We start from the raw sequence: 288358 nt of genomic DNA, 5'->3' as shown, positions 1-288358 counted from the left end.
AGCCGTGAGAGGTTCCACAGCTTAAGCCCTGCCCGGGGGGGCTGAAATTCAGGCTGTGGGACTGGCCGTGACAGCCCAGGGGAGGGGCTGCTTTCTTATTCATGCAAGTTTAGACAGCGCTTGCAGTGGCCGGGGGGCGGGACGGGGCGGGGCGGGAGTTCCAGTAATACAGCCCCGTGTTCCATATTGCTAACACCTGCAGAGGAACCCAGCTCCTGGAGAAAATATGGGATCGTTTGGCACAAGGATTCTCTCTGTTGGCCACTGAAGGTTCGAGATGGCTGCAGATAGTCCTGCCCCACGAAGGAGCTCACCGTCAGGTAGGAAATAGACACTGGACAAATTGCAATTTGTTATGGCACTGCTCTAATGGTCCATTTGGAATCAAATAGGATGATGTGAGGGAAGGTGCTCTGAAACACCTAAAGCCCTCATCCGCGTGGGATAATTCGCCATCGGCCCAGAAAAGCTTCAAAGCAGCAGCAGCGGCAGCAATAGCAGAATCTCTCTCCCTCCTTCCTTCCCTCCCTCGTCCCTCTCCCACCCCCTCACCGTCCCTAAGTTCAGAGCCCACCCTGCTGCTCAGCCCCCCTAGCAGTCTCCAGGCTGCTCCACTCCCAGCGTCTGAAGCTGCCCCAGGCTCCCAGCACTGCAGCTCAGGCCTGACTCTTTGAATAGTAAGTGAATTGGCAGAGAAACAATAGCCTCCAGCCCCAGTTCCTAGCATACTGTAGGTGGGATGAACTTTGTAGAGCCGGAAGAAGGAAGCAGGGAGGAAGAATAGACTCTGGCTGATCAGAGTTCCCTTCCCTTAACTTTCTGTGCTGGGGCAGGAGACAAGGTGTGGCTAAGTGGGTTTCCTGACTGTGGATGAGCATCTCCCGCCACACGGGGTGACGTCACACCCTCCGTGGAGCATGGGGTCTGTTTCCTCCCCTGGAATCTGGGGAGCCTGTGACTGCTTCGGAAGTGATGTTCTCTGATGACAGACTTCCCATTTGTTTTTTGGGGTTTTAAAAAAATTTTTATTATTTATTGATTGGTTGAGTTGGGTCTCTGTTGCTGCGCGAGCGGGGGCTACTCTTCGTTGCGGTGTGCGGGCTTCTCATTGCGGTGGCTTCTCTTGCTGTGGACCACGGGTTCTAGGTGCGCGGGCTTCAGTAGTTGTGGCACGTGGGCTTCAGTAGTTGTGGCTCGCGGGCTCTAGTGCATAGGCTCAGTAGTTGTGGCGCGCGGGCTTAGTTGCTCCGTGGCATGTGGGATCTTCCCAGAGCAGGGCTTGAACCCATGTCCTCTGCATTGGTAGGCAGATTCTTAACTACTGCACCACCAGGGAAGACCAACAGGCTTCCCGTTTGTATTCTCTCTTTTGGGACATGCCCCCTGGGATCCCTGATCGGCAGGTAAAAGGCCATCTACCCTGAAGCCACCAGGCTCTGGAGGGACCACGTGTTGCCAGAGATGCCAAGGGCCTCACTATTCCAGTCTCAGCACAGGAACCAGACCTTTTTACTTTTTTGTTTTTTCTTCTCCTTCTATGGCTGCGCCGTGCAGCATGTGGGATCTTAGTTCCCCGACCAGGGATCGAACCTATGCCCCCTTGCAGTGGAAGCACGGAGTCTTAACCACTGGACTGCCGGGGAAGTCCCAGGAGCCAGACCTTCTGATGACGCAACAAACCCCAGACGCTGAGCGGCCCAGCTAACACAGAGTGGAGCAGAGATGGGCTGGCCCTGCCCAAGTTGCAGATTCATTAACAAAATAATATTGTTTTGGGTCACTCTATTCTGGGGGCGGTGTTGTTTCACAGCAACAGAAAATGAAACAAAGGACCTAAAGCTGGGGTGACCAACCATCCCGGTTTGCCGGAAACTGAAAGGTTTCTGGGACTCAAGACATTCAGTGCTGACACTGCAGAGTCCAAGGCACACGGATAAAGCAGTGGTTCTAACCTTCATGTGCATCAGAAACACCTAGGGATTTATTAAAACACAGATGGCTGGGCCCTACCCCTAGAATTGAGTGGGTCTAGAGTTGGGTCCAATAATTTGCATTTCTTACAAGTTCCCTGTTGCTGGTTGGAGCCCAAACTTCCAGAAGGACTGGCCTGAATGAAAGGCTGAGTTCGGGACCTGCAAATCCCAGTTTACTGCATGTCCCACTACTTCATCCTCTGTGCGACCCAGCACTGTGGCAGGAAATGGAGGAGGCCAAGGTCCTCTGGGTGTCAAGCAGGAGAAACCCACATCTTCCTGGCAGGGTGGCTGGGTGCTATGGAAACAAGGCTAAGCCCGGAAGTGCCCAGGCTCCTTGGCATCTGCTTCCCAGAGGAAGCCTCAGCCCCTGGGGAGGAGCGAAGTGAACAAACAAACAGCAGAGATCAGCCTTTGGCCAGGGAGGGTCCCTGCAGGTCCCCACCCCTCAGGAAGCAACCCTGAGGACAAACCTCTGCAAAGGAAACCACCCATCTCCCAGGACCTTGAGTTTTGTAGCTAGAGGGGACCTTTGCCATCATTGGGCCAACCTCCTCTTTTAACTGGGCGGGGTGGGGGGAGCAGGGAAGCAGGCTGTGTGTTGACATGACTTGTCAAGACCACCCGTCGAGAATGAGAAGCTTCTCCCCTCCCAGCCGCCTTCCTGGGTAGTGGTCCCTCCTACCTCAGGCTCTGGCCCCAGCTCAGCCTGGATGCCCACAGCTCCTCGCCCCACTTGGTCCTAACGCTGTGAACCCACATCCCCCTCATGGGCCCTCCACATCTTGAGCGTCTCAGTCCATGTCAGCACCAGCCACCAGGAGCTGCAGGCCCGGGCAGAGGAAAGCTAGAAAGCGGCTGCTGCCTTACTGCAGGGCCCCAAGCTTCAGTGTGAAGACTGCAGATTCCTGCACCCACCCCCGAGAGTCTGTGACAGGGCCCAGGCACCGACATTTTCGACAAGAGCCCTACGTGATTTGGATGCAGGTAGCGTTGGCCAGACTCCGAGAAGCAACCCCCTAGCATAATCTTCCACAGAAGGCCACCGACAAAGAGGTGACGAAGTGACAGAAGCCTGCCTCAAATACACTTGGGAGGAAGCCGGAATTTATTATTGGTTCGAAAACCCAGACAACGGACAAAGCAGAGCAAGATGTCATTTGACCTCGTGGACAGTGGGAGCTGAGGCCTGGGATGAGTTCCCTTGATTCTCATGGCTAATTTTTCCATCCAGCTGGACATAATAACCCACAGGTCACATCTTCCACCAGGGGATCGACTCACTCTCCCAAATGAAGAAACTCTGGGGGAGGGCTGATTGGGTCAGGTGCCTCTTCCTGGACCGGCGAGTAGGAGCCTACGCAGGCCCCAGCAGCCCAGCCTGGTCGGTACTGCGCAGGGTCTGAGAGAGGGAGATGTGGTAAAGAAGGGAGGACTTGATTCCAGTCTGTGGAGGCCTCTCCCAGCCACTGAGACTCTGGGCAGGAGACCTGGAATGGCAGCCAGCCTCCAAGACAGCGCCACGATTCTTGTCTCCTGGCATCCGTGTACCTGTGTACTCCCTCCTGTACTGCGCAGGGCTGACCTGGGTGATGAATACGATACTGCAGGAGTGATGAGGTGCCTTCCAAGGTTATGCTTTAAGAAGTACTGCAGCTTCTTCCTTGCTCACTCTTGGGTCACTGGCTCCGGGGGAGCCAGCTGCCATACTGTGAGGCACTCCATCAGCCCTTTGGGCCAGGGCTGGGATGAGGGTGAGTGAGGCATTGGCTCAGGCTCAGAATTTAAGGGGTTGCCAATAAAGCCAGTTATCAAGATAGATGTTTTAAAGTAATATTTTAAAAATGAAAATTCATGCAAAAAAAATCCATCATGGACAAAATATCAAATTTTTAAATAAAGACAGGCTCAGTACGGTCTGAAGTGTACTGGAGCCTGAAGCAAAAGGGAAAATCAGTTAACACTGGTCCTGATAGCAATACTAGAGCCCACCAGGAGCGTGGGAGGTCTCGGTCCCGGGGCTGAGGATCTAGTGACATCCACTCAGTCTCCCAACAAGTGACTGGATAAGAAGAACACACGTGTGTCATCTTCCGGCTCCATGAAGAAGGCAAATCTAGCAGGGCGTTTCCCTCTGTGTCTGGACTAGGGTGACTAAGCTAAGCTCCCCTTAGCCAAGCAGAGCAGTAGCTGGCCGCTTCCAGGGCTGCAGCCTGTTGATGACGATGAATCATAACCGCGTTTGTGGATTCCTTATCACGCGCCAGGTCCTTTGCCAAGCACTTTTCAGGTATCAACTTCACTCCTCAGTGGGGACCTGAGGTAGGTTCTAATCACCATTTTACAAATGAGGGAACAGAAGTACAGAGACTTCAGTAACTTGCCCAAGTTTCCACAGAGCGAGGGGTCAGAGTTGGGGTTTGACCTCAGGCAGCGTCTGACTCTGGAAACCACAGGCTGAATTTGCATCTCAGCTCTGCCAAGTATTTGCTGTCTCTACTGGGAAAATTACTTCACCTCTTTAGGCTCAGTGCTCACCCCTGTAAAATGGGGATAGTAGATGAGCGCATGCTTAAAGCACTTAGCACCATGGTTGCTACGAAGCAAATGGACACTCAGCATTAGCCATTATTCTTCTTCTGTCAGGTGCACTTGAACTTCAGATGGTAGCTTCCACTCAGGGACGGTCTCCCCCTAATCTTTCCCTCCACTTCTTTTTTTTTGCGGTACGCGGGCCTCTCACTGTTGTGGCCTCTCCCGTTGCGGAGCACAGGCTCCGGACGTGCAGGCTCAACGGCCAGGGCTCACGGGCCCAGCCGCTCCGTGGCATGTGGGATCTTCCCGGACCAGGGCGTAGAACCCGTGTCCCCTGCATCGGCAGGCGGACTCTCAACCACTGCGCCACCAGGGAAGACCCTCCACTTCCCTTTTTACTGGCTTCTATAACCATCCTCCCTCACTCCGCAGGGCCCCCTTGCCTCTCATGAGATTGTACCTACTCCCCACCCAACCCTCATGCAGTGAAGCTCAGAAAATCCAGAAAGAGCTATGGGATGCTGGGGAGAGCCTGGGGTGGGTGTGGGGAGAGGAACAGGAGGTGAGCCGGGCAGGGAGAGCGTGGCCCTGGGGCAGGAAGTGCCGGGCTAGGGGAGGCCTCAGGGCCCCAATCGAGCAAGCTTACCGAGCTCGATCCTGTTTGCTTCCCTGGGTGCAGCCCCGACTCACAAGGAGACCTACCAGAGTGGACACACCGACTAACCCGCGGGTCTTCTCCCCTCCCCACCGCCAGGGCCACCAGGGCGATCCCAGAGGCCTCATCGGTGGGAATGGGGATCCAGGAGCACAGGGCAGGCTGGGCTGCCGCGTGGAAACCTGGCTTGAGGGGGTGGAGGGACCACCTCTGCCCTTCGTCCGCCAAACCGTCCCCTGCCCAAATTCAAGCTCATAAAGAAGCTTGTGGGCACAGGCTGGGGACCAGTGACTGCATGTGCACTGGAGTGCTGGTGGCAGTGAGCTCTGCCAGGTGGCTCCTGCTGGGCGCTACTCCCCTTCAGCCATGCCACCCAGTGTCACCCAACAAACCCATCACGACGTCCCAAGTCTGTCAAGTCTTCTGAAAAGACTTGCTCTCTCCTCTTATTGCCATCCTGCCTCTGCCCTCCTGGGAAGGGATGACCTTCATCCCGTGATGGATCCCCGATGCTGTGCTGGAACCGTGAGATGAAAGGAGCTCTAGGATTCTCGGTTCCAGTTTGCAGAGGAGGGGTGGTAAGAGCCGATTTGGTCCCAGTGCCTGGGCTATGGTAGGCTATGCAAGGACAGGGGCAGCAGAGGGGGTTCCAGAGTCCTGAAGGTCACCAGGAGTTGGCCAGGGGAAGGAGAAGTATCCCCAGAGGAAAGGCCCTGCAGGGTAACTGGGATGAATTCTGGGGGTGTGTCCTGGAGGCAAATGGGGAGAAGTGGGGAGGTGGAGCCGATGACGCTGAGCTTTGTAACTAGCCGGCTTTCATAGTTTGCCTTTTATCTAGAATCCTCTGGGGATCCAAAGGGTTTTAAGCTGAGGGACACGATTAGATCTGCCTTTTGGAAAGCTCTCTGGCTGCGCTGCAGAGAATGGATGGGTGGATGGAGAGGCCGGGAGAAGGGCGGAGGGAGGACAGGTGCCGGCCCTGGGAGGAGAGCGTTGGCGTGGGAACCAACAGGACTTGGGGGCTGATGAGGGGAGACTCTAAAGAGGACACAGTTTGCTGACATGGGGGATTGAGGAGGAGGGCAGATTTGGGGAAGATTTCCGACACATCCACAGTAGAATCCAGAAGGTACATGGATAGCATCGTGTAACTGTGGCGTCTCCCTTTACCACCTTGAACAGGAGTAGCAGGCCCATTGTTTCTAAGTGTCACTCAACCCTTCTCCCCACTCCTTCTCCCATGTGACTAAGACCCCAAACCTACTCAGTTTAAGTGGGGCTTCCCTGGTGGCGCAGGGGTTAAGAATCCGCCTGCCAATGCAGGGGACACAGGTTTGAGCCCTGGTCCGGGAAGATCCCACATGCCGCGAAGCAACTAGGCCCGTGTGCCACAACTACTGAGCCTGAGCTCTAGAGCCCGTGAGCCACAACTACTCAGCCCACGTGCCACAACTACTGAGCCTGTGCTCTAGAGCCCGCGAGCCACAACTACTGAAGCCCACGAGCCACAACTACTGAAGCCCGTGCGCCTAGAGCCCGTGCTCCGCAACAAGAGAAGCCACCGCAGTGAGAAGCCCGCACACCGCAAGGAAGAGTGGCTCCCGCTTGCGGCAGCTAGAGAAAGCCCGCGTGCAGCAACACAGCCATAAATTAATTAATTAATTTTAAATTAATTAGTTTTCAAAAGGGGTGGGTACTGTGGTCTGCAGCTGTGAATCCCATAGGACTTGCTAACACTGCTCAGGGCCCCAGCACATCCAGTGGGGTGGCCCTCACTATGAATCATGGCCCCGCAGTCCTCTGCAAACCACCACTCAGAACAGGTCCTGTCACCTGCCAGCTCTGACTCCAAAACCTATCCTGAACTCAACCCTCCCGTCTCCACTACACCACCGCAGTTCAAGCCACCAGGGCCTCACCTGGACCACTGCCTCCTAACTGGTCGGCCAGCCTCTGCTCTGGCTTCCCCACTCTCAATATGGCAACCAGAGAAATCTGTTCAAAATATAAACCAGATCATGTCACACCTTGGTTTAACACCCCTCTACCTGCATGGGCTAACTTACCACTCAGGCCTCAGACAAAATATTCCCTCAGAGAAGCCTTCTTGACACCCCCCCCCCCCGCCAAGCTAAGACTAGTGGCCCCAGCCTCAGTATCCCATCACCTTCTTCTACTTTCTTTGTCGCTCTTTCATTATCTGACATTATCTTGTTTCCTTGCTTCCTTGGTCTGTCTCTGCCCGACAGGATGTCAGCTGTCTGACAGCAGGGCCCTTGCTGGGCTCGATGGCCCCGTATCACCGGCGTCTGGCGCCGGGAGAATAGGTGCTCGAGAAGCATCTGTTCAATGAACTGTTAATGCTATAGGCCCCTGGTGCAAACTGCCTCTGAGCCCTGGCACTTGGGCAGCCTGGTGACCTCCCTTGACCTGAAGACAGCACCTAGTGACAAGGGTCAGGTAGAGGAGGAGTGAGACTCTGAGAGACTGCTCTCCGTGCCAGTCTCCTCCGCAAGGCCCTCCCCACCAGGCCCCCAGCACCTCTCTCCTCTCCCAGTGCCCAAGTCTGCTCCACGGCCTGCTCTGTGGAGAGGACACTCCTTTTGGGGAACCCCTACTCCTACACCACTTTGGCAGTGAAGCCAGGAGCTGGTGGGAGCTAGAGGAGGGGGTAGGCCGTCCAGAGTAGAGGGGCAGCGCTAGCTTTGGTCATTTGAGAACACGGTGAGAGCCGAGAGCACAGCCGCGAGTCCACATCTCGCATACAGGTTTCCAGTGTCCCTGTGCCACCACGGCCTCTCCGCGGGGTCCAAAGACAGAATCAGGAGCCTCCCTCCGATTCTCTAAACTGCTAACATTGTTTACTACACACAGGCCCTCATTAACCTAAGAAAGCCCTGCAGGAGGGGCTCCTGTTTTGTTGGGTGCCTCCCCTGGTGTGTGGGGAAGGAGGGCTGCGGCCAGAATCCTGGGAACACTGGCCTTCAGGAGACATACGGGAGGAAGCGGAAGCTAAGGCGAGGATGAAAGTGCCCAGAGGCTCAGAAGGAAGTCCAGAGAGGATGCTGGAGGCCAGTGGAGCAAAGGATTTCAAGAAGGAAGTAGTAAACAGGGTCAATGTTGCCAAGCAGTCCGGGTTGCAGAGGTGTCAGTGGCTAACCACTGAGATCGTTGGTGACTCTGGTGGGGGCAGAAGCTAGCCAGGCGTTGTAGAGACGAGGAGCCTGGGACTTCTTCCTGAGTAGCTTGTGCCTGTGATGGAAGGGAGACTGGGCAAAAGCTCATAGGGCTCAGGGGACATGAGCCTTTTTCCTTTTGAGATGGAATGTGAGCATGCCTACAGGGGAAGAGAAAGGCGGCCAGGCCAGAAGAGAACCTAAACGATGCAGGGAGGCCCCGGGGGACAGGGGGTGGAATGGGATCGGTGGGAAGCAAGGCAGCAACGTGAGGTGACGCAGAGCGGAGATGAAGGGGCTTCTCACTTGTTGGCGGGAAGAGAGCTCACTTGCTGGAGTTGGGGGTCGAGGGGCAGCGGCAGGGCCGTAATCGTTGCTGTAGGGGAGCAAGGGCGGGTCGTGCAAAGAAGTGGAGGGGCCCTGAGGCCACGTGACCCGGACCAACACCCTCGAGAGGGAGGAGACTTTCTCTCCAGAAGCACTTGTCAGCCCAAGTGTAGGAACAGATTTGAGGGTTTTGCTTTCCTCCTCCTCCAAACCCTCATTTTATGGAGGCAAGTCTTGTCATTACTTTGGTTAGCAGTATGGCTCCACGAGAGCTGGCTTTAACAATAAAACCCGCTGGATAGAAGAAAATTCTTCCATAAAAGCCACCCAAAAAACTATCCAGGGCTTCCCTGGTGGCACAGTGGTTGAGAGTCCGCCTGCCGATGCAGGGTACCTGGGTTTGTGCCCTGGTCCAGGAGGATCCCACATGCCACGGAGGGGCTGGGCCCGTGAGCCATGGCCGCTAAGCCTGCACGTCTGGAGCCTGTGCTCCGCAGCGGGAGAGGCTGCAACAGTGAGAGGCCTGAGTACCGCAAAAACAAACAAACAAACAAACAAACAAGAACAACTATCCGAAAAGAAAAGATGGGGGGGGAGTGTCATTTACAGGTGAAATAAAGTAGTACAGTCCCACTGAAGCATACATACCAAGGCCTCTCGCAAAATGACTGGGGAAACCAAGAATATTAAAAAAGTTTCCAAGTAAGATGACTGGGTAGCTCCAAATCGAGTTTTGGTTCTGCTGCAAATGATTATACGCTTTTATGTAGGTGCGCCGTTTCCTTTTTTTTAACTTATTGTTAAAAGGGAGTGGAACTAGAGAGCCGCAGACTCCCTGGATTCTGAGGCTTTGAGCCTGAGAAATTTCCATGAGTCAGCAACCCTCGGGACAGCCACAGGGACGCAGTCTGGTGGCTCTGACCCCAATCATGCTGCCCTGACCTGGCAGCAGGCCTCCACCAGCAGTGGCCACTCCCTCTCTGGGGACTGTTGTTAAGTCTGGAGCTTGGCTTTAGCCACTCATTCTTCCTTTAAATTTGTCTCCAGAATTTGGGGCTCTGTCTAGCCAGGACGGAGATCTTCGTAGTAGGGATACCAGGAGGAAATGTGTCTGCTCTCAGCATGAAAGAATTGCCCAGGAGGGAAGAAATTCTGTCACAAAACATTTCAGAGATCAGTTCATCTGGTCCAAACCTCCCATTTCACAGATAAGAAATACAAGTCAGCCCGGAAAAGCTGCATCTGTTAACCTCACAGTTGGTGGCAGCACGTGTGTGCCCTACACACTGGGGGCAGGGTAGGTGGGTAGGGCTGTCTTGGAAAGACTGGGAAACTGAGAAACGAGGGAGGCAGCCTGTTCAGATACTGGCAGCTAGTACGTGAAGCCAGAAAGCATTACAGAGATTCTGTGGTACACCTATTTTAGTCCAGAAGAAACAAAAATCTTCACTTTAATTTTCTGTGATCCCCATGGATTGCCTGTCTGTATGTGTACTCAGTGCTTTGTTGTGTAATATAAAGACTTCCCCAAGATGCTACACAGGTATAAAATCCCTTAGGCAGAAATAGTATTCACAGGATATTAATAAATGGAACATAAAGACAGTGTTGGCCACAAAAGTTTTAATTCTTTAAGGGATTTAATTATATTAAAGAGCTAAATGTTCCAGAAAAGATTCTGTTCCCCTTTCACAGCCAGTTCATGGCAAAAGGTTTCTGGGGACAGGCAGCTGTCCCCAGAGACAATTAATTGAGGCTCCAGGCTGTTGCTGGTTGCCTTATTTGGAAACGGCTGAAGTCGAAGGAGCTCCTGACGATCACTGTGGGGGGACGATACAGGCAGAAACCTCTCAAAACCTCTCAGTCTCCTCACAAATCGCTGAGAAAAGGGCCTTTAAAACAAACAAAAAAAAGGCAGACAGAAGACTCCAGAAGAGTAGCCAAATAAAGGTCTTTGAGACCACAGAGGAGAGGCTGACTGCAAGCACAGCTCAAAGTATAATCACCAGCTGGCTGTGACAAATCTGTCCTCATTAGACCTTGGACTCTGAAGCTAGTTCTCAATATAATCCTGAAGCCCAGTGGATGGATGTGGAGAGTGTTATCTGTTCTCTATCCCCACTGCACTTACTGTTTAAAAGGTTCGGGCTTTCCTGGCGGCGCAGTGGTTGAGAGTCCGCCTGCCGATGCAAGGGACACGGGTTTGTGCCCCGGTCTGAGAAGATCCCACACGCCGCAGGGCGGCTGGGCCCGTGAGCCATGGCCGCTGAGCCTGCGCGTCTGGAGCCTGTGCTCTGCAACGGGAGAGGCTACAACAGTGAGAGGCCCGCGTACCGCAAAAAAAAAAAAGGTTCAGCAATCTTGCTTATGCCACAGGCAAGAAAGCAAAAGCCTTCACAAAATCCATATGTCCAACCCAAAGAATTGGAGAAAATATTTGCAAACCATTTATCTGTTAAAGGATTGATACCCAGAATATATAAAGAACGTCTACAACTCAACAACAAAAAAACCAAACCACCCAGTTTAAAAAATGGGCAAAGGACTTGAATAGACATTTCTCCAAAGAAGACATACAAGTAGCTAACAGGCATGTGAAAAGATGCTCAAAAAAAAAAAAAAAAAAAAAGGTGCTCAACATCACTAATCATTAGGGAAATACAAATCAAAACCACAGTGAGATACCACTTCACACCAGTTGGGATGGCTGTTTCATAAATATATAAAACAGGCATTGGAGAGAAAGTGGAACTCTTGTACGTTGCATTCTGGTGGGAGAGTAAAATGGTGGCACTGTAGAAAACAGTACAGATGTTCCTCAAAAAATGAAAAATAGATCTAGCTATTCCACTTCTGGGTATATACCCCAAAGAGTTGCAAAGTAGGGTCTTGAAGAGATATTTGCACACCCATGTTCATAGCATTGTTCACAACAGCCAAGATGTGGAAACAACCCAAATGTCCATCAACGGATGAATGGATAAACAAAATGTGGTATACACAGATATACAATGGAATAAGATTCAGCTTTAAAAAGGAATGGAATTCTGACATATGCTAAACATGGGTAAACCTTGAAGACATTATGCTAACTGAAATAAACCAGAAACAAAGAGAACAAATATTGCATGATTCCAATTATACGAAGTATACCGAGGAGTCAAATTCATAGAGATAGAAAGGTAGAATAGTGATTACCAGGGGCTGGGGCAGAGGGTAAGGAAGAGTTACTGTTTAATGGGGACAGAGTTTCAATTTGGGATAATGAAAAATTTCTAGAGATACTGGTGATTTTGCACAACACATGAATATACTTAATGCCACTGAAATGTATACTTAAAAATGGTTAAAATGATGTTATATATACTTTACTAAAATAAAAATAAATTAAATAAAAAACCAATCTGTCACCAGATTGGTACAACTGTCATGTCTCAATACCAGTATCAAATAATCTTGTTCTAAGGCTGGAGAGAAAAAATGTGATATCTTTTCAAGGCAGAATAACTTATTCTAAAAGACTCCTGGGGACTTCCCCGGTGGCACAGTGGTTAAGACTCTGTGCTTCCAATGCACGGGGCCCAGGTTTGATTCCTGGTCAGGGAACTAGATCCCACATGCGTGCCGCAACTAAGAGTTCGCATGCCACAACTAAGGAGCCCATCGGCTGCAACAAAGACCCAGTGCAACCAAATAAATACATAAATACTAAAAAAAAAAAGACTCCTGGATACAAGATCAATATGCAAAACAATCAGCAACAAATCACGAAAAAAGGTATTTTAAAAATATATCTTCTAGGTTCACCATTCTTAAGATGTAGAAATACATTAACAATGGAAGAAAAACCGAATAATATTCAAAAATCATAACTTTCCTTGGGCCCATCTCAGAGCTATTACAAAGTAACCAAATAAACTGAATTCTAAAGGGTAATAAAACCCATCCAAGCAGAGAAAGGGATGCACTGAGCATGTCATATTATGCTGATCATGGAAGAAAAAGGTGGGTGCCATTGGAGATAAGGAAGAAGAAATGAACTAAAATTTTAAGAAGTTTTTCAAGGCCAAGTGTGGGCTAGTGTGTCAATTTTGACAGCAGAGAGGACCAGAAAAGGAGAACTCACACTCACTTGCAAGCTCTTTTCTGGGTTGGGCCACCAGTGGTACAGACCAGGAGGATGGAGAGAGCCACCCTTGGCGGCACATGCATGCAGGAGTGATAAGCTGCTCTGGGGGAACAGATGTGAAAACCCACCTCCTTCCCAGGAATCCTTCTCTCCTCCACAGCCCAGGCCAAAATCTATTCTAAAGCCACTAGGGAGGACATGAAGTATGCTGCTGTAATGTTTTTATACTGTACATGAAGTGGTATAATATATTTGAAGGTAGACTGTGACACATTAAAGACATGTATTATGAACTCTAGCACAAACACTAAGTAAACCAAAACAAAGTAAAAACAAAAGAATAAGTCAGTAGGAGAATTCCAAAAGAAGGCAGTGAAAGAGGGGGAAAGTCATCCAAACAACAGATGCAACAAAGAGAAAACAGCAAGAGTATAATAGATTTAAATGAATATCTACCAACAATTACATTAAATGTAAATTGTCTAAACACTCCCATTAAGAGCAAATGATTTTTTTTAAAAAATCTGACTATATACTATCAAGAAGAAACCCACTTTAGGTATAAAGACATGGACAGCTTAAAAGTAAAAACATGGAATAAGATATACCCTGTAAATTTTAATCAAAAGAAAGCTTAAATGGCAATATTAATACAAGATGAAACAGACTTTAGGACAAGGAAGTGTCCTTAGGAGTGAAGAGATACATTACATAATAAAAAAGAGGTCAATCCATCAAGACATAACAATCATAAATGTAGACACCCAGTAATAGAGCTTCAAAAGACATAATTCAAAAATCGACCAAAAAAAAAGGATTCAAAATAGACAAACTCAGAATTTAGTCGAAGACTTTAACACTCCTTTGTTGGTAATTGATGGGGCATATGTAAAATCAGTGAGGATATAGAATACTTTAATACTACTATCAACCAACTTGACATGCTTGACATTTACAAAACATTCTCCCCACCAAGAGCAGATAACACATTCTATTTCAGTGAACATGGAACATCTACTAAGAGAGACTATTCTGGGATCTAAAACAAGTCTCAATAAATTAAAAAGGATTGAAATCATATAAAATATGTTCTTTGGCCACATGGAATTAAATTAGAAATCAACAACAGAAAACATCTGGGAAATTTCCAAATATTTGGAAATGAAACAATGCACTTCTAAATAACTTATATATCAAAGAAGAAATCACAAAGAAAATTAGAAAATATTTTAAATAAATGCAAAAATACCAAATTTACCAATATACCAAATTTATGGGATGTAGATAAAGCAGCATTTAGAGGGAAACTCATAGCTTCAAATGATTAGACAAAGAAAGATCTCCAATTAATAACCTAGTAAGCTACCTTAAGAAACTGGGGGTGGAGAGGTGGGAGCAAATTAAACCCAAAACAAGCAAAAGGAAAGAAGTAATAGTAAGAGGTAAAATCAATTATGTTAAAAAAAAAATCAATGAAACCAACAGCTGATTCTCTAAAAAGATAAATAAATCACTAGCCAATCAGATCAAGAGAGAGAAGATACAGACCAACTGGAATGAAAGAGGAGACAACTCTATACAGAGCCTCAGACATTAAGTGAACAATAGGAAATATTATGAATAAATTTATACCAGTAAATGATAGTTTGGTAAAATGGACACACTCCTTGAAAGTGACAAACTACCAAAAGCTCACTCAAGAAGAAATAGATAACCTGAATAGCTCTACGTATGTATCAAAAAAGTAAGTTCACAGCTAAAAAGAAAGAAAATTCCAGGCTGAGATAGCTTCTCTGGAGAATTCCACCATTGTTTAAGGAAGAAATAATAACAAGCCTACACATGCTCTTCCAGAAAACAGATGAGAGTATACTTCCCAACTCATTTTATGAGGCCTCCATTACTCTGAAACCAAACCCAGACAACAATATTACCAGAAAACAAAACTACATATCAACATCCCTCATGAACACAGACACAATATTAAACATTGAATCCAGTGATAAAAATGATCATTACCAAGTAGGGTTTATCCCAGAAATGCAAAGTTGGCTCAACATTCGAAAAGCAATCAATATAATTCAATATATCAATAGGCCAATAAAGGAAAGTCATGTATATCTCATCTCCATAGACAAAGAAAAAGCATTTGGCAATATTCAACATATAATAAAAACTCTCGGACTTCCCTGGTGGTGCAGTGGTTATGAACCCGCCTGCCAATACAGGGGACATGGGTTCGAGCCGTGGCCCTGGAAGATCCCACATGCCGTGGAGCAACTAAGCCCATGTGTCACAACTACTAAGCCTGCGCTCTAGAGCCCGTGAGCCGCAACTACTGAGCCCGTGTGCCACAACTACAGATGCCTGGGCGCCTAGAGCCCGGACTCCACAAGAGAAGCCACCGCAATGAGAAGCCTGTGCACTGCAATGAAGAGTAGCCCCTGCTCACAGCAACTAGAGAAAGCCCAGCGCAGCAACGAAGACCCAATGCAGCCAAAAATAAATCTAAAAAAAAAAAAACAAAAAAAAAACCTCTCAGCAAACCAACAGAAGGGGACTTTCTCAACTTTATAAAGAAAAACCGATAGCTATCATCATCCTTAATGTTTAAGACTAAATGTCTTCTCTTTAAGATGGACTAAAGCAAGGGTGTCTACTCTTATTACTCTTTTTTTTTTTTTTGTGGTACGCGGGCCTCTCACTGTTGTGGCCTCTCCCGTTGCGGAGCACAGGCTCCGGACGCGCAGGCTCAGCAGCCATGGCTCACGGGCCTCGCCGCTCTGCGGCATGTGGGATCTTCCCGGAACGGGGCGCGAACCCGTGTCCCCTGCATCGGCAGGCAGGCTCTCAACCACTGCGCCACCAGGGAAGCCCATTACTCCTTTTAAAAGGAGTGTTTTGCAGGGAGCTGAGCCATTATAGAGGCAGTGTGCACCTCGAGCAGTGAAAGTGGCACTGCCAAGCTCCTTCCTTGGAAACTACACTCAGCATCAAACCACCAGAGCTGTGAACTGTGTCTGTGAACATCTGCACTTTACCTCGATTTATTTTGTACATGTTAGCAAGATATGTCCTAACATAACTGCTTTTTCACTTTATGCCACTTCGGCTTATGAAAGGTTTCACAGGAATGCTCTACTTTCAGTGGGAGAAGCCTGTATATGGTCAACTAATTTTTGACAAAGGTGCCAAGGCAATTCAAAAGAGGAAAGAGTCTTTTTAATAAATGGTGGTAGAATAAGTGGACATTTATGTATAAAGACAAAAAAACTGTTACCTCACATTATAGACAAAAATCAACTTGAAATGGATCATAAAACTAAAATGTAAAACTAAGCTATAAAACTTCTGGAAGAAAATATAGCAGAAAACCTTGAGTTAGGCCAAGATTTCTTAGGACACAGAAACCACAAATCATACAAGAAAAAAGCTGATAACTAAACTTCATTACATTAACATGTCTGCTCATCAAAAGGTACTGTTAAGAAAATGAAAAGACAAGCCAAAATATGAGAGAAAATATTTGCAAAACACATTCCTGTAAAGGGTTTGTATCCTGAAATATAGGGAACTCTTACAAGTAAACAGTAAGAAAATAGCCCAGTCAAAAAAGAGCAAAAGATCTGAACTGATAATTCATCAAATGATAGATATGGATGGCAAATAAGCACACGAACAGATGCTCAACGTCCAGTCCTTAGTGAACTACAAATGAAAATCACAATGAGATACTACCTATTAAACGGCTAAAAATTTTAAAATGACATACAAAGTGCTGGTGAGGATATGAAGCAACTAGACAGAACTGTGTTGGTGGGAATGCAAAATGGCAGAGCTACTCTGAAAAGCAGTTTGGCAGTTTGTTAAAAAAAAAAAAAAAATATACTTACTAAACAACTTAGCAAACCCACGCCTAGATATTAACCCATGAATAATGAGAACGTATATCCACACAGATACCTATACATGAATGTTTACAGCAGCTTTATTCCTAATGACCAAAAATTAGAAAAACCCAAATGTCACTAACAGATGAATGGATAAAGAATAGAATACTTCTCAGCAATGAAATAGACTACTTGTATGTCTACAAGGATGAGTCTCAAATGCATTATGTTTAATAAAAACATCCAGACACAAAAAGCTCCACTTGTTTACACTTAGATGACATTCTGGCAAAGGCAAATCTACAGGGTCAGAAATCAGACCAGTGGTTGCCAGGAGGCAGTGAAAGGGGACTGACTCCAATGGGACAAGGTAAAAAAAATTTGGCATCATGACACCTAACAGTGCAACTCAAAAGGGTGCATTTTACTGCCTTTAATTTATACCTCAATAAGCCTCAATATAAACTTGATATTTAAAAAATGACAAAGATAAAAAAAGATAATCTACAATAGCACCAAAAAAGTATCAGAGATTTAAAGACTTACTTAAGAAACAAATTAAATTACCCTGAGATACATATGCAAAATGATACAGGTACATGATCATTTACTGCAAAATTCTAATGGCAAAGATTGGAAACCTAAATCTCCTTTATTACTGAAGTTGTACAATCCATTTATTGAGAAGCCAAAAACAAACTGAAACATCTATGGTTTCAACAAGGATTCCAAATGAGTTTCAAGGAGGATTCCAAGACCATTCAATGAAGAACAGTCTCTTCAACAAATGGTGCTGGGACAACTGGATAACCACGTGCCAAAGGATGAAGCTGGAACCCCACCTCACTTCATATACAAAAATTAACTCAAAATGGATCAATAACCCAAATGTAAGACCTAAAACTATCAAACTATCAGAAGCAAACATAGAGGTAAATCTTCATGACCTCAGATTTGGTAGTAGATTCTTAGATTTGACACCAAAAGCACAAGCAACACAAGAAAACATAAGATAAACTGGACTTCATAAAAATGAAAGACTTTTGTGTATCCAAGGGACATTATCAACAATGTGAAAAGACAACTTAGAGAATGGGAAAAAATATTTACAAATCTAATAAGAGTTTAATATTCAGAATACATAACAAACTCTTACAACTCAACAACAAAAAGACAAATGACCCAATTTAAAAATGGGCGATGGACTTGAATAGACATCTCTCCAAAGAAGATACAGAAATGGCCAACAAGCACATGAAGAGATAACCAACATCATTGGTTGTTAAGGGAATGCAAATCTAAACCACAATGAGATACCACTTCACATCCACTATGAGGCCATAAAGAAAAATCCCCAAACAGAAAACAAGTGTTGGAGAGGGTGTGGAGAAATAGGAACTCTCATTTGTGGTCAATGGGAATGTAAAATGGTGCAGCCGCTGCAGAGAACAATTTGGCAGTTCCTCGAGAAGTTAAACATAGAATTATCATAGGACACAGCCATTCTACTCCTAGATATACACCCAAAAGAACCAAAAACTAGTATGCAAACAAATACTTGTTCACAAATGTTCATAACAACACTATTCACGACAGCCAAAATGTAGAAACCCAAATGTCCATCAACAGCAAATGAACATATAAACAAACTGTGCGTCTAGCCAAAGAATGGATTATCATTCAGCCATAAAAAGCAATGAAGTACTGATACATGCGACAACTTGGATGAACCTTGAAAACATTATGCTAAGCGAAAGAAGAAAAACACAAACCATCATGTATTATATGATTCCTTATATATGAAATATCCAGAATAAGCAAATCCACAGAGACAGAAGACAGATTAGCGGTTACCAAGGGATGGGAGGAGCAGGAAATGGTGTGATTTTTAATGGGTATGGGTGTTCTGCTGGGCAGATGAAAAAATTTTAGAGGCAGTGGTTGCACACTGTGAATGCATTAAATGTCACTGAATTGTACACTTTATAATGATTAATTGTATGTTATGTGATTTTCATCTAATAAAAAAGAGAAAAAGATGTACTGGTCTATCCAATGACATATATATTTATAAAAAAGAATGGGGGCTTCCCTGGTGGCGCAGTGGTTAAGAATCCATCTGCCAATGCAGGGGACACAGGTTCGATCCCTGGTCCGGGAAGATCCCACATACCGCAGAGCAACTAAGCCCGTGCACCACAACTGCTGAGCCTGCGCTCTAGAGCCCGCAAGCCACAACTGCTGAGCACATGTGCCACAACTACTGAAGCCCACGCACCTACAGCCCGTGCTCTGCAACAAGAGAAGCCACTGCAATGAGAAGCCCGCACACCGCAACGAAGAGTAGTCCCTGCCTGCTGCAACTAGAGAAAGTCCGTGCACAGCAACGAAGACCCAACGCAGCCAAAAATAAATAAATAAAATTTAAAAAGATAATAGACAAAAGATAAATATTCTGAGTCTTTAAAAAAAATGAAGCTATTATGTATTGATATAAGATTACAAAAGTAAGTCTTTAAGTTGGAAAAAGTTGTAGAGTATATACAGTAGGGGAGAATTTATAAATATGTACTTATTTACTTGGATATGCATAATACACATGAAACTGGTAATACTGGTTGCCTTCAGGGAGCAAAGTTTGAATCCTTGGGTGGCTGCGGACAGGGTGAGAAGCTATTTTTTATATAATCTCTTGTACATATATAGTATGAATATATATATATTTTCTGTATATATCAGACTCATATAAATAATAAATATAAAAATACACACAGGATAACTAGTTTATGAATGATAGTGGAATAATTTTAGTTATCCCTATAGAAAAATCAATTAATAACTCCTACTTCACATCAAAAATAAATTTAACGTGTACTTGAGACCTAAACGCAAAACACATTTTAAAGTACAGAGGAGAATCTTTATATCCTCAGGGCTGAGGAAAACTTCTTAAAGTAGATACGGAAAACACAAACCATGAAAGTTTAATAAATTTAAAGTAAAAACTTCTAAATAGTAAAAGACATTATAAATAAAGTAAAAAGAAAACCTGAAGTGTGACACCAGTTACTTGTGATGCACATGACCAAAAATAAATTGTAGGATCCAGAATATTTAAAGTGCTCTCACAAATCAAGAAAAAACACGAGAGAATGGATGAAGGATATAAATATGGACTTCACAAAAGGCCAGTAACAGGAAGAAATGCTTATCCTCACTGGTTATTAAGGACGTGCAATTAAACCACACGAGATTTGTTTCATATCCATCCAATTGGTAAGTACAAAATCTGACAACTGTCAGTAAAGATGTGGAACACAGGCACCCCTGCATATTGCTTTTGGGAGTTTAAATTGGCACAATCATTTGAAGAGTAATTCTGTGTTATCTAGAATAGTTGAAGATCCACGTAGCTTATGACTTAGTTCTATTTCCTGATATATACACTAGAGAAACTCTTGCACGTGAGCATAAGTAGACATGTACAAGAATATTTATAATAGTGGAAACCTGAAAAAACCCTAAACATCCGACAGCAGGAGAATGACTACATGTCGTTATATAGTATCCACATGATGGATTACTCTAAGCGTAGAGCTATATGAAGGTAATCACTAAAAACAATGCAGATTAGAAAAAACAAACTATCAAATGATATCAAAATTTATATAAAATTCAAAAGCATTCTGTAAAACCGTACTATTCTGGCAATCAAACTTTTCTGGCAACATACATTATTATAAAAGGCATACAGGGGATTTCCCTCATGGTACAGTGGCCTGCCAATGCAGGGGACACAGGTTCAAGCCCTGGTCTGGGAAGATCTCACATGCCACAGAGCAACTAAGCCCGTGTGCCACAACTACTGAGCCTGCGCTCTACAGCCTGCAAGCCACAACTACTGAGCTCGCGTGCCACAACTACTGAAACCCGCATGCCTAGAGACCCTGCTCCACAACAAGAGAAGCCACCACAATGAGAAGCCTGTGCACCACGATGAAGAGCAGCCCCTGCTCGCCAACTAGAGAAAGCCCACGCGCAGCAACGAAGACCCAATGCAGCCAAAAATAAATAAATAAATTTATTTATTAAAAAAAAGAAAGGCATATGGAATGACAAACATAAAAATCAGAATAATGATTATCTTTGGGAGGAAGAGAGAGGATTGGTAATCAAGGAAAGGTACACAAGGCTCAAACTCTTTAATTAATGTTTTATTTAATTAGACAAGATCTGAAGCAAATAAGGCAAAATGGCAAATATGACCAAAGCGGGTGCTGGGTACATGAGTAGTCATGTTATGCTCTATACTTTAATGTACACTAGAATTATATCATAATTGAAAATTAGAAAAAAAGATCAGAAGGAAAATTTCCAAATGATAACTATTATCTCCTAGTGGTAGGTTTATAATTTTATTCTTTTCACCTATGTATGCTGCCTAAATCTTCTATAGTAAATGGGTATGGCTTTTATAATGGAAAAAAAAGTCAATGATTTGTTTTTAAATCAATATTTTAAAACTCACTTGGGGACCCCCCTGGTGGCACACTGGTTAAGAATCCACCTGCCAACGCAGGGGACACGGGTTCAATCCCTGCTCCAGGAAGATCCCACATGATGCAGAGCAACTAAGCCCGTGCGCCACAACTACTGAGCCCGCACAACACAACTACTGAAGCCCTTGCACCTAGAGCCCGTGCTCCGCAACGAGAGAAGCCACTGCAGTGAGAAGCCCGCGCACTGCAATAAAGAGTAGCCCCTGCTCGCGCAACTAGAGAAAGCCCGCATGCAGCAACAAAGACCCAATGTAGCCAAAAATAAAATTAATTAATTAAAAAAAATAAAATAAAATACTGTTAAAAAAAACTCACTTGATAAATCCAAGTCTGCTCACTGTCCACTAGAATCCATTCCTTTTCATAATAAACACACTCACCCCTCTCCAAGTTCCAAGTTTTGGCTGTGCACAAGACCGCCCAGCTAGAGATGGCCGTGTAACTTAAGTACTTGCTAATGGAAAATGAAAAGAAATAGGGGTTTTCTCTTTAAAACTAGTCATGAACCCCTCCCCCCACCATAGCTGAATCGGGAATGTAATCCCAGCAAGCCTGAGTCTAACCATGCACACAGAAACAATGTCCCCCAGGATGGTGGAGCAGTTAACATTTTAGGAATCTGGGGCTCACAATCACTTCATCAAATACTGCAGCCCACCTGCCCTGCAACACTTGCCTCCTTTGGCCTGTATGAGGCAGCAACTATCTTATCTGAACTACTTTATTTTTGAGTCTCTGTTGTCCCAGATTAGCCAGTATTCTAATTAATTATGGCAGGAAAGACCACTTAAGGGTTGTATTTTCCATTTCTTCTACTGAAATTACCATTTAAGAACAAAGAACTATCCACCTTTCTTTAGAAAGGCAATCTAAACTACACTAAAAATCAGTGGCTGAAGCTCTACCAATTAATCTAGAAATTCAACACAGTACTGTAATGTAAATCCCAACAAGATTTTTCATGAAATATCAATGTGACACCCTAATGACTAAATTCATATGGAAGAAAGGTACAAAAATAGCCAAGAAAAAGTATCAAAAGAACAGAGGAGATTCACCTTGTATCAAAATATATTTCAAACCTACAGGTATTCAAAGTGTAGTATTAGCACATACATGGTCAAACAGATGAACAGAACAAAGTTCACAGACAAACTCATATATATATGGAAATAAGCAAAAGCCATAAAGGAAAAAACTGAATAAAATTGACAACACACTTTATAACTTCTATGACCAAACAGACATATACACACACCAAAAACACCATAAACAAAATTAACAGACTAGCAATAAACTGGGAGAAAATACTTACATATAATGTATGATGAGTATACGAACTATTTTTTAAAATGCTAATAAATCAATATAAAATTACCCAACTGAAAATAGGTAAAGGACATAAACAGGCAATTTACAGGAGAAGAAATACATATTAACAATAAAAATGGATGCTTAATCTTACTGGTTATCGGGGAAACACACAAAATGAAATTCCATTTTTCACCCATCAGATTAACCAAAACTTAAGTCTGATAGTATCAAGTGTTAAAAGAGAAAAAAACAGTATTCTCAGATGCTACCCACCATAGTGTATTAGGGGGAAAATTAGCTCAGCCACTTTGGAGGACAATTAAAATTAAAAATGCACAGAACTGGACTCCCCTGGCAGTCCAGTGGTTAAGACTCCGTGCTTCCAATACAGGGGGTGCAGGTTCAATCGGGGAACTGAGATCCCACATGCCATGTGATGTGGCCAAAAAAAAAAAAGCACAGAACTTATCCAGCAATTCCACTATTCCACTACTTGGTATCACTCTTGAAAAAGTCATGCACATATGCAGAGACATATAAAAGAGTATTCACTGGAACACCATTTATAAGAAAAAAACCAGGAGTAACCAAAAATGTTCACTAACAAAAAACGGCCAAAGAGCCACTCCACAGAAGAACATAGAGCAGATTGAAAGAACACAGTAGACCCAAACCTACTAACAGGAAATGTTCTCCAAAACGCAACCTGAAATTTTAAGTGCAAAATGCAGACCTTTTGAAAAACATGTTTATATTTCTGCATTTTGCCATGCCCCCCCCAAGGTTATGTTATCTTCATAATGGATATATTTAAAATAATGATCTTAGAAAAGGGTAAAAATTGTTATAATTGTACAGATATGCCATAAAGAAAGGTTAAAAAAAATCAGCATTTGTAATCCAATTTGTACTTGCTCTTTTCAGAAACAGACTTGCAAATCACCAGTTCACCATAGGGTTGAACTAAGCAACCACACACAAGCTTTCAACACAGATGAGTTAACTGCTCAGTTTACACGTTTACCCCATGTCTGGACTGCCTGAGTCCAAATGCCAATGTCAGTTCTGAAAAAGTCAGCCACTTAGTTTTCTGTACTAAATTAAGTACCCTAATCAATTTGCAACTTACAAGTGACCTGTCAACTAATAAAAATAGAGCTAGTGCTTACATCTCTAATTACAAAACAAATCAAGCAATATAATAAGCAACTGAAAACATGCAATAAGCTCAAAATAAGGGTGTTGAAAGGACAATAATCAACTTGGCCTTAAAAAACTTTCAATAAGAAAGTTGAGGAACCCTAGGCAAATGTATGGAGATTAAAGTCCAATATTTATTCACACACATTTTGAAAAGTTAGTGAATGGAAATGAAATTAGGACTTGTGCTACCCCAATAATACATGCATACATTTTTAGGTTGCTGACAGAAGTGCTGAACTGAGAAGCAGCTGGGGACACAAACAAAGATGGCTTTGGCTATAGACTACTGCACTCTAAGTCCCAAGGAATTATTAGCAATCATTTGCTATTTTGAACTAATTGTTTCTTCTCTTCCATAAAGCAGATGGTCAAGACTCGGTAGCATGGTTTCTAAGATGTGCTCACACATCAACAACTCTCCTTAACTGTTCTATGATCTGCCTTCATGGTAGCAACAAACTACACAGAAAGGAAAAAAAAAAAAATTGATGTCCAAGTGACCATGCATTTCAGCGGGGTCATTTTTAGAATAGTTTGTGGCACTCCACATCACACTGACTGGGGCATGCCTCTCATTGCTGCTTCCCAGGCGCCACACCTCAGGAGATATTTTAAAGGAGCATATTCCGTCTTCAAGGAACACGGTACACAAGTGGTTTGGAAGGGGAAATACTTTTATAATGTCACTGTCAATAAGAAAAGTCAGCGCTTTCCCTTCCATCAAGAAGTCTGAAAAACTGTTAACCTATTTTAACAAACGAGGGTAATTCACAGCAGAAACGAAATCATTAGCCAGAAAGTTGGTTGTTGTTTAACTTTCTAAAACAGAAAAGATCATTTAAAACATTTCTTGTCCTACCCAAATGATGAAATACAGAACTAATGCTTCCAAGAGTAACTATATTAATGAAACATCAACAAGATACAGATAAACATTTTAATTGATTAAATATATTATTTTCAAGATCTTTTTGAAATCGCACTTGTAATATACTAATCAACAGCCAAAGGCAATAAAAAAGTTTAAAACCAAAAATGTTCTGACATGAACATGTGACAGGAATTGCCGCTATGTCAAGTAACATACACTGCTCCCAAGAACAATATTTTTGGAGGATAATTGATCTTAACATGTGCAAGGAAAAATCTGTAATCAAAGGCTGGAAGAAATATATATTAGTGCCTGCTTTTTAAAAGTTTATTTTACATTTTAAATACAGTGTTTTCTCATTAAAAAAAAAAAGCCAGGAAGTGCCTAACCCCAAGGTTTCTATACCATGTACACATGAGAGCTGATGGACAGCTTGACAAACCTTCTGGTGTAACAGTACGGACATCCATAAGTTGGGACTACTGAAATCAAAATTAAAAAACACACATTAAGCATCGCTTAGGAGAAAATAATCCAGTTTCTGAACAACCAAAAGAGAACAGTTAGATATGTACAAAACCAGGTACTGAAAAACAGAAAGAAATGCAGCACACAAGAAACAAACAGCCCCACATGTAGTGAATTGTATACACTGCAGCTAATCAATGGAAACCCTCCTACAAGAAGTGATTTGTGATTTGAAATTTTAAAAATCTAAGTATTTCAGTAATAACATATAATAACAGCATCATGTGTATATTGCCATCTTTGTGATTTTTCTATCTATACCACCCTCCCTTCTGAAAACAAGAATCTCCAGACGAGTCAATCACTTATACAAATTTGAGGCAATTAATCCATATTTGTTTTCAGTAAGGAAAACAAAGAGGTACCTCTTTCCATCAATGAAGACATAATACAGATTAAAGCTATAAAAAAATTTAAGTACAGGCATACGCATTTCCAACTCTTTCTCGTAATTCCCAACTGGAATCATGTAGCGTGTATGCCTAAGTAGTATCAAATCAAAAGAAAACGGACTGTCTCTGGCAGTGATTTCCATATTAGTGCAATGTTATTCCCCATACACTGAGTTATATTTAAATGATTTTATATATTTCAATTCAGTAGGTGTCATTTTAAGTTTACAAAATCCCTAACTAGATGCTTGTGTAGAAAACAGTTTCAATTTGAGGTGCTCTATAAAGCCAAATCAAGGCAAAAATGAATTGATTTCGCATTGCTCCTGATAGTTATGAATACCAGATGAAGAGAAAAGGGCCAAGAGTTTGTGGAGGCTTGCTAAGATGGATGTTTGAAGTGTTCTATGTATCTTGATACTTCAATTATCAATCAGGTTTGAACAATCTATATTAAGATTATTCAGAAAATAATTATCTGTAACATAACTCCAAACTAAATAGCTGCACCCAACGCAAAAACAATCTGGGTCATTCAGAACAAGATCAAGTTGAGGCAATTTCTTTTTCTATTATAATCCGTGAGGTCTTAAGTTTTTAAGTTTTAAAAATGGTGACCTTCGATCAAAGTCAGATGTACCTCATGTAGACTATTAACAAAGGATTTCAACTCAGAGGGCACTGTAAAGGAACTAAGTGCTCTCATAAAACACAGAGCAGGCAGCAATGCACTAACCATCAGCCAGGTGGGGTCAATGTTGAGCTATTTTATTTCGGAGACTTTAAAAATTTAACATGTAGCTCATGTAACGTCAGCATCCACTTGTGACTCTGCTGGTCAGCACCAAAGGGCTGGATGAGTCTGAGGAGTCCCTTTAACCCCAAAGTACTAATGCTCAAGAGTTTCAAGGAAATCCTGATTCCCAAGAAGAGTCACAAACCATCAGACCAAAATCAATAGGGTAAACACAGACTGCAATGCTCCACAAGTCAAAAGATATTTCCAAATTAAATGCCATCTTCTGCCCAACCCTAGACTCCAGACTCTGTAACATCTTTATCTAGTATAATAGACTCTGTAGTAGACCGATTTTGACCTCCACAAAGAGTAGGAGTTGTCAAACTTGAGGAGGTAGACTCCTCTCCCTGGATATTGGTGGCTGCCAGCATACACCTCTTCATGACAGTCCCGTCGGTACACAGGCACAATCTCGTCCAGTAGAGGCTTGTTGGCATTCTTTTTGGCTTTCTCTTCAGAACTGATGTTTTCTGTGAGAAAGAATGGAGACATGTCACTGTGAACAGATCCAGGAAAACCACATTTGCCTCAAGCATCTTAAACTCCATCCTTTCTTTGAGAAATTGCTCATTAGGAATTCTCTCAATCCATTCTACAACTTTCTGCAAGCAAACATGTGTTGATTCCTTCTATACCTGAGCAGCTGCTATGTGTACCAAGCACTGTCTGGGCCCTGGAAGCCCAGTGGCAAACATCTGGTGGTGGCAGCAGTCAGCATCCTCTCTCCCTCTCTGTACTCAGACCATTGCTCCTATTTCTGAGCCCCACTTTTTCCCTTCCACATCCACTCAATTCCTAATTCCTCCCAACAGGTGGAATCTCACTGATCTGAGTGAGACCAGGGAAAATGTTACTCCGATCCTCCTCTTCTCAACAATATGAAAGTCCTCTCGTTTTAGGAAGGTGGGAAGGGAGCTTATGAGGACTATTATTTTCTATTTATCTGAAATATAAAGAGTAAAATGAGAAAGCCACACTAGAGAGGTAGACATTCACAGACACTCTGAAAATTCAATTATTTTTACTAGGCCTGTGAAACCCAGGGATGATCTCAGTGGCAAAAAATAAACTCTGATTCTAGGTTTGCCCCAGTTAATAGTTTTCTGAACTGTAATGATATGAGGTTAGGGAAAAAAAAATACCTGTAGAAAGCTATAGGAATGAGAACTATGAACCAGTTTAAAAGTCTCAGTTTAACATATTAAATATAAACAGCCTCAAGGAAAATAGATCAAGGGAATACTCAGCATAGATTTTAAAAGACTTTCAGGTTTACAACATGACAGAATGAATTACAGAGACATGAGTCAATTATGTGACGCCTGTCAGTGGGCCACTATTAGGAATTTAAACCAGGAAGGTCTAAGAAACTCTCACAGCCTAGAAAAGCTTAAGGAGACGTGGTGACTGTAATGTGGCATCCTGGATGGGATCCTGGAACATTAGGAAAAATTAAGGAAATGTGAATAAATATGGACTTTAGTTAATAATGTATCAATATTGGTCCATGAGCTATGATGAACATACCACAGTACAATGCAAGGTGTTAATAATAGGGGAAACCGGGTTGTCGGGTATATAGGAACTCTTTGTATTATCTTTCCAATACTTCTGTAAATCTGAATCTATTCTAAAATGAAAAGTTTATTTTAAAAATGTAGATGAGGGCTTCCCTGGTGGTGCAGTGGTTGAGAGTCTGCCTGCCGATGCAGGGGACACGGGTTCGTGCCCTGGTCCGGGAAGATCCCACATGCCGTGGAGCGGCTGGGCCTGTGAGCCATGGCCGCTGAGCCTGCGCATCCAGAGCTCCGCAACGGGAGAGGCCACAACAGTGAGAGGCCCGTGTACCGCAAAAAAAAAAAACAGTAGATGACCCTTATAAACGGGCCCAAGTCAGATTTGCCTTATCACAGCAATACTACATGAAAATTAAATGTCCTCCATTTGCAAATGCGAAATACAAGCCATTCAAATTATACACTATTGCCCATAAGAATATCCATGAAACAGATTATCAGGCCCCATTAATTCAAGATCCAAATTTTGTTCAAAATCTATAAAACTGAAAGTTACTGGGATAGACGAACAATGCGTCTTTCATCAATCTAAGCAAAGACTTGAGACCTGGAAACAATCAAGTGGAGAACTACAGCAGGATGATGGATTACCATTATGTTTTCTTCAGAGAAAACAAACTCCTCCATCTTTCTATCTTTCAAGACCTAATGGAGAAAAACTAAAGCAACAAACAAAAAAACTGGACTCCTCTTCCATCTTAAACCAAGCTAAAAGGACCCCCCATAAAATAAAGTACACAATGTGGATAAGACATGGTGACACAGTAGCCTCCATAAGGAGGCATATGGCTAAAAGCCATTTGTGAGATAAATCTTCAAAAAGGAGACAGGCTCACTCTTAGGAAACAATTCTGGGGAGCAATAAATCCTCAGTGTTGTGCTTTTTTTTTGTTTTTTTTGGCCACACTACACAGCTTGCAGGATCTCAGTTCTCTGACCAGGAACTGAAAACCCAGGCCATGGTAGTAAAAGCCCGGAATCCTAACCACTAGGCCACCAGGGAACTCCTCTCACTGTCGTTACTGTTAATGTAGAGGTTTTAATGGGTTACTTTTAGTTGCAAATCATTTTACGATTAGGAACAGCACAAGGATAGGTAATGCCATTTTCCATTTGAGGGCTATCATACATTAGAGCAAAGGTCAAGGATGTCTTACCACTAGTCAGGCACTGGACCCCAGCCATTTTTACCAGTGCTCTTCCCAATAGCAATAACCCCAAAATGATAATCAGCTGAGGGCTCAGACTAGGAAGTAATCTCCTTTAAAAGCTACCTGGCTTACAAGCCAAGAGAAATATATTACCTCAACCCATTTCTTAACAGAGAATTCTTCTTACTATTCACAAAGTACAGTAATTTGCACATGCAACAAACACTTCCCTTCCCTTGACAGGTATACACTAATATGTATAAAATAGATAATAAGAGCCTGTTGTATAAAAAATAAATAAAATTAAATTTAAAAAGAAAAAAAAACCAAACTCCTCTTCTCAAACATTTGCAAACTATCTGATTTTAATGAGTCCCCATGTGCATCAGAAGGGCTAGTAAATGGCTTAGTTACTGGTCCTGATGTTGCTGAGGGGCACTTAAGACAACGGTAGTGGCACCTGCCCTGCAATCTCAGGTCTCTCTCTCACCTTTTCTTTTTTTTTTTCTCATTCTTACATTTTTTTTCTTTCTGGTTCCATTAGTAGTATTTATGGGCAACGCTTTACCTTGCTGGTGGTACTTAGAAATAAAGATTTTCTGAAAACAAAATGCCATGTAAGACAAAGTAGCTCCTAAATGACACTGGCCCATGTGTGTGTGTTGCCATACACGACCCTAAAGGGCCTAGACTGTCTTGGTGATGTAACTGAACTTGTATATCAAAAGCTGATTGAACTTTTAGCCCCACTCCATGCACCTTCCAACAACTACCTCTTTAAACGTATCCCAATGGAGTCTCTGTGATTACCAACACTCTTCAAGAATAAGCAGTTTGTTTACAAGTCACCTGAAAGGTTAGTTAGGGCCAGAATTGAAGGTGCTTTTCCATTCTCCCAGTCAGGGCACTCTTTCCATATTACTCTCACTCAAGTCAACAAATACTTAAGTGCTTACTAGGTGTGTACAAAAGCCCTGCGTTCTAACTTTTCTCGATAACAAAACTGAAGAGACCATCTTCTCAATTAGTAAGCGATACATTTCACAACCTACTTCTTAGACCAAGATAGTTTAGACGGTCATTGGAAACACTCTATTTTGTCTAGTTAGAGAAAATAAATCTTAGAAAAACAACCTAAAAAGCTGATATCAGAAATATAAATTTAAATAAATTCCAGAGTTGGCAGAGTTTCTTGCTTGCTCTTCTAAAAATTTTCAAAATGGCCTTGCACATTTGGCTTTTCAACACACAAGGCTGGAAGTAAAACAGCATTCAGAAAGCGGTAAAATAAACTGTCAAACAGACCTTCCCGGTGTTAAAAAAAAATTCATGTTCAGGCCCCAGTCCCTTAAGAGGCTAGCTTCTCTCACAATCTTTTCAGCCCAAGGTCCCACTAACGAAGCGACTGATTCCCGTCCAGGAAGTGTTAGTTAGGAAGCCTATGGCTGGCTGACATCTGAACTGCTAGCATTTTTGCCAACACACAACCCGGCTACTAAATATGGACCAATAGCTCTACCTTCTTCTTCCTCGTCGTCATCGCTGGACTCACTGACATGCACGCTGACAGCAGTGTTTGGAGAGTCTGTCCATTCAAAATACACCCCAAACCCAATGTCATAATTGTCTGTAGCAAATTCCCAAAAGAGATATGATCCTTCTTCATGGGTGGGTACTCGAACAGTGACTACTTCTCCTCGGCCCACTGTAATCACAGAATCCGCATCCTGTCGAATCTTCTCTTTAAAGTCTTTGATCTGGGGTCGTGTCCACATGGATGGAGCTGCTATTACTGGAAGAGATTCTAAAGGCAACAGGAATTACAAAGGCTAAAGAGGATGAGCCTTCACCAGTAGGCAGCAACATTTGCGTAGGATGACCTGCTCAGACACATGAAGGCACCAAGTGCAATCTGGTCTACCTTAGATTGAGGACTTTAAAAGCCTCCCCATGGAAGTCTCCCCGCAAATTACTAAATTTAACAATGCCACAGGTATTTAGAGGTCATCATACCACTTTAAGTAATAAATGCAATCCATAGTCTTAAGGAGGATTTTTTCCAACACTCTAATTGCATATGGGCATTGAAGAATGACCTTGGAAACTTCCTAGCTGGAGATAGGGAAACATTCTGACAAAGAAGAGAGATCTGGACTTGAAATAAGTTCATTTTTGGATGTGAACAAAGAAAGGTGGACTTTGACTTCAGTCTCTCTGTCAGAAAAAAGTCTTGACCTCAGAGTAAACCAAAGTTCTAGGGGAGGGGCTATTCTAAAAGAACTCAAAGAAAGAGAAAAACTTGGATAGGAATGGAACCGCTAGCGACTGAGTAAAAATGGGTGAAGTCTTGTTACTGAGCAGTATCTACATGTACTCAACAGGTTTTCCAGAGTTATTCACTGAGCCTTTGACAAAAGATTCATTTGAAAATACTGGTGAACTCTTAATAGGAAATAAAAGGGGGGGGCTGTGTGAACCAAGGTATTTCAAGGTCTTTTCTGAAACTATTTTCTGTTACTTGTTCTAAAAAGAACAAGGAAGAACTCTGAAGTCAACTTTCTTATGAACCACACTACCATCTCTGATCACCGTCACTGAAATGTTCTCTTCTTCCTTTTTACTTAGTGAACTCTTACTCTTGCTTCAGATCTCTCAGCTCAAGTGTCCCTTCCCCCAGGAAAACCTCTGGTGACCTCTCTAACTAGGTCATATTCCCCATATTATGTGCTCTCACATCATAATAGACCTTTCTCTCCAGCACAGTACCTACCATAGCCACAATGCTCATTTTATGTGTGTAATTTTGCTTCATCACTGTAAGCCCAACACTCAAAAAATCTTCAACCAATTGCTGAATAAATGAATGAGCTGCCCATGAAAAGGTAAGCAGACCTTTGAAAACCTAAATTCTTATTGGTAACATGGTACTTTTGTCTCAAAAATATATTGTAAATATATGGTAGCCAATCTGCAAGATGGCCCCCAGTGATCCTCTGCTGTGCGTATTCATGTACTTGTAAGGTTACCACCCAAAATGCATGAGGACCAACAGAATATGGCAGAAGTGCGGATGTATTACTTCCAAAGCTAGGGCATAAAAGACACTGACGCTTTTGCCTTGTTTTCCTTTGCATCATGTGCTCTGGGGGAAGCCAGCCACTGTGTTGAGATCACTCAAGCAGCCATTTGGAGAGGCTTCATGGGGCAAGGAATTGAGGCCCTCCTGCCAACGGCCAGCACGAACCTGCCAGTCATGGGAGGGAACCACTTTGGAAGCAGAGCCTCTAGTCCCAGTCAAGCCTTCACGTGACTGCAGTCCCAGCCGACATCTTGACTACAACCTCATGAGAGACCAGAGCCACCACCACTCAGCTAAGCAGCTCTCAATTCCTGACCCACAGAAACTGTGAGAGATAATAAATGCTTATTATTTTAAGCTGCTAAATTCAGGTACAGTGCGTCACACAGCGACAGATAACCAATATATACAACAAGACAACCCAAAGTGTCCAAAGGACATCTGATTTGCTCTTCTGAACTACTCAAAGAGTCACCAGAAGCACCAGATTCAGACTAAAGAGTGAAAAAGCATTCAATTCTCACAAATATGTAATTGCTCTCAAAAGCTAATTAACCTGACTTCCTGACTTCTGCTTTTCATGAAGTCTGAATTACAGCATGCGGATGGAAGAGCACATATGCCAAACCATACCTTTTGGTCCATTCTCCAGGGCTTCTTCTGCGGCTTCTGGTTCAAGCTCTTTTTCAGAGCTGTCAGTGTGGGTTTTGGCCTGTCCATTCACTGACATCATATCACTTGGCGTAGTTGTATTCACTTTTGATGATGTAGGCAAAGAAGCCCCAGCTACTGGTACTTCCTGTTGTTTCTGTAATGCTGCCTATAAGTCAAGAAAAGGTGAAGATACACTGACCAGGAAGGCTTAATAAACCGGACATTTGCCCTGAAATGCATTCTGACCCTATGTTTTTGCCCCATCAAGTAGCTCCAAGAAATTACTAATAAACTTTATCAGTTTTTATCCTATCTATAATGAATATTAGTATCACAATATCAAACTGATAGCTAAAAATGTCAAAATATTAACGTGGACAAAAAAACTGTAACTGAGGATCACATTTTTGTGACCTGAGGATCACTAGAAAAACTAACCAGGAAAAATTAAAGTAGGTAGAAATAATCAACCCAAAATAAAATTATTATAGGTAAAAACTGAACACAGTAACATCTGTTCTTAAAATTGATAAAAAAAAATCTTGATAAAATTCAGATACATAAAATTTGAATCAGAAAAATTAAACTTGGTAGAAATAAATGGTCACAGAAGAAAATTCATAAAGGCAGAAGCTGTAACTGGTGAAACCTGATAAGGGCCCCCAAAGTAACCAACAAATCAAATATGGACAAAAGTAATCAATAAATTAAATCTTCACTGTAAACTATATACAGAAAAATTCTTATCACGATTAAACTACAAACTGTTAATCATGTAAAAAATATTGACCTAAAAATTAAATAGGCTTATAAAATGGAGTGTGAGGTCAAAAGACTTTCTTAATGAAAATTCATCACTGTTTACATAATTATGATTAAAATATGTATATTCATAAACATGAAGTCAAAATGTCCTCTGAGTCAAAATGGAGAATAAAAACATCTTAAATCTAAAGGACAACTACTTTAGGACATTCCTCTCCTAACAAGATGAATAAATATTAATACTACTAGAAATGCCTAAGTATTACTTGAGTAACTTTTGGGGGAACTGTGAATTATAATGTACATATAGAAAAGTATACAAATCATAGATGTACAGCTTGATCAATTTTCATTAGCCAAACATACACATGTAACCAATGCCCAGATCAAGACATTACCTGTGGGTCTTCCCTGGTGGCGCAGTGGTTAAGAATCCTCCTGCCAATGCAGGGAACATGGGTTCGATCCCTGGTCCAGGAAGATCCCACATGCCGCGGAGCAACTAAGCCCGCGAACCACAACTACTGAGCCTGCCTGCTGCAACTACTGAAGCCTGCGCACCTAGAGCCCATGCTCTGCAACAAGAGAAGCCACTGCAATGAGAAGCCCGCGCACCACAAAGAAGAGTAGCCCCCGCTCGCCGCAACTAGAGAAAGCCCGCGCGCAGCAACAAAGACCAAACTCAGCCAAAAAATAAATAAAAATTTTAAAAAAAGATATTATCTGCATGTCAGAACCCTTCCTGGTACCCCTTTCCAGAAAGTCCCCCAAGGGTAACAACTATTCTAACTTGTAATATTACAGATTTGGCTTTGCCTGTTTTTGAACTTTACATACATGAAATTGTATAATATATGCTCTTTTTTGTGTCTGGTTTCTTTTACTCAACATTTGTTTGTGAGGTTCATCACAAGTAATTATAACTATTTTGTTTGTTTGCATTGCGACAGGATATGCCACTGTGAAAATACAAAATTTATTTATCCAATCTACTGTTGAGTGTTGGGGCATTTCAGTAACTTTTTAAACTAAAACACTAAGTTATAATAAGTAAGCATACATTTACAACAGTTAAAAAAAAAAGAAAACACAGGGGAAAAAAAGCCTTTATAATATAGTTTCATGGTTTAGGGATAATGATATATTTTGGCATATCTGTATATACATTTCATTTAACATATCATTTACAAACCAGCTATTCAAACAGCAACGCCTCTCTCTGCTGCTAGTGCAGGTTGGCAAAACACTTAAAGAGTTTAAAATACCTTCTTCCAAGGCCTAGATTCTCAGTAATTTCCACATCAGTTTTCTAAAAGAGTACCTACCAGCTTCAAGAAAAAGGGCATATAACCAAAACAAGTCAGCACACTCAGAACATTCACTGCATGACAGGAAAGCAAAAAAAGCATTTCTGTTGATGATCAATTGGTCAGCTCAAATGGTCCCTCTCCATTTCAAGCCTTTCTTGAAACTCTCTAGCAGAATGAACAACTCCCTACCCCGGGATCCCACTGCCTATGAATATACATCTATTACATAAAATAGACTGTAATCATGTATTTACATAATCTCTCTTCTATACTCCAGGAAGTTTTTAAAAGAACAGAAAGGCACAGGAACAATTACAAACACCCATGTAACCACACCCCCAAATTAACAAGTGTTCCCATTTTGTTATTTTGCTCAGTATTTATATAAAAATTAATATTTTATGGGACTGAAGTTTCCCTTGCTCCTTCCCCAGTCCCTCTCCTTCTCTCTTTCCAGAGACAACCAATCAATTTGATAAACTTGAGTTTGTTCACTGCAATCTAAACTATGGCTTTCCAATTCTGTTTCAAAGATTTTTGGTTTTCCCCTATATGACTGACTTTGTTATGACTAAGTGATAGCAGCCTATAAGCAGGACAGTGTGTAATGAGCTAGCCTATTAAAAAATTATCTCAATGTCCATCAAAGAAGCAGGAAACGGGGAGTGACATGCTAAAGTAGAAACAGGCTTTAGAGGACAGAAAAGAAATCCCTCCAAAATACCACTTATCTTGTAACTCTAGTTTGACATCCTTTTCCTCTTCTCACGGATTATACAAAACCTGCAGTGCCTTTTAGCTGCTCACTAAATGTTAAAGACTCAGGGGAAAACGTATTTTAGGTGAGGATATCAATTTTCAAGGAATTTAAAGAGCTTAGCAAAACAACGAAGATTACTTCACCTAACAAGAAATATGGAGCAACTATAATGCAACACTTCTCTTCTTTTTTTTTTTTTATAAAACATTTTATTAAATTTACAGAGAAACATAGTTTGTGTTTTTTGGTTTTTTTTGGCCATGCCGTGTGGCTTGCGGGATCTTTGTTCCCCAAACAGAGATTGAACCTGGGCCCCTGGCAGTGAAAGTGCCGAGTCCTAACCACTGGACCGCCCGGCAATTCCCTGCAACACTTTACTTCATTCAGGTATTTGGACAGGTAGTAACTGCTTTATAAGTGAAAATTAATTAAAGAAGTAAACTTAGCTACGTTAACTTTAAGGAGGCATTTTATGCCTCTGCAAGATGTAAAAAAATGAATGTAAAATCAGTTATCTTCCCTATGTACCAAATACTTTCACAGAGTAACTATTTTCTCATTTTATTCCTCTGATAGTCCTGTGAGGTTAACAAGACAAGTACCAGGATTTTATAGCCCATTCTTACTGATGGGGAGAAAAGGTGGAAAAATCAGAGCAATAGGTAACTTGTCTGAGATCACACAAGATAATGGCGAAGCCAGGACAGAATCCAAGTGGTGTGTGACCTCCAGTCGCATGTCCTTCCCCTAAACCACATATTCCTATGTGGAAGCAAAGCCTGTGGGGGCACTAATCACCCAAGTCCTCATGGTTCCAGGACCACTATTAGAATCTACGTCAAACTCACTGGAATAACACTAGGTCCATACAAATCCCAAATACATTTATGACAATATAATAGTGGCCACTTATTGCTTCAATATCATATGCTTCTTTTCATAATTGCCAGTGCAATGTTAAAATCTCCCTTAATAAAGGTCATCTAAAAGTTACGTTATACCTGAGAGGCTAACTAATGCAAAATTCATCAGCAACTGTTAAAAAAGAACGTGCGTTCCAACGAAACTAAAAACCCTGTCTATGGCTGAATTCGGGGGTTATCTAGCGTACCTGTTGCTGTGCAAGCTGGACTTGATACAACTGCTGCATATACTGCTGATAGTGTTGCTCCTGCAACTGGCGGATGAGAATTTGCTGCTGTTCGTAGTTCCCTGGATACTGTTGGGCTGCATACTGCTGGAACTGCACGGCAGTCTGCGAGTTTAAAGCTGCCATTATCTGCTGCCTAAAAACATTAAAAAATATACACTAGTCTGACTACAGGAGACTGATTGTTCATGACAAAATAAAATGTCCTTGTTATTGATTTTTATAATGCATAACTCTTAAAAATGACTAAGGTAGTAATGTATACCAATCAACATGTGTCCTAGGTCCAGACAAAGAATAAGAAAATAAACTTGGCCCCTAATCTTTCACATAGGTTTTTCAAGGAAAATCTGGGATGAAGAGGGAGAATAATAAGCATATCATCATCACCACCATCATCATCACCATCATAACTGCTAACATTTATTGTGCTCTTACTATGTGCCATGTAGTGTTCAGAGCACTTCCATGTACTAACCCACTTAGTTCTCACAACCACCCTCTGAGGTAGGGTTTCACAAAGCAGGAAATGGAGGAGTTCAGTAACTTGCCCAAGATTACACTGCTAGTAGATGCCAGAGCCAGGATTCAAGTCTAGGAAGTCTGGCTCCAGCCTATACTCTTTAAACATGGTGTTGTAAAAGGATGGGTTGTCATCTATGGCAGCGATGAGATATTTAACTGTTGGCCATGGTTTCTCTACCTAAATACATGAAAAGGCAGAACAGCTAAAAGATGTTACAGATGGCTCTGGTAAGTATAAAGAAAGCCAGTGAAAATCTGAGTGCCCTTGGCATTTAATGTAAAGCTTGCCTTAAAGAGGAATACTGAAGATAATAACTGGGCACACTTGGTTTAGAGATACTGATTTCTATAAACTATTACTCTTCTTTTTTTTTTTTTTTCCAGAGGAACCACATGCTTAACTCAGTCATGTGACCAAACATAAACACCTCAAAGCCATCTCTTAACAGATAATAACAAAGCAGAATCTCACAAACTCCTGAATAGAACATGACACTGGGTCCATCTAGGGCACCCCTCTCCCCTCAAAAAGAGTAGCAGTCATAGTCTCTCTCCAAGGCAGACTGAGGCCCTGGGTCAGTTTGAAGCTTTTCTGAGGAACTACTCAGAAATAATGGGGAGAAAACAATGGATCCGCATGTCCTCTTGTTTAATCTATATTCCATGCCACCTCTAGAACCCTAGGCCTTCTTCCCACAGTGTTTTATGGGCGTTAATCCCTTTCTCCTTATTCCCATAGCTCCCTCTGGAAGAACCAATCCCTTCTGAGACAGCTGCTCTCACAGCCCTTACTGAATAAGAAATGGCTTCAGCTCCCAAGTTCTGTACTAGGAGACTAGGAACAGACACCCGACACAGGCTGAACCAACTAGATCCTTTGGCCTGGGAATTTGTAACTGGGTCTCTCATATGCCAGCCAGTCTCTGTCAGATGCACGAAAACAAAGACCACATAAATCTTGGCTAGGACAGCCTTGCATATGCCAAAGCAGAGTGACAATTTGCAGAGAACAGGAAGAATGAAACAGAGACATAGCTGAGAGAAGCAAAGACAAGAGACTGTGTGGACCCAAAGACAGAGAGCAAGCAAGCAACCTCAGCTCCTATTCTAGTGCCTGGGTTCTGGGAGCAAATTCCAAATCCTTCTAATACATTCTTCAGTCGCAACCAAATGATGCTTAAGATGAGGCCTTCCTTGGTAATACATCATTGGTACAAATGGCAAGCAGCTAATGCTCGTCGACTTCCCAGTCAAACAAATCAGAGAATTATTCCAAGGCACACAATGGTAAACCGTCAAGCACAACAGTGTGGCAATCCATTGCTCGTTGTGAAACACAAGCCACACAACACGCGTACTTTTGCTGCTCCAGCCGAAGCCTCTCTTCTTCTATCCGCCTCCTCTCTTCTTCCTCCCGTCTAAGCCTTTCTTCCTCTTCTTGCCTACGTTTCTCTTCCTCCTTTTGCAGACGTTCTCTTTCTTCCTCTTCACGCCGCCTTCGCTCTTCCTCCTCCTTCCTACAAGGTAAAGGACAGAGGGAATGAACCCTAAACAAAGAGTCCCGTTTAAAAATAATTTAAGACTCTTTCCCAGTGAAGACTGACACAAGCTTTTTAGAGAATCATGTGATAATTTTATCACAATCTGAAATACATATACTTCATGAGGAGAAATTTATCATATGGAGTCAATCTCAAAATATACAGATCACAGCAAAAACAATGACTGCTTCACAGCAACAGAAAAAGGAGTCCATCAGTAAGGTACCACTTAAAACATTACGATACCCTGAAACCTCCCTTCTAAGATGCTCACAGCACCACAAGTTTTTCCTTCGTACTACCTGCTGTGGTTGAAATTAAATTCGTGTGATAAAGTTAGCAATACATCTGCCTTACTCATTAAGTACATGCTCCATAAGGGCAGAGACTGCCCATCTCACACTGCTGTATCCTCAGGGCTTACCACAGTGTGGGAAAGAATAAGCGCACAATAAATGTGTAGAGAAATGAATAATCCACCCTGAAATGCCATGTAGCCATAAAATAAGAATAGGACTACATGGCCCAATATGTAAAGACATTTAATATATATGTTTAATGGAAAAAGCAGGTAAATAAATAGAAGAAGGCCTGGAAAGACATACCTTATATCTGTCCGCTATTATCTACGGAGAGGAGAGTGAGACTAAAAGTAAGGTGGGAAGGAAGGTTTTCAGTTTGTGCTTCATATACTGTCATAAATGGAAAATCATTTATATTGCTTATATTCATGTATAATTTCTGAAATTTAAAAAAAAATTAAAGCTTTTAATTAAAAACAAGAAAAGAACAGTTGGGGATCTAGGTGCAGCCCTTACCCAGCTCTTGCTCACCACCACAGCCCCTCTCCCGAGGGAGAGCAGACTCTGTTGCACTAGGTATGGAGGCCATATAGGCTGAGAGTTGTGAGCAGTGCAGGGAGGTTGAAGATGGGATGAAAGAGAAGACTTCTGAGGGGTCTCAGAGGAGACACCATGTCATGGCCCTCCATGAGAAGTGTGTGCGTTACCCCTTTTCTCCCCAAACTTCTATAAGTGATTAACACACCAGAGCCACAACCAAGTCTCAAACTACAGCAATAACATGACCTACTTTTTGTATGTCACAGATAGTACACAGGGCAAGATGTTCCATAAACCAGAGCTTAAGCTTCAGGATAGAGGAAGTCTAGTCTTAAATGCTTTAAAAGAATTCTACATGGACCTCATCTCATGACAAAGGTATATTTTTAAAAGGAAAAATACAGTTTTACATGTTGAGTAGTAACTTAAGTATTCAATTTATCATTAAAAAAGAACTTAAGGGACTTCACTGGCGGTGCAGTGGTTAAGACTCTGTGCTGCCAGTGCAGGGGGCCCGGGTTCAATTCCTGGTCAGGGAACTAGATCCTGCATGCTGCAACTAAAAGAGCCCACATGCTGCAACTAAGACCCAGCGCAGCCAAATAAATAAATAAATATTTTTTTTAAAAAAGACCTTAAAAAGCAATATATACTACTTCCAAAGACACAGCTACACCTCAATGATCCAATATCACGACACAATGGACTGCAGCACATAAATCAATTCCAGTAAAGGAACCTCATTCCATTCTCATAGGAATCAAACTATTTCTCTGGCTAAAAACTATCTTCCTTTGGATAAGTATCTTCTGGAAATGTATTAAGGTATTTTCTATTTGCTTAAAGAGAAATAAATTATACCCAATACTCTGTCTCTTGGTAACTCAGGAGTTATAACTGCAAGCATAAAAGCTGTACACGCCATAATACAGTGAGAGAGTTTACTTTCACATTAGCCCTGACTGCCACAGTTTTATCATTCTTGCATCTATTTTTCATGGTTTCTGTCTCCTCCCTCACTGTTAGGCTATTTTTTCTTCTAATGTTATTTCCAATCCAGGTTAAGGTGAGAAACCAGAGAACCAACTGTTTCTAAAGCAAGTATAATATAATCTGAGGGAAAACTGGTGTTACAGCATTATTTTCATTACCTAGAAATTTTGGACTGTCAAAGTTCTTGAAAATATAACCTCTAGATAAATAAAGTGCTGGGGGACTTCCCTGGTGACACAGTGGCTAAGACTCCATGCTCCCAATGCAGGGGGCCCGCGTTTGATCCCTGGTCAGGGAACTAGATTCCACATGTATGCTGCAACCAAGAGTTTGCATGCCACACCTAAGGAGCCTGCCTGCTCCAACTAAGACCTGGTGCAACCAAATAAACAAATAAATACATATTAAAATAAATAAAGGGCTAACTATAATTCTGTTGAGTTCACAATCATGACAGAGAATCCCATAAACATACAAACAGCACATTCAACAGCTCCCCACGCAACCTCTGGAAATAATAAGCCATCTGGAAGCCATAGCCAATATGAAATGCCTATATAAGGTCTACCATGTAGCACAGCTGATAACCATGATATGGAGTATGAATATTCTAGAAACCCAAGGGAGGCAACAGCAAAGCGTGTCAGACCAGAGGGTAAGGAGGAAGGGAGTGGCTGAGCTTACTGTGCTTGCTCAGAAACCTAGTGTAGCAACACAAAAGGAATGCTGCCATGATGGATGGGTGGTTACTTTTAAAGGTATAGCCAGACGGAAGCAGCCAACCTTCTCCCCTCAAAACTCATAATAAAAACACCTGCTCACATCGGAAAGTTTGAGCAACTGCCATAAGAAGTGGGGATCCAATGGAACTAAGACACCTGATTTAAAACAGACATTCCATAAAGCAAAAGCATCAGTATACCATGCAGTAGGCTGCTCAAGGATAAAGTATTCTGTGCCTTCAAACTTCACCTTTTTTTTTCTTGCTCTTCCTTCTCTATTTTGTGGGATGCAACATACGTTGAAAAGAGATGGCAACACCTATTCAGGAGCTTGACAAACTCTACCATGGCATCCTCTTTAGACATGTTTCCCAGGGCTGCCCATTCTCTCCTGTGAAGAATAACAAGAAAAGTTACTTCCTCTTCTTAATACAATGAGAATTTGATTTAATTTAAACCTAAATATGAACAAGTCTCAATTATAACTAAAATGAAGAATAATTCTACTATAAACAAAAGGTTCAAAACTTCAACAAGCATGTAGTGATTTACTAAATTAGATATGCCACATACAAACCAAACTTACTGTTGTAAACCACAATTTAACTGCACTGCTAATTTCCATACCAGTAAAAGTTAACAAAGTTTTACTTTTCTTATATCATAGTTTAGCCTTAACTGAATAAAATGCTTAATATATTCTTTCTTGTCACAACTCTGTATGTCCCAATAAGGGAATCAATTACTACATTGTAAATGGCTTTTTAAATATCATTTAGGAAGAATCAAATGAAGCTGTACTTGTCGTATGTTCATAAACAGATGAGTAAACTTCTTCCACAATATTTAGCCATAAACATCTCCGAGCCAAAAACAGATAAACATCTGAAGACTCCAAAAGCTGCAAGCAAAAATGTTTGTTTAGTTCTTATTCTAAAGCTAACGAGCCAGCTATATACATCTTAATCAATTTACTTTGTACCCTTTTCAACATTACTCTCATTAACTTCATTATACAATAAAACACCGTTACCTCCTGTCATTGCCCAACACATCAAAGAATCCAACCTCAGGACAAGTGTCTGGATTATATGGACCCATAAGAACCTGCTTAGGCAGTGCCACAAGCTTCAGTTTTTCTTCATAAGTTGGATGAAATGCTTTGCCATCTTTTTCTTTAAGAAAAATAAATACAAAGAAAACAATTAGCACTGGCAAAATACATAATTTTCAGGATTATATGTTGAAATTTTGCTGTAAGGTATATCACAAATTGCCTGTGATATATATAAACCCCACTATAGGGAGATTTTAATTTCAAGTACTAAATTTTAATAGTCAAAGCCAAGATAGAAACACTTTATGCTGAATTAATTTTTTAAAAATAAAGCTTAAGTACTGATATTTATGTTAAAACTACTACAAAGAGTAAATCAACTACATTTAAATTAAAAAAAAAAAGCCGCTACTAAAGAGAAACCAATCTGTCAAGCTACAGTAGGGACACACATACTAGTGTACCACTTGACATATTTTACAAATGTTAAAAATGTTCAGCAATCATTTCTTAAAGTAGTTAAAAAACTAATTTTATATCAAGCACTTTTAACATAAGAGACAATTACATATACTTTGAAAGGCTATATTCAAAAAGCATCCATCCCACTGAGGCACTATGATGTGGTAGAAGGGTCTTTGGAATCAGACAGCTTAGGTTTAGATCTCATCTCAGACACTTCCTAGCTGTAGGACCATTTAACCTCTTTGTTTACCAATAAAGTGAAAAGTCCCCTGATACTTCAGAGGTAACAGGATAGTATTAATGGTAATAACTGCTAGATACTTTTACTTCCTTCGTATTATGGCTGGCTCTGGCAGATTTCCAATGGGCTATTATGAGAGAAGCCAATTTGACCTGTAGAGACTTAACTACCACTAACAACATTCCAAAGTAGTATGAAACTGGGTAAATGGGAAGTCCTTATAGAATAGTTCTACTTCTTTGATAAATGGTAGGATTAATTACTGGTTGATTCTAATGATAATAAGAGATTACCAAATTTCAAAACAAACAAAACAGGAGGTAGAAAGTAGTATATTCTGCCTACAAATTTTATCCATGTACACAGAGGTCACCAAAAGAAAATCACTGATGATGAGAGAAGTATATGGTTTAAAAGGATATGAACAGGAAACTCAGAGAAGAAAAAAACAGAAGTTGCCAATAAGCATGCCAAGATACTCAATTTCACTAGTCAAGGAAATGGAAAGTGAAACCATTAGATACTAAGATGCTTTCTGCCATCAGATAGGTTAAAAAAATGCCATCAGATAGGTTTAAAAAAGTTAAGTAACATCAAGAGTTGGTAAGAACAGGACAAACAGGTACCCATTCTCATACACTAATGTTGAAAGTATAAACTGTTACAGTTATCTTGGAAGGAAATTTGGCAATATATTTCAAAATTATAAGTAGATGCCCTATGGTCCAATAATTCCAATTCTCGTCATCTACCCTTGATAAGCACTCCCAAATACACAAAAGGAGGTGGATATAGGGATATTCTTGCAGCACTCTTTTCTTGTTACTGTAACCAAATTAAAAGTTCATCAGTAAGGGAACAGCTAAATAATGTGTCATATTCAGCCTGTGGTATAAATGAAACACATAAAGGGAACACTGTTAAATGAGAAAAGCAAGCTGCAGAAAACTACATACAATCATAGCACAAAATGTATATCCTCAATTCTAAGTACTTCTGCTACCCACACTTTAACATCTCTAAAATCAGACTAGCTTTTACAATCTACTGTATTTTACAGTTATCATTGGCAGTTTTTCTTTCTTAAATTACTTAAATAAGTTTTTCTTTCTTAAATAATAGTAAGTCTTAGAATTGATGAAATACATCATGTCAACATACCACATATATATTCTATAGGTACATTTATATGAATGTAAATGCAAAGAAAAAGATCTAGAAGGAGTCACACTAAAAAGATAAGAATGAGAAAGTGGGAGGGGGCTAAGAACAGGAGTGGTGATCAGAAAATTGAAAACTGGAAACATTTTATAGTTCTTTTTTTTTTGCTTTAGGCCACACCGTGGGGCATATGGGATCTCAGCTCCCAGACCAGGGATCGAACCCGTGTCCCCTGCCCTGTGAGTGTGGAGTCTTAACCCTCGGACTGCCAGGGAAGTCCCAAAACTAGAAACATTTTTTTTTTTTTTTTAACTAGAAACATTTTAATCTTTCAAAGGAAAATATGTAGAAGAACAAACTAAACTGTTAAGAGGTACTGCCTCTGGGGAAGTGATTGGCAAAACTGTGGGTGGGAACTGAAGAGAATTATACATACGTACTTCTATCTGCATTTTTTTCAACAAGAACAAATTCACGTAATATTTGGAAAAAAGCCAAAACTGTGGCACTGACCTTACTTATGTAATAAAAATCAAAACAACTCAGAAACCTGCGGACCTGCCATCTGTCTTTGCTACTGAGCAAACAGTATCACTAAACAATTAGCACGAAGAGTAGGAATTTCCTCTAAAGCTTTTAGAACAGGATTATCCATAGGTCTATATTTACCAACTAAAACGCAATCTTCATTTTAAAATCTAACTCTTAGAAGTCTATTTCAATCAATGATGGAAATTATAAGCCCTTTTTTACATTCATTCATTCAACTTAATAAATATTTATTGAGCCCTTGTACGCAAATCATTGTGCTAGACACAAGGATTCATAGCCCTCCTGGAGTTTACAAACTACTGAGCTCAATTAAAAACGTACAGCTTGGCAATACAGTATATAATTGTGTTTAGGTGCATATTTCAGGTATATATATACTGCAAACAAATTATTAAAAATTATATTGAGATAAAGGAATTATTTTAGAGTTAAGGAAAAAATAAAATTATGTCAGAGGTAATAAGATGACTTGTTCCAACTCTTTAGGTTGGGCCAGTAGTTACGTTTAATTCGAACATAGTATATAATCAAAATAAAGCAAAACAGATGAGAGCTTACAAAACCGAAATACATCTTTACATTATCTTTCATGTAAAACACAACAAGCCTAGGGACTTCCCTAGTGGCGCAGTGGTTAAGAAGCCACCTGCCAATGCAGGGGACACGGATTCGAGCCCTGGTCCGGGAAGATCCCACATGCTGCAGAGCAACTAAGCCCGTGTGCCACAACTACTGAGCCTGTGCTCTAGAGCTCGTGAGCCACAACTACTGAGCCCGTGTGCCACAACTACTGAAGCTCATGTGCCTAGAGCCCGTGCTCCACAACGAGAAGCCACAGCAATGAGAAGCCCTCGCACTGCAACAGAGTAGCCCCTGCTAGACACAACTAGAGAAAGCCTGTGTGCGGCAACGAAGACCCAACGCAGCCAAAAATAAATAAATTAGTTAATTTAAAAAAAATAAATAAAAAATAAAACCCAACAAGCCTAAAAGAGGTGCTCCTTATTTCATTCACTTCCCAATGAATCTTTTCTAAATACAGCCTTGAACAATTATCTTAGCAAGAAACACGGTGTTATACCTGTTCACTGCTGCATTATTTAAAATTAAAAACCTAATTATTCAACAATAACGCAATGCTTATAGTAATCCACTGAATAGATTATACAGCTATTAAAATAACAATATATGGGCTATATAGCATTTCAGAGAATATATTTATGATGTATTAATTTAAATAAGTAGAATAAAAATTAGATACTAGGTTTATAACTATGTAAAAATGGGTGATTACACATATAGATCTTTCTTTTTAAAAATTACAGTTAAGATTTTTCTTACAAAATTAGCTTATCAGAACTCTGTATTCTAAGATGTTAGGGTGCTAAAAAATGTGAAACAATAGTGGCAACTTTTTACCAAAAAGCCTTTCTCCAATTTTAAAGATGCCCATAAGCTTCCTTTACCATCTACCTTAATTTTGTACATATTAATCACCAAAAGTTTTCTTATGCTAATTATGTCTCAGAGAAACATAGCACAGACAACTTTCTTACTTCCCCCAAAAGTGATGATCTGAAAAACAGTTCCAACCTTGATCTTAGCCTATTAATTGAAAGATTATTATTTAGAAAGTTTTTGTTTTTTAAAACCAAAAAGGCACCAACCTAACTATTCATTTTATCTTGAGCCTTATAAAAGAAAAATATGCTGCTGGTCATTCAAGAAAAAAATAGGTGTAGTGAGCCTGGGAAACAGTGGAGGTAGAGTGCATAGCAGAATATAACTTCCTTGTTTTGTTCAATCAGGATCCCTGAGATTTTGTTTTGTTTTTTCCTTTAAAAAAAAAAAAGTTCTCAGTAGTCATGTAATACAGCAATTTTCAAACATACACAAGAATTCTTATTTGCTTTAGGGAGATGATCTGAAGCTAACAGATAGGACTAGTGGGTATGAAAAAAATATTTTTAAAATATGACTACTATAAAGTTATTCTAATGGAGGGAGGGTCCATTTCTTATGAGGTGATAAATTTGCTCCTTTATTTCAAACTAGAATCAGGGACCATGGGAGAGGGTGAGTCAACAAGGAAACTGTACCCATTATTCAGCAAGGTGTTAGGCTAACCTTGACCCTAAAAGGTGACTCATCAACAGAGGGAGGGGGGGTTTCAGGATTTTTGGATGTCATTTTAACATCTGCCCTTTTTATGCCTGACGGAATTAATTTTTCAAAAGGGGAATATGTTTTTAAGTGTAAGTTTCTGTCAAGCACTCACATAAATTTGTTCACCACCATGAACGCCAGCACTAAGCACACGCTTTGTTAACAGGCACTCACCACACCAAAACCACACCCAACAAATCTCTCTAAAGAAGAAACTGACTGTACAGGTCAAGTTCTGTGAAAATGAGCAAAACAGTACATCCAATCTTGCGAATTTTACTGGCCTTTCCATAGAATCGTTTATGCATTTGCTAGTTTTAAGACTTGCTCTATAATCCTTCCTTTAATACGTATTACTGAATCTTCAATTTATTCATCATTATTCTAGCTGGGAACTAAATCTGTCTTACACACACACACACACACACACACACACACACACACACACACACATACAAACCAAAGAAATGGAAACACACCAAAATGTTAATACTAATAATTATTTCTGAAAGATTGGATTACAGATTTTTTCTTTATTCATTTTTTATTTCCTCAGATTTCCAATGTGCATATGTACTTTTATATCAAATACACATATGCTTTTTTTCTTTCTTAACAAACCTTTTTAAAAAGTCAAGGCAACTTATTTTTCAGCCTTTGGGACGAGATTAACAGATCAATTATTCTCTCCTGAGGAATATGCAAAACCCAGAAGGATATACTAAGAATCCCAACCACCTTTAGTACAGGACAGCCCACATCATGTTGACATTCTAAACTTCAACGAAAACAGAAAATGAAAACCCTTCACAATCAATATCATTAGGCAGACTATTATAGTATCACAAAAAAGTTACTTCTCTCCTACTCTTCAGATGGCTCTAGTTCACACACCACGAAGGTTTGTTTTATTTAGTTTTTCTGCGTTAGATGAGAATAACTTTCTCCTAAATTATTTCTTTTTTAAAAAATATATTTTATTTATTATTATTATTGTTTTTTAACTTGGCCTTGTTTCACGACTTGTGGGATCTTAGTTCCCTGACCTGGGATCGAACCCAGGCCCTGGCAGTGAAAGCACCAAGTCCCAACCACTGAACAGCCAGGGAATTCCCTCTCCTAAAATTATTTCTGGTTCCAAGGGCAGTAAACGTAGTTAGCAGGAAAGAAGTTATAACTACCATAACTGCAATAGACAGAAAAGCCTTGCTGAAACTCAAAGATCTTTAGCCAAGACCATATTCCCAAAGGAAAGCTCTTTCAGTCCTGCTGGTAAGGAAGAGAGGCATCATCCTGGGTCCCTGCACTTACAGAGTTAATTAGTACAAAGTCATTAAATTCAATCAATTTGGAAAAGCGCTTTCTATGGCAACAAAAAAAGACAAATATAAATTATGCTGGAAAGAAGCGGCAGAGCTATTTTTCAGATGTAAGTGTGTGAAAACACATCAATGAAAGGCAGGAAATGACCATCGCTACTACCTGGAGAAGCGTGCGTACAGAGCTAGCCACTTTCAATCAAATGGACAAAAGGGATCACTTCTTGGCCTCTGTCCAGCAACAATTATATTAAAAAGTTTATTTTCTATAAAATTGAAGACCAAAAGGTTAAAAATCTATTTTACCTAAAGGAGACAGACTAAAGCAGGGATTGGCAAACTAGACCAACTCTGCCCACAGTTGTTTTTTAAGGCCTGTGAGCTAAGAATGTTTTTTATCTTTTTTAAGAATTGTTTAACAACAAGCAGAAATAGGCAAACAAAAAACAAAGAATATGAACACAGACCATACACGGTCCTTAATGCCTAAAATATTTACTATCTGCCCCTTTACTGAAAATGTTTACTGACCCTGGACTAAAGGAAGAAATAAATGCAAAAGTCAAATGATGTTTAAATATTTTAAAAATTCGAATATAATTAAAAGGATTGAAAACATAAAATTCAACTTCCAGTTAAACATGGTGAATTGAACACACACAATTACATCTGATCCTCAATGAAACCCCACTAAAAGGAAAAAGGAAGCCAATTCAGAGAACCCTGGAAAGGCTCGGGAATTGAAGGTACCAGGTTCTTTAAAAACTGAAGTCTAGATAAAAATAGGGGTTTTGGTTTAAAAATTATCTAGGGACCTCCCTGGCAGTCCAGTGGTTAAGACTCCACGCTTCTAATACAGGGGGCTCGGATTCGTTCTCAGTTGGGGAACTAAGACCCCACACGCCTCGGGGCGTGGCCAAGAAGTAAAACAAACAAACAAATAAACACACACACACATATATACGTATATAAATAAAAACTATCTAAAAAGCAGGTACCCCTACCTCCCATTTTGTTTGGCAATCCCAAGCAGGCAGATGGCTGGCTACCTTGCCCCTACTTAGCAGAGGTCTGGATGTGTACACTAGAGAACACGAATCACAGATACTCCAGGTAGGAGAACACCAGCCTGAGAGTGAACTGCAGGACTAAAAAGAGAAATGAAATGAAAGTTACGCTGGTAAATGGTAAACAGCTTCCACCCACCCTCCCTTCTCCTGTCTAGTGCCTAAATGCTGGCCAACTAGATTCATACACTCCAGGCAGGAGACAGGAATATTTCCATGAAAAACTGGCACAAAATAAAAGACTTACACATTCTAGTTTGAAAGACACTGATGTCGAGGGTTCCCCGATGAAACTTTTGCCTCATTACCTACAATAAAAGCTTGTACTCAAGGTTACAATTGGCTCTCCAGTGCCTCACCCTTTAACAAGAATGAATACCCAAGGATCACCGGACATTTGAGAAAGCTCCCAACATGGGGGAAAAAAAAAAGGCTGAAAGAGATTTCCAACAGGAAAAGAGAAAGTCTAAAAGAAAATAAGGAATTCCAGGAGAAGGAATTCCAACACCACAGAGAGTTGAAGGTAATTTTCAGGATGACAGTGGGCAGAGACTCACAAGGTAGAAAGCTAAGACTGAATCAAAAATTTAAGGATATCTAGGAGAGATGTCTCTTAAAAAAAAAGAGTTTACCTGAGGACAGAGAAAAAAAAGATAATTACCTCTAACTACACAAACGACAAAGAGTTTGCATAAGAACCAAAATATAATCAAAGTGCATGATCTGTCTCAGGTATGAATAACACAAATAGAAACAACTGACACTGATTTAATCACAAATGTGATATTATAAAATTAAGAATTTGGGAAGAAGGAAGAGAGAGGCATACATGTATAAGCTACTTTTTTCTTTTTCTTTCTTTTTTTTTTTTTAATTAAAGAAGCAGGGACTTCCCTAGTGGTCCAGACTCCACATTCCCAGTGCAGGGAGCCTGGGTTTGATCCCTGGTCAGGGAACTAGATCCCTCGTGCCACAAGTAAGACCTGATGCTGCCAAATAAATAAATATTTAAATAATAATAATTAATAAATTAAAAGAAGCAGCAGGAAAATGGAGACAAATACCAGAAGAAACAGTTAAAATAATGGAAAGTGGTTGCCTTGGGGGAGAAGGTCTTGGAGATGGGAAAAAAGAGAGACGGGGTTGGCTATTTTTCCTTATAAATTTTATAGCACAACTTGACCTTTTAAATTGCCTTGGTTTTCACTTTGATAAAAAGGTAAAAGGAGTAAACTCATATGCTCAATTTCAGTAATCAGCTCAGAAGACATTATAACATGTGGTAGGCATAGTAATACCACCCCCCGCAAAGATATCCACATCTAATCCTCAGAATCTATATATCCCAGTGAATATGTTAGGTTACAGGAAAAAGGGGAATTAAGATTGCAGCTGACCTTATTCTGGACTACCCACGTGGGCCCAAAGTAATCACAAGAATCCTTATAAATGGAGGGAGAGCAAGAAGAGTCAGACGGAGATTTGAAGATGTTATGCTGCTAGCTTTGAAGATGGAGGAAGGGGCCACAAGCCAAAGCATGCAGCTGGCCTCCCGAAGCTGGAAAAGGCAACAGATTCTCCCCTAGAGCCTCCAGAAGGAACAGAGCTCTGCTGACACCTGGATTCTAACCCCGTGAGACCCATTTTGAGCTTCTAACCTCCAGAACTATAAAACAGTATGTGTTGCTTTAAGCCACTAAATTTGTGGTAACACATTTTCCCAATAAAGAGAGAAATGGCTTCTAGATTACATTTCTATTAAATTCATAAGTATCTAACTTTACAGTTCTAGTAAGACAGCATAAATAATTTGATAATAGCGTTATAATCACAGTTACCAAGCCCAAAACTCTGAAAGATTACCCTTTCCATCTGAGATTAATTAAACAAAAGGTTATTAGTCTCACATGTCAACTGTCAGAGTAAGTTTACTGAGAAATATTTTTCTCTTCTCTCTGGAGGTGAAGATAGAGGAAAGCAACAAATTATTTCAATGTTCCTTCTAGCCTTTATTTGATGAAATGAAAGCCAATAACATCTATGGGTTGGAAAGGATATTAAAGATGGACGACTGAACTGCACAACCAAAGTTCAAATCCTCTCTACATAACCACTTGCTCTACAATAATTTGTTACTGGACACACTATATAAAAAGGTGTATATTGTAACATCAATAGTCTAAAATGTGAGGGAGGGAGAAGTGAAAGAATAGAGTTACTGTATGCTATGGAAGTTATCAGTTTAACCTATATTTTTATACTACAGTATAGTATTTTATAGTATAACTATATTATATAAGCCGCACGGTAACAACAAAGAAAAAACCTGAAGTAGATACATAAAAGATTAAGATAAAGGAATCAAAGCATACCCACCTAGTTATTGCTAACGTATGCTTGAACAATTCCTGGTGATGGGAATTCATTGTCTCAAACAGCCTATTCCATGTTTGGATAGCTGTGATTTTTATTTTAGGTCTTTATTCTGAGTAGATCTGTCTCAATTTTATCCACAGGGTCTATTTCTAGTCCTTGGCATTAAATAAAACACATCTAACAGATCAGATCTCAAAAAAAGCCACAAAATACTGTACATCATATTTGCCCTGAGTTCTCTATTCTTTAGGCTAAATATTCCCAGCTTATTCACTCATACATACCTCCTAAAGACCCAGCTCTGCTATTATACTAAGTATATAACACAGACACAGATAACCTTTCTTAGCCTCAGTTTTGCTATCAATAAAATGGAGATAGTAACTTCTCACATTTCTTGTGAGGGTTAGAAATAATGTGTTCCAAAGTCTTGATACAGTGCCTGAGTAGAGCAGACACTCACTAAACAGCAGCTATTATGATCATGATGGCACGGATTCCAATTCCCACACTATACAAGTTGCTCTCTTCTGAATGAGCTCCATTTTGTCTTTAACCCTAAAGAATGATGCCTCAAACTGAAAGCAGTATCCAGGGACTGTCTGAACTGTGTGGAAGATAGCAGGACCACCTCCCCCTTCTCTCATTGCAAATACAGAATTTCCCCCAAAGCAGCCTAAGCTCAAATCTGTTTTCTTTCATGGCCCTATCACTGTTGCCTGGCAGAGAATACACTTTGAATAAAATCCATCTTCTAGAAATATTAAAATTAAAACCACATCTCATCCATGTTCAATTGAGAAATAAACTGATACATTCTTATACTACTTATAAGAAAGTATAATAAATGCAGTATTTCTGAGTTAATGAGTATGAAACTCTGGAAACTGTCTAGCATGTACAAAGTGCTTAATAAAAGTTGATCTCCCCCTCATTAATTCAACACACTCTCTAATAAATTCTTGGTAATCTCTCCTCTTCAACAACATAAGCAGTCACAGAACACCAATTGCTAGGTACTCTGCTAAGAGTTTATATATATATATATATATATATATATATATATATATATACACACACACAATTCTTATAATTCTTACAACAATTTGAGTAAAGGAAGGCAGATTTTAAACAACTGAGTGGCAAAACTAGGAAAAAGTACCCCAGGTAGTGTTCACTCCAGAACTCAACTTCCTAAATACTGAGCCAGAGTAGCTCTCGTTTTAGCTAACTGATAAAAAAGTAAACATTACCTCCTTCTGGTTGTTGGTTACCAAAGTGTACTCACTTTGTAAAAATTCATCAAGCACCATTTATGATTTATATACTTTTCTGCACGTGCAGTAAATAAAGGGGAGGCCTCAGGCAAATGTTAAATCAGTTACACTAAAATATACACATATACAAAAATATATACAAAAAATACACATATATAAACATATCCTTGAATCCAGTATTCAAAGGAAAATTTTAGTTCAGCTCAAATCTAATATGAAATAGCAAATTAAAAAAGCAGATGTTTAAAAGGCATTACTATTCTTGGCGGCTATAATTTTCTTTCTTATAAGTGTCTCTTAGGTCTATTACATCCTCCTACGCTATACATGTATACCTAAAGATAAAGACAATAAAGAAAGAAGGGAAAAATAAACTCAAAATTTAATAGATATTCAATAGTAACAATTAAACCTGGAATTACCTGAAGCTAGTCCACTTAAGTCCAGGAGGCGCACGCTAATTATTATGTCACCAAAGAATAAATTACAATTGTGCAGTATTTTAAAACATTAATGGAGCCATTTATAAAAGTTCTTGGAGATGCATATGTTTCAAGAGGACAAAAGGAAATGGAACTATTCAGTATGTACATATGATTGCTTCTCTGCTATCAGCAACATAACACAGTGTAATCTACAGCAATGCTAGTGGAAATTCATTAACAATTCCACAGAGAAACTGAGTCCTAGACTTAAGTTCCTCCAAATTCAACTACAGCTTCCTTTCACATATCACACCCTCAAAAACTTATCACTCCCCTCACACACACACACCCTAGATCTGTCTACTGAAATAAAGACCAATCCAGTAGCAATGAGAGTCCACTGCTAACACCTAGATTACAGCTCTTCAAATGCCACTTCCCACTAAAGGAACCATGTCTCTTTGGAGAAATGGCTGATTCCTATGGAGGCAGGAAATGTATACGATGAATCTGGAACATCTCATCATACCAGATACCAAGGAAGCTACAGAAGACTACTAGTCATGTCAAAGGAACTTAGAAGCCAATCTTAAGAGGCCACCACTTGCTAAAGATCATACAATTTGAGCATCAATAATAAGAGCCTAAGTAAAAAAAAAAAAAAAAAAAGGTTTACATGCATGAGTATATAACATTTTGAAAACTGTCACCTTTTGAGGCTGCTAAGGGAGACAACTCATTATTTTGAAACCTAATAATGGGAAAGAAGCATTTATCTTTTCTTTCTTATTTAAGCTGTACCCCAAACCAAATAGCACGTGAGGAAAAGTATTACAGTGAAGGAAAGACAATTAGAATATTACCATTTTTCAATTGCTAATGAATCACACATCCATTTTCAATTTACCAAGAGTAAAACACAATCATTATGTTGGCTAAATGCAGGCCTCTCAAAAGGTCTAATAATGTATTAGTAGCAATGAGATTTAGCATTTACCAATATTTTTGATGGGCACATTTACTTCAGTCCTTTGGAGGGGATTTTTTCATAACAACCAAAATTGGAAACTGGGTAACAACGTTATGTAGGAATTTAGAGCAGATGATTCTCCCACACTTTACCTTTCCAGATCTCTGAAGAGATTCTCGATAAAGTGACCATGAGCAGAAAAACAGTATCTTTCCATTAGCTCTTAATATTTTCAAGCAAATATATTAAAGAAGTTCTAAAACGTGATAAGGTAACAAGGTAGGTAGTTTTGAATATTTTCCTAGGGACACCATCAAAAAGCAAGGTTCCTATTTGCTTTTCATCTCCTATGGTGAGAAGAACTGCCTTTGGAATCAGACAGACCCAGGAGCCACTCTGCCTCTTACTACTGGTTAACTAACGGGCCTATAGGGCAAGTTTCTCAACTAAGAAACCAGGATAACATCCCCACTGAAGGGCTTGTAGAGGATTACACAAAACAGTATATATACAGCTCTCAAAATAGTACCTGATATTTAGTGAACATCTGTTCAATAACTGGTGGCAATTATCACTCTGGAATTTTAAATTAATGCAACCATCTACCAGCTTAATGGAGCGAGGCAACAAAGTATTAGAGAAGGAAAAACTCACCCCCAAGAACTCTAAAAACTGAAACACAACTCCCCAGGTTAACTCTATCCAAGAAGTATAAAGGCTACAATAAAGCCAGCTGATTCATTCCTTAACCTAAAGAGATAAGGAAACCAGCTTAATCTTCCTAAAGTAGAACTGGGCAACTTTGCTCCTCCTTTTAAAAACCTTCAATGGTTCCTCACTGTCTGCTGTCAAAAAGGCTATTTACAATAGCATTCCAGTCCTTCCACGTATCTGACACCAACTTACCTTCCCAGCTCTCTCCATTAAACTACAGTACCTACTTCCTATTTGCCATTTCCCCGACACATGTCTTGCCCTTTCATGGCTCTTGGCCTTCCCCCTTCTCTGGAATGGCGTTTGCTCTCTGGATCCTCCACACTGTATTGCAGTTGCCACTAGGTCTTTAACTCCTCTTTTGGACTCTAAGTTCCATAATAGCAAAAGGGAATATACTATTCATTTACAGTGGTAACCTTATATAAAACTTGATCCATAATAAGGATTCAACAATGTCTGGAGCTTAGATGGTAAACTGCTAACTTACATTTTCCAGTATTTTCATCTATTATTTTACTTTTATCTTCAAAAACGAAGAGGGTTAGCTAATTGACACAATGGGTTCAGTCACTGGCCTATGATCACTGTGACAGGGACAGAATGAGAAGCAGGGTTCCTAATTCCCAATCCAAGTTATTTTCAATGGAAAAAGATACCCATGCTTTCAAGATTTATTCCACAGTAAAAGATAAAGTGTAATGTTATTTCTAATTCATGTGAGATACAAAACCACAAAATAGTGATTTATTAAAGTCCTTGCAAGACTGATAAAAATGCCAACTATTATGCTGGAAAAATTCACACATTAAAACAAAGGCAGCCAACACTCGACTCACCCTACTTTCCATAATTCTTCTGTTTTTAGATCCTTCCCCCCAAGCCCAACTCAGGAACCTCATATACTAATAGCTTCTTCATTGCTAACATGTAATGATCCATGCAGAAAGGGAGCTTTTGATTGCTAGACTGTTATTTCTCCTTTTAAGTACTTGGATATTGCTTTGAGAGCTTAACTTAGGAACTTAGTAAATCATAACTATCAATGTAGCTTTTTTCTTTAAGGTGACTGATAACTAGGTCCCAAATTACAGGTTCCCCTAGGAGTCCTACTACTCAACAAACATGTTAAGATAATGTTAGGTTTAGAGCACTAAACCTTAAATCTGAGATGTCAATTTTCATTTAATCCAGCCATATTATAGCTCTACATATAAACACCCTGAGTCTGGAAGACAAAAGTTAATTGTCTAGGAGTACATGGTAAACAGAATCCAGAGGGATTCCCTGGAGGTCCAGCGGTTAGGACTTGGCGCTTTCACTGCAGTGACCCGGGTTCAATCCCTGGTCGGGGAACTGGGATCATGCAGGCTGCGCGGCACAGCCCAAAAAAAGGAATCCAGAGCTTCCTGACTCCCAAGCAATGCTAAATTTACTGCACATTAAGAGTGTTTTAGGGACTTCCCTGGTGGCGCAGTGGTTAAGAATCTGCCTGCCAACGCAGGGGACATGGGTTCGAGCCCTGGTCTGGGAAGATTCCACATGCCGCGGAGCAACTAAGCCCGTGCACCACAACTACTGAGCCTGCGCTCTAGGGTCTGCGAGCCACAACTGCTGAAGCCCGTGTACCTAGAGCCTGTGCTCTGCAACAAAGAGAAGCCACCTCAATGAAAAGCCCGCACACCACAAGGAAGAGTAGCCCCATCTCGCCGTAACTAGAGAAAGCCCGCCTGCAGCAACGAAGACTCAACACAGCCAAAAAAAAAGAAACAAATAATGGGGGGGGGAAGAGTGTTTTAATCTTTCAAAGAAGACATTACTACCATTTTCAAATAAGACAGGCTCAGAAGATAAAATTATCCATTTATTTTTTGTTAGTTATATGGTGAAAGTTAGTATTAGAAGTTCATTCTTTTCTATTCTTACATGTTATTCTGCTACAATATACTTTAATCTTATTGTACACCGGAAAAGTAAGTTCCAAGAATAAAAATTTTAAGTAAAATGTAGTTATATGAATTGTACAGAAACCACCAGATTTTTACATAGGTGGTATCATCACCTCAGGAAACTCTAAATTCAAGCCAGTGACCTAAGGGTCAAGTGATCCAAAACCCATTAGCCATTACCAATTCCCCAAGCTGGCACGGAGAGCTGAACTCATCATGCAATGACGATGAATATTTCAAGGGTAAACTTTTTAATAAAAAATGCAATGAAGGGGAATGACCAAATATTCTGGAAAATTTATAAAAGACTTTCATTAGTTTGCACAATTAGAGTCATTTTCAGAGAAAACAAGTAACTTTCGAATGTATCACTACTTTCAACGACTCAACTTCAGCTAGTAAAATATGTACTCCAAAAGGTACTCCCTCTGGGAAAAGTGTCATAAATATGTTGTTCTGGAATGTAAACGGAACCTAGCAACCACGTCTAAAGTTTCATTTGCCGATGTTTCTCCTTGCTCATCTACCCCACAAGATCTAAGTATCTCTTCTCATCAGTTTTTCCCACTGACAAGGTCATGTGACTGGTACCACCACCATCTGACCACGTGAATCACCCAATTAAAAAAAACAAAAAAAAACCAAAAAACGCACACACCACAATCTAGCTCTAAGACAAGATTTATTACAATTAATTCTGTGAGAAGTACAGAGGGTACTTTTAGGCCTTAATATGAGAATTCACTCTTGGACATTGCTTATAAGGTAAAATTTTAACGATCTAGAAGTTACTAGTTACATAGTGAGCATCCCTTCTGTTCAGAGTTTGACAAGCCAAGGGGGATTAATACTTTACTTCTTTCTCTCTGCCACATCAGTACTGCCAGGTGATCAAGTCCTAAGCTCTCCAGAATGAATGGAAGGTATATATATGAAACCCATGGAAAGATTTCCACTGTGGAAAAAGGGCAAAAATCGGTGGCTCTGACGTGCCAAGCCATAACAAACAGGAAAAGGAATGCGACAGTTAAAAAATCCCAGAACGGGAACCTCTGGGAAAGAGAGAGCTCTGGCTCATTCTTCCACCCAGGCTCCTGGAAAACCGAGAAGCTAAGTCAGGTAAGATGCCCCGGTAACCTCGGGGAGGCGGGACCCGGACTAATAAACCAAGGTTCCAGGCCCCTGCGGGTGGGACCTAGTGGCCAAGCGGGTAGTGACAAACTTCGGGTAACCCCAAGGACAGAGCCCAGCTCCGGTCACCGCGGTCCCGCACGGGTGGGTGAGGACGAGACGGGTCCAGTCTCCCCGGGGCGGGGCAGAGGCGGCGGGGGTGGGGCCTGCTCGGCTCACCTTTGAAGAAGCGCAGCGCCAGGCCATACAGCTCCTCCAGGCCGAAGCCCCAGCGCTGCTCCAGCCGCCGCGCCTCCTCCGCCGCGCCCCCAGCCGCCGCCTCCCCGGGCTCCGGCTGCTCCCCTGCGGCGCCCGGGCCCTGGCGGGACCCGGGAGGCGAGGGCGGCGGCAGCGGCGGCGGCAGCAGCGGGGCGCCCTCCGCGCCGGGCCGCTCCTCCGGGTCCGGGCTTAGTGTGAGCCCGTCGACGGACACCTCGAGTCGCTCTGCGTTCAGCGCCGCCGCCATCTCCGCCTGCTGCGCCTCCTCGGCAGGGACAGGCGGTGGCCACGTATCGACTTCCTGCTGACCTCTGACCTCCGCCTACCGACACCGGAACTTCCGCCGCTGAGTAGAATCTAGGGCTCCCGGGCATGGTGCCCCGCCCCCCCGATCCGTCGGTCGGTTACGATCCGTCTGTCGGCCCCGCTCTGCTACCACTCGCTCCGACCCCCTAGTCCCGCGGGTCCCGAGCGCCCCGTGCCCACCTTCACCCGGTCCCCCTCCTGCCTTCTTTACTCCCGGAGGGAGGGTACTACGGCCCAGCGGCCCCCGCCCCGCCGTTCTTTCCGGCGGCTCGCGGTGTCCGGCAGGGGAGGGGCCGAGCGGGGTCAGGAGGACCCCGAGTAAGGTCTGTGACGGGAGGGTGGCTGCTGGTGAGCTCCCTACCCCTCCGGTCAGACCTTCCGCATTGGTAGAGAGTTGTGTGGTTGGCGGAACTCTGGCAATTCTAAGGAAATGCCGAGCAAATGACTTTTTTTTTTTTTTTAAGAAACTGAGGCTGCAGAGAAATTCCGTGGCTTCTGAGACTGTCGTGGAAGGGCACATCCTGGTTTTTTCGGGAACTGAAGCTCCTACAATTTGTGGGGCCCTCATTAAGTAGAAAACACAAAAATTACGAGCAGAAACGTAGGAAAGTGAATATATATTTAGAATGAGAAAGAACTCAGAAGTGACATTTTGAAAAGTTAACAAAATCACAAACATCACACAAACAACCATAAAATTTTTATTAACTGCCTGACACACTTCTACAGGGCGTCCAAAAATCCAGAACATAATTATTTTATTTATTTTTTAAAGATTGAAAAAGTTCTTGACAACATTATGTATATTTATCTGTGTTCCTAGACTTTATGGGCAACAGTTACGATAATTTTCCCCACACTTTTTGGCTGTATACTTTTGATCAGCTTTTCCTAGGATAATTATGTTGTAATGTTTTCTGTAAGGAAACAGAAAAATCAGTCTTTAGCATGGTGATCCTTTTTTTATTAATTGCTTATAAATTTTAGCTTCACAACTTATTACTGAATTACTGTGTATTTTTTTAGGGTTATTGTCAAATTTGGGAAAACGTGTCAAGTTTGTCTCACATATGATATTTCAGGACTGTCTGGCTGCTCCAATGGCAATTTTTTGCCTGGTTTTTACTGGATCTCCAGCGATTTTCAGGACAAGATCTATCTGCTATGTTAAGACAGAATCTCCTCCATTAAGATGAATAAAACATGTGACTTCACATAGAGACTCACTACAGTACAACTGCAAGTTTGTGTCCCACAAATACAAGAATTCTAATATATTCCATTCCATTCCATACAAACAAAAATAAGTATGGTGCACTTATAATTGTATATATGACATTACTTAGATTCCTGATGAGTGAGAACCTCTATTTTAGGTTAGGCATTGGGAGATTTGATCCCCTACTAGAGTCGGAAGGATTTTTTACTTCTGACAGTCGGAAGGATTTTCTATGGGCTAGTTTCTCGTTTTCTTTCAAATCTTGTTTCTCCTCTGCTGCCCATGGCATCACATTCCTGTACCAGACATCACAGAGTTCTTTTGCCCTCTAGTCCTGCACCTCTGTGACATGGTGCTGGCTGAGTTGGCATAATGGGCAGTAGGTGTATTCCAGAAAGCCATTCCTACACCCACGGTGAGTAATAATTTAACAGTAGCCAGAAATGACTGCAAACCATAAATGCACGCTAGTAAACCCAAATGAAATGTATCCCTAATTCAATCATTGTTCCGTTAGTCAGGTCTCAGAAAAGCCAGTGGCCATTCCTGCACCACTTAATGCAGAAGAGAAGTGATGGAAGTCTGAATACAGTGTGACAGTGGTCTTAAATATCTTACTTTAAAAAAAAAATATATCTTACTTTAGAAACTTTTACAGAAACATTTGATCTGGTAAATATATTGCCAGGGCCTCTCCAAGGGCCTTGGAAGTGGCCTGTGCAAGTGAGGGGCCCTGAAGCTTAAGCTTCATTGATCTACGGTAAACCCACATCTTGAAACAAACTCTCGTACTCTAAGCCCAGTGATTTTTTTTCACTTAGCTTGGATCTTTAGATTTAACTTTTTTTTTTTTTTTTTTTTTTTTTGCGGTACGCAGGCCCCTCACTGTTGTGGCCTTTCCAGTTGCGGAGCACAGGCTCCGGACGTGCAGGCTCAGCGGCCATGGCTCACAGGCCCAGCCGCTCCGCAGCATGTGGGATCTTCCCGGACCAGGGCACAAACCCGTGTGCCCTGCATCGGCAGGCGGACTCTCAACCACTGCGCCACCAGGGAAGCCCTAGATTTAACTTTATTATTTTTTAATGTTTTGTTTTGTATTTTTGGCTGTGTTGCGTCTTCATTGCTGCACGCAGGCTTTCTCTAGCTGCAGCGAGCGGGGGCTACTCTTTGCTGCGGTGCACGGGCTTCTCATTGTGGTGGCTTCTCTTGTTGTAGAGCACGGTCTCTAGAGCGCAGGCTCAGTAGTTGTGGTGCACAGGCTTAGCTGCCCCGCGGCATGTGGGATCTTCCCGGACCAGGGCTTGAACCCGTGTCCCCTGCATTGGCAGGCGGATTCTTAACCACTGCGCCACCAGGGAAGCGCTAATTACTTTAAAGATATGCATATCACAAGGCCTAACCTCCAAGAAGTCATAAGTACACTACATTTTTGTATTCTATCTTTAGTACTCAATAACTTTTGAGGGTGATAAAGAGATGGGTAAATATAACTCTACTTCCTGGAATTATAGATTCTGTTTTCCAAGTTTTCTACAATAAGCATTTCTTTTGTAATCAGAAAAAAAAATTTTTTTTAATTTAGTGTGAATATTAAAACCTACAGAACACACCTAGGAAGATGGACAGGTAAAATATGATACAGTGGTAATTATTGACATTTTATTGTTTTAGAGTTTAACGTATTGAACATTCTTGAAAAATCTGCACATCCTCTAGATCAAACACATAAACCTCTTCCTAATATAACCATCAAAGAATGCCCTGTAGGTAGTTGCTCTTAGTGACCTAAAACAGATTAGGAAATATAATTTTCCTTTAACAACTCATGGTAGGAAATGAGTTCCAGACATTCACTACAAGAGGTCAAATTTAACGTGTATGAGAACCACACAAGGGTATCGTTAAACTGCAGAATCTGACTCAGGAGGGAGGCCTGAGAGTCCGCATTTCTAATAAGATTTCTGGGCTGATACTGCTGTCCACAGACCACATTTTGAACAGCAAGAGTCTAGGAAACTTTTTCCACGGCTTTATGGAGGTATGACTGACGTCAAATAAACTGCAAGTACTCGAAGTTTACAATTTGATGAGTTTTAACATACACGTATACCTGTCAGACCATCACCACAATCAAGATGACATGTCCTTCACCCTTTCTGTAATGCCTCCCTCCCTCAAGCCATCTCAGTAGGTGTTTGTTAGAATGTGTTTGTCACAGTAGAATTTGATTTCTATAAACAGTTCAGAGAAGCTACCTCTATTTCCCCACTCCTGTCTTTTATATGTGAGGAGACACAGAACCAGCAAAAACGTATATTTTCTGAAACCTTTCAAATATCTTCCCCAAGTCTGTTCCTATACAAGAGAGCGCTTTTCAATCAACCAACTTTGTTGTGTGAATTTCAGTTAAGCTCCATCCCTTTCAGTCATTTGCCAGATGAAGTATTACCACTGCTGAAATGCTTTTGAAGTTTCTTCCCTAAAATCAACCTTTCCCTTTGTTCCCTCCACATATTTTCATCTTCTCTGAAATACGGTTAGATCACCAGACAAAGACTGGGTTGAATTATACGTTCCCTGCTTTATCTCGTGAATTCATAATCGGTCCTTGGTAAAATTTTGCAGTTAGTCTAATTTAGTAATGATAATTACTGCACTTTAGTAATGATAATTATTTTGTGCTCCTTGACTGGAAGCACCTGGAGACCAAAGGCTGTGTTCCTGGACTCCCATAGTCCCTAACACAGGACAGGAAACATGGTAGGCACTCCAAATATCTTACTGAGTAAATGAATAAAGGTATAATTATATCTGTTACACGCAATATCAGTTCAGCTCAACGTACATTTAGGGAGTGCCCCCTGTACTAGACATTGTAGGAAGTATACAGATGAGAGGCTGTGGACCACAAAGGAATCATGGTCCAGTAGGTGAGATCACGAGAGAACCATTTATATTACAGGCGGGCTGCCAGTACTGGAACGCGCTCACCAACTCAGCGACCTTGAGCAGGTTACTTAACTTCTGCTTCCTCCTTTGTAAAATGGGGATAATAATAGTAACCACCTCTCAGGCTGTTGAGAAGACTGGATCCATGAATGCACGTAAAGCACTTAGAAAAGGACCTGCCAGGCACATAGTGAGTGTTTAGTGCATTTTGGCCACCGTTATGTACAATGTTCCATTAAAATGTAGACGAGAGGGAATTCCCTGGCGGTCCCGTGGTTACAGCTCCACGCTTTCACTAGCAAGGGCTCAGGTTCAAACCCTGGTCGAGGAAGTAAGGTCCCGCAAGCCACGCAGCCAAAAAGTTGTAGAAGAAAGATTGCACACTGGAGGCCCACTGGATGAACCCTGCCCACTAATGTCTTTTACTTGGCTTGCAAGAGTTGGCCCCTGTAGTGCTTTAAATCTGAATGGGTTGGGCTTCCCTGGTGGCGCAGTGTTTGAGGGTCCGCCTGCCAATGCAGGGGACGCGGGTTCGTGCCCCGGTCTGGGAAGATCCCACATGCCGCGGAGCGGCTGGGCCCATGAACCATGGCCGCTGAGCCTGCGCATCCGGAGCCTGTGCTCTGCAATGGGAGAGGCCACAACAGTGAGAGGCCCGCATACTGCAAAAAAAGAAGAAAAAAAAAATCTGAATGGGTTGCTAGCATTTCAAAATCTGGAATTTTTTTTTAACAGAATCATTACTTTATTTTATTTGTTTATTTTTTGGCCTTGCTGCGCGGCTTGTGGGATCTTAGTTCCCTGACCAGGGATGGAACCCAGGCCCATGGCAGTGAAAGCGCCGAGTCCTAACCGCTGGACCGCCACGGAGTTCCCCCCAAATCTGGAATTTTAACGTAAAAGTCCAGATTTCTGAGTTACCTTTAAAAATTAAGAAATTTGGTGACACCGAGCCTGGCATTGATGCTAGACATCCATGAGCTGGAATTATGTAGAGGCTGCCTTCTTAAGAAGGGACACATGCTCTCGAGTTTGCGAGAATCCCCCCAGCCCATGGTGATAGACCCTGTCCTTGATGTTTATCATGGGCCTGTAGCCGGTGCTAGTGATCATTTTACACCAACTCTATTTATATTGTTACCTGCCTGGCCACTGTAGGCATTTGTGTTTGGAACTCCCTAATGCAGAAGAAAGAGAATGGCATATTGCCAGGAGGTTTTAGAGGTGGCTTCAGAGAGGAGATAAGTATGATCATTGTGCATGTTTACATTTGAAGAAAGTAGAATTCCAGGCAGAGGGAATACCATTTGCTAACTTCCTGAGGGTTAAGAGAGACCAGCATGTTTGGTTAGCCTTGGAGGAGTGACAGGAGATAAGCCTGAAGAGGTAGGAGGGGTCAGATGTGCAGAGCCTAGAAGGGTAGGCCAGAGATGGTCCTGAAGGTGATGGGGAGCCATTGAAGGATTTTATACAAGGGAGTTTCACAAATAACTTGGGCGGTGGTGGAAGGAGAATCTGGAGGGGAGGCTGGCAGTAGGGAGCTCAGAAAGAAGCTGTTGTTAGCCCAGGAGAAGACCATGTGATCCTGAAGAGGAGCTGCATAGGGAGATGACAAGGAAGAGATGGATTCTAAAGAGATGTGCAACAGAGCCAGCCAGAGTAGGTAAGGCAAGAGACTGAACCTGTCACTTTTTTTTTTTTTTTTTTTTGCGGTACGCGGGCCTCTCACTGTTGTGGCCTCTCCCGTTGAGGAGCACAGGCTCCGGACGCGCAGGCCCAGTGGCCATGGCTCACGGGCCCAGCCGCTCCAAGGCACGTGGGATCCTCCCGGAGTGGGGCACGAACCTGTGTCCCCTGCATTGGCAGGTGGACTCTCAACCACTGCGCCACCAGGGAAACCTGAACCTGTCACTTTTTAGGTGTTGTGACCTTAAGACCATTTTCTGGACCTCTATCTCTTTATCTATAAAAGGTAGAAATATTTTCTGCCTTGGTTCCATCACAAGATGTTGAAAGGCCTAAATTAACTTATATCTGTGAAAGTGCTTTAGAAACTGTAAAATTCCTGAACAGATAAGATATGATTAGTATAGCTGCTGTTATCATTCCTCTCAGGCCTTCACACCCAAAACACTCTTAAGGGCCACTTTCCATTATGAAATGATATATATTTCTTCAGGTTCAAAAGTAAAAGTGAGTCTAATAAAAGAAGTCAGACAGGGATGACCAGTGTACAGTGTACATCTATCAACTGTGGCAGTGCGTATACATTTATGCGCCAGACACCTAACATTCATGCAACAGCTGAAAAGGTATTAATGGACATCAGATTAATAAAAGAGCATTTTTCCTTTATTATAGTCAAAAAAAAAAAAGAAGAAGATGTCAAAGACATAAACATTTGTATCTAAAAAAACAACGCTTCCGTAATCCCATTACTGAGATCTAATCAACATTACAATGAAAGACAATTTTCATTTGTATTGCAAATAATAATATTCATATAATAATAATGATGATGATGATTATAAAGTAATATTCTCCACTTACAGTAAGAAGAAGTTAAATGTTTAGGAATGGAGGCCCCTGATTCCAAGGATCTATTCAAAAGATGCTCCGAGACTAAGGCTTCTGCTTCAGGGGCTTTTCAGCCCCACCTGCTGGCTGGAGGCGGTAGCGCTGCCCCAGCCGGGCTCACCCTCCACGCGGGGTGCTCCTGGGACTGCCAGGCTCGCCGCTGCACCCGCGGCCCTGTAGCCATCTCCTGGGTCGGGGGAGAGGGATGCGGGCAGCAAGACGAGCAGCTGCTGGGGCCCCGCCTGGGAGCTGGAGAGCCAGGATGAAGCCTGGGGCTTTGGGCAGGTTTGCCCAGATGAGGAAACTTTTCAAAATTAATATAAAAACCAAATTTTGATCAGCCATGCTAGAGGAAAGACTGAATTATCTTTCCACTCTCTCAGTAGAAAACTAAGTTATGAAATTGGTATCATATGGCGACCAAGAAGTATGCAGCCAAAAAAATGCAGGAAGAAAAATAAGCATAGTTGTATCGGGGAATCAAATAACAGTAATAGCTGTTGTTACGACTGTGTCATTTCAGTTTTGTCACACTAATCAGCTCTTTCAGCATTTGTGCTTCATTGTGGTTTCATTTCTTATTATAATTAAGCATTCGTTTTTGTACCTAATTTTTTTTTTTTTTTTTTTTGCGGTAGGCGGGCCTCTCACTGTTGTGGCCTCTCCCGTTGCGGAGCACAGGCTCCGGACGCGCAGGCTCAGCGGCCATGGCTCACGGGCCCAGCCGCTCCGCGGCATGTGGGATCTTCTCGGACCGGGGCACGAACCCACGTCCCCTGCATTGGCAGGCGGATTCTCAACCACTGCGCCACCAGGGAAGCCCTGTACCTAATTTTTTTTATCCTTTTTCTTTAAGAGCTCCCCTTCCCCCCATAACTGAACAAGCTTCAGGCCTGGCTGTGCCCGTGCTTGGGTGTACTGGAGGACTGCTCTCCAAAGAGCATAGAACTAAAGCCGGGAGACCAGACTTCAGGGTTGGCTTGATCACTTGTGGTCCTGTATCTCGGATCCAGCCTGAGCCTCCTTCCAGCTCCAGCACACACTCGTGCCGCGCAACCTTCCTTTACCTGCACGTGCACTTCACCTCCCTGGTGGCCAAGCCAAAGACTGACTGAGGTTTCCTGAGGGACGCTGGCCGTGGCTCGGGACTGCTGCCTTCCATTTCCTTGCACAGTACCTGGAAGCCTTGGGTTGCTCTCCAAAAAAGTGGGAACACACCAAAAAACTGGCAAGTGCAAACAAATAGGAAGAATGGAAACTGGGTCCCCAAGGGCTGACAAGATAACTGGGGCAGGGGGACACAGCTGCTTAGTGCGGTTTGGGAAGACTTCCTGGGGAAGGGATAATTTTGAGCCTTGATTAAAATCAACAAGCAACAAGAGCAAGAAGTACAGCTAAATGGATGTGGGAGAGGGAGGCTGAGCCTGGGAAAAAAGTATGTCAAGGAAGCAGTGATTGTTCTCCTTACATATCCCAATGACTCTCATGTGGACGAGGGGTACTTCTTCCACATACAGGGACTGGTCTTTATTCTCAGTTGTGCTCACAGGCCTGGCCCAGCCCCTGGCACGAGGGAAACAACCAATTCATGTTTGTTGAATGAACGAAAGAGCATGCAAAAATAAAGAACATTATAAAGAAATTAAAAAAAAAAGAGCATGCAGATTTCATAGCAATGCAAGGAAGTTACAGGAACAAATTTTAGCTCAATAAGAGGATAAACTTTCTAAAAATTAGAACTTATGATTGAAGGACACCAATAATAGCTACTGAACATGTTGTATGTGTCACGGATTAGGATAAACTCTTTATGTACATTTCTCATTTAAGCCTTACAGTAGCTGCTTGAAGTAAGCATCATCGTCCACATTTAAAAATGAGGAAACTGAGTTACAGAGGTTAAGCTACGTGCACAAAGTCACAAACCCTCCTTCAGAGCCAGTGGAGGAGCCTTGACTTGCAGACAGGTCTGTCTGACTCCAAAGCCACAGCTGACCATACCCTGAAGGTTTGCCAGTGCTTCAAGCATCTTGCTGACCCGTGAGGCCCTTGCATTTCATATGCAGAATATGCACAGCCTTTCCCCTGAGGAGGCCCTGCCTGGTAAGATCTGCCAACAGGTACAGGAAAAGGTGCTCAACATCGCTAATTATCAGGGTTTTGCAAATCAAAACCACAAGGAGATACCGCCTCACACCTGTCAGAGTGGCTTTTACCAAAAAGGCAAGAAATAACAAATGTTGGGAGTTCCCTGGCGGTCTAGTGGTTAGGATTCGATGCTTTCACTGCAATGACCCGGGTTCAATCCCTGGTGGGGGAACTGGGATCACAAAGGCCGTGCAGCACAGCCCAAAAAAAAAAAAAAAAGAAGAAGAAGAAGAAATAACATGTTGGCGAGGATGTGGGAGAAAAGAACACTTTTGCACTATTGATGGAAATGTAAATTGGTGCAGCCACTACAGAAAACAGTATGGAGGTTCCTCGAAAAACTAAAAATAGAACTATCGTATGATCCAGCAATTCCACTCCTGGGTGTATATCCGAAGAAAGTGAAAACATTAATTCGGAAAAATACATGCACCCCAATGTTCATAACAGTATTATTTACAATAGCCAAGATATGGATGCAACCTAAATGTCCATCAACAGATGAATGGATAAAGAAGATACACACACACACACTCACACACTAGAATACTACTCAGCCAAAGAAAAGAATGAAATTTTGCCATTTTGCAACAAAATGGATGGATCTAGAGGATATAATGCTTAGCGAAATAAGTCAGAGAAAAATGCTGTATGTTATCACTTATATATGGAATCTAAAAAAAAAAAACAAACGAATGAATATAACAAATCAGAAACAGACTCTCAGATGTAGAGAACAAACTAGTGGCTACCCGTGGGGAGAGGAAAGGGGGAAGGGGCAAGATAAGTGTAGGGGATTAAGGGATACAAACTACTATGTATAAAAGAAATAAGCTGCAAGGATATATTGTACAGCACAGGGAATACAGCTGTATTTTACAATGACTTTAAATGGAGTATAATCTACAAAAATTTTGAATCACTGTGTTGTACACTTGAAACTGAAATAATATTGTAAATCACCTATACCTCTATAAAAATAAATTTAAAAATTTGAAAAAGAAGCAGCAAAGATACTGCTACCTCCCTCCAGAACGTGTCATAAAACTATTTAAGATAAAGTCGAGGTTGCTTTTTTTTTTAACTTTAGAAGTACATGTTTGTTATAGAAAATTCTGTCAACATATAATAATATAAAGAAATAATCAGGCAGAATTCTGCCACCCAGAGAACCACTATTACAAAAATTCTATTAACTGTATTAGCATTATCTCCTAATGGCAGGCTCTCCTGACCCAGCCCAGCAGAGGCTGCTATTTGAGAGACAAAATCTCCCTTGCAGTCCCCTTGTTTTGCCTGGGGCAGGGCAGGTGAGAAAAGATTTGAATGTGGCCTCCCATCCAGGTACTAATGAGGTCCGCTTACCTTCCAGTATCAGAAGAGATGAGGTATGCTCAGGGTAGTATGGCTGTAGGCTGAGCCTGGCCTCTTGATAAGAGACACAGAGCCCCTCAAAAGGGTACTAAGACATAGGCACAGGAATGTTTATTACAACAGCATTTATAATAGAAAAAAAATTAGTAGCAACCAAAGTGCCCAGCAGTAAGAGGCAAGCAACATACATAATGGTGCATCCATTGGATGGAGTTCTAGTAGCTATTTTTTTTAAATGCCCCAAAATGGAAAGATCTCAAAAATATGTTACTATGTTACAGAGCCACATTTATAGTATGGTTCTTTTAGGTTAACATTTTTATATAGCTAAAGAAATCAATATATATGGGATATATGAGGGAGGTTTTAACCTTTCATTTTCTACCTTTCTGTACTGTTTGAATGTTCTAATCTTATATGGGCATTATTTTAAAATATCACAGTGAATTCCCTGGCAGTCCAGTGGTTAGGACTCCACGCTTCCACTGCAGGGGGCATGGGTTCTATTCCTGGTCTGGGTACTAAGATCCCACAAGCCCCACAGCCAAAAAAAAAAAAGTCACTGAGGATTATCTGGGAAGGAAGGGTTACGGATAATTTTTAAAATCTTTTCATTGTGTATTTAAAAAAACACATGAATCTTCTACTCCTGTATTCCAAATACTCTTTTTTTTTGCCCACGCTTTCCGGCTTGTGGGATCTTATTTCCCCAACCAGGGATCGAACCTGGGCCCCCAGCAGCGGCGTCCTAACCACTGGACCGCCAGGGAATTCCCTATTTTTGTATTTTTAAAATTAACCTTTTATATATATATATATATATATATATATATATGTATCACTGAATCACTTTGCTGTACAGCAGAAATTAACACAACATTGTAAGTCAACTATGCTCCAATAAAATAAAATTTTAAAACATTAACCTTTTTTCAAAGCCTAATTTAGGAATTTTTGAGGTGGCACCCGTTATGGCTACCAGGACTGCCAACCATCCTCATGCCTGGCACATACTAGATACTGAATAAATTATTCAGTGGATGAATAAATTTGGTGAATCTGTTGGAGGCAATTCACCGTACTCACAGAGCTCAGCCCTTGAAGTCCTCCCACAATCTCTGAAGATCAGGTTATCTTAAATGTAACCCTTGCAGCCTTCCTCTTCTACCCAAAAGCTCAAACATTTTCACACATTCAATCGGGAAGTATTTATTGCTCACTTACTATATGCACAAGGCAGAGCAAGGGGCTGGTGTTAACTTCCCCAAATTATTTTCATAGCTAACTAGTCATTAAGTCAACAAATATTTATTGATCACCTATCATGTATTCCAGGTGGAGGGGCAAACAGATGTGATCCCTGCTCTAAGGGACCTAGAGGTCCAAGGGCCATGGATCTCAACCCTATCAGACCCCGAACCTCTTCATAAAACAGATCCCTTTTAGTATCCCTCTTCCTATCTAAAAGAAATCCATAGATAAAACATCATATGTACACAGTCATTTTTTATGTCCTAAATATAATATAAAGGAGAAATGCAGGAAAAGCAATTAATAATAAAACTGTGGCTGTTTGAGCATGACTTCTAGGGCAATAATGAAGTGGTCAGATGCTTGCATGCATACATGGAACCACCTTGAAAACATCTGCTATAAATGCAGATGGATAATGCTGTTGCTGTTGGTAATGTGCTTTTTGAAATTGTGAACAACGCTTGAGAAAGAAAATTAGCTCATACATAGATACTTCCCTGGAAATTTTAGTGCAAAAACTCACTATGTTTCTTTGTAAAATTCAGGTTCTGTGCTTGGATCATTACAGACCGGCTTTTTGTCTCCATGACCATCCAGCGGGACGTGGGAGTTGGGTAACCTGACCCACGAGTGGCAAGACATCGAGTGTCCCCGCCCTGCCCACGGATCGCCAGGTTCATCGCCCCCATGGGTGAGAAAAGCAGAAATGCTGGAGGGGAGATACTAAGAATACCAGGTCCAGAGGCTGCCACGGGAGGCTTCAGAGGCAGAAACTGAAGAGTCAGAAGCAGCCCAATCACACTGCATATCTTCAAACAACAGGAAGTCCTGACACCCAGGAAAAATGTGGTGTGCAAGCCCCAGAGCAGGGACTAGGGTGTCGGCTTTCCAGGTGCCAGACAGCAGGATTCCGGCTGAGGCAGATATAAAGGTGATAATCAAATAAAACCCCCATTATAAAGGGCCTTAAAGTAAGTACCAAGAGTGTGCCAGCTATACCCTCCCCCATGGCACAGGGCTGTGTGCAAGGCTGTATCTATTTATTTTTTAAAAAGCAAACTTTTGGGGGATTCCCTGGAGGTCCAGTGGTTAGGACTCCGTGTGTTCACTGCCATGCCCAGGTTCAATCCCTGGTCGGGATGCTGGGATCCAGCAGGCCACATGGCATGGCCAAAGTTAAAAAGAAAGGAAAGAAAAAAGCAAACTTTTAAAAAGCTGCCTGGAAAGCAGGGCTATGGCAGCTCTTGTGTCAGGGTGTGTAACAGGGCGAGAGGCCCAGAGAATATTTCAATAGTCAAAAGGTAGTGGGACCAGGCAATATTTTCTTCTTCTTATTTTTACTCCTTCTGAATTTTATGTACTAATCCTTACTAACATTAATTATAATTAATAAACTTCAATATATGGTGTATGTTTTAAATATAAAAGATAAATATATCATACTGTTATAATATAATCATTAATATAATTATATAAATACCAATAATAATTCATTCTTAATAAAGGAATATTCTTTATTCCTACTGACTTCTTTCTAATATATTTACTTTTAAATTAATCACAAAAAAACACAGATTTGTGGTGAAAAATATTCACACAGCACTGCAGGGTATGAAGTGAAAAGTTAAATTCCCCTGCCCCACTCCTAAACTCCGCAGTCCCACCTCCTAGATGTCAGAGTTTCTCAACTATCCTTCCCTGAAATTTTTCCTATGCATATGCAAATATATACATGTAAATACAGTACAGAGCTTCTTTCAAAACATACACATGTGCTTATAGTAACAACTTGTTTGGCAATTTGCTTTTTTCATTTCACAATATCTTGGGGACCTCTTTCCAGATAGTACATTTAGAGCTACAAATTCTTTCTGCTTGGGTCTAGATCTCCTTTGAACCAACATACCCCAGTTTATTTAAGCAGGGTAGAGGGCACAGGAAACCAGACAAGAGGCACTCACCCATGCAGTCTCTCAGGTTCACCTGGGGAAGGGCAGAGGGGTGGCATTCCAGAAGGTGGCTGTGCTGTGTCATTATCCCTTCTCCCACTGCAGGAGACCGTGTATCGCTATGCTGGGAGATTATAAATGTGCCAGAGTTGAGAGAAGGGAGGGATGGAGGCTTGTCATGGTGAGGAGGTTAGACTGTGGTGTCTGGCAGACCTGGGCTAGGGTCCAGGCTGGGCCACTAAGCAGCTTGTGTAAGGAGGTCTTGAGTAAGTTATTTGGTCCTGTGCCCAAAGCCACAGTTTCCTTTTTTAAAATTAATTAATTAATTTATTTTTGGCTGCGTTGGGTCTTCGTTGCTGTGCACAGGCTTTCTCCAGTTGTGGCGAGCAGGGGCTACTCTTTGCTGCGGTGCACTGGCTTCTCTTGCGGTGGCTTCTCTTGTGCAAAGCAGGGTCTCTAAGTGCACGGGCTCAGTTGTTGTGGCTCACAGGCTCTAGAACACAGGCTCAGTAGTTGTGGTGCACAGGCTTAGTTGTTCCACGTCATGTGGGATCTTCCTGGACCAGGGCTTGAACCCGTGTCCCCTCAATTGGCAGGTGGATTCTTAACCACTGGGCCACCAGGAAAGTCCAAGCCACAGTTTCTTTATCTATAAAATAACTGGTGACCACCATACACTGGGATATTTTCCAGCCGTGAGAAAGGAATGAAGTGCTGATACATGCCACAGCATTAGATGAACTTTAAAATGTTACACTTAAGTGAAAGAAGCCAGACGTGAAAGATCACACACGGGATGATTCTGTTTTTATAAAATATCCAGAATAAGGAAATGCAGAGAGAAAGGAAGTAGCTTGGTTGTTACCAGAGGCTGGGAGAGGCGAGAAGGAGTAGGAACTCCTTAGTGGACACGGCGTCTTCCCTGAGGGTGATGAAATCCTTTGGAACTAGAAGCGATAGTTGCACAACACTGTATACGTACTAAATGCCACTGTATTGTACACTCGGAAATGGTTAATTTTGTGTTCTGTGAATTTCACTCCTTAAATAAAATAAATGGTCACAGTGATTGTACTTACCACATAGGGCGGCTATGAGAGTGAAGTGAGATAAACTGTGGAAAGCATTAAGACTTTCCTGGCAGTCCAGTGGTTAAGACTCTGCATGCTGGGGACTTCCCTGGTGGTGCAGTGGTTAAGAGTCCGCCTGCCAATTCAGGGGACGCGGGTTCGAGCCCTGGTCCGGGAAGATCCCACATGACGTGGAACAACTAAGCCCACGCGCCACAACTACTGAAGCCTGCGCACCTAGAGCCCGTGCTCCGCAACAAGAGAAGCCACCGCAATGAGAAGCCCGCGCACCACAATAAAGAGTAGCCCCTGCTCGTCTCAACTAGAGAAAGCCACGCACAGCAACAAAGACCAAACGCAGCCAAAATAAATAAATAAATAAAATTTATTTAAAAAAAAAAAAAAGAAAGAAAAAAGAAAGAAAGCATTGAATGCAGAACTCAGCACAGAAAAGAACTCACTATCAGCTATGGTTACAAAATCCTTCCTCTGAGCAAAGCCTTCCAGGGCTTGGGCCCCCAAGAAAAGCCAAAGTCATTACTCTGTGTCTACTAACTAACCTGGGCCCATCACCTCCCTGGCCTCTTTTCCTACTGCTTCCCCTGCTTCACACACTGAACTTGGGGTTCCTGCAACCCACCAGGCGCACTGCCACCCTAGGACCTTTGCATTAGCTTTTCCCTCCACAGCCGTCACCTTCAGCGTTTGTTCCAGGCCTCTCTGACCGTCCTATTTAAGAGTGTCACCTCCACCCTATCCTCCTTCCCTACTCTTTTTTTTTTTTTTGGCGGTACACGGGCCTCTCACTGTTGTGGCCTCTCCCGCTGCGGAGCACAGGCTCCGGACGCGCAGGCTCAGCAGCCATGGCTCACGGGCCCAGCCGCTCCGCGGCATGTGGGATCTTCCCGGACGAAGGCACGAACCCGTGTCCCCTGCATCAGCAGGCGGACTCTCAACCACTGCGCCGCCAGGGAAGCCCCCTTCCCTAATCTTTATAACACTTCTACCAAACCATGTAGTTAACATCATACCAAATTCCTGTAAAATGAATCACTTATTTTGCTTATCGTCTGTCGCCTCTCAATCAGAGCCCCATGGGGGCCAGGAGTTTTGCTGTTTGGTTCACCTCTGTGTTCCCAGTGCCCGGAACAGTGCTGAATTGATGGTAGGTACCCCCGGAACACCTCTGGATGAGTCAGGTCGGGAGGCCAGAATGTCTCCCATGAGATTTGTGTTGGGAGTGAGGACAGGACCAGAGCGTGTCTGGGGCTCACGAGGAGCCTCGTGGGTTCAGAAATCCTAAACTTCTGAGGCGAGTGTGCCGAGAAAGGGCAGGAGGGAGGGCACACTGACCAGATGGCAGGCTCCAGAAGAGCCAGGAAACATCTGTCTTGTCCCCAGATTGGTTGTCTGAGGACCGGGTTGTCATCTCAAGACTCGGTCCCCTTGGGGTTTGTGCGAGGGAACACCTTGATTCCTAGATGCTCCCAGGTGGATGAAAGAGGGCAGGGAAGCTGAGGAAGAGGCTCTGGCTTTCCCATCGTCTAGAGGGGAGTGCTGGGTGCCGCAGAGTGGTGGTGGGAACTGCATGGGGTTTGGAGGTGTGGGCAGACCCCCCCCCACCACCACATACAAGCTGTGGGTCCTTGGGCTGGTCATCTACATTCTCAGAGCCTCAGTTTCCCCACCTGTAAAATGGGAGAAAAGGCACATGAAGAGTGGATTATTGGGGAAACGATTAAGGTTATATGCACAGAGCAGTTAGAAAAGTGCCTGGCCCAGCATGGATACTCCTTCCTCCCCCTGGAACGTACTGAGTCTCTGTTAGTTTCTAAGTAGATGTGTAAGAGAGCTAAGTCTCATAAGAGGGCTCAACATGGGTCTACGTGAAGTGCACTATTGGTCAGAGGCCATGAAAAGATTTTGTAGTAAAAGCCCAGTATGTTGCGTCCCAAGGGCTTTTATTAGCAGTCTGATAAAACCATGGCTGTATCTCCCAACAGTGGGGTGGGGGTGAGGGTTGCTGCCTCCTGTCTGCCAAGCCTTGTTGTAGGGCATGATGCACAGCCAAGGCGGGACTCAGGGCCTGCTACAAAGATTCAGACAGGGGGGTGGAAGAGTGTCTGGATCAGCAAGGGGGGCACACGGTGATCCTAGCACCATGAGGGGCCAGGTGCCAAAGAACTTGGTACAAGTGGGCATCTGGCCACCTCTGTCTCTCCCCTCTGTCCCTGCAACTCCAAACACAGCACTAGCTCTTTGTCCATTTCCCTTAAGTGTCTGGGGTGATGGCCTGAGTCTGGAGGCCCCTGCACAGTGCACAGCTGTGGGCAGATCCCCGAGGTCCTCTCCTCTCTGAACGGCCTCTATGTTAAAGAAAAACATTATTCATGGCACTTGTTAAAGATGGTAATGCCGACTTTATTCAAGACCATCTTGATAGAAATGGGGACCGCTATGATCGAACTTTGCAGGGGAGGGAGAGAGATTGGTCTCAACTCCACATACGGCATGGGCAGGGGGGAAATTAGAGCCAAGGAGCAGGGTAGGAATCAGTGGATGGAAAATTACTAAGAGGTAATTACTAATATTACATCAGGGGAAAGGGGGATTCTGGCTAAACTAAGCTAACAAGATTCTTGCTAAGACAGGCCAGGGTGACCGGACACCACCTGCGGATGGTGAAGGATGAAGAACCTGATCAGACATGTGAGGGGGGGATTCCTGCTAAACTGACTTAGCAGGGTTCTTGCTAAAACTGGATTCTACGAGGAGGTGCACAGACGAGCCTAGAAGCGTCAGGAGCCTGACTAAAGTTTGGTCAGACAAAGAATTCTTGTCACCCTCAGGCACTACAGTTTCCCTCTCCACACACAGGGTCCTGGGCCAGGTCCAGAGCCCCCTCATTGGACTTGGTGAGAACCTGAAACCCCCCAAGTCTCTGCTGGGCAGGGATGATGCCTATGGACTGGGAGTTCCCGGGGCAGAGAGAGGGAGGGGAGCTGGCATCAGGCTGGAACCCTTCCTGCTTCCTGATGATTTGAGAGTCTGTGGGTCATCCTTGCTCTCCCTCTCCTGGCTGCAGGCTTTCGGACCCTATCTCACTGTTCACCAAGGTTTCCACCTAAGAGGGTCAGGAGAAATGGCAGGAGATTGAAAACTCAAATAGTCTAATGCGATTATCTACTTACAACTCTGGTTTTAAAATTAAATTAATTAATTATTAAAAAAATTTTTTAATTGAAGCACAGTTGCTGTACAATATTGTATGTTACAGGATTACAATATAGCGATTCACAACTTTTAAAGGTTATGCCCCATTTATAGTTATCATAAAATATTGGCTATATTCTCCATATTGTACAATATATCCCTGTAGCTTATTTTATACCTAATAGTCTGTACCTCTTACTCTCCTACCCCTATATTGCCTCTCTCCACTTGCAACTGTTTTTAAAAAAAGAATTTTTTAATTTTTATTTTATACTGAAGTATAGCTGATTTACAATGCTGTGTTAGTTTCAGGTGTACAGCAAAGTGATTCAGTTATACATATACATATGTTTATTCTTTTTCAGATTGTTTTCCCATATAGGTCATTACAGAGTATTGAGTAGAGTTCCCTGTGCTACACAGTAGGTCCTTGTTGATTATCTATTTTATATATAGTAGTGTGGGTATGTTAATCCCAACCTCCTAATTTATCCCTCCTCCCCCACCTTTGGTAACCATAAGTTACGCAGGCCCTCTCACTGTTGTGGCCTCTCCCGTTGGAGCACAGGCTCCGGACGCACAGGCTCAGCGGCCATGGCTCACGGGCCCAGCCGCTCCGCGGCATGTGGGATCTTCTCAGACCGGGGCACGAACCCGCGTCCCCTGCATCGGCAGGCGGACTCTCAACCACTGCGCCACCAGGGAAGCCCCGTAAGTTTGTTTTCTAAGTTTGTGTCTTAGAAAAGAATTTTGAGGAAGAGAATAAAACCTGACCAAAAAGAGTACTAGAGAAATCTTATATTTGAGAAGTGGTTGGAAGTGGGTTCTGCACACTGAGGGGGCTCCAAAAGACTCAGATATATGGTTGAATTTCTCAGTCCCTCATAGACTCCTCACTTGGTGGGAAGGCGGGTTATGATTAGCTAACCATAGAATTCTAGAAATCCTTTATTCTAGTGCTCAAACTTGGCTGCACACTGGAATCACCTGGGAGCTTTAACAACTCTGATGCCAGTGTCCCACCACAGAGCCTCAGATTTATTCCATCTGAGGTGCAGTCTGGAGTCAGGATTTTAAAGATTTCCCCAGGAGACGACAGTGTGCAGCCAGTTTGGGGGGGGGGGTCACATCTCTCCTCAGTTCCCTCCTTTTACACATCAGGAAACTGAGGCCCAGAGAGGGGAGAGCTTGCTCAAGGCTTTGCCTTTCTGGGCTTTGCCCTTGGGCCCAGTCTCCTCAGCATGTAACCCAAAGCCCCCCTCCTCAGGGAAATGACAGATTTTGCCCCTGATAAGGGCCCTGCTCCCTGCTGCCCTCACGCCCTAGGTGTGGCTGATTGGCATGCTAATTCTCCCCCCACCCCACACACCCAGCATCACCCTCTGGGTGGCTTCACAAGTCCCTGTCAGCTGACCACTTCCTCCAGCCCCTCCTCCGAGGCTTCAAAAACTGTGGAGAAACTTAATATGGCCCCAAGGTCCTTTCATCCCATCAGTGCCTTTCATCTGAGCGTTTTAAAAGTGAAAAGTTTCAACTATCAAAGAACCCCCGGGAAGAAGGTAGGAGGCAGGTACCACTTTCCCCATTTCACTGCTGGCAAAACTGAGGCTCTGGGAGAAGCTGTCAGTTGCCCCCCTGAGCCCTCCAGTTCCTCTTGAGATAAATCAGTTGACAGAAACCTGCAGGGGCTGAAAGAAACCCCACTGAGTCTTCCAGAAAGAGACGGCCGACCAGACAGTTGCTTCAGCATGGCGGCCTCCCCTGTCCTCTTGTGTCTCAGCACCTGGGGTGGGTGCTATACTCCTTACCTTTGTGCCCTCAGGAGCTCAAGGACCCGGACTCATACAACCCCAGACACGTCTGAGCGTGGCCCCAGAGGTCGGCAGACACCGGGGGCCCTACACACCGGGAGCTCGCAGGCCAGATGGGAGCCGAGATGAGCACACCTGAAAAAACACTGACTTTGCAAAGCAGTAGTGAGACGTGATAGACCCGGCAGTGAGGGGCCACGGAGGGCGGGAGGGTGTATGCACAGAGCCAAAGTGAGTGCACGGTGTCCCTCTAGCTCACTTAACCCGCAGCCCTGCCAGAAATGTAGTAAGGATCAGCTCCACGGGCAGTATTTTGCAGTGTTCTCTCATCAGCCGAGACTTGCACCTGGCCTGGGCTAGCCAGCATAAAAAGCCCTTTTGGGCGTAAGCACCTCTGCTCTCCACAGGCACATTTTGCAGAGGAGAAAACCAAAGCCTGGAGACGTTAAAGCCCTCGCCCAAGGTCCAACAACTAATCGAGGACTCGAGTGAAGACAAATTCAAGAATCTGCACCCTTCTGGGGCTGGAGACTTGACCCAGAGTGGGCGGGAACCCCGAACTTGTGCAGTGTGCCAGCCACAGAGAACCCCTGACCCCCGTGCGCTTATCATAATGAAATGTTCACCGAGCCCCTCTTGTGTGCCGGAAACGAGGCTGGTGTTGGGTGAGTGGAGAACAAGTCAGATCCAGCTTCCGCCAGTCTCCCAGGGAAGGCGGACAATTACCCAGGCGCCCCAGGCAGCGTGTAGACAGGAGGGCTGGGAGCAAGTGCCCTGGTCTTGGGCTCAGGGCTCCTTTTGGGTGTTCGTACCACACTTCTACGTGGGCCAGAACCCCAGGCCACCTAGCGCAGGTCAGGAACTGTAGTGACTGCGTGGGAAGAGAGGGGGTGGGGTCACCCGGACGGGGCAGTGCCGGGGGATTGTTGCCTGTGTCTGGCCTCAGGCTGTGAAATACACTCAGGCTCAGCGCAGTAATATACCTGAACAGACGCTTGCTTCGAGGAAAAGCTGGGGCTAAAACAGGGAGAGGCCTTTTAGAGTCTGAGATGGGTGCTCCCCAAACAGCCCAGCCAGCCCCTCATCATGCAGGCCCCTGCAGATTCCACTCCTTCAGCCCTCAGCCCTCAAGGTGCCTCGCGGACCCCCAAGTAAGAGATACACACTCAGCCACGCTCTCCACTCAACCGCATCCCTCTCTGGACACGCTGGGAGGCATAGGCTGCTCAAGTTGCTGGACCTCTCCTAACCCAAAGGCTTGTAAAAACATCTTTGCTTCAAGATAAAAGCTGTGGCCGAGGCCCCGGCTCAGACCAGATCTCACTCAGGCCCTTCCCGGAGTGAGCTAAATCACCTTCTTCTTCCGCAGTCAGCGTCAGATGCTTCCAAAGTAGCGCTGCCTCCAGGAAAGCGGGGTCTTCCCAGAGCTGGAGCAATCCAGGGATTTCCCCCGGGGCATCCTCGACATACCCTGAGTCTTTCCAAATGCAGCACACACAGAAGATTACGAGAGTTTGAGAATGATCGCTGTGCAACGAATACAGATACTGTTAAAGCCTGTAAGGAAAAGTGTGAAAGTCTCTCTCCCCCATGCAACGCCACTTCCCACACAGATGGGCACACACACAGATTTTAGATTGTGATTTCGCTCCGGCGTCTGACAGATTTTATAGTGTGCTAGGCACACGGGGGCATAGTGATATCAAACAAAGAAATTATAGTCTGGCCAGGGAAACAAGATTCGACTGCAGAAAAACTATACATGAAATTATATAAATATATGTATAGACACACACACCCATACACGTGTACCTACACAGAAAAGGTTCTACCCGAAAGGGTTGACAAATGGCCGACCTCAGATAGATTTATTTCTGGGTCTTTTCTTTTTTCTGTGGTTTACATTTGACTTCTGCAGAAACTAGGACTCACATGAATTGACTGGAGAGCCCCACATACATAAGCAAGGAACGGTGGCAGCTGGGGCAGACCCGGGGGAAGGACAACTTGAACCCGGACTGGCAGGGGGTGGGGTGGGACTTGGAATAAATATTAGAAGGTGAAACCAAGTTACCCCCGAGAAGGACAGGGGTTTGAGAGACGAGGAGGGATGGCCTGAGGGGGAGCAGACAGCACAGGCCCTGGCCTGGGTCAGCCTGGCTCTGATTCCAGCCATCTCAGGCCTCCCGGGCCTGTCCCCTCCCTGAGTCACCCTTCACCCCAGGGAGACTCGGGCAGGAAAGGCTCTGTGAGATCACATCTGCGCAGTCTCCACACGGGGAGCTCCAGGCCGGGCCGGGCCTGGTAAGCCCACCATTAGGCCCCCGGGGGGCAACGTGCAGAACCGGCAACAGGCTGAGGCGGGTCTTCCTGACTCTGGAAAGTTCCCAGGGTGGGCTCCTGAGCTCAGCCTCTCCGGGACAGGTCCCTTGTCGCCCCTGCCTCTGCTCTTCACCTTGGGCCAGGACCAAGCGCTCAGGAAGGGGGAGCTCCCCCAGCAGCGCACACCCCCAAGGCACTCTCGGCCCCAGTGGCGGAGGTCGGAGAGGGTCCGACCTGTAGGGGGCTGTTTTCTTAAACCCCACTCAGGGACATTTTTAGGGCTGTGGTTGCAAATAGGGAGTCTCCTCCCAGACTTACAACGGAACGGTCCTGAGCTGACCTCCGACTGGCTCTCTGCCACCAGGGTGGGCACGACTTCCAGCAACTCGTCCTCTGGGGAAGACTTTAACAACAGATGAGTCAAAATTCCCGGCGATGCCTCAGAACTCAACCCAGAGTCCCCAGAAACTTGCCCAGGACCATGCGGGAGAAAAAAGGTGAAGAGCTGTTTGCAGAAGAAGAAAAAGTGCCTCGAGAGCAGTGGAATGAGAGGCCTGATTTTCCCTCTTCTGGCGTATTAGCTCTTCCCCTGGAGTCCCTGGCCATGGGGGATCCCTGTCCCCAGGCTGATACCTGGTGCTGGGGATCCAGGCTCCCTGACAGGCCTTGCTTATTTTTGCATTTGTACCTGTGTTCATGCCCTCTTCTCCCAAAGTCCTTCTCACGGCCTCCCTAGAGCCTGTCTGCCCGCCTGCAAGGCTCAGCCCGGCCACCCTTCATCCGGGACGTGTTCCTGCACCTGCCAACCCCACCCTTGCCTCTGCCCCGCGCCCTCTCCCTCTCCCCGCAGCACCTCCTTCATTTGATAAAGCATTATGACCAAGCCTTCTGTGGTTGCGCGATAAACACACTGACTCGGTGGCTGTGCTTTGTGCAGCCTGGCTTGTGGCAGATTCCCCAAGAGGGAAGACCCAGCTATGGACCACACCCAGCTCCGGCACCGCCCCCTTCCTCTGCTTCCGGCTCCAAACCCGGGGTGCCTGCGGCTGGTCTTCTCTCCCCTGAGGTTCATAAAGCGAGTGCCACCTCAGGCCAGCAGACCCTGCCTCTCCAAAGTGGTATTTCTGTCCTCAGCCTCAGTACCTATCTTCTGTTTCTTTCAAAAATACTGCCTATTGCTTTTTAAAACTTTTTATTCCGGAAAGATCTCAAGCATTCACAAAAGCAGAGAGAATAGCATTGGGAAAGATCATGACGTAACTTCAACTGTTATCAATTCATACCCAATCTTGTTTCTTCTATATTTCCCCTCTCTTCCCCCGACCCCCAAAATAGATTATTTTGAGAGCAAAGCCCAAACATCTTATTATTTCATCTGCCGATATTTCCATGTATCTCTAAAAGACAATGAGTCTTTTAAAAATATAACACAAAATCACCATAACTGAAGACATATTAACAGCAATTCCCTAATATCGTATCCTATCTAATGTTTAAATGTCCCACCTTGTTTTAGAAATGAATTTTTACAGATGGCTTGTTGGCATCATTCCCCAGATGTTGCATTGGGTTGATATGTCTCTTTGGTTTCTTTTGGTCTTCAGGTTTTCTCTCTCTCTGCACTTTATCTGAGGAAGCAGCTGCTGGTCTGTCCTGCAGAGGTTTCCACACTCTGGGTTTTGTAGAGTGTATCCCTGTGGGTGATGAGGGACCCGCTCCTGTACTTCTTTTGAACTGGTAGGGAGCTCTAACGGCTGAATGAAATTCTGGTTCTAAATTCTGGCAAGAATGATTCATAGGTGGCGATGTGCATTTCTACAAGGACGTAGAGTTAGCAGCCATGACAATCACCACTTAGGTCCACTATTTCATTAGAAGCTGCAAACGGGGTTATTCTAACTCTATCATTCCTTCTTCACGTATCAGCAAAACACCTCTATAAGGAGAAATTTTTCTTTGTCAAGAGTGTGTTTCCCTTGAGTTTCAGTAAAAGGAAGGATAAATACTTCTTTCTTTTTCTTTGTTTACCAGTCTTCAGAATAAAGGGTTTTTCCAAAGGTGACCAATTTTTGGTTTTTGTGATCATTATGAAATAAAGTATTTTTTTTTAACATACTTGGTATGTTTCAACCTATTGCTTTTAGTGTTCTTTTTTGACTTTTTGTTTTGTTTTTGCTTTGAGGATTTTTTTGTTTATTTATTTTTGGCTGCGTTGGGTCTTTGTTGCTGCGCTGGCGATTTTTCTAGTTGCGGCGAGCAGGGGCTACTCTTCGTTGTGGTGGGCAGGCTCCTCATTGCAGTGGCTTCTCTCTTGTGGAGCACGGGCTCTAGGTGTGCAGGCTTCAGTAGCTGTGGCACGTGGGCTCAGTAGTTGTGGCGCACGGGCTTAGTTGCTCCACGGCATGTGGGATCTTCCCAGACCAGGACTTGAACCCATGTCCCCTGCATTGGCAGGCGGATTCTTAACCACTGCGCCACCAGGGAAGTCCACTTTCAGGATTCTTATTGATGCTCAAACTGTCCCAATGTTTGGTCAGTAGGCGCCTATTCAGATGGTTTCTTGGGAGGGCTCCCTCAGTAGTGCTTAATAGTTTTGTCATTTTCAGATATGACTAAATATTTTAGACTCATACATTTGCTGTCTCAGGCCTAGAATGAGCCATTTCCCAATGAAGCACTTTTTCCCTTTTAATAGGAAATGGTATGTAGAGACCAAAGTCTCAGTGCTAATGAGTTTAAATAATCTCAGAATAAGCAACCCAAATTAAAAGCAGGGCCCCCTCTGGCACTATGTACAAGTGATAAACCCAAGGCAAAAGCATATTTGGGGCAATAAAAGGGAGTGGGCTGAGTCTGGGTCAATGTCTGGGGTCTCGGAGTGGTGGGTCGGCTGCGTGGGGCGGGCTTCATTCATGCAGAATGGCCACTAGCCCAAGAAGCCAGGCTGCAAAGCAGAAGGCCCAGCGGTAAGGAGATTGTCCTCATGCTACTGCAGCTCGGTGCCTGGAGGACATGAGCACTGTCTGAAAGAAGAGGAAGTCAAGGTTACTTACCGTTCCGTCCAAAGGAGTCCGAGGGCCGGGACTGTGAAAAGGTAAATGCCCAATTGCTGGAGACAGTGGATCTGTTTATTTAAAACAACCCTTCCTGGTGCACACTAAAATGGACGAGAATCCATTTGAAGGCGCCTTGTTATATCCTATATCCAGCAAGAATCTGTGCTTGATTGGACTAATTTTAGGTGGTATTTTACTTGCACAGATTTTCTCATCTATTATAGGCTTATAATATATCCAGTAAATGACAATATATTGGAAATACAGACCCAGTACATGCTGGGTGGGACACAGAGTCCGGAATTGATCTTAGGTTACTTTGGGTATCTGCTAACATGTAATAAATTATTTGGGGGCAGAAAAGACAGGTATTGGCAGATTCTGCGTTCTCCTGATACCTCTCTCTTTACTTTTTCCTGGTTCAGTTTAACTTTGTGCAAGACACATGATACGCGCTAACTCAATACCATGCCGCACCCCACAGAGAGTCAGGGAATTCTGAAGCTAAGTTTCATTACCCGCTTAGAAGAGAACAGAATGATCAAAATGACATGGAGTCTAGTCAACTGACAATGTTGAAGAAACTCATGGTATCATAAGCAGTGTTCTCATATCATCACTCTGGAGAAACACCATTCACGAATGCTACAGGAGCACCTCACACACCGCTCGGCCAAATCTACAGGAGACTGTCCAGTAGGAAAATGAGGTGATCATTTTGATGATCCAGAGTTCTGTTTAAACAATAAAAATGAGATTCTAGAATTCAACTCTAGTGTATGATTTTGTATCAACTGAATATCTCTTTGTATCTACATATAAAAAATTATCATGGAGGAGTTCCTTGGTGGCCTAGTGGTTAGGATTCCGGGCTCTCACTGCCGTGGCCCAGGTGCAATCCCTGGTCGGGGAACTGAGATCCCGCAAGTTGTGCAGTGTGGCCAAAAAAAAAAAAAAAAATTATCATGGATCTAGAGATTATCATACTAAGTGAAGTAAGTCAGACAGAGAAAGACAAATAGCATATGATGTTGCTTCTATGTAGAATCTAAAAAAATGATATAAATGAACTTATTTACAAAACAGAAATAGACCCACAGACACAGAAAACAAACTCATGGTTACCAAAGGGGAAAGAGGGAGGAGGGATAAATTAGGAGTTTGAGATGAACATATATGCACTAATATATATAACATAGTTAACCAACAAGGTACTTGTAACTGTACTCAATATTTTGTGATAACCTATCAGGGAAAAGAATCTGAAAAAGAATATATATATTGATATATACAAAACTGAATCACTTTGCTGTACACCTGAAACTAACATAATGTAAATCAACTATACTTCAATAAAAAATATCAAATCAACTATCTATTCAATTACAAATAAAATCAAAACAAAGAGGAGAATAGACAAACAGACTGTGGACAATGAAAATACGAGAGATTTCAAAACTTAAGCTACAAAATCTAGCACTTACCAGATAAAACATTTTCAGATGAAAAAAGAAATTATCAAAGAAGAGTGATTTGCTGGATGATGATATAGAGCTTAGCTGTTCAATATGATAGCTACTAGCCATGTGTGGCTACTTAAATTTAAATCAATTAAACTGAAATAAAATTTAAAATTCAGTTCCTTGGGGGCACCAGCCCCATTTAAAGTGCTCAGTAGGTACATTGCAGGAAGAAATGTCAGACAAACGCCAGGTGTGAGGACCAAATACTCTGCTAGTGGTTTCAGTTTTTCTTTTCAAGTGTGTAGACATAAACTTGGAACATTGATGGTTTCCTTTCTCTGAGGTTGAAATGTTCTTTTAACTTTGTTGCATAGCTATGTGAATCGGGGTCGTGAAAGACATACAGAAGAGTCTTTCCTGCTCAGAGGCTTTTGGGTAAAAATCACTGAAAGAAGAAAAGGAATCATCCTTTTAAAAAACTCAACACGCTGGGTTCAAAATCTGTTTCGTGTTTGTTATTTGAATTTATACGACGCTGACTAAACAACAAAAAGAGCTTCTTAACATTTTATCACTTTCCTAGCACATTAATACCTTTTGGGGGTGTTGTCTCTCAATCTCTTGTAACCACTGGTTCTGAAATAAACTTCAGAAACTGAAGAGGCCTGGGCAGAAGAGGAGATGAAATCAAAGCGAGGCCAGGATCAAAGGGGCAAACAGCTCTTGGATCTCAAGGTGAAAGCAGAGCCATCGACTCCCCTCGGTTGCCTTTTCCTGGCTCTCCCTTTAATAAACACCCAGGGCTCCAGAGCCAGGCCTTAGGGCAGCCCAGAGGGGAAGAGAGTACTTAGCACTTGGAGAGGAAAGGCAGGCCTCTGTGATGTTTGGGGGAGTCAGTGACAGGAACCGTGGTGGGAAATGTGGAGGAAGCAGAACAGGATGGTGACCCCACATGGCTCCATCCTCCCCAGCCTGGGCTGTTACAGAGCCAGTCTTGGCTCCAGAGAATAACGTTTTCTTTATGTGTCGTTTTTCTCCTGCGTTTTTACTTGTATTTACCAGCTCTCCCCCCATTATACAGGAAGCATCTCTGAAAACTGTCTTCTATTTCACCTTGCCCTTCCTTTGTGTCTATTTCAATAGGCGTTACTGACAGACAGAATATAAGTAATGGCCAAAAGCGCTCAGCAAATCAAGTGGCGAGGAGCAGAGCCCACGTGTTATGAGGGGGAATCAGACCCCTGACCTCAGGGATCCTTGTCTTCCGCTAACCCTGAACTTTGCTTTGCTATTCTGTAGCTGGTAAACCGACGTGCTTTGGTAGAAGAAAGTACTTTACAGAGCTTATGTAAAAGGTACTTAAATTTCACAGATTATCTATTTGGGGAAAGGACTTGCAATAATTATTTTTAAGATATTGCCAAGGATCGGGCTCTTTCCATTTTGCATTTGGAGAAACAGGTATAGAAGAATGAACAAATGTTCGGTGTGCATTCGCAGCAGGGTCAATGAGTCAGGAACCTAGAACTTGGATTTAGTGAAAACCACTTATGATTTTTTAGGTGTTTGTCAAGCAAAAGAGAAGCAGAAAATAACTTTAGAGTGAACGTGCTCCCTAGAGACCCTGTAGAGGCTTACAGATTTCATTAGTCAATGAAAAGCCCAAGAGGACTGGGAGCACTGTTCCTTCTGTGCAGTAACACCTCTTTTCAGATACGTCGCATTGCATTCTTTGCTTCCGTTTTTAAAAATTAGTTTTTTTTAAATTCAGATTTTACCAGTTTTTGCACGAATGTTCTTTCTCCTTTTCCAAGGATCCAATTCAGAATACCACATTGCATTCAGTCATCAAGAAAGTAGGTTTTAAAAATGAACTTACAACAATAATACAGGCACATAATTAAAAAATAATAAAGCACACCAAAGGGTATAAAACAAAGTCTCCAGCTATAACACTTCACTCCAAATTCCAACCCTGGGTTTCTACTGTCTCCTCAGTGAGGTTATTTTTTTAGGTATATGCAAGCACACACCATTAAAACTTCAATTTAGAGTGAAAGGAGGAGAGAAGGGGAAAGGATGAAATCTTATTTCAACATAGAGGATTATAATTCCACACAGACTCTCAGGAAAAGTCATAAGGAGATAACGCTCATTTAGTCAGTTTGGAGGACTATCAAGTTGCAAATTGAACACTGCAATTTCTTATCACCAGTTTAAAAGACAGAGAAAAGACTGTCTTACGTGTTTAGATTCCTTCATCAAATTGTCACCAGGCACTCCATTCGTGTCTGCAGGTCCATTTTCCTGGCAAAACTGCAAAACAGGCCGGTTCCGGGGGCCCCTCACAAGTGAGCAGATAGCAGCAGAGGAAAGAGGCTTGGACAAAGGACTTGGCGGGGGGGGGGGGGGGGGGGGGGTGCGTATATCCACACAGGCCGGAGAATGCTGATGACTCTTGACCCCTGGGCAGAGTTTCTGGGTTGCTGGGCCATCTGGCTCTTAAACCTCAGCTGGCAGCCAGCAGCCGGCAAACCTCTGCTTTCCTTGCGTGGTTGGCCTCCTGATCTCAGAGCGACAGCAGTGGACCTCGGGGTCTGCGTGGAGCTGGCTCCATCACCTCTACCTATGACTGGGAACCCAATGGGCCCAATGTGCCTGGAAGAGAACAACCCCGGGACTGGAGAGGGCCAGAGGGCTTCACCCTCCTCTGAGGCTGGCAGGGGAGCTCAGCAGGGCCCCCGGGGGTCATGTCTGGAGACCAGCTCGGCACAGTGCCTTTGGAGTCATTTGGGCCTCGTCTAGATTGTGGAGTGTTTCTTGATCTGTAAAACTGGGATAGGAATACCTACTTCATAGGCACGTAAGTAAAGCACAGCCTAGTACAGTGACACTACAAAAATGGTTTTTGAATTAATGAATGAAGGAGCATAGTAAAATAAGAGGGTCTGACCTCCCATCCCATACATCCTCTGCCTAAAAACCCCAATGACCTGGCTAAGGAATAAGGGAGGAAGGGAGGAGAAGGGAGAAAGAGAAAGACGGGGTAAGGGGTGGGTGCAGTTGTGAGAATGGTCAGACTGCCTACAAGAGCCTCGGGGGCTGCGCAAGGGCTCTTGGGACACGGTCCCCGACCCTATCCCCTATCCCCACAGGGAGAGAATCAAGCACAGGGCTCCTCGTTGCAGCTGCCCCAAGAATCCTTTTTGCTTTGACACCTGGAAAGTCCATCCAGGATGAAAATATCCAAGGTCTTCCTGAGGCTGTCTTGTAGCATTCTAGAATGGATAGAGACAGGTGGGGACTGTAGTCTAAGAGACCCTCCCAACTCAGAGCCCTCTCTGAGTCAGTGACAGTAAATGGTCCTGGTGAAATCAGGGCTCAGGTTCCGGGAGCAAGAAGACCCAGGCCTTTGGGTTCCTCTCCTGAGGACGTGCACTCTGGTGGAGCAGTTCCCATACTGGACCATGAGTTTCTATAAAGTGAATTCAGTGGCATCCAATTCAACAGATGTTAATTGGTGCCTTATGCATAGCTCCGTATGCATAGTAGATGTACAAAGCAGACACTCAGACTTGAAAGAGAGAAGTGGTTCCTGTTAAGTCTTTACGATCTAGGAGGGGAAGCAGATACATAAACCGTAACCACAGTACCAATCTGGGTAAAACGGGAACTTAAATGAGGACCAAAGGGCAGAGGCAAGAGAGAGTGGAAACTTGGTGGTGCCCCTTTCATCTCCTCCCTTCCAGCTCAGACGCGTCTTGAGCATTGTTGGCTATCTGCAGAAAGGCCAGATCAGGAGTCAATAAATGAGTCTAGAAAGGCACATTCTCAACCTTGCTGTGCCTAGGGTACCCTTATTCCTAGGCCTACAGGGACATTCCAGACAAAAGGTCTCCTCCCCTCCAAGGTGAGTTTACTGCCTCTCTTTAAGGTCTCTTTATCTGCACCCCCCTCTTCTGATTCAGGATTTGTCAGGGAGGCTTGCGGAGGACAGGGGCTGGGCTGTTTGACCAACCTGGTACAGGGTCTAGCACATAGCAGGGGGGGGGTAAATAAATACCTTTGCTGACGACAGACGGGGCAGCGGGCAAAGGCTCACTGACCTGGCCATGCGAGAGAGAGGCGGCCCCCGGCCCTCGCCGCCCTGAGCGGGTGACCTGACCCCAGAGGAGGGAGGTTCCGCCCGCACTCCGCCCACGCACTCGAGGGGCCCCCGGCCGCCGCGCTCCCGGGGCAGACCTGCTCTGGGGGATGTGGATTGCGGTGGCGGTGGCGGGGCTGGCGGGGCGGATGAACGGGGGAGGGGTCGGAGGGGGCCCCGGCCCAAGTTCACGCCTTCCTCCCTCCATCCCACGGGCAGCGGAAGCGATTATTCCCCACCGGCGTCTGGCGGGGCGGGGGGTGGGCTCGCACCCCGAAGAGACACGGGCCTCCCCGCGTCCACCCCTTTGATCGCGCCGCCACACCGGGCCCCCTCCCTCAGCCCCGGGGCCGGTATAACTAGAGGCCGTGCCCCTCCCGGCGGCGCACTGGGGTCCGGCAGCGATGGCCGCAGCTGAGCCCAGCCAGCTCCAGTTCGGGGAGATCGCCGCGCCCCCCGCCTACCGGCCCGCCCACCCCGGCGGGGCGTTCCTGCCGACCCCGAACCCCGCGGCTGCTCTGCTCCCCGCGCGTCCCTCGGGCCCCGGTCCGGAGCGCGGCGCCCCGGTGGCCTTCGCCGGCTTTCTCGGTAGGGGTCCCGGGCCCGCGGCGCCGCCCTCCGCCGCCCTGGGCCCGCCTGCGCCCCCTAAAGGCGCGGCCGTCCCGTCGGCGTCGCAGCGCCGAAAGCGCACGTCGTTCAGACCCGAGCAGCTGCAGCTGCTGGAGCTCGTCTTCCGCCGGACCATGTACCCCGACATCCACCTGCGTGAGCGCCTGGCCGCGCTCACTTTGCTCCCGGAGTCCAGGATCCAGGTGAGCGGCCGCGGCGGGCCGGCACGTTCGCCGGTGCCACTTGCTTGACGTTGGGCAAGTTCCTTCCCTTGAGCCTCGGTGTCCTAGGCTGTAAAACCAGTACTTGCCTACGGTGATTGTGAGGCTTAAATGAAATAATTCAGCTGCACGCTCAATGACTTCTGCCTCTCATTGCTGAGGATAATAAGGGCCCCTCCGAGGAGGCTAGCTGGTCTCTTTGAAATGGTCAGAAAGTAAATCCTCAGCAGGAAGGTAATAGGAAGTATTTTCACACTTTTTCCTTATCCAGGAAGAAGGGACAGATGAGGCACAGTTGGTGTTTCCTCCTGCTGGCTCACCAAGTTGCCCCCTGGGCCCCTAGGCCACTTTCTTGGCAGGTATTGGGTCTGCAATGTGGGTTGTAAAGGATGTAACGTCTTGGGGTAAAGCCTGAAGCATGTGGAGCTTCTCGTCAGAGTTTGAAAAATCTAGCGCAAGGTGCGTTTGTTGCCTAAAGTAATAAGGACAGGTTCCTCGGTATTTGTGGGGAAATAGTGAGCTGAAAAATTTATTCATATAAGTGAATGAAGTCCACTGAGCAAAATGCCTCCTTAAATAATTTGACAAGGGAGTACACTTTCAAAACCTAATTTTCCAGGGCTTCCCTGGTGGCGCAGTGGTTGAGAGTCCGCCTGCCGATGCAGGGGACACGGGTTCGGGCCCCGGTCCGGGAAGATCCCACATGCCGTGGAGTGGCTGGGCCCGTGAGCCATGGCCGCTGAGCCTGTGCGTCCAGAGCCTGTGCTCCGCAACGGGAGAGGCCACAACAGTGGGAGGCCCGCGTACCAAAAAAGAAAAAAAACCCCTAATTTTCCAAATTCTTTTAAGGGCTATCATCTTTAAGCATAGTAGCATTTTTCCCTAAAATTCTTAAGTGCTGCTATTTCTGTGGCCTCATTTTTCATTGCAGATGTCCCTATATAAAGTATAGCTAGAACTAGGTATTATTCCAATTTTGCATCTGGGAATGGTGAGGCCGAGAAAGCTAGGTGCTCTGATTTGTGAAGTGTTCTGTGAAAACCATAAGGTTCGGGAGCAGGGAGCCAGGGCATGTTAAACTGGAATTTATAATGAACTATGAAGGTGTAATAGTAGCATGAGGACTCCAACCAAAAGCAGTTTCTCTCTCCCCCCTTCCAGGTGTGGTTCCAGAACAGGCGCGCCAAGTCGCGTCGTCAGAGCGGGAAATCCTTTCAGCCTTCAGCCAGGCCAGAGCTTTTCCTCCATCACTCTGCTTGTGAAACTGAAGCAGAATATTTGAAGCCCCAGCTGCCTCTGGAGGTAGATGTGAACTGCCTGCCAGATCCCAACAAGGTTGGAGGAGACATCTCCAACCCTAGCTCCCAAGCTCAGAATTTTGAAACCTATTCTCCTCTCTCTGAAGACATTGGTTCAAAGCTGGACTCATGGGAGGAACACATCTTTTCTGCCTTTGGTAACTCTTGAGGAGTCTGGGAGAATTCAGGATAAGTTCAGAGGAACCATGACTGACAGCCAGGGAGACACACATCAGAATACCATCCTTTCTGGCTTCCATGTTAAGGACTCATCCATGTTAACCTTAGTAATGGTTTTGGGTCATCTCTCACCTGTGAAGCTTCTTCCCCTTTTGCCCATGAACTTTTGCCCATGGCCTGTTCTTTCTTTTTTTTTTTTTTTTTTTTTTTTTTTTTTTTCTGTTCTTTCTTTATAGTACACACCCCCTAGGAGTTCCGGCATTTTTTTTTTACCAGTGCATCTCCAAATCTGCACTTTCATTTTGGTCTGCATACCTGCTCTTTCCTACCAGTCCTGTTGGTATTTTTTTGAACTAGTTTTTCAGAACTATCTTCACAAGAACGCCTTGGTTCGACTCAGTTTCCCCTTGTGCTTAACAGCTGCTGTCTTCATATGGCTCCTCCAAGGCTTATACCCTTAGACTCATGTTAACCCAGCTCCTTCAATCCTCATCCTATCATCAAGATTTACTACTTTTTCAATTTGGCCTGACATCTTTATGCTCATTTGTAGCTCCGGTGATTCTGCATCCAGATTATTTAAGAGCCCCCTGCCTCACGTTTCTCAGATTTAAAAAAACTACTCTAGAAATCTGTAGTAGCCTCCAGCTGCTACCAAATTATAAAAACGTTTTGGTTACCCTTCCAGATAACGGACATTGATAGCCTACAGGACCATTATGCGCATCTTCTTAGGGTCACCCATCCGCAATACATATATGCCTCTGTCTCAAAGCCACTCCTTTCAGTTTTAGAACCAAATGAATAACCTGTCTCTTTCAAAACACTCTAGACCTCCCTCCTGAAGGCTGTAACTTTTTCTAATCCTCATTTTGTACCTGTTACTTCAATCACTGCAGCATTACCCTTAGCACTTGTTATTGTACTTCTGTGCAACTCCAGTTTATTATTATTAAATGTTTTCCACAAACGTCTCATTGTAATTCTATTTAAATGAGTTCTGTCCTTTAGATAGCACTTAGTACAGCGCTTCACTCCATAACTGCTCAGTACATATTTTGTGGTCATGAGAAACATTTCTAAAAGAAAAGTTTCTGCAAATGTAATTTATAAAGCCAGTAATCATGGTATCAGCAGGCCACTGTGCTGAGGAATTTAACTTGGTTAAAAGTTTATCCAGCTTGTTCAAAGTTTAATAACATGAGTCTTCTGGTTTCACATTTCTCTTTCCCAATTTATATGATAAGAATGTATGTAAATTACTAAGTTAGCCCAAGATAAATTATTGCTTCGAGGTTTTGAGGGTTTTCAAACTCCTAAGGACAAAAGGAAACTGTTTGTATATGAGGTAATCATAGGTGAGGTTTCTCTGTAAACTGTGCTTTGGAGGCAATTCATGAGAAGCCATGGCTCGGGCCAAGACTCAGGTTTGTCTTTTTTTTTTTTTTTTTTGTAATGGAATTTTTTTTTCTTTTGGCTATGCCACGCAACTTGCAGGATCTTAGTTTCCCGACCAGGGATTGAACCCGGGCCCTTGGCAGCGAAAGTGTGGAGTCCTAACCACCGGACCGCCAGGGAATTCCCCACGACTCAGGCCTTGATGATTCCTAGAAGAGTCAGAGCTATGCTGAATGTCTCAGAGATCATACATGCCAGTTACCCTGATTTTCATAGAGGTGTTAAATGGCTTGCACTTTTCAGAGTAGCAAATCCACTATTAAAAGCAACCAGGACATGGGCTTCCCTGGTGGCGCAGTGGTTGAGAGTCCACCTGCCGATGCGGGGGACACGAGTTCGTGCCCCGGTCCGGGAAGATCCCACATGCCGTGGAGCGGCTGGGCCTGTGAGCCATGGCCGCTGAGCCTGTGCTCTGCAACGGGAGAGGCCACAACAGAGGCCCACGTACTGCAAAAAAAAAAAACAAAAAAAAGCAACCAGGACATAGTTCAGGCTTTAGTAGCAGACTTGCCTTCTGAACCCTCAGAAGCTGTCTGAAACCAAAAATGAAACGATAAACATTAGCTCTTACCATTTTCAGTGCTTGTTATGTGCCAAACATCGTGCTCAGGGCCTGCCCCCAGGGTGGCCAGGAAGTCTCACAATCACAGAGCCCTTCCTTTGCATTTAGCCTTGTGACAAGGCCAAATGAGACGACATAAATACATTCACAACTGAGAGACATACAATAATTAACTTACAGTCCCTTGATGGGGAGAGACGCCCGCTGGGGGAAGCGCAGGGCAGGGGCCCCGTCCTCCCCAAGGTTTGGGTCTGCAGCCAAGTGGGTGCGCGTCGCCTCCTGTTCATGTCTGTTTCCCCACTTGTACCAGAAAATACTACAGTACTGCACCATCTCTGGACAGTTGAATCTGAAGATGTGGAACCACAGACAAGGAAGAACTACATATAGGAGGGATGACTGTGAAGTTACACAGGGATTTCCCATGGCAGGGAGGGTTGGCCCCTAAACACCCTCCCCACACCATGTTCAAGGGTCAACTGTGTATCAGACTTTTCCTTTATTGTTAGCACGTTGTGCATCCAGTTGAAGACATCTTTCCTGCTCCTGGATTATAAAGGTATTTTCCTGGGTTGTCGTCCTACAGTGGCCTTTCCCGTTTAGGCTTTCAGTCCACCTGGACTTGACTTCTGAATATGGTGTGAGGTGGGGGGCAAGTCTCATTTGTCTGTCTGTCAAACTGTCCCAGCACCAGATTAACTTTTCAGTTACATCAGCAACTAATTGCTTTATTTTAAACAGTAATAGAAAAAAAAAGTAATAGAAACACTCCTACTAAAGTTAGTGAAGTACAAACCACTTCTTTCTTATCTATAGGCAATGTGAAGATTTTTGTTGTTTTTTTTTTGTTGTTAGGGAAAGAAACCATTATAAAAAAAACATTTACACTACTTTATTTCACTTAAACATTCGTGTATCAGGATATTTTTATTTCATCATAAATGATTACTTAAATCACTGGCATAAACATTCCTGAATTTTGAATCACTTTAATTATAAATACTAAATATAAATTTTTAAAAGCTAGAAAGACAATTTCAACACATTTTACATGAAAAACTTAAAACATTCGGTCTTTATTTTCTTTCCATTCTTACTTTTCCTGGATGTTCTCAAATAAAGATAAGCAAATGACTTAAAAAAAAAAAAAACTTGCAGTCCACTAAGGATCACATTTAAAGGAAACATGGTAATTAGCTTACTAACTTTATCATTGCATTTACATTGTGTTATGTTCTGCTTTCCCCAGTGAAGAGTTTAGAAAATCTACAAATATTTAATTATTGCCACAAGTTTTAATGTGGGATCCTCTAAGAACAGTGATTTGTACCCCTCTCAAGCTCTTAGGAGACCCTAACTGCTAAATGTATCTATTATAGGCACTATATATTTATTCCTCACAACTGCCATATAAGGTAGGGACTATTATTGTTTTAAAGACTACGAATTTTAAGTAGTGGTTGACAAATCACACAGCTAATAAATGACGGCCTGGACACAAATCTAGGACTAACTCAGTCCACCATTTTATTCACCACCATAATGCCTGCTATATTGACCTGGCCTTTTTAGTTAGGACTAATGATAACGTGACAGGTTTAAAGGCAACTCCTTAAGCAGAATTTGTACACCCAAGTGAGTACTGTCTCATCTTTCAAAACAATCATCATGGAGGACGATACTTTTACTCCAGTGACACTAATGTTGCTTAGAGCTCTTTTGAGACTCTTATTTGTTCATTTGTTCCACAAATATTTGGTGCCTATAAAAGGTACTTTATCAGGGCCTGGAAATAAAATGGTAAGCAAAACCAGCAACGGTCCCTCCCCTCATGGACCAAAGAGGCTAGTATGGAGACAAAAGAAGAAATATAAAATTGCAAATGTGACAAAGTGCTGGAAGGAGGGGTACACGAAGACCTGTAGATGATGTGTTGTGGTCAGATAAAACTTCCCTAAGAAAGTGATGCTGAAGGTAAGATCTGTAGGATGATCAGGAGTTACCAAGGTAAAAGAAGAGGGAACACAGAGGTCACTGAGTGTGCAAAGGCCCTGTGGAGTAAGGAGCAGGATGGAGAAATTGTAGGGGAGGCTAGATCATGCCTGGCTGTGTAGGTCTTGTAAGAGAGTTCTGAAATTGTCCCGAGAGCCGTAAGACTTCAGATGGGGATAACGTGACCAGTCCTGTGTTCTAAGAGTATCGCTCTGGCTGCATCTGAGGAGAGCTGAGTGGCTACTGGGAGGTAAGTTAGGAAATGACTGCTGTGTTCCAGGCTAGTGATGATGGCAGCTGGGCTAAGAGTACTGGCGATAGTGTAGATGGAGAGAAGTGCATGAATTCAAGGGAAAAAAAATTTTAATTGGCAAAGTTGTTTTGTCGATTCTCAACAGTAGCAAATGAATCTATTTTTGGAACTAGCAGTAATTCAGAACCAAATCTGCGTTAACACCTGATATGCTTGCTTGCTCACTCAATCTGGCTTTGATAGTTTTCTTTGGAGCTCCAAAAATGTGTTAGGCAGTGGCAGCATCATTTAAATGAATGTACAGCTGACCCCAAATGACTACTTTGAATTACATAGATTTCTTCTTCCTTACACAAAAATAAAATTCAAATATATTCTTAGGCACAGTTCTTGCCATCAACACATGATGGCACTGAAAGATACGGACAATGCTTAATTAAATATGTGCAAAACCATGTCTAATTTATTTTATTATTTTTTTAACATCTCTATTGGAGTATAATTGCTTTACAATGACGAGGTATAATTTAAGTGTGACAAGTTAGCCTTAAGAAATGTAAAAGAAAAAATGTAAAAAATGCTTACCTAAGTCTAGGCAGAATATATTAAAAAGTAAATCCTTGGGCTTCCCTGGTGGCACAGTGGTTAAGAGTCCGCCTGCCGATGCAGGGGACATGGGTTCGTGCCCCGGTCCGGAAACATCCCACGTGCCGCGGAGCGGCTGGGCCCGTGAGCCATGGCCGCTGAGCCTGTGCGTCCGGAGTCTGTGCTCCGCAACGGGAGAGGCCACAACAGTGAGAGGCCCGTGTACCGCAAAAAAATAAAAATAAAAATAAACCCTTCTCTAGGTCTATATAGTAAGCCAAGTAACTTACTTGCTTAGTGTTTTCCACAGTGATTACTCAGTGATGGGAAAAAAAAAACCCTAATGATATTTTAATTCAAAATGACTTGGTAATTAATCTGTACCGTTTTTCCTAAAAATATAATTTAGTGGAAATGATAATTTTTAAAAACTTTTTAAATAGAAGGAATACTTATCAACTTGTATTAATTAAATGAAAATGAAGATCATATTAATTTTCATAGATCAATTTATTTAGAATTACAAATATTAAGAATAAAAGATTTATGCATTTCTTAATTAACATAACAGTTTAGCTAAATATAAACTCTGCACTAAAGCTCTGCAGTGGCACAATACCAACAAAGAATATGGAAGCATTTTTAAACTATACAAAAATTTCAAATGGAAAATAATCTTGTTTCAGTTTTATTATACATTAACATATAAAAAGTCTCATTTTATGAGACATCTAAAAGAATCAAAGCCACTTCTACAGCTATATCTTTAACTCCAAATCTGAAAACAATTCATTTTATTTTGACTTTATAATATTCTATATTAAAACAGAGAAAATTCCAAATACACACTTTTTACAAGATTAACATCTTAGGCAGGGTTTTCCTTAAAAAACCAAAAACCAAAAAAGCCCACAACCAAATACAAACCTTTTTCTCCTTTTCCTAGCACTGGCTATTATATTTGTTTTCCTTATAAAATCTTTTTACTTTAAAAATTGTGTAACTGTTGGATTTTAACCAGTAATCTGGTTCAAGAGTTGTGCAAATAAACAAAAAATATGAAAATAGTGTGTTATCAGTCTTTTTTTTTTAAAAAATAAATCCCATAACAATAGCACATCTTCCCCTGAATTGATGGGAAGAGACATGCCAAATCCATTTGCTGAAATTAAGCATCTTGCAGTAATGTTTCTTTCCTGCTCCTTCATTTTCTTTCAACAGACAAACAACAAAGGTTTCTTTTATAAATTATGATAAATTAAAATATTTATTATTATAAAATGATCTATAGAACCATGTCACATTGCAAGTATATATCATATATACTTGTAAAGTCCATATTTCCCACCTATATTCCAGTGGCTTCCTAAAAATGAGGACTTCCCATATCTCATGATGTTATCTTTTGAAGACTGAGGTGGTGATCAACTAAATGAACTGGAGTTGTAATTTCCTAGATGGAATTTCCACATTGCCATGCATAATGCACAAAAAGACCATGTTTCTTCACGTTCTCCATTGCAGTAGTTGTCTGCATGGGTTGGGTTGAATTCATGCAAGTTAAAAAGATGGTCAACATATCCTTCCATGAAATTATATTATGTTCAGACATTTTCAGTTTAAAAGTACTTGCTAATAAACATATGTAACATAAGCAATGCTACTGCAGTTGAGTAATAAAAGAAAAATAAATATAATGCTGGTCAGCAATGCTGGTTTAAGAAGCAGTACAGTATATTAAAATGCCTTATTTGGAGATTTAAGTTTCCCTTGTTTTCCAGCAGTTAGGTTATTTGGTGTTGGAAGCCTATATAAAGGAAGAGAACTTCTCAAAAACAATGTCCTATGCAGTTGGAATAATGAAATCTTCTATTCAGTCTCTGTTGGTGTTATTTGCTGCAAAGGCATGTAAGTTTCCCATCTGGCTCAGGCCACTCTGAATATGTGCAACATGAATTTCTACATTATTCTGAAAGCAACTAAAGAAAGAAGAAACATGGTTAACTACATTATCTCACAAAATGAAGAAAAACAATTTTTTAAAAAGGTAGAGCTGAATTGTTGTTAGGAAATAGCTAAGATAATGACCCCAGGTAAGTAAGAAATCTTCCCTTTACATTAGCCATAATTCTCCTTCAGTAATAACTGAAAAAGTATATTTGAAAGAAGCAAAGAAGCCACAGGAGTACTGGAAAAGGAGGACGAATCTCTCTTTGGGAATCTCTCTAAGTTGAAATCCATGCTAATTCCAAACCTAAATATTATGTCTTCTGATTCCTTTGTATAAAAAAATCCATCTGAAAATTCTACTTTGTCAATAGACTGGATATAACCGAAAAGCTCGTTTACAATTTATTTCAAGGATAAAAATCATATGAATACTTCATAAATATGTAAAAGTCTTAAAGCTTATACTGGAAATCACTATGAATTTAATATAAAAATAATTAGAATACATCTAATGAATTACCTGATATTAGAAGCATCTATTGTACTCTTGATATCATTTAATGAATCTGTAAGTGATTTAAATTCAAAGGAATTCAGGTCTCCTCCTTCTGCCAGACACTAAAGGAAAAAAATTTCAAAATTTAATTGAATTGTAGTTCAGATACAGACAAACACCCTGCTCTAGTATACAGTTTAATTTTTTAGCAACAAATTAGCATAGTTTGTTTAGGTGTCAAAATTAAGAAAATAGTCTTAATATTTTCTCCGAAAAGTTCTCCGAAATTTACCTTAATTTGTAATAAAATAGCTGTAAGCCTGGAGATTAAGTCTGTCAGATTTTCATTTTCAACACAGGGCTGTCCTGTTGAGGAATTTGCATGCCGAACAATTTCCTGTGCTTCTTCCTCACACCTTCGTCTCATATCTGTCGGCTGATCTGCCGGCTGGAGCCCTTGGTCTGGAGCAAGCTGAATACAGATGATTAAAACATAAAATGTACATTCATAAGGCCATGATAACTTCTGTGTGTTTGTGCCCTGTTTTCAGGTTAAGATTTTTATAAATCTAGCATTTATAACAAAAATGATGCTCACTCTTACCTTAGAGGTTTTTTCTCCTCTAACTGTATTTTCTTTCTGATTTGTTTTATATTTTTGGTAACTTTTAATTTTGAGATACTTTAAAACTTCTAAAAAAGAATAGAACAAAAAACTCTTGATAACCTTTTACCCAGATTCACGAACTGCTTATGGTTTACTGTTTGACTTAACATTTGATCTTTCTCTGTCTGTATATAATTTTTTTTCTCTTAACTATTTGAGAATAAGTTGCAAACACTGTGCCTCTTTACCCCTAAATACTCCAGTTTGTATTTCCTAAGTCCAAGGATATTTTCTTACATAATCACAGTGCAGTGATCACAATCAGGAATTTAGCACTATGTATAATGCTATTTTCTAACAGTCTATATTCAGATTTCATCAACTGTCCCAACACATAGCTAGTTTTCCCCCTGAAAACATTTGGTTGTCCTGTTTCTCTAGACTTCTTTACTCTGGAACAGCTCCTCGGTCTTTCATGACCTTGATATTTTTGAACAGCACCAGCCCGTTATTTTGCATAATATCCCTCAGTGTGGGTCTGTTTCCTTTTGATTAGACTAAGGTTATACACCTTTGGCAGGAACACCACAAAGTGATGCGGAGTTCTTGTCAGTGCATGGTGATCAGGAGGCGCGTGATGTTTAGCTGTCCCACTACTGCTGCTGTTATCTCCGGTCGCCTTGGTTAAGGTAGCCATGTGCCTCCTAATCATCCCAGAGAGCTTCCTCGATCATTCTTAGAGCAGCACACTGCTCCACCATGGGATGTGCCATAAGTTTAGCCAACTCCCTATGTATGGGCATTTAGGTGTTTTCTAATATTTCGCGATTATCAGTAACACTGCAGTGAAGAACCTTGTCTTCTAACACTTCAAAGTTTTTTTTAAATTGAAGTATACATAAACATATAAAAGGATACAAATCCTAAAGAGTATGGGTTAATGAATTTTCACAGATCAAACATGAGAAATCAGCATCGAGATTAAAATGGAACATCACCAGCCCCTCAGAGACCAACTGTCATCTTCCAGTAGAATACTCCAAGGGTAACCACCATCCTGACTTCTAGTATTGTATGTTGGCTTTTGCTGGCTTTTGACTTTTACATAAATGGAATCATGCATTCTATATTCTTCTGTGTCTGACTTTATCTGTTCAATATTTACATATGAACAAATATGTTCACATATGTGTGAGCTCATCCATAGTGTTGTGAGTAGTTGAGTTCATTCATTCATTTTTTTTTCTAAGATTTTTTTTTGATGTGGACTATTTTTTTAAAGAAGTCTTTATTGAGTCTGTTACAGTATTGCTTTTGTTTTATGTTTTGGTTTTTTGGCTGCAAGGCACGTGGGATCTTAGCTCACTGACCAGGGGTCGAACCTGCACCCCCTGCACTGGAAGGCAAAGTCTTAACCACTGGACCGCCAGGGAAGTCCCAGAGCTCATTCATTCTTATTGCTGAGAATTCCATTGTATATTATATGTCAGTTTACTGATTCATTCTAGTATTGATGGGTATTTGGGTAATTACTAATTTCTGGCTATAATGAACAGTGATGCTATGTATATTCTAGTGTATATCTTTTGGTAAATACATGTTCACATATATTTGGTATATATTTAGAAGTAGACTTGCTTGTTCTTATTTTAAAATCAATATTGTACTTCCATAAGAACTTTGTGAAAATTAAATCATTTTACTCCATTAGGAAATGAGCCTATCACATATGGCCTTGTGTACATAATGAGATACAAAAAGACTGGTGAGCAATCCACTTCTGCATGTTTTGTTATATGTTATCTTGGACTGCTTGGTTTGCACCTCTTGTGGATGGTTGCTAGTTCATGGGGAGAACTCTGTTTGCTAGGACACACATGTTGCTATGTAGGTAAATGACAATTACCCGGAAAATAAAAATAAATGATAATGGATGGCTAAAGGAATGAGCAAAATATACTCAGAGTTTAGATACAGGTAATCACAGTTCATTTCCCTCAGTTCTATTCAAGTGGATTGATAACATCACCAATGGCAGATCTTTGGGACTTATCTATGAGGCTAGTGTCATAAAAAACTATTTAAGAATCTGATAGCACAAATAGAGATGGCTTTAAATAAACCCATGCACTTATGGTCAATTAATTTACAACAAAGAGGCAAGAATATACAATCGAGAAAAGGCAGTCTCTTCAATAAATGGTGCTGGGAAAAATGGACAGCTACATGTAAAATAACGAAATTAGAACATTCTCTAACACCATATACAAAAATAAACTCAAAATGAATTAAAGACCTAAATGTAAGACCAGATACTATAAAACTCCTAGAGGAAAACATAGGCAGAACACTCTTTGACATAAATTGCAGCAATATTTTTTTGGATCCTCCTACAGTAATGGAAACAAAAGCAAAATAAACAAATGGGACCTAATTAAACTTAAGAGCTTTTGCACAGCAAAAGAAACTAAATAAAACAAAAAGACAACCTACTGAATGGGAGAAAATATTTGCAAACAATGCAACCAACAAAGGATTAATTTCCGAAATATACAAACAGCTTATACAGCTCAATATCAAAAAGCAAACAACCCAAGAAAAACATGGGCAGAAGATCTAAAGAGACATTTCTCCAAAGACGACATTCAGATGGCCAACAGGAACATGAAAAGATGCTCCATATTTCTAATTATTAGAGAAATGCAAATCAAAACTACAATGAGGTATCACCTCACACTGGTCAGAATGGCCATCATCAGAAATTCTATAAATAATAAGTGCTGGAGCGGGTGTGGAGAAAGGGGTACCCTCAGACACTGTTGGTGAGAATATAAATTGGTACAGCTAGTATGGAGAATGGTATGGAGGTTCCTTAAAAAACTAAAAATAGAGTTACCATTTTGATCCAGCAATCCCACTCCTGGGATGAAAAAGATGAAAACTCTAATTCAAAAAGATACATGCACCCCAATGTTCACAGCAGCACTATTTACAACAGCCAAGACATGGAAACAACCTAAATGTCCATAAGCAGATGAATGGATAAAGAAGATGTGGTATAATATAAGAAAAAAACAAAACAGAACAAAACAAGAAGATGTGGTACATACATACAATGGAATATAACTCAGCCATAAAAAAGAATGCAATAATGCCATTTGCAGCAACATGGATGGACCTAGAGATAATCATAAGTGAAGTAAGTCAGACAGATAAAGACAAAGATCATATGATATCACTTAAACATGGAATCTAAAAAAATGATACCAAAAAAAGATTAAAAAATGATATAAATAAACTTATTTACAAAACAGAAATAGACTCACAGACACAGAAAAGGGGACATATAAAGGTTTACCAAAGGGTTTCCCAAGGGGTGGGGGAAGGATAAATTAGGAATTTGGGATTAATGGATATACACTACCATATATAAAACAGATAAACAGTAAGGACCTACTGTATAGCACAGGGAACTATATTCAGTATCTTGTAATAACCTATAATGGAAAAGAATCTGAAAAAGAATATATATAATTATATATATATATATAAAATTCAGATACATATATATATATATATCTGAATTACTTTGCTGTACACCTGAAACATTGTAAATCAACTATACTTGAAAAAAAAAATAAGAGTGGCTTTACTGGAAATATACAGCCTCTAAGAAAGCAAATGCCAGAGCACACTAAACTCATCACAATCATCTAATTCTTACCTTTCAGTAAGAAACTCAAATTTTAGGTGAACCTGTTGAACCACCTTCATATATATAATTATATGTGCATGATAATGATAACAATAATGATAATTCACAAATAACCCTATAATCTATGTGACTGAAGTTCAAGAATCTATAGTTCTAATGTAAAGTTTATTTTTTTAATTTTTATTTATTTTTTAAATTGTTTTGGCCATGCCGCATGGCTTGCGGGATCTTAGTTCCCTGACCAGGGATTGAACCTGGGCCCTCGGCAGTGAAAACACGGAGTTTGAACCAAGGAATTCCCAAATATAAAGTTTAAAAAGGAACAAACAAAATTATATATACAGCATGATCATAACTTTGAGAGAAAAAGCATGTATGGTAAAAAAAAAAAAAAATTAGGAGGAAGTAAACCAAAATACAGTCTTTGGGGTAGTGGAATTAAAAGAAATTATTTTTCTGGATGTTTCTAAATTTCAGGAGAGCTATAATATAATCATTTGTAATTCAAACAAACAGAAAACCAACAGAATTGATAGCTCACTGTGTATAAAGCACTCTTCAATACGGATGCTGTAAGGAATAGAAATATATATAAAATATGGTTCTGCTACAGGATCTTGGCTTAATTTGGATTTTCTAAAATGTGATGGTAACAGTATTAAGCTTCAGATAAGAGTGGAAAAAAAAAAAAGACTGGAGGTCACAAGGGAAATTCATACAAATTACCTACCTCATAGCAGTACTGTTGAACTTTATGCAAAACTTTGTTTAGGTCCTTGTTCAGTTGTTCAAGCTCTAGAACAATTGTTGCATATCTCCGCTGAAATTCAATGCTAATGGGCATGGAATATGATTTCTGAGAAGAAAAAAAAAAAGTCAGATTTTGATAAATTTTTTTTTAACAATGTGATTTCAATTTATAACAGGACATTGGACTTACTCAAAATAGACTAAAAGTTATTAAAACAGTCTGTACTCAATGTTATACTTCTTAAATGTGATAATGGTATTATTGCTATTTAGGAGATGGTTCTTAGGAGTGTCATGATGCCTGTCATTTACTCTTTTTTTAAAAAAATATATTTATTTTTGGCTGCGTTGGGTCCTTGTTGCTGTGCGCGGGCTTTCTCTAATTGCGGCGAGCGGGGGCTACTCTTTGTAGTGGTGCGCGGGCTTCTCACTGCAGTGGCTTCTCTTGTTGCGGAGCATGGGCTCTAGGTGTGCAGGCTTCAGTAGTTGTGGCACGCAGGCTCAGTAGTTGTGGCACATGGGCTTAGTTGCCCCGCGGCATGTGGGACCTTCCCAGACCAGGGATCAAATCCGTGTCCCCTGCATTGGCAGGCGGATTCTTAACCACTGCGCCACCAGGGAAGTCCCTGTCATTTACTTTTTAAAAAACAGAGATCGTGTGTGTGTGTGTGTGTCTATATATATATATATATATATAGAGAGAGAGAGAGAGAGAGAGAGAGAGAGAGAGAGAGAGAGCACGAGAGAGATTAAATGAAGCAAAATTGTTGAATCTATATATATGTTTGGTATATAAATCTTTCAACTTTTTTAAACTTTATCATTTTTAAAAATAAAAAGTTGGTAAAAAATTATATATATTCATTTGAAGTGTTCTAGTTACTAAATCTCAATTGATTCTCCACCTGGAATCAATACAATATAGCACAATGGATAAAAGCATTGGTGCTAGAATCAGATTATATGTTCAAATTCCAACTCCATTATGTACTAGCTGTGTGACCTTAAGCAAGTTCCTTAATTTCTCTGTGCCCCTGTTTCCTCATCTTCAAAATGGGGATACAAGAACATCTACCTAATGAGATTATGGTAAAGATTAAATGAAATAATATATGCCAGTATATTGCCTTCCACACAGAAAATGTTCAGTAAATATTAACTCTTATCATCACTGCTATCATTTCATATTTGCTTCCTACCAGTAAGTGTAAATGGACTTGGATTCCATTTCCTTTCCTCTCTTCATAACACCTCCAATAAACTACACTATCCATTCTGCTCCAGCTACAAATGCTGCAATGAGACGTCTTCAGTAAAGCCAAGTTTAACCACACTTCTTTTTTCAGAGGATTTCTGAGAAAGCAGATCATCACGTACCAGGGAAACAAGTACAGTTAAGAAGGGAAAAGTATACCTAGACTGATAGGGATAAGTTACTTACAGTAGCACTAAATCACAGTATTATAATTGTTTAAGCTAACAGAAACCTTAGAGATCATCTTGTTCAGCCTTGTCATTTTACAGATGAGAAAACTGAAGTCCAGGAAAGTTAAATGCTTTGCTTAACAGCACACACTATTAATAATGTACCAGGCACTGTTCTAGTGTTTAACAGAATCTCACTGAATCCTTACAACCATCCCATGAGAAGGGTACTATAATTATTCCCATTTTACATACGGAGGAATCTGAGGTCCATGTACCACAGCCAATAAGTGGTAAGCACACTGGATATGAAGCTAGATTGCATCAGTCAGAATTCCTCCGGCACTTCTCTAAGAGGTGGGTCAAAAAGGATCTTGCTGTGATTTACGTCAGTGTTCTGCCTATGTTTTCCTCTAATAGTTTGATAGTTTCTGGCCTTACATTTAGGACTTTGATCCATTTTCAGCTTATTTTTGTGTATGGTGCTAGGGAGTGTTCTAATCTCATACTTTTACATGTAGCTGTCCAGTTTTCCCAGCACCACTTATTGAAGAGGCTGTCTTTTCTCCACTGCATATTCTTGCCTCCTTTATCAAAGATAAGGTGACCATATGTGTGTGGGTTTATCTCTGGGCTTTCTATCCTGTTCCATTGATCTATATTTCTGTTTTTGTGCCAGCACCACTGTCTTGATTACTGTAGCTTTGCAGTATAGAAGTGGAAATAAAAACAAAGATAAACAAATGGGACCTAATGAAACTTAAAAGCTTTTGCACAGCAAAGGAAACCATAAACAAGACCAAAAGACAACCCTCAGAATGGGAGAAAATATTTGAAAATGAAGCAACTGACAAAGGATTAATCTCCAAAATTTACAAGCAGCTCATGCAGCTCAATAACAAAAAAACAAACAACCCAATCCAAAAATGGGCAGAAGACCTAAATAGACATTTCTCCAAAGAAGATATACAGATTGCCAACAAACACATGAAAGAATGCTCAACATCATTAATCATTAGAGAAATGCAAATCAAAACTACAATGAGAGGGCTTCCCTGGGGGCGCAGTGGTTGAGAGTCTGCCTGCCGATGCAGGGGAAACGTGTTTGTGCCCTATTCCGGGAAGATCCCACATGCCGTGGAGCGGCTGGGCCCGTGAGCCATGGCTGCTGAACCTGTGCGTCCGGAGCCTGTGCTCTGCAACAGGAGAGGCCACAACAGTGAGAGGCCCGCGTACCGCAAAAATAAATAAATAAATAAAAAACCTACAATGAGATATCATCTCACACCAGTCAGAATGGCCATCATCAAAAAATCTAGAAACAATAAATGCTGGAGAGGATGTGGAGAAAAGGGAACACTCTTGCACTGCTGGTGGGGATGTGAATTGGTACAGCCACTATGGAGAACAGTATGGAGGTTCCTAAAAAACTACAAATAGAACTACCATACGACCCAGCAACCCCACTACTGGGCATATACCCTGAGAAAACCATAATTCAAAAAGACTAATGTACCACAAAGTTCACTGCAGCTCTATTTACAATAGCCAGGAGATGGAAGCAACCTAAGTGTCTGTCCATCATTGGATGAATGCATAAAGAAGATGTGGCACATATATACAATGGAATATTACTCAGCCATAAAAAGAAATGAAATTGAGTTATTTGTAGTGAGGTGGATGGATGTAGAGACTTTCATACAGAGTGAACTAAGTCAGAAAGAGAAAGACAAATACCGTATGCTAACACATATATATGGAATCTAAGAAAAAAAAATGTCATGAAGAACCTAGGGGTAAGACAGGAATAAAGACACAGACCTACTAGAGAATGGACTTGAGGATATGGTTAGGGGCAAGGGTAAGCTGTGACAAAGTGAGAGAGTGGCATGGACATATATACACTACCAAACATAAAACAGATAGCTAGTGGGAAGCAGCCGCATAGCACAGGGAGATCAGCTCAGTGCTTTGTGACCACCTAGAGGAGTGGGATAGGGAGGGTGGGAGGGAGGGAGACACAAGAGGGAAGTTATACATATACATATGTATATGTATAACTGATTCACTTTGTTATAAAGCAGAAACTAACACACCATTGTAAAGCAATTATACTCCAATAAAGATGTTCAAAAAAAAACCCAAAAAACAATTCCTCCGCCACTGGGTCTGATGCAGTGAAAGAGAAGGAAGGGAAAGAATGTCAGAAGGAGATTAGGGAAGGGATAAGTCATTTAAAAAATTAATTATTTTGGGGGCTTCCCTGGTGGTGCAGTGGTTGGGAGTCCGCCTGCCGATGCAGGGGACACGGTCTCATGCCCCGGTCCAGGAAAATCCCATATGCCGCGGAGCGGCTGGGCCCGTAAGCCATGGCTGCTGAGCCTGCGCATCTGGAGCCTGTGCTCCGCGACAGGAGAGGCCACAACAGTGAGAGGCCCGCGTACCGCAAAAAAAAAAAAAAATTATTTTTTATTTTGTAATTATTTTTTAAGCTGAGGTACAATTGACATACAACATTCTATTAGTTTCATGTGTACAACATAACAATTCTATATTTGTATATATTGCAAAATGATCACTACAATAAGTCAGTTAGCATCCATCACCAGTTACAGATTATTTTTCTTGTGATGAGAACTTTTAAGATTTACTCTCTTAGCAACTTTCTAATGTGCAGTACAGTATTATTAATAGTTTGGTCTGCAGCTTTCCAATCACTTTCTCAAGGCATTTTATACACATATATGTATAGCTTTTTTTGTTTTTTTTTTTCTGTTTTTGTTTTTGTTTTGCGGTACGCGGCCTCTCACTGTTGTGGCCTCTCCCGTTGTGGAGCACAGGCTCTGGACGCGCAGGCTCAGCGGCCATGGCTCACGGGCCCAGCCGCTCCGTGGCATGTGGGATCTTCCCAGACCGGGGCAAGAACCCGTGTCCCCTGCATCGGCAGGCAGACTCTCAACCACTGCACCACCAGGGAAGCCCTGTATAGCTTTTTATAAAAATGAGATCCTAATATAAATATTATTCCACAATTTGTCCAATTACTTAATGTGTCTTAGAGAGCTTTCCATGTTGATATAGACAGATCTAGCTTGTTGCTTTTAAGAACTACATAGTGTGGGACTTCCCTGGTGGTGCAGTGGTTAAGAATCCGTCTGCCAATGCATGGGACATGGGTTCGAGCCCTGGTCCAAGAAGATCCCACATGCCATGGAGCAACTAAGCCCGTGTGCCACAACTACTGAGCCTGTGCTCTAGAGCCCACGAACCACAACTACTGAACCCGCATGCCCCAACTACTGCAGCCTGCATGCCTAGAACCTGTGCTCACAACAAAGAGAAGCCACCGCAATGGGAAGCCCGCACACTGCAACAAAGAGTAGCCTCTGTTCGCTGCAATTAGAGAAAGCCCGTGCATAGCAACGAAGACCCAACACAGCCAAAAAATAAATAAATAAATTTACTAAAAAAAAAAAAAGAACTACATAGTGCTCCAGAAGAATGGCTGTCCCATGATTTATTTAACCACTCCTGTTTAGGTGGACATATTGTTTCCACCTTTTTTTTTGCTATTACAAGCAATGCTGCAATAAACATTCTTGTATGCACACCTTTGTGCATATGCACATGAATGTTCATTTGCAATAGCTAAAAACATTAAACAATCCAAATGTCCATTGACAGATGAATGGATAAACAAATTGTGCTACAGCCATACAATGAGATACTACTTAGCAATAAAAAGGAACAATATTGTGCTAACTTTGAAACGTGCAACCAAGAGGGTGAATCAAAACTCATTATACTGATTGAAAAGAGCCAGGCAAAAAAAGAGTACATACTGTATGATTCCATTTATATAAAATTCTAGAAAATACAAATGAATTTATAATGATAGAAATTAGATCAGTAGTTGCTGGAGCCTGAAGTAGAGGGAGGGATGGATTACAAAGGGCTTGGGAAATTTGGTGGGGGGAAGGGAGAAGATAAAAATATTTGCTATCTAGCTTGTGGTGATGGTTTCATGGACGCATATGTCTATGTATACATACACAAATATATCCCACCAACTGTACATTTTAAACAGGTATAGTTTATTGTACATCAGTGATACCTCAACAAAATGATAATGGGAAAAAGCTACCCAGATCAAACAACAGAACATTGCTAGCACCCCAGAAGCCCTCCATGTGTCACCTTACAATCAATTCTCTTTCATCTCTCTCCAAAGTAACCATTATCCTGACATCAAACATTATAGTTGAGTTTTTGAACTTTATATAAAATACAATCATACAATATATGCAGTCTTTTGTTACTGGCTTCTTTCGGTTAACATTAAGTTTGTGACATTCATCTACACTGTTGTGTATATCTGTAGTTAGTTCATTCATTGCTGTATATTATACCTTTGTAGAAATATGATATATTCACCCATTCTACTGTTCTATTTGTTGTTGGGCATTTGGCCTGCTTCTAGGTTTTGGCCAATGTGAATAGTACAGCTATGACATTTTGTACTTTGTTCAATTTTAGTAGATAGATCTAAATAGTTTCCCAAACCGATGGAATAAGAAAGTTCTGGCTGCTTCATATCTTCACCAATCTTTAATACTGTAGTCTTTGAATATTAGCCACTTCAGAGGGTGTGAGTGGTATCTCACTGTGGTATTAATTTGCATTTCTCTAATTACTACCGAGGTTACTACTTTTCAAAAAAAGTTTTGCTAATTTGAATATCCTCTTTTTAAAAATATCTGTTCAATTTTCTTTCCTGTCTTCTATTGGGCTGCATATATTTTTCTTATTGACTTAGAGTTCTTTATATATTCTGGATACAAGCTTTTTATCAATTATATGTGCTGTAAATATTTTCTTCCATTTTGTGGCTTGCCTTTTCTTGTAGTTGTATCTTTTGATGAACAAAGGTTTTTAATTTTAAGGTAGTTCAATTTATCAATCTTTTCTTTTATGGTTATTGCTTTCTATATTCTATTTATTTCATTAAAAAAATCTTATCCCAAGGTCTTAAAAATATTCTCCTATATTATCTCTAGAAGCTTTATAGTTTTGCCTTTCACATTTAGATCTAAAATGCCAGTTGTCTATGTTATGAGATTTACCCCCTCCCCATACTGATAACCAACTGATCCAGCACCATTATTTCAAAGGCCTTTCTTTCTTCAGTGTTCTGCAGAACCACCTTTGTCATAGATCAAGTGTCTGTACACGTGCAAGTCTATTACTGGGCTCTGTATTCTGTTCCATGGTCTTTTTGCCTATGTTGTGCCAGTAGCACACAGTCTTCAATAACTCTAGTTTTGTAATAAGTCTTGATATCCAAGAGTAAGTCATCCTACCTTATTGCAGTTCCACATAAATTTTAGAATCAGCTTGTCAATTTGAACGCACTTATACACACACACACACACGTGGGATTTTGATTGAGATTACATTCAATCTATGGATAAATTTGGTGGAAATTGACCCCTTTACAAAAGATAGTGTCTGAAATCATGAATATGAATACCTCGCTTTTTATTTAGGTCTTCTTTAATTTCTCTCAACATTTAGTAGTTTTCTATATAGGTTTAATATATCTTATGCTATATTTATATCAAGGTATGTAGTTTTAAATGGTATTTTTGAAATTTCATTTTATAACTGCTTATTGCTGATATATAGAAACACAACTGCTTAAATAAAAAAACTGACCTTAAATGTAGCAACTATGCTAAACTCACTTATTAATTCTAATAATTTATCTGCAGATTCTTTTACATTTTCTAGGTACACAACCACACTATCTGTGGATAAAACGGTTTTATTTCTTCCTTTCCAATCTTTATAGCTCTTACTTCATTTTCTTGCTTTGTTACACTGGCTAGGCCCTCCTGTGTACTACTGAATAAAAACTGCGATAGTAGGCCTCCTTATCTCATTCCCAATCTTAAAGAGAAAGGTTTTAACACTCACTAATAAGTATGATATTGGGAATTCCCTGGTGGTGCAGTGGTTAAGAATCTGCCTGCTAATGCAGGGGACACGGGTTCGAGCCCTGGTCCGGGAAGATCCCACGCGCTGCAGAGCAACTAAGCCCGTGCACCACAACTTCTGAGCCTGTGCTCTAGAGCTTGCGGTCATAACTACTGAAGCTCGCGTGCCTAGAGCCCGTGCTCCGCAACAAGAGAAGCCACCGCAAAGAGAAGCCTGCACACCACAACGAAGAGTAGCCCCTGCTCGCCACAACTAGAGAAAGCCCGCGAGCAGCAACAAAGACCCAATAGCCAAACAAACAAACAAACAAAAACCCTGTACCTGAATGTTCATAGTCACCTTATTCATAATAGCCAGTGTGGAAGCAATCCAAATGTCCCTCGATGAATAAATAAATAAAATGTGATATATGCATACAATGTAACATTATTTGGTAATAAAAAGAAGTACTGGGAATTCCCTGGTCATCCAGTGGTTAGGACTTCACGCTTCCACTGTCAGGAGCTGGGTTCGATCCCTGGTTAGAGAACTAAGATCCCACCCACAAGCTGCACAGCCAATAAAAAAAAAAAAAGTACTAATACATGTTACAACATGGATGAGCCTTCAAAACATTATGCTATGTAAAAGAATACAGTCACAAATGATCACATTTACATTAAATGTCCAGAATAGGGGGACAGAAATTAGATGAGTGATTGCCTAGGTCTGGGGTGGGGGGTGGTTAAAGGTGAAGTGAGGAAAAATACAGGGTTTCTTTTTTGGGATAATGAAAATGTTTCTAAATTGATGATGATGATGCCTGCGCAACCTGTGAACTGAGCTGTAAACTAACCACCACAGAACTGTCCACTTTTAAATAAGTTACTATAATTAAGCGTGGTTTCCTATCAATCCCTCCTACATAATCAGCTAATGTGCTTTAGGTCAGGGGTCCCCAACCCCCAGGCCATGGACTGGTATTGGTCCGTGGCCTGTTAGGAACCAGGCTGCACAGCAGTGGTGAGTGGCAGGCAAGCGAGCCAAGCTTCATCTGTATTTACAGCCGCTCCCTATTGCTCACATGACCGCCTGAGCTCTGCCTCCTGTCAGATCAGTGGCAGTGTTAGATTCTCATAGGAGTGCGAACCCTACTGTGAACTGTGTGCGCAAGGGATCTAGGTTGCACGCTGCTTATGAGAATCTTATGCCTGATGATCTGAGGTGGAGCTGAGGCGGTGATGCCAGCGCTGGGGAGCGGCTGCAAATACAGATCATCATTAGCAGAGAGGTTTGACTGCACAGAGACCATAATAAATCAATTGCTTGCAGACATCAAAACCCTATCAGTGAGTGGCAAGTGAAATCAAGCTCAGGGCTCCCACTGATTCTGCATTATGGTGAGCTGTATAATTATTTAATTATCTATTACAATGTAATAATAATAGAAAAAGTGCACAATAAATGTAACGTGCTTGAATCATCCTGAGACCATCCCCCGCCCCCCACCCCTGGTCCAGGGAAAAACTGTCTTCCACAAAACCAGTCCCTGGTGCCAAAAAGGTTGGGGACTGCTGCTTTAGGTTGTCACATACAGGTTGAATGTGGCACACAAAATGGACTTTTTTTTTTTTTCTTGGATGTATTCTACTTTCAGGACTAGTTAACTAGTAAGGAGATTTCTGCAGAGATGCATAATCTCAAAAATAAAAGAGGACTAACAAACATGATATGACAATTCTGACAACATATTCAGGGCAAGAAAAGACCAACTTTCACAGTGGTGGATGGAGAGAGGGAAGGAGTACAGAGAACATAGTATTCAGAGTTTTCCAAAGCCACTAATACATGGTTTTAAAAATGGTTAAGACAGAACTCTCAGGGATATCCCCTTTTCCACTCTTGAATTATTACTAATGCCCATGTATGACAAGTCAAATTTCCAAAGTGGAAAAGCAACTATTAGAGACTGAGACTGCTAGTTCAATATCTAATAGTGTTGAGGCAATTCAAATCTATTTTAATAAATTCCACATGCACTATTAATTTCTATGTGGATGCTTTGTATATGTATTTTAAAAATATTTTAATAATCCAAAATAGAAAAGGCATATTGAAGTCAATAAGCTTAGACAAACTTTCACTGACTTTAACATACTACGTAATCCGGACAAGAAAGGGTAGTTCAAAGCTTTAACTCTGAATGAACTTGATAAAAACTTCTCAGGTGTATGGCTGAGAAATTTGTCCTTGTTGTATCATAAAAGTGACTAAAGTATTTTAAAATCATTTTCCTCCCTTTGATTTACAAATTGAAAGTCTGAACATCTAATTTCATATTTTGACAACTGTGGCTGTAGTTTGCTTTTGCTGAGTAAAGTATTAGATAAACAATTAAGTTTTCCAAAATTAAAGGAGACTTTATCAGACCAATGTTCCATTTTTTAAATAAATTCCATCAGAAAATATACTGGACAAAGTAGTATGTCTAGTTCTTTGAGATGAAAAATAGTGAACTACTCAGGTCATTTTGGTAAAAACAGAATAGAAATTAGCTATCAGCTTCAAAATTAAGTTAAATTAATTAAATAAAATTAAATATTTGTTAGGGCAGAGGCTGGGTAGGGATAGGGTAGATAAAATTACTCCTAGTCAGTGCTAAAATCACTTGGGATTAACGCAAGTGTTAAATTAGTTCAATGTCACCAACCTGATGTGTCACAGAAAATTAGGAAAAAATGTATACCAAGAAAATCTGTAATCCATAAATCTGAAAGAACTGCTATACTTCTGAAGGTTTTTTAAAATAATAGTTCTGGATATATTAAAAACAAAATCTCCTTACAATACCTGGGAGTCCTCCTTCTGCAAAGAAGGAATGAAACTAATTGAATAATCTGTATTTGTCCCTGAAATACTCTGCAAAATTCCAACTCACAAATAATATACAAAACAGAATAAATAATAGGTATGTTAAGATTAAAGGATATAACTTGATTTTTACTACCTCTACAAGGCTGTACATATATTACATCAACATAATAGAAATGGCATAGTCTCTGAAGATACTTTCCACGCTTTATTTACTTTTTAAAACTAATCTCAAATCACATACCATATACACCTATTTCCTTTTTGATGATTCCACTTAAACTTAAGGGTATGGTTTGTTAAACAAAGCTTATGAACAAAACAATTATCATGTTTATTGCGTGTTACACAAAGGAGCTACTCTGAATAGAAATCCATCCTTCTCCACCATTTGTTTTGTTTTGTTTTGTTTGCGTTACGCGGGCCTCTTACTGTTGTGGCCTCTCCCGTTGCGGAGCACAGGCTCCGGACGCGCAGGCTCAGCGGCCATGGCTCACGGGCCCAGCTGCTCCGTGGCATGTGGGATCTTCCCGGACCGGGGCACGAACCCGTGTCCCCTGCATCGGCAGGCGGACTCTCAACCACTGCGCCACCAGGGAAGCCCTGATGTACCTTTTTAAACATACTAACAAATTCCCATTTGTTAATATTTTATGATTCTGTCACATACATTCATGAATGAGATTGGCTAGTAGTTATTCTCTTTTGTCGTATCTTTGTTAAATTCTGATATCAAATTATTCAAGCATTACAAAATGAATTGGAAAATGCTCCTTGTTATTTTCCTATTCTCTAGAAAAAGTTTTTGAAAGTTGATGGTAATGGTAAACACCTGGTTGAATTCACTGGTATGGAAGAATTCATCTGGGGTTGTAGGATCTTTGTGGTCAAGTTTTAAATTACAGATTCATTTATAAGGTAGTGATAGGCTTATTCAGACTTTCTAGTTCTTATTATATCAATGTTAGCAAGTTGTATTTTTCTAGGAATTTGTCTCCATCTCAATTTTCAAACATATTTACAGGTAGCTGTTTGTAATATGTATTAGTCTGCTCAGGCTGCTATAACAGAACCCCATGGACTGGTGGCTGAAGTAACAGAAATAAATTTTTTTGTAGTTCTGAAGGCTGTAAGTTCAAGATCAAGGTGCTGGCAGGGATGGTTTCTGATGAGAACTTTCTTCCTGGCTTGTAGATGGCTGTTTTCTCATTGTGCCCTCAGATGGCCTTCCTTCTGTGCACACATGAGAAATCTCTGGTGTCTCTTCCCCTCTTCTTATAGGACACCAGTCCTATTAATCTGAGCCCCAACCTATGGCCTCATTTAACCCAAATGACCTCCTTAAAGGCCCTATCTCTAAATACAGTCATATTGGGCTTAAGGCACCAACTTCTGAATTTGGAGGGGACAAAATTCAATCACACAAAATTCAATAACACAGTATCCTCTCAAGATCTTATTCATGTCTGTAGGTGATATTGTGATGTCCCCTCTTTCTTTCTTCCGTTTTTTTAAAAAAATTAATTTATTTATTTTTGGCTGCGCTGGGTCTTCGTTGCTGTGTGCGTGCTTTTCTCTAGTTGTGGCGAGCGGGGGCTACTCTTCGTTGCGGTGTGCGGGCTTCTCATTGTGGCGGCTTCTCTTGCTGCAGAGCATGGGCTCTAGGTGCATGGGCTTCAATAGTTGTGGCTCGCGGGATCTAGAGCGCAGGCTCAGTAGTTGTGGTGCACGGGCTTAGCTGCTCTGCTGCATGTGGGATCTTCCTGGACCAGGGCTCGAACCCATGTCCCCTGCATTGGCAGGTGGATTCTTAACCACTGCACCACCAGGGAAGTCCAGTCCTCTCTATTTTAGATTTGTTTTCCTTTTTCTTAAAAAAAATATATTATTTATTTATTTTTGGCTGTGTTGGGTCTTTGTTGCTGCATGCGGGCTTTCTCTAGTTGCAGCGAGCGGGCTTTCTCTAGTTGCAGTGAGCGGGGGCTACTCTTCGTTGCGGTGAGCAGGCTACTCATTGCGGTGGCTTCTCTTGTTGTGGAGCATGGGCTCTAGGCACGTGGGCTTCAGTAGTTGTGGCATGCGGGCTCAGTACTTGTGACTCGCAGGCTCTAGAGCACAGGCTCAGTAGTTGTGGCACACGGGCTTAGCTGCTCTGTGGCATGTGGGATCTTCCCAGACCAGGGATCGAACCCGTGTCCCCTGCATTGGCAGGAGAAATAACCACTGTACCACCAGGAAAGTCCCTAGGTTTGTTTTCTATTTCATTATTTTTCTCTTTGGATTTAATTTGTTGTTCTTATTCTAATGTCTTGAGATAGATGCTTAACTTACTGATTTTCAGTCTTTCTTCAATTTAAACATGTTTTTTATTCTAAAATAGACATGGCTGCATACCAAGATTTTGATATATAATTTTCAATACCACTAAATTAAAAACATTTTCTATTTCCTGATAATTCATCCTTTGATCTATGGTTTATTTAGCACTGCATTCTGTAATTTTCAAGCCTGAGTTTTTTCTTGGTATCCTTTTGTTATTAACTTCTAAGCTTATTTGCACTGTGATCAGAGAACTTATTCTGGAGAATTCTAAACATTTTGCAATTTGTTGAAATTTGATTTAGGACCAGCATACAATTAATTTTTTTTTTTTTTTTTTTTTGGCTGTACGCTGGCCTCTCACTGTTGTGGCCTCTCCCATTGTGGAGCACAGGCTCCAGACGTGCAGGCTCAGTGGCCATGGCTCATGGGCCCAGCCGCTCCACGGCATGTGGGATCTTCCTGGACTGGGGCACGAACCCACGTCCCCTGCATTGGCAGGCGGACTCTCAACCACTGCGCCACCAGGGAAGCCCTAAAATTAATTTTTGTAAATATTCCATGTGGGCTTGAAAATAATAGGTATCCTGAAGTTGGCAGGTATAATTGTCTACATATGCTAATGAGATCAAGTTTGTTAACTGTGTTTTTCAAGTCTATGTTCTTTTTTTTAAAAAATTATTTATTTATTTTATTTTTGGCTATGTTGGGTCTTCGTTGCTGTGTGCGGGCTTTCTCTAGTTGTGGTGAATGGGGGTTACTCTTTGTCGTGGTGCGCAGGCTTCTCACTGCGGTGGCTTCTGTTGTTGCAGAGCACAGGCTCTAGGCACACGGGCCTCAGTAGTTGTGGCACGCAGGCTCAGTCGCTGCGGCACATGGGCTTAGTTGCTCCGCAGCACGTGGCATGTAATATTCCAAGTAATATTCCATTGTGTGTGTGTGCGTGTCAAGTAATATTACGTTGTGCGTGTGTGTGCGCACGCGCACGTATATGTGTACACACATACATAGAGACTACATCTTCTTTATCCATTCATCTGTTGATGGACACTTAGGTTGCTTCTGTATCTTGGCTATTGCAAATAATGCTGCTATGAACATTGGAATGCATGTATCTTTTTGAATTATTGTTTTTGTTTTCTTCGAATATATAACCAGGAGTGGAATTGCTGGATCATATGGTAGGAGTTGGGTTTTATTTTTCCTCCAGTCTGGCAATCTTTGCCTTTTATTCAGGAAATTTAGTCTACTTATACTCAATACTATTTATCAATATATTTAGACTTAAATCTACCATCTTACTATTTTCCTTCTATATGTCCCACCTGTTAGGTGTCATTTTTTTCTTTCTTTCCTTGCCTTCTCTTAGACTGAATGAACATTTTATTGTTCCATTCCCTCACCCACCTTCCCCTGATTAGTTTGGTAGTTATTCAACTTTTACTATTATTTTAATAGGTACCTTAGAGATTAAAATGTACATCCTTGATTTATCAAAGTCTATGTGTATACACACCCCTTACTCTGACCAAAAGACAACTGTTGTACTTTTAAACCTTTATATTTTAAATGCCACAAGATACTATTTTATCATTTTATATGGTGTCACTTAGACTAATCTACATATTTATCCTTTTTGTTGTTTTTCATTCCTTTTTGAAACTTCAAGTATCTTAAAAAAATAAGTTTTTCTTTCCTGCTTGAAGAAAACCTTTATTATTTTCTTAAGTATAGGTATTCTGGTAACAAATTCTATAATTTGTCTGCAAATGTCCTTATATTAACTTTAACCTTAAAGGAATTTTCACTGGATATAGAACTAGGTTGGCAGTAATTTTGTTTCTGCCCTATAAAGATGTCATTCCATTCTCTTCCATCCTCTGTGGTTTCTATGGAGAAGTCACCTGTCAAACAAATTGTTACTCTTTTGAAGGTACTTCCTCTCTTCCATTCTACTCTGGGTACTTTAAATACTTTTCACTTTGTGTTTAGTTTTCAGCAGTTTTACTATGATGTGTCTAGGAGTCATTACCTTTTTATTTATCCCATTAGGATTCATGGGGGTTCTTGAATTTGTGGCCTGTTGTCTTTCAACAGTTTTGGAATGTTCTCAGCTCTTAAAATATTCCTTCTGTCCCATTCTCTTTCTCTTCTCCTTCTGTTACTCTAGTAGACATATTAGACTCCCCACTATATCCCTTATTTATCTTATGCTCTCTTCTGAATTTTCTATCCATCTTTCTCTCCTTGCTTAAGTCTGGATATTTTCTTATCTGTTTTCAATTACTGGCTCTCTCTTCAGCTGTTCCTAATCTGCTGTGGTTATATCTACCAACTGAGTTTTTTTTTTTTTTTTTTTAAGATGTTGGGGGTAGGAGTTTAGTACTTTATTTTTGCTGTGTTGGGTCTTCATTTCTGTGAGAGGGCTTTCTCTAGTTGTGGCAAGCGGGGGCCACTATTCATCACGGTGAGTGGGCCTCTATCGCCGCCTCTCATTGCGGAGCACAGGCTCCAGATGCGCACGCTCAGTAGTTGTGGCTCACGGGCCTAGTTACTCCACGGTATGTGGGATCCTCCCAGACCAGGGCTTGAACCCGTGTCCCCTGCATTAGCAGGCAGATTCTCAACCACTGTGCCACCAGGGAAGCCCCAACTGAGTTCTTAATTTTGATTATTGTAGTTTATATCTAGAGTTTCATTTGGTCCTTTTTGTTGTTGTTTCCAGTTCTCTTCTGAAATTCTCCATTTTGTCTCATCTCTTTAAACAGAACAAGCATTTAAAATCTATGTTTAAGAATACCAATCTCTGTAATTTGCCCACTGTTCATATTTTCTTTTGATTTTTGTTAGGGTTATCTTGTCTCCTATTGTGTCTGGGATTTAAAATTGAGTATTAGATACTGTATGTTAAAAACTGTAGAAATAATTTCAGGTCTAGTATGATATTATATTCCTCTAAGAGGATTTATATTTACTTCTAGTGGGCTGCTTGGGGTCCTAGTGTTCCATAATCATCTTAATTCAATTTCAAAGGTAAGATTATTTGAAGCTGGGCCAGTGTAAACTTTTGGGGTTCCAACCCAGAACATGGAAGGTTCACCAGCTTCCCTCAACCCTTGCTAGTTCTCTGGACTCTTAATTTTTGTCCTCCCCACCCTTGTAAGACTTTTGAGAACACCACTCAGTTTCTCAGCCACCTTTTCTGCAACTTGCAGAAGCCCCTAAGGAAAAAGGAATCCTAAATGACAGGTTCCCCCTTCTGAGTTTACTTCTTTTCCTAGATTCTATCCCTATAATTCTTTAATACCTTATTAATGCTCCAGTTTCTTCAAACAGCTTATTTTCATATTTTATTACAGAGGAAATAGCTGTTCTCAACTATCTGGATTAGGAAGACTAATCCAAATTATCTAGTCTACCATTATCAAAAGCAGAAGCAGCATTAACTTTTCCCATGCACTATGCTGAAATTCTTTAGAGAAGTATCTGTTACTTTCTCTCCCTTTAACTTGGGTAAATACCACATTTACATTCTGTCATTGGGATGAAGAGGGGAATGTGGAAACAGAAATGGAATGAATTCAATTTAAAGTACTGCATCTCACTTTTGAATTCCTCTATCATATTTGCAACTATTGGCCTGGTGTCCCTTCAGGGTTCCAACATGCAGACTCTTTTAGCCAAGGTTTTTATTTCATCCAACAACATATAAGAAAAATTTTAAAAATCTTTCAGACATTGTTAAGCAGTCTGTTTCCATGTATTCTATCTACTTTTTTTTGTACTTCTTATTTTGCATGGAATTGTAAGGGATAGGAAGAAAACACATGTTCAGCCTACCATCCTAAATCAGAAGTATAATTAAATCTTTAAAATGCTCATACATTTTGACCCTGCCATTGTACTTTCTAAGAATTTATCTATTTTTTTAATTTTTAAATTTAATTTTTTTTTATACAGCAGGTTCTTATCAGTCATCAATTTTATACACATCAGTGTATATATGTCAATCCCAATCACCCAATTTATCACATCACCAGCACCACCACCCCGCTGCTTTCCCCCCTTGGTGTCCATACATTTGTTTTCTACATCTGTGTCTCAATTTCTGCCTTGCAAACCATTTCATCTGTACCATTTTTCTAGGTTCCACATATTTGCATTAATATACGGTATTTGTTTTCCTCTTTCTGACTTACTTCACTCTGTATGACAGTCTCTACATCCACCCACGTCTGAACAATGACCCAATTTCATTCCTTTTTATGGCTGAGTAATATTCCATTGTAAATACATACCACACCTTCTTTATCCATTCATCTGTCAATGGGCATTTAGGTTGCTTCCATGACCTGGCTATAGTAAATAGTGCTGCAATGAACATTGAGGTGCATGTGTCTTTTTGAATTATGGTTTTCTCTGGGTATATGTCCAGTAGTGGGATTGCTGGATCATATGATAATTCTATTTTTAGTTAAGGAACCTCCATACTGTTCTCCATAGTGGCTGTATCAATTTACATTCCCACCAACAGTGCAAGAGGGTTCCCTTTTCTCCACACCCTCTCCAGCATTTGTTGTTTGTAGATTTTCTGATGATGCCCATTCTAACTGGTGTGAGGTGATACCTCATTGTAGTTTTGATTTGCATTTCTCTAATAATTAGTGATGTTGAGCAGCTTTTCATGGGCTTCGTGGCCATCTGTATGTCTTCTTTGGAGAAATGTCTATTTAGGTCTTCTGCCCATTTTTGGATTGGGTTGTTTTTTTAATATTGAGATGCATGAGCTGTTTGTATATTTTTGAGATTAATCCTTTGTCCGTTGATTCGTTTGCAAATATTTTCTCCCATTCTGAGGGTTGTCTTTTCGTCTTGTTTATGGTTTCCTTTGCTGTGACAAAACCTTTTAAGTTTCATTAGGTCCCATTTGTTTATTTTTGTTTTTATTTCCATTACTCTAGGAGGTGGATCAAAAAAGATTTTGCTGTGATTTATGTCAAAGAGTGCTCTTCCTATGTTTTCCTCTAACAGTTTTATAGTGTCTGGTCTTACATTTAGGTCTCTAATCCATTTTGAGTTCATTTTTGTGTATGGTGTTAGGGAGCATTCTAATTTCATTCTTTTATATGTAGCCATCCACTTTTCCCAGTACCACTTATTGAAGAGACTGTCTCTTCTCCACTGTAGTTCCTTGACTCCTTTATCATAGATTAGTTGACCATAGGGATGTGGGTTTATCTCTGGGCTTTCTATCTTGTTCCATTGATCTATATTTCTGTTTTTGTGCCAGTACCATATTGTCTCGATTACTGTAGCTTTGTAGTATAGTCTGAAGCCAGGGAGTCTGATTCTTCCAGCTCCGTTTTTTCCCCTGAAGACTGCTTTGGCTATTTGGGGTATTCTGTGTCTCCATACAAATTTTAAGATTTTTTGTTGTAGTTCCGTAAAAAATGCCATTGGTAGTTTGATAGGGATAGCATCGAATCCGTAGATTGCTTTGGGTAGTAGAGTCATTTTCACAATATTGATTCTTCCAATCCAAGAACATGGTATATCTCTCCATCTGTTGGTATCATTTTTAATTTCTTTCATCAGTGTCTTATAGCTTTCTGCATATAGGTCTTTTGTCTCCCTAGGTAGGTTTTTTCCTAGGTATTTTATACTTTTTGTTGCAGTGGTAAATGGGAGTGTTGCCTTAATTTCTCTTTCAGATTTTTCATCATTAGTGTATAGGAATGCAAAAGATTTCTGTGCATTAATTTTGTATCCTGCAGCTTTACCAAATTCATTGATTAGCTCTAGTAGCTTTCTGGTGGCATTTTTAGGATTCTCTATGTATAGTATCATGTCATCTGCAAACAGTGATAGTTTTACTTCTTCTTTTCCAATTTGTATTCCTTTTATTTCTTTTTCTTCTCTGATTGCCGTGGCTGGGACTTCCAAAACTATGTTGAATAACAGTGGTGAGAGTGGACATCCTTGCCTTGTTCCTGATCTTAGAGGAAACGCTTTCAGTTTTTCACTACTAAGAATGATGTTTGCTGTGGGTTTGTCGTATATGGCCTTTATTATGTTGAGGTAGGTGCCCTCTATGCCCACTTTCTGGAGAGTTTTTAGCATAAATGGGTGTTGAATTTTGTCAAAAGCCTTTTCTGCATCTATTGAGATGATCATATGGTTTTTCTTCTTCAATTTGTTAATATGGTGCACATTGATTGATTTGCATATATTGAAGAATCCTTGCATCCCTGGGATAAATCCCACTTGATCGTGGTGTATCAACCTTTTAATGTGTTGTTTGATTCTGTTTGCTAGTATTTTGTTGAGGATTTTTGCATCTATATTTATCAGTGATATTGGTCTGTAATTTTCTTTTTTTGTAGTATCTTGGTCTGGTTTTGGTATCAGGGTGATGGTGGCCTCACAGAATGAGTTTGGGAGTGTTCCTTCCTCTGCAATTTTTTGGAAGAGTTTGAGAAGGATGGGTGTTAGCTCTTCTCTAAATGTTTGATAGAATTCACCTATGAAGCCATCTGGTCCTGGACTTTTGTTTGTTGGAAGATTTTTAATCACAGTTTCAATTTCATTACTTGTAATTGGTCTGTTCATATTTTCTGTTTCTTCCTGGTTCAGTCTTGGAAGGTTATACCTTTCTAAAAATTTGTCCATTTCTTCCAGGTTGCCATTTTATTGGCATAGAGTTCCTTGCAGTAGTATCTTAGGATGCTTTGTATTTCTGCAGTGTCTGTTGTAACTTCTCCTTTTTCATTTCTAATTTTATTGATTTGAGTCCTCTCCCTCTTTTTCTTGATGAGTCTGGCTAATGGTTTACCAATTTTGTTCATCTTCTTAAAGAACCAGCTTTTAGTTTTACTGATCTTTACTATTGTTTTCTTTGTTTCTGTTTCATTTATTTCTGCTCTGATCTTTATCATTTCTTTCCTTCTGCTAACTTTGGGTTTTGTTTGGTCTTCTTTCTCTAGTTCTTTTAGGTGTAAGGTTAGATTGTTTATTTGAGATTTTTCTTGTTTCTTGAGGTAGGCTTGCATAGCTATAAACTTCCCTCTTAGAACTGCTTTTGCTGCATCCCATAGGCTTTGGATCATCGTGTTTTCATTGTCATTTGTCTCTAGGTATTCTTTGATTTCCTCTTTGATTTCTTCAGTGATCTCTTGGTTATTTAGTAACATATTGTTTATCCTCCATGTGTTTGTGTTTTTTACGTTTTTTCCCCTGTAATTGATTTCTAATCTCATAGCGTTGTGGTCGGAAAAGATGCTTGATATGATTTCAATTTTCTTAAATTTACTGAGGTTTGATTTGTGACCCAAGATGTGATCTATCCTGGAGAACGCTCCATGCGCACTTGAGAAGAAAGTGTAATTTGCTGTCTTTGGATGGAATGTCCTATAAATATCAATTAAATCTATTTGGTCTATTGTGTCATTTAAAGCTTCTGTTTCCTTATTTATTTTCATTTTGGATGATCTGTCCATTGGTGTTAAGTGAGGTGTTAAAGTCTCCCACTATTACTGTGTTACTGTCGATTTCCTCTTTTATAGCTGTTAGCAGTTGCCTTATGTATTGAGGTGCTCCTATGTTGTGTGCATATATATTTATAATTGTTATATCTTCTTGGATTGATCCCTTGATCATTATGTAGTGTCCTTCCTTGTCTCTTGTAAAATTCTTTATTTTAAAGTCTATTTTATCTGATATGAGTATAGCTACTCCAGCTTTCTTTTGATTTCCATTTGCATGGAATATCTTTTTCCATCCCCTCACTTTCAGTTTGTATGTGTGCCTCGGTCTGAAGTGGGTCTCTTGTACACAGCATATATATGGGTCTTGTTTTTGTATCCATTCAGCAAGCCTGTATCTTTTGGTTGAAGCATTTAATCCATTCATGTTTAAGGTAATTATACATATGTATGTTCCTATGACCATTTTCTTAATTGTTTTGGGTTTGTTTTTGTAGGTCCTTTTCTTCTCTTGTGTTTCCCACTTAGAGAAGTTCCTTTAGCATTTGTTGTAGACCTGGTTTGGTGCTGAATCCTCTTAGCTTTTGCTTGTCTGTAAAGCTTTAGATTTCTCCATCGAATCTGAATGAGATCCTTGCATGGTAGAGTAATCTTGCTTGTAGGTTCTTCCTTTTCATTACTTTAAGTATAACATGCCACTCCCTTCTGGCTTGTAGAGTTTCTGCTGAGAAAGCAGCTGTTAACCTTATGGGTGTTCCCTTGTATGTTATTTGTCATTTTTCCCTTGCTGCTTTCCATAATTTTTCTTTGTCTTTAACTTTTGCCAATTTGATTACTATGTGTCTCGGTGTGTTTCTCCTTGGGTTTATCCTGTATGGGACTCTCTGTGCTTCCTGGACTTCAGGGGCTATTTCCTTTCCCTTGTTAGGGAAGTTTTCGACTATAATCTCTTCAAGTATTTTCTCTGGTCCTTTCTCTCTCTCTTCTCCTTCTGGGACCCCTATAATGCAAATGTTGGTGCATTTAATGTTGTCCCAGAGGTCTCTTAGGCTGTCTTCATTTCTTTTCATTCTTTTTTCTTTATTCTGTTCTGCAGCAGTGAATTCCACCATTCTGTCTTCCAGGTCACTTATCCGTTCTTCTGCCTCAGTTATTCTGCTGTTGATTCCTTCTAGTGTAGTTTTCATTTCAGTTATTGTATTGTTCATCTCTGTTTGTTTCTTCTTTAATTCTTCCAGGTCTTCGTTAAACATTTCTTGCATCTTCTCTATCTTTGCCTCCATTCTTTTTCCGAGGTCCTGGATCCTCTTCACTGTCATTATTCTGAATTCTTTTTCTGGAAGGTTGCCTATCTCTACTTCATTGAGTTGTTTTTCTGGGGTTTTATCTTGTTCCTTCATCTGGTACATAGCTCCCTGCCTTTTCATCTTGTCTATCTTTCTGTGAATGTGGTTTTTGTTCCACAGGCTGCAGGACTGTAGTTCTTGCTTCTGCTCTCTGCCCTCTGGTGGATGAGGCTATCTAAGAGGCTTGTGCAAGCTTCCTGATGGGAGGGACTGGTGGTGGGTAGATCTGACTCCATGAATTTATCTTACAAATAGACACAAACAAATGCACAAAACTATACAGACAAGAACATTTACTGTAGCAGTATTTTAGTATAATCATGGAAATAACTTAAATATCAATTAATAGATTATTTAAATTATGGTATAATACAGAAATTTTAAGAGACTGAAATAAGTTAATATATAATGATATAATTTCATTTTTGTTAGAAAATAATTTTCAAAGCAACTCGGAAACAGACTCTGACCTGTCAGGGTGGCAATGGCCACTGAGCAGGGAGGAAGTTCTGCCTTGCACTCTGCGCAGGCTTTAGCTCCTCCAACAGCAGTCACACTTCCTATCAAGGTGACAGTGGCCAGTACACCCTCAGGAAAGATGTGGCTGTCATCCACATAAAATTCAGCCTTCAAACCAAAGACACTGGGCACATGCAGTCTACAAAGGGACACTCCCACATAAAAACACCCCTTCAAGACCACAGTAGATAACTGTTTCACCCAAATTCACAGAGATAGAGAAAGTAAAATGAAAAGGCAAAGGAATTACTCTCAATTGAAAAAGTAAGAGAAAACCCCTGAAAGAAAAATAATGAAACAGAGAAAATCAGTGTATCAGACAATGAGCTAAACAATTTGGTAATATGGGAATTCCCTGGCGGTCCAGTGGTTAGGACTTGGCGTTCTCACTGCCAGGGGCCCAGGTTTGATCCCTGGTAAGGGAACTAAGATCCTGCAAGAATGGGATCTTAGTTTGCGTGGTGTGGCCAAAAAATAAAAAATTTGGTAATAAAAATGCTAACTGAATTAAGAGAAATGATCTATAAGCACAGATCATTTTAACAAGGAACTAGAAACTATAAATAAGACCCAATCAAAAATAGGTCATTCAATTCCTGAGATAAAAGCACTCTAGAAGCAATGAATAGCAGACTAAATGACAGAAAAACACATAAGTGATCTGGAAGACAGAATAATGGAAATCACCCAATCAGAACAGCAGACACAAAGACAAATGAAAATAAACCAACCAAAAAACAAACAAACAAACAACAAAAAAAACAAAAGCAACATGTGAGATCTTTGGGATAATATAAAACGTGCCAACATTCACATTATGGGGTTTTCAGAAGGAGAAGATAGAGAGAAACTGTATTTAAAGAAATTACGGCTGGAAATTTCCCAAATCTAAAGAAGTAAACAGATATCCAGGTACAGGAAGCACATAGGGTCCCAAACAAGGTGAACCCAAACAGACCCACACCAAAACATATCATAATTAAAATGGCAAAAGTTAAAGATAAATAGAAAATTCTAAAGGCAGCAAGAGAAAAACAGAGTCATATATAAGGGAATGTCTAAAAGCCTATCAACTGATTTCTCTGCAGAAATTCTGCAGGCAAGAAGGGAGTGGCATGATATATTCAAAGTCCTAACAGGGAAAAACCTGCAACCTAGGATACTCTACCCAGGAAGATTATAATTTAGAATAGAAGGAGAGATAAAGAACTTCTCAGACAAGCAAAAACTAAAAGAATTCACCAATACTAAACCTAGCCTAAAAGAAATGTTGGAGGGTCTTCTCTAAATGGAAAAGAAGTTAACAGTCTATAGGAAAGGGGAAATCCCAATAGAAAAGGCAAATAGTAAGGATTGAAGATCACTTAAATAAGACAGTACCTAGATTAAAAAAAAGAAATTATAAAAGCAACTATAACTACAATAAACAGTAAAGGGATAAGCATGAATGTAAAATATGACATCAAAAAACAACATATGAAGGGGAATTCCCTGGTGGTCCAGTGGTTAGGACTCGGTGCTCTCACTGCCAGGGCCCCAGGTTTGATCCCTGGTCAGGGTACTAAGATCCCACAACCCGTGCAGTGTGTGTGTGGGGGAAAAAAAAAAAAAAATATGTATTTATATATTATATATATGATATATATTATATATATATATATGAAGGAGGGGAGTGAAAACTGTAGAACTTTTCAGAATGTGTTTGAACTTAAATGTTTATCAGTTTAAAGCAAGTAGACATAATTATAGGTCAACATATATGAACCCCATTGTAACTACAAATCAAAAACCTACAGTAGATACACAAAAACCAAAAAGAAAGGAATTCAAGCATACTAAAAAAGAAAATCATCAAACCAGTACAGGAGAAATAAAAAGAAGAAATGAATGAAGAAGAACTACAAAAACAATTGGAAAACAAGGATTAAAATGGCAATGAGTACATACTTATCAATAATTATTTTAAATGCCAATGGACTAAACTTTCCAAAAGACAGTGTGGCTAACTGGATTAAAAAAACAAAACCCTTCAATAAACTGCCTAATAAACTCACTTCAGGGTAAAAGACACATACAGACTGAAAGTGAGTGTATAAAAAAATATTTCATGCAAACAAAAATGACAAGAAAGCAGGGGTAGCAATACTCATATCAGACAAATACACTTTCAAAGGTTATAACAAAAGGTAGCAAAGGGCATTATATAATGATAAAGGGATCAAAACAAGACAGGATATAACATTTGTGAACATACATGCACCTAATATAGGCGCACCTAAATATATAACGCAAATATTAACAGACATAAAGGGAGAAATTGACAAAAATATAATAACAGTAGGGGACTTTAACACCCCATTTACATCGATGGACAGATAATCCAGACAGAAAATCAACAGGGAAACAGTAGTCTTAATTGACACATTAGACCAGTTGGACTTAATTGATAGCTACAGGAAATAACATCCAAAAATAGCAGAATACATATACATTCTTTTCAAGGGCACATGGAACGTTCTCCAGGATAGATCACATACTAGGTCACAAAACAATTCTCAAGAAATGTAAGAGGATAGAAATTATATCAAGCATTTGTCCCAAGCACAACTGTATGAAACTATAAATGAACTACAGAAAGAAAACCAGGAAAGAACAAACACACTGAGACTAAACAATATGCTACTAAAAAAAAAAAAAAAAAAAAGGGTCAATGATGAAATCAAAAAGGAAATTAGAAAATACCTCAGGACAAATGAAGATGAAAACACAGTTTTCCAAAATCTATGGGATGCAGCAAAAATAGTTCTAAGAGAGAAGTTCATAGTGATATAGGCCTTCCTCAAGAATAAGAAAAATCTCAAATAAACAACCTAACATACCACCTAAAAGAATTAGAAAAAGAAAAACAAAGTCCAAAGTCAGCAGAAGGAAGGAAATAAAAAAGATCAGAGAGAATAAATAAAATAGAGACCAAAAAATCAACAGAGCAGATCAATGAAACCAAGACCTGGTTATTTATAAAGACAAATAAAATTGATAAACTTTAGCCAAGCTCTCATCAATAAGAAAAGAGAGAGGACCCAAATAAACACAGTACTACAGAGAAACAAACAAACAAAATGACAGAGAATACTATGAATAGTTATATGCCAACAAACTGGATAACCTAGATGACACAGACAAATTTCTAGAAAGATACAGCTTGCCAAGACTGAGTCAAGAAGAAACAGATAATTTGAAGACTGATCACTAGGAGTGAAATTGAATCTACAATTAAAATACTCCCAGCAAACAAAAGTCCAGGACCAGACAACCAAACATGTAAAGAAGAACTTATACCTATCCTTCTCAAACGATTCCAAAAATCTGAAGAGGGGGGAACGCTCCCAAATTCATTTTATGAGGCTCCACCATTACCCTGATACCAAAATCACACAAAGACTCTACAAAAAAGGAAAATTACAGGCCAGTAACTTTGTTTAATAGAGATGCAAAAATCCTCAACAAAACATAAGCAAACCTAATCCAATGATGCATAAAATGGATCATACATCATGATCAAGTTGGATTTATCCCAGGGTCACAAGGATGGTTCAACATACGCAAATTAGCCAGTGACATACCACTTAAACAAACAAAAGATGAAAATCACATGATTATCTCAACAGACGCAGAAAATGCATTTGAGAAATTCAACATCCATTCATGATAAAAATGTTCATCAAAGTGGGTATAGAGGGAACAAATCTCAACATACATGACAAACCCACAGCCAACATAATACTCAAAAGTGAAATGCTGAAAGCCTTCCCACTAAATTCAGGAAATAGTACTGGAAGTCCTAGACACAGCAATCAAAAACAAAAAGAAATAAAACGTACACAAATTGCAAGTGAAGAGCTAAAACTGTCATTATCTGCAGATGACATGATACTCTATAGAGAACCCTAAAGTCTAGGCCCAAAAACTATTAGAACTAATAGATGAATTCAGAAAGGCTGCAGGATACAAGACTAATATATAGAAATATGCTGCAGTTCTATATACTAATAATGAAATATCAGAAAGAGAAAGTAAAAAACGATCCTGTTTAAAATTGCACCAAAAACAAACAAACAAACTCTAGGAATAAACTTCACCAAGGAGGTGAAAGACCTATACTCTGAAAACTATAAAACATTGAGGAAGATGATTCGAAGAAATGGAAAAATATTCCGTGCTACTGGGTTGGAAGAATTAACATTATTAAAATGTACATATTAGCCAAATCAATCTACAGATTTAATGCAATCCCTATCAAAATACCCAGGACATTTTTCACAGAACTAGAACAAATTATCCTAAAATTTATATGAAGTCACAAAAGACCCTTAATTGCAAGAGCAATCCTGAGAAAAAGGAACAAAGCTGGATGTATAACCCTCCCAGATGTCACACTATACTAAACTATAGTAAGCAGAACTGCATGGTATTGGCACAAAAATAGACACATAGATCAACGGAACAGAATACAGTCCAGAAATAAACCCAAGCACCTGTGATAAATTAATCTACGACAAAAGAGGTAAGCCTATACAATGGAGAAAAGATAGTGTCTTCAACAAGTGGTGCTAGGAAAATGGACAGCCACATGTAAAACAGTAAGAGTAGAACATTCCCTTTCACACCATATACACAAAAACAAAACAAAACAAAACAAACCCTCAAAACAGTTTAAATGTAAGCCCCCAAACCATAACACTCCTAGAAGAGAACAGAGGCAGAGCACTCTTTGACAGAAATTGTAGCAATATTTTCTTAGATCAGCCTACTAAGGTGAAAGAAACAAGAGCAAAAATCAACAAATGGGGCCTAATTAAACTTAAAGATTTGCATAGCAAAAGAAACCACTGACAAAAGAAAAAGATGAACTATGGAATGGAAGACAATATTGGCAAATGATGCGGCTGACAAGGGGTTCATATCCAAAATATATGAACAGCTCATACAACTCAGAATCAAAAAAAACAAGCAAACAATTCAATCCATAAGTGGGCATAGGATCTGAATAGACATTTTCCCAAAGAAGACATGCAGATGGCTAAGAGGCACATGAAAAGATGCTCAACATCGCTAATTATTAGAGAAATGCAAATCAAAACCACAATGAGGTATCACATCACACCTGTCAGAATGGTTATCATCAAAAAGTCTACAAAAGACAAATGTTAGAGAGGATGTGGAGAAAAGGGAACCCTCATACACTGTTGGTGGGCATGTAAATTGGTGGGCATGTAAATACTCCACAAATGGAGTTGGTCATAAAAAACAATGAAAAAAAGCCATTTGCAGAAACATGGATGGACCTAGAGAATGTTATGCTTAGTGAAATAAGTCAGACAGAGGAAGACAAATACTGTATAATATCACTTATATGTGGAATCTAAAATGCAATACAAATGAATGTGTATGCAAAACAGAAACAGACTCACAGATATAGAAAACAAACTAGTGGTTACCAAAGGGGAGAGGAAAGCAGGAAGGGATAAATTAGGGACATGGGATTAACAGATACAAATTATCATATAAAAAGTAGATAAGCAACAAGAATACACTGTATAGCACTGGGAATTATGCCCAGTATCTTGTAATAACCTATAACGGAATACAATCTGACAAAAATACTAAATTAATATGCTGTATACCTGAAACTAAGACAAAACTGTAAATCAACTGTACTTCAAAAAACAAAACATATGAAAGTATATGCATAGAAGAAGAAATCCATATGCTAAGCATAAAAACATATTTATACCATATACTAAACTAAATAGTTTTACAGCATTTCAATTTTTATAATGGTAATTATTTCTAATCATAAATAAATTATACAGCCTATCAAGCCCGTTAGATTTCTACAGAAATCCCACATACCAAGAAGTCAAACCAACATCAGAACAGGCCTTTTTAAAAAAGTACGTAACGCTAACTAGGCTAAGGCAAGTCCAGTACTTTAAGGTGTGAAACCTAGATACAGGGAAAAGTCCTAGCTAGTGATATGAAAGTTAAATAATTTGATTATGCATCAAGGTGGAAGAGATGATAAAATGATCAGAGGAAATGTAGTGGGGGAGCATTGAAAAGGCATAGAATAAAGGGTAGAAGTAGAACTGATGGAAACCAAGATAAGAATGAGAGTCCAGTAGGAAAGAAGCAAACACATAATATTTTTACATTTAGGATATATAATGGCAATATGTTACGGCTATTTTTTTTCAATCTTTGATAGCCTGTGTATCTGACAATACTAATTTTATATCATGCCTAAATGAGTTAAACTGGAACTAAGAAGCCTGTTCTGGTACCTGTACTACTAAATAGCAGCATAATCTTAGTCCAAAATCCCTTGATATCTTTGGTCTTCAGTTTTCAATTCCATAAAAATGATGGGTTCAAATTAGATAATTCAAAGTCATGTTCAGATTAAAAAAATTCCATAATCCTAAAAGGATTGTTCCTCATTCAGTTAGGTAACTACTTGTCCAGCTATTTACCCACACCTACCCCTCACACCATTCCATACAAGAGATGACTAATGTTACGACAACTCCCTATTCCTGCATTCATGACAGACATTGGTAATTAGCTACAGCCCTTGGCACCCAAGCCCAATCACTGAGCTCTCTCTTACTTTCATATATCCTTGCAACCATTTTCAATCAATTGGAGATGGTACTTGAGATAAAATCTGTTCACCATCCTATAAATCCACAAGCAAGTTATGACTTTCAATACAATTAAAAAACTTCCTTAGTATTTTCTACATTTTAAGAAACTCTGATAATTCTCTCCTATGAATAAAATTGACTCATATTTTTGTACTCATTAGATTAATAAAATAGGATATAAGCTCCATCAAGATAACCTGAAGATACCAGCCTATGTATTTCCTGATTTATTTATTCTCAATCACTTTTAATAACCTCTGCTAATATGACTTCCTTAGTCAGAGGCACCAATGCTAAGAATTCTACACTCACGCAAACTGTCAAAGAACCTTATATCCATTAATCCTATTCAATGGCATAAGGAGGCCTGGGGTAATGAACTGTATTGCATTGCTAATTTACTTAGCGTATGTTCAGTATAACAAGAGATAGAGAGAGCAAATCAGGATTTAAAATTAACTTTTATCTCAAGGTTTTCTTCCACAAAATATTTTAAAATCTTTAGATATAGAAGCTGCCCACCATTTTAAAATGAGACAAAGAAAAAAAATATCCTTACCAGTTTTTCTGCTTCTGTGTTCATTTCCCTTAATTTCTTGATATGCTCCTTTTTAATCATGAGAATTTTTGATAATCTGGTCTATAGACAATGAAGAAGAGATGTTTTGGCATAAACACAGGCACTTAAGTATATCATGTAGATGTCAAATTTCTAAGTTTTCACCAAGATATTTTAGCAGATTTTAGTGTTTCAATATAAATATAGCACAGACACTATTTTATAAGTCAGACTGGCTGAGAAGAAGATATTTTAAAATCCACTGTAACCAGGATATATCAAAACGATTAAGGAGTCAACCTGAATAAGCTTTCACTGGTCCAATATGGAACAATGTGTGGACCAATCATAATACTAACTACAGTTAACTGAAGCACAAATACATTAAAATCCATGAGTTCAGACTGATACTTAAACAAAATTAACCATTGTTGGAGAATACTAGTGACCATACTCATAAACTGGAAAACAAAGACAAAGAGTCAAGCATTTATCCTGCCTATACTATACAAACTATATGCCATTAGGTAACCAAATAATAGATTAGGGGAAGTTTTTCCTTATAGAACTATTTCAGCTACTAAACAAAGAACAAGAATAGCACCATTTTGCAATCCTAATGAATGAATTGACCTACGCAGTGATAATTAGTACCAGCCAACATTATATAAAAAAAGAGATAAAATAATATGGGTATCCTATTAGAACACAAAACCACACATGTAAGTAGTCACATAAAAACAAGTACACCAATCAAATAAAAAACCCAAATCAAATCAAACCTTTATATTCAATGAGCAATTTACATGAAATATAAAAGACAAAAGAATATGTTGGATGTTATCACAAGGATTCAGTCAGCAAAATCCAGACTGTGGGAGACTCTATGGACAAATAATCTAGTTTCTTCAACAAATAAGTTAATGGGGAAAAAGTACAGTCAACATTTAAGAGACAACTGGAGAACTGGAATGCTGACTGGATATGTGATGATATTAAGACTTTTTTGTTAACTTTTTAGATGTAATAATGATAATATAGTTATGTCTCTTAAAAAAAAAAAGGGCCCTTACCACTTAAAGATATATAATGAAATATTTACAGATAAATGATATGACGTCTGATTTCTCAAAACAGAGAATATGGGTGGGAGTATAGCTGAAACGGAACTGGCCAGGAGTTGTTGATAACTGTTATAGCTAGATAATGGGTACCTAGAGGTGCATTATACAACTGTCTGCTTTTTTCTTTTTTAATTAATTAATTAATTTTATTTATTTCTGTGTTGGGTCTTTGCTGTTACACACAGGCTTTCTCTAGCTGTGGCGAGTGGGGGCTGCTCTTCGTTGCGGTGCACAGGCTTCTCATTGAGGTGGCTTCTCTAGTTGTGGAGCACGGGCTCTAGGTGCACGGGCTTCAGTAGTTGTGGCACGTGGACTCGGTAGATGTGGCTCACGGGCTCTAGAGCACAGGGTCAGTAGTTGTGGTGCACGGGCTTAGCTGCTCTGTGGCATGTGGGATCTTCCCGGACCAGGGCTCGAGCCCGTGAACCCTGCATTGACAGGTGGATTCTTAACCACTGTGCCACCAGGGAAGTCCCCTGTCTGATTTTATATGCATTAAATTTTTGATAATTAAAAAAAATCTAAAAACTTGACCTAAGTTGATACAGGCAGAGGGAGAACCTGGTGAGATATGTTACATACTTATTCACACAGACCCTCATTAGTATCTCCAGAGCTCTGGACTGGTGCCCTGTCCCTAGTTGTTGGGGTTTTATGGAAATTTGTGTGATTCTTCAGAGTTAGAAGCAGTAAAAGATGGGATGAAGGCAACAGTCTCTCTCCCATTTTCAGTTCTGTGTTTCTTCTTTTTTAAAAAATTAATTAATTAATTAATTTTTGGTTGCCTTGGGTCTTCGTTGCTGTGCACTGGCGTTCTCTAGTTGTGGTGAGCGGGGCTACTCATTGTTGCGGTGCGTGGGCTTCCCATTGTGGTAGCTTCTCTTTGTTGTGGAGCACAGGCTCTAGGTGCTCAGGCTTCAGTAGTTGTAGCTCACGGGCTCAGTAGTTGTGGCTCACGGGCTCTAGAGCACAGGCTCAGTAGTAGTGGTGCACGGGCTTAGCTGCTCCGCGGCATGTGGGATCTTCCCGGATCATGGCTCGAACCCGTGTCCCCTGCATTGACAGGCGGACTCTTAACCACTGCGCCACCAGGGAAGACCCTTCTTGCTTGTTTTTGATAGAAAATCACGCTGTTTCCTTTTCATTCTTTTCAAAACTGAGTCCTCTCTAAGAAGTGGATCAGTCTTTTAGATTCCTCAAAATCCCTAACCCCAGGAAAGAAAAAGTTTCCTCACTAAGAAAATTCATTGTAAACTATGAATTATAAAACTTGCAAAAAAATTATGATGTTTATTTTGTTATAAGAAAGAAAACAGTAATAGAAAAAGACAAAAACATATCTCACAGCTTAACAAGAGGAAATCTGAGTTTCATAAAACTTTACATATTACAAAAGACAAGTACATAAAAGGACTTTTATTTTTATCTGCTAGATAGCTTAAAATATGAAAGCAGTGTTTTAACTAGGCTTTTACACGTAGATTTTGAAGTTAAAATTAAGCACTGCAATCAAACATCTAAGCATCAATAAAAACATCAATACTTTAGAAGTAGCGTACTAGTATTTAGCCTCTGACTCCCTCTGCTGGTGTATCGATGGATATCTCTCTCTCTCTCTCTCCCCGCCCCGCAGCCCCTCTCTCCCACTCCCTGACCCCCTGTTCTTCCCCCCATCTCCCCCTACACACACCTGCCCATATATGACATATTAGCTCTGTTTTTACTTCCACTATTTAAAAGAAAGAATTTCTTTAAAACAGAAGTGTCCTATGTGTGAAAATGATAAGCCTTGGCTCTTTTCATATTTTTAACTTTTCATATAAAAGTATCTTATCTACCTTTGGAAGTTAAAAGGTGTAATTCTGTATTCCAAGGATAATTAACAACATACAACTAAGGAATAAAAAATGCTATACACATACACACAAATGACGAGACTTTTCCTCAAAATAACATTAATTGTAAAAGGTAACACTGAATATTTTAATGGATTACGTTATAAACGTTTTTATTTATAAAGACTCTATCCCAAGCCAAGTAGTTTTTCTTTTCAAACAAAAAGAAAAGAAACAAATCAAACATTATTAGACTATGATTCAAACTAAATAAAAGAAAATAAAAAGAAAATAAAACATTAAATTACTGATAAAAAAACAAACTAAATAATTTATTTAATCTTATTTTCAAAACAAACAGCGCATTACATTCTTAAGAGTCAGGCTATTCAAGAAAATTGTTCTATATAATAATTCTATACTTGTTTCGATTTAGCCTTAGATTTCTTTGTGCCTAATCAATAAGTACTTAGCAAATGAATAGCTATTCCTAGTCTCAGAAAAGAAATAAAGTTCCTCCTAACCAGAGAGCTGGCCAACACATCACAATTGCTGAGGTCACTGATAATGGCAGAATGCACTGAGGTTACTAAATAAAAACCTTTATACTTATACAATTTATGAACAGTTAACCATTCAGTTTCACAGAGCATATACTAGGTTAGAGTCCTTAACACAGAAAAATAATAAGAACCAAACCCAAGAAAAGCCCAACAAAAAGTAGATCTGTAAGTCTTTTTTTGCTGTTATAACTTATTTTCAAGCTTGTTGGAAAATAACAGAGTTCTTAAAACTAACACAATGATTTTTAAAAGTATAAAAATATTTGGTCCTAGAAAAATTTTCAACTTTAATAACACAAAAGTCATTGAGTTTTTTAAACAAATAACCGAAATATTCAGAGCAATTCTTACCACTTGGATAAGGAACTCTACTGGAAAACCACCTAACGTTTCTGTGTCAGAGCCAGAAATTTTACTTCTCCAAGGTGATTGTCCTAATAAGGGGTCATTATCCTGTGGGAATAAAAGGGAATTATTTAACCATTGACTTTCCAAAAGGATGTATCTATTTTTTTAACTAATTAATTAATTAATTTATTTTTGGCTGTGTTGGGTCTTCGTTGCTGCGTGCAGGCTCTCTCTAGTTGCGGCGAGCGGGGGTTGCTCTTCGTTGTGGTGTGCAGGCTTCTCATTGTGGTGGCTTCTCTTGCTGCGGAGCACAGGACCTAGGTGCGCGGGCTTCAGTAGTTGTGGCACGCGCGCTCAGTAGCTGTGGCTCACCAGCTCTAGAGCGCAGGCTCAGTAGTTGTGGTGCACGGGCTTAGGTGCTCCGTGGCGTGTGGGATCTTCCCAGACCAGGGAATGAACCTGCGTCCCCTGCATTGGCAGGTGGATTCTTAACCACTGTGCCACCAGGGAGGTCCCAGAAGTATCTTATTTTTTTAAAAATTTATTTTATTGAAGTATAGTTGATTTACAATGTTGTGCTAATTTGTGCTGTACAGCAAAGTGATTCAGTTATGCATATATATACTTTTTTTTTCATATTCTTTTCCATTACGGTTTATCACAGGATATTGAATATAGTTCTCCGTGCTATACAGTAGGAAGGAAGTATCTTATTCTTAAATAAAGAACAAATTCTATTATAATTACTACTCTATTAAAAATCCTACAAAAAGGAAAATATTTCGAGTTGAAGCAACTATTTTATTTACTTTATTAACTTTTTATTTAATATCTGATAACTCAAAATAATGTGGGCACCTCCTGAAGTTATTGTAATAGATGTGTATTTCATAAGAACATAGTTTACATTCATAATTATCATTTAAACTACTGGTGACATCTAAAAAATATTACTTACTGTAATTGGTGACTGGAGAGGAGGAGTATAATGTAACCGTGGTGGAGTCATAAAAAATCGAGAAGGTCGCTGTTTTTGTCCAAAGGCAGCAATAGGCATCGTCTCATGAGGCTCATTACTCTTTGGGAAAAGAAAATAGTCCCCAAAACTTGAAGAACTTTACCAATCATTTTAGCTTTATAACAGTTCGATTTTATCATAAAATATATTAACCTACAAAGATCAAAGGGCTAGAACTTAAGTCAGAGTATGGATACTACTCTGTTACTATGAGGTTGAATTCATAAAACAGAAGAAAGTGATCTACTGAAAGAAAGGAAAGCGATCTATGGCCACCCTTGGTTGTCTCTGTGTTAAAGACTATCTGAATATTACCCACTGTAATTAAAGGCAATTCTTATCTGGCCAGGGAAAAATGTTTGGCTGATCTCATCAAGGAAATTACATTAATGAAACAGAAAAGTAATTTTTCTTTTTTGAAATGGGAGGTTTAAAGATTTCCTCCTTTAATGAAAAAAACTAAGATTGGTATACCTTGCTCTATATTTAGTCCAAATTTCCTTTCTCTCCTACTCCTCTCTAAAAGCACATTTGATAAGGAAACCCTTACAATAAGCAGAGTCACAGTTTTTTAAAAAGTATAGATCAGAAAAAAAAGATTCTTCTATTTTTGCACTAAGGAGATAAAGTAATTTTGATTTTTAATTGTAAGTTCACAACCCTTAAAAATCAAGTTTATAACAAAGAAATGGAAAAGGGGGAGGTTAAATGTGAACAATTTAATTTCCATAATGCTTAGAGGCAAACAGTTTTGTTATAAAAAGTTCATTACTCATTAAAAAGAAACTATTAGAGTTATATTTATCCTTTATATTTTAACTTATTAGAAAGGTATATAATTTCCATGACATTGCTAAATCAAGCATGATCATGAAATAATGGTCCAGTAGTTTAATGGACTATATCAGAAGTTCAAAAGATGTGGATTCCAGTCTCAATAGGGCAAGAATCCAGCTTGAAAGCCTTGAATAAATTACCTAACGTACTTATGTCTCAATTTCATCATGCAAAAAGTGGGGGTAATTAACAACCACCCTGCATACTCTGAGGATAAAATAGGAACATATAAAAATATATATTTTAGGGGCTTCCCTGGTGGCGCAGTGGTTGAGAGTCCGCCTGCCGATGCAGGGGACATGGGTTCGTGCCCCGGTCCGGGAGGATCCCACATGCCGCGGAGCGGCTAGGCCCGTAAGCCATGGCCGCTGAGCCTGCGCGTCTGGAGTCTGTGCTCCGCGGCGGGAGAGGTCACAACAGTGAGAGGCCCGTGTACCGCAAAAAAAAAAAAAAAAAAAAAAAAAGAAATATATATATATATATATATATATATATATTTTGAAGTGCAAGATGTTAACATACTTTTAAAGTCATTTTGCAAGAGGACTATACCAACAGCTGAAATGAAAGTGTTGTGTAGCTTATTCCCTAAGATTAGTTAGTCAAGAGTGATCAGTTGTGTCACACTAAATTAGGCAGACAGATGCTAGCTTCTGGAAAATGTGGAAGACTTTAGTTCTGCTCCAGGAGTCTAGTAAGCAGGGCTGGAAACCCCTAAAGATCTCTTCCTCTGTGACGTGAAATTTTGATTCTATCATAAATACAACCCCTAAGAAAACTCTACAACACATATTTAATAGGCATAAAACATGTGTATTATGAAACAATACTTACAAGAACTTCATAGTCAGGGATAGTATGAGTTCCAAGCCCTGCTCTATCAAAAGTTACTCTATAAGTAGCATTAAGAGTATCCACAGCATCTATCTGTCCAGTGAACAGACCATCATGAACACCACGTAATCGTGCTGAAAAAAGAAACAAAAAGGCATTATGATATTTAGGAGATACAAAACACTGTTACATACAAAACTGCTCCAAGCATGTAATTCAAAGTGGAGAAAGTATAGTACTGTTGTCTATTAAAGTTTCAAAAAAAGCATGTACTTTATTTTAGGCTTAAAGGAACAACAAAAAAAATTTTTGAAACAGAAAACAAAACTATAAATGGTGATCCCTAATTTGATATATGAATGAAATCATATATCTACCAAACTAAGGGGAAAATACTTTAACATCATATCATTGCTTTAAACCTCGAATTGCAAAAAAAAAAAAAAAAAAAAAAAAAAAAAGTCAACAAATTTGGTCATTATACTCATGAATGAAACACTAGTAGTTCAACTGAAAAAAAAAAAAAAAGAAAAAAGAAAAAAAAGACAAGGGTGCTATGCAGAAAAGATTTACTAGGTTTCAGACTGCTAACCTTAGAAAGGGTTGCCTATAATGTTGACTTCTGGGTACTTGAATTTTGGGAGTGTTCCCATTGTTCCCATACTAAGAAAGAGTGGTTTACTGTGCCTAGACTGTGCAAACAATGTGGTTACCTGCTTTCCAATTCTTGTATGTGCTGGGCAGAAGGTGCCTACGTAACCGGCCCCCTGTAAAAACCTTGGGCATTGAGTTTCTAATGAGTTTCCCTGGTAGACAACATTTCACAAGTGCTGCCACAACTTGCTGCTGAAGGAATTATGCAAGTCTTGTGTGACACTACAGGGAGGGGACTCTTGGAAGCTTGCACCTGTTTTCCTCTGGACTTTGGCTCCATGTACTTTTCCCTTTGCTTATTTTGCTTTATATCCTTTTCTGAGATAAGCCATGGCCATGAGTACAACTATTTGCCAAGTACTCTGAGTCTTTCTAGTGAATCACCAAACCAAACCTGGGGGTGGTCTTGGGGATCCCTCAGACAGATGAATTCTTGTGTCACTATTTAAATCCAGTCTGAAGTAACATAAGGAAAATCCAAGCAAACATCCAGCATGAGTGAAAAATAGAAGAGCAGTAGCATTTAAGGCATTAAACTAGGCAAAGTGACATATTTTATACACACAAAAACATATAAAGATAGTATTTATTTTTTAATTGTTTTTGGCCATAGTGTGTGCCATGTGGGATCTTAGTTCCCCAACCAGGGACTGAACCTGTGCCCCTGCATTGGAAATGTGGAGTCTTAACCACTGGACCACCGGGAAAGTCCCAATGATATCATTTAAATAAAATACAAATATTCAATGCAAAACTGTTTAAAAGGATCAACTGATAAAAACTCAATTGTAGAAGACTAAAATATCATTCTCTTATGGTTACCAGGGGGGAAGGGTGGAGGGAAGGGATAGTTAGGGAGTTTGGGATTGACATGTACACATGGCTATATTTAAAATGGATAAACAACAAGGACCCACTGTATAGCACAGGGAACTCTGCTCAATGTTATGTGGCAGCCTGGATGGGAGGGGAGTCTGAGGGAGAATGGATACATGTATATGTATGGCTGAGTCACTTTGCTGTGCACCTGAAACTGTCACAACATCGTTAATCAGCTATACTCCAATAAAAAATTAAAAGTTAAAAAAAATATCATTCTCAGTCTTTGACAGACCAATTAAAGGAAAAGTAAACAGGTATACAGAAGATACGAGTAATAAAGTTGAATAAACAAACGTAAATATAGAAAAGGACCTCCAGTTATGGCAGCGTGAAGAGGTTGGTGATTCTTCTCTGCAAAAGACTTGTATAAACCTGTACAAGACTGTCAAAGACAACCATTTCAGGGTACTAGAAATGGGCCAAATGCAGAAAACAATTAAGAAATGATTACTGTTGAAAAACTGCTAGAGCTTCAGTTAAGGACAAGTGAACTCAGTGGCCTTTCTGCAAGAGGCTATTCACACTCTACCTCCACCAACAGCTTGGCTGGTAAAAAGAGTGTTTCTAGTGTATGGTTGGCCATGGAAACAGTGTTGTTTGTTGTCAGAGGGGCAGACAGGATGTGGACCAGTGGGTAAAAACCTGTGACTGTGCTAGTTAAGAGTGGCAAACTCGATCGGGAAAGAAGAAAACCCCACAACTCTGCAAGCCTAAGAGGTAGTCCTGTCTGAGGTGACTGGCAGAATCACTAGGAATTTAACAGGGAGATCCTGGAAACTAGAGAGCCATAAAAAGACTGAAATAAACTCTCCATAAATTCTTGCCTAAGTGGAAAACTATGTGATTGGGTGGGAAAGACCTAAGAAAGTCTGGTAAAAAGTAAAAGCTAAGGATGACCTGAAAACGGACAGCAACTTTGTATGTGTTTTCCAAGTCCACACAGAGATCAGTCTGAGGCCTTTCTGGATTAAAATGTTTGAGTACAATCTCTGCCTAAGTCACTGGTTGGCCACTAAGTTATGCAGACACAGGAACATTCCCTAGGAAGCAAGCTTAAAAATAAATAAAAGAGTAAAAAAAAACTGAGCAGAGACATCAGTGGTTGCATAGGAAGTTACTAAAGTAAAAACAATTCTCAAAAAAATTACAGAGTTGCTACAATATATTATCTAAAATATCTAGTTTTCAACCAAAAATTACTAGATATGTAATGAAATAAAAAAGCATGATTCTTACTCAGGATAAAAGTACAGTAAGTAGAAACTGACACAGATGATACATTAGCAAAGTCTTCAAAAGTAGATTTTATAAATATGTTCAGAGAATTAAAGACAATGACTCAACAGGGAATTTCAAGAAACTATACAAAAGAACCAAATAGAAATTCTAGAGTTAAAGAGAAGATTTGAAGAAAAGAATCAGGGAATATTTTAGATAATATATTGTAGCAAGTCTGGATTCTGATCTATTAAAGAGAGATCAGGGCTTCCCTGGTGGCGCAGTGGTTGAGAGTCCGCCTGCCAATGCAGGGGACACAGGTTCGTGCCCCGGTCCAGGAAGATCCCACATGCCGCGGAGCGGCTGGGTGGGCCTGTGAGCCACGGCCGCTGAGCCTGTGCTCCGCAATGGGAGAGGCCACAACAGTGAGAGACCCGCGTAACGCAAAAAAAAAAAAAAAAAAAAAAAAGAGAGAGAGATCAACAGAAATTATCCAATCCAAAGAACACAGAGAACAAAAGATTGAAGAAAAATGAAGGGAGCCTCAGAGAGCTGTAGGAAGATGTCAAGTGCACCAACATATTTGTAATGAGAGACCCAAAGGAAGGAGAGAGAGAAGGTGAAAAGGAAATTGGAAGAAATTATGGCTAAAAATCTCTCATATTTGATTTAAAAAATTAAGCTACTAACCCATGAAACTCAATAAACCCCAAGTAGGATAAATATAAAGAGTATCAAACCTAGACATATCATAGTGAAATTTCCAAAATCCAAGGATAAAGAGAGAATATTCAAGAGAAAGGCTTCCAGAGAAAAATGACTCATCACATGTAGAAGAGCAACACAATTAACAGGTACATCTCATCAGAAACAATGAAGGTCAGAAGGCAACAGAGTGACATATTCAGTGTGCTAACAAGAAAAAAACATCAAGCAAGAATTCTATATCCTGTGAAACTATTTTTCACAAATGCAGGAGAAATGGAAACATTCTCAGATAAAAACAGAGAGAATCTGTTGCTACTAGACACGTTAGGAAGAAATACTAAAACACATTCTTTATGATAAAAGGAAATAATACCAGACAGTAACTAAAATCCACAGCAAGAAAAGAAAAACACCAGAAATGGTAAATATGTGAGTGCATATAAAAAACGGTGTGTACAAAATACACACACACACATTTTTTCTATTCTCTTCATTTCATTTTTAAAAAGTAAGATTATTTAAAGCAATAATTATAATACTATATTCTCAGGTTTATCATAGATATTAATGTAACACGTTTGATGACAGTAAAAACGAAGTAGGAGAAAATGGAGCTATATTGGAGTAATTCTGCTATATTTTATCAGAATTAATTCAGTATTAATCTTAATTAGATTGTGATATGTTAAAGCTGCATATTGTACTTCCCAGAGCAACTAACACACACATACACACAAAACCCTCAAAAAATACGTAAAAATAACAGAGAAATTAAAATTGTATACTACATTTGTATACTAATATACAAATACTAACTATATAACTATAATAAGTAAAATTTGTATACTAATTGTATCCTAAACAGTATTTGTTTAACACAAAAGAATGCAGGAAAGGAGGTAAAGGAAAATAACGGATATGAGACATATTGTAAACAAACAGCACAACGATAGGCATAAATGCAAGCATATCAATTATTACATAAAATGTGAATAGACTAACCACTGATCAAAAAGCAGAGGGTGAAAGGGGTCAAAAGGTACAAACTTCCAGTTATAAAATACATAACCAATAAGGACCTACTGTACAGCACAGAGAACTACACTCAATATCTTGTAATAACCTATAATGGAGAAGTGTGTATATATATATATACACACACACACACACACACGCACGCACACACACATATACACATATAACTGAATCACTCTGCTGTACACCTGAAACTAACACACTGTAAATCAACTATATTTCAATAAAAAAATTTTTTTTAATTGTAAATGTACAATAAACAAACAAAAAAAGTCATGGGGAGGTAATGTACAACATGGTGACTATAGTTAATAATACTGAATCCTGTATCTGAAAGTTGCTAAAAAAGTACATCTTAAAAGTTGTAACATCTTTGGTAACTATGTGTGGTAATGGATATTAACTAGACTTACTGTGGTGATCATTTTACAATATATACAAATATTGAATCATTATGTTGTACAGCTGAAACTAATACGATATTAGATGTCAATTATACCTCAATAAAAAAATACAAGTAGATAAAATTTTCTTAAATTTTTAAAAAGGCAGAGGTTTGCAGACTGACTTCAATAGAACAAGACATCTATAAGCTGTTTATATATTTCTACATGTGTCTGAGACACACTTTAGATTCATAGATTCAAATAGGTTGAAAGTACAGGATGGAAAAAGATTCACCATAGTAACAACAGAGTACTGGAATGGCTATATTAATGAAAATTTAAAATAAGGGATACTACTGGAAACAAAGAGGGACATTTCATAATGATAACAGGGTCAATGTATCAGGAAAATATGACAAATATAAATATATATGCACCTTAACAGAGCACCAAAATACCTGAAGCAAAATCTGATGAAATGGTAAAGAGTTCAACAATTATAGTTAGAGATTTTAACATTAATCTTTCAGTAATTGATACAATAAAACAGAAAATCAATAAGAATATGGAAGACATGTACAACACTATCAACCAATTTGACCTAACTAACATATACACAATGCTCAACCCAACAGCAATATACAGTCTTTTGAAACATACATGGGGCATTCTCTAAGACAGACCAAATGCTAGGTCATAAAACAAGTCTCAACAACTTTAAAAGAAGTAAAATCATACAAAGTGCTTTCTCCAACCGCAACAAAATGAAATCAGAAATCAGTGAGTCTTCACCAAGCAGGCTTGGTTATGCAAAATAAACTGAGAGAATACTTATAATACGAAAAGTATAAGAACTCAAATATAATTTGGAGGGAGGAACATCTTATGTTCTGGCATATACTGTATACTTACATACATCAAACTTTAGAGGGAGATTTATAAAACTTTAGGGGAAACTCACTTTCTACACTTCTGTGTTTTTTTCTTCTTCTTTTTTTTTTTTTTTGAGAATGCATTGCCTTTATAAATCAAGAAAAGAAGATATTTCCATATTTTTATATGGATGTCATTTATGTCCCTCTACCACAGATCAATATTTGAAGTCAGGCTCCCCTATTATTACAGGAGTATCTATCTGTTCAAGTGATGGCTAAATTCTATCCAGTTTTACTTAACTGGCTCAAAGACTTTTAAAAATACTTAAACTTTTGTCTCTAAGGCAGCCCTCTCCTTAACAGCCATTTCCAGATTACTGGTGCTGACAATGCAAAGCTAAAAAAACAAAAGCAGCAACCTAAGTTAGTATACATGGTCACTAAGGGATGAAAAGCAGATTCTTGGTCAGAATGCCAAGTTCAGGAAAGTAAGAAAAAAATGCTGTTGTGGTTATCAACATTATCCTAAGGCTCTGAGAATATTTTATAATAAGAAAAAAATTCAAAAACATCCTTTAGGTAGGGTAAATCCTATTAATCCATAAATCCTATTAGCTGATTATCTCAGGACAATGTCCATTTACACCTGCTATCCTACTTCAGTTATTAACAGCACCTCCTATTCTACTTTCAGAAGATGCTTACTTGAGTGATAAAATTATATGGTCACTCTACTTCTCTGACCGTTTATAAGGTCAAATACGCAATGCAAAAAAAAAGAGACAATTTTTCAAGCACAACAGAAGGTTTGCTGGGAATCTGGTGAACATACCTAATGGCATCCAAAAATCCAAGTTTAGAAAGTAATTTCATTATAAACAAACATCAAGGGACAACTTTAAATATTATTGGTCAGAGCCTCAGCTTTGGGCCAGGATTCAGAATTTGGGTTAACCAGCAGCTGTCAAATCTTAACTCTACATTTACTTCTATAAATCACATCTTCCATATCTTCCAAATCACATCTTCCATATTGTCCTTGATGACTTCCTTTCCCATAACCCTTTGACTTAGATAAACTACTTAGATAAAATACATTACTTTTAGGACAGTTCTGAATTTTACAATTTCTTAACAAACCAATGATTTTAAAATCTCTTTTTATACCCCGACTTCTCTGACTACACAGAGTTCTAGAACTATTCAGAGCAACGGACACCTGATGAACAACTTCCTGTACAATGTGGTTAAAGTATCATGTCCAGACGTTTCCCCAAGGCTTTTCCACTATTCAAATTTTCCATCATTTTGGTGTTTGTCAAAACACTTGCGTTCTTAACTCTGTAACTAAGAATCACTTGTCGTTACTTTTTACCTGTCTTCTTTGCGCCTACTGCAAAATCTTAAATATAGTTACTTAAAAAATTCCTTTGTTGTTGTTATTGAGGAAAAGTCTACTAATCCTTCTTTACTAAGAAATTTCTTCCCAGAAAGGAATGTGGAATTTTGTTTGTTTATATACTTTTCTAGGTAAAATTTACATACAGTAAAATGAAAATGTAAGTGTATAATCCTATAAGTTTTGACAAATGAAATCATCCATCTTTAAAGTCACAGAATATTCTTATTATCCCAGAAAGTTCCCTTTTCCTAGGCAATCCTTTCTTCAGGCGCAACCTCTTTTCTGATGATATTTTTCTACCATAAATTAATTTTGCCTATTCTACAACTTCATATAAACAGAACCATACAATATGCATTCATTAGTTTTCAGCTTCTTTTGCTCATCATACTATCTGAAGTTAATCTATATGTCAGTAGTTAGCTCCTTTTTATTGTCAATTTATATCCAATGTAAGAAAATATCATGTTATGTTTATCCATTCGCCTGTTGTTGGGTTGATTCCAGGTTCTGACTATAAAATTAAAACAAAGATGCCATAAACATTCTTGTATATATCCTTCTGTGAACAGCAATTTCATTTCTCTTACTTAAATATCTTGGAGCAGAACTGCTGGATCACAGGACAGACATAAATTTAATTTTATTAAAAACCGTCATGCTTTACTCCAAAGTGGTATACCATCCTATCAACAATGTATATGAATTATGGTAGCTCCACATCCTTGTCAACATTTGATGTTATCAGTAGTTTCAATTTTAGCCATTCTGGTGTGTGTAGTGGTATTTCATTATGATTTTAATTTGCACTTCCTTGATGACTACTGATGTTGAGTGCTTTTTCATGTGCTTATTGATCATTCATACATCTTCCTCTGGGAAGTCTCTACTCAAGTGTTTTGTCTAGTTTTTGAATTGGATTACTTATGTTTTTATCACTAAATAATAGAGTTCTTTATGTTTTCTAGATATAGTCCCTTTTCAGATATATGATTTGGAAATATTTTTTTCCCAGTATATGGCTTGCCTATTTATTTTCTTAATGTTCGCTATTAGTGGGCAGAAGTTTTAAATTTAAGTTAAACCTAAAAATCACCTTTATTTTTCTTTTTTGATAATTAATTTTTTGTCAGATCCAAGAAATCTCTGCCTACTTACAGATCACAAGATATTTTCCTCTGTTTACTTATAGAAGCTTTATAGTTTTGGCTTTTATGTTTAGCCCTTTGGTCCATCTTAGATTAAGTTTTTTGTATAGCATGAGGAAAGGTCAAGGTTCATTTTATTTCCATATATATACCTAGTTGATCAATCATTATTTATTGAAATGCCCTTCCTTTCCATTGAAATGCTTTGGTACCTTCAGAAAGTCAACTGGACATATGTGTGGATCTATTTCTGGATTAAACTATCCTTCCCATTTTCACAGACATTAGAATAAGCACGACAATTTCGAAAAAAAAAAAAGGAAAAGAAAAGAAAAAGAGAAAGAAAAAGAAAAGGGCTGCTGTGATTTAGACTGTTTATCTCTAAGATCAGTCTTGGCAGAGCTGACATTTTTAACAATACTGAGTTTTCCAATCCATGACATGTTTTATCTAATTATTTAGGTTTTTTATGCTATTGTCAATAGTGTCATTTTTTAAAATGTCATTTTCCAGTTGTTGCCTTATTATACAGAAATACAACTAATTTTCATATTGATTTTATATCCAAAGACCTTGCAAAAAAATTCATCTCATTAATTCTAGTCCTTGATTTGTGGATTCCTTAGGATTTTCATATGGGTTATCATGTCATCTGTGAAAAGAGACAGTTTTACTTCTTCCAAACGTTATGATTTCTATTTTTTTTCTTGTATTATTTCACTGTATCTAGCAGAATACTGTATACAGATCCTAAGTGTATCCTTGCATTGTTCCCCGTCTTAGTGGCAAAGCATTCAAAATTTCACCATTAAGTATGTAGCTGCACATAGATTTTTTCATATATTAACTTTGTCAGGTTGAGGAAGTTCCCTTTTATTTCTAGTTTTTGAGAGTTTTATCATGAGTGGGCATTAATACTGTCAAATGACTTTTTGTTATCTATTGATAGGACCATGTGGTTTTTCCACTTTATGCTACTAAATATGGGGAATTACATTAGTTGATTTTTAAAAACAGACTTTCTTTTTAGGAGCAGTTTTAAACACAAAGCAAAATTTAGAGGAAAGTACAGAGTTCCCATACATGCCCTACCTTTACTCTCCCTAAGAGCTTCCCCTACTATCAACCCATATAGCTCCTGCCTGACACACCCAACAGGCTCTCCCACTATCAACATCCCACACCAGAGTGGTACATTTTGTTAGCTGATGAACCTACACTGAAACATTATTATCACCCAAAGTTTATAGTTTACATTAGGGTTCACTCTTGGCATTGCACATTCTATAAGTTTTGACAAACGTATAAGGGCATGTACCTGCCCATCATTACAGTATCACTCAGAGCAGTCTCACTGCCCTAAAAAACCTCTGTGCTCCACTTATTAATCCCTCTTCCCACTAGCCCCTGGTAATAACTCATCTTTCAACTGTCTCCATAGTTTTTACCTTTTCTAAAATATCATACAGTTGGAATCATTCAGTATGTAACCTTTTCAGATTGGCTTCATTCGCCTAGTAATAGGCACTTCAGGTTCCTCCATCTCTTTTCATGGTATTTTGTTATTATTATTAGGCCATGCCACACAGCTTGTGGGATCTTAGTTACCCAACCAGGGATTGAACCCAGGCCCCCAGCAGTGGAAGCGCAGAGTACTAACTACTTGACCACCAGGGAATTCCCTCTCATTTCATTTTAGCTTCAAATAATATTCCATGTCTGGATGTATCAGTTTATTCATCTAATGAAGGACATAGTGGTTCCTTCCAACTTTTGGCAATTATGAATAAAGCTGCTATAAACATCCATGTGCAGGTTTTTGTGAAGAGGTAAGTTTTGAACTCATTTGGGTAAACACCAAGGAGTGTGACTGATGGACTGTGTGGTAAGAATATGTTTAATTTTGTAAAAAATTGCCAAACTGTTTTCCAAAGTGGCCATACCATCTTGCATTCCCACCAGTAATATACAAGTTCCTGTGCTCCACATTCTCGTTTGGTGTTGTCAAGTTCTTGATTTTGGCTATTCTAATAGGTGTATAATGGTATTTCATTGTTTTCATTTGCATTTCACTAATGACATATGATGTGGCATATCTTTTCATGTGCCTATTTGCCATTTGTATATCTTTTCTTTTTTTAAAAATTGAGGTGACATTAATTTATAAGATCATATAAGTTTCAGGTGTACATTATATTTTGACTTCTATATATATTACAGCATGCTCATCACCAAAAGTTTAGTTTCCATCCGTCACCACACAACAGACGCCCTTCACTCATTTTGCCCTTCTCCCAGCTCCTTCCACTCTGGTAACCATACTACTCTGTTCTCTGTATTTATGTTTGTTTTCATTTTGTTTATTAATATTCTACATATGAGTGAAATCATATGATATTTGTCTTTGACTTATTTCACTTTGCATAATACCCTCAAGATCCATCCATGTTCTCACAAATGGCAAGATTTCGTTTTTTCATGGCTGAGTAGTATTCCACTATATATTTTATATACACACACACACACCACATCTTTATCCAACAATGGGCACTTAGGTTGTTTCCATATCTTGGCTATTATAAATAATGCTGTGATGAACATAGGGGTGTACGTAACTTTTTGATTTGGTGTTTTTGTATTCTTTGAATAAATACTCAAAAGTTAAATAGCTGGATCATATGATAGTTCTTTTTTGTGTGTGTGTTATAGTTCTATTCTTAATTTTTTCAGGAATCTCTGTACTTTTCGCCATAGTGGCTGCACCAATTTATATTCCCACCAACAGTATGAGAGTATATCTTCTTTGGTGAGGTACCTGGTCAGATCTTTTCTCCATTTTTTAATCAGGTTGTTAGCTTTCCTATTTATTAAGTTTTAAGAGTCCTTTGCATATTCTGGATAACAATCCTTTATCAGATATGTCCTTTGCATATATTTTGCCCCCGTCTGTGGCTTCTCTTCTCATTCTCTTGACATTGATTATTTTTTCAATTATTTTGTTGTAGTAAAATACACTAAAAAGTTATCATCTTAATCATTCTTAAGTGTAGAGTTCAGTGGTATCAAATATTAATAACATTGTTCAATCATCACTCATATCTATAACCCTTTTCATCTTGTAAAACTGAAACTCTACACCCATTACAGTAACTCCCCATTCATCCCTCCCCCCCAGCCCCTGGCAACCACCATTCTACTTTCTGTCTCTACGACTGTTTCTATTGTAAGCAGCTCATATAAGTGGAATCACAGGGTACTTTTTTCTGACATTTCACTTATCAATGCCCTCAAGATTCATCCATGTTGTTGCAAATGGTAGGATTTTCTCCTTTTTTATGGCCAAATAATATTCCATTGTATATACAGTTGACCCTTAAACAGTACAAGTTTGAACTTCAGGGGTCCACTTACACACAGATTTTTTTCAGTTGTAAATACTACTGTACTGCATGATCCATGGTTGGTTGAACCTGCAGATATGTAACTGCAGATATGGAGGGCTGAGTGTTTGTGAATTTTAGACTGCACGGGAGATCAGCACCCCTACTCCCCGCATTGTTCAAGGGTCAACTGTATACACCATATTTTCTTTCTCCATTCATCTGTCAGTGGACACTTAGGCTGTTTCCATGCCTTAGTTGTTGTAAATAATGCTGCAACGAACATGGGGGTGCATGTACCTTATGGAGATAGTGAGTTTGTTTCCTTTGGATAAACACCCAGAAGCAGAATTGCTGGATCACGTGGTATTTCTATTTTTAATTTTTTGAGGAACTTCCTTACTGTTTTACACAGTGGCTGCACTGATTTACATTTCCACTACCAATCCACAGGGTTCTCTTTTCTCCACATGCTTTCCAACACTTGTTATTTCTTGCCTTTTTGATAATAGCCATTCTAACAGGTGTGAGGTGCCATCTCACTGTGGCATTTCCCTGATGATTAGTGATGTTGAGCATCTTTTCGTGTACCTGTTCACCATCTATGTGTCATGTTTGGAAAAATGTCTATTCAGCTTCTCTGCCCATTTTCTAATCAGGTCGTCTTTTTGTTGTTGAGTTGTATGAGTTCCTTACATATTTTGAATATTAACTTCTTATCAGATATATGATTTGCAAATCTTTTCTCTCATTCTGTAGGTTGCCTTTTTATTTTGTTGATTGTTTCTTTGGCTGTGTAGAAGCTTTTTATAGTTTGATGTAGTCCTACTTGCGGATTGTTGCTTCTATTCCTTTGATTTTGGTGTCATCTCCAAAAAAAAAAAAAAAAGCATTGCTAAGACCAATGTCAAGGAGCTTTTCCTTTGTGTCTTCTTCTAGTAATTTAATAGTTTCAGGTCTTACATTTAAGACTTTATTCCACTTTGAGTTAATTTTTGTGAGAGGTGTAAGATAGGAGGCCAGTTTTATTCTTCTGCATGTGAATATCTAGTTTTCCTGAGACCATTTATCAAAGAGTCTGTCTTTTCCCCATTGAGTATTCTTGGTTGCCTTGTCAAATATCAGTTGACCATATATTCATGGGGTTTTCTGTGGGGGGTTCAATTCTGTTCCATTTGTTTATGTGTCTATTTTATGCCAGTCTCATACTATTTTGATTACTATAGTTTTGTAATATAGCTTGAAATCAAGACATTTGAGTGTTCCAACTTTGTTCCTCTTTCTCAAGATTGCCTTGGTTATTAGTCAGGTCTTTTGTGGTACCACATAAATTTTAGGACTGATTGTTCTATATCTGTAAACAATGCCACTGGAATTTTCATAGGGATTGCACTGAATCTATAATTGGCTTTAGGAAGTATGAACTGTTTAAAACAATATTAAGTTTTCCAATCCATGAACATGGGATATCTTTCCTTTTATTTTTGCCTTCTTCAATTTCTTTCATCAATGTCTTGTAATTTTCAGTGTACAGATGTTTTACATCCTTGGTTAAAATTATTCCTAAGTATTCCATTGCTTTTGGAGCCATCTTGAATGAGACTGTTTCCTTATTTTCTTTTTCAGATATTTTGTCTTTAGTGTATAGAAACACAGCCGATTATTGTATGTTGGTTTCATATCCTGGCTTTACTGAATTCATTTACCAGTTCTTATAGTTTTTTGTAGAGTCTTTAGGGTCTTCTCTATATGAGATCATGTCATCTGCAAACAGAGATAATTTTACTTCTTCCTTTTGGATTTGACACCTTCTTTTTCCTTGCCTGACTGCTCTGGTTTGGACTTCCAGCACTATATTGTCACACTTGTCTTGTTCTTGATCTTTAGAGAAAAAGCTTTCACTCTTTCCCTGTTGAGTATGATGTTAGCTGTGGGCTTGTTCTTTAGCTTCTTAAGGTAAAAGTAGAAATTTATACCTTTTTAAAACGTATATAAGCATTTTCTTCTGATGTAAGTATTTAAAAATGTAAAAGTTTCCTCTATATACTTCTTTAGCTGCACCCCACAAATATCTATATTTGGTATATTTATTATCTTTCAATTTAAAATACTTGTGCTTTTCCCTTGAGATTTTCTCCTTTTACTTATGAATTATTTAAAGTATGATGTTTCATTCCCAAATACTTGGATGTTTTCAGAGATCTTACTGTTTCAATTTCTGATTAAATTCTGTTGTGCTCAGAGAAATTCTGTACACTGTATATGATTTCAATCTTTCAAAATTTACTGACATGTGTTAATAGGCCAACATATGATTTATGTTGACAAAGCCTAAGCACGTGCAAAGATTATATATTCTGCAGTTGTGGGGTACACTGTTCTAAAAATATCAATTAGATATCATGATTGGTAGTGCTATTCTTTTTTTTTAAATTAATTTATTTTATTTTTGGCTGCATTGGGTCTTCATTGCTGCGTGCAGGCTTTCTCTAGTTGCAGTGAGCAGGGGCTACTCTTCATTGCGGTGCGCGGGCTTCTCATTGCGGTGGCTTCTCTTGTTGCAGAGCATGGGGTCTAGGCATGTGGGCTTCAGTAGTTGTGGCCTGCGGGTTCTAGAGCACAGCTCAGTAGTTGTGGCACACGGGCTTAGTTGCTCTGCGCCACGTAGGATCTTCGCAGACCAGGGCTCGATCCCGTGTCCCCTGCATTGGCAGGCAGATCCATAACCACTGCGCTACCAGGGAAGACAAGTAGTGCTATTCTAATTCTCTATAGTTGTACTGATTTTTTTTTTCCTGTTCTCAATTACTGGTAGAGAGTTGTTAAAATCCACAACTATAATTGTCGACCTGTATATTTCTTCCTTTAGTTGTCTTACTTTTTGCTTTAAGTATTTTGAACTTCTGTTATTAGGGGCCTACTAATAAATATATATTAGGATTTGTTGTGTTCTTCTAATGAAGTGCTCTTTCAATCATTATCAAGTATCTCCTCTCTCTGGTAATACTCTTTGTCTTGAATTCTATTTTGTCTGATGTTAACATAGCCACTTCAACTTCCTATTGTTAATATCTGATTGGCATATCTTTTTCATTCTTTTGCTTTTAACCTGTCTGTGATTTTTAAATTTCAAGTACAACTCTTGAAGACAGCACATACAGTTGACCCTTTAACAACATGGGGATTAGGAGTGGTGATATCACCTGAACAGTTGAAAATCTGTGTACAACTTTTAACTCAAGGGTATAACCCAAAACTTAACTACTAATAGCCTACTGTTGACTGCAAGCCTTACAGATAACATAAACGGCAAGTAACATGTATTTTGTATGTTATATGTACTATACACTGTATTCTTACAAAAAAGTAAGCTAGGGATAAAAAAAGTTATTAAGAAAATCATAAAGAAGAGAAATACATTTATAGTACTGTATATTTTTATCAATACCATAAGTTTACATCATCTGTTTACAAGATGAATCATGTCTCAGTACGTACATCAATATTGTCTTATATGATATTACAAAATGCTTTACATGTTGCGCTTATTATTAAAACTAGACATCAAAAAAAAGATAATGTGAAAAAGAAATTCATCTTCATTTACAGGTATAATGATTCATGCATTGATAATGAAGAAAAAGCAATACAAATTGCTTTATAGTAGTCTAGTGTAATCAATATGATGGCTTCATGGTAGCCTGGCATATACATTAATGAATGAATCATAAAAATTTTATGGCATACAGTTTTACTGTCATATTCATAATACAGTATTAAAACACTTTCATTTTTAAAAAATTGAGGTATAGTTGAATTACAATATTATATTAGTTTCAGGTATATAACACAGTGATTCAAAATTTTATAGTTTATACTTCATTTAAATTTATTACAAAATATTGGCTATATTCACTGTGCTTACCATACATCCATGTAGCTTATTTTATACTTAGTAGTTTGTACCTCTTAATCACTTACCCCTATCTTTCCCCTCCCCTACCCTGCTCCTCACTGGTAACCACTAGTTTGTTCTCTACATCTGTGAGTCTGTTTCTGTTTTATTAGCAACATAGGTTACTTCCATATCTTGGCTATTATAAATAATGCTGCTGTGAACATTGGGTTGCATGTATCTTTTCAAATTAGAGTTTTCATCTTTCCTGGATGTACACCCAGGAATGGAATTGATGGGTCATACGGTAGTTCTGTTTTTACTTTTTTGAGGCACCTCCATACTGCTTTCCACAGTGGATACACCAACTTACATTCCTGCCAGCAATGTACAAGCACTCCCTTTTCTCCACATCCTTACCAACATTTGTTAATGGTGGTCTTTCTGATGACAGTCATTCTGACAGGTGTGAGGTGATATCTCATTGTGGTTTTGATTTGCATTTCTCTGATGATTAGTGATGTTGGGTATCTTTTCATGTGCCTGTTGGCCATCTGTATATCTTCTTTGGAAAAATATCTATTCAGGTCTTCTGCCCATTTTTAAAAATCAGGTAGTTTTTTCAATATTGAGTTGTATGAACTATTTATATATTTTGGATATTAACCCCTTATCAGTCATATCATCTGAAAATATTTTCTCCCATTCAGTAGGTTGTCTTTTCATTTTGCCAATGGTTTCTTTTGTTGTGCAAAAGTTTTTAAGTTTAATGAGGTCCCATTTGTTTATTTTTGCTTGTTTCCCTTGCCTTAGGAGACAGATCCAAAGAAATATGGCTACGATTTATAACAAACTGTGTCCTGGCTCTGTTTTCTATTTTCTTTTTTTTTGCAATATAAAATAAACAGTTTTATTTTTGATGTGTCTCCAGCCATCGATCAATGGCCATTTTCAGAGTCCTATTTGGTATAAGTACCAAAGAAGGAAGAACAAGATTTGTCATGGGACTCGTACGTTTCTTTTTGCTGATACAATTTTCCATTGCTTCCTTTTCGTATGAATAGCCATCTGATGCAATGACAGGATCTTTCATAAGCTCCCTAGTTATTGGACATATAAATTCATCAGGAATTCCAGAAGAAAGGGTTTTCATCTTTGTCCTGAGCTCTTCAATTTTCTGCAGAACTTTACTACGCAGCCCTAGAGATTCAATTTTCAAATCATCAGCTAGACTTTCTTTTGTAAGATTCAACAGTTCTCGCCCATCAATGTTATTCATTTTGAAAATACCAACAAGGTCTTTTAAATCTTGTGCACAAAACCAGTTTGAGACATCGTCCTCTGACCAATCTTCAGTAAATTGCTTTGGTTGATCTTCTGCGATCCTTGCTTGGCAAGGTGCTTCCAGGTCAAACTGCCAGATACTCACTGTTTTGTCCATTGAACCAGTAGCAAGTAAAAGGATATTGGGTGCAAAGGCACAAGTTGTGACATACCTGGTGTGCTGAGTCAAGGTGTGAAGTATATTCTCAGTATTAGTATCATACACTATGACAGACTTATCCACTGATCTAAGGTATGGGTAAAGGAAATAACCCAAATTTTGATCTGGCAATCCTGACCACATGATGCCAGTCGAAAGAACTGAAGACCTTGTTCTCCACCAGAGACTGGCTGTGAAGAAAAATCGCAGCAGGTAAATCCAAGATTATGTGCTTTTTCACTATGCAGACACCTCATTTTATCATCCCACACTGTTAAATCTCCACATGAGGAGCCAGTGACAAAGAGGTTTCCATTAGGAGAAAATGCACAGGCCACCAAGGAGCCATCCTTAACACTAGCACATCTATATAACTTGTATGACTGTGCATTCCACAAAACAACAGTTCCATCAGCTGCCCCTGATATCAAACAAGTGGAGTCTGGGGAAAACTGGCAAACCCTCACGGGGCTACCACTGGGCTGTTCCATCACTGCCAAAGTCTGTCCGTTTTGAGTATCCCATAAGACAGTGGTACCATCTGTTGAAAATGAAGCCAAAATATGCCCTGAAGCAGAGAAACACAGCAGTGGACAGCAGAGGTGTGAAACTTCAATGGAGAGTGTGGCAGTTCACTGAAGTCACTCAGGGAGTACAGGCGAATTGGTTTGTCCAAGGAGCAAGTGGCCAAGAGGGAAGAGGAGAAGGCACAGCAGTTGACATCATCATCATGATCCGCTAACGTGTGAATTAGTTTCACCATGTTCTTTATTTGAAGTAAAATATCCTGGTGTGGGCGTCCACTTAAACCTCAGCCGTCAAGCCAAACAATTTCCGGTCATACCCCGGATCAACTCGCCATTGTGAACACATGCATACCCATCTAATGCAAGGCAAACCCAAAATGTGCCAAGAATCCTCCAACATAAAGCTCGAGACCTACTCCCACCATGCCCACGCGGGGACCAAGGATTTGCCCAACTCTTGAGAGCCAACCAGGCCTCAGCGAACCGAGAGACCCATGGCAGGAGCATGGCCGGCGGGGAGCAGGGCCTTCCGGAGTGTGAGGACCGGCGTTCGGGTTGTGGGGGAGGGGTGGAAGCCAGCTGGGGCTTTCACGCCCCGCCGTGAGGCACTGCCTGGCTCCCACACCAAGGCCGCAAAACCATGCATCGCTCTGGTCAAGGTCTCAGCAGGTCCCTGTCGCGCGCTTAGAACCTGACGCCGAGAAATGGAGGGTTTAGACACCTTGAGCGGGGAAGCTCGGCGGGCTGACCCCAGTCAAGGTCCTCCACCTGCCTCCGCCGCTGTTAAACTGGCCCATGGGCACTGCCCCTTTCACCTCAAAGACCCACGACGCCTGGGATCAGCGCTCAGATGCTGGCGAGTGGCGCAGGGCACGTGACACGCAGGTGAGGGGGGCCTGTTTTCTTTTTTTTTTAAAGTAGTTTAATTTAATGTATTTAAAACTTCATTTTTAAAAATATTTATTTATTTTTGGATAGTTACAGAAGTCGAGGGATCTCGATTTTTTTTTGGCTGCGCAGCATGTGGGATCCTAGTTCTGTGACCTGGGATCAAACCCACACCGCCTGCACTGGAAGCATGGAGTCCTAACCACTAGACCACCAGGGAAGTCCCTGCCTATGTTTTCTTCTAGCAGTTTTTTGGTTTCTGGTCTTACATTTAAGTCTTTAAACCATTTTGAGTTTATTTCTGTATGTGGTGTGAGAAAATGTTCTAATTTCATTCTTTTATATGTAGCTGTCCAGTTTTCCCAGCACCACTTATTGAAGAAACTCACTTATTGAAGAAACTATCTTTTCTCCACTGTATATTCTTGCCTCCTTTGTTGTAGATTAATCGACCATAAGTGTGTCAGTTTACTTTTGGGCTCTCTAGTCTGTTCCATTAATCTATGTGTCTGTTTTTTTGCCAGTACCATACTGCTGTGATTACTGTAGCTTTGTAGTATACTCTGAAATCAGGGAGTGTGATACCTCTGTTCTGTTCTTTCTCAAGATTGTTTTGGCTATTCAGGGTCTTTTGTGTTTCCATACAAATTTTAAAATGATGTTCTAGTTCTGAAAAATGCCATTCGTATTTTGATAGGGATGGATTGAATCTCTAGATTATCTTGGGTATTATCGTCATTTTAACAATATTAATTCTTCCAATCCAAGAACATGGTATATCTTTCCATCTGTTTGTCTCATCTTCGATTTCTTTCATCAGCATCTTATAGTTTTTGGAGTACATGTCTTTACCTCCTAGGTTAGATTTATTCCTAGGTATTTTATCCTTTTTGATACAATTGTAAATGGGATTGTTTCATTAATTTCTCTTTCTAATAGTTCAGTGTCAATGTATAGAAATGCAAGAGATTTCTGTATGCTAATTTGGTATCCTGTAACTTTACTGAATTCATTGATGAGCTCTAGTAGTTTTTTGGTGGTGTCTTCAGGATTTTCTATATTGTATCATGTCATCTGTAGACAGTGACACAGCGACAGTTTTACTTCTTCCTTTCCAATTTGGGTTATATTATTTCTTTTTCTTGTCTGATTGCTGTGGCCAGGACTTCCAATATTATGTTGAATAGAAGTGGCAAGAGTGGGCACCTTTGTCTTGTCCCCGATCTTAGAGAAAATGCTTTTGGCTTTCTATTGTTGAATGTGATGTTAGTTGTGGGCTTATCATATATGGCATTTATTATGAAGTATGTTCCCTCTATACCCACTTTGTGAAGAGTTTTTATCATAAATGAATGAATTTTGTCAAAAGCTTTTTCTGCATCTATGTAGATGACTGTATGATTTTTTATTCTTTAATTTATTAATGTGGTGTATCACATTGATTAATTTGTGGTTATTGAACCATCCTTGCATCAACTGGGATAAATCCCACTTGATTATGATGTATTATCCTTTTAATGTATTATTAGATTTGATTGTTAATATTTTGTTGAGGATTTTTACATCTATGTTCATTAGTGATATTGGCCTGTAATTTTCTATTTCTGTGGTATCTTTGTCTGGTTTTGGTATCTGGGTGATGGTGGCTTTGTAGAATGAGTCCTGAAGTCTTCTTTTCTCTGCAATTTTTTGGAATAGTTTGAGAAGGATAGGTGTTAACTCTTCTCTAAATGTTTGGCAGAATTCACATATAAAGTCATCTAGTCCTGAACTTTTGTCTGTTGGGAGTTTTGGGGTGTTTTTTTGTTTTGTTTTGCTTTAAATTACTGACTCAATTTCATCACTGGTAACTGGTCTGTTCATATTTCCTATTTCTTCCTGGTTTGGTCTTGGGAGATTGTACAGTTCTAGGAATTTGTCCATTTTTTTCTAGGTTGTCCATTTTGGGGGCATATAGTTGTTTGTAGTATTCTTTTATGATCCTCCAGTGTCAGTTCTGACTTCTCCTTCTTTCTGGCCCTCTTTTTTTCTGGGCGAGTTTGACTAAAGGTTTATCAATTTTGTTTATCTTTTCAAAGAACCAGCTCTTAGTTTCATTAATATTTTCTTTTTTAAGTCTCTATTCCATTTATTTCTGCTCTGGCCTTTATGATTTCTTTCCTTCTAATAACTTTGGATTTTGTTTGTTCTTTTTAAGTTCCTTTAGGTGTAAGGTTAGGTTGTTTATTTGAGATTTTTCTTGTTTCCTGAGGTTGGTTAGCATCGCTATAAACTTCTCTCTTAGAACTGCTTTTGCTACGACCCATAGATTTTGGATTGTTATATTTTTGTTTTCACTTGTCTCCAGGTATCTTTTGATTTCTTCTTTGGTTTCTTCAGTGATCCACTGGCTGTCCTTGCTCCATGGGGTGAACCCCTACAATCGTAATTATTCTCATTTGTGGGTTGCCCACCCTGGGGGTATGTATAATGATTATAAAGCAACTCCACCCCTCTTACCCATCTCACTGTGATTCTTTCTGGTAGTTTCCAGTCTTTCTCATCAACAGTTGCTCTGTAAATAGTTGTAATTCTGGTGTGCCCATGAGAGGAGGTGAGCTCAGGGTCTTCCTTCAATACAAGTTTTTTTTTTTTTTAATTGACATATAGTTGATTTACAATGTTGTGTTAGTTTCTACTGTACAGGAAAGTGATCCAGTTATACATATATATATACATTCACTTTTATATTCTTTGCCATTATGGTTTATAACAGATATTGAATATAGCTCCTAGTGCTATACAGTAGGACCTTGTTGTTTATCCACTCTATATGTAATAGTTTGCATCTGCTAATCCCAAACTCCCAATCCATCCTTCCCCCAACCCCATCCCCTTGGCAACCACAAGTCTGATCTCTATGTCTGTGAATCTGTTACTGTTTTGTAGATAGGTTCATTTGTGTCATACTTTAGATTCCACATATAAGTGATATCATATGGTATTTGTCTTTCTCTTTCTGACTTCCCTCACTCAGTATGGTAATCTCTAAGTCCATCCATGTTGCTGCAAATGGCATTATTTCATTCTTTTTTATTGCTGTGTAGTAGTCCATTGTATATATGTACCACATCTTCTTTATCCATTCATCTGTTGACGGACATTTAGGTTGTTTCCTTGGCTATTGTGAATAGTGCTGCTATGAACATAGGGGTGAATGTATCTTTTTGAATTATAGTTTTGTCCAGATATATGCCCTGGAGTGGGATTGTTGGATCATATGGCAACTCTACTTTTAGTTTTCTGAGGAACCTCCATATTGTTTTCCATAGTGGCTGCACCAACTTACACTCCCACCAACAGTGTAGGAAGGTTCCCCTTTCTCCACACCCTCTACAGCATTTGTTATTTGTAGATTTTTTAATGATGGCCATTCTGACTGGGATGAGGTGGTACCTCATTGTACTTTTGATTTGCATTTCTCTAATAATTAGCAATGTTGAGCATCTTTTGATGTGCCTGTTGGTCATCTGGATGTCTTCTTTGGAGAAATGTCTATTTAGGCCTTCTGCCCATTTTTCTATTGGGTTGTTTGTTTTTTTGTTGTTGAGTTGTATGGGCTGTTTGAATATTTTGGAAATTAAGCCCTTGTAGGTCACATCATTTGCAAATATTTTCTCCCATTCTGTAGGTTGTCTTTTTGTTTTGTTTATGGTTTCCTTTGCTGTATAAAAGCTTGTAAGTTTGATGAGGTCCCATTTGCTTATTTTTGCTTTTGTTTCTATTGCCTTGGCAGACTGATTCAATACAAGTCCTGCACACAATATTCCACATGATGAATAATACTTAGGTCATGATGATGGTGACACAAATACATCTCATACAGTTCTTGCCGTGCAGTGATCAGATTTTCAGAGGAAGACACTCGCACACCTACACAATAGATAAGTTTATTAACTGTATGGAATGATGATTATTTACTATTCACTAAGTGGAAATGAATCATCATAAAGGTCTTCATCCTCACCATTTTCATGTTGAGTAGGCTGAGGAGAAGAAGGAAGAGAAGTTGCTCTTGCTGTCGCAGGGGTGGCAGAGGTGGAAGAGGTGGAGGAGGTGGAAAGGGAGGGAAGACAGTCAGGCACACTTACTGTGAATTTATGGAAATACATCATAATTTCTACTTGACTTTTTGCTTTTTCATTTCTCTAAAAATGTTTCTACATGGTACCAATCCTTCTTCCACTATCTGCTTTAGTTTAAGTGACCCTATCATAGGAGGGTCTATGCTATAAAAAAAAGCAAAAGCAGTCTTGAAAATTGAAAGTCTTCTCCCCAACTGTCTAATGTCAATTTGTTTTCTGACACTGCATCTTCTGTGTCTTCTTCTTTATTGGCTGGCACTGATTCAGAAGCACTCATCTCCATCAAGTTGTGTTGGTAATTCCTCTGGTGTGGTGTCTATTAGCTCTTGAAAATATCTGTGTCTTGAAGCCCTTTACCTCCAACCTCTTTTTTTTTCCTCCACCTCTACAATCTCTTTCCTTTACTGGCTCTTTCAGGCTTTTTCTATAACAACAGTGACATCTTCAGTGATATAATCCTTCCAGATTTTCATGATGTTTTCTCTATTAGAGTTCTCTTCCATAGCATTGACAATCCTTTCCATAGAGTACCATGTGTAATGAGCCTTAAAGGTACTTAAGGCTACAGGCTGAATTATAGATGTTGTGTCTGGGGGTAAGTAGACCACTTCAATGCCTTTGGAGTCAAACTCATGGGGTTCTGGGTAGCCAGGGGCATTGTCCAATATCAAAAGAACTTTAAAAGGCAGTTCCTTACTGCCAAGGTACTTCCGGACTTCAGGGACAAACCATCAATGGAACCGATCCAGAAAAAGAATTTTTGTTGCCCAGGTCTTCTTGCTGTAGAACCAAAAGACGGGCAGCTGGTGTTTATTTTTTCCCTTCAAGGGTCCAAGGTTAGCAGCTTTTTTTAATTTAGTTAAATTTTTTATTGAAGTACAGTTGATTTACAATGTTGTGCCAATCTCTGCTGTACAGCAAAGTGACATAGACATTCTTTTTTTTAAAATATATATTCTTTTCCATTATGGTTTATCACAGGATATTGAATATAGTTCCCTGTGCTATACAGTAGGACCTTGTTGTTTATGGCTGGCAGCTTTATACATAAGGGCAGTCTTGATCATAAACCCGACTGCATTTGCAAAACAGTAGTTAGCCTATCTCTTTCTGCTTTATTTTTTAAATTTTTGGCTGCATTGGGTCTTTGTTGCTGCACGAGGGCTTTCTCTAGTTGCAGCAAGTGGGGGCTAGTCTTCATTGCGGTGCGTGGGCTTCTTACTGCGGTGGCTTCTCTCGTTGTGGAGCATGGGCTCTAGGTGCACGGGCTTCACGAGTTGCAGCATGCAGGCTCCGTGGTTGTGGCTCGTGGGCTCTAGAGTGCAGGCTCAGTAGTTGTAGCACACGGGCTTAGCTGCTCTGTGGCATGTGGGATCTTCCTGGACCAGGGATCAAACCTGTGTGCCCTGCATTGGCAGGCAAGTTCTTAACCACTGCTCCACCAGGGAAGTCCACCCTTTCTGCTTTAAATCCTAGTGCTTGCTTTACTTCCTTACTAACAAGGCTTTTTTGTTTTGTTTTGTTTTACCAGAATAGGGCACTTATGTCTGCATTAAAAACCTGTTCAGGTAGATATCCTTTCTCCTCCATGACTTTCTTAATGGCATCTGGGAAGCTGTTTGCTGCCTCTCGGTTGGCAGAAGCTGCTTCTCCTGTGATCCTGACATTTTTTAAGCCAAACCTCTTTTTAAAATTATCAAACCATCCTTTGCTGGCATTAAATTCTCCAGCTTTAGATCTTTCACTCCCTTTTGCTCTGTTGTCATATAAATGACTTTGCTTTTTCTCAAATCATATTGGAGTCCATAGGTATGCCTTTCTTATATCAATCCTGCACCCACATAAAAGCTGTACTTTCATTATGAGGTAAAAAGATATTTCAAAAAAATGCTAGGTATTCATGCCTGCTGGCATAGCTGCAGCTATAGCTTCACCAATTTTCCTTTTCTTTTTTTTTACAATGGTCCTTACACTGTACTCATTTATTTATCTTGAAATAGTGGGCAATCACAGATGAAGACCTCAACCTACAGTACATATCAAGCAATTCAACTTTTTCTTGTAATGTCATGACTTTTCTCTGCTTCTTAGGAGCAATTCTAGCATCACTATGGCACTTCATATGGGCTCCATGGTTTATGGTCTTCCACTAAACACAATGAAAAATACTTGAGAACTGCAAGAGATCACTTTTTACAACGATATGCAATTTACTGGAGATGAACTGATCACATGGAAATGATTACTGTCACACAGCATTTTTAGCAGATACAACACTTGAGCTCACTGCAACAGCATCGGGAGGTTGCTACAAAATTTTTACAGTAGTACAGTGTATACTACAGTTAGTTTTATGAAGCTATGATTTAATATGGCATCTTTATGTTTGCTTACATTTCTCTCAATGGCAAATGTATGGACTGTGTTTGTGGAAGTAAGTTTTGATAAATTTTACTACCATAAAATATGGTAGTAAATGATAAAATAGACTATGTCTACATATATCTTGCGCATTCATGACATATCTAACTTTAAAATCTTTTTCAATACTTTACGGCTAAGCAATTCATCTGCAAGTTCTTTCAAGTTGTCACAAATTTCCAAAAAAATTTCCAGTGTGTTATTGAAAAAAAAATCCACATATAAATGGACTCACACAATTCAAACCCATCAAACCCATGTTGTTCAATGGTCAACTGTAGTTGAGTTTGACTTCCTTTTTAAAAAAAAAAAAAAAATCCAGTCTGATAAGCTCTACAGTGTAGTGTTTAGTTCACTGACATTTAATGTAATTTTAAAAGGGCTAGATATAAGTCTACCATCTTGCTATTTATTTTCTACTCCTCTGTTCTTTCTTTCCTGTCATCTTTTCACTTAACTGAGTATTTGTTAGTCTGTCAAATTTAATTCCTCTACTGGCTTTTTAGGTATACCTCTTAACACTTTTTTAAAAGTAATTCCTTCAACTGGACAGCCAAATGCAAAAGAAGAAACTAGACCACTACCTCACATCATATACAAAAATCAACTCAAAATGGACTAAAGACCTGAAAGCAAGACCTCAAACAATAAAACTCCTAGGAATAAACATATGCAGTATGCTCTGTAACATTGATCTTAGCAATATCTTTCTGGATATGTCTCCTCAGGCAAGGGAAACAAAAGCAAAATTGAACAAATGGGATTATATAAAACTAAAAAGTTTCTGCACAGCAAAGGAAACCATCAGCAAAATGAAAAAACAAATGGAAGATATTTGCAAATCATATATCCATTAATTGGCTAATATCCCAAATATATAAAGAACTCATACAACTCAACAACAAAAAGACACACAACCCAATAAAAAAATGGGCAGCAGAGCTGAATAGGTGATTTTCTAAAGAAGACATATAGATGGCCAACAGGCACATGAAAAGAGATTCATTGCTAATTGTTAGGAAAATGCAAATCAAAACCACAATGACTCACTATCAAAACAAAACAAAACAAACCCCAAAACAACCCAATCAAAAAACAGGCAGGGGACTTCCCTGGTGCAGTGGTTAAGAGTCCACCTGCCAATGCAGGGGACACGGGTTCAAGCCCTGGTCCAGGAGGATCCCACATGCCATGGAGCAGCTGGGCCTGTGGGCCACAACTACTAAGCCTGTGCTCTAGAGCCCTTAAGCCACAACTACTGAGCCCACGTGCCACAACTACTGAAGGCCGCACGCCTAGAACCCATGCTCCGCAACAAGAGAAGGCACCACAATGAGAAGCCCGCACACCGCAACAAAGAGTAACCCCCACTCGCTGCAACTAGAGAAAGTCCATGTGCAGCAGCAAAGACCCAACTCAGCCAAAAATAAATAAATAAATGAATGAATAAATAAATAAATTAATTAATTAAAAAAAAATAGGCAAGTGATCTAAATAGCCATTTCTCCAAGGAAGACATCCAGATGGCCAACAGGCACATGAAAAGATGCTCAACACTGCTAATTATTAGAGAAATGCAAATCAAAACTATAATGAGGTATCATCTCACACGGGTCAGAATTGCCATCATCAAAAGTCTACAATAAAAAATGCTGGAGAGGGTGTGGAGAAAAGGGAACCCTCATACACTATTGGTGGGAATGTAAATTGGTGTAGCCACTATGGAAAACAGTCTGGAGGTTCCTTTAAAAACAAAAAATAGAGTTATCATATGTTCCAGCAACCCCACTCCTGGGTATATATCCAGAAAAGATGAAAACTAAGTCAAAAAGATAATGCACCCCAATGTTCATAACAGCATTATTTACAGTAGCCAGGACATGGAAACAACCCAAGTGCCCAGCAACAGATGATTACTTTAAGAAGATGTGAGATTTTATATATATGTATAAAACACACAGGAATATTACTCAACCATAAAAAAGAGTAAAATATTTAAAACAACATGGATGGACCTAGAGAATATCATAGTAAGTGAAGTAAGTCAGAGAAAGATAAATATTATATGATATTACTTATATGTGGAATCTAAAAAGTAATACAAATGAATCTATATACCATACAGAAACAGACTCATAGACATAGAAAACAAACTTATAGTTACCAAAAGGGAAAGGGAGGTATGGGGGGTATAAATTGGGAGTATGGGATTAACAAAACTACACATAAAATAGATAAGCAACAAGGATTTACTGTACAGCACAGGGAATTATATTCAATATCTTATAATAACCTATAATGGAAAATAATCTGAAAAAAATATGTATAATTAAATTACTTTCCTATACAGCTGAAACTAACACAATATTGTAAATCAACTGTACTTCAATTAAAAAAAAACCACAGTGAGATATCACCTCACATCTGTTAGACTGGCTATTATCAAAAAGGCAAGAAATAACAAGGGTTGGCAAGGACAGGAGAAAAGGAAACCCTCATACACTGTTGGTGGGAATGTTAAGTTGGTGCAGCTACTATAAGAAACAGTGTGGAGATTCCCCCCCAAATTAAGACTAGAACTACCACATGATCTACCTATCCCCCTTCTGTGTATTCATCCAAAGAATACAAAAACACTAATTCAAAAAGATATATGCACCCCTATGTTCATAGCAACATTATTTAGAATAGCCAAGATATGAAAACAACCTAAGTGCCTATCAATGAATGAATGGATAAAGATATGCTACACACGGGCTTCCCTGGTGGCGCAGTGGTTGAGAGTCCGCCTGCCGATGCAGGGGACACGGGTTCGTGCCCCCGTCCGGGAAGATCCCACATGCCACGGAGCGGCTGGGCCCGTGAGCCATGGTTGCTGAGCCTGCGTGTCCAGAGCCCGTGCTCCGCAACGGGAGAGGCCACAACAGTGAACGGCCCGCGTACCACCAAAAAAAAAAAAAAAAAAAAGAGATGCTACACACACAGACGCACACACGCACTGGAATACTACTCCACGGTAAAAAAAAGAGTAGTGATTACCAGAGGGGAAGGGGTGGGACAGGGGAGGGTGAAATGGGTAAAGGGGATCAACTGTATGGTGAGAGACAGAAACTAAACTTTTGGTGGCTAGCATGCTGTAATGTAAAGAGAAGATGAAATATAACGTATACATGAAACTTGTTATAAACCAACGTTACCTCAATAAAAGATTTTTTAAAAGTAATTCCTTTACTAGTTCTCAAAGTACGGCCCCACTCCAGCAGCATCAACACCACTTGGAAACTTCTTGAAATGCAAATTCTCAGGCCCTACCCCTGACCTTCTGAATCAGAAACTCTGGAGTGGAGGCCAGTAATCTGTCTTTTTAAAGCCTTCCAGGCGATCTGACGCACACTAAGGTTTCTGAACCTCAATATTCTAGGGATTATAATATTCACTCCTTACTTATTACACTCTACTTCAGTTAATACTGTATGCTCTCACTACAAATTTAAGAAACAAACACAACAGTTCCATTTTACACATATATTTACTATTTCTGGTGCTGTTAATCTGTAGTCAAGGTTCCATCTGGTATCATATCCCTTCAATCTGAAAAGTTCATTTGACATAGCATCTAGTGTTCTTTTCCCGTAAGAAGTCAGCTGCTGTTTGTATCACTGTTCCTCATATAATGTTGTTTTTCTAATGAATGCTTTCAAGATTTGCTCTGTATTTTTTCTGTGTTGTGTCTAATTATGGGTTATGTATACACGTGGGTTATATGCCTTGGGGTTTAGAGTACTGTGGATCTGTACTTTTTTTTTTTTAAATCGAGTTTGGGGAAGGTGGCCAAAATGGCGGAGTAGGAAGTCCTTGAGCTCACCTCTTCCCATCGGCACACCAAAATTACAATATTTACAGAGCAACTATTGATGAGAAAGACCAGAAGACAAGCAAAAATGATCTTCTACAACTAAAGATGCAAAGGAACCACGACCGGACAGGTAGGAGGGGCAGAGACACAGTATAGTCAAGAACAATACCTCCACAAAGGGGAGGATAATAACAATTGTAGAGGTTCTCCCCAAGGAGCAAGGGATCTGAACCCCACGTGGGGCTCTCCAAACTGGAAGTCCTGCAATAGGACGACAAACACCAGAACACCTTCCTTTGAAGGCCAGCAGGGCTTACATTCGGGAGAGCCAGAGGGCTATGGGAAATAGACTCCATTCTTAAAGGGTGCACACAAAATCTTACAAGCTCTAGGACGCAGAGCAGAAGCAGTAGTTCAAAAGACGCCTCGGTTAGACCCACCTGCTGATCTTGGAGAGCCTCCCTGAGAGGCAGGAGCCAAGTGGAGCTTACCGGGGGGAAAGAGACACTTGTGGCAGCCATTTCTGGGAGCTTGTTCAACCACGAGGACACTGGTGCTGGCAAGCGCCATTTTTTAATCCTCCTTCTAGCTTATTAGGGCTGGGACTCGGCCCCGCCCAGCAGCCTGTCTGCACCAGTAATGGGACACCTCAGGCCAAGCAGCTGGCTGGGCGGGGACACAGCCCCACCCACCAGCTGGCCTGGCTGGGAGCCCCTGAGCCCATAGCCGCTTCAGGACCTGGACTTATCCACCAGAGGGCCCAGGACCGGCCACTGACACCAACGAGCCTCACTAGTTCCAGGTCCCCAGGGCCCCGCACCAGAGACCCTGGGACCTGGCTTTGCTCACAAGTGAGCCAGCATTAGCCCCAGGATCAGCCTCACCCACAACTGGGCAGGCACCAGCCACTGGGTCCTCGCCCCGCACAACAGAGACCAACGCACTAACTCAGGGAGTTCCAGGGCCCTGCAGCCAGAGACTTTGGGACTGGCTCCACCCACCAGTGAGCCGGCACTAGCCCCAGGACCCGGGCTCACCCACCAGTGGGTGGGTACCAGCCTGGGGACTCCCTGGGCCTCAGCCCTGCCCACCAGTGGGCGGACACCAGGCCCTGCGGCTAGAGAACCCAGGACCCAGCTCTGCCTACAAGGGGGCTGGCACCAGCGCAAGGATCTGATCCCCTGCGCCCTGTCGCACCCACCACTGGGTGGACAGCAGCCCCAGGACCACCACAGACCTACAGCCTGCTGTGTCTGGATGCAGCCCACAGACCAGCAGGCCTGCACTAGCTCCAAGACCCACTGAGCCCTAGTCCCACCCACCAGCAGGCTAATGCCAGCTCTGGGACGCCTTGGGCCCCTCAGCTAGCCGCCCCAGGAACTGCTCCTGTCCACCAGTGATGGGACACTAGCCCAGGGAATAGCAGGGGCTCTGGCCTGCCAACCAGCAGGCTGACAGCAGGCCACCAGACATACTGGGCCCCTCAGCCAGCAGCCTCAGGACCCAGCTCCACTAACCAGCGGGCTGATAACCAGCTTTGGGATATCCCAGGCCCCTACAGACAGCCATGCCAGGAACTAGCGCACCCACGAGCACTAGATCTGGGACCCCAGCCTGCAACCACACACCCCGAGCCCAGCTCCAACCACCAGTGGGCCAGTACTAGTCCCAGGAACCCCCCACTCACTCCTGCAGCCAGCCACCTTGTGCCCCAGCCCACAGACGGAAGCCTTCCACGAGGCAGGGCCTAGCAACCAACCTGAAGGAGGGCCAGCCACACCTATCAGACTGCCCACAGTAGTCAGGCCACCACAACAGAAGGACCCAGGCAGCGCACACGGGGGGCACCCCTAGAGCACACAGCTCTGGTGACCGGAGGGGAGTGCGCTGCTGGGAAGCACAGGAGGTCTCCCACAAGAGGTCACTTCTCCAAGGTCGGCAAATGTAATGGATGCATGTCAAATCATTATGACCTACACTTTACAGTGTGTATGTCAACTATATCTCGAAAAAACTGAAAGAAAAAATCGTCTTTTTTTCCCCACATGCCATTGTGCCTTTCTTCTCCTTTTAAGAACACTAATTACATGTATGTTATTTGCATAATATTGTCCCACAGGTCTCTGAGGCTCTATTAATGTTTTTTCCATTTTTTCCTCCATGCTTTCACAATGGATCATTTATACTGATTTATTCTGAAGTTCACTTACCCTTGGTTTTGCTGTTTCCAATACGCTTTTAAGCCCATTCAGAATTTTTCTTTTCAGACACTATACTTTTCAATTTTAAATGTGTTTTATCTAAGTAATTTCCATCTATCTACTGTGATATCCCCATTAATTATGACTATATTTACATTTAAGTTCTTGAACATGTTTTATAATAGATATTTTGAAACTAATTCCAGTATCTGAGTCATCCCACCATCTGTTTTCTATTGATTGCTTTTGGTCTTTACTACAGAACCTATTTTAATGTTTCTTCATAGGTTTAATAAGTTTTTATTATATGCTGACACCTCCTCTAAACCAAACAGAAACCTTCAAAAGCTCTAGTAGTTGACTCCTACAAACTTTTCTCATATCTTGACATATCCAGTCCCACCTATTCTGCATTGTGACATAAGTACCTACTTACTGACACTGTAAAATTTTCAGTCTTATCAAATAATACTGCCAATCCTTAAATGCTGTAGCACTTAACTTTTAAGGATTTCCTAATTGGGTCTACGTGTCACTCTATTCACGCCAGCATTTCTCTGATTAGTAGTTATATTGTAGACTTTGTACTTATTTATATGGGGTCTTTAGAACGAATATATTTTTTCAGGAATGCTATCTCTCCCTCACTCTATCTCCACCCCCACTCCCAGACTAATTTTGTAAAGAGAGAGACCATATATATCATCTGTAACTTCTATACATGGTAGGTTATGACTAAATGCATTCTTCTCTTTTCCAAATGCATTTTATATGCATGATACAGTCTCTTCCTTATTATCTACCTTTCCTTTCATCACCCATTTTTACAATATAATGGAAACATGTACCACTTTTATATCCAGAAAAAAATAATATAAATATGTAATTCAATGTTCCCTTTCCTCCAGAAAATATTCTCTGATTAATCCAACCATTTTTCAAACTCTTCCAGTACTATTACTACCCTACCTACCCACGTAACACCTTGTTATTTCTTGTATTATATAAATTGTAATTTTAGATCACCAAATTATTAAGGATTAACTTAAACTTGAGGTTTTGGTGGTAATTTCCCTCAGTGTTGTAACTGAAGTGAACACACAGAATCACCACCTACAAATGGACAGAATTTACATCTTTACAAAACTACCTACTGAATAATTTAGTTTTATTCAGTCATTAGAAATGGAGTACTTCTAAACTCAAAGATCACAAGAACAATGGTGTTTGTGAACTAACCGGGTAAAAATGGTTAGAAAAGAAAATCAATGAGTGGAAGCAAAAACAGAATTCAAAATGTTTAAAATTTAAACATTATACTTATTTTAAATTTCATCTTTGTGGCAGTTTGCTTTAGTTTACGTTGTGGCAGACACTGCTTTGAAAAGGTACACTTTTATCCAATTTCTTTAAAAAACAGACTTCACAGATTAAGAAACAGTAACCTCTACAGAATATTGCTATAGAATTATAGTTTAAGCTTTCTAATATAAAAGCCATTTGTCTAATAAACGTTATCTTGGTGAAAAACTGCAAGTCAAAATAGTAATAAGCTTATCTTCACCTACCTGTAACTTTGGTTCCAATAACCAGGGGCAAAGGAATTTCATCTGGGAGATCCTTGAACTGTGAAACATCCGCAACTTTCCTTTGTTGTAAGAGCCTTATTTTCTGCCGTTTCTGTTTTAATGCTGATCTCTCTTCCTCAAAAAATGCAGAAGAACATCTAGAATAAATTATAAAAATCATATAAACTGATAACTGTCCTATATAAAAACTTCAAGTCAGGCCACTCATCTCACTACTCCCTTTATTCTTCTCATTCTTTTAAGTACTATATTTAAAAATGGGTTTAGCAATAATAATTTTCTCTTCAAAAGTAAATTACCTTTATATCTTTTTAAGAACAGGACCTTGCAAGACTGAAAGATACATAAGCAAGTCTAGATTATTCCTTCCTCAAAGCAGGAGGATTTGTTCACCATCCTTTGACAAAACTGCACCTGGATCCCAGGTCTCCTCTTAAGAACAATGTTCAGTTTCAATACTCTATTCAAAAGAACATGATATTTTCCCTGTGACCCAGTGAACCTATCTGTACAGGAATTAAAGATGAGACTTGCCACCGTGTAAACTTTTAATCATATTTCCTGTCTTGAAGTATGTATACTGAATATACTCTTACCTTTAGGGCCTGTCATATTTCTATTTTCAAATTCTAGGATGAACCAAAGGTATTTAAAACAAAGCTTTCAGGCCACGAAATATACATCCATGTCACTACAGTCAAGATAATGAACATACAAAGACATTAATCAGCCCCCTAAAGTTTCCTTGTGCCACTTTACTATCCTTCCTTTGCTTCCTCTCATTTCTATACTCCTACTTCTCAAGCAATCACTAAGTTGCTTTCTGTATTAAGTTTATATCTTCTAAAGTTTTATATAAATGGAATCATCTAGTATATACTCTTTCTTCAGGCTTCTTTCATTCAGCATAATTATTCTAAGATTTGTCCATATTGGTGTATGTATCAGTGGTTCATTTCTTTTTATTGTGACACATCCTATTCTATGGATATAGCACCACTTGTTTATCCATTCACCTGTTAGTGGACTTATGGGTTATTTCCAGGTTTTGGCTATTACGACAAAGTTGATATGATCATCTGTGTGTGGGCTTCTGTACAAACATGTGCTTTCATTTCTCTTGATTAAAGTAATAGAAGGGCTGGGTCATACGGTCAATGTGTGTTTAACACTTTAAAAAATCAAAGAATCCAAATATCACCAAAGAAGATATACAATTAGCAAATAAACATATGAAAAGATGCTCCACACTATATGCCACCAGGGAAATGAAAAGTAAATGAGATATCACTACACACTTATTAAATTGCTAAAATCTGGAACATGGACAACTTCAAATGCTGGTGAGGATGTGGAACAACAGGAATTCATTCATTTCTAGTGGAATGCAAAATGGAAGACAGTTCGGTAGTTTCTTACAAAACTAAATATACTCTTACCATAAAATCCAACAATCATGCTCCTTGGTTTTTACTCAAATGAGTTGAAAACTTATATCCACACAAAAATCTGCATAGATGTTTACAGAATCTTTATTCATAATTGCTAAAACTTGGAATCAACTAAGACATTCTTCAGTAGGTAAATGAATAAACAAACTGGTACATCCAGAGAATGGAGTATTATTCAGTACCAAAAAGAATGAGCTATCAAATCATGAAAAGACACGGAGGAACCTGAATGCATATTACCAAGTGAAAGAAGCCAATCTAAAAAGGTTACATTCTGTGTGATCCCAATACATGACACTCTGGAAAATGCAAAGCTATGAAGACAATAAAAATATCAGTGGTTGCCAGCAGTTGTGGGGATGCGGAGAGGGGTGAATTGGTAGAACACAGAGGATTTTTAGGGCAATGAAAATACTCTGTAAAATATAATAATGATAGATATATGTCACTAAATATTTGTCAAAACCCACAGAAGGTATAATACCAAGAGCGAACTCTAATGGAAACTATGGACTTTGGGTGGTTATGATGTGTTGGTGCAGGCTCATCAGCTGTCACAAATGCACCACTCTAACGGAGGACACTGATAGTGGAGGAGGCTATGTATGTGGGCGGGGGGCAGTAAACCGGAAATCTCTGTATCTTCCTCTCAATTTTGTTGTAAACCTAAAACGACTCTTAAAAAATTAAGTCTTTTAAAAAAGAAAGAAAGGAACTGCCAAACAGTTTTTTCAAAGTGGTTATACAATTTTATATTCCCATCAGCGGTGTACAAGTTTCCCCATAGCCTCACCAACACATGGTAGGCTTGGTCTAGTAAATTTTCAACACTGGTTTTAATTTGCATTTTTCTAATGACTAATTATGTTGAATATCCTCTCATTGGTTTATTTGATATTCTTATATCATTGGTGAATCATCTGTTCAAATCTTTTGCCAATTTGTTCAATGGGCTGTTTGATTTTTTTTTTCCAGCTGTGCCATGCAGCATGAGGATTCTAGTTCCCCAACCAGGGGTGCCCTGCAGTGGAAGCATGGGGCCCTAATCACTGGACCACCAGGGAATTCCCGTTTGATTCTTTTTTTTTTTTTTTTTTTTTTTTTTGCGGTATGCGGGCCTCTCACTGTTGTGGCCTCTCCCGTTGCAGAGCACAGGCTCCGGACGTGCAGGCTCAGCGGCCATGGCTCACGGGCCCAGCCGCTCCGCGGCATGTGGGATCTTCCTGGACCGGGGCACGAACCCGTGTCACCTGCATCAGCAGGCGGATTCTCAACCACTGCGCCACCAGGGAAGCCCCCGTTTGATTCTTAATACTGAATTTTCAGAGTTCTTCATACATTCTGGATATAATATACACTTTCAGCAATCAAATTTTATTGAAATAGTATTTTTGCATAGTTAATACATTCATAGGCTTCTAATTTAAAAGGTTCAAAAGGCACTGAAAACTCTTAATACCTCTGTCCCTCGGTTTCCTGTCTTCCAGAGGATCATGACTGTAAGTTTTCTACATGCCCTTCATTGATACTTTAGGAATACACAAGCAAAAACTGCTTATGTTCCCTTCTTATTTTCCCCAAATAGCTACAATATGCTCTGTTGTGTATTTTGCTTTCTTAAAGTATCTTAGCAATCACTTCTATATCAGTACATTAGAAAACTCCTCTGTTTTTTGGTGGGTTTTTTTGGTCACACCACACAGCATGCGGGATGCTGGTTCCCCGACTAGGGATTGAACCTGCGACCGCTGCAATGGAAGCGCAGGGTCTTAACCCCTGGGCCTCCAGGGAAGTCCAACTTCCTCTGATTTTAAGTTAAATGATTTCAGAGTTTTCTACTATTTTGAGGTACCATACTTTAATTAATCATTCCTCTATTTATGGACACAGGTTTTTGCCAATCTTTTGCTTCTACAAATACTACTGTACGTGTCATTTTACCCATGTACAAGTATTTCTGTGATCTAAATTCGCAAAAGTACTAGGTTACAGGGTATGGAAATTTGAAAATTTGACAGATGTTACCAAATTGCCCTCCACAGAGGTTATATAAATTTAATCTCTCACCACCAATAGTGACTTTTTCACCACACCATTGCCAAACCCAACATATTAAAACTTTATGAACTCCATTGATCTGATAGTTAAAAACAGTATTCTGATTTTATATTTGATTTTATACTTCTCACTATGAGTAAGATTGAACTGTTTTCATCTGTTCAGAAGAGCCATTTCTTTTTCCTTTCTTATGTACTGTCATATAAACAGACACTTTTATTATAGGTTATTTGACTTTTTTTAATTGATTCATACATAGTTCTTCATATATTTGGAAATTAGTCCTTTGTTGTAAGAATTATAAATATTTCTGTTATTGTCTTTTGACTTTGTTTATGGATTTTCTGTAGGGGGGCAATGCAAAATGTTTTCATTTTTATGAAGTCAAATTTATCGATATTTTCTTTTATGGTTCCTAACTTTGGGGCCTGTTAGAAAGATCTTCTCCAATTCAAGATTAAGCAAAACTCTCCTACAGGTTCCCCTAGTGGTTTTACTGTTTCATTTTAAAAATGTGAATCTCTGATCCTTTTCAAATGTTTCCTGGTATAAAGTATGAGATATGAAACCAACTTGTTTTCTTAGATTGCTTCCGAGTGGTCTCAGTATCCATTAAATAAGTAATTTAACCCCTCTCTCCCTATGTGCTTGAGATGCAACCACTGTTATCATGTATTAAATTCCTATAGACATCTTTGATTCTATCTGGACTTTCTCTTTTTTTTTTAGTTTTAATTTTATTGGAGTATAGTTGATTTACAATGTTGTGTTAGTTTCATGGGCTTTCTCTCCTTTTTTTTTTTCTCTCCTTTTTAATTCATCTTTCTATGCATGTACCACTACAACACCATTTTGATTATGATCACATTATATCTATTTTAATAGGTGATAATACATACTACATATGTATGTATGATACTACATAGTCTCCCTTTATTACCTTGCTTCTTCAGAATTTTCCTGGATCTTCCTGCTTGATTTCTCCTCTTATATGTGAATTTTAGAATTAATTGATCTAGTTTAAAGTAAAAAAAAGGGGCGGGCCTACTGATATTTTTATTGGGACTGATTTTAGAATGCTGCGTATCCTAATCCAAGATCATCTATATCTTCCCATTTCCTCATTTGTCTCCTGCACATTTCCTGTTAAGCTCCTTCTTGGTATTTTACTTTACCTTTTTTTTAGGATATTTGGAAAAGTACATTGTATCAATAATTTGTAGTGTACCTCAACTTCCTCAGAGAAAAGAAAAACTATAAACTTTTGTTGAAAATAAAGACTTCATTTCAACTATTAATTTACCTTGATGAAGTAAAGGACTATAAAATTCAACAATGTTATGGTAACATAAGAAAGGATAAATTAATAAGAGGAATATTATGATTTTATGAAATATTATATTTTATGAAATATTATATTAGAAATATTATGACAAACTGCAGAATTATAACTAAACAATAAAATAAGGTGTGACTAATATCTCATTCTGACAATAATTAGAAACAGTGTGGCTTAATTTACTCAAACATGTAAAGTCACAGCAAAAAGCCCCCAAATGGCCTAAAGTAATTAACAAAGACCATAAATTACCTGTATGAAACACACTAACATATCACATTTTGATTTGTTCTTATAAATGAGGGAGATATTTAAAACATCAGCAGCAATGTCATCTTTCCATACAAGGGATAAAATAAAATATTACCAGTTCAATGAAAAGTTCTCCTTGAATTTCATTACTATCTACAGAAATCAGGAAAACTAAATTCCATACCTACTTGTCCAAGTCACTTTATAATTCCAAGTCTTCTCTGAATTTCCCCACCATTTAAACTGAAAAAGTCTTACACATGCTTTTACTAGGCAGACAGACATGAGACTAATGATGTAGTATATTGCAAAATTTCTCTCAAAAGTAATATAAAGTTTTCTGATGTGTTAAGAAAGCAAGAGAACACTAGAAAAGGAAAAGCAGTTTAACACGAAAAGTAATTCTCAGGAAGTAACATATTGGATACATTCACTTGATTTGTTTCTACATAAAGTAAAACATGCATTTGTGGAAAGGCTCTTGAGGTGATAAAAAGAGTTTTACAAAAGGTAATAACAATGTATGCGGGGAGAGAGGGGGAAGATGGCAGAAGGGTAAGACGCAGAGATCACCTTCCTCCCCAAAGATACATCAGAAATACATCTACATGTGGAATAACTACTACAGAACACCTACTGAACGCTGGCAGAAGACCTCAGACCTCCCAAAAGGCAAGAAACTCCCCCACGAACGTGGGTAGGACAAAAGAAAAAAGAATAAACAGAGACAAAAGAATAGGGATGGGACCTGCACCAGTGGGAGGGAGCCGGGAAGGAGGAAAGGTTTCCACACACTAGCAGCCCCCTTGCGGGTGGAGACTGCGGGCGGCGGAAGAAGGGAGCTCCGGGGCCGCGGAGGAGAGCGCAGCCACAGGGTTGCGGAGGGCAAAGCGAGAGATTCCCGCACAGAGGATCGGTGCCGACCAGCACTCACCAGCCCGAGAGGCTTGTCTGCTCACCCGCCGGGGCAGGCGGAGCTGGGAGCTGAGGCTCGGGCTTCGGTAGGAGCCCAGGTAGAGGACTGGCTGCGTGAACACAGCCGGAAGGCGGTAGTGCGCCATGGCTAGCCGGGAGGGAGTCCGGGAATGGAGCTGCCGAAGAGGCAAGAGACTTTTTCTTCCCTCTTCGTTTCCTGGTGCTCGAGGAGAGGGGATTAAGAGCGCTGCTTAAAAGAGTTTCAGACACGGGTGCAAGCCGCGGCTAACAGCGCGGACCCCAGAGACGGGCATGAGACGCTAAGGCTGCTGCTGCCGCCACCAAGAAGCCTGTGTGCAAGCACAGGTCACTATCCACACCCCGCTACCGGGGAGCCTGTGCAGCCCGCCTCTGCCAGGGTCCCGGGATCCAGGAACAACTTCCCTGGGAGAACGCACGGTGCGCCTCAGGCTGGTGCAACGTCACGCTGGCCTCTGCCGCCGCAGGCTCGTCCCGCACCCCATACCCCTCCCTCCCTGCAGCCTGAGTGAGCCAGAGCCCCCAATCAGCGGCTCCTTTAACCCCGTCCTGTCTGAGCAAAGAACAGACGCCCTCCGGCGACCTACACGCAGAGGCGGGGCCAAATCCAAAGCTGAGCCCCGGGAGCTGTGCGAACAAAGAAGAGAAAGGGAAATCCCTCCCAGCAGCCTCAGGAGGAACAGATTAAATCTCCACAGTCAACTTGATGTACCCTGCATCTGTGGAATACCGGAATAGACAACCAATCATAACAAATTGAAGAGGTGGACTTTGAGAGCAAGATTTATTATTTTTTCCCCTTTTCCTCTTTTTGTGAGTGTGTATGCTTCTGTGTGATATTCTGTCTGTATAGCTTTGCTTTCACCATTTGTCCTAGGGTTCTATCCATCCGTTTTGTTCTTTTTTTTTTAACTTAAAAAAATTTTTTTTCTTAATAATTTTTTATTTTAGTAACTTTATTTTCTTTTACCTTACTTTATTTTCTTTTATCCTCTTTCTTTCTTTCTACTTTTTCTCCCTTTTATTCTGCGCCGTGTGGATGAAAGGCTCTTGGTGCTGCAGCCAGGAGTCAGTGCTGTGCCTATGAGGTGGGAGAGCCAACTTCAGGACACTGGTCCACAAGAGACCTCCCAGCTCCACGTAATATCAAACGGCAAAAATCTCCCAGAGATCTCCATCTCAACACCAACACCCAGCTACACTCAACGACCAGCAAGCTACAGTTCTGGATACCCTATGCCAGACAACTAGCAAGACAGGAACACAACCCCACCCATTAGCAGAGAGGCTGCCTAAAATCATAGTAAGTCCACAGACACCCCAAAACACACCACCAGATGTGGACATGCCCACCAGAAAGACAAGATCCAGCCTCATCCACTAGAACACAGGCACTAGTCCCCTCCACCAGGGAGCCTACACAACCCACTGAACCAACCTTAGCCACTGGGGACAGACACCAAAAACAACGGGAACTATGAACCTGCAGCCTGCAAAAAGGAGACCCCAAACACAGTAAGATAAGCAAAATGAGAAGACAGAAAAACACACAGCAGATGAAGGAGCAAGATAAAAACCCACCAGACCTAACAAATGAAGAGGAAATAGAAAGTCTACCTGAAAAAGAATTCAGAATAATGATAGTAAAGATGATCTAAAATCTTGGAAATAGAATAGAGAAAATGCAAGAAACATTTAACAAGGCCCTAGAAGAACTAAAGATGAAACAAGCAACGATGAACAACACAATAAATGAAGTTAAAAATACTCTAGAAGGGATCAATAGCAGAATAACTGAGGCAGAAGAACGGATAAGTGACCTGGAAGATAAAATAGTGGAAATAACTACTGCAGAGCAGAATAAAGAAAAAAGAATGAAAAGAACTGAGGACAGTCTCAGACACCTCTGGGACAACATTAAATGCACCAACATTCGAATTATAGGAGTTCCAGAAGAAGAAAAGAAAAAGAAAGAGACTGAGAAAATATTTCAAGAGATTATAGTTGAAAACTTCCCTAATATGGGAAAGGAAATAGTTAATCAAGTCCAGGAAGCACAGAGAGTCCCATACAGGATAAATCCAAGGAGAAACATGCCAAGACACATATAAATCAAACTGTCAAAAATTAAATACAAAGAAAACATTAAAAGCAGCAAGGGTAAAACAACAAATAACACACAAGGGAATCCCCATAAGGTTAACAGCTGATCTTTCAGCAGAAACTCTGCAAGCCAGAAGGGACTGGCAGGACATATTTAAAGTGATGAAGGAGAAAAACCTACAACCAAGATTACTCTACCCAGCAAGGATCTCATTCAGATTTGATGGAGAAATTAAAACCTTTACAGACAAGCAAAAGCTGAGAGAGTTCAGCACCACCAAACCAGCTTTACAACAAATGCTGAAGGATCTTCTCTAGGCAAGAAACACAAGTTAAGGAAAAGACCTATAATAACAAACCCAAAACAATTAAGAAAATGGGAATAGGAACATACATATTGATAATTACCTTAAATGTAAATGGATTAAATGCTCACACCAAAAGACACAGACTGGCTGAATGGATACAAAAACAAGACCCATATATATGCTGTCTACAAGAGACCCACTTCAGACCTAGAGACACAGACTGAAAGTGAGGGGATGGAAAAAGATATTCCATGCAAATAGAAACCAAAAGAAAGCTGGAGTAGCAATTCTCATATCAGACAAAACAGACTTTAAAATAAAGACTAGGGCTTCCCTGGTGGCGCAGTGGTTGGGAGTCTGCCTGCCGATGCAGGGGACGCGGGTTCATGCCCTGGTCTGGGAGGATCCCACATGCCGCGGAGCGGCTGGGCCTGTGAGCCATGGCTGCTGGGCCTGTGCGTCTGGAGCCTGTGCTCCACAACGGGAGAGGCCACAATGGTGAGAGGCCCGTGTACCGAAAAAAAAAAATACTAAATAAAATAAAGACTATTAGAAGAGACAAAGAAGGACACTACATAATGATCAAGGGATCGATCCAAGAAAAAGATTTAACAATTGTAAACATTTATGCAACTAACATAGGAGCACCTCAATACATAAGGCAAATACTAACAGCCATAAAAGGGGAAATCGACAGCAACACATTCATAGTAGGGGACTTTAATACCCCACTTTCACCAATGGACAGATCATCCAAAATGAAAATAAATAAGGAAACACAAGCTTTAAATGATACATTAAACAAGACGGACTTAATTGATATTTATAGGACATTCCATCCAAAAACAACAGAATACACATTTTTGTCAAGTGCTCATGGAACATTCTCCAGGATAGATCATATCTTGGGTCACAAATCAAGCCTTGGTAAATTTAAGAAAATTGAAATTGTATCAAGTATCTTTTCTGACCACAACGCTATCAGACTAGATATCAATTACAGGAAAAGATCTGTAAAAAATACAAACACATGGAGGCTAAACAACACACTACTTAATAACGAAGTGATCACTGAAGAAATCGAAGAGGAAATCAAAAAATACCTAGAAACAAATGACAATGGAGACACGACAACCCAAAACCTATGGGATGCAGCAAAAGCAGTTCTAAGAGGGAAGTTTATAGCAATACAATACTACCTTAAGAAACAGGAGACATCTCAAATAAACAACCTAACCTAACAACCTAACCTTGCACCTAGAGAAACGAAATTGAGCTATTTGTAATGAGGTGGATGGACCTAGAGTCTGTCATACAGAGTGAAGTAAGTCAGAAAGAGAAAGACAAATACTGTATGCTGACACATATATATGGAACTTAAGAAAAAAAAATGTCATGAAGAACCTAGGGGTAAGACAGGAATAAAGACACAGACCTACTAGAGAATGGACTTGAGGATATGGGGAGGGGCAAGGGTAAGCTGTGACAAAGTGAGAGAGTGGCATGGACATATATACACTACCAAACATAAAATAGATAGCTAGTGGGAAGCAGCTGCATAGCACAGGGAAATCAGCTCGGTGCTTTGTGACCACCTAGAGGGTTGGGATGGGGAGGGTGGAAGGGAGGGAGACGCAAGAGGGAAGAGATATGGGAACACACGTATATGTATAACTGATTCACTTTGTTATAAAGCAGAAACTAACACACCATTGTAAAGCAATTATACTCCAATAAAGATGTTTAAAAAAAAAAAAGATTGTACTATGAAATAGCATGTTTCTAGAAATTATAAAACGTATCTATGTTTGTCACACCACAAAATGTTAATAAAGTTCACAATTGTTTAATTCTTTGTTTTCACTAAAAAATTAAAATTTCAAAGGATAAAAAAACAATGTATGCATAACCTTATAGCTTCATTAAATGATTTTTAGTGCATTCTTAAATATTTTTTGGAACGTAGTGGAGCATAGATAATATAACAAAATTATGTTCAAAGCCTGTGACCTAAACAAAAATGAAATTGTGCATTTAATTATAAGATGCATAAGTATAAAAAGCACCTACATTAATGTTGGTCAGTAGGATATATTTAACATATAACTATTCTGGAAAGTTGTGTTTTGGTACTAGTCCTTGTGAAGATGAAGAAGTCAATATGGTAATGATACTACCAACTAATTTATTAATTTTATTTTAAATAAAAACATTATTTTTACCTCCGTGGTTTCCCCATAAGCCGCCTGATTTTTCCCCATTCTACTCTTGTTAACTTTCTTGTTTTCAAATTAGGAAAAGATTCCTTTAGACAAACACAGAAGTCATTGTCGCCTTCAAAAAGTGGTCTGTAAAACAGAAATGGTATTTTAATAGTTAATATACAATGTGTTACTTAAGAGCCATAAAATTCAAAATATGCATTCCAATTTTCAACATATTAATCACAAGATGCCAAACTTTCACCTCTACCCAAAACAGGCACAAATTCCAAGTGTTAAAATTAAACTAGATCCTTTGCATTTATGAAACAAATAATGTGTAAAAGTTACTCAAGAAATACTGTCTGTGCTTGAGACTCCAAGAGACACTGATTTTTGTTAAAAATCTCCTATAGGAGTCTATCCTTCCAGAGGTTATCTTGGCATTATCATTATATCTGGTGAGGATAAACAATGTTAGCTACAAAGTATCTTTGTCCCAAAAGTAATATCATCACCAGGGAGTTCTCTTTGAGAGTAAATTCGTTTTAGAAAACTGGGGGACTCCAGAGGGTTAGATTAGTTCTTGGGAAATTGAGGACTCGGATCATACTAGGACACCCTGAGAGCTGTCTTAAGCCTATGAAAAAATTTGTGGATAAAAATAAAACAATTTTATTCATGAGTTTGGGAAACCAGGAACCAGTCTCAGCAATGACACATGAAATGTCTTGGGCTTAAATATGAATGTTCATGAGATTCACAAGGTTCAGAGTATGCAACTGGTGAAAGCAGAGAAAGGAAATAAAGATAAGCAGTCAGCAAAGCAAGCACCACTGACTGGCATGGATTAGATAAGATTAGATTGTGGTGGATGAGAAATCAGAATTTTTCCTTAATAAATTCTGTTGTTGAATAATTGGATTTCACCCAAACCTCTTACTATGTTCTATTTAAACATTTACATATAACTAAAATGCATGAATATCATCCCCCAAATAGAAAGACTCATTAAAATCTTCCTGAATCACTTTTACCATTAATAACTGTTTCTCTACTATTACACTAGCATTTAAAATCTCGAGATTTATAAAACAAGTTCCATTCACTGCAAATAATGGTGCTTTGTTTTTAGGGTATCTCCACTCCACAGTCTTTGTAAATTATAATATTGAGATTATACTTTCATTTGATTTTTCAGAAAAACATATAACAACTTCTTCCCCAAAAGGGGGAGGAGGGAAGAAAACTATGAAAAATGGAAATGGATCAAACTAGAATGAGGAATAGAAAAAGAAATTCAGGAAAAAAATAGAATCAAAATAGACCTCTAGAAAAGGTTGAGGCTTTGAAAGATTTTTTTTTTTTTTGTGGTACACGGGCCTCTGACTGCTGCGGCCTCTCCCGTTGCGGAGAACAGGCTCTGGACACACAGGCTCAGCGGCCATGGCTCACGGGCCCAGCTGCTCCGCGGCGTGTGGGATCCTCCCAGACTGGGGCACGCACCTGTGTCCCCTGCATCAGCAGGCAGACTCTCAACCACTGCGCCACCAGGGAAGCCCAGTTTGAGGCTTTTAACATTTGAAAATCTTAAACTTCTGGTTCAAATGATACTTGTGATATGAGCCATGATACATACTTATCTATATTTGAGTAGAACCACTCATATATGCACCACTTATGTGCTTTGGGAAGCTTGAGTAAGTTACGTAATCGAAAACCAATCTTCTGTGAGGCCTTCTTATCTGGTGTTGACATTGTTGCTGTAAATTTCTGTACAATAAAAAAAAGAGATTAATTACAGTTCCATTAAGTAAAAATGAACATCTATAACAGTGAATACATTTGTAAAAAGCCAGATTATGGTAGGTACTCAAAAAGATTCAACGATATACAAAATGAAAATTTTTGTTATTATTTAACAAATATACATTCTGATTATTTCTTACAAAGTTAAAGCCTCCAATTTCATAACATATTTTGACAAGGAGGGTGAAATATTTGCCCCTGCCATGTTTGCACTACACTCCAATTTCATAACATATTTTGACAAGGAGGGTGAAATATTTGCCCCCGCCATGTTTGCACTACAGTGTAATTTCAATTTAGGTATGTGGGAAGAAGATACTTTTGAAAATTTTTCTAGAGTTCTAGGTCCAGAAAAGACAAGTAAGGACTCTGACACTATTGTGAAGAGACAGAGTGAGAGTGAGAGAAAGAACCTGAAGAAAATATCACTCATTTGTATGAACTTTAAAAATGTCTAGAAAGATGTTCTGTACTCATGGATTGGAAGAATATTGTAAAATGTCCATAATACCCAAAGCAATCTACAGATTCAATGCAATCCCTATTAAAATTTCAATGGCATTTTTCACAGAAATAGAACAAGCAATACTAAAACTGTTATGAAACTACAAAAAAACCTGAATAGCCAAAGTAATCTTGAGAAAAAAGAACAAAGCTGGAGGCATCATGCTCCCTGATTATAAACTATATTACAAAGCTACAGTAATCAAAACACGATGGGACTAGCATAAAAACAGACACATTAGGGTTTCCTTGGAGGTGCAGTGGTTGAGAGTCCGCCTGCCGATGCAGGGGACGCGGGTTCGTGTCCCGGTCCAGGAAGATCCCACATGCCATGGAGCGGCTGGGCCCGTGAGCCATGGCCGCTGAGCCTGCACATCCGGAGCCTGTGCTCTGCAACAGGAGAGGCCACAACAGTGAGAGGCCCGCGTATCACAAAAAAACAAACAAACAAAAAAAACAGATACACTAGAGCAATGGAACAGAATTGAGCCCAGAAATAAATGCACGCATATATGGTTAACTGATATTTGACAAGGTAACCAAGAATACTCAATGAGGAAAAGACAGTCTCTTCGATAAATGGTGTTGGGAAATGGTTTTCATGTGCAAAAGAATAAAACTGGCTTCCTGTTTTACACCACTCATAAAATTTAACTCAAAATGGATTAAAGCTGTAAATGTAACACCTGAAACCATAAAATTCCTAGAAGAAAACATAGGGAAAAGTCTCCTTGACACTGTTCTTGGCAATGATTTTTTGGGGATGATACCAAAAGCAAAGGTAACAGAAGCAACAATCAACAAGTGGGACTACATCAAACTAAAAAGCTTCTGCATCGCAAAAGAAACAATCAACAAAATGAAAAGGCAGCCTACAGAATGAGACAAAATGTTTGCAAATCATATATCTGATAAGAAATTAATACCCAAAGTATGTAAGAAACTCATAGAACTCAACAACAAAAAGACAACCTGATTAAAAAATGGGCAGAGACGCTGAATAGACATTTTTCCAAAGAAGACACAAATGGCTAACAGGTACATGAAAAGGTGCTCAACATCACTAATCATCAGACAAATGCCACAGTGAGATATAACCTCACACCTGTTAGAATGGCTATTATCAAAAAGGCAAGAAATAACAAGTGTTGGAGAGCATGTGGAGAAAAGAGAACCCTGTGAACTGTTGCTGGAAATGTAAATCGGTGCAGCCAGTACACAAAACAGTATGGAGGTTCCTCAAAAAATTAAAAACAGAAGTACCACATGATCCAGCAATTCTAACTCTGGGTGTTTATCCAAAGGAAATGAACTATCTCCAAAAGATACATGCAGCCCCATGTTTGCTGCAGTTATTATTTACAATAGCCAAGACATGGAAACAACCTATGCATCCACTGACGAATGAAGAAAATGTGGTGTATAAATATATATATATATATATATATATATAATATTATTCAGCCATAAAAAAGAAGGAAATCTTGCCATTTGTGACAACATGGATAGGCCTTGAGGACATTATGCTAAGTGAAATAAGTCAGACAGAGAAAGACAAACACCATATTATTTTACTTGTATGTGTGACCTAAAAAAAAATTACCTCCCTCCCCACAAAAAACCCAACTCAGTAGATACAGAGAACAGACTGGTGGTTGCCAAAGACAGGGTTAGGGGGGCAAATGAAATGGATAAAGAAAGGTCAAAAGATACAAACCTCCAGTTGTAAAATAAACAAGTCATGAGGATGTAATGTACAGAATGGTGACTATACCATACTGTATACCTGAAAGTTGCTAAGAGAATAAATTTTTAAAGTTCTCACTACAAGAAAAATATTTTTGTAACTATGGTAATGGACGTTAACTATAGTAGACTTACTGTGATGATCATTTCACAATACATACAAATACTGAAATCATCATGTATACCTTAATATAATGTTGTCAATTACATTTCATTTTTTAAAAAGCTTAAAAAACACCATCAGAACATCAAAAGAATACAACACAACCAAGTGGAATTCATTCATGTCAAGAATACAAGGATGGGTCAGTATTAGAAAACTATTAATGTAATCTGTCATTATTAATAAATCAAACAATAAAAGTCATATGATCACCTCCACTGATGCTAAAAACACTCGATAAAATTCAATATCCATTAAAAAAAAACACTTAATGGAATATAAAAGTAGACAAAATGACTAAAAAAACATGATATACCAGAAGTTAAATGATACAACTAAAGTAGTACTTGAAGGGAAATTTAATTCATTGGGTAAATGCTTATATTAGAAAAAAGGAAAAATTTCAAATAAATAACTTATCCTTCCACCTTAAGAAACTAGAGAAAGAAGAAAACTCAAAGCAAGCAGAGGAAGAAAATAATAAAAGTTAGAGCATAAATAATAGAAAGAAAAAATAGAAAACCAATAGAGAAAAATCAATAAAACCAAAAGTTCTTTGAAAAAAATGAACAAAATTGACAAACCGTTAGCAATACTGACCAAGAAAATAAAAATAGATGAACACTTTCTTAACCTTCAAAACACATTTCTCCCCATTCCAATCGAAAGGTCAGTATCGGACTTCCCTGGTGGCACAGTGGTTAAGAATCCGCCTGCCAATGCAGGGGACAAGGGTTTGAGCCCTGGTCCGGGAAGATCCCACATGCCATGAAGCAACTAAGCCCATGCGCCACAACGACTGAGCCTGCACTCTAGAGCCCGCGAGCTATAACTACTTAGCCCTCGTGTCACAACTTCTGAAGCCTGTGCGCCTAGAGGCCGTGCTCCACAACGAGAAGCCACTGCAATGAGAAGCCCGCACACTGCAAAGAAGAGTAGCCCCCGCTCGCCACAACTAGAGAAAGCCCGCGTGCAGCAATGAAGACCCAACACAGCCAAAAATAAAATAAATTAATTAATTAATTTTAAAAAAAGGTCAGTATCATATTCAATGTTAAAATTCTAAAAACATTCTCATTAAAGTGAGGAATATGACAAAGATGTTGATTATACCCCTATTTTTTTTTTTTTTTTTTTTGCGGTACACAGGCCTCTCACCGCTGCGGCCTCTACCGCCACAGAGCACAGGTCCCGGACGCGCAGGCCCAGCGGCCATGGCTCACGGGCCCAGCCGCTCCACGGCATGCGGGATCCTCCCAGACCGGGGCACAAACCCATGTCCCCTGCATCGGCAGGCGGACTCCCAACCACTGCACCACCAGGGAAGCCCTATACCCCTATTTTTGACACTGTTTTGATGGAATTAGCCAATTAAACAAAAGGAATAAAATTGTAAAGGAGAAGACAAAATTACCATTATTTTCAGGTGATATGACTCCCCCAGAAAACTCAAGAAAATCAACTATAACCATTAAAAGGAATAAATTAATAAAGTGGGAGAAAACAAAGTTGTTATACAAAAATCTCTATTTAAAAAAAATCATTATCGACTCAACTGCCCCAGAGCCTGAGGGGAGGGCGTACTCACTGAAGCTGCTGGCTCTGGAGGGGCCCCACCAGCCGAAGCTGCGACAGTCTTTGGGACCCCAGGCCAGTTGTTTCAACAAGTAACTTAAAGACAAAATGGAAAAACAAGGAGGTTTGTGCCTGAGATCATGTTGATGTAAAACCGGGGATGGCTACGTTGTGCCAGCTCATTCATCCTGGGGTAAGCCAGCTGCCATGTCATGAGGATACTCAAGCAGCCCTCAGGAGAGATCCATGTCGCAAGGAACTGAGGCCTCCTACCTACAGCCGCAAAATCAAATTATCAATGCCTGAAGGAGACTGACCAGAGGCCCAAGGACACAGGAAATATCAAGGTCATTACACAAACATCAGCCCCACAGAACCCCTAAAGCCCAGATCCTGAAGAAGCAAAAGAGGAGATAAACTGCCTCAAAAGGGATATTGGTTATGTATACTCCCTGCAAGAGTACATCAAAGGGCTTGTTTCCACTGATGATGACAAGAGATGCTACAAAGGTACTTTAAGTTTTCAATATAATGGAAAATAAACCAAAAAAAAAAAAAAAAAAAAACCATTATCGGGACTTCCTTGGTGGTGCAGTGGTTAAGAATCCACCTGCCAATGTAGGTGACACAGGTTTGAACCCTGCTCCAGGAAGAGCCCACATGCAGCAGAGCAACTATGCCAGTGCACCACAACTACTGAGCCTGCGCTCTAGAGCCTGTGAGCCACAACTATTGAGCCTGAGTGCCACAACTACTGAAACCCATGCACCTAGAGCCCATGCCCAACAACAAGAGAAGCCACTACAATGAGAAGCCCGCACACCGCAATGAGAAGCCCACACACAACGAAGAGTAGCCCCTGCTCGCCGCCACTAGAGAAAGCCCATGCACAACAACAAAGACCCAGCACAGCCAAAAATAAATAAATAGATAAATAACTAGATAAATAAGTCATTATCTTTTCTATATATCAGTGAGAACAAATCAAACAGAAGAAATATCCTGTTTATGACAGCAAAAATCACAAGAACAAAAAGTATTAAACACCTAGGAATATACTCAAAAAATGTGCAAGATTGACATGGAAAAAAATGTTAAAGTCTACTAAGGGGTACTAAGGCTTGAATAAGTAGAACTACAACCAGCTCTTGGATGGGTAGTACCAATGTTACATGTCATAACCCCAAAATTAATTTATAATATTAGTTCAACATCAATGAAAATCCCAACAGAATTTTTTTCCTAGTCAAGTTGATTCTGAAGTTCATATGGAAAAATAAATGTTCAAGTATACTTAGGAAAATCTTAAAAAAGGATAAGCAATAATGTTATATCAGAAATTAAAACACAATATAAAGTCACATTAAAACAATTTGAAGGACTTCCCTGGTGGCGCAGTGGTTAAGAGTCCTTCTGCCAATGCAGGGGACATGGGTTCAATCCCTGGTCCGGGAAGATCCCACATGCCGCGGGAACAACTAAGCCCGTGTGCCACAACTACTGAGCCTGTGCTCTAGAGCCCACAAGCCAAAACTACTGAGCCCATGTGCCACAACTACTGAAGCCTGTGTGCCCTAGAGCCCGTGCTCCGCAACGAGAAGCTACCACAATGAGAAGTTCACATGCCGCAATGAAGAATAGCCCCCGCTCACCACAACTAGTGGAAAGCCCATGTGCAGCAACGAAGACCCAATGTGGCCAAAAAATAAATTAAAAAATAAAGCTGACACAAGCACATACAGAGACATGCTAGACATAAAGAGAGAGAAAGTCTAGAAATAGGGGTTTCCCTGGTGGCTCAGTGGTTAAGAATCCACCTGCCAATGCAGGGAACATGGGTTCGATCCCTGGTCCAGGAAGATCCCACATGCCACAGAGCAACTAAGCCCATGCCACAACTACTGAGCCCACGTGCCACAACTACTGAAGCCCTTGTGCTCTAGGGCCCATGTACCACAACTACCAAAGCCTGTGCTCTGCAACAAGCCACCACAAGGAGAAGCTCACACACCAAAATGAAGAGTAGCCCCCACTAGTAGCCGCAACTAGAAAAAGCCTGCGTGCAGCAACAAAGACCCAATGCAACCATAAAATAACAAACAAACAAACAAAAACTTAAAGAAAAAAAAGAAAGTAACTTGGTCTTCCCCATTTGAATTCTTAAAAAAAAAGTCTAGAAATAATCCCAAATATATAGAGGAATACAGCTTGTCATGCAGCAGCATTATAAACCAATGTATAAAAGATGGATTGGGGCTTCCCTGGTGGCGCAGTGGTTGAGAGTCTGCCTGCCGATGCAGGGGACACGGGTTCGGGCCCCGGTCGGGGAAGATCCCACATGCCGCGGAGCAGCTGGGCCCGTGAGCCATGGCCGCTGAGCCTGCACGTCCGGAGTCTGTGCTCCGCAACGGGAGAGGCCACAACAGTGAAAAGCCCGCGTACCGCAAAAAAAAAAAAAAAAAAAAGATGGATTGTTCAGTAAATGTTACCCAGGACAAATAAGTAGTCCTCTAGGAAAAAAATTTGGTTGCCGTCTTACCTCATTCTTTACTCCAAAATAAATTCCAGATGGATTGAAGATTTAAACATATTTTTTAAAAAATGAAATAAGAAATATAGAGGGAATTCTAAAACTATAAATGTCAGACTAGGAAAGTCAAAAAGTCATTAAAAGGAAACATAGCTATATTTGACCCTTAGAATTTTTTTCAGTCCTCTATGGTGAAAAATATAGAAACAAAGCACAAGACAAACTACAAACTGTGAAAAAAATTATAACCAGTATGAACAGCCAAAGGGCTAATATATATAAAATTCTTACAGACTAACAAGAAAATGACCAACAATCTAATAAAAAACGGGAGAAAGACAAACAGTTTTGAGCTAAGGAAAGAAAGTTTGTAAACATATATGAAAAGTATCTCACCGTCACTCATAGATGACATGCCAACTAAAACAAGTGAGATGCTATTATGAGATTAGCAAAAATCTAGATGTTTAATTATATACTGAGTTAGCAAGCATTAAGTAAAATAGGCACTGTGATATATTACTGGTTGAAAGTATAAGCCAGTACAATTTCTTTGGAGAATAATTTGGCACTACTTTAAAAACTTTAAATGTGCATATCCTGTGATCCAGCAATTCCACATTTTAGCCATCTGCCCTAGAAAAACACTTGCAAATTTATACAAATATGTTTGGGATGTTCACTACAGCATTGTTTGTAATAATGAAAACTTAGAAACCACTTGAATGTCGATAAAATAGGAGAATTTATAAATAAATTATGGTATAAGATTGACTACTACAAAACAGTAAAAAGAAATGAAATATTGAAGCGTGTCTAACTAAATCAGTCAGTATGGCCAGATCTCAAAAACAGACTTTTGATTTCACTGCAGGGGGCCCAGGTTTGATCCCTGGTCAGGAAACTAAGACCCCTGCAAGCCGTGAGGCAAAAAACCCCAAAAGAACAAACAAACCAAAACAAAACAAAACAAAAAAAACACTTTTGAGTGAAAAAATAAATTAAAGAATGATGCCTGATACAATATCATGAAAATAATACTACTAATGTAATTTTAAAACTACATACACCAAACAATACCATATATTTTCTATGAATACATATATAAAGGTTTAGAAGTATTAAAAAGATCTAAAAGGATAATCAAACTACAGTGGTTGGTTACCAGTGGAAGAGGGAAGCAGATCTGGAGGGTGGGTGAAGGTCAAAATTAACTTTTTATTTTTTAGTATAAAACTTTACTTAGGAAAAACTGTAGATTTATAGAAAAGTTGCAAAGATAATACAGAGGTTCCATATGCCCTTCATCCAGCTTTCCCTAATGTTAACGTCTTATATAACCATGGTTTGTCAAAACCAAGAAATTAACATTCGTATAATACTATTAACTAAACCACAGACTTTATTTGGATTTCTCCAGTTTTTCCATTAATGTCCTTTTTTTGTCCCAGAATCCAATTCAGGATACCACATTGTACTTAGAAAATTAACTTTTTAATGTTAAAAAAAATTATATGTCATGAGTCATTTAGCATAAATAATAATCAAATTATTATAAAGTATTATTATCAGAAAGAGTGCTACTTTTATTTCTACTGAGTTATTGACCCAAATTCTAAAATAGCATATTGGTGGCTCATTGCATATAAAACTGTATTAAAGATTCCTCTGTTGAGTATGAGGAAATATATTCAATCTGTTAGTGGAAATATAAATTATTACAACTTTTATAAATAGATTATTAGGTAGTATCTTGCAAAGTTTAAGTGTAAATACCTTTGTAGCAATTACACTTCTAAAGGTTTATTCAACAAATGGAAAATGGACAGTGACTGCTACTGATTTATTTTGAGATGATGAAAATGCCCTAAAATTGGTTGTGGTGATAGTTGCACACCTCTGTGCATATATTAAAATGACTGAATTGTATGCTTTAAATAGGTAAATTGTATGCTATGTTAACTGTATCTCAATAAAGCTACAACAAAAAAGCAGACCTCTGAAGACAAGCTGCCTGCCATTTAGTATCGGCTTTCACTTATTAGCTTTGTGATCTTGAACAAGAAACTTCTCTGTGGACTTCCCTGGTGGCGCAGTGAGTGGTTAAGAATCCACCTGCCAATGCAGGTGACATGGGTTCGAGCCCTGGCCCGGGAATATCCCACATGCCATGGAGCAACTAAGACCGTGTGCCACAACTACTGAGCCTGCACTCTAGAGCCTGAGAGCCACAACTACTGAGCCCACGTGCTACAACTACTGAAGCCCACGGGCCTACAGTCCATGCTCTGCCACAACAGAAGCCACCACAGTGAGAAGCCTGCGCACCACAACATAGAGTAGCCCCCGCTCACTGCAACTAGAGAAAGAAAGCCCACGCGCGGCAGCGAAGACCCAGTACAGCCAAAAATAAATACATTTAAAAAAAAAAAAAAAAAAAACCTTCTCTGTGTCTGTTTTCTCACCTGAAAAATGGGAAATAAGAAAATAGTAACCTAACTCATGGGGGGGTTGAAGATTAAATCAAAGTAATACATATGAAGTGCTTAGAACAGGATCTGGCACATACTAAGTACTGAATAAACGTTGGTTTTTAATAATTTTCCAGCTCTGAATAGTGCTCCTTAAACAAACACACAGATAGAATACACCAGATTTGAGGCTGTGACTAGGAGAGTAAGAGAACAACACATATCATGTAACTGAAGATTGAAAGAACTAGGCATGTTAAGACTAGAAAAGAGAAAACTCAGAGGATATAAAATTTTTTCACATAGTTAAAGAAGTCTCACATCATGTCTGTCCTATGCTATATTTGTTCTGTATTGCTCACAAGTAGAAAGGCCTTTGCGAAATAGTCCCAGAAGGAATGATATGTGCCTGGGGAGGAGGGCTTTGGATAGACTTAGGGCAGGATGGTTTCATAGTCACAAAGATCAGAGTTTTCTGTATGTTTGAAAATTTTCCTAGTAAATAGTTGGAGGGAAAAAAAGAACTTAAAAAAAAATCCATGAGCTTCCCTGGTGGCGCAGTGGTTGAGAGTCCGCCTGCCAATGCAGGGGACACGGGTTCGGGCCCCGGTCCGGGAAGATCCCACGTGCCGCGGAGCAGCTGGGCCCGTGAGCCATGGCCGCTGAGCCTGCGCATCCGGAGCCTGTGCTCCACAACGGGAGAGGCCATAACAGTGAGAGGCCTGCATACCGCCAAAAAAAAAAAAAAAAAAAAAAAAAAAACCACACCTCTGGAAATTTAAAAAATCTAAACAGCGTTAAAGCATCCAAATTATCCTAATAACATAGCTCTTCTAAAATCAATACAAGAAATAGTTGTTGACTATTCTTGTATTCATTCAACCTTGTATCCGACATCTACTGAGCCAAGCAGTGCACACTGTGTATTAGTTTCAACTGGGTCAAATTTTTAAATTGAATTTTAGATGCTTATGCACACTTGTCATTGATGTTAAAAAGTTCATATATTTTTGTTCATTTTACAGAGAACGAACATATTTTACTATTTTTTTCATATTTTACTATTTGAAATGATTATAAAGGTATGTAAAAGTTCTTTGGTTTTGTTTTTGTCTTTTTTTTGGTAAGGGCATATTGCTGGTAATACCTTTAATTAATTTGATGCCAAATCCTTGGTTGAGAAAATTACCTCTACTGTGATACATCCTACTAGAAAATGTTATAACACTTTTGAAAAAGAAATGAATGGGAAGTAGGAAATAACTATATCAAAAACTATACATTTCATAGGAGAAAATTATTGTTTTCTTAAAGTTAATATTTCCTTATCTAATTTTCACTCATTGCTTTGATTCTTACATGTCCACTGTAATTTTTCTTTAAAAGATGTCAAAAATGAAAAAGGAGATATGATTTCATGCTCTATATTTTCCTCTTTTGGATAAAGGAAGTCTTCAACATACTTCACTCAATGACAAAGTAAAATGAGTTTTCCCCTCTGATTTCCATGCAAACGGCAAGCTAATTCCAATTTGCCAAATCCATTTGCTGAATGTCCACTATCTCCATGCTTAAAAAAAGAGTGCGTATGGGAATTCCCTGGCGATCCAGTGGTTAGGACTCCATGCTTCCACTGTAGGGGGCACAAAATCCTGGTTCAATCCCTGGTCGGGGAACTAAAATCCCACATGCCTTGTGGTGCGGCCAAAAAAAAAAGAAGAAGAGTGTGCATCTGTAAGACTGAGGACTGGCTTTCTACACTGGCTTAAAGTCCATCAATAAAATAATGCCCTGTTTTAGGTAATTAAAATAGGAGCTGAGCTGAAGTACTGAGTTAAAGAACTTGTTACTCAAAATGTCATAGAACAATAAATATAAACTTTATTATACTGAGGGATTGCTCACTTCCTTTCAATGAAACAAAATTTTAGCACACACATACCTGTGGAACCATTGCCACCCTCTGATTTCTTTTAGGTGACCTTGTATTTATTTGTCTGTCATCTTCATCAGAAAAGAGCCGACTTCGTTTTGAATTTCTGAAAGGCTATGATAGAAATTTTTTTATTTAATGAAAAGGCCAAACACCTGCCATTTTTGTTCCAAAACACAATTCTATACTTGGAAAATACAGCTAACTCCGAATTATCAGCAGTATTGAAGGATGAAGAATGGGTAATAAAAAGCACACAAATAATTTCAGATTTTAGAAAGCAGAAAGATACATATGTATGTAATTTGTTTAGAAATGAAACACCTAGCTGTTAATTAAAACTAGAACCCAAGTCTTCTTTGTATAGTACACTGGCAGTCTTGAATGCTGAAGATAGGAAAATTAAGCTCTGGAAATTCTAGTTCTCATTATGTTGGCACTTGGATTAATACCAACCAGTTGGGTGTTTCACCTGATAGGCCTATTGGATAGGGCTGGGTTGGGACAAAGTTACTAGATCACTTTAGAGAGTAAATCTAAATGTATATAATATTATACTAGATCTGCTGTCAAAAACTGTTGACAAATTTCCATTTGCAAATGAAAATACAAGATACCAATAACAGATACTTAATAAGTGCATGCAGAACTAAAAAATTTTAAGCATCCAAAGTATATCACACACTTAAGAATTTATAATATGAAAAATTTTACAGTCCATCCTAGGTTCAGAGGCTTAATAGGGAAGAACAACAGAAATAATATCCCAATAGCACCCACATCATTTTTCAAATCCTTCTCCCACCCTTCAAGACAGTTCCATGCCTACTTAGAACTGAAGCCGGTGCAGTGGGCTAGCAACATATGGGAAGCATCCAACTGGGTCAAGGCTAGAGGTATGGACCGGCGAAATTAAACCCACTGAGAGTCTCAACACTGCAGAGCCCTGACAGGAAGTCCCTTCTACCCTGCTCCCCTCCTCTAAGCATGGGCAGAGAGGAGGAAGAGAATGACGGTGACAGAAATGATAACAGCGTGGAGAGTCCTGTACACTCACTGTGGCCAGCTGCCCAGGCTCCTGACAGCTACTGTCTAACCTAGCTCCAGGCTTGTTTCATGATTGACCCCTAAAATTTCCTGGCTACCTGGCTGGGCAGGGGAGGAAGAGAGGCCCCGAAAATTGTTAGACACGCCAATTATATGCTCATCTGTACTTCCCAGCCCTAAATGCATTTATCCTTGACTTACACAAGATTTCAGTATCCTACCACTTATTTATATATCTTTTTGTAGGGACCAGAGCCAGGTACAATCTTTTTATTTTAAAAAAATCTATTAAATTGTTAAAAATCTATATTAAAAGTAAGATTTCGGGTTGCTGGAGTTTTTTGGGTTTGCCTATTTAAAGAAACTACAATTACTTAACAAATGCTTAATGATGAACAGATTATCACAGGCTATAGATTATTTATCTAGGTATGATCCAATACTGTTCAATGACACTTAATGACACAAATGCTTGGAGTTGGGGAAAACCCTTGGAAAATTTTTATAGTGCTGTAAGAATGTGCATGTGACAATACAGACAATTTAGCTATCATATTCTAAAGAGTAAGAAAAACAAATTCCTTACCATTTCCACAGCAGAGCCTGTATTCCTGCCTTTCCAAACAGGTGTTTTTTGTAAAGAACTGTACTTTTCATTCCATGTGTTAGATAAGCTTCCCTCTGTAATAAATAATTATTAATGATATTTAAGTTTAGTTCAAAGGATTTCATACTATAAACATGGCCTTTTTAATAACAGCAATATATCTGAAATATTTACGAATACAGAAAAAATATACTGACCATAATAATTTTAGTTTATTACAAATAAAGAAAATCTTTTCTGTATTTTTTTGTCAAACTCGCTAAATAATCTGACAAGGCAATGCTACTTGAAAGTATTACATTTTCATATTAAAACATGTGTGGCTTATTTCATTTTGTTTTTCAATAATTCCTCTATTCTTATTTGCCAAGAACTACACCTCAGTACAATCTGACTGAAAGCAGGCAAGGAAAAATGCGAAAAGCTCCTTTAACCTTGAATTTAGAGCATATTTCTGCTTCAACGTGTAAAACACTTGATATCCAAAAATGAAATATGTGGGGTTTTTTCCCTTAATTCAAAGAAACACACTTGATATCCAAAAATGAAATATGTGGGGTTTTTTCCCTTAATTCAAAGAAACGTCTTCAGAGTTGTATTCAACCAGAAAAAATCCGATCAAGTTACCGATTAAGTGTGTTATGAAAATAAAGAAGGCGAGTTTAATGTTTACAAAAAGGATATGTTTATTCAGAGAGAGATATAGAAAACTGGGATGAATATACACAAGATAGTTTTATTTCCTTCTAATTACCTGAAAGCATTTTCTAATTTTTGTATAAAAAATTTATATCACTTCTTTAAAAAGAGAAATGGCTTTAATATTGGGAGAAAAAAATTAGTGGAATACTTTTTCAGACATATATTTTAATAAGTACAAAAGAAAAGAGATGGGATGGGGTTGATCCTGCTAGGCAAATAAATTAGGGTAATCCTGGAAGATAAGTATTCTCAAGCCAGAAGGACTTAATTTGGTAGACCACCAATCCAAAGTATAATACGGTAGCTTCAAAAACTGAAAGTACTAATGAACCTTTGAGAAGATCTACATTGGTTCCAAATTTACTTACCCAGTAGAATCTTGCTCAAGAGGTAAAATCTCAAAATAAATTATATTAAGAGGATAGGCCTAACGTACTTACACAAAGAAACAGAAAGACCAAGGAACATGTCTAACTTTTCCTCAGAAAAAAATACTATCATTCTTTTATTTCAAGAGACTTGCATTACTACTTAGAAGACAAGATTCTTAAAAAACAAACAATTATGTAAAAATACAGCTTAGCCCAGTTGTTTAATAAATGATTTAACTCTAGTAAGAAATGTCTGGAATGTTTAGTTAGAAAGTTCTTTAATCAATAATTCTAGGGGGAGAAAACAAGGGCAGATTCCCCATATGAACTTATTATCACCAGTGAAAACCAATATTTAAAAGCTATAATGAATCATAACTTAGAAAAAAAAGAGAAATACTATATCCAAATAAATTTAATGAAATAAATTCCTAGTTTGTGTCATACCTAAAAGAATCATGCTATGATTCTTACCTTTTAAACTGACAAGGGCTTTCGCTGAAGAGCCTACAATGAAAACAAATCAGTATTACTTTATAATCAAAGTGAGAGAAAAAGAACTTGGTTTAAGGGTTAAAAGTGATCCATTTAGTTTTAGTAATGTTGAAGTGACAGTGGAATGTGCAATTAGAAATAACTAGTAGGGCTTCCCTGGTGGCACAGTGGTTGAGAATCCACCTGTCAATGCAGGGGACATGGGTTCGAGCCCTGGTCCGGGAAGATCCCACATGCCACGGAGCAACTAAGCCCGTGCGTCACAACTACTGAGCCTGTGCTCTAGAGCCCGTGAGCCACAACTACTGAGCCCACGTGCTGCAACTACTGAAGCCCGTGTGCCTAGAGCCCGTGCTCCGCAACAAGAGAAGCCTGCACACTGCAACAAAGAGTAGCCCCCGCTCGCCGCAATTAGAGAAAGCCCGTGCACAGCAACGAAGACCCAACACAGCCAAAAATAAATTAAAATAAATAAATTTATTTTTTTAAAAAAAGAAGTAACTAGTAGACAATTCAAGCTATTGACCAAAACTCAGACAATGTAAGGAAGAACTGGAGATATTCGGGAGTCTTGTTTGAAGCTGTGAGAACTGGAAACCTTCCCAAGAGAGAAAAATGTAGAAAGAGAGGTAAGAGGAAGAGTAGGGACAGAAGTGATTTGGGGGAGAAGGAAAAGAGAAAGGGAATTGACATTTATTGAGGCAAAGATCAGAAGTGGTTATAGAGTGGAGAAAACAGAAAATGGAAATGATCCAGGGACTGTCATAGCAGACAATAAGTCCCTTGGAAGTCTAGAATGCAGGTATGTGCAACACTTAAAGATTCAAGCTGGATTAGGGAGCTGGAGGGGTTCACTGACTAAAACATCAGTGCATATTAGAATAACCAGGAAGCTCCCCATACATGCAGAAACTGTGCGATTAATAAAGGCCCTCAGGGGATTCTGTTGCAGGTACCCCTCACGCCCATTTCGAGAAACACTGGGCTACAGGTTCTGGTGTAAATAAAGGATAGGATCTATAGGTGAGGGGAAGTAGGAGAATTGATAGGGAAAGAAGTTTTTATGAGAGAGGGGGAGCACTAAATTGAAAATCTCAGAATTGCATAGGTATACTGCAAAGAAGTTCAAGTCATTTGAAAAATAATAAAGTATGATCTCTCTCACTTACATGTGACACCTTAAAAAAAGCAATAAAAGGGAATTCCCTGGCAGTCCAGTGGTTAGAACTCCACACTTTCACTGCCAAGGGTCTGGGTTCAATCCCTGGTCGGGAACTAAGATCCCACAAGCTGCGTGGCATGGCCAAAAAATAATAATAATAATAAATTTTTTAAAATTAAAAAAACAAAAAACCCCCACCAAACTCACAGATACGGAGAACAAATTGGTGGTTGTCAGAGGCAGGGAGTGGGGGACAGGCAAAATAGGTGAAGGGGGTCAAAAGGTATAAGATAAATAAGTTCTGGGGATGTAATGTAAAGCATGATAACTATAGTTAACAATACTGTATTATACATTTGAAAGTTGCTGAAAGAATAGATCTTAAAAGTTTTCATCACAAGAAAACAAAATTGTAACTGTGTGGTGATTAGTAGTTAGTAAGTAACTAAACTTACAGTGGCAATTGTTTTGCAACGTATACAAATATCAAATCATTATGCTGTACACCTAAAACTAATACAATGTTATATGTTAATTATATCTCAATAAAAGAAAATAAATTAACAGGGGAAAAAAACCTTTCTATGCTTCAAAATAGAAATTATTCACATCATTATTAATGAGCAAAATCTCCCTCTTTAAATTTAAAAAACTGTTTAGAACACCTTTTTTTCTTTTACTATAGTCAACTTATTATTTATCATTCCTCATTTTTAAATGTTTTATTTTAGAACCAGCTATTTCTCATCTCAGTTAGAAGCCCTTGTCAGTTAGATGCCCTCTGACATCCGTTTATGTTTAAAAATATATAATCTAAGACCAGGCAGTAGTGATGTTATTTGAAAGGCTAGCCTTTTACTTACATTGAGAAAAGACAGATTTGTAAGTGGCTTGTTAAAAATGTCTGTCAACATCTGTAAGGAGCCAGTCCAGTATGACATTACACAAAACACAAAAATAAATAAATAAAAGATGATCTCAGGGAATAAAGTAAGATAGAAGAACATGAACTAAGTACAAAAATCAGAGATGACAGATTAATCCTCCTTGGTTTTTAACAAAAGCAGCAATGATTTACAACTCACATAAATGGACAACAGGCGTTAAATGAGAAGTAACAGATAAAGTATCATGGTTCTGGCTATGAAACATTTTTATGTATCTCAGATCTCTAAACCTCAACTGACTTCTCTGCAAGGCAGTATGAGAGGCTTGTTGGACAACCCACCAACATCAAAGCCACTCTTGCTTTCCCCCTACTCTCCCGCCTAGATGTGGAGCATGGTTAACAGGACACGTTAACAGCTTCTGTATGGCAAAGTGAAGTTTAATGACCAAAGGCAGTAAAGTTGCAGGGGGAAAAGTGGGGGAGAGAGCCCATAAAGCCTTGCTAAGAAGCCTCAAAAAATACAACACAACTGGGAAAGCAGCAGTAGTAGACAGAGCACGACATGTCAGTGTAGCTACCAAGAAAAACATGGTTCATTTGAGAAAAAGTGGTAACCATTCATTCATTCATTCAGTGAATATGTGTAGAGTGCTGCCTGCATCCTGGCCCCTGCTCTAGTCACTGCGGGTATGGACAGCACGCAAAACAGACAAAGTCCATGCTCCTGATGCTCTTTACATTCTAGCGAGGGGGAAACACACACACACACACACATCACGGGACGATAAGCACTACTGGAAAAAAAATAAAGCAGGATAATAAGGATAGGGAATGTGGGGTGGGAAATGGTGGAGGGAAGACTATTTCTCTATAAGGTGCTCATGATTAGCTTCTCTGAAACGTGATATTTGAGCAGAGGTCTGAAGGAAGAGGTGTGAGTTGTAAGGATATTCATTCCAGCTCCAAGAACGCAGGGACTGTATCTTGCAGACTCTGATCTACCACCTTTAACCTTCTTCCCTTCTTGAGAGATAGTATAGCATAATGGTTAAGAACACAGATGGAGACTAGCTGTGTTTGAATCTTGGCTCTGCCACTGTCTTACTGTGTCATTTTAAGCAAGTTACTTAACCTCTCTGTGCTACTTATTCTTCTTTTGTAAAATGGGGATTAAATGAGTTAGTATATGTAAAAGTGCTAAGAGAAAAATGCACATAGCACAGGACTAATTTTCAGACCATGCTTATTGTTTGTACTACTTTGATCAATCAAAAAAAAAGATTAGGTTAAGAACATGTATTTTACAGGCAGGTGAATTCAATTAAGTTAGACTCCTGCTTTAACTGGGTATGCTCATTCATTCTACATATATTCACTGAATACCTGCCACAGCACTATTCTAGGGACTGGGGTTAACTGAAGGAAAAGCTAGACAAGGCCTCTGTTCTCAGGGAAGTTTACACTGTAGTGGGAGGAGACATACAATAAACAAGTACATAAAATGACAGCTACACTGGTGGCAGCTGCTGTAAAGGAAATAACCAAGGGATCGCAGTGTGGGGAGTAACTAACTTTACACAGGGTGGGTAGGGAAGGCTTCTCTGAGGAGGTAACATGTGAAAAGGACTAGCCATGAGAGGACGGGGGGCAAAGCAATGAGTCAGGCTGGTAGAAACAGCAGGTAAAAAAGCCCCGAGGTAGAACATTTAGAATATTCTAGGAAGGGTGAGGGCATTATGTTTGGGAAGTCACTGGCAAGAGAAGGGTGGTTATGAAAAAAAGAACAGAGAAGTAAGCCTGCTGTCATGCATGGAACTGGAACGCAAGCATGAAGAAAAACAGAAATGGCACCTTCTCTGGTGGGGCTTCTAACCAAAGCTAACCAAACAATCACAGTAACAAACATAAAGCTGCAACTGTGACAGCTGCCACTAAGAAATTACACAGTGGTGTGAAAAGATTTAATAAGAAGATGTATGATTTGTCAGGGAGGACAGAAGCTTAAAATGGGATCTAAAGGATAAGTAGCACTTAACTGGAAGTGAGAGGAAGGAAGAGCATTCCAGGTAGAGAGAACAGCATGTGCAAAAAAGAAAGCCTAGTGAGTACAGGGAATGAAAAAGGTCCAATTTAGTTCAAAGGGATAGAATGAGAGGAAGAGTGGTACAAAATGTAGCTGGAGAGGTGGGGAATGGCCAGACCACAAAGGGTCTTGTAGTTAGTAAAGTGTTTTCAGCAACAGGATGACATGACATACATTCTGAAAGGATCACTCTGGCTGTGTGTAGGTTGGGGGGGAGGGTTTGGGTGGTGGATTGATGGGAGGCTGAAGCGATTAATGCAGAAGAGATGGTGACAGCTTGGACCAGGATGAAGGTGAGAAGTAGGTAAAACCGAGAGACATTTAGAAGGTAAAAGTTACAAGATTCAGTAAAGGCTTAATTATGGGAAGTGTGGAAGACAACCTCTATCTAGGTTTTAGATGACTGCACAGCGGAGCCATTCATTATGACCGGAACCACTGGAAGTATCTCTGTACTGCAGTAGGATCATGAGGTAGATCTTGAACCCATAAAGTCTGAGGGGCCTCTGAGGCATCTGAGAGAAGATGTGAAATGGGCAAGAGATATTAAGCACAGAAGCCCAGAGGAAAGATCTGGGCTGAAGATAGCCTCAGCTACCTCATTAGTAAGAGTACTTACCTCAACTGGAATGAGGATTAAATGAGCAAATGTATACAGTATGCTTTGCACAGCACCTGGTTCATAGTTAGTACTAAACAGATAGTAGCTTTTATTATTGTTAATGTTATACTGACTATTGGATAACATACAAACTAGTCCCCTTGACTAAAACTGGCAAAGAGACATATCGCTACTTCTAGTATCAAACTGAAATCACTTCTGCTGCAGTTTCATTAACCATGCCTCTTACCCTACATTCAATTCCATATAAATTAAGCATTCATATATACCTGATTTATGGCACTGTATGACAAACCAGGTAAAGCAATCCCTGCTTTCAACCAGCTGTGGTCAAGCTAAACAAGACATATATCGCACAAGCTAAGGTGCACGCCCACACACACCCTAGTGTACCAGAGATGTCACAAAGCAATATAAGTGATTATCTTATATAGCTTGAGAGTGTAGTTGTAATTTGAACCCTAGTATGAGTCCCAAGTGTCTGCAAAGAACCAGAGTAAATCCTCAATAAAAGTTTAATGATAATGAGCAAATATTCTAAATGACAGTTATCTAGTGGGTGGGACTTCCAAGACGTGATAAAACATCTTTACGACAAAGAGATCAAGGACTTCCAGATGACGAGCACACTGTGTTTAGCAGGCCCACCTTTATTTAGAAGCATCCTAAATCACAATCAACTGTATTCTCCAAATAAGAAACAATAAAATTCATTGGTGGTCTACGGCTATGCCTTATCCAATACAGTAGCCGCTAGACACACATGACTATTTAAACTTAAATTAACAAAAATCAAACGAAATTTAAAAGTCATTCTAGCCACATCTTAAGAGTTCCATAGCCACATATGGCTAAGTAGCTACCCTACTGGACATTGCAAAACACAACATTTCCATCACTGAGAAAGTTCTACTGCAATTCCGCGCTGGTCTAGAGCAAATTTAAAACACAAACTCTCTTAATACAACTTTTCACCAGTCTGGCAACTTGAACTTTCAACTTTATAGCACATTAAGAATATACGACCCCACAAGGAAAACAGAATTGGCTGCGTTCAGTTCTCACTTTAAAAGTGTCTTGCACAGATAAACTTAAGTTGTTTCTATTACACTAAAAACTCTCACAAATGATACACATACATAAACCGAATAGTGAGTGTGCATCAGGACCCATCTGTAATTAACTGAAAGATACGCCTTTATCTTGTATACTTTATATCAATACAATATTGTAAATTACAAAATTAAGTTCTATTGTGCTTAAACTACAGAATTAGTGCTTTTACTTACTAAACACAAGTGAGCATCCACGTCTGAGGTGGCAGAATGAGTAAACGTGGTTAAAGGAGGCAATGCACAGGGTGGGTGTCAGGAAGAGTACTGAATATGCCTGTGGTGATGGTCACATCCATGCGTAAAGGTACCCCCGTGATTCCTAAGACACATACGCAGAGAAGAAAGTCTGCGGGATGGGGGCTGCCTGAACACTTGTGTACCCAGTCTGGATTATCTCTGGAAAGGTCCACAGCCACCTGTGGTCCCAGGGGAAGGGGTCAGCCCTTTGACACGGAAATGCTTCCAAGGGTGGACACACCGGAGGAGGGAGGGGAGGGCACTGATGATCATAAGTGCCTACAGCGGCAGGAACTGTGACAGGACAGGATCAGAGACCGGGACAAGAAGGAGACCTGTGACCACCCCCTCCCCAGCCCGAGCCCTTCCCGGCCCCCGAAAGCGAGTTACATAACCCCGCCAGGCGTCTCTCCGCGCCGGGCGAGCGGTGCAGGCGGGGAGGACAGCCCCCGCGGCCGGCGGTCGCTCTTCCCCCACCTCGGCCAGGGGCCCGAGCCGGGCCAGGAGAGCAGCCACCGCCTCCGCCCCGCCCGGGTTGGGCCCCCGGGCTTTCGGTTTCAGGCCCTGGCTCTCACACAACCCCACAAACCAATACACAGACACCATAACAAAGGCGGCGACGCGGCGGCAACACCGGGGTGGAAGGACTAGGGGACCACAGCGGGGCTGGCAGTCAGCCCACTTGCCCGGCAGAGGGCACGGCCGCCCGTCCCGGCCGGATGCAACCCGGGGGCAGGCGGACGGCGGGAAGAGTGGGGGTGCTTTGAGGTGCTACTCACTCTCGTCAGGCAACTGGTCGAGCTCCGCCATCTTGAACGAGCCGCGCCGCTTTTTCAAAGGCTGCCCGCCGCGGTGCATTGTGGGGCGGAGACTGTCTTTGCGAGGGAGGTTCGAATGCGGAGCTCGCTGCCCGCGGTGCGGCGCACCGCGACGCTACTCCCGCCGCTGCCGGCTGAGACGGGCCCGGCTCCGCCCGCGCCTGCCCTGGGAGGGGGTGCAGCCGAGTGGGGCCGCGCCTCGCCCCTCCGCTCCCGCCCCCGGCCGGGCCGGAGGGAGGGGAGGGAGGCCGGGCCGCCAGGCCCGTCTCGCGCCGCCCCTACCTGGGCCCGGCGCCGGAGCGCGGGGAGAGCGGGGGGAGCGGCGCGAGCTGCCGTGTCCCGCCGGGCCCGGCTCCCGGTCCGCGCCGCCCGCCCCCTCCGGGGCTCGCTCCCGGCGCGCGTTTCGAGTCTCGCGCTGCAGCTGCGGGAACTGTAGGCTGTTTATTCCGAGTGGGGAAAAGGAGGGAAGGTGGGAAGGAGGCCCCGGCCGGCTGAGGAGAGGGCAGGGGGGCAGGGAGGCGGCACCCGTAGGCCCGGCGCGGGGAGAAGCCCCAGGTTCTCGGCCTCACTTCCCTAGGGGGTTCTACCCGAAGTAAAATTTTCGCGGCTCTCCAAGCCCACGTTTCTCCGGCCTCTCCATCCCCTCCTTTCTCCGGAGAGCTGGGGGAGGGCCGGGGAGGAGGGCTCAGGCCGCGGCAACCCCACAGCTTGCCCGCCCAGGACTGGCGGTGCCCGCAGCCCCTCGGGAGCCTGGGCCACCCCTCCCGAATGCCGGAACCGGAGTTGCGTGGAGCTCGGCGGAGAGACCTTGAGAGGTCATGAAGTTAGTCATTTAGGTCGGCAGCTGAAGAACTGTTTTGCTCAGCTCTTTCCCCCATTCACACTAGACCATGTAGTGTGCTGGGAGAGAATTACAGAAACAAAAACCGACAGTGACACAAAGATGATGAAGTACCCTGATCGAAATATTATGAGAACACAATGAGAATTCATCCAGTTTTGAAAGAAGCCCAGAGAAAGATTTCACAATTCCTGTCTATAACAGCGGCCAGTAATAAACCACTCTTGCTTTTCAGCAATTCATCTGACAAATGTTATTGAGCTCCAGTCCTTTTTTTCCAGGGATGTAAGAGGGCGGGCGGGGCGGGGGGCGGGGGATAGTTAAGCAATGAGAGTACAACACGGGTGAACTCCAGGAACTAAAAAGTTAAAAGGTGGTAGACAGATGAGGACAGCAGAACACACAGGCCGGCCCAGGCTAAGGAGCTGAACTTGCTAAGAGCACTGGAGCAATGGATGGTGGGGTTTTAAAGTATAGGGCTGGCATGTTTCCATTTGTGTTGTAGAACACAAATGTGGGAAACGAATTGGAGTGTGACAAAATGAGAGTTCTGGAAACCAGTCTGGAGGAAGCTTGTTGGGGCAGGCAGGCAGGCAAAGGAGAGGAGATATCTGTACCAAGCCACCCTAGAGTTTCAGAGGATGGACTCTGGAGCCCCAAGGTTTGGCTGGGATTCTGGCTGCTAGTTATATAATCTCAGGCACGTTTGTTTATTAATTCTCTGTGCCTCAGTTTCTCACGTGTAAAATGCAGGTAATAACAGGGTTGTTTTGAGCATAAATGCCTTGGTAAACATAAAGACCTTGTAATAGTTCCTAGAACACATTTTGGCTCAAGTACTAGCTATTGCCACCACCACTTTGGAATGGGAAGTATCACTGGATGCTAACTTCGTGCCTTGGGTAACTGGGTACCGCCACTTACTGAGGTTGGAGGTGAAGCAGGGTGTGAAGGGGAGGGGGATGAAAAATTAAATTTTACAAAGTAATCCTTCATAGGTAACTTAACCCCTCCTGTGCCTTCTAATCACATTCTGATCTATCTTATGTGACGATGAAAAACAACTGATGGCAAACCAGGTTTTATCTTAAGGCAGTTTTCACACACACACAACAGCAGGTCTGCTGTTTAAACAGATATTTTTAGGCTATTTCTCTGATCATCTGCATTTTAAAGAAGGACCCTAAATGAGTCTTCTCACACTCTGAAGCCTGAAGCTGTATCCCAGCCTCAGATCTACCACTTATTAGCTGTGTGACTGCAAACAAAACACTTTATTATTTTCAGTGAGGGTCTTTATTGGATATTTATGAGGGCGATTTTTATAATCTTTGGCTTACTTGATCCTCCCAACAATCTGGTAACTTGTTCAAGGACAACATTGACCGGGTGATAGAATCAGGAATCCGGCCCCTCTCAGAGCCTCAGTTTCTCCCTATGTGATGATAGGATAACACATCCATCACAAGGTTGTTAAATTTCCTCGAATTGTGTATTCCAATTTAAAATGACATGATTGTATGTGTCATTGTTTGCTTAAAGAAAAAAAAAACTAAAATTTTGACAAGGTCACTAAAGTCATGAAAATAAATCATAAGAGAAATAAACATAGCCACATTTTAGGGACTTGTTTGGTCATTTCCAGTCCCATGGCCCATATATCAAATATTGAGTTATTTCTGTGTTAACTTGTGTGCTTCAAAGGACACCATCAAGAAAGCAAAAGACAGCCTTCAGAATGGGAGAAAATATTTGCACATCGTATACCTAATAAGGGACTTGTAGCCACAATATATAAAGAAATCTTACAACTTGCTAATAAAAAGACAACCCAATTCAAAAATGGGCAAAGAATCCAAAGAAGATAAAAAAAGCCAATAAGCACATGAAAAGATGCTCAACATCTTTAGTCATTAGGGAAATACAAATCAAAACCACAATGAGATACCATTTCACACCCACTGGGGTGGCTATAATCAACAAGACATAATAACAAGTGTTGACAAGGTAGTGGAGAAATTGGAATCTTTGTGTATAGCTTGTAGGAATGTAAAATGGTGTAGCTACTATGGAAATAGTATGGCAGTTCTTCAAAAAAATTAAACAGCATAACCATATGATCTAGCAATTCCACTTCTGAGTGAGTATATAGCCAAAAGAATTGAAAGCAGGGTCTTGAAGAAATACTTCTACAACCATATTCATAGACGCATTATTCACAATAGTCAAGAGGTGGAAGCAACCCAGGTGTCCATCAATGGTGAATGGATAAACAAAATGTGATATATACACACAATGGGATATTATTCCTCAGCCTTAAAAAGGAAGGAAATTCTAACATATGCACAATATGGATTAACTTTGAAGACATCATGCTAAGTAAAATAAGCCAGTCACAAAAAGACAGATATTGTATGATTCCACTTACATAAGTTACCTAGAATAGTCACATTCATAGAGACAGAAATGAGAATGGTGGTTGCCAGGAATTGGGAGAGGGGGAAATGGGCAGTTACCATTTAGTGGGTATGGAGTTTCTTTTGGAAAGATAAAGTTCTGAGATGGACGTGGTAATGTTTGTGTAGCAGTGTGAATGTACATAATGCTACTGAACTGTACACTTAAAAATAGTTTAAATGGCTAATTTTACATTATGTGTACTTTACCACTATAAAAAAAATACAGTCCTGGCAGTCCAGTGGTTAGGACTCTGCGCTTTCACTGCTGAGGGCCCGGGTTCGATCCCTGGTGGGGGAACTAAGGTCACACAGCCTCGCCCGCAGTGCAGCCAAAAAAAAAAAGTACATACTGCACAAACAGGACGCACAATGTGATCTCATTTACAAATATATATGCATAGACTAAAATCCAGAACGAAAGATATACAGTGGTGGCTGTCTCTGGGTGGTAGGATTATGGGTGATTTTTTTTTCTTTATATCTATAGCTATTATTTTTCTACAGTAAGATTTTTGTTACTTTCATAATAAAAGTGGTTGTTGAAAAAATTGGTATATAATATAATAATAATAATGGAATATTATTCAGCTGTAAAAAGAAATGAGGTACTAATACATGCTACTACTAGATGAACCTTGAAAACATTATGCTAAGTGAAAGAAGTCAGACACAAAAGACAACATATTGTATGATTCCATTTATATAAAATGTCCTGAACAGGCAAATCCATAGAGACAGAAAGTACAATAGGTTAATTGCTGCCTAGGGCTGGAGCTGGGAGGTGGGGGAGATGTGGGAGGTGGGGGGAGAATTGGGAGTAACTGTTAAAGGATACAGTGTTTCTTTTTGGAGTGAGGAAAGTGTTCTAAAATTGATTGATTGCAGTGACGGCTGCACACCTCTGTGCATGTACTACAACCCACTGAATTTTAAAACGGATGAATTTTATGCTATGTGAATTATATCTCAATAAAGCTGTTACGTGAAAAATCTTACTTTTAGACTTTCTGGGTTTTGTCTCAATCTAAAATCTTTGGTAGTCACTTTTTGTAGAATCCTTTTCTTAGTCACTTAATGAAGATGCAAAATCAACCGCACTCTGCTGGACAATTTTATTTTTATTTATTTATTTATATATTTTTTAATGAATTTATCTTTTTTTTAAACATCTTTATTGGAGTATAATTGCTTTACAATGGTGTGTTAGTTTCTGCTTTATAACAAAGTGAATCCGCTATACATATACATATATCCCCATATCTCTTCCCTCTTGCATCTCCCTCCCTCCCTCCCTATCCCACCCCTCTAGGTGGTCACAAAGCACCGGGCTGACCTCCCTGTGCTATGCAGCTGCTTCCCACTAGCTATCTATTTTACATTTGGTAGTATATATATGTCCATACCACTCTCTCACTTTGTCCCAGCTTACCCTTCCCCCTGCCCGTGTCCTCAAGTTCATTCTCTAGTATGTCTGCATCTTTATTACCATCTTGTGCTGGGCAATTTTAAATGATAGCTGCAAACAAAAGACCGATATCAAACTGCTTTCCTTCCCACTTTGTCTTTTCTGCCAAACATTCTACTTACTATTCTGCAAACTATGCTGGAAAGAAACTGCTTTTCCTGTTGGACCCAAGTGGCTACAGGAAGGTGCAGACTGAATTCCTGACAGATCCTGTTTTTTAGAATGAAACTTAAGGGGGTCATCAAACACCAGTTTCTCCTCAGACCCAGATGAAAGTGTCATTTGGTTAAAAAACAACAACAGCAACAACAGAGGAGGGGATTATTAAGCCTGTTTCCAGGACTGTAGTGCGAATTAAATGAGATCACTTATGTAAAACACCTGGCCCACATCCCAGCACATAAACACCAGCTCCCTGTCACTCTTTCCTACATCTTGTTTCCCTAAATTGTACCAAGAAGGAACTAAGTGTTGTTAGTTATATTTCTGAGAAACTACTTCTAAAGACATTATGCTCAGCAAAGTTTAGTGGTGTATCCCAGGTTATTTAAGGAGGCCTCTGTTTTTCAGTCTGCAAAATGGAGCCAAGCCTAAGGAAAACCATCACTTCCTTGAAGGCATAAGAGCAACCTCTTTCACCAGGTATCTTTAGTAACAAACTATGAAAAAGTTGTAATAGATTAAACCATGGGAGGGAAAGTAGAAAGACATATTCCCCACACAAATGAACACACTCCATCATTGTCCAGAATTTTCTAAATGAATTGGGGGACATCAGCTAAGGAGCACATGAGACCAGACTACCCAAGAAGGAGTGCCTTGTCATCAAAGCTCCCCAGCCAGAAAGATGGCTTCATGCAGTGGATTTATGGATTCCAACCCGGAAAGACTGCCCCTTCAGGACATGTATGTGTCCATGGCATGTAAGAAAACACTGAATTGGATAATCACTGATTTTGCTTTCTCTTCTTAACCCCCAGATTCTAAACAATTCAACAGGGTGAAATTATCCATCAGTTGATCAGCAAATATTTATTAAGCACCTACTGTGTGGCATAAATTAGGCAACATTCAATGTGACATAGTGCCTACCCTTACAGATTGTACAGTCTAATGGAAAACACAGATTCTTTAGGAGATTACAGTAGCATGATGAGTGCTACCTTGAGGTTGAGGACAGGATGCTATGAGAGAATAGAGTAGGGAGGGGCGGGGAGCAGGAAAGTTTTCTCAGGGAAATGGTCTCTAAACTGAGACCTGAAGAATGAGTAGAAGTTAGGGAAAGGAAGTGGAAAAGAAAGTAGTAGTATTATTCGCAGAGGGTCATGTACAAAGGCCCAGAGGTGAGAATGTAAATGACTTTTATTCCAGGAACTTTAAGTAGCTCAGGATGGCTGGAGAGTAAGATATGGCAAGAGGAAAACCTGAGAAATAAACTGGGGTCACACAAGAGTCAGGGGGAGCTTTGAGAAACTTTTCCTGAAGTGGGTTTTGCTAGCTATGGAGGTAGATGCCTCACAGATGTTCAGGCCGTCGGTTGATGGCCCCAGCTGCTGCACCCTAAGATGTGCTCAGCATTTGTGCTGATGCCATGCTCTCCCCAGGCTGCTGCTCCTAGCCAATGACTGAGCATGGCAGAGCTGCTAGCGCCAGGCCATTTGTCCTCAACATGGGCCTCCCATAATGTACAATCTTGGCTCTGGGGCTCCTGCATGGCATGGTCTGGATTGGCTGCATGCTTACGTACAGAGCTGCCTGCAGCATGTGACCCTCGGCAACACTGTTGAACACAATAAAGGATGTTCTGTGACCATTGGTCTGTGTTTGGGGTGCAGGATATACCAGCTTGTCAGCATTAATAGTTGTTTCTTTGGTGGAGCCTCAGGGATTTCAATGATTGGGGCTGGTAGTGGAGCTAGAATATGCCTACACTGTCAGCTCACTCCAACAGATTCCCACAATGAGTCAATTTTGGACTCCTTGGTACACAAGCCAATGGTGGTTTGAGACCTGGAGACAAAGCGCATCCTGTGCGATCCAGCAGTGGGAGGACAAAGAAGCCTGTGCCTGAGATCTCCAGCCCCCTTCCTTGCATAACTTCTCCTGCTGTTACTCTACTGTATCCTTTGCCTGTAAAACAAACAAACAGAAACACTGTTCTGTGCTAAGAGTGGAGCCTAATGTAAACTGTGCACTTCAGGTGATAACGATGTGTCCATGTGGGTTCATCAGCTGTAACAAATGTACCACTCTGGTGGGGGACGCTGAAAACGGGAAGCCGTGCTGTGGGACGCGTGTATATAAGAAACCTCCTTCCCTTCCATTCAATTTTGCTACTAAAATTGTTCTTAAAAAAAAAAGTCTAAAAACACACAAACAAAAAATGCAGGTAGGGCTTCCCTGGTGGCGCAGTGGTTGAGAGTCCGCCTGCCGATGCAGGGGACGCGGGTTCGTGCCCCGGTCCGGGAGGATCCCACATGCCGCGGAGCGGCTGGGCCCGTGAGCCATGGCCGCTGAGCCTGCGCGTCCGGAGCCTGTGCTCCGCAACGGGAGAGGCCACAACAGTGAGAGGCCCGCGTACTGCAAAAAAAAAACAAAAAAAAAAACTAAAAAAAACCGCGGGTATATAAGAAACCTTCTTCCCTTCCATTCAATTTTGCTACTAAAATTGTTCTTAAAAAAAGTCTAAAAACACACAAACAAAAAACTATGAGTATAAACCGTTGGAGTCCTGTGAGTCCTTTCAGCAATCAAACATGTAAGGTGTTTAAAGCATAATTAGCACAGCCTCCCCACTGGCCTGGCCAAGATATCCTCAGAGCTGCAGTGCAATTGGAAGCTCCTCCTATGAGATGCTCCTTCCCTTCCCTTCCCTTCCCTTCCCTTCCCTTCCCTTCCCTCCCCTCCCCTCCCCTCCCCTCCCCTCCCCTCCCCTCCCCTCCCCTCCCCTCCCCTCCCCTCCCCTCCCCTCCCCTTCCCTTCCCTTCCCTTCCCTTCTCTTTTATAAGTGTCAGACCTGCAATCTGGTCTGAGGCTCTCCCCACAACCTCATGATCCCTCTCTGCTATATCTTTCAAAAGTGTTTCCCCAAATAAATCTTCTGCATATCTGATTCTATCCTGACGTCTGCTTCTCAGAGAACCTGAACTGGAACAGTAGGTATTAGGAAATGGTCTGGAAAAGCAGGTGGTACAACGGATTTTGAACTGGATAACTCATCACCCGGCTAGCAGGGACTCTCCCAACCCAAGTGGAATGTGGAGCGTAATGCCTGCCACATGGTGACTGAAGATTCCACCTGTGGTGTCCTGGGAAATATCCCAGGGCAGGGGAACACACCTTTACTGGTGCCATGAATCAGGCATTGAATGAAAAGGGGTAAATAGTGCTTATGAGGACAGTGGAGTTGGCTGGTTATTACTAATTGCACTGATGTCCTATATAGGGATAATGAAAAAAAAAAGAGTTATCAAACACCTAAACACTCAGTGGAGAGCCAGAGGGCCTCTTTGGTAGCTTATAAGAAGGCCTTTGTCACCTCCTTGAAGCGTGAACACAGCTAAGGAGTGAGAGCAGGACTTAATAGCTTGAGCTCCAGAGACATTTAATCTCTCTGCCAAGGCAGGTTTGTTATGCTAAGGTTAGAGTCCTAGTTGAGAAAACCTGAGGTCCTTTGACAGTGACACATGGAAAGGAGACTTTTAGGGGGACGCCCCTGAGGATCTGGCTCTGCAGACTCTCTGGAACCCTCAGAGTTGCAGAGGTGTCCAGCCCTCCTTTAGGAGCTAGCACTCCTCCCATGCAGGAAGACACTGCAGAATCTTCTCTCTGACAAAACAATAAGTTTCTGACTCAGGAGTGATGGGAATGATGCATGGCCTATTGAAAATAACAGAGGCCAGATGGCAGTGCTTAATCATGGGAAAGCAGGGGGCTGCATTTACCATAAAAATTGGCAAGGTTGGGGCTTCCCTGGTGGCGCAGTGGTTGAGAGTCCGCCTGCCGATGCAGGGGACGCAGGTTCGTGTCCCGGTCTGGGAAGATCCCACATGCCGCGGAGCGGCTGGGCCCGTGAGCCATGGCCGCTGAGCCTGCATGTCCAGAGCCTGTGCTCTGCAACGGGAGAGGCCACAACAGTGAGAGGCCTATGTACCGCCAAAAAAAAAAAATTGTCAAGGTTGAAGGGACAGCCAAGGGAAGTTGACCCACAGGGACATGTGGAAATGGAAATAGTTAATAGGACATGGTGTCTCTAGGGGCAAAATAGATGGGTAGCCAACAAAGCAGGTACTTAATATCTACAATCAAGACAAGATTGGAGGAGTAGGAATGGGAGGGCAGTCACCCTAATGAAAGGCCTTGATGCCTTGCTCATTTCCCAGACCTGAGTCAAATTTCAGATCTGGAACTCATTGATTGAAGAGCTGGCCAGGTCCCTAAGAGGGAGCGCCCTGGAGTAGTGTGGCAAGTGTACACTGGAATGATGCCTAGTCGTTCCTCAAAGGGACCTATATATTCAGGTGACTGTACACTGAGGAAAGGGGGATACCCAGATGTTTCAAGGACTATCGAACACATATCTGAGTTTGATAGTCATAGGCCTGAAGTCATCATCAACCTCCTTTAAAGTTGGGGTATATGGGGTAGAGACAGGAAGTCATAAACGGAGTCCTGGCTTCCCGTAAGTCCAGTGGGTCTGTGGACTCACTTGGTGATCATTTCCTCAGTCCCTGAGAGTAGAAGTTGGCAGTTAGAGGATCCCCCTCATTGGGTCCTTGGCCTGTGGGATAAGAAGAGCTACTGTAGTGGGGAAGGTTAAAAGGGTAAGTGGAGCCTCTGAAACTACCCTCTGTTTCTCCCCACAGGATATGAAATCAAAACCAGAATCAAATCCTGGGGGAGAGGATGGTGAAGATGGTACCACCATCAAAGATCTGAAAGATCTAAAGGATGTCAAGTCTCAGATTTGATTCTTTTTAATCTAAGTTTAATAGAGACCAGTTTTTCAGTACTTGTAAAACCATTCAGCCACACTTTCATGTCCATGTCAGTTCAACGAACTGATTCAAAAAAATTACCTCAACGTGTAAGGAGAAAAGTCTGTGCGATCATTTTAAACCATGAAGTTATCTTGATTACACCATTGGCTCCTTTTCTCAAGAGTCCTCTAGTTCTTCCTTGGACACGTAACAATAGCTCTTAATCCCACAGGGATAGGAATCCAAAGCTACGTTCTTCCTCACAAACAAAATGTACCCAATTTCACCCCAAATATCATCAGATTGATCCTTGTAGTGAATTTGCGTTAAAAAATTAACGTCTTCTGGGGAAACCTGCGCCATGGGAATTGCTAATTCAGCTTTTAAAGACCTCTGTGCTGCCCTTAGTCCAACTGCATCATTTTCTTCAAGTTCTCCTTTATGACTTAATGGATAACTACAAGTGTTGGTAAAACAACCTGGAAAGGAAATTTTAGCATCTGACCTCTGCTGTAGCAGTAGCTTATTTTCTGTGTTGAATATGATGACACTTAAGGCTCAGGGCAATAGTCTTTTCTCAATGTTTTCATTCAAGTCAAAATTCATTTTGGCTCTAGGTCCAATTTTGTTGTAATTTTCATGGATAAGAATATATATCGCTGCCGGAAATGAAAACTGTTGCTCATCAAAATTGTCAATATTTATTTCAGGCATTGTTAGCACATGTCTGTTCTGTCCTGAATATCCTTGCTTCTCCAGGACCTGCAGGTCACCGTTGATTGGCTCAAAGGTAACTCCTACCCAAGATTTTCTTTCTCACACTTTGCCACAGGTGATTGGTTCAAGGATGGGAAACTGAATCAGTGATTCTCTCCTGTAGAGATTGCTGAATGGGATCCATAAGAGTGGACTTAGTCACTTTCCAAATGGTTGCACGGTAGAGCACAAATTTGTCCTTTTCTCTGTCTATGTTTTCTGTCTTGTGGCTAGAAAAAGCCCGTCCACAGAGAAAAGAAAGTGGTGGACTCACAGGAGGCTCAGAGAGAAGAGAGGGCTTGAACACCAGCCGTGTTCCCAGGCCTCTTTCCATTTCTTTGCTTCTGAGGCCTGTCTGCACTCCCGCCCTGGGGTTTCTCGCAACCCAATGTCTCACTATCCTGTATTTCTATACTGTAGTTAAACTAAACTGCATATGAGCGAAGGATGAGAGGCAAAGAAGGAAAATGAGAACAGCTTAATTTATTTGATGGGTGAATGTTGGCCTTTATTTTTATGTCTGTGAATAATTTGCGTCACAACCAATTTTTAGATTTTTTTTAAAAAATTGAAGCATAACATACATTTACTAAAATGCACATCTTAAATATATAACATCTTGACAATTTTTTTCTTTTTAAATCAACTTTATTGAAGTAAAGTTTATATATAATAAAATGTACCCATTTTAAGTGTATAGTTTGAATTGTGACACCTGTGTATACATCATCAAAGTTAAGATACACAACATTTTCTTTTTTTATTTTTTCCAGCTGTGCTGCTCGCATGCAGGATCTTAGTTCCCTGACCAGGGATTGAACCCATGCCCGCTGCAGTAGAAGCGCGGAGCCCTAACCACTGAACCGCCAGGGAATTCCCAAGATACACAACATTTTCATCATTAAAAAGTTCCCTCTGGGCTTCCCTGGTGGCGCAGTGGTTGAGAGTCCGCCTGCCGATGCAGGGGACGCGGGTTCGTGCCCCGGTCCGGGAAGATCCCACATGCCGCGGAGCATCTGGGCCCGTGAGTCATGGCCGCTGAGCCTGCGCGTCCGGAGCCTGTGCTCTGCAACGGAAGAGGCCACAACAGTGAGAGGCCTCCTCCAGGAGTTCCCTCATACTCCTTTGCAGTCAATCCCACCCCCTTCCAATGCGAGGCAACCACTGATCTGCTTTCTGTCACTATATAGTTGTTTTACCTGTTCTAGAATTTTATATAAAAATATATGTATATATATATAATAGATATATAAATATAAATATATGAATACTTTTGGGAGCCCAGATTTTTAGCTCAGCAATAATGTTTCTGAAATTCATCCATGTTGTTGCATGTATTGGTAATTTGCTCCTTTTTATTGCTGGGTAGTATTCCATTGTACGGATATACCACAGTTTGCTTATCTATTTGCATATAGATGCACATTTGGATTGTTTCCAGTTTTGGAGTATTATGAATGAAGCTGCCGTAAATATGTGTTTTCAAGTCTTTTTTGTGGTCATGTGTTTTCATTTCTCTTGGGTAAATACCTAGGAGTAGAGTGTCTGATAGGTGTGCATTTAACTTTATAAGAACCTGCCAAATAATTTTCCAAAGTGATTATGCCATTTGATGTTCCTACCAGCAATGTATGAGGGTTCCAATTGCTCTGTATCCTTGTCAGCACTTGGTATTGTCATTTTTTTCTAGCTAATTTTTTTTTAACGAAGGTATAGTTGATTTACAGTATTGTGTTAGTTTTAGCAGTACAGCACAGTGACTCAGTATTTTTGCAGATTATATTCCATTATAGTTTACTGTATTTTATTTTTTTAATTTATTTATTTTTATTTATTCTATTTTTGGCTGCGTGCGGGCTTTCTCTAGTTGTGGTGAGCAGGGGATACTCTTCATTGCAGTGCATGGGTTTCTCATTGCAGTGGCTTCTCCTGTTGTGGAGCATGGGCTCTAGGTATGTGGGCTTCAGTAGTTGTGGCTCGTGAGCTAAGTAGTTGTGGCTCATGGGCTCTAGGGCGCAGCCTCAGTAGTTGCAGCGCATGGGCTTAGTTGCTCTGTGACTAGAGCAACTCCTGGATCAGGGCTGGAACCCATGTCCCCTGCATTGGTAGGCGGATTCTTAACCATTGCACCACCAGGGAAGCTCTACGGTATTTTCTTAATTTCATTTTAGAGTCAGTGCTTTATCAAAAATTAAAGGATTAGATGAGGTTGACTATGGAATGAGGATTCCGTATGTGTTTCTGTACATGAAATATCAACATTATATTTATTGCATGGTACATACTCATACTTATATACAAACATTCACACCAAACACAGTGCAGGCAAAAGAGATAGAATGGTTAGTTCTACCTGGTGATCTAAAGTACGGAAATGCTTCACACTAGTGAGGTTGCCTGAACTGAGTTGAGGTAGAAAAGGCCACATGAGCATCTAATTGGATGAGATTTACCCTGGAAGGTGAGGGTATTGTTATTTTTTTGATTTGTTGTTGCAGTTCTGCTTCTTTTGGGGTCAAAGAACATACTCTATATTGTTTCATGTGAGACTTGTTTTATGCCCAGGATATGGACTATCCTGTTGAATGTTACATTTGCACTTGAGCAGAATGTATATTTTGCAATTGCTAGGTGGAGTGTTGTATAAATAACAGGTCAAGTTGACTGATAATGTTCAAATCTGCGCCTGTTGATTTCCTCTCTACTTAATCTATCAGTTGCTGAGAGAGAATTGTTGAAATATGCAACTGTAACTGTGGATTTGTTTATTTCTCCTTTCAGTTGTGTAATATTTGGTTTCCTGCATTTTGAACCTCATTTACTAAGTATACACATACTTTTTTTTTTTTTTTTTTTTTGCGGTACACGGACCTCTCACTTTTGTGGCCTCTCCCCTTGCGGAGCACAGGCTCCGGACGCGCAGGCTCAGCGGCCATGGCTCACGGGCACAGCCGCTCCGCGGCATGTGGGATCCTCCCGGACCGGGGCACGAACCCGTGTCCCCTACATTGGCAGGCGGACTCTCAACCGCTGCGCCACCAGGGAAGCCCAGTATACACATACTTAGGATTCTTATCTTCTTGATGAATCGTCCTTTTTGTCATTATGAAAATTTTTTTAAAATCTCTGGTAGTACTCCTTATTCTGAAGTTTACTTTATCTGATATTAATTTAGATCGCTTATGATTAGTGTTTGTATTTTTTCATTCATTTATTCTTAATCTGTGTCAAAGTACATTTCTTTAGACAGTGTACAGTTTGGTCTTGCTCTTTCATTTTATTATTTTTTAAATTAATTAATTTATTTTAAAATTTATTTTTGGCTGCTTTGGGTCTTCGCTGCTGCATGCGGGCTTTCTCTATTTGCGTCAAGCGGGGGCTACTCCTTGTTGCAGTGGGTGGGTTTCTCACTGTGGTGGCTTCTCTTGTTGGGGAGCACGGGCTCTAGGCACGCGGGCTTCAGTAGCTGTGGCTCGCAGGCTCTAGAGTGCGGGCTCAGTAGTTGTGGTGCATGGGCTTAGTTGCTCCGTGGCATGTGGGATCTTCCTGGACTGGGGCACGAACCCGTGTTCCTTGCATCGGCAGGCGGACTCCCAACCACTGCGCCACCAGGGAAACCCGGTCTTGCTCTTTTAATCAGTCTGCCTTTAGTTGAAATGTTTAGATTATTTGTATTAATGTAATTATCAGTATGGTTGAATTTTAGTCTGCCACTTGCTAGTTGTTTTTCACTTGTATCATTTATTCTTTGTTTTTGTTTTCTTTTTCTTTTGCCTTCTTTTGATTATTTTTAGGGTTCCATTTTTTTCTTCTCTATTGACTTATTAGCTATACCTCTTTTTTATTTCTTTTTCTTCTTTTTTAAAAAAACTTCATGCTAGGATTTATAATATGAAACTTTAATTTACCTCATATCTTTAAATATTGTTAGCCCACTTTACATATAGTAACTTTTAATAATATACCTCCATTTTCCCCTACAACCTTTAGCCTACTGTTGTAATACATTTTATTTCTATATATCTTTTAAAACCCAAAATATATGTTTATTTTTCTTTAAATAATCAATTGTCTTTTAAAGATTTTAAAAAGTATTTTGTATTTATCCATGTATTTGCCATTTCAGCCACTCTTTTTAAAAAAATTTTATTTATTTTATTTTTGGCTGTGTTGGGTCTTCGTTGGCACGCAGGCTTTTCTCTGGTTGCAGTGAGCGGGGAGCTACTCTTCCTTGTGATGCATGGGCTTCTCATTGTGGTGGCTTCTCTTGTTGCGGAGCATGGGCTCTAGGCACATGGGCTTCAGTAGTTGTGGCACACAGGCTCAGTAGTTGTAGCTCACGGGCTCTAGAGCGCAGGCTCAGTAGTTGTGGCGCATGGGCTTAGTTGCTTCACGGCGTGTGGGAGCTTCCCGGATCAGGGATTGAACCTGTGTCCCCTGCATTGGCAGACGGATTCTTAACCACTGCACCACCAGGGAAGCCCAGCCGCTCTTAATTTCTTTGTGCAGCTCTGATTTTTCTATTTGGTATCATTTTCCTTCACCCTGAGGCACTCTTTTGAAAACATTTCTTAATAATGAAATTCTGCTGGAAATGACCCTCTCAGCTTTTGCTTATCTGAAAATATCTTTATTTCATTAGACTGGGAAGTTTTTTTCTTTCAGTACTTTCAAGATGGCATTCTATTTTTTCTTGCTTGCTTTGTTTCTGATAAAAATTGTTTGTTCCCCTATATATATGTCTTTTTTCTTCTTGTCTGCTTTTAAGATCTTTATCACTAGTTTTCAGCAATTTGATTACAATGTCCTTTGGCATGTTGTTTATTTGTGTTTTTCCTGCTTCAGGTTCATTGAGCCTTTTGGGTCTCTGGGTTTATCGTTTAGCAAGTTTGGACAAGTTTTGGCTACTATTTTAAAAAATACTTTGTTTCCTGCCCTCCACCTCAGACTCCAATTATATATATATTAGACTATGTGATATTGGGACAGAGGCCACTAAGTTTCTGTTCATGTTTTCAGTTATTTCTCTCTCTGTGTTTTAATTTGGATAGTTTTATTGGATAGTGTCTTCAAGTTAACTGATATTTTCTTCAGCAGACATTTCATTTTTGAGCTCTAGAAATTCAGTTTGGTTTCCCATTTTTCTCTGCATTATGTCTCTGTTTTTCTTTACATCTTTTTTTTTTTTTTTTTTTTTGGCGGTAAGCAGGCCTCTCACTACTGTGGCCTCTCCCGTTGCGGAGCACAGACTCCGGATGCGCAGGCCCAGCGGCCATGGCTCACGGGCCCAGCCGCTCCGTGGAATGTGGGATCTTCCCGGACTAGGGCATGAACCCGCGTCCCCTGCATCAGCAGGCAGACTCTCAACCACTGCGCCACCAGGGAAGCCCCTCTTTAAATCTTTACACATATTTGTAATAGCTTTTTAAATGTCCTTGTTTAATTCATTTGTCTCTGTCATTTTTGGGTCTATTTCTACTGACTGATTTTTCTCCAGGGGTTATGAGTCACATATTCTTGTCTCTTTGCATGTCCAGTAATTTTTATTGGATGCTGGTCATTGTAAATATTATATTGTTGAATGTATGGGTTTTTGTTTTCCTTTTAAAAATGCTGAATTTTGTTTCAATAAACAGTTATATAACCTGTGGGTTCGTCTGATCCTTTTAAATCTTATTTTTAAGCTCCATTAGGGTGGCTCTAGAGAAATCTTTACTTTAGGGCAGGGTTTTTCAACTTTGGTAATTTTGACATTTTGGATTAAATAATTCTTTATTATGGGACTGCCCTGTGTATTGTAGGATGTTTAGCAGCATCCCTGGCCTCTAACTTCCAGATACCAGTAGAAACTTCCTAGTCATGACAACAAAACTTTTCTCCAGATATTATGAAACGTCCACTGGGGAGCAAACTTACTCCTGGGTGAGAACCACTGTTCTAGGACTATTTTAGCTTTACTCTTTTTTATTTTTTAAAATTTTATTTATTTATTTTTGGCTGCATTGGGTCTTCATTTCTGCGTGTGGGCTTTCTCTAGTAGCAGTGAGCGGGGACTACTCTTTGTTGCAGTACATGGGCTTCTCATTTCAGTGGCTTCTCTTGTTGTGGAGCACGGGCTCTAGGCGTGCGGGCTTCAGTAGTTGCAGCACACCAGCCCTAGTGTTCGCCGGCTTCAGTGGCTGTGGCGCATGGGCTCAGTAGTTGCAGCATGCAGGCTCTAGCGTGTGTGGGCTTCAGTAGTTATGGCATTTGGGCTCAGTAGTTGTGGCTTGCAGGCTCTAGAGCTCAGGCTCAGTAATTGTGGTACATGGGCTTAGTTGCTCCGCAGCATGTGGGATCCTCCTAGACCAGGGATCGAACCCATGTCCCCTGCTTTGGCAGGCAGATTCTTAACCACTGCACCACCAGGGAGGTCCTAGCTCTACTCTTAAGGTGTGACTTTTTGGGGATCTCTATTAAGTATCTTAGGTGTTTAATCAATACTTTTCATTCTGATTGGTTGGAAGTTGCCATAAACTGAATGTTTCTTCTCCCCCAAATGCAAATGTTGAAACTGAATCCCCAGTGTGATGGTATTTGGAGGTGGGGCCTTTGGGGGGTGATATGTTCATGAGGGTGGAGCTCTCATGAATGGGATTGGTGCCCTTGTCAAAGAGACCCTAGAGAGCTCTCCTGCCCCTTCTACCATGTGAGGATACAGAGAGAATTCAGCCATGTGTGAACCAGGAAGCAGGCTCTCACCAGATACTGAATCTGCTGGCATATTGACCTCGGACTTCCCATCTTCTAGCACTGTGAAAAACAAATTTCTGTTGTTTATAAGCCACCAAATCTATGACATTTTGTTATAGCAGCATGAACAGACTAAGAGCTCAAGCATCTCTCAGCTCAGCGTGAGCTCTGGTAATTGTCCAACTTACATTTCCTCATGGTTATTTTTTGCCTGACTTTGTAGAATCTCACGTTAGATATACACAGCTTAGTCTCCCACACGAGACTCGAAGGGATCCTGTGCACATTTATTGCACAGGCTCTTTCTCTGGGCTCCTTTCTCTCTGTTACTCTGCCTTGCAAATTCCAGCCGTCATAGCCTCCTGAAACCAATCCATCCTTCAGCTCAATGAAACTCTCTTCTTCCACGACAGCAGTCTGGGAAATAGCCCCGGGCAGAAAGCTTACATGATCCTTGTGCTCATTTCATTCCTTTCCCTTCTCAAGGATCACAGTTTTGTGTTGTGCAATGTCTAAGAACATTTGTTTAGTTTGTTTTTCCTAGCTTCCTTACAGCAGGAGAGCATGTATGGTATCTGTTACTCTGTCATGGCTGGAAACAGAAATCTTCCTCAATAATTACAATTTTAAACATTTCATCTACTTAACATGCCTTGCAGATGTTAACCTTTCTTCCTTTGGCTCTTTAGTACTTATGTTTTCTAAACACTAATTAGTGAATCATACAAAGTGGACAACTCAAGGAAACATACTTTGTTTTCTTTGAGATCACCTTTTACAAAACGTGTTAGATCTCTATTTTGCTTTTGGGTAATCATAGTCATCCTTGAATAAATACTGACCATATCCATTATTCACTGTGCCCAAGGTAGATATGCCTGCTTTCAAATCAGCAGGTAAGCTGGACAGTCTCAGTTTATTAATAGAGTACAATCATGATCTTCCATCTGGGTTCCTTTGTAACTCAGAACTGAAGCTTTTAAGTGGACATTGGTAGTAGAATTAAGTAAATTATGTATTATTTTGTAATACATTTGATTATCAAATTATGAGAACCCTTCTCTCATTCTCCATGCAGGCTTAGGGCCTCTCCTCCTTCAGGTAGCCTTCTCAGCCAGCCTCTCCAGCAGACTAGCCAGGTTTCTTACATGGTGCCTCAGGGCTTCCAAGAACACAGAAGCAGAAGCTACCGATCTCTTCAGGCTCAGGTCCAGAACTGGTCCAGCATCACTCTTGCAGTATTCTATTTGTTAAAGCAAGCCATGGGTCAAGTCAGATGCGAGATAAAGGGCGTACATACTGGGAGGCATGTTCCACTGGGAGCCATCAATATAACAGCCTACTACTACCACCTCGGACAAGTGACTTTACCTCCATGCACCTCATTTCCTCATGCTAAATGATGGTTACATTTTAACCCACCTTACTGGATTTTTTTTTTTTTTTTGGTATGCGGGCCTCTCACTGTTGTGGCCTCTCCCGCTGCGGAGCACAGGCTCCAGACGCGCAGGCCCAGCGGCCATGGCTCACGGGCCCAGCCGCTCCGCGGCATGTGGGATCCTCCCGGACCGGGGCACGAACCCGCGTCCCCCGCATCGGCAGGCGGACTCTCAACCACTGCGCCACCAGGGAAGTCCCACCTTACTGGATTTTAAGGAAAGTGGAAAAGTAAGAAACTTAAGGCATCTCACACAGCACTGGGCTTAAACCTGCTATAAATGGTGGCTGATTGTGTTATTCAGTGTATAGGACTCCACTATGGTCTCATATGTTTTAGATAATCACCTGACACTCTTGTCCCCTGAATAAATACTACTGAGGGAGAGATAGTAATTTTGGATCCGGATGATGCTGGTACAATGTCACAGAAGCTCTTGATTTTTCTATTTTACATTAAGCCAATTTACATTTTACATTAAATACACTTACATCCATCATCTTATTATTATCACCACTTTATAGATAAAAGTGAAAGGTTGGACTTCCCTGGTGGCGCAGTGGTTGAGAGTCCGCCTGCCGATGCAGGGAACACGGGTGCGTGCCCCGGTCCGGGAAGATCCCACATGACACAGAGCGGCTGGGCCTGTGAGCCATGGCCCCTGGGCCTGTGCATCCGGAGCCTGTGCTCCGCAACGGGAGAGACCACAGCAGTGAGAGGCCCGCGTACCACAAAAAAAAAAGAAGTGAAAGGTTTAGTAACTTGCCCAAAATCACATCCATTTTCATTCACGGAGCATTTACTGAGCATCTGCTAATTACAAGGCACTGAGAATAGCTCAGTCCCTGCCTGCTAGAGGTTTTCAATCTAGTGAGGGAGTTAGGCAGAACGTGATACACGTAGGAGAAAATGGGTGTAGTGCAGGGTTGGGGGTGTATTTGGGGTCAGGAAAGGCTCCCAGAGACGATGATGCTTGGGCTGAGTTTTAAAGGATAATTTATCTAGTCAATGCAGGTGGGAAGTTCACTCCAGGCTAAGGAAAGAGGTATGAAACGGCATGGCTCATAAGTGCTGGCTTAGGATGTCAGGTCAGGCCTTCTGATCTCTAGCGTGTATCTGTGTGCCGCACCAAACGTCAATTTTTGGGAAAAGAGCCAAGGTCGTGTAAAAATGAGTGTCATAATCTAGAAATGATTCTGTTTTGCCACATGTGCATAAGCATCTGGAGAGTGTGAGAGAGAGAGAGATAAAGAGAGAGAGAGAGAGAGGTAGAGAGAGAGAGAGAGAGAGAGAGAGAGAGAGAGGGAGACGGAGACAGAGAGAGAGAGAGAGAGAGAGAGAGAGAGGGAGACAGAGAGAGAGAAAGGGAGGGAGCACGAGAGAAAGAGGGAGAGAGAATATCCAATTCAGAATAAAGCTGGCTGAACTTAAAATGGTCTCCTTAGTCTTAAATAAGCTTCAAGCAACCTATATCCTTGTTAATTCATTTACTCATTCATTCATTCAGCCAGAGTGCCCTCAGTCCTGCCTTGATGTCGGGCACTTATTTGCCTAGAGCTGAGAGTGCAAAGTTGAATCAGATGGTGCCCACTACTCTCAAGAATCATAGAACAGGGTGAAGAGCATCATTGCCTGAGGCAGGTTGACACTTCAGAGTCCCCAACAATGTGGGCATTTCTACCAATCCAAAAGCATTATTAAAAAAAAAAAAGAGCTCAGAAGACTGTATGTGAACAGACTTCAAAATATATTGTAGGTTGATTTGAAGGTGGTGGATTTTAAGAAGTTCCTCCCAGGGCTTCCCTGGTGGCACAGTGGTTGAGAATCTGCCTGCCAATGCAGGGGACACGGGTTCAAGCCCTGGTCCGGGAAGATCCCACATGCCGCGGAGCAACTGGGCCCGTGAACCATAACTACTGAGCCTGCGCACCTGGAGCCTGTGCTCCGCAACAAGAGGCCGCGATAGTGAGAGGCCTGTGCACCGTGATGAAGAGTGGCCCCTGCTCGCTGCAATTAGAGAAAGCCCTTGCACAGAAACGAAGACCCAACACAGGCAAAAATAAAATAAATAAATTTAAAAAAAAAAAGAAGTTCCTCCCAGAAAAGTAGGATGCAAAATTGTATATACAATAGGGTTACAACTCAAACATTGTATATGGGGACATCCCTGGTGGTCCCAGTGATTAAGACTCTGTGCTTCCTCTGCAGCGGGCACGGGTTCGATCCCTGGTTGGGGAAATAAGATCCCACATGCTGCTTGGCACGGCCAAAAATAAATAAATAAAATAAATAAATAAAGTAAAGCTAACTTTGTATGCATGATGTCTCAAATGTATTAAATAATATTATTAAAAAATTTTATATAGAAAAAAGACAGGAAAGAAATATACGAAAATGTCAATAGTAGGTAACTTTGGTTATTTGGTTATTATCTGATAATTATTGGTTATTACTTTTTTCTTTTTTCTGGCCTACCCGATTTTAGGCCTTAAACTATTTGGCATGCTTGTGATAATTGTTATTTTGCATTTATATAATACCTAGTAGTTACCATTTAAGAATACCCACTACATACCAGTTACTGGTTAACACTACCTGCGTTTTTCTCAGTTAATTCTCACAACCTATTGAGAGAAGCACCATTATTATCATCATTTTACTGAGGTACCAAGAGTTTAAAAAACTTTCCAGGACCACATTGCTAGTAAGTGGCAGTTAGGCAGCCTATGGTCCTCAACACTGAGTGACTATGACAGCTTCAATTTCTCAGCGACGTGAACACCTAGCTTCAAAAAGGCCCTCTTTCGGGGCTTCCCTGGTGGTGCAGTGGTTGAGAATCCACCTGCCAGTGCAGGGGACACGGGTTCGAGCCCTGGTCTGGGAGGATCCCACATGCCGCGGAGCAACTGGGCCTGTGAGCCACAACTACTGAGCCTGCGCGTCTGGAGCCTGTGCTCGGCAACAAGAGAGGCCACGATAGTGAGAGGCCCGTGCACCGCGATGAAGAGTGGCTCCCACATGCTACAACTAGAGAAGCCCTCGCACAGAAACGAAGACCCAACACAGCAAAAATAAATATATAAATTAATAAACTCCTACCCCCAACATCTTCTTTAAAAAAAAAAAAAGGCTCTCTTTCAGTTAAGCTTCTGCATGGTGCCTGTTACTAATTAAAAAATATAAAAACTGCTAACTTTGAAAAGAGTGGCACAAAGATTATATTAGTCACTCTCAAGCTTTTTCATCCATTTTTTCTTCTGTTTGAATGAAATACTTCTTATTTTTCAAATGAAAAACAATGAGTCACACACCAAATGCTACTGCATTGATAACGTGCTTGCCTCTGGATCATAATAAAAGGAATTATTTAGCCTGCAACAACTTCCAGGCATCTATGACTGAGAATTTAATGACCCACCACGATGTCATTAAGTCCCTCTGCATTTTCTATGCCCAAATAACTTCTCTGTAAATTTCAAGATCCAGCTCCTATATTTCTACGGTCCCTTCCAGAATCATTTCAGCCACTCTGCTAATTTTCCTTTCTCTGTGCTTCAAAGACACAATAGCCCTTACCCAACAATTTGTTTCTTGATCATATATAGTCCCTAATTTATTCACCCAGTAGTCACTGTGTGCATCTTATGAGCACACAATAGAGTGCTCTCAATTGTTTTGTTTGAGAGCAAATCTTGTACTTTGGTGGCAAGTGTTCTTGGATTTATTGTGTCACCTCCATGAGCAAACACGGAATGGGTGTTTAATAACTCTTTTCGCATTCACTGCCTCCAGCCCCGGTCCTAGAACAGGTTCTTTCTCCTACTACCTTAGCTCTTTAAGTTTAGTGCTTCTCCTGGGCCTCTGTGTTCAGCAAACCATATTACCTCTCCGTTAATCATCAGCATTTTTAAGTTCTCCAAGTTATTTAGCACCTCCTCTTAATTTCTTCCTGTATCATTCTAATTCCTCTTCCAAAGCATAATCTCCTCCCGAATGATGTATATGGGTTTTGTCTACATTTAGCTCTTGGCTTTTATTCCCCTTTCTTCCTCTGCCTTCCTGTTCTGTTTCATTGTTTCCTTAGATGTTGCTGTTCCTTTAGGGGACACACACACACACACACACACACACACACACGCACACGCACACACACACTGAGCTTTCCCTCCAATGAGGAAAATCTTTTTAAAGTCCTTTATGGATCGAGTCCTTTGTATATTGAGAATTCTTAACTGTATCAGTTATGATCATTGTAACAGCCTCGCTCGAATGGCTTTAAACAATAAAGACGTGGTATTGTCTCAGGCTGTGAGACTCCTGGAGGAGGGGCAGCCTCAGGCTGGTGGGTGTCCAGTTTGGGGAGGTTAGCAGGGCCTGGGGCCCTTCTCTCTCCTTGCTCTGTCTTCCTCAGCATATCACCTTGTACTCGAGAGGGCTCTTCTCGTGGGGACTGATGGTTACATCACGTCTAGGCATCCAGACATCAGAGTGCCCAGGGGGAGGACCCTCCTCTTCTACTTCTTAACCTCTTTTCCAAAAGCTCTTGGCAGACTTCTTCTTATGTGTCATTGGCCCGAATTGGCTCACGTGCTCCTTACTTGATGTGCCAGCAAGGGGAATGGGACCCCCATAGTTGACTTAGACCAGTGGTGTCAGTTATCAGCCAGGTGCCATGTGTATGTGGAACACCGTGGGGAGCTTTAAAAATCACTGATCCCTGATGCCCAGCCCCTCACCATCCACTTTAATTGGTCTGGGCTCTATCCTTGGCATAGGGATTTTTAAACATCTTCCGAGGTGGTACAAATGTGTAGCCAAGATTGAGGACCACTGTCTTAGACTCCTCAGGACTTACCCTGAGCTGAGTGGGGAGAGTTGGGGAGAAGTAGATATCGGAAAAAAAATATGGGCCAGGCAGGAGGGGAATGATTGTTGGGCTGGCAAAGAAATACTGTCTGCCTTGCCCATTCACCTCCTTTGAAAGCAAAGTATGTCCATTCATTCTTTCATTGATTTATTTCTTCTTTCAACAAACATTTATTGGGCTCCCACAATGATCAGGAGATGAGAAATCAAAGGGCACTGTTGAGGAATGAGAAAAAGTTATATATCAAATAAAATAGGAAAAGTATACCTCCTCTGGCTAGATACGACCCCACAAGGCATGGAGCTTGATTCAGGAAGAGCAGGCTGGATTTCAGCCCTCCATTACCCGCTTGGCTGGGCATCCTTGTGCAGTGTACAAACTCATTAACTGCACAAGGAGGACTGAAGAAGACAAAGGTAAACCAGACTTAGGTCCTACGTGCCAGGACCTCAGACTAGAAGAGCGAAACACACAAGTAAATGTACCAACTGCTTCTGATAGTTTATCAAGTTTATAAGGGGTGGCCAAAGAAGGTAGAAGGCATCTAAAAGTTCTATCATTAGATTACATTTTTATGGCTTTTTCAGGAGACACATGCTTTTAATTTGGTCTATTTTCTAAGTAGGAGAGTGACTATAGGTGCACGCCCTAATATAAGGCCATCTTGCATGGCAGTAATTCATTATGAGGTTATTTGTCTTTAGAAACATTTTTCTTAGAAAAGAAAAAAGCCAGCACAATTCTTCACGTGACTTTCCTCTGTTCTGAGAGTACCGTGCATGCATTTTTAGCCAACGAGAGCAGGCTGTGCTGTGCACCCTGAGCCTACGAGCACGGACCTCCTATAGCACAAGCTCTCAGCAGTGAGTATCTCTGCATTCTCTTTGGTTGGGTGAGTTCTGCAAAGGGTGATGTCATTCCTCTGTGGCCTTTCTTTTTGCATCAATTTTGTTTCTGGCAAGTAATCCTGACCCACAATGGCTGGCTTTAGAAGTAATAGGGCTGGACCCGTTTCAAAGTAGCAAAGGAAAAGTGTCATATTGGATTTCAATAAGGACTAAAGGGGCCTTCAAGGCAGCAGTCCAGGAAAGGAGGATCAACAGGTAAGGATTGGTGGGAGTCCTCTAACTTGATGAAGGAAACCATAAACATCGCTGCAGACCAAGGCGATTGGCCGACAGGAGGAAACTATGGTTGGAGAAAGTCCATGATGTCAGGGAATCTGGAGAGAAAGGACCAGCAATTCACAGTTGCTAATGCCCTAAACACAAGCGGGGACTTCCACCAGCAGGGACCACTCATAGTACTGATTTGCCTGGCATTCTTATTTCCAGAAGTGCTACCCGTAACATACACTGGAGCTGATACTTTCAGCGCAGCAAGGAATAGTTCACTAGTTAACAGGGGTCTTAAAAAAAAAAAAAGAGGAAAAGAGGCAGGGCATAGACAAGCTAAGTTTTGATAGGGACTGAGGAGCTGGGAAGGAAATCTGAAAAAACGCAGGCCACCAGCCACGTAGGCGGAAGCTCAGGTAGCAGATTTTGGCTCAGTACAAGTCAATGTTTAAAAAAATGAACTGAGTGAGCTTATGAGGTAGGAATACTGGAAGTATTCAAGTAGTGTTGGTTTGACCAACACTCAAGGATGTTGTAGAAAGGATTTCTACATAGGTTAGGAGGCTGGGCTAGATCCGGGGTTCTTAAACCTTCTATGGTCAGGTGCCTCCGAGAACCTGAAGAAAGGTAAAGACCTTTGTTTTCCTCTGAAAATTCACATGTCCGTTGAACTGATTATGTACAGCTGCATTATAAATCACTCCCAAGAACTTAGCGGCTTATTATCTCACAGTTTCTGTGGGTCAGGGATTCAGAAGCAGCTTAGCTGGGTGATTCTGGCTCATGAGGTTAAAGTCGAGAGGTCGACCAGAGCTGCAATCATCTAACACAGTAGCTCTCAACTGGGGGTGACTTTGCCCCCCGGGGACATTTGGCAATGTCTGGAGACATCTTTGATTATCACCAAGAGTATGTTGTGTGTGCTGTTGGCATCTAGTGAGTGGAGGTCAGAGATGTTGTTAAACCTCCCATAGCACACAAGAGAGCTCGCCACACAAAAATGATCCCCAAATGTCAATAGTGTTGAAGCTGAGAAGCCCTGGTCCACAGGCCTGACTGGGTTTCGAGGAGCCCCTTCTGAAGTTGCTCACTCTTGTGGCTGGTGAGGGCTGCGGTGTCCTCACAACATGGCAGCTGGCTTCCCCCAGGCGAACAGAGAGATGTCAAGGAGGGCCGGTATGAAGCGCCTTTACGACTGTTTTTCTGGAAGTCTCTGAATACAGCCCACAAGGAAGGGGAGAGTAGTTAACTTTCACTGTTTGAGGGGAGAATTATCAAAGAATTTGTGGGCGTATCTTAAAACCAACACACCCACATACAACAAAATTTTACATGTCAAAGTTGACGTTTCACAGATTCCGCAGCCCCTCCACGGAATCCCTAAGTTAAAAACCCCTCAGATTCCTTCCAACTCCAACAGATATAATCTAACAACCCGTGATCAGGAAATCCGCAAGGACAGGTGAAACTGGCAAAACAAGGAAACAAAACAAAACAAAACAAAAAAACCCTCAGTATTCTATGCCCAGCCACAGTTCAAGCTCCTGTTTTCACATTATGCCTTTTCTTACCTCCTTCTGGGTTTTCAGTCCAAGGTCCTTACAATTTACTGTGTTACATTGCATTTCATTCTAAATATACTGTCACTCCATTTCATTCTAAAGCAGAGCAGAGGTGCTGGGCCACTGACATTTACAGATAGGAGAGTTGAGACTCCATTTCAAGAGAAAGCTTGGCTGGGATTTCAAGACCTTCCTCCCATGAGACATAAAACAAGTAGGACTATTAACGTTGCAAGTAAAGGTAGCTCTCATTGTCTATCAGAGAAAATGAAGGACTGCGGGTTAAGTGATACACTCAGGTCCATTCACGGATTTCCTGACACCTTAATTCCAGTCCATTAATTTATTTGCTTTCCATTAAATACGAGCAACTTCCAAGAGAGTGGTTCCAAGAGAATAAGAAAGATTCCTTCGAATAAGAAAGAACAGAATGTATATATATTTTTTACTAGAATGTTTAAAAGATTTTCTGCAAAATCATTTCTGGGTAACAATTTTCTGTTTTCAGAACAGAGAGGCTTACAGGCTTCTGGGTATAAAATGGCATTTTCAACCCAGTGCTTTGATAGATCAAAGGGGGGAAAAACTCTAATGTACTTGGTTGCCTGCCCTTGAAATACCTCAGCTGAGCCCCTTGGGGCAAAATATCAGTGGAGCAAAGGGGTTTTAACAACAGGGTCCAGGTGTTTTTCCTGGCCTGGAAATGCTGCCGATTTTGCTTCTTGCTGCCCCTTTGATCACCTTTGGAACAAACAGGGGCTGTGACCAGAACAGTCAGGCTCAGGCACTGCTGTTTCCTCAGAGATCTGAGTTTTAATGGGAGGTGCTGGCAAAACCAGGTCGGTGGGAGGGGGCCTCCCTTTGTTGCAGGAAGGGGACCCCTTCCGGGGTCCGAGAGTGGGCTCTTGTCTAACGCTTGGAAATGAATTGTCCGAGGAGACACTCGTGCTGACAAAGCGAGAGACTTTATTGGGAAGGGGTGCCCGGGCGGAGAGCAGCAGGGTAAGGGACCGCAGGAGAAGTGCTCTGCCACGTGGCTCGCAGCCTTGGTTTTCATGGTGATGGGATTAGTTTCGGGTTGTCTCTGGCCAATCATCTTGCTTGGTCCATATTTGGTCTGACTCAGGGTCCTTTCTGGTGGTGCGCACAACGGCTCAGCCAAGATGGATTCCAGCGAGGAGGATTCTGGGAGGCTGGTAAGACATGTGGACAGGTGTCTCCTCTCTCCTTTTGACCTTTCCCGATTCTTCTGGCTGGTGGTGGCGTGTTAGTTCCGTGTTCCTAACCAGGATCTCCTGTCGTAAAATAACTCATGCAAATTGTTGCTGTCTTTGCCTGGCCCGGGCGGGCGGTTTCAGTCAGTGTTCCCCCTAACACCTTCACAGGCCCTCTTGGGATGGAAGTGGACAGCGTTTGTGGCATGAAGGCACCATGGAAAATGGACAAGGAGCCCACTCCTCGGGCACCAGATACCACCTGTTGATCTCTTGTACACGGGAAGTTAAGCCTCTGTGTGTCCTCGCCATGGGGGCACCCGCTGCTCCCCAACTGAACTGTGGGCACAATTCATCACCAAGCCCTGCAGGGCCCGGCAGGTTAACCGGACACACAGCATGGTAAAGGGGGCGGTCCCCATTGTTTCGTATACTTCCTGAAATCTGTAGGGTGATTGATAGATAAGTTGGCAGTGTTTCACGCATGCCGTAAAGAAATGACAACTACGAAGAGCCACTGTCAACCTAGTTGAAAGTACCTATGGTCTTGAATTTTGTATAAAAGCCAATCAGAAAGAAATATTTAGTTTTTTCTCTTAAAACTTACAAAAAAAAATATGGAGTGAGATTTTTAAAAATTAATTCTTTTCCTCTATTTTTAAATGAAATATTGTTGTTTCAACGTGTTGATTTTTTCTTTGAAGCACTTAGAATAGAACCAGGCAAATAAAACATACTATATCGTGTTTGTTAAATAAATGAGTAAACAATGAAGGCAACATAGACAAACTTAAAAGATAACGTACTAGGAAGAAGTATCTTTGACCTCTAAAAGTTCAACAAGTTACTATCTGGGTTTTAAACCAGCCTTCCTGAACTTCACTTAGGACGTGGGATTTATAATGTGAAGAGGAGTTTTGCTGGGGACTCCACTCTGGACTTGCTGCTGCTCAGGCCCAGAGTCCTCTGGGTCAGGACCACCGGCCCCACACCCGGAAGTCTTCCCCCCTCTGCAGGAGGCCTTGACCCAGCTGCCCCCTTCTACCCCTTAGAGGGCTGAGGAGGGCCATCCAGACCTCCCTGCTTCCCTCTTTCTTGCTGCTATCAAAGGCAAGCATGCAGACCCGTTTCCATTTCAAGAGTTTTCCTGCTAATTATTATGGGAGCAGGCAACTGCTAACAGTCAGGGCCGATGTGGGGAAGTTCCTGAGGTTCCAGAACCTTACCAAGGGCTTACCTCCGCTTCACAGTTCCTCTCTCCCTTATCCTTTTTTTTTTTTAATTTATTTATTTTATTTATTTATTTTTGGCTGTGTTGGGTCTTCGTTGCTGTGCGCGGGTTTTCTCTAGTTGCGGCGAGCGGGGGCTACTCTTCATTGTGGTGCGCAGGCTTCTCATTGCGGTGGCTTCTCTTGTTGCGGAGCATGGGCTCTAGATGCACGGGCTTCAGTAGTTGTGGCACACAGACTCAGTAGTTGTGGCACATGGGCTCAGTAGCTGTGGCTCACGGGCTCTAGAGTGCAGGCTCAACAGTTGTGGCACATGGGCTTAGTTGCTCCGTGGCATGTGGGATCTTCCTGGACCAGGGCTCGAACCCGTGTCCCCTGCATTGGCAGGCAGATTCTTAACCACTGCATCACCAGGGAAGTCCTCTCCCTTATCCTTAATCAGCCGGCAGACCTCACCAATCCCCTACCCTTGGAGTCTACCTTTGACCACGTGGACATTTTCCTCTGTAAAACGCAACTTCCCAGTCAGAAAAGTGCAGAAAAAGGAGTGCCCCTTTGTCTCTCCCCAGTGGGCAGGTAGAACCCACCCGGGGGGTGAGGACTGGAAAATGTTTTCTTAGAAAACAAGGCCTGCAGCAGTCCTGCAGGCCTGTGCTCTGGGAGTGAAGGCCCGAGCATCTTGGAGGCAAACAGCCCTGGCTAGGGTGCCTGAGGAGCTGGCCTTGGAGGGGAGGCACCGGAAGGCCACCCACAGGTGCCCACACACCTCAGCCACAGTGCCTGCTGTCTCGGGCTGAGGGCACCCAGGGTCTGTCAAGGGGAAAACGTAGAAAAGACTTAGGGGACCCAGGACCAGTGCTTATCTGTGGTAAAGAGCAGGGATAATGAGAGTGTGACAGGAAGGTTGACTTCCCAACTATATTAAAAAGATTTATTGGGCTTCCCTGGTGGCGCAGTGGTTGAGAGTCCGCCTGCCAATGCAGGGGACAAGGGTTCGTGCCCCGGTTCGGGAAGATCCCACATGCCGCGGAGCGGCTGGGCCCGTGAGCCGTGGCCGCTGAGCCTGTGCGTCCGGAGCCTGTGCTCCGCAATGGGAGAGGCCACAACAGCGGGCAAAAAAAAAAAAAAAAAAAAAGATTTATTGTTTTTATTACCTGATTATAAAGGCTTATTGTGGGAAAATGTGAAAAACCCCAAAGATAAAAACTACCTGTAAGTCTACCACGAAGAGACTGCTACTTTTACATTTTGGGGTTTTCTTCTCAATCCTTTTTTTTCTAGGCATGTATATTTTCATTTTTTCTTATAGAATTGCATCATGTTGTAGAATATAGCTTTTAAAAATTTAATTTGTGAATTAAATTTTAAATCTAATTTCAATTTTAACGAGATGAATATATGTAGATAGTGTGATAAGCAAGTGAAATGTTTAAAGGCAAGTTTGTTTTAAAGTGAAATGTCTTTAAGCAAGTTGAAATGTTTAAAATTGACGGAGATGGCTGAGAGGAGGGAGTGTTGTGGGCTGGGGGGATGGGAAGTGCTCAATGTTGACTCTCAGGGGACTTTCCGAAGCCTTGTGGTCCCTGCTGCTGTGGCTACACAAGTCACAACTACATCAGGCACTGATGTAAGTACGCCACACCTCTAACCCATGGAAACTAAAGAGATAAAAATTACCCCAAGCCCTGAGAACAAGTCCATGAGTAGGTACTGTGATCCCAGAGAGGCTTAGTAACCTGTCCGAGGTCACTTCAAGCCCAGGCAGTGTGGCTGGAGAGCGTGCTCTCCTCCCCTGGGCTTGGGCTGTGGGCTCACCACGCCAGTCACCCTGCCCTTCAAGCTACGAGGGTTCAGAACAGTCACAGTAACCTCCTACGTTTGGGCAAATCCAGGGCTTGCTTCATCTCAGGCATCAGTGGCTCCATCCCTCTTGTCCCCTCATGCAGAGAGCAGGCTCAGATGCTCCCTTTGACTAAGCTGCTTCGTTAGTCTGTATGGCTTCTCTCTGTCTCATTTCTCCAAGCAGGAGCCACACCAGCAGGGAGCAGACTGTGTCTGGCCTCAAACAGTCATCATACGTTTCACTGTTCATTGGCCCTCTTCCCAGAGAGGCCCTGGTGGCACTCTGTAGGGATGTGAGGGTGAGCTTGTCAGATAACAGGGTACCTGGATGAGTACGCAAGCCCCAGAAGGAGAGGGCCAGCCCAGCAGAAACGTGACAGTCGGGAACACAGGCGGGGAATTCGGGCCCAAGAGCCTGCACTTGGGTCCCCTTGCTGCACATGCTGGGGTGGGGAACAGTCGTCCACCTCTCTGGCTCAAGAAAAGAGGAAGGCTCACGATAAAGTTACAGAGGCCTTGGGAGTCCAAAGGAAGGAAACAGAGGGGATCTGGATCTGTGGGAAACAGGAAGTGGGAAGTAGAAAGTCAGGAGCTGAGGTCTTCTCTTCCCTTTTAGGTGTGGGCCCTGTGACTCCTCTGGAACTCTGCTGGGCACCTCCCTTCCCTGTCATGACTTCCGCTAGCTCTTCACGCAGAGTCCAAGTTGGTTCCCAGATCCATGTCTGCATAATGACATCTCAGCTCTAGTTTTCACCACTGAGGGGCAAGAGGTTATTATTATTATTTAATCGACTGCTATTTCAAAATCAACTTCACTGAGGTGTAACTTAGTAACAGTAAGATACATCTGTTTAAAGTGTGCCACTCAGTGACTTTGACGCCGCAGTCGAGATACATAACATTTCCATCACCTGAAAAGGATTCCGTGGAGGAGCAATCATTTTTTCCTTTGTACAAATTACTCAACACATTGGTCATCAGTTGCTGGCCTTGGGTTAGGTGAAGGGGGTTGTCACTTGGTCCACCCATTCAGCGGGATTTGTGTAGGGGTCAGGCAATGAAAGGCATGTGTAGAATAGTCATCTACTAGCTGTATGACCTTGGAAAAGTCACTTAGCCTCACTCTGCCTGTTTCCCATCTGTAGACCATGGATAATATCTACCTCACAGGGTCGGTATGAGGACAAAATTAAACAGTGTGCAAGAGGATGTTAGGATTAAAGTTCAGGTGGAGATTCCAAAATACAATGTGCAAAGGAAACAGTCTGAGAAGTTTTATGACTCTTAGAACCTTCAGCCAGGCCGGGGATATAAAGGAAATCAGCGTGTGGAAGGGGAGCATCTTGTAAGAAGACCATCTTAGAAGAAAGCTGTGCCGAGAGCCCATCCTCCTCCCCCAGGAAGCGGAAGTGGGGGGCTTGTCTCCTCGGAAGGTTTATCTGGAATCCCTCTGCTGGGGGCTTGGTGGACTGGGGTCCGTCTCCCACCAGATAAAGATAGGACAGATTGAGTGCTTTGCAGGAGAGGTTGGGGAGTGCCACTGCAGTGGGATTGGCCAAGCTCCTAGAGGCGGTCAGGGCAGGGGATGGTGGGGGACCGGGGGGAGTGCAGCGAGGGGTCCTCTCGGGCGTGTCCAGTGGGGCGGCCTGTGTGCGGGGAGGAGCCTGGCAGCAGGAAGCTGGAGGCGAGCGTCTGATTGCTAAGCCTGCCCAGGCGACCACAATAGACACGCACCCGGGGACCCCCTGCAAAGACAAAGAACGCACCCTAAGAAAGAGCCAGTGTCACATACCTGCCAGAGCCAGGTTAAGCAGGTGCCAGCATAGGGGAGACCTTTCCCAGCCCTCAGCCTTTGCTCCCCTTCACCTCCCCGGGGCCCTGAAACTGGCCAGAAACTCAGACAGGAAGAGGAGAGGCCGACAAATAAGAGAACAACTGTGTCCCTTTCCCACCACAGGCCTCCAGCCTGAAGTAGGCCCAACGGAGCCAAGGAAGGGAGAAATGGTAATGCTAAACCAAGTCCGGAGATTTGATAGTTATCTTGGACTCGGCATTCCAATTGCTGAGTTGAAACGGTTTGAATCTTGGAGTCACCATGGGGTGTCAAAGACCATCTGTCTTTATAGAGGGAAGCGTCAGAGGGCCTGCCTGCAGAATTTTCTTCTGGTGGCAGCAGAAAGCTTCCTTCACTGAACAATTTTAAAAGGGCAGTGGGAGAAAAAGAAATGGTTCTGATCACAAGCTGTGCTTGTTCGGCGTAATGTAAATAAGGTGTGTTTTGTTTGACAGGGGCGTTAGGTGTGTTTTTGCAGTAGTTGCCACAAGCCAGGGCCTGCCAGGAGAAGGTCCCTGCACTGGGGATAATTTGGGGGTTAACCAAGGAGACCAGGCTGCAGTTCACCAGGTTCAATGCAGCTCTTGGTGCCTGTGGCCCACAGGCCCTTGTCCCTAGGGAGTCACTAACCCTGCCCTGGGAGATCTCCTCAGACTGTCATAGCCAGTTGGAGCTGTTTCCAGCGGCTGCCCCACCCCAAGAAGGAATGGAATCACCACTAGTACAGTTGAAATCCAGTACCTGCTCAGATGAAGTATTTCAGCTCCAGACAAGCAGGGCAGGACCATCCTCTGGGCAAGGGCACTGGGGTTCAAAGCAAAAAAAAAAAAAAAATAAAGCTAAGGAGGAAAAGAAAAACTTGGTGGTCCCAGGGGTTTCTAACCATGACCTCCGCAGTGTCATCGAAGCCTGACTTTGTCTGTGAGATGGACACTAAGTACTGCCATTTAAACTATTCTGGGCAACTGTTTCTATCGTGATGGTCTGCATCTTTCTTCACGAAAATCACAGAATGTTAGAGCAGCTGAGTGAGCCTTAGTGACTCTCCACAGCTGCAGTTCTGGAAAAGCCTTGCATTCACAGACTGCTGAGAATCTGGTGGGTTCTATGGACCCACCGCCCAGAAAAAAGTGTGCCTGGGCCTCAACTCCCTTCCTGTGTACTTCCCAGGGACTGACATGCACTCGGCCACCATTCTTGACCCCCTTGGTCCTTGCTGGTAGAGCCCACTTCCCTCTAAACAGGCTGAAAATACCAGATATTCCATGTCTAACCTCCCTTATAGCTGTGTCCCAACCCTTGCCAATGAGACTGGTCTACTAGGAGCAATGGAGGAAAGTCTGTCTTTCCGGCAAAAAGAGAAGGATGAGGGGGCAACCCTCTCCTTTGGATGTTGATGTTAGGAGTCCAGCTGCCATCCTGCAACCGTGAAGGGAAAGCCAAGGGCAATACGGAGCTGAATTACCCAGTCCTGCCACTGACCACTTCTTGACAGAGATTACATATGTCCTTATAGTTGGAGCAGCTGTTACTTGGGTTTTCCTTTTCTTGTTGCTGAAAGCAGCTGTTGACACAGTGGATTCCCTGACGACCATCCAGCAACTTCTAAGAATTCACAGACCCAGCTTGGGAAGCCACGAACTAGAGTCTGGTCTCATCATTCTAGCGATGTCTTCTCAGGTCCTCAACTTCCTTCAGTGACTAAGCGTCAGCCCACAGAGAGGCAAAGGCAGGCCGGATCCCAGATCTCCAGGCCACACTGGGCTGTCTCTTCATTTTCTGAGGCAATTTGTATGCAAGGCAGTCTTCGTACATGGGGGATGATGCATAAGAAACATCCGGCTGGAAAACGCAGGTTCCCAACCTGCTCGATTCCAACCTTTGTTGGGAACTTGGGACAGTCTCACCTCTCTGACACTGTTTCCACATCTGCTACTTCATGCTACCTTGTCTCAAGGGACTGTATGTGAAATTGCCAAAGTCGGTTCTTGTTTGCATCTGTGGTTAATTTCTTCCTGATCACAGTCCTTCTACGGCATCAAAATGCAGCCCATCAACCAGAAAGTGGTTCCAGAGATGAACCAGGAAGCTAAGGCTTTCTCCTTTCATTTTGACCAAGAGAGCAACCAGGGGTTAAGTGTGCCCAGGGCAGGAGCTGGTGTCATCACCTGCTTCTCACCGTCCTCCTGGCTTGTCCCCAGCACCTCGCAGGCCTGACTGCCTGCTGGCTCTACGGTTTGGGGTCTTGTTGGTTCAGAGAAACAAAATCCTTTAGAAATTACATTTCTGGAATGCCTGTAAAGCGCTAGGCAGACACACAGATCACAACAACTCAAAGCTTTGTTATTGGCTCCAAACCAAAGTCGCACACTAGCTTATTCAAATCTAAAAAGCCTAGCCTGGTCTCTGGGTGAGCACCACATGCCTAAAATTAGCCTGGCCATCTGCTGAGACAGCAGCTGGGCTATTCTGAGCCCCAGCAGGTCTGGCTGGAAGTGGGGCTGGGCCTGGGGGGAACACTGTTGGAGAGTCTGTCCCTTTACAGTTAAGGTGGGTGACGGGGAGGGACGGGAAGATGAAGCCACACTGAGGGGAGGCCAGTGTCACTGCGAGGTTTCACAGGAGATTGAAAATGTGGGCATAAGGTCACATTTATAGTCTTGGGCTCTTCCTCCTGACTGTCCAACGGCTCCCAACGAGCACAGGATTTGTTTTCTTTGTCCTGGTCCCTAGTTTCTCATTTTTTACCTGGAGCTAAGTTTTTTTTTTTTTTTTGCGGTACGCGGGCCTCTCACTGTTGTGGCCTCTCCCGTTGCAGAGCACAGGCTCCGGACGCGCAGGCTCAGCGGCTGTGGCTCACGGGCCCAGCCGCTCCGCAGCATGTGGGATCTTCCTGGACCGGGGCACGAACCCGCGTCCCCTGCATCGGCAGGCGGACTCTCAACCACTGCGCCACCAGGGAGCTTCCTGTTTTGACTCCTACCCCAGCAACGACATTCTCTAGAATTTCAGCAATAATGGCCAAGATTTACTGAGGGCATATCAAGGGCAGGAACCACGCTAAGTACTTTACAGGAATTAGCACACATTCTCAGAGCAACTCAGAGGTAGGTACCAAAAGATTTCAGGGATTCAGAATGGCTTGATTCATCTTTCTGTGGCGAAGAGAAAGAGCCCTGGCTGAAAGGGCTCAGATGGCCCTGGGAATACAGGGGCTCTCTCCTTTGGGCTCTTCCCCCAAGCTGAGCCCATCATCGGTTCTCTAGAGGGGGCAACAGTAACCCTCAGAGTTCAGGATCCACTGAACTACGTCCGGGGTGGGGAGCTTGGGGGTACAAATGTAACCTATACTGGCATTTATAGATACTTCATAAACAAGAGTTCAGTTTTATATTTATAGTCATTCTAACCCAACATCTCAAATCCTAGACTCAGGCCAGTTAGGCCAGTTGTCTCCAGCCCCCTATCTGGTTGCTTCAACCATTTCTATACTTGGCCATAAAGCCACAGTTGTTACCTGGAGCTTCCTTCTTCAACTGTCCGTTGCCTGTTTCTTCTGCCCTCAGCCAGAACTGTAGCTGATCAGTTTTTGACCTGCGGAAGTGCCCAAACCTTCGTTCCTGCGGGTCTGAGTCCTCAAAAGTCCCGCCACTGTCATGAGCTGCTGACTTCCACTGACCGCCCCCTGTGGACACGGTGATGCTGAGAAGCGACTGGGCTGCAGACACAGTCCTCCCGACTCTGCGGTCCAGCATCCCAATTTCCCACTTGGTGATCAGTCACTCCAGCCAGTAGAGGAACCCCCTTCTCTGCTTGTGGGGACGGTGGCCTTTCAGGAGCCCCCAACAGCCAGGTAGCAGCTTTATCTTCCAATTCATTGGAACCACTGTTGTGGCCCCTAGGGAAGCATGTCTCCCTCAGGACCTTGGACTTCCAAACCAGCAGAGCTACAGGGGAAGTCTTATGTGCCAAGAACCAGGAGCTACTCCCACTCCACCCCTTGCTTCCCAGACCATAGACTGGTCTCTGATCTTAAGCATATACTGGGAGTGGGATTGACACATACACACTACTATATAGAAAATAGGTAACTAAGGACCTACTGTATAGTGCAGGGAACTCTACTCAATATTCTGTAATGGCCTATATGGGAAAAGAAATCTAAAAAGAGTGGACGTATGTATAACAGCGTCACTGAGCTGTACACGTGAAACTAATAGAGCGTTGTAGATCAACTCTACCCCAATAAAAGTTATAAAGAAGGAAAAAAAGCATATTCTGGGGCCTAGAAGCTCGAGCCCCATCCCCTCAGGGTGCTGCCTCACAGCCGAACCATCAGAAGCCATTCCGCCTTCAGTCAGGCCACTTCCGAGGGATGGCGCCTGTGGCAAAACCCGTGGACTCACGGGCACGAGCCCACTGCTGCGCGCGCCACCCGTGCTGAGATGAGCCCCTCGCCCAGAAGCAAGGCTGCGCAGACAGCACGGTGGTGGAGCGGGGCTAATGTCCAGGTGTCCCCATCACCAGCACCGTCCACCAGTCGGCAACCTCTCACCTGAGGAAAATGTTTGCAGGCCCCATTTTCTTTTTACTTTTCAAAACAAGTCTCCCCAAATCTACCTGCTTATAACCTAGATCCTGGCTTGGCTCCGCTCTCTTAAGCCAGAGAAATGGGCAAACTGAGGCTGCTGTCCCACCTTCCAGGCAGAGGTTCAAAACTGGCTATTAACCCCCAGTAAGTCACGATATAAAAGGCCTTGTTTGAAGTGGTAGAAACACTATTCCTTAAAAAAACAACTCCCGGGCTCCCCTGGTGGCGCAGTGGTTGAGAGTCCGCCTGCCGATGCAGGGGACACGGGTTCGTGCCCCGGTCCGGGAAGATCCCACGTGCCGCGGAGCAGCTGGGCCCGTGAGCCATGGCCGCTGAGCCTGCGCGTCCGGAGCCTGTGCTCCGCAACGGGAGAGGCCACAACAGTGAGAGGCCCGCGTACCACAAAAAAAAAAAAACAGAAAACAAAAAACTCCGGATCTTTGGGGAGTTGAAACGCCGAATTGAAGGGGAAGGAAGTGAGGTCCCTTTGGAAATGTGAACTCCTTAAAGTAGCCGGGTGACAAGGAGCCGCACAGGTTGGAGATAACCGCTCCTGATATTCAGATCTCCGCGGAGAGAAGACACGGTGTCTGCAGCACCTTACACAAGGTGGAAGAGCTTTCAGCGTGAACACTGAACACACGGAGCACACACTCTGCACACGCCACGGGCTTCACTCAGGGGACTCCCTAAAAGCACAGTGCTTCGGGGTCCACCCCAGCGCGAAGTTCCACTTGTGTCAGTACAGCAGCTTCACAGGAGTCCTCTGGGCTGTCGGAGGAGCTGTTCTCAGCCTCCAAGAGACAGCGGCCAGAGAGAAGAGCCAACGCCAAACCCATTGGTTAACACATCAGGTCAATGGGGGGTGCTTCTGCTCAGAAAGTCTAAACCTCGGGCGTGGACTACACCGCGTGGAACGGCGTGGACTGAAACGTGAGCCAAGTGCTGCCTCGGGCAGACGCGGCTGTCGTGCAAGGGCATTTCCAGGCAAAGGCAGGAGGGCTGGCAGCTCCCAGGAGAGGCCGAGGGCAGTACCACGTCTCCCAGAGCACCCTGTGCTTCTGTACGATTTAAATTTTAAACTAACTGCGCACATTTTCGCTGCTACCCGGAATTTTTATAAAGTGAAGAAAGAAAACCAAAATACGAATACTGAATCCTAACATGGCAGGTTCCCTCTTTTACAAGAAAAATGCGGAATCAGAGATGTGAATCTCTCTTTAAGAAAAGAGATCAGTTTTGATTACAGAGAACCTATTAAGCAATCACTCCAGTCTAAAAATACTGTCTAATCAGGTGGGGGTAATTGCCTTTCTCTGTGCTGATAAAAAAGGCGAAGAATACAGAATATTCAGGATCTATGGAGCCCGAGAGAATTACTGAATGGCTGGCTGATCAGGGGCCCTCAGGTCAACGGTGCTAAGGATTTTCATCAAAATTTAAGGACACTGAAAAAACACAAAGACTCCGTTATCAAGTTGATTTGCCCGTATCTGAAATCCGACACCCTAACTTGGGTTTGTGTGGCCCTCAAAGTTTGCTGACTGCAGAAAGTCACAAACATGCCTATGACGGGACACAGCCACAGCTCATAAACTGCACCTACCATTGTAATCACTAAACTGTAGCTCAGCTCAGAGAAAACGTTTTTTCTTCTTTTCTGTCTGGAATGATGTCTGTCCTTTGTTTCTCTGACCAAAGATTCCGGTGCAACTTTGGGTTTGAAACAACAGCTCACTCTGCTGCTTTCTCTTGCCTGTGACTCTACCTTCTAGCCCACACTTCCTGTTCTCCTCTGTAAAAGGTCAAAAGTGTCATAAGATATCATCCTGGCTCTCAGCGAACTTAAATGTAAATATTTGATAAGCACCGCACTCAAATATACAGTGGTAGTATGAGGCGATATAGTATATGTAAAATGGTACTCCACAGAATAGAACGACATGCTGACATGTGTCTTACCACCACTAAGTATCTGATAAACTGAAGAAGAAGAAGAATGCCCTCCTATGTTTGGTTTTCTGTCACTCAGACACGGCACTCCTACTGGGCACTGCCGTTTGTTGCCTGGCACATTCTGTGGTTTCACAAATACGGGTACAAACAATCCCCCTAGTCTTTGTGGACCTTGCACTGTGAAGATGAAAAGATCTGCACTCAGAATGAGACCAGACACACAACACACAAGTACAGAAGCCATTTCAATTTTAATTCAGAATTACTATTAGCCCTTTGGTATTCTGGTGATATAGTTCTAAGTTAGAAGACAAAACTGTTGAGAGGAAAGTTGAGAATTTCAAATGCAACTTAAAATTACTACACTACATATTCTGCGAGCTGCCACGTTCCAGTGTCTCTAGAAAAGGAAAGCACTTTTCGTTTCTAAGTATGAGAAATTGTTCATGTTCCTCCCTTTGGTCTCCCCACACTCCTCACCAAACACCACCAACAAAAAGCTAAAAGGATGACAACAAATGCAAAATAAAAAAGGAAATTTAAATAGTATGAAATTAGTTTTTATTTTAACCTCAAAATAAATGCTTAACATTTTTCCAAAACTAAAGATGAACACTTAGAAATAAGGGCAGAAGATTATTTTTTCCTTCCCTGGGGAAACCAGTGAGGCAGATGTTCTAATGTGGCTTGCAAGGTTCTTTCATTGGACTAGTCTAGACACACAGAAAAACCCTCCCCAACTTTTCCTCTATTGTTAGGTGTACCTACCAGGGTTATGGCTGGAAGGAGAAAAACCCAAAGCAACCCCCGGCCCCACCCCCCGCCCCGCCCCAGCAACACAAACAAGGGATTTGAAAAGTTGGGAGAATCATTTAACATGTGACCTAGTGTTCATATAAAATCCCTTCTAAGGAGGTTTAGTGAAGGTGCTATCCCTCGGCAACTCAGCTCAAGTTTCTGCCTGGTCAGTCGGTACAAAGCACGTCAGGTGAATTCACGCCGCAGTCACTGGGCTGCCACGCCTCACAGCTCACCACAGGGAGGTCCTAAAGTTGAACTTCAGCTTCAGCAGATACTTCAGACTGACCTGAGCAATATCATAGACAATGTACCTGGAGGGGAAGCACGTCAAGGTACAAACGGTTCCACGCGGAGTGCACATGCCGCCGCTCAGCCAGCCTGCCGGCCACACCCTGCAAACCCTCACGGGGGGGGGGGGGGGGGGGGGGGGGGTGGGGGGGGTGGGGGGGGGTGGGGGGGTGAGGGGTGGGGGGGGACGGGACGGGACGACGGCGGGGGGTGTTCAGGTCTCTCACCCCGACCAGGGAGACCACTGCGGGGAACGACACACAACAGGATAGTCTCTAGCCAGCCCACCCCAGGTTAACTGGCTGCATATCAGTGACTCCACAGCCCCAGAACATTCCTTTGGGCTCACACAGCACACTCGTAAAAGGATACTCGTTATACAGTAGACAGGTGTCGTTAACACCAGATGAAATCCCGGTCCCAAGAGGAACCTCTACACCATCCATAGTAATACTAGCTGAAGGGTCAGGGGTAGTTTTGCCTAAGCCTGCAAAACAGAAGGCAGAAGTGATATGATTTGTGGCAACAGACGTTGAAAATGCTCCAGAGAGATGAGATCTATGTGTTCATTTAAAAGACACACAAATCCCATCCCATACTGCATCCTTCTTCCAGACATAAAGCTGTAGGTATATTATCAAGTTCCAGGGTATCAGCCTTAACTGATTTTCATAAGCATAGTAGTGCCCCTGGCCCTCTTTCTGTTGAGAAGAATTCCAAAGCCCTCGGTTCAACTAGTCCGTAGGAGGTCCTAATCATCACGGGCTACGAGCTGCATCAATTCAAGAAGCTCCAGGTACCACTATGCCACCAGAGGCCCCTCAACGCTGAAGCTAAGAGTCAGGTTAAACCCCAGAGCCAGCGCACCCGGTTACTGGAGCTCCAACCAGGACTCTCCTACGGCATTTGCGATGCTAGTGGCAGGCACAGAGAGTCATGTTTTTAAAAAAATGAACCTGTGATAGCTAGCCCCAGGAACTGTGGCTTTGGGGGAAAGAAAGCCCCCTCCCTGTGCCGTCCGGGGAGCCTGGGCTGCAGCAGGTTTCTGAAACACATTACCTTTGACGCTGTGCTTGCCCTTGGGTAACTTGCTGATATGCGAAGCATGCTTCAGTTCATACCTATTTAAGAGAAGACAGGTTCAGAAGAACCTCCAAGGTCACTGGGCTCTCAAACCAACAGTATGACTGGCAGAGCAAGGCCACGGGAGCTGCTGAGATAAACACTCAGAGAACCCAGTCCACCTTCCACGCTAGGAACGCCCTCCTTCTCTGGTTCTAGAAACTGACGGCGCAGCCCCTTTTGAACAGTTCACGCCCGTGATCACTGCCACGGGGCCGCTTTCAGGAAAGGGCCCGTTTAGAGCTGTGGGGTGGCTGGGCGTTCTGGAGGTTTCTGTCCAGCTCACGAACCTGGGACCCCTCCTGGTCTGTTACATAACCCTGCTCTCTTTGGGTTACGGTTGATAGGACCAAGGTGGACCATCAATCCACGCTGGGCCAATCAGACTTCCTCTGCAGGGAATCTGCAACTGGGATTGAGATTCCAGTTCAATCTGAGTTGGTCTCAGACAGAAAATGTACACATCAGCAGGGGGACAGGGGTCATGAGGTGACCATCCTTTGTGCAAGTCAACCTCTCTGTTTCGCAGCCCACAGAAAGAATGGACACTGCCAGTTCCCGAGGCCTGGCTGTATTCCTGTCCTTGGTCTTGTGAGGCGTTCCTGTATCTTGTCTGCTTAACATGCACTGGCGTCTGATACCCACTGCCTAACTGGTGGGTCCTCTTAATCATGGTGGGGAATTCTCAGGATCAACCCCCAGCCAAGGGAAGCCCTCCTTCCTACAGCTCACCCCATCCACCCCCATCAAGCGCCACCAGCCTCAAAGCCAGGGTTACTCACATGTTTCCAAGGGCAACTTCTCCCAACAGGATTAAGCCTATCGGGTCTCCCTGGGATGTGTGGCAGTAGTTGGCACTCTTAGAGACCATGTCGGCGAAATAGATCCCCTTACCAAACATGTAGCCCGTCTGGAGGGATGGAAAAGGGACAGCTGAAGACCTTCTCACGGGAAGTTAGCAGCACCACCTACTGACTGCGTGTCCCCACTTCCCACAGTGCCCCCGGCAGGCGGTAGAGGCCCATGCTCTGGAGCAGGCTGTTCAGATCCCAGCTCTGCCGGGTACCCAGGGGCTGGGAGAAGTTAGCTAATCTCTCTGGACCCCACTTCCTTCTCTGAACTGGGGGAAAGCACCCCAGGGGGCTGCTGTGAAAATTAAATGAGTTAATAACAGCTTCTTAGGCCAGGGCCTGGCACGTGTGAACACCCAGTAAACATGGCTATTATATTTATTCCTTTTGGTAAGTGAAAACGAGGTTCAGAGAGGTTAGCGCGTTTGCTACCACACAGCACTCATGAGTCCGGTCATTAAGCCTCTTTGCTCCCCTCTTTTTACAAGTACAAAACGAGGGGCTTGGAAGACGAGGTGCTTGGAAGACTATTCCTAAGTCCCTGCCTGGTGGGTCACGTCTATGACCCAGCAGGTGACACAGCCATCGCTCAGGTCTGGGTCAGGCTCTACTCATTTATCGGCACATTTCACCGAGGCATATGCTGAAGCTCAAGGAGGTCCCCCGCTGGGAGGTGGGAGAGGCAGGTCTGAACTCAGTCTGGCCTGCGGCCAAAGTCTGCTCTCTGTCAGTCAACACACCCAATTAGCTTTCAAAGCAGGGCCTGGACACTTACTTCCTTTGTTCCAGAAACTCTGCTTGATATGTGTACGGCTACGCTCTCAATAGTGAGGGTCAGGAGAGGGACATCTGGCAACGTTCACCTTATCAACCGTGGCTACACCTACATCTTTAAACAAGGCCCCTTATTCATCGGGGCATGTGCATTTCTCACGCAAGTACCCACAAAGCTCTGGTGGAGACAGCAGCAGAAACAGGCACTGCCCCCCACCTCCCCACAGCTCCCGGGCCAGGCACGTACCACAGGTGCTTCAGGTGGGGCTATCCGGAGACCCTGGGACAGGATCCCGGCGAAGTTGGTGGTCCTGGACCCGTGCCACAGCAACCTTCGGTTATGCAGCTGCTTAAACGGCTTGTAACGCTGGCTCTCTCCTTCACGCTCTATCTTAAAGATCTGGTCGGAGCATTGAATAAAGAAGAGAGGCAGGAGGAACCACTTGTCACTCTGGTTAACTGGAGATCTGACTAGACACAGGAGAACCGACCAGCTGTCTGTCCCCAGAGCTGGAACACTGTAAGGCCTTCTGCAGTATGCAAGGTGTTTCAATCAGGCTGGGACGGAGCAACGCTGCTACTCAAGGTCCCATTTAGCAGAGACCAGCTATTAAAATTAATGCTACGTGGAGGTGCACACTTGAGGCACTTTATTTTGGATCTCTGATAACTGTTCTGATTGCAAAACTAGGTTTTGGGGTAGGAAATGTCTTTTAAAAAACAGAATAAAAAGCCAACCCCAAACCATAGGACTATGAACTTCTGTGTTCCACAAACAACCGAGTCACTTCCTCTGGTGATTTAAAGCAAAGTTAACTGCTCCTTTCTACCCAGGCCCAGGTCGGAGGAATGAGCAGGGAAGAGCTGGCAGGACACAAAGGGGGCAGAGGGAGGAGAGAGCCTTACATCCACGACTTCCAAGTCATATGCGTTGTGTGTGGTCGCGTGAGTGTTCTTAACATACTTCCTAATGATCTCAGCCTCTTCAGAATCTTTGTCCACCACCTAGAAGGAAGGCGCCTGGAAATTAGAGCAAGGGAGACCCCAAGAGAGCCGCACAGAGGCAGGAAGAACAATCACAGGCTCAGCTGATGCACAGGTAATAAAGGGCCCACGTGGAGCCCGGGCGGGACGGAGCCAGCCTGTGTTCCGAGCCCTACCACGCTCGCTCCGGGGCAGGTGCCAGGCCAGTGCCCCCACCTCCCCAGGCATCGGCTTCTTCATCACCTATCTGGATGAGCCCAGTGTTCCTTCTGCCTTAAAACCCTGCGCTTTGGGATATCGGGAAAGCTAGAAACACGGGGCTCACCGTCTGGGAAGAGGGAACCTCTAGAACAAGGAGCCGGCTCTCAGGTAACACTCCAGCTCACCAAGAGTTAAAACATCGGGGCCAGGAGACACCCTGCAGTCAAGACTTGCAATGAAAAGCAGCAGGGATCCCACGGACTACAGGGGTTTTGACGATGGGGATGAATGCTCCATCTCTTCTGGATCCTCAGGGCCGTGCACATCACGGCTCAGAGCAAACACCCACCAAATAACCATCAAGTAATGGAATCTCTGCCTAAATAAATGGGTGTGTTATGGGAAATACGACGTGTGTTCTCTTACATTTTCATACTCTTATCCAAAGTTAAGAGAATTCAGGAATTCTGGTCTTCCTCATTGCCTCTTAATTAAAGGGCTTCAGAATCATAGATGGAGAGAATAACAACCCCTTCACGAAGAACCAGGCCGTTTGGTGTCCTACCCTGCATACACCCACAGACCTGTATTTTGTCCTAAGCACGGAGCAAAGACTCTTTCAGTGACGTAAACACACGACACCAGGCTCAACAGATCCTGGTGCACTTGAACCTCCTAACACTGCAGGGAAGGACACGGGGGCTGAGGAAGAGAGATGTGAGACTGGGCTCAAGGCCAGGGCAAGCTCGGAGCTGAGGCAAAAATTTCTCCTCCGGGTGGCCTAGGCAGGGTGATTGCTGCCCAAGCCTCCAGCACACCCAAGTTCAACGACTATGTGCACCAGTCGAAGAGCCACTTCGACTCCAGAGGACATGAACCCAGGCACCATAGTTTTATTACAGCTGCCGTCAGGCACTTCTACGTCTCAAGCAGGATACCAGTAACAGATCCTGCAGAGTTCACACCCCAACAACCTCCAGAAACAGAGACCCTCTCTAGATTAAGGGGAAAAACAAAACTTTAAGGCCCCACAAAAACAGGTCTTTACACTCAGTTGAGGCCGCGACTTGGAAGCCTGCCTCGCAAACAAGGTGCTTCTTTACCGGTGAAATGCTCTGAGGTTCTCAGAGTATCACAAGCCGCAACACCTGGGAACCTGTTAGGACGGTCAATCCTCGGACCCCAGCAATCTGTTCTAACAAGCTCTCCAGGAGATGCTGACGCGCATTCAAGTTTGGGGACCACTGCTCTTGGGATGAAGGGTTTGGATGCTTCAGAAAGGGCGGGCCCTGTTACCATAATGTCAGTTCTGAGCTTCTCATAGTTGACATCGACGGGGTCCTTGCTGCTGTCATCAGAACCACCCCTGAGCAGACTGTAGGCCACCTCGATGTCCAGCAGGTTGTCGAGCATTTCCACCTTGGCCTGGAGGCACACAAGAAAAACCCTGAGCTAAGGACCAAGGTGAGGGAGAAAGACTCACCCAGGTAACGTCCAACACAGAGGGTGAAGAGGTGCCTCCTAGCTGCTCAGCGACAGCCCGCCATCCGTTCACAGATGAACACGCCTAAGGATTTCTGGAATGCTAAGGAGGCTGGGAGAAGAGGCAGAAGCCACACCGTGATGGTAAGAACGGGCTTTCTTCTTGCACGCGCCGGTTGACAGGCGGGGACTGATCACTGGCTCCCTTATGAAGCAGGGAGGGAAAGCAGGGAGGAAGACGCTCCCTCTCTCCTAAGGCTCCTTTTCCCCAGACTGACGTGGTCCAGGAAGGGCAGGAAAAACCAACCGTTCTACCCTCGGGCAGGCTCCTAATACGGGTAGAAACCCCACTTCAAAACGAGGGCCCAGTGGTGGGCCTCCAGCACTGGCCGCTGTCCTCAGGGATCGTGACAAGGAGGCGCAGTGGAACAGGAGCGACACCCAGCCCTGCAAAGCCCGGGACCCGGGGCTCCCTGCTGGACCTCGGTGCTACCTGCACGCTGTCTGAGTTGCTCAGGAGCGGAGGCTTCTTCATCCCGAAGTCGTGGGGGATCAGGGTGTAGAAGCGATTTGAGAGATCCAGGATCTGGGAGTCGCTGCTGCCCTGGGACAGTGCCTTTCGGAGAGGGGACAGAGGGAACAGACTGAAGCAGCACCGAGTCCCCAGCACCTGGCTGGGCTTTCTCCCCTGGAAGCTGGGTGCCGCAGCCGAGTCCCGAGGCAGCCCGCAGTGCACACAGGCCAGGAAACCTCCTTCCTGGGGTGTCACTCAACTGGGCGGTGGCAGGATCTCACCCTCCAACTGTGCGGCTTGGCACACACGGGGCTTCTCGTACACAACTTCACTTGTACAGAGAGCTGTGTAGTTACAGACACACAAACCTCCACCACTCCGCAAAACGTCACCTGCGGCATCTAGGTGGTGGGCTCATAGCTTTCAACTTTTTGTATGTTTGTAAACATTTCATAATAAAGTGTTGAAAGGGAGAAAAAACCCCCACTGCTACCAAATTCAGTCAGGCCCCTTTGGCCACTGCCCTTCATCTTTAAGGTGGGGAATTCGTCTTCGGTGCCCCCGGGGGGCCAGGGCCAGGCACAGAAAGGCGAGCCCCTCCCTATGCTGCAATGCCAATTAGCGCTCTATGCAGAAGGTGCTCAGTAAATGCACAAAGAAATGGAGGAGCTGGACTAGTCACTGCATACTCGGCAGACACCCTAGGGGTCTACAGGACGGCAGAGGGGCAATGACTCGGCACCCTGCAGGCACGAAGCTCTAAGTCCGCTTCTCACTGTGACACGGGCTTGTCCACACCCTAAACATCTGCCTGTACTGCAGTCTGCTCTGTGCTGTGGGCAAAGGACACCACCCCAGCCCCTCCGCCTCAACATTCTGGAACAGGAAAGAGCCTGGGCTGAGGAAAGCCTTCCAGGTCTCAGGCAGTGGGTACCAAGGAAAGGGGTCACGGCTCAGGACCGGCTGTAACCAGACTGAATTGCTACATTTCAGGGCCTCCTCTCCAGCACCAGCCAGAGCCCACCTCCCTGGTCCCACTTGAGTTTCCTGTTTGCTTTTCTTCTTTCACACGCCACTCCCAAATACAAGTGGAACCCTCCAGCCCCTTCAGGGCAGAGGCTTAAATCAGGCTCCGGGGACTGGGGGACGTTGGAGATGCTCAGCAAACTGATGTTGAATGAACATAAATGAAAGAAAGACAATATTTAACTTCCTATTTGATGATTTCCTAGTAACTGCAAAATGAACTCAGCTTCTCTTAAGGGCACACAAAATAAAAATCAGAACATTTCTATGAGGCAGGAGAACGAAATTCCTCATTAGGTGTATAGGGAGTTTACTGCATAGCTGATAACTGAAAACACTGCTAAATCATCAGTACTGTGACCACCTTTTCGCAAGTGGCAGGCACTTGTCATACTTGTTGAACTGAAAACATCTAAATCATCATGAATCAGTATGCCTGTTTCATGTAACCTTGAGTAAATGTACTGCTGCGTGCTCTCCTCCGCCCCCCTGCCGTGACAGCCCAGCCAGGACACCCCCTGGGCAGCTGGAGGAGAGGTCGGTCCCTCGCTTACCTGCTGGACCTCACTAAGGATGGAGTACGCAGCCTGGATCTGCCTTTTGCTCAGCTTCCCCAAGGGCATCTTCTGAAGGTCAATCTGAGGAGACAGGGGTATTTTTCCCTTTGAAAGCACTGTGCAGGGAGATGATGGGAGAGCCGGACCAAGCGGCACCCCAGGCCTCCTGGGCCCTTACAGAAGCAGTCACAAGTCTTTCTGGTCCTCCCGGGGACACCCGGTGACCCAGCTCCACAGGCTTTGCAGCCTCGCCCCCACTGCAGGGGGGACAGGAGTCTGTGAGGGAAGATTCTGGCTCACTGCCATTTGCGGCAGGGAAAAGCCAAGCAGGGCTCGCCCACCCCTGCACTCAGTCTGAAACAGCCCCACGCTTCTGGAAGAAGGTGACACAGCAGGACTCCCATCTAATTCCAAAGTGAGGACGAAGGTGCACCCTCCCTGGGGTCTCAGAGCCAAGGCCATTCCCACCCGGAAAATAAGAACCATAAAGCGGTGAGAATTATTTTTCAGAGGACACACCCCTGAACATACATGCTTACACCAAATCAACAGTGTGCCCTTCGAATCGGTCACCCCAAAGGTTAAACATCCGTCCCTACGACAGTGCTGCTTACAATACCTTGGGAACCAGCATCCAGGGAGGTGGCAAGCTGGCTGCAGCGGCAGAAGCGTGAACTCTGGGGGCCGAGGCCTGGTTGCCAGCTAGCGGGCGAGGCACCCGCTCCCCGTGGGAGCGACCTGCCCGAACGCTGCCTCGGCCCCTCTCCCGCCTCAGTGCCGCGCGGGGCCCCTCACCCTGAAACCGGAGCCACTGTCTCCAGGGCTGTTCCCAGTGGACCCTCTGAGCTCCTGGCCCCAGCACTGCACCTTGCCCATCTTGACATCTCCAGCACCTGCAGGGCCTGGAACAAAGACGGCTGGAAAAGCACTTGAGAGATGAGACCACTATGCCGATTACATGAAACAGGATGTGAAAGTGCTCACGGCCCATCAGGAACCCATCAGGGGCCAGTGGTGACAGCGTCTAATGATGACAAGCTACGGCACGTCAGCGTCTCCGTACCCTCAGTACTGTCCATCCCCAGGGGAGAGCCGGTTTCTCGGAAGAGTTAAATAGTTGGCGCTCAGTCCGGGGAAGGAGGTGGATAATGTATTCTGAGCCAAGACCACAGTAAAATCAAAGAACAGAGTGACCTTAGCATGGACTGAGTTGGCTCTAAAGCAACTCTAAAGAAGGAACTCCGGAAGATGCTCTGACCAAGGGCAGTGTGACCAGAGTGAGAGCACATGCTCTGAGGGGAGCGACTTCCCTGAGCTGTCTCATTTCGGTGTTTATTTAAAAAAAGACCTGGTCTCTGTAACCGACACCCTCAACACACACACACACACACACACAAAGGCCACAAGAACAGGAACAGGGCTCAACCAACACAAGCTGCCTCCCCTCCCAACTGTGGGCTGGGGGCAGGGGCTCCACAGCAGCTGCGTTTAGGGAGAAAGTGAAAAGTGGGAGAGATGCCTTGGGGTCAGGGCACTGAGAGCCACAGCTGCAGCCAGAGGGAGGCTTCGAGAGCGGTAGCCAGGACTCTGGATACAGCACACACTCTCCTGACCTCAGCTGGGATTCTGCTCTGGGCTCAGGACTCACCCGCCTTACAGGGAGCGCTCAGTTCCCCTGGGCACCATGTTTACTCGTCTACCTGGCCACCCAATCCCACGTAGAGCCCGTCAGGCTGGGAGCGGGCGCCCCACTCTCCATTCTCAACACAGGCTGCCTTCCAGCAGCAGGCCCCTGGCCCTCTGCCTCCTGCTTATCAACTAGTTCCCTGTCTTGAGTGTAAAACAAGCTAAAAAAAAAAAAAAAGTCATTTTCACAGAAAGAGACTGGGTCTGATCACAGTTGAGAAATTCTATGAATCACAGATAAGCCAGAGCACAGGAAGCCGGAAATGATACGTGGGACATTTCTTTTGAAACGTTCATGAAACGGAGTTGCCTCCTGCCCTCCTCCCCGCCTCCGCACATCTCACTGCCAGCATTCCTGGGGAGCCCACCCACAAGCTGTTCAAACTAGTCAGACCTCCCAGACAGAAGTCGGGTTGTTTATCTGTTTGAACAAGACATCCGCACAAGCCCTGGCTATCTTCAAACCCATTAGGGGTTTCCTAGGAGGTGACCCAACACTCAGTTTTCTAACAACAGTGGAGCCTGAGCAGTCCTGCCAGGCTGAGCTCCAGACACGGAGATGCGGGGCTGAGGAAGAGAGGCTGCCAGTGGTTTATACCACTCAGATTCGTTCCGCCCCCTTCCAAGGCTGCCTGGAGCCTCTAGGAAGGCCCTGGGAAGAGGCAGGGAGGGAGCCAGCCGGCGAAGGGGCGTAATGGCCAAGGCCGATCTGCAATTCTTGCTCTCTCGGCTGGTCCCTGCTTGTGTTTCAGAGGAGCCTGAAGCTTCTGGGCTCGGTGGCTGGAGAAGAGGGGAGAGTCTGTTTGCCAGCCAGACACCAGCAGCGCCTGGACGACCTCTGTGGGAATGCCCCTTGGGTTAGCACTCAAGACCTCTGATGCCAGAGGCAGCAAGAACAAGGGGCCCTTCTGCACTCATTTCCCAGGCAAACAAACTGAAAACGACTGGCCTTGGCCAGGGTCCCCACCACTTTTCCTGGACAAAAACAAATACCATCACCCCCATCCCACCCAGCCCAATCTCTCCTTAAAAACAGCTGGTATGAATTTTATCTGATGAAGCAAGTGTCAGAAGCTCTCTGCATTTCTGTGCATGCTGGTTACAGCAGTTCTTTTACCGTAAGTGGGCTATGTCTTGGACTTCCCATGACAGCCCCAGGTGGCCCCTTTGGTTGGGCCACGAAAGACCATGCCCACACTCCATCATGGCAATGAGGGGAAAAGTGCAAGTGGGTCTAGGGACCCAGGGGACAACACACCATCTATTTCACAGCAGGCCAACGATCCTCTGCAAAAGAGCATGCACCCCAGGCCTCAGAGCTCCTGCATGTCTCAGGCTGAGGACCAGCCACCAAACTCGTTGCCAACTCGGCACTCAAATCAACCCCAGCAAACGCTCACAAATAAAACAAGAAGTGCAGTAACCTCATACTCCACCATGGCTTTCTTCATACTTTCCACATCAAAGATCATCTTAATGAGGTCCTGCACTGGCTTGGGGAGCTTGGACTTGGTGCCAGGGTTTACCGTCAGCTTCTTTACTGCCTCTTCATCCTTTAGGGAAAAAGAAAACCAGGAAGGGACACAATTAAACAACCTAAGCAAAGTGGTGGTGGTGTTTGGCAGAGAAAGGACACAGGATGGAGCGCCACCAGCCAAAAAAAAAAGCTGAGTGTTAATCAAAAAGGCTTGGCATTAGTTGCCAGGAGAAGCATGTATGCATGTGTACAGGACCAGATACTTGCTGTGCACCCCTCCAGGTCCTCTTGGCTGCTCCAGATTCTTACTCCAGACGCCACTGAAGCATCCAGCTCTGTACAGGCAGACCCACAGGCACCCACACTCCCCTCATGCCCTCACCTCCTCCCTCACTGCCTTCCATGCCGGGGGTGCTGGTGCCCTGTGCCTGGGAACCTGCCCGGGGCCCATTCCTGACCAACCTGGAAGTGCTGGGCAGCTATGAGGGTGATCCTTGGACCCAGGGGACACTGGACTGATGGACAAATCTTGTCTCCTTTCTTCTCTTGCCCTGCCTCCCCAAAGACTGAATCCACACAGCATTCTCTATAGTGCCAGAGGACCACGCTAACAGTCCGACTTCCCGCCAGGCAGCTAAAGCGCATCCCAGCATCAACCCTCCCAAGCCTGTACCCCTCACCCCTGTTCCCTGGGACTGCTCTTCCCAATATTCTACTAGCACAGGACTTCACCCCTGCCATCTGGGGAATCCAGGCTGAGCCAAGACCCGGCTATGCTGAAAACGCCTTAACCCTTCTCACGTTTGAACCCACAAGGGCAGGGACTATGACCATCACGGTGTCCCCTAACAACTAACGGTGTTTGGTATTTGTTTTGAATGAAGGCAACTGGCACTGGGCCTTGAGCCTGGAATCTGCTTGGCTTAACAAAGCTGCAGAGAGGAACCTGTGTGCTAGTGTTCAGGGCTGCTGCTGTCAGGGGCACAATACATCTACTCTTGATGCTGAAACACAAGTCTTAGATGCATTCTTATCCTCTAGCTCAGTGGTCCCCCATCTTTTTGGCACCGGGGACCGGTTTTGTGGAAGACAATTCTTCCACGGACTGGAGGTGGGGGCATGGTTTCGGGATCATTCAGGCGCGTTACATTTATTGTGTACTTTATTTCTATTATTATTACATTGTAATAGATAATTAAATAATTATACAGCTCACCATAATGCAGAATCAGTGGGAGCCCCGAGCTTGATTTCACTTGCCACTCACAGATAGGGTTTTGATATGAGTCTCCAATCAACTGATTTATGATGGTCTCTGTGCAGTCAAACCTCTCTGCTAATGATGATCTGTATTTGCAGCCGCTCCCCAGCACTGGCATCACCGCCTCAGCTCCACCTCAGGTCATCAGGCATTAGATTCTCATAAGCAGCGTGCAACCTAGATCCCTTGCGCACGCAGTTCGCAGTAGGGTTCGCACTCCTATGAGAATCGAACGCCGTCGGTGATCTGACGGGCGGAGCTCAGGCGGTAACGGGAGCGATGGGGAGCGCCCGTAAATACAGATGAAGCTTGGCTCGCTGGCCTGCCCCTCACATCCTGCTGTGCGGCCCGGTTCCTAGTAGGTACTGGTCCATGGCCCAGGGATTGGGGACCCCTGCTGTAGCTGTAACTTCACTGAAGGCAAACTATTAGTATGTTAAAAAGCCTTATTTAAATACGTATACTCTGTGACCCGGTAACTCGATTTCTAATGATAACAAGCACAGAGTTAAGTATATCAGCATCATTACAGCAAATACCTGGAAATAATCTACGTATCTGATTGGGGCATGGGAGGGTGTTGTTTGGTAAATCACAAATAATGGCCACCCACAGGATGGAATTCTATACAGACTTAAGAAATGATGCCCTAGTTCAGTGCAGTTCAGTACAGTAGTCACTGGTTTTGACACGTGGCCACTCTGAATTGAGCTGTTGTAAGAGCTAAAAATACACCAGCTCTCAAATATTCAGTTAAAAAAAAAGGTAAAAATATCTCAATGATATTAGTATATCAAAATGATAATATTTTGGATATTCTGGGTTAAACGCATAACTAATATTAATTTCACTGTTTCATTTTGCTTTTTAAAATGTAGCTACTAGAATATTTAAAATTGCCTAAGTGGCTGCCTATCTCTCTCTGTTGGACAGCATTGCTCTAGAAGACATGGGGAAATGCTCCTAGAACAGTAAGGCCAAAAGCTGGTGGTGAAAATACAGTATGTAAGGAAAGACTCCAGTGTTACATTGGGGAAAAGTAGCTGTGAAGTGAAAGAAGTATATAAAGACATACACCATGATTTTAATTCTTTGTGCCTCTGTCGTTCTCAAAATTTTCTAAAACAAATACAGTGGACCCTTGAGCAACTCAGGGACTAAGGGCATTAACCTTCTGTGCAGTCGAAAATCCGAGCATAACAGAGTTGGTCCTCCATATTCCTGGTTTCTCCCTATCCTCAGTGCTGCATCCGTGGATTCAACCAACCACGGGTTGTGTGGAACTGTAGTATTTACTAATGAAAAAAATTCCACACGTAAGTGGACCCATGCAGTTCAAACCTGTGTTGCTCAACTGTATATATTTTTTTTTTTTTTTTTAATTTTTATTTATTTATTTTTGGCTGTGTTGGGTCTTCGTTTCTGTGCGAGGGCTTTCTCCAATTGCGGCGAGTGGGGGCCACTCTTCATCGCGGTGCGCGGGCCTCTCACTGTCGCGGCCTCTCTTGTTGAGGAGCACAGGCTCCAGATGCGCAGGCTCAGTAGTTGTGGCTCACGGGCCTAGTTGCTCCGCGGCATGTGGGATCTTCCCAGACCAGGGCTCGAACCCGTGTCCCCTGCATCAGCAGGCAGATTCTCAACCACTGCGCCACCAGGGAAGCCCTCAACTGTATATATTTTTGAAATGGGAAAAATAAACTCACTAGGGGGCACTGCTGAGTTAGACCAAGTCTGTGCAACTCTAAACTCCCAAGTTCTCCACCTCAACATTATACAAGAGCTAATTTCTATTTTTAATGGTAGAGCTCAAGACACTCTCTATAAACTAGAGAATTCTCCCTTTAAGACATGTTAGGCCTCAAAAATTTGGAATTAAATCTGTACCATCTACAAATCTCTTTCTTTCTGCAATAAGCGTGCACCACTCCCCCATTATAAAAACAGTAAGTTTTCATATAAAAACAAGGTGGGACTTCCCTGGTGGCACAGTGGTTAAGAATCTGTCTGCCAATGCAGGGGACACGGGTTTGCTCCCTGGTCCGGGAAGATCCCACGGGCTGCGGACCAACTAAGCCCGTGGGCCAAAACCACGGAGCCTGCGCTCTAGAGCCCGCGAGCCACAACTACCGAAGCCCACGTGCTGCAACTACTGAAGCCCGCGCACCGCAACAAGAGAAGCCACCGCAATGAGAAGCCCGCCCACCGCAATGAAGAGTAGCCCCCGCTCGCTGCAGCTAGAGAAAGCCCACATGCAGCAACGAAGACCCAACACAGCCAAAAATAAAAATACATGAAAGAAAATAAAAACAAGGGAAGCATTTTGTGAAAACCAATGGCCACCAAAGTATCACCCAAGTGACAACGGAAGGCTGTCTGGTAATATATAGGCAGATGGTCAAGCAACAAATATAAATAATGGGAAATTATTAGGAAATAATTTGGGACTAAAAACTGGGAGCTACTGGAGCACGTCAAGTCACTATAATTCTATCTTGATGATAAAGCAAGTCGCGTGATCTATGATTCAACATAGCTTCAGATAAGAAACCTCACCTGGAATCTGTGAACTACTCCCTGTTGTGTTTAGGGAGCAACTTCAAAGACTGTTCCTCCTTGACAGTCTTAAAAATGCCCACACAGCTTGTTCTCATCTAAGTGCCATATCATATTTCACGGGGTAGATTCTATTCATGAAAGGGTACCGGATTTTATGAACTGCTTTTTCTATGTTTATCAGGATGACTACGTGGCTTCTGTCCTTTATTCTATTCACGTTACATTACATGGACTTGACTTCCATGTTGAACCAACCTTGCATTCCTGGGATGAATCCCACTCAGTCATGCTGCATAAATCCTCAAGTGCTGCTAGACTCAGTTTGTTAGTATTCTGTTGAGGATTTTGCATCTATATTTATAAGGATATTGGACTGGAGTTTTCTCGGGATGTTTTTGTCTTTGGTATCAGGATAATACTGGTCTCATATAATGAGTTGAAGAGTGTTTCCTCCTCTTCTCTCTCTTGGAAAAGTTTATGAAGGACCAGTATTAATTCTTTAACCATTTGATAGGATTCACCAATGATGCCATCTGTTCCATGGTATGTTTTTATTTTTTATTTTATTTTTATTTTTTTTATTTTTCCATGGTATGTTTTTAAAAGAATAGTGTCCCTTCCTTTTATGAGAACTAGAAGGTGTAAGAGCATTAAGTGATTACCTGGCCATAGTCAATCTCCAGAGGGTAGAACTTTTTGGGATGTTTTGTGAAGTTTTTGGAGTGCCAGGCATTCCCGGTTTTCTCTTCATATAATTTCGTAAAATGCTCGATGGCCTCCTCCTTGGATGGCATCTGCTCCAGTTTGTTACTACCAATTACCGTGCCCACGCGGCCCCAGGACCTGAATATCCAATACCTGTGGGAGGAGAGGAGGAACATCAGATACAAATTCAAGGGTCAGCCTGTTGTATTTCAGGATGAGTTTCCCTTCCCTGCCATTCCCCTTGAGGGAGAAACAACTGCAAACACCCCAAAATGATGGTGACTGACAAAGAGGAACAAAAGCAACTGGTATTACAATGAAGGACCTTTATTTTACTTTTATTAAACTGAGTGTTGTAGGTTTAGAGTAATTTAAAAATGCCCTTCCAAATCATACTGGCAAATGGGCTATAAAAAGTACCAAAGAACAGGTTAACCTTGTATCTGGCAGCCAAACTTGAGGAGTAAATCCTGAGGCCTACAGAACTTAACATAAGAGTATCCAATTCTTCTCCCCAAAGAAACATGGCAAGCAACACTTGGAAGTCATGCGTTCAAGGTGATGCAACCATTAACGACGTGTATTAAAAATAATGAAGAACCTTTGGCTCGGATCAGAAGCTGAGATGTGATGAAATGGGAGGGGGCGGGCCACTGGCCTGCAGGGTCAGCCACCTACAGACCCACGCTAGCGTCTTCAGTTTCTATCTCAATCTAGGGCCAAGTCTTGGGTACCCTGCGGGCTGTGCTGCCTAGCTTTGGGCGAGTTCATTTTTTTTTAGTGGAAATCATGCATAAGTTAAATTTTACATCACAATAAACACAGATATATTGGAAATCCAGAAAGATTTGGATGCATTTTAAAGATAAAACCAGAGATTTCAAAGATTTGGGGCTTCCTGCTGGCTTTCTGGGCTACTGCCCAGAGAAATACAAATTCATTCTCTGCTGGGTTATTTCCCTCTGGAAATGTTTGGAAGACACCACGCTGACCTATCCTGAAAAAAACCTTCTGACTCTAACAGCCCACACTGTCCTTTCCCTCTAAAAACCAATAAATCTAGGCCACCAGAATAACGCCCATGTCCAAAATCACCACTAGAATTTGCTTGCCGGAGGTGGACAGTTCTGTTCTCATTTGCCTGTTGTTTAACACACTCTGGCACTCAGCACATTTCCACAAAAACCCTATCCCTTCTCCTGCGCTCCAATACACATCTAGCTTTTGGAAGGTATGTTTTACAAGCAAGATACCCTACTTTGGCCTTCTAATCTCCAGCAAGAGTAGGTAGTAAAGTAAATGACGCAGGCTTTTATTTCTTCAGAAATTTTAAGTAGCCACACAGATACTGTGTGCTCTTTTAAGGGTCTTCTGACATTCACATTTTCAATGAAAGGTCTGGTGAGATGCGAAGAGCCTGAGCCTGCCAGCGCCTACAACCTGCGGCTGGCCAAGATGCACCGGGCGCGGACTGTATCTCCTGGGGGCTGCCACTCTCACAGGGGTTTGCCTTTCAACGAGGAAAGCTTTTTGGATCTCCTGGAGTTCCAATGTGTGAACTGTTTTCATTTGCTAAAAAGGAAAGGTCAGTTTAATATACGAAAGTGCTCCCCCCACCCCCTTAGAACTTAACACACCTTCCCCACTTACATGCAGCTCCTGTTCTGTGCTGGCTGCAATGAGGGCCCATCGACTTGGCAGAGAACTGCCCGTACTAGTAAAGTGTGCGTGGCCAAGCCAGCCCAGTCCCTCAGCACCCCAGAACTGGCTCTTACCTGCCTCCACTATGTTCAAAATAAAACAGATGCAAACCCAAACGCCTTTAGTAACTGGGGAGCCCGAGGTAACACTGATGAGTGAGGATAGAAAGGCTGTCTGGGGGCGAGGGCCTCTTCCCTCCCTCACTCAGGCCTCACGACACACCCATGCTCTTCATGAGGCGGCTGGCTCCCCAGGAGCACCGAGAGCCTCTCAGGAGCACAGCGCTGCTGGACAGTCCCGCCCTCGGCGCACCTGCTCTCTTTGTCATCCTCCAGGAGCTGCAGCTTGTAATAGGAGTTGGTTCCCTTAACGATGTCCACCAGGCCGAGGGTGGCGCTGAAGACCTTCCCGCCTTTCTCCAGGACGTGTGCGCTGTGTTCCAGACCTGTCACGGACAGAGCTCCTGTGATGAGTCTCACAGGGAGAAGGGGGTCTGCAGGCTCCCCACAAGACGTGTGCGTTCTCAGGACCGGGGAGCCTTGAGGCCGGAGGGCGAGGCGCAGCCCTGTCCCACATGGTTTCCCTCATCAACGGGGTGCCCACAGCTCACTCTGCTCACTCCCGTTCCCTTACCAGAATCAGGGTCGACAGCTGCTCCTCCTTTAAGAGTTAATTTCATTCTCTTTTCAGATTTGTTGGTACCTTGGAAGGGGATAGAGAAGTGCAAACATTAAATTAAAAATAAATAAAAAGTAAGGGGAAGGTAGCAGGCAGGGCGAGTGGGTCACCTTCACCTGTGTCAGATGTCAACATGGCATCTGTGTGCTGCCTCGCACCATCCTGCGCCCAGGGAAAACGAATGAGAAAACTGGTGTGGGCAGCGTTCAAAAGACAATTCGGGCGCAAAGGGAGAGGCTGTGCACAGGCGGACCTGGCCAGCCTGGCAGAGGCCACGGCCCCCCGCAGGATGGGGCCACGGCAGGGTGGGGCGGCTTGGGGCCTCACCTTCCTCCTTGACGGGGCCCTTGCTCTTCTTGGAGAGCACAGCCCCCGACTTCCCCTTTGGGGCCACGGCTTCAACAGGCTCTGCCTTCACCTCGGCCCCCCAGCAGGACAAGAGGTGGGTTGAGAGCAACTCCTGAAGGCTCTTGGTCGAGGTGGAGATGTCCTGGAGGAAATCCTCAGACACGACGCGGACGTTAGCTTCTTTTACTTCCTCCATCTTTTTATTCATCTTGTCGACCTCCTCTGTTCAAATCGGAGGGAAAGAACTTTGAAATCTCAAATCACTACACAGTTATTACTTGCTGGGTACTTCCCAACCCTCGTCACCCACAGCTCTCCTCTCCTTCAAAATCTAGTGCTTGGGGCTTCCCTGGTGGCGCAGTGGTTGAGAGTCCGCCTGCCGATGCAGGGGACACGGGTTCGTGCCCCGGTCCAGGAAGATCCCACATGCCGCGGAGCGGCTGGGTCCGTGAGCCACGGCCGCTGAGCCTGCGCGTCTGGAGCCTGTGCTCCGCAACGGGAGAGGCCACAGCAGTGAGAGGCCCGCGTACCTCAGAAAAAAAAAAAAAAATCTAGTGCTTGGGGCCTTGGTCCATTTCAATAATCGTCTCTCACCAGCAACATCCCCCTTTTTCTAAGGTGCGATGAGTGAGAGCTGCTTTTTCCAAACCCTTCTACAGAATGAGATGTTAATAGGTATTACATAGAGAAAGGAGGTCAGATTCCTATGGGAAGAGCGGTGTACTGTTTTCTGGTCTTGGAAACTCACAATGGTCGTCGGCATATTAAGCCTGCAAAGAAACCTGTTCACCTTCGTTTAACTCTGCATTTTCCAAACTTGCTTAAGCTGTGAACTTTTTGCCTGGAGGCAAACCTACCAACATCTTATGAACAAGGTGAGAAGAGTGGGCTGTTACAGTCTTTACTTGGGAGTTTTCGGTACGTGAATATAGACCACAGCATGGAGCAGCAGTGCCAAGTACAAGTGCCCACACCCCTTTCCAGAGGACCTGAACAATGCCAGCGATGATAAGAGACACATTTTTGGGGTCCCTCTGTGTGTCAGACACTGCGCTCGGCACTTCACCTCGTTTAATTCTCAACACCACCATGAGAGACAGGGATCCCTCTGGTTCACAGGCAGACTGAACTCACTTTTGCTACTGATGCACAGGGAGGCCTTGTTGACGGTCCCTGTCAACTTCCCTCCAAGTTTCTCGATTGTGGCCTTCACTTCATCCTTGTTCCGGGAGAGTTTCCCAAGAGTCAGGATCTTCATGTTGGATAACGGCTTGTCTGGGATGGGAGAAAAGGATCACTAGGCAGGGCTGCTGCCCGGGGTGGAGGGTGGGAGCAGGAGACCAGGCAGCAGCTCCCAGGGGAAAGCCAGACCGGCTGCAAGGCCCCCGAATGGCCTCAGCACCCTCTCTGATCAGGGAGAAAGGGATCTCCTTGAGGAGAAGTCTACGTAAACAGAAGAGAAGAGTAAGAGTAGCAGGAAAGCAGAGGACAGGATAGCAACCTGTACGCAGTCCTCAGCACAGGAAGGACCGGCCAGGGAGAAGCCGTGCACTGACACTGCTCCACAGCAGGCCTCAAGCAGAGGTGGCCGGGGGCGCCCTGGGTCTGCTCCACAGACAGACAAGGAAGGACCAGGAGGCCGGCCAGAGGGTGGGACGCCGGGGTCACGTGAACTCCCGATTTCCTTCTGTTATTCTGTTCCCACCCCATGCCTAAAAGCAAACTACAGTTCTCACAGGATGCTTATTAATCAACCCCATTAAAAAAACTAGCCTTGGGGAATTCCCTGGCAGTCCAGTGGTTAGGGCTCCACGCTTCCACTGCAGGGGGCATGGGTTCGATCCCTGGTTGGAGAGCTAAGACCCTGCGTGCCGTGCGGCGTGGCCAAAAAAAAATTTAAAAAGTAGCCTTGTCCACGGCAGTCACTGAGAGCTTTGGTCAGCATGACCACACTGAGCTGATTCAGTCACCAAGAACCCTGGCATTTTAGGTATTTACCACTGACCCTGGCCAGAAAGACCTGGGTCAGGGGTGTGCCTTCTGTTTGTTGCAAACGGGAACATACAGAGCTGGTTACACATTTCCACAAGAGACGCTGTGGGGAGGAGTCCTTTAAGCTGTCCCTGTAAGGGAGAACAACTAGGGATACCCGTAGGGTTTAACTGAAAGTTGGCCGAGGTCTCCGCAGGGAACGGAATCACTTAGCTGTGAACTGCAAGTAAGGGGAAAGCAGAAGGGACCCTCAGGGCAGGGCCCGGACGTCGACCCCGCCTGGCCCACCACACCTGCTCTTGGACCCAGGCTGCAAGCAGCAGGCTGAACTCGGGATGACCACCCACACGCCCCCTCCCCAGAGGATGGAGGGAGGTCACTGCTGGGCTCACGTTCACAGAAGGATCCTCATCCTCCACCCAGCACACGGTGGCCATAACCATTAGGCTACACCACATGTCCCTGAGTAAACAAAGACAGCAGTGTCTTCTGCCACAAAAACACAAACTCATCTCACTGTCTTTGTGGGTGTGGAGTACTTCTCGCTGACACTGATCACAACAAGTACGGCAAGTCTCTGCAGGCGACAGAGACCCAGCATCACATCAGGCTCAGAATGACTGGTGGGGGCAGGGCTGCCCGGAAGCACGAGGCTGAGCCCCGGAATGCTGCTCTGTAGCGCAGTGCAGTCAGGCAGGAGAGTCGGAATGCCCCTTGCAGGTAACTGTCTCCCCGGGCCTTTCTCAGAAGCCCCCCTCTCCAACCTACCTCCTCCTGCTGGGGGTGGGATGGGGAGAACAAGGGCAGAGCTTCTCCCCAGGATCAGCCAGCAAAGAACCCAGACGGACACCCTCTCCACCCTTAGCTCAGGGCCCCAGTCCCCCCCACCCTCCCCCGAGGCCGGCCCAGAGCTGCACCTGGGGGAGCGGAGTTCACAGTGGCGGGCGCTGAGGCTGCAGAGGGCAGGGGCGCTGCCGCCAGCGGGGCGCTGGTCTCTGGGGGGAATATACGGTCCTGCTTTCGGATCTTCAATTTCTTGAGGTAAGAGATTTCTCGGAATTCCTAAAGAGTGTAAGTTTTAGTTAAGAAACCAGCTCTCCCTTGAAATAACCACCTGATAGAGAAAAGAACTTAATCTTTTTCTTCTTACGATAAAGAATAACACAAAATAGGAAAATTTGAGGCTTTTAGTATGAAACACAGTATTACTGCTGATATGGTGCTTATTTGCAGTACTTCTACATTTATAATACAGCTGGTACCGTGACGCTTGAAGAGAAAAACTATTTTCCTTAAAAAAACAAAAACAAAACAAACAAAAAAACCCAGTTGATAATCTGGTCAGGGAACCACTGCTGGAACCTGATTACAACCCCCAGGCCTCATTCTGGGGTTGTTCCCCTCAAGAATGAAGAGGCCTCTTCCTGGGGTCGTATGTCCATTCCATGACCAAAAGCCGCCCCAGACTCCCCAGAGCACGGGAGAGAGATTACTACCCGAAAGGAAATCAGGGCAATTCCCTTCCCTTCCCAGAAGAAGGGACCGTGAATGCAGGGAGCCCATCAACAGTCAGTGCTCCGTATTAACTGCCACCAGCACGGTCCACCGGCATTCCGGGCAATTCACAATGGGCTGTGCTCTAAGTGGTCACTCAATAAACATCACATACACCAGGCTCAGGGACCAGATCCCTACCCTCCTAAGTCTTCTTCTCATCAAGAAACAGCCCTTCCCTGCTAGATCCATGGTCAATGACTGCCTGGTGGATAAAACGTATGCTGGGCATCTAACACAGTGCCACACATCACAGTGAGTTTAGAATGAGTTTCTGCCTTTGAGAAAGAAGCTCAGCCTTGACCGACAGTCAGATATACAAAGGCAACTTCTACATAGGAGCTAGCTTCTAAATCAGAGGCGTGCTGAAGTGATGCAATACTGGGAATGCTGGGAGGGCTCCTTGGAGGCAGTGACCTACCGAGTCAGGAGCAGAGGGAGGGAGGGAGAGGGAGACAGAGAGAGAGTGTGTGTGTAGGGGTGGTGTAAGTGGTATGTGAGGAGAAAAAAGGTGGCAGAAAGAGGGGCTGCAGAAGGTAGCTGGAGCCAGATCATGGAGGGCTTTGGGGGAGGAGAGTTCAAGCTAAGGAGATGACCGTGATTCTGTGATCCAAGCCCCTGGGGGCAGCACAGTCCCTACCCATGGTCTGTAAATCCATGAATTTGCATGGGCAGCAAGCACTGTCCACCTGACAAAATGTCTTGCACCTGTAGGTACCGTTTTAAAATAACCCTTTAAAAATATATATAGATGCAGTGCAACTGACATATAAAGTCCTAAATAGTTCACATCACGATCTTACTTTTTTCCTAACCTAAGATATTAAAAGGGATACAAATACCACAAACGGGCCTGTAACAATGGCATTCTCAGAAACACTGGGAAAATATTTCTAGAAGAAATGGGGAATCACTGTAGGTTTTAAGGGTGGGGAAAGGACAAGGTCAGACTTGTAGAGCAACCGAGCAAGCGAAAGTACAGAGATACGTATACAGTAATGATGGCAGTGAACAGAGAAGGCAAGAAAAGAACGAGTGGAAGAGGCAAGCGGGGAAGTGGAGTTCAGCTCTGGATGCTGAGGTGCTAGAGCCCCCAGGGCCCACAGGCAACAATTCTGGAGCGCTTACTCTGTGCCACTGGTCCAAATGCTCAACCACCCCGGGAGAAGGCACGGGCGGTGAGGGAACTTGATGGACATCAAATCCCAAGCCCAGGGAGCCCACGACAGCCCCACGTGGTGGGGCACCAGCTCGCACCGAGTCTGAGGACACGGGGGAGTCCACCCATCAGCCAGCCCCCCAAGACACTGCTGGCTCCCCCAACAGCGCGGCTCCAAACAAGGTCCCCCAACTGAGGTTTTTTACATTCTGAGAATTCAAGGGAGAGAGAGAGAGATCAACAGGAGACTTGAACTCTGGACACAACTCCCCGTCTGGCACCAAGGCAAGGAAATGTCTTGCTCTGAGAAACACTCTCCCAGCACAAAGGCAGGAATTACCATTTGTTCACCACCATGTCCCTTGTGCCCAGAACAGTGCCTGGCAGAGGGTAGGCACTTGATAAACAGAAATAAAAGTAACTCACGGTCTTTGCAAGCAGGAAGATTTTACACCAGTTGGACAAACCTGTGCTCCAGTTGGAAGTGCTTTGGTACTACATCTGTGTAGTGTGCAAATGTACAGAACCAAGGGCATAGTTCTATAATCTGATTATGAGGATGGCCCCGATGTAAGGAGGTCTGAGAAACTGCTCTGCAGTCGTGGTGACCTGGAGTGTGGACAAGCCCGGAAGATGGGACCAGGTTTTTCTGCAAATACATCCCAGGATTCACACCCCCACTTACCTTTGGGGTCACCCACTCCTTCCGGTTGGGCGTCTGTGTCTTGACCATACACTTGGTCCAGGCAGTGACATCCCCGGTACAGTAATAGGCATCGCTCTTGAAGACCAGCTGGCCTGAGCATTCCTCGCAGGGAAGGAGGGCACCGAACACCATGCCGTCGGCCACTCGGTCCAAGATCTGAAGCCAGTGAAGAAGAGAAGCAAGTCAAGGAGGAAAGGAGCAGCTACAGGAGAGGACATTTACCAAGAATCTGCACAGACTCCACTCGCTAAAAAAGAAGGGAGGGACTGCCCTGAGGTTCCTAACATTCCCCAGAGAAGGTGGTTTACAGTTGGAGCTTGCATTTTTGTGCTTTATGAGACCTTACTTCCACGCATGAGGGGTTCCTGCAGCTCCCCTTTCCCTCAGTGACTCAGAAATAAAGGGAGAACCCAGAACATCCACTGTTTCTGCACCAGAGGGACGGCAGGGCAGGGCCTGCAGGGGAGACAGCCCTCGCAGCCCTCGGGGAGTCTGTGAGAAGGCGGCAGCAGAGAGGGCTCCTCGGGCCAAAGTTTGTGTTGTGAACACACGAGGCAGATGTGCAGCTCACCTCGGTCCTTGAGCGCCTGCCCCTTCCTGCCCCCACAAGTGGCGACCTCGATGGCGATGGCCATGCAACACGACTATGGAATTTCACTCCCAATTAATACCAGCAGGTGTTCACCCGGAGGGCCTCCCACACTCCACCGGGGCAGTCACCGTGCACCGCGCATGGCCTGGCCGCTCGGCTCGCGGCGCCCGTAACACAGAGGCAGCTCACCGCAGACTCCCCGGAGGGCACTTCTTGCTTGTTGAATATGAGGAGCTCTTTCAGGTCATTCGTCGAACATGCTTTCTTTAGCTCGTCCTTGATGTTCCAGATCAGGTTGTTCTGGGCCTGTGCACGAGAGCCAGCAGCTGAGAGACCAGCTCCTCTCAAAGAAAGAAACCCAACCGGAGGAAGACTCCACCCTGGCTTGCTTCTGCCTCTAGTCACAGCCCCGCGCTCAGCTGAGCTGCCCCGGGGCTGCCGCACCCCCAGGACTGTGCTCCCAGCTCGCGGCCGCGGTGTCCGCCTGGGGTGCGGGCGCTCAGGGAGGGCCAAGGCAGGTGGGGAGGCTGCGGCCCAGGCGCCGGGGTCCCCGGAACCAGCCCCTCAGGGACAAGTCCCAGGACACACAGGAACACACCCGAAGCACCAGGTTCATCTGCCCCAACACCCGGCCCCTAAGGGAGGAAGGGGCGGCTCCTCAACAACCTGAAAGCAAGCAGCAGGGGCGGTCCCCAAACACCTCCCGCCTCCTCAATACTCAGTGGCACGGAGGAACAGACTTAAGCTCTTCTGAAGATGGAACTTTAAACCACGGCGGTAACAGTCATGCAGCGCCTACTCTGCGTGGGACACTTTTCACGCCATCGCATGCACTCTCACGACCACCTTGGCCAGCAAGGCAGTAGTCTCCCGACGTCAGAGGCGGGGCAGGGAAGAGCGTCCTCCCGTTTGAGGGTGGTGGGCGAGTTACTCACGTCTCGGCCTCAGACCCCACCACCTCTGCAAAACAGGAAAATGCCGGCCCTCTCTGCACCGAGCGAGGAGTTGTTTAACTCGCTTGCCACGCACGCACACACACACGCGCGCGCGCGCGCCCTTTCCCAGCCTCTGTAAGGGCCTCTCTCGATAACATCCTTGCCTGCAGCGCCACGTGCTGGGCCACTGGTGACGGAGATGAGGGAGCACGAGGCAAAAGTCTAAGGGTATAAGGTTAGATCAGAGAGGCAGAACTTTGTCATCTGCGTGATCAAGGATGGGAGGCCAGCGTGGGGACCATGTGCAGTGTTCCCAGCTTCTGATTTTCGTTTTACCTCTGACAACACTGGAGACGGGGAAGATGGGCATGAAGGGCAAATGCAGAAGAGCACCCCAGCTCCATTGCAGCTGGGGTTGGCACCAAACTGACACAGTTTTCATTGAAGGACAACCACACCGAACCTGTGATTCTTATCAAGCAGCTGGAACCACACCAGAACTTGCTTCTAATTTTTTACACCACCGGCAAAAACCAGAATACTCACGGAAGAGCGCAGCAGAGGGCTCATGGAAATCACGTCCCCGAGAAGCGACTGACTGCTCTCCCCTAGTTTCCCCAACACTCATCTTTTTCTGGTTAACAATTTTTACTTCGTTTCGACACACACGTAACCAACACAGCGATGAATTTCTCTGGTCAGTGACCGCTGACCTAACGGGCAGTTTGCTCCTCTTAATATGTGCCTTTTATTATTATTTTTTTTTAACAAGAGATTCTCATTAAAAAACATGGAACTTCATCTCTTCCGGCCATTGCCTGTGCCAAGAACCTGTGGCATCCTTGAATTTAATCCGCAGTTTCCAACGTGCTACAGGCCTGGGAGGCACAGTGATGCACAGGTGGCCGAAGCACGGCGTGCCCGTCCCAGCGTGAGGCTGCCGAGCGGGAAGCGACAGCTCAGCTCCTGCCGAGCCCGGCTACCGCTGCTCTGGCGCCTAGCTTTCACATAAGAACTATTGCTTTGGGAGGAGGGAAGAAAACCTGGGGGAAAAACCGGGCTATTTACCAACAGCTATCAAGTTGGGAACTTTTAAAGCTCTCATTAAGCAGGACACACGCACCTCCTTGAACTTTCTTCCCAGAATGAGGACGAGAGTTGAGACTGAAAGGCGAGAGGAGACGCCCAGCTTGGGACTCACCTTGAGGGCCTTTTCAAGCTTACTCTCCTTGTCTTTTTCTTTTCTAGATTTCTTCTTGGCCACTTCCTCCATTCCATCCACCTCGTCGCCTTTTCGCTTTCTGAAAGAGACAAAGGACGTAAGGGAAAGAACCAGAGCCATTAAAGCCCTGAAAGCCAACAGCTCTGGCGACACACCATCCCAAGGCCATTCTCGTGCGGCTCAGCCAGGCCCTGCCCACTGAGAAGCTCGCCCTCTGCTCAGACAGTGTCTGTGGCTGACGTCATCCACTGCAGGAAGCACAGCTGCCAGGAGGGGCCAGCGGTCCCTCCAGGGCCTTGGAACAACCCCGCACAGCACAGATGAGAGAGATGGCCTGGAAGGTTCTGGCAGGGACTATGCTGGAGGTAAGACCATAGCTGAGGGCGGGGACTGCATCAGTGCCAGGCGCTGAGCCTTTCAATCTAAGACACAGGGCTGCTCCTGAGGCCAAGAGGCTGTTCTCAGGCCGGGGAGGCTGTGTTGCCACTTCAAGCCCAACAACAAGCGGTGGCCTAGGCGCTGCCAACCAGTCTGCCTCAGCAAACACTGCCGACCAAGTTCAGCGGCATCACCCCTGACCTAAGAGGGGGCACTGAGGGTCATCAGTAGGCCCTAGAAACAGGGCAGGTCAGCCACGGAGGTTAATACTCACTTTCAGCCATCACACAGGCCTGAGATCAAACCCTTGCATTTTTCCTCATCCGTAAAAACAAGGAAAAGAATACCATCTGCTCCGTAGGATCGTGGTGATGGTTAAATGAAATATCCTCTGTAAAAGGCTTAGCATAGCGCCCGGCACGCCACAAGTGCTCAACCAGTGCTGGTTGTTACAGCATCATTGTGAGCTTGTTCACTCCTACACCTACACCCCATATCAAAGCACCCTGAGGCTTTTTAAATCTGTGGGTCCGACTTTCCAGTTTTCTTTCCCATTCCAGAGCCATGTGTGCGGTGCAATAAACTTGTGCATTTTGAACTGAAATACTGCGCGAAGGCCGCTGGATGAGGGGGAGGTGGGGTCACCCCGACCCTACACCTTCCAAGGGGCGCAGTGTACACCGCAGCCCTGCCACGCCCCCCTCGGTGGGCTCGTCACCAAGAACTAGACTGGGGCCGAGGGACCGGCAGAGGGAACACAGGAAAGAAGTGCCCACAGGATCAACACAGACCTAAATGTTAGCACCGTATGAAAGCCATACCATATCTGAACTCAACCAGATAACTTATCGACTGCCCACCCCCGCTATTTAAAGAGTCAAGATTCTCCCAGCGCCGTGCTCAAGACAGACCCAGACACACAGGGACACATCCACACACGAGGACATCAGGGGGACGTGAAAGTGGGTCATGCAGGGGTCAGAGGAAAGATGGAGGTGGTGGACTCCAGCCAGGGGAGCGCTCAGACGGAGCAGGGGAAAGTGGGATTTGCTCTCTGCCTGTCCACGGAGGTCAGATCCGGGACAGGGAACAGACCACCAGCAGTGGCAGGAACACGCACTGCAGCTTCCCCAGGCCTTCCCTGCTCTGTCCCCGACTGCCTCAGCTGGGGAAGGGGCGGAGCTCTGCTGCCCCCCAGCGCCCGCATCCCCAGCTTACTGACGGGCAGCAAGGGGAACACAGGAGTGATATGGACTCTGGGCCTGTGTGAAGCCTCCACCCTGCCGGCCCCGGCACCCACCCTTCACTCTTGATGGCCGGGAGCTGCCTCTTCAGGGCTTCCTTGTCTTCTGCGGCGAGGAGGCTGAAGCCCTTGAGCTGGCTCGCGCTGTACTCAGGCCGGAAGCCCAGCTCCTCTCTGTTCTCAACAAAGCAGTTCGGGTGGTACCAGCGGTCGATCATGCCTAGCTGGGGCTTCTCGGGGTCCAGCATCTTCTTGGACAGGCGCACCTGGCCCTGTAGGAGAATCCACACATGTTACCAAAGACAGACAAGGAAGGATGGTCAAACATCGGGGGGCCAGGGGCGACCAGGTCCACACCGAAGGCAATGGGAGGGCTGCTGGGAGGTTCTGGCTCTTTTATGCCACCAAGGACAGTGTTTCCCTCAAGCCTCAGCACCCCATCTAAGAAGGGGTGAAGTCCAACCAGCTACCCACCTACCTTGCTGCCTGGGCAAGTGAGGAGGTAACAGCATTACCCTGAGGATGTTCTGCTGACCTGGTGCAGACGTGAAGAACAACACCTGGGCTGCTATATCGCAGGCTCAGAAGGAGCCAGTGCAGGCCCCAATTCTAGCAGGGACTTTCTGCAATCCCCCCACCCAGACTCTTCAGTCTCTTTACACATATGAAGACCCCCTAAGATGCAGTAATAAACTATCTTATGCTAGAATCTAGCCCCGCCATCCTCCCCAGGTTTACAATTCCCAGGCCTGACATTCCGAGTGAGTTTCATGCCTGTGAGCCCAGATTGGAAACCTTGTAACAAGGAGCACCGGACACTACTCCACTCCAGGCCAAGCAACAGTCAGCAGCACACAGCCTCGGGCATTCCCTTGGGAACCTTAACTTTTGCCTCAAATGCTTGCGGTTGAAGGTAGCTGGAAAAGATCTAGCAATTTCATGTTTTTCCTTTCTAAACACCCACTGACTCACCTCAATTTCCTGTATAATACCAAGGAGGCAGAAACCTTTAATCGATGCCTTGAATTAATCAACCAGCATGTTTACCTAAGATCAGAGCATCTTGGGTAATGAGGCTAAAGGGCACAGGCCGACCCCTCCACCTGTGTCCCTGCTACTCAGATAGCCGTCACTCTGCCAGACCAGCTGTCATTCTTCAGGGACCAGAGGTGGTAGGGAAGGGTGGTTAATGAAGTTCCTGATTAAGAGGAAGAAACCTGGAGGCTCATACCAGGGAAGAAACACACTCCTTAAACTTAATCCTACCATAAAACACAGCTTTCCCCCAGCCACTGCACAGCCCAGGAGAGAGCCCTTGTGTAAATGTTTTTCAAACTCTCCCAGGTCTCCTAAAAGCAGGTGCAGCGACGTACATGGGCTGGACCATGAATAATCAGGGCCAGACCTGCCTGGAAGAAAAGTGACTGTCATCTCCTGTCTCTACTAAGATCTTCACTTTATTTTTAACCACTGGTGTTGAGCCAGCACCTAAAGCCCCTATTTTTTCTTTTCTTTTGAGATATCCGATGACATCCAACGCAAGAAGTCCAGAAAGTCAGACAGGTGAAGTCCAAAGCTCTCACCTTTTCTATCTTCTCCATGCAGCCCTTGCACGTGCTTCTGTTGGACTTGGCATACTCTGCCGCAAAGTCGCCCAGTGTCTTCTCCGTCTTGCTGCCAACTCCACCTTGGCCTTTGCCTGAAGCATGAAACACAGCCACGCTCATTTCAGCAGCCTCCGCGCAGCTCCAAGGAGCCCCTGTCCTCCTCCTCTACCTCTTGGGATTCCTCTACCAGGACACCTTGTGTTCTGGGTGACCACAGCTGGTCCATCTCATCTACACTTGTTTCTTACCATTGTGGTTGGTTAACAGAGCTTCTTTTCTGGCAATAAAATAAAAAAATTTCTCAGGCAGCCTCCTGGAAACAGCACAGTGTCAGCTGGTGGTGGTCTCGCTGTCCCCCTCTCTCCATTTCCTCTGTAGCCCCCTTCTTCACTTTGGAAAGAACGTAAGTGCTTACTATGAAAACCCTGTAACATACTAAATTCCAACACTGCCTTCTAATTTCCATTACACCTTCACTTATCAGAGTTGAGTGTTGAGTTAAAAGGAGTATCTTGATATAGGAACAGATAAAAGTATATGTAATAATGAAACGTGGAGCTACAAGGATATATTGTACAACACGGGGAATAAAACCAATATTTTATAAATATAATATATTACGCGAGTCATTCTATTGTACACCTGTAATTTATATACTATTGTACATCAACTATACTTCAATAAAAAAACAAAAACAAGAGAGCTGACAAACAACAACAAAAAAACCTCCATAATCAAGAGAAAAAGAAAATTAAATATGTGGTAAGGTGGCATTCCTAATTAGCGGGGAAAGATTGAATCATTCAATAAAGAATCTTGGGAAAAAATGGCCAACCATTTGGGACAAAAACTAGATTCTTTTCTTATACAAAAATAAACTCCAAGACTGAATGTTTCTCTCCTAAGATCAGGAATAAAGCAAGGCTGTCTTCTCTTACCACAGACAACACTGTACTGGAGGCTCTAATACGTGCAGTAGGCAAGAAAAAGAAAGAAAACGTGTAAGTGTAGAAAAGAACAAGTAAAGCCATCTCTATTTGTAGATGACATGATTGTAACTGGGATTAGTCTTAAGTATCTACAAAAAAGCTACTAGTACTATTAAGTGAATTTAGCAAATTTGCAGAGCACAAGGTCAATATAAAACATTTCTATATATTAGCAATAAACATACTGGAAAAAGAAATTAAAGCACACTACTATTTAAACAGCATTAAAATATACAGAATACTTAGAGATAAATTTAATAAGACATACAAGATCTCTCTCTACACTGAATCTACAAGGTTTTGCTGAAATTAAAGAAGAACTGAATATCGTGTTTATGGACCGAAAGACTCAATTTACTACGATGTCAATAATCCCCAGTTTGATCTACAGATCTGATGCAATGCCGATCAGAGTCCTAGCAAGCTTTTCTGAGGGAGAAATTGACAAGTTTACCACAAAATTTGTAAGGAGATGACAAAGGACCTAGAAAGGTCAAAATACTGTTGAAAAAGAACAAATTTAGAGGAATTACACTACAAGACTTCATGACTTACTCTAAGGTTACAATCATTAAGACAGTGGAGTAGCATAAATCAGTGGAACCAAGTATCGAGACCATATACAGACCTATCATCAACTGATTTTGATAAGGAAGCCAAAGTCTTTTCAACAAATGGTGCTGGAACAAAATAATAGCCACATGGGAAAAAAAACAAAAAACGTGTGCCTCACACCTAACACAAAAGTTAATTTAAGATAAATAAAATTAAATAATTTAAGATAAGCTAAAACTATAAAACTCCCAGAAGTTCTGGAGCATATCCTTCAATGATCTTAAACAGTAAGCAAAGATTTCTTAGGAGATAGAAATTACTACCCCAAAAAGGAGAAAAAAACACACACAAAAACAACAAATTGGACTTCATCAAAACGAAAAACGATTGCTCTTCAGAAAATGTCACTAGGGCTTTCCTGGTGGCGTACTGGTTAAGAATCCGCCTGCCGATGCACGGGACACGGGTTCGAGCCCTGGCCTGCGAAGATCCCACATGCCGCAGAGCAACTAAGCCCATGCGCCACAACTACTGAGCCTGCGCTCTAGAGCCCGAGAGCCTCAACTACTGAAGCCCGCGCGCCCAGAGCCCGGGCTCCGCAACAAGAGAAGCCACTGCCGTGAGAAGCCTGCGCACCGCAATGAAGAGTAGCCCCCGCTGGCCGCAACTAGAGAAAGCCCGTGCAGCAACAAAGACCCAATGCAGCCAAAAATAAATAAATAAAATAAGTAAATTTTTTAAAAAGTCAGTAAATAAACGAAAAGACAAACCTCTGAATGGGAGAAGGTATTTGCATTATTTATATCTAATAGAGGACACGCACCTAGAATATTCTAAGAACTCTTACAACTCAATAATAAAGACATGCAAATTAAAACCGTGATATCACTACACACTTATCGTAATGGCTAATATCAAAAAGAGTGACCATACCAAGTGCTGACAAGGGTGTGGAGGAACTCTCAAACAGTGCTGGTGGCAATGTAAAATGGTACAACGCCTTGGAAACCAGTTTGGCACCTTCTTTAGAAAGCTGAACGTACATCTAATGTATGATCTACCACTCCATTCCCAGCTATATACCCAAGAGAAACGAGAGCACATGTGCGTACAGAGCTTGTACACAAGTGTTCGTAGCAGCTGTATTTGTAATGGTCCCAATCTGTCAACAACTTAAAAGTTACCAACAGGAGAATGGATGAACCAAGTGTGATTTACTCAAAAGACTACTCCTCAGTAATAAAGAAAAGAACTGATGACACATGAGACAACCCGGGTAAGTCTCACAGACATTATGCTGAGTGAAAGCAGCTTAGGAGAGAAAAAGATACTACTCTTTTTTCCCTGAAACCCTACATCACAGAAAATTAATCCAAAGGGATAGAAATCAGAACAGTGGTTACCTTGCTGAGGCGGAAGATGACTCGGAAAGGGCATAAGGGACCTTTCTGGGGGTGGCGGGTACAGAAGTTTGATGGGGTGAATATTAGATGTGTGTATGCATTTGTCAAAACTCACTGAACTGTACACGTAAAGTTTGTGCATATAACTGTATGTACATTATTTTTAAAATTCCGGATGAAAGATTTCAAAATACCAAAAACAGATACTTTATTCAAAATACCAAAAACAGGTACTTCTGGGCTTCCCTGGTGGCGCAGTGGTTTAGAGTCTGCCTGCCGATGCAGGGGACGCGGGTTCGTGCCCCGGTCCAGGAAGATCCCACATGCCACAGAGCGGCTGGGCCCGTGAGCCATGGCCGCTGAGCCTGTGCATCCGGAGCCTGTGCTCCGCAACGGGAGAGGCCAGAACAGTGAGAGGCCCGTGTACCGCTAAAAAAACAAAAAAAACCAGGTACTTCAAGTGAGAAAACAGATATGACAAGAACATTTAGTAAAAGATGAAGCTTCAATATGATGAAACAGAAAATAACCTATCTAAAAGAAATATGTCAAACCAGGAAAAATATTTGCAAAACATGAGACCAAGAATTAGTATCTTTTGTATGTATTTCACTAAGGAAAAGAAAAATACCCCAAGAGAAAAATGAGGAAAAGACACACACAACTATTAAAGTAACACAAATGACTGATCAACACATGACAAAATGTTCCATGTCACTAGGAGCAAAATGAAAAGGAATGAAAATACTTAGGGATGGTGTGGAAGTGGAGAAATGGGTACAACTCATACTGTTGGTACAAGTGGAACTGATACAACCTTTCTGAAAGGCAAGTTGGCACACACACAGAAGGCCTTCAAATACTTTCTCTCTTTCAGCAGTATTTCTCCCCTCTTGGAATTAAAGAAAAAACTGGACAGGTGCCCAGGATATACCAGAAATCTGCAGCAGCTCTATGTGTAATAGAGCCAAATGGTTTAAAGTCTAGTTTCAAAAGCAAGAGAGTCTGGACTTGAATCTCAGCTTGAACATTTACCACCAGCATAACCTTGGGCCACTTACCTAACCTCTAGGTGTCTCAGCTCCCCAACTGGAAAAACTGGTAAAGGGCTGGGGCAAGGACTCAATGAAATTAATATGTCAAATACGTGAATGGTGTGCAAAATTGAGCAAGACCTCAAGAAGTGAATACTACGTACCTTTAACAACAACGACGGAAATCCGTAACTTAAGATGAAGAGTAAATATTAAGCTGTATAATGTAATAGGTAGGTATGGGGAAGTACAAATCCAGATCATCATGAAATACCACTTCAAATCATTAGGAAGAGTATTACTAAAAAGAAAAAATCCTGAAAAACCAACCTCCCCTCCCCTCCCGCCAAAATCCAGAAAATAAAAGTGTTGATACGGATGTGGAGAAATCAGAACCTCGTGTACTGCTGGTGGGGATGTATAATCCCGCAGCCGCTGTGGCAAACAGTACTGCAGTTTACACAAAAAATTGAATCTAGAATAACCATACGATCCAGCAATTCCACTTCCGGGTATATACATAAGAGGACGGAAAGCAGGGTCTGGAACAGGTATCTGTATACCAACGTTCACCAATCACCAATCGGCAGAAACAACGCACGTGTCCATCAATGAATGAATGGATAAACAAAATCTAGTATAGCCATGTAACAGAATATTATTCAGCCTTAAAAAGGAAGGAAATTCTGACACACGCCACACGAATGAACCCTGAAGACATTAGGTGGAGTGAAATAGTAGGCACAAATTGACAAATATAATGTAAGCCAAACACAAAAGGACAAAAACTGTATGATTCCACTCATATGAGGTACTTAGAAGTAGTCAAATTCATAGACAGAAATAAGAGTGGTTGTCAGAGACTGGGGGGAGGTAAATGAGGAATTAGTGCTTAATGGGTATGGAGTATTAGTTTGGGAAGATGGCAAAGTTTTGGAGATGAATGGTGGTGATGACTGCATAACAATGGGAATGCACTTAACACCAGTGAAACGTACACTTAAAAATGGTTAAGATGGGACTTCCCTGGTGGCGCAGTGGTTGAGAGTCCGCCTGCCGATGCAGGGGACACGGGTTCGTGCCCCGGTCCGGGAGGATCCCACGTGCCGCGGAGCAGCTGGGCCCGTGAGCCATGGCCACTGAGCCTGTGCGTCCGGAGCCTGTGCTCCGCAACGGGAGAGGCCACAACAGTGAGAGGCCCGCATACCGCAAAAAAAAAAAATTTTGAATAGAAAATAATTTTCTAATAAGACACCCACAACATTAATGATAGTTCTTTCTGAATTACAGGATCTGGGACGATTTAACTTTTTCTCATCAACAGCCTGGAGTCACAACAACAGGTTAAACTGGGTCAGTTCACAGCAAGGCAGAGAAATGAGAATTCAGTCTCAGGAGATCTTCAAAAGGGGACAAAAAAAAAAAAAAAACTGTTTAAAATTTAAAGGCATCTCAGCAAGTTTGCGGATGCTGACAAACTGACCAAGGCTTATATGGAGAGGCAGAGGACCCAGAACAGCCAATACAATATTGAAGAGGAACGAAGTCAGGGGACTGACACTACCTGACTTCCAGACTTGCTATAAAGCTATATAATCAAGACAGTGTGGTACTGGTGAAATACACAAATTGATAAATATGCCAGAATACAGCCCAGGAGTACACCCACACAGATACAATCAACTGATGTTTGAGGAGCAAAGGCAACACAGTGGAGAGCAACACAGTGGAGAACAGCCTTTTCAACAAGTGGTGCGGGGACAACTGGGCATCCGCATGCAAAAAAATTTAATCTAGACAACAGATTAAACCTGTCGCAAATATTAACTCAAAATGGATCGCAGGGGCTTCCCTGGTGGCGCAGTTGTTGAGAATCTGCCTGCCAATGCAGGGGACACGGGTTCGAGCCCTGGTCTGGGAAGATCCCAAATGCCGCGGAGCAACTTAGGCCCGTGAGCCACAACTACTAAGCCTGCGCGTCTGGAGCTTGTGCTCCGCAACAAGAAAGGCCATGACAGCGAGAGGCCCCCCCCCCCCCCCCCAACTACAGAAAGCCCTCGCACAAAAAGGAAGACCCAACACAAATAAAGAAGCTTTCATTTAAAAACAAACAAACAAACATTGTTTTCAGAATAATACTGTGTATCACTGATTTGTCTAAATAGCACTCTCACACCCAGTCTTTGGGGGGGGAAAAAAAATGGATCACAGACTTAAATGTATTGATAGAACACAAAACTATAAAACTCCTAGAAGATAACACAGGAGAAAATCTAGATGACCTTGGGTATGGTGACGACTTTTTAGATACAATACCAGACCTAGTACATGAAAGAAATAATTGAGAAGCTGGACTTTTATTAAAATCAAAAATGTCTACTTTGTGAAAGACAGTGCCAAGAGAATAAAAAAGACAAGCCACAGCCCGGGAGAAAATACTTGCAAAAGACATATCTGATCAAGGACTGTTGTCCAAACTATATGAGGAACTCAATAAAACAAACCTGATTAAAATTGGGAGAATATCTGAACAGACCCTTTACCAAAGAACATATACAGATGGCAGACATAAATGTGAGAGGATGATCAACATCATATGGTACTAAGGAACCGCAAATTAAAATGAGATACCACTACAAACATTTTAGATTGCCAAAATCCAAAACGTTGGTAAAAAATGCCGGTAAGAACGTGGAGCAACAGGAACTCTCATTCATTGCTGGTGGTAATGTAAATGGTTTGGCCATTTTAGAAGACAGCTCACAGTCTAAACATACTCTTACCATACAATCCAGCAATTGTGTGCCTTGGTATTTACCCACATGAGTTGAAAACTTAGGTCCACCCAAAACCCTGCACATGGATGTTTACAGTAGGTTTATTCATAAGTGCCATAACTTGGAAGCACCCACAGCGTCCTTAAATAGGTGAATGGATAAACTGTGGTACCTCCCAACAATGGAATATTATTCAGTGCCCAAAAGAAGTAAGTTACTGAGCCGTGAAAAGATATGCAGGAACCTTAAATGCATTATTACTAAATGAAATAAGCCAATCTGAAAAGGTTGCATACTGTTTGATTCTAACTATGTGACATTCTAGAAAAGATGAAACTACGGAGATAGGAAAAATGTCAGTGGTTGGCAGAGGGAGGGATTAACAGGTGGAACACAGAGGAATTTTATAAGGGAGTGGAAATACTCTGTACGACGTTATAATGATTGATATATGTCATTATACATTTGCCCAAACCCATGTAAGATGTACACCACCACGAGTGATGACTAATATAAACTACGGACTTTGGGTGATGATGTATCAGTGTAGGTTCCGTGACTGTAACAAATGGACCATCTGCTGGGGGATGCTGATAGTGGCGGAGGTCATGGGAACTCTCTGTACTTTCCGCTTAATTTTGCTGTGAACCTAAAACTACTCTAAAAACAAGGTCTATTAAAGATAACAACTGCAACAAATGTAAAGGCTACATTTCAAGCATCTGGAGAAATATCCTGCACCAAACAGAACACTGGGTCCCTGAGGCGCTGCTGAAATAACAGAGGGGTAAGCTGAAGGACCTTTTCTTTGCTGCCACAGAAAATCTCCCCCTCCCCCCCACAACCCAGGAAGCTTTGGGGGTTGGGGCAACCCCTGCACCTCCCTGGTGTGCACGCACCCGTCACTCCTCCAGCCTCAGCCGTCTTCTTGACCTTCTGCTGGTCATCCCAGCGGAGCTCGGAGAACCCATCCACCTCGACGTCAGGGTGCCGTATGGAGTGGCCGACCTTCCAGAAGCAGGAGAAGTGGTACCAGTGCGGGACTTTTCCGTCGAACATGGGCGACTAGAAGGGCGGAACCAGAGGAGGAGAAAGCGCAGTGAGCCTCAGGCCCGGCACTCAGCACCTGGCATCCTAGCCCCCCGTTTGCTTACCTGTAAACCAAGGGCAGCCTCCTCTCCACTCCCCGACGTCGCAGGGGAAATGCTGCCAACATGGGCAATCAGCACCCACCCCTCAGCTATGAAAGCTGCCTGCCGAGCCCGCCCTGGGGACAGGGACCAGGACATCCCTCGGGACTGACCGCCGTTCTGGCTAAGAGTTCAGCGTACTGTTACCAAAGTCGCCGCCGCGCTTCAGTCACAGGCTCAGCCCAGAGCTCGGTGAGGGCACAGGAGACGCAAGTCCTGCGTCCCGCACGCCCACACGTGGAGAGGTGCCACCGCCAGGCCCAAAGGGCTCTGTGCACTTAGAACAATGCAGAACAAGCCCAAGCTCAGGCGCCAGGCCAAGCAACTGTGTCAGAGAAGCGTCACACCAGCAGCGAGCCACGCAGATGTGCATGGGATGAAGGACTTCTACGAGGGAGAGGGACGGGGGGGGGCGGTGTCACCTCACCCCCAGCAGCTGGGATGTCCCTCCTGCCCCTCACCGGCCACCAGGGGACACCCTGCAGTTGTCTCTGGGGAACCAGCACCGTTATTTCACAGTTGCATGGGGGTGGGGGTCAGACAGGCAGCAAGTGACTCGGCCTCAACTTGAAACAGTGACCACGGTTCTTTCCACTACACTGCTCGGCAGGAAGAGGTACTTAAAAATATACAAACGGTCTGACTGGAGCAAGAGAGGCCCCAAACATCTGCTTTGATAGAACATAAGTCTAAATGTCAAGCAGATGGCATAAAACAGCATTAAAAATAAATACCATGCAGAACTTTCAGGATGGAGTCGTGCGGACAGGGCAAGTACTCTGAAAAAGCAGTGACAAGATCTCCAACTGGCCCTCTACTACTAGGTGAGCGGCCTCTCTCTGGATTTAATATACGGTATTAAATAAAGTGTGGGGTTAATAAGGCTGGGGCACAAGGACTCTTCAGCATCAAGCAGCTTGGGATTACAGCAGCATCGGCTGTTCCCTGGGCCCAGAATGTGCCCCAGCCCTACCTGGGGCGAACGGCACTTCGTCAGGTCCCATGACACCCCTTCCCATTTCCCCGCACAGTCAAGATCCATTTGGGTTATTATTTGATCAACGTCTGTGTCCTGCGTCGGGTTAGAAGCTCCCAGAGAGGCACGATGCCTGCCTTGCTAGCAACTGGCAACGCCAGCTCACGGCGGGCACACAGTGTCTGCGGAATGCCCCAAGTCTGGAGGGAAGAGGGAAGAGAGGTGGGATGGAGGAACTCCTGCCGTGGAAAAGACGCTCCCTCCAAACCTGAGACAGCCCTCCCCACCCCCAACCAGACGACAAACGGCATTTCAGAGAGTAGACTTGTGCCCTGGCTCTCAAACTTTCACCAAGGCAGCCGACACCTCGTTAAGCATCTGGACGTCTTGTTACAACATCTGTGGTGGCCTCGACCTGGGTCTTCCCGCCCTGGGACCCCTGTCTAAGCCTGCTCTAAGAGCAAAGGGGGGCATGTGGCTCAGCGGCTTTGCCCCGACTGGAACTCATGGCCGTGGCATTTCTTCCTGGCTCTGCTGGGGCCCGACACTTACCCCTTAAACTTCGATCTGGGTGCCATGCCCCCAACCACTGGCGCACTGCCAGACACCAGAGAGGAGGCGTGCACAAGGGTGTACTCACAGCACAGGCTTGGGGGACTGTTAGGGCTCCCGTCCTCCCCGCAAAGAGGAAAGACCCCTTAACCAAGGCAAGGCTTTACTTTAGAACTTAGGACTGAGACTGATACAGCCGGAAGGGAATTGGACCAAGGGCACAAGACTACTGGCTCCGCTCGGCAGCTACCAGGCTCGAGCAAGCAGCCGAATCCTTCGCTGTACACTCAGCAAACATGAGCGCCTACCACGTACCAGGGTCCTTACCCAGCCACTCAGTCTGTTTCCAGAGAAACCGGCCACGAAAGGAGGCCATACCACGGCCCACTACCCCGCAGAGAGCGGAATGACCACTAGCACGAAGAAAGTCACCACGCAGTGTGCTACAGGTCCTTCCAAGAACACCAACAAGTCAAAAGGCTGGAAGGCCCAGTTCATCCCCTCGAGGCTGCCCCAGAGCATGCCAGCTAAAGTATCAGGTATTTGATACTCAGAGAACAATCCTCCCATACAAAATGTAAAAGAAGGTATTTAAATCCGAGGGAAGTGGGGCGGGGGCGGGTGGGCAAGAATGGCTTCTTTCTTTCTGGCCTTCACCAGCTCAGCCTACAAGACCAATGTTACATTCTGAGTTAAAACCCCACCCCCAGTTACAGTTAGAGAAAACCACACTTAATTTTAATAATAATTTCCTTCACTATCAAGAAGGATCCAGAATGTTAGACTTTCTTACCGCCTGGACTCCGATAGAGAGAGCCAACCCACCTCTTCATTCCTCACCAGTGTCCTTGTCTCCACACACTGGCTGGACTGAGGTTTTCTGTCTTTCCCAATAGAACAGGGTCATCTTTGGCTGTCAGGCGAAGGCTATGGATGTCCCTTTCTCAGACTAACATTTTAAAATGCACGATAAAATACATACGCTCACAAACGAAATCAATTATATTGAAATAATTATCAAAACATTTAAAATGTTTACTGAGATACAGTAATCTACAAGCTTTAAAGTATTAAATAACGAGACACAGTACCCACTTTAATAACTACTGTGATCTTGTAGCGATGAGTGTAAATGGTTATTTTAAGAAATCCCCAACAACTGTAAAGTGATGTGAAAATAACAGTAACTACTACTGACGACAAAAATCACAGGTACTGCTAACGCGCCTTTGCTTTGCAGGTTACATTCATAATTGTAGGAAGTAATGAATTGTAACTTAAGTCTAGTGAAAATAGAGATGCATATTTTTTCTCGCGGAAACTCATGGACCTCTTGAGTTCTATCTGCCATCCCACAGACTCCAGGTTAAGAGCTCCTGCGCTAATAGCAACTTCATAGGATCGGCGGCCCAAACATTAGGGTGAAAAGATGCTCTGCAGGAGATATAACGCCTCAAATGGTAGGCCTTGCCCACTTCTGCATCCTCAACTTCCTGCCACTTCTGTGGTGAGCTCCCATCTTGGGCACATCATGCCTAGGGAACAGCTCCATCAGGTGGCACCCACCCCTGTACAGCAATGTTTACCAGTCATCACCCCTTTAACCAAACTGGAAGCTCCCAGGCGTGGAGTCTCTCCTTGTGCCCCTAGTACCTAACACAGTGCCCGGAATCTAGCAGCTGCTCAGCGAGTGTTGACTGAACGAATAAGTATTGTGGGCCAGGTACTGAGCTAGGTGGCCCTGAGGCTGATTACAAGATGACAGCCTCAGTCCCTGCCATAGTATGAAATGAGACAGCCTAAGTACACTATGATACCCACTCCCCTCCAGCCAGTAACTACTGCAAATCCAGCAGTACCATCCGGTCATTCATAAAACACATACTGCCTCACCGCCCGGAAGGAAAATCAAGGTACCATGACCATGAGCACTAAGCTTGGATAAAGGCTTTCTGTTGGGAGTGGGGAAAACAGGGCAGGTGGGAACCCTGATTAGGCAGGCAGACAGGAGCTGAAGGAGGCAGGAACCTCCAGACACACTACATCACTGCAACACCCCTCCCGCCATCGGGCAAGCCTCAGGGACCACCAGAGGGAAATCCCGAATCTGTCAAGAAGCCCAGGTGAGAAACCCCAGGAGCCACTCTTACTCAAACCAGAGAGCTGCAAAGGCATCAGGAGGACGTGTCTGTGAACTTGGAAAGTTTGAGGAAAATGTTAAACCATAAATTAAGCCAAAAGTGAATGCACTGTACTGAAATGACACCAACTTGCATAGTTTTGCATAATTAAAAAAAATGAGAGTGGGTGTTGAAATGATAGCCAAAAATAGATTAAAAAAAAACAACCCTCACTTGCCAGTCGCCACCATCAATGTAGGACAAAAATCTTCCAGAATAAGGTTAGGTCAAAACCAGACTAGCTTCAAAAGACCACGCGTACGTTTTCTTCCCAAGGCGAATGGCTATAAAACAAACCCAGAAATAAGGACAGAAGCGGCTGCTTATTTTTACAAAGTAAAAGGCACCACCAGCTCCTGACCGTATTTCCCGGGCTTTTGCTGCAAGATCAGCAAAACCTTCCAAAAGGGTCCACCCGGCGGTCCATACACGGGACGAGAGCAAGCAGCTGCGCCCGCAGGCCCCGCGCGGGCTCGAAAGGGCCGGCCCGGCCTGCAGCTCCCGACCAGCCCTCCCCCCACCCTCCCCGGACGCGCGGAAGCCCCAGCCTCGCACAAAGCGGCCTCTCCGCCCGTACCTGCACCATGATGGCCATCCGGAGCGAGTCCTTGGGGATGCTCTCGCTGCATTTCTTGCAAGAGGCGCGCCCGCTCTTGGCGTACTCGACCCGGTAGAGCTTGTCCGATGACTCCGCCATCCTCCTCCTCCTCGAGCTGCTGCAGCTCTGGGAGCCCGACGCCGCTACCTGGAGACCCGCTGCTGCTACCAACGCCTCACCCGCCGGTCCGCTCCCCGCTGGCGCACGAGTAGTCTAGAGACGCAGCCGCCGCCGCCTCCGAGCAAGCCGCGTAGGCCACCCGCCGCTCTGGATAGATTACTGATGCCTGGCGGCGGGCACGCTCCGGCGTCCGCGCTCACGTGGCGGGGCCGCCGGCGCGCGCGCCCCCTGCCGGCAGTGGGGCGGTGTTTCCCCGGCGCCTGAGGCTGCGGGAGCTCGAACCTGGCTGCTGCGGGCCTAGGCCGGGCTTACCCGGCGCCTGTAGCTCTTTGAAGGACGAAGCGCCGCCACCCCTTTAACCATTTGTCCCCAGGAAGGCTTACGTGCTCTCACAGCCAATTTCAGCCTCTCCCCTTTTTAATACGTGTATCCTCTCTCCCCTGAGGGCGGACAGGTCTGGAAGGCGCTGGGCTGGCTCGGGAATGTGGTTGATCTGCCAAAGAGAGGTCAACCTGGGCTGGCCCTCGGCGGACGTTCTAACTGCAGTCCGCAGACCGTTGGGACCCAATACTAACTGAAATCTAGCATCGCCTTCATTATGAATTTTAATGCATGGATACAGATTCTGGGAGTCTTAGCAATACCT

The 288358-nt window shown here is 42.4% G+C and overlaps 5 protein-coding genes and 1 pseudogene across 5 annotated transcripts; 1 reads left to right on the top strand and 5 right to left on the bottom strand.

Moving 5' to 3' along the window:
* Positions 1 to 22297: 22297 nt before the first annotated feature.
* Positions 22298 to 26571, bottom strand: LOC116741859 (annotated as a pseudogene).
* ACBD3 (acyl-CoA binding domain containing 3) lies at positions 22298 to 58933 on the bottom strand. Its single transcript, XM_032633786.1, has 8 exons — positions 58510 to 58933; positions 42454 to 42595; positions 41671 to 41811; positions 38681 to 38839; positions 36759 to 36933; positions 32792 to 32978; positions 30599 to 30883; positions 22298 to 26821 (listed from the first exon to the last, which is right to left on the bottom strand). The coding sequence occupies exons 1-8, from the start codon at positions 58793 to 58795 to the stop codon at positions 26610 to 26612; spliced, it is 1587 nt and encodes a 528-aa protein (XP_032489677.1). The 5' UTR covers positions 58796 to 58933; the 3' UTR covers positions 22298 to 26609.
* A 30657-nt stretch (positions 58934 to 89590) lies between these two features.
* On the top strand, positions 89591 to 91895 carry MIXL1 (Mix paired-like homeobox). Its single transcript, XM_032643354.1, has 2 exons — positions 89591 to 90215; positions 91395 to 91895. Exons 1-2 carry the CDS (start codon positions 89808 to 89810, stop codon positions 91698 to 91700), a joined length of 714 nt encoding a protein of 237 aa, XP_032499245.1. The 5' UTR covers positions 89591 to 89807; the 3' UTR covers positions 91701 to 91895.
* A 5161-nt stretch (positions 91896 to 97056) lies between these two features.
* On the bottom strand, positions 97057 to 206098 carry LIN9 (lin-9 DREAM MuvB core complex component). Its single transcript, XM_032612105.1, has 15 exons — positions 206020 to 206098; positions 199112 to 199144; positions 197544 to 197638; positions 195920 to 196024; positions 184819 to 184952; positions 183201 to 183326; positions 172493 to 172650; positions 139842 to 139975; positions 138111 to 138230; positions 137156 to 137257; positions 133283 to 133363; positions 104060 to 104185; positions 99300 to 99479; positions 99032 to 99129; positions 97057 to 98540 (listed from the first exon to the last, which is right to left on the bottom strand). The coding sequence occupies exons 1-15, from the start codon at positions 206096 to 206098 to the stop codon at positions 98435 to 98437; spliced, it is 1677 nt and encodes a 558-aa protein (XP_032467996.1). The 3' UTR covers positions 97057 to 98434.
* Positions 156335 to 157670, bottom strand: LOC116743560 (WD repeat, SAM and U-box domain-containing protein 1-like). The gene is given in 3 exon segments (XM_032612121.1): positions 156335 to 156996; positions 156999 to 157493; positions 157496 to 157670. Coding segments are annotated over 3 exon segments (1332 nt in total).
* Positions 206099 to 245476: 39378 nt separating the features above from the next.
* Positions 245477 to 287910, bottom strand: PARP1 (poly(ADP-ribose) polymerase 1). The gene is made up of 23 exons (XM_032639443.1): positions 287572 to 287910; positions 282996 to 283161; positions 275315 to 275430; positions 273789 to 274003; positions 272090 to 272189; positions 270143 to 270259; positions 269341 to 269517; positions 266860 to 267004; positions 265085 to 265225; positions 263930 to 264172; positions 263558 to 263626; positions 263237 to 263369; positions 261181 to 261376; positions 256649 to 256777; positions 253536 to 253619; positions 251935 to 252057; positions 251256 to 251384; positions 249681 to 249779; positions 249022 to 249174; positions 247932 to 248059; positions 247087 to 247148; positions 246400 to 246514; positions 245477 to 246050 (listed from the first exon to the last, which is right to left on the bottom strand). The coding sequence occupies exons 1-23, from the start codon at positions 287689 to 287691 to the stop codon at positions 245969 to 245971; spliced, it is 3042 nt and encodes a 1013-aa protein (XP_032495334.1). The 5' UTR covers positions 287692 to 287910; the 3' UTR covers positions 245477 to 245968.
* Between the last annotated feature and the right edge of the window lie 448 nt (positions 287911 to 288358).

This window comes from Phocoena sinus, chromosome 1, assembly GCF_008692025.1.
Source record: "Phocoena sinus isolate mPhoSin1 chromosome 1, mPhoSin1.pri, whole genome shotgun sequence".
In the NCBI taxonomy this organism is placed as follows: Eukaryota; Metazoa; Chordata; class Mammalia; order Artiodactyla; family Phocoenidae; genus Phocoena; species Phocoena sinus.
Note: the sequence above shows the minus strand (reverse complement) of the source record. Positions and strands in the feature narration are given on the sequence as shown.

Coding starts and splice junctions, on each gene's coding strand:
- ACBD3 (XM_032633786.1), bottom strand. CDS start 58,795: ATGGCGGCGGCGCTGAACGCAGAGCGACTCGAGGTGTCCGTCGACGGG. Junction 41,812..42,453: donor GTGTTGGGCAATGACAGGAG/GTAACGGTGTTT, acceptor TATTCTTCACAG/GAGAGAATGGGCAGCCCTGG. Junction 32,979..36,758: donor TCCAGCTTGCACAGCAACAG/GTACGCTAGATA, acceptor CTTGACTTATAG/GCAGCATTACAGAAACAACA.
- MIXL1 (XM_032643354.1), top strand. CDS start 89,808: ATGGCCGCAGCTGAGCCCAGCCAGCTCCAGTTCGGGGAGATCGCCGCG. Junction 90,216..91,394: donor TCCCGGAGTCCAGGATCCAG/GTGAGCGGCCGC, acceptor CCCCCCTTCCAG/GTGTGGTTCCAGAACAGGCG.
- LIN9 (XM_032612105.1), bottom strand. CDS start 206,098: ATGCACCGCGGCGGGCAGCCTTTGAAAAAGCGGCGCGGCTCGTTCAAG. Junction 197,639..199,111: donor AGCCCTTGTCAGTTTAAAAG/GTAAGAATCATA, acceptor TATTTATTACAG/AGGGAAGCTTATCTAACACA. Junction 137,258..138,110: donor CTCTCCAGTCACCAATTACA/GTAAGTAATATT, acceptor TTATTCCCACAG/GATAATGACCCCTTATTAGG.
- PARP1 (XM_032639443.1), bottom strand. CDS start 287,691: ATGGCGGAGTCATCGGACAAGCTCTACCGGGTCGAGTACGCCAAGAGC. Junction 264,173..265,084: donor CCTGTGCATCAGTAGCAAAA/GTGAGTTCAGTC, acceptor CGATTTGAACAG/AGGAGGTCGACAAGATGAAT. Junction 249,175..249,680: donor ATGACTTGGAAGTCGTGGAT/GTAAGGCTCTCT, acceptor TGCTCCGACCAG/ATCTTTAAGATAGAGCGTGA.